The 288,358-nt window shown below is 37.9% G+C and overlaps 14 protein-coding genes and 2 long non-coding RNA genes across 22 annotated transcripts in view; 10 read left to right on the top strand and 6 right to left on the bottom strand.

The window, feature by feature from the left end:
- LOC309511229 overlaps nt 1–635 on the top strand; it is a 990-nt gene extending 355 nt beyond the window's left edge. The window contains exons 1-2 of the long non-coding RNA XR_014210538.1: nt 1–228; nt 278–635. The exon at nt 1–228 is cut by the window's left edge and continues 355 nt beyond it. This is a non-coding gene — a long non-coding RNA (uncharacterized lncRNA). The remainder of the gene's footprint in view (nt 229–277) is intronic.
- LOC309511159 (casein kinase II subunit alpha) overlaps nt 1–13,821 on the bottom strand; it is a 14,868-nt gene extending 1,047 nt beyond the window's left edge. Inside the window, exons 1-14 of one of the 2 annotated variants that reach the window (XM_082186263.1) lie at nt 13,713–13,821; nt 12,077–12,147; nt 10,031–10,110; nt 9,284–9,414; nt 7,982–8,093; nt 6,362–6,463; nt 6,202–6,252; nt 6,039–6,098; nt 4,885–4,968; nt 4,443–4,553; nt 4,214–4,315; nt 1,265–1,365; nt 1,019–1,167; nt 546–635 (exon numbers count right to left, since the gene is read on the bottom strand). In XM_082186263.1, the coding sequence (XP_082042389.1) occupies nt 546–635; nt 1,019–1,167; nt 1,265–1,365; nt 4,214–4,315; nt 4,443–4,553; nt 4,885–4,968; nt 6,039–6,098; nt 6,202–6,252; nt 6,362–6,463; nt 7,982–8,093; nt 9,284–9,384 (1,063 nt within the window). In that variant the 5' untranslated portion in view covers nt 9,385–9,414; nt 10,031–10,110; nt 12,077–12,147; nt 13,713–13,821. The remainder of the gene's footprint in view (nt 1–545; nt 636–1,018; nt 1,168–1,264; nt 1,366–4,213; nt 4,316–4,442; nt 4,554–4,884; nt 4,969–6,038; nt 6,099–6,201; nt 6,253–6,361; nt 6,464–7,981; nt 8,094–9,283; nt 9,415–10,030; nt 10,111–12,076; nt 12,148–13,712) is intronic. The other variant, XM_082186262.1, reaches the window with a different exon arrangement.
- Nucleotides 13,822–19,462: 5,641 nt separating this feature from the next.
- LOC309511664 (uncharacterized protein) lies at nt 19,463–24,957 on the top strand. 3 transcript variants are annotated; one of them, XR_014210748.1, is made up of 11 exons: nt 19,463–20,139; nt 21,062–21,120; nt 21,405–21,437; nt 21,539–21,571; nt 21,664–21,699; nt 22,671–22,703; nt 22,788–22,823; nt 22,928–22,957; nt 23,704–23,736; nt 24,106–24,492; nt 24,544–24,957. XR_014210748.1 is itself a non-coding variant. In XM_082186890.1 (10 exons), exons 1-10 carry the CDS (start codon nt 20,129–20,131, stop codon nt 24,267–24,269), a joined length of 468 nt encoding a protein of 155 aa, XP_082043016.1. In that variant the 5' UTR covers nt 19,463–20,128; the 3' UTR covers nt 24,270–24,957. The 3 variants fall into 3 exon arrangements, 2 of the variants coding, with proteins under 2 accessions (XP_082043016.1, XP_082043017.1); XM_082186890.1 differs by having other exon boundaries at nt 24,106–24,957; XM_082186891.1 differs by lacking the exon at nt 22,671–22,703 and having other exon boundaries at nt 24,106–24,957.
- Nucleotides 24,958–42,238: 17,281 nt separating this feature from the next.
- On the top strand, nt 42,239–56,522 carry stm (starmaker). 3 transcript variants are annotated; one of them, XM_082185806.1, is made up of 24 exons: nt 42,239–42,391; nt 43,027–43,088; nt 43,372–43,389; nt 43,766–43,798; nt 43,895–43,945; nt 44,981–45,019; nt 45,097–45,132; nt 45,749–45,784; nt 47,464–47,523; nt 47,765–47,851; nt 47,938–47,976; nt 48,061–48,105; nt 48,721–48,759; nt 49,018–49,077; nt 49,531–49,593; nt 50,442–51,218; nt 51,301–51,336; nt 52,828–52,878; nt 53,286–53,329; nt 53,424–53,472; nt 53,698–53,751; nt 53,961–54,014; nt 54,094–54,165; nt 55,716–56,522. In XM_082185806.1, exons 1-23 carry the CDS (start codon nt 42,381–42,383, stop codon nt 54,132–54,134), a joined length of 1,785 nt encoding a protein of 594 aa, XP_082041932.1. In that variant the 5' UTR covers nt 42,239–42,380; the 3' UTR covers nt 54,135–54,165; nt 55,716–56,522. The 3 variants fall into 3 exon arrangements, with proteins under 3 accessions (XP_082041932.1, XP_082041933.1, XP_082041934.1); XM_082185807.1 differs by having other exon boundaries at nt 53,286–53,321; nt 53,422–53,472; XM_082185808.1 differs by having other exon boundaries at nt 47,479–47,523.
- An 8,341-nt stretch (nt 56,523–64,863) lies between these two features.
- LOC309511648 (uncharacterized protein) lies at nt 64,864–84,159 on the top strand. Its single transcript, XM_082186873.1, has 41 exons — nt 64,864–64,935; nt 65,651–65,718; nt 65,813–65,881; nt 66,293–66,325; nt 67,503–67,544; nt 67,854–67,895; nt 68,083–68,121; nt 68,653–68,691; nt 68,838–68,888; nt 68,975–69,025; nt 69,717–69,770; nt 69,865–69,903; nt 70,371–70,517; nt 71,143–71,175; nt 71,282–71,320; nt 71,428–71,451; nt 71,547–71,594; nt 71,686–71,730; nt 71,853–71,897; nt 72,030–72,074; nt 72,161–72,208; nt 72,284–72,319; nt 72,673–72,732; nt 73,689–73,736; nt 74,259–74,306; nt 74,649–74,708; nt 75,074–75,118; nt 75,277–75,318; nt 75,398–75,427; nt 75,525–75,608; nt 76,811–76,903; nt 76,986–77,039; nt 77,782–77,826; nt 77,928–77,978; nt 78,050–78,094; nt 78,180–78,212; nt 78,933–78,977; nt 79,274–79,327; nt 80,280–80,315; nt 80,527–80,571; nt 83,663–84,159. Exons 1-41 carry the CDS (start codon nt 64,925–64,927, stop codon nt 83,695–83,697), a joined length of 2,001 nt encoding a protein of 666 aa, XP_082042999.1. The 5' UTR covers nt 64,864–64,924; the 3' UTR covers nt 83,698–84,159.
- Nucleotides 84,160–84,463: 304 nt separating this feature from the next.
- Nucleotides 84,464–111,337, bottom strand: hsf1 (heat shock transcription factor 1). 2 transcript variants are annotated; one of them, XM_082186230.1, is made up of 14 exons: nt 110,898–111,337; nt 107,205–107,313; nt 104,529–104,665; nt 102,796–102,920; nt 96,162–96,237; nt 93,722–93,783; nt 91,590–91,677; nt 91,363–91,496; nt 90,694–90,927; nt 89,026–89,103; nt 88,298–88,403; nt 88,088–88,144; nt 87,642–87,708; nt 84,464–86,540 (listed from the first exon to the last, which is right to left on the bottom strand). In XM_082186230.1, exons 1-14 carry the CDS (start codon nt 111,021–111,023, stop codon nt 86,344–86,346), a joined length of 1,596 nt encoding a protein of 531 aa, XP_082042356.1. In that variant the 5' UTR covers nt 111,024–111,337; the 3' UTR covers nt 84,464–86,343. The 2 variants fall into 2 exon arrangements, with proteins under 2 accessions (XP_082042356.1, XP_082042357.1); XM_082186231.1 differs by lacking the exon at nt 89,026–89,103.
- A 342-nt stretch (nt 111,338–111,679) lies between these two features.
- On the top strand, nt 111,680–191,280 carry bop1 (BOP1 ribosomal biogenesis factor). The gene is made up of 16 exons (XM_082186948.1): nt 111,680–111,780; nt 112,285–112,536; nt 125,344–125,496; nt 168,107–168,261; nt 168,342–168,459; nt 171,387–171,488; nt 171,949–172,161; nt 173,507–173,668; nt 174,745–174,825; nt 175,271–175,340; nt 183,125–183,257; nt 183,868–184,048; nt 184,536–184,827; nt 186,729–186,813; nt 186,983–187,090; nt 190,491–191,280. Exons 1-16 carry the CDS (start codon nt 111,703–111,705, stop codon nt 190,642–190,644), a joined length of 2,337 nt encoding a protein of 778 aa, XP_082043074.1. The 5' UTR covers nt 111,680–111,702; the 3' UTR covers nt 190,645–191,280.
- On the bottom strand, nt 145,686–152,128 carry scxa (scleraxis bHLH transcription factor a). The gene is made up of 2 exons (XM_082185236.1): nt 150,695–152,128; nt 145,686–146,305 (listed from the first exon to the last, which is right to left on the bottom strand). Exons 1-2 carry the CDS (start codon nt 151,262–151,264, stop codon nt 146,267–146,269), a joined length of 609 nt encoding a protein of 202 aa, XP_082041362.1. The 5' UTR covers nt 151,265–152,128; the 3' UTR covers nt 145,686–146,266.
- A 31,651-nt stretch (nt 191,281–222,931) lies between the features above and the next one.
- On the bottom strand, nt 222,932–233,194 carry hgh1 (HGH1 homolog). The gene is made up of 7 exons (XM_082186976.1): nt 233,091–233,194; nt 231,845–232,444; nt 230,717–230,817; nt 230,512–230,610; nt 229,857–229,948; nt 229,108–229,230; nt 222,932–224,926 (listed from the first exon to the last, which is right to left on the bottom strand). The coding sequence occupies exons 2-7, from the start codon at nt 232,384–232,386 to the stop codon at nt 224,750–224,752; spliced, it is 1,134 nt and encodes a 377-aa protein (XP_082043102.1). The 5' UTR covers nt 232,387–232,444; nt 233,091–233,194; the 3' UTR covers nt 222,932–224,749.
- A 39-nt stretch (nt 233,195–233,233) lies between these two features.
- exosc7 (exosome component 7) lies at nt 233,234–238,197 on the top strand. The gene is made up of 8 exons (XM_082186980.1): nt 233,234–233,358; nt 233,870–233,971; nt 234,068–234,162; nt 235,306–235,471; nt 235,540–235,610; nt 236,635–236,758; nt 236,837–236,992; nt 238,044–238,197. The coding sequence occupies exons 1-8, from the start codon at nt 233,302–233,304 to the stop codon at nt 238,146–238,148; spliced, it is 876 nt and encodes a 291-aa protein (XP_082043106.1). The 5' UTR covers nt 233,234–233,301; the 3' UTR covers nt 238,149–238,197.
- Nucleotides 238,198–239,994: 1,797 nt separating this feature from the next.
- clec3bb (C-type lectin domain family 3, member Bb) lies at nt 239,995–242,487 on the top strand. Its single transcript, XM_082186988.1, has 3 exons — nt 239,995–240,214; nt 240,833–240,937; nt 241,666–242,487. The coding sequence occupies exons 1-3, from the start codon at nt 240,124–240,126 to the stop codon at nt 242,046–242,048; spliced, it is 579 nt and encodes a 192-aa protein (XP_082043114.1). The 5' UTR covers nt 239,995–240,123; the 3' UTR covers nt 242,049–242,487.
- A 3,735-nt stretch (nt 242,488–246,222) lies between these two features.
- LOC309511299 (putative inhibitor of apoptosis) lies at nt 246,223–248,307 on the bottom strand. Its single transcript, XM_082186393.1, has one exon. It carries the CDS (start codon nt 248,301–248,303, stop codon nt 246,738–246,740), a length of 1,566 nt encoding a protein of 521 aa, XP_082042519.1. The 5' UTR covers nt 248,304–248,307; the 3' UTR covers nt 246,223–246,737.
- Nucleotides 248,308–252,772: 4,465 nt separating this feature from the next.
- Nucleotides 252,773–255,959, top strand: LOC309511298 (putative inhibitor of apoptosis; the record flags this gene model as incomplete). Its single annotated transcript, XM_082186392.1, has 2 exons — nt 252,773–254,842; nt 254,924–255,959. One exon carries the CDS (start codon nt 252,773–252,775, stop codon nt 254,336–254,338), a length of 1,566 nt encoding a protein of 521 aa, XP_082042518.1. The 3' UTR covers nt 254,339–254,842; nt 254,924–255,959.
- A 2,688-nt stretch (nt 255,960–258,647) lies between these two features.
- Nucleotides 258,648–269,211, bottom strand: cdcp1b (CUB domain containing protein 1b). Its single transcript, XM_082185134.1, has 9 exons — nt 268,715–269,211; nt 263,862–264,077; nt 263,416–263,772; nt 262,974–263,324; nt 262,646–262,843; nt 261,836–262,207; nt 261,333–261,689; nt 259,726–259,813; nt 258,648–259,641 (listed from the first exon to the last, which is right to left on the bottom strand). The coding sequence occupies exons 1-9, from the start codon at nt 268,779–268,781 to the stop codon at nt 259,086–259,088; spliced, it is 2,562 nt and encodes an 853-aa protein (XP_082041260.1). The 5' UTR covers nt 268,782–269,211; the 3' UTR covers nt 258,648–259,085.
- A 14,493-nt stretch (nt 269,212–283,704) lies between these two features.
- Nucleotides 283,705–284,680, top strand: LOC309511721. Its single transcript, XR_014210755.1, has 4 exons — nt 283,705–283,914; nt 284,017–284,180; nt 284,413–284,464; nt 284,605–284,680. It is a non-coding gene; the product is annotated as an uncharacterized lncRNA (long non-coding RNA).
- Nucleotides 284,681–285,069: 389 nt separating this feature from the next.
- Nucleotides 285,070–288,358, top strand: part of recql4 (RecQ helicase-like 4) — a 17,610-nt gene continuing 14,321 nt past the window's right edge. The window contains exons 1-5 of the mRNA XM_082186946.1: nt 285,070–285,379; nt 285,593–285,626; nt 285,731–285,831; nt 285,943–286,089; nt 287,427–288,358. The exon at nt 287,427–288,358 is cut by the window's right edge and continues 108 nt beyond it. Of these exons, the coding sequence (XP_082043072.1) occupies nt 285,296–285,379; nt 285,593–285,626; nt 285,731–285,831; nt 285,943–286,089; nt 287,427–288,358 (1,298 nt within the window). The 5' untranslated portion in view covers nt 285,070–285,295. The remainder of the gene's footprint in view (nt 285,380–285,592; nt 285,627–285,730; nt 285,832–285,942; nt 286,090–287,426) is intronic.

Genomic DNA, 288,358 nt, shown 5'->3' on the forward strand with positions numbered 1-288,358 from the left:
AGACGTTGAACGCACGGCTTTGATGGGTGCGCAGGAGGACACAAATGGGCGGCGACCGCTTCTTCCAGTGGCGGGAGCTTTTTCCTCAGCGCCGTCAACAGATAGAGCGTTAACTGTACGTACACACCGCCGCCGACTTGAGCTGCAAAGAAGCTCTGGCCGTCCTGTCAAGGACGCTTGTCAAAAAGTACGGGGAAGCTTGACGCTTGGCCGCTCTGAATAGTGTGTGTGCGCGCGGCCGGGGCTCTCTCTCTCTGCTCGTTCTTAGAGGCAGAAGAGAGCGTGCGCGCTTAAAATTTCATATTTTGGTATGAACATTCACCCACCAGTGTGGCGGATAGCCTTTTGAGATTTACTCGCCAAACAGAAAATCTACCCGCATTTGGCGCTTGGCGGGTGTTAATTTCGGACCCTGCCTGCAGATCAATGCCTTTTAGTAACGTCGTGTTTCTCATAAACACAGACAAATACTTTTGTATTCTTAATTATAGTTTGTGATTCTCAATTCAATAAGCATGATCCCCGGAGGGAGTCACATGACTGACCTGTGATCATACTGGACGTGCTGACAGGAGTGGATCCAGCGGACAGTCCTGAAGTGGAGCCCATCCTCGCCTGGTCCTTCACAATGGGATCTGACACAAGACATAATAATAATTTGTTACATTTATATAGCGCTTATCTGGGTACTCAAAGCGCTTCACATATGGGCACAGTGATGAAACACATGATGCCATCAATAGAGTACATAAGCCTTTTATTTTTAGCCTTTTATGAGCGAGCAAATCCTATGTCCACATTACAACCGCTTTAGTTCCTACAGAGACATTGTTCACACTTCTCAATCATTTCATCACATAACTGACGTAAATGTCAACTTTGCAATCAAGGTGTTTTTGAATCAGATTGGGATATTGGTTCAGCTTCCGTGGCTATTTATAGGTTTAAGAGATCCTAGACTCTGGCATGAGGAGCACAGCAGTTGATCTTCATAGTGTCTGTAGATGAAGACACTCACAGAAATAAGGGTGCTCCATGGCCTCACGGGCGGTGAGGCGAGCTTGGTGGTCGTAGCGCAACAGTTTGTCCAGGAAGTCCAACGCTTCGGTACTGACCAGGTGCTGGTTCTCACTGTGGACAAACCGTTCCCACCTTTTCCGGGAATGTCTGGAGAGAGAGAGAGAGGATTACCAATGAAAGAGAGATAGTAAAACCCTTAAAGTGAGGTCAAAGAATGGATAAACAATTACACATCTCAACGTACCTTCCCAAAATGTCGTTGAACCGTGGGTCGAGCTCAATGTTGTATTTGTCGATGTAGTCGTAGAGGTCCTCTGTGCCCAGGACTTTGGCAATCCGTACAAGCTGGACAAAGACACAGTACTGGTTAAAGACAGCAGAGGGCAGCAGACACACATCCAACAGATCAAACCAGCTGACAACTGAGCATTACACTGGTTCCCTCCACACAATAAACTTTTCCATTGGCTGTTGGATTATTGCAGAAAATAAGTTCTGTAACCACCAAAAGTTTATTATTCTTGCCTGTTTTATTCATCATGACAACCTTCACAAATTGAGATAACTTTTGTAAATTTTGAAGCATAAATTCAGAATAGTTTGCAAGTATGTGATTGTGAACATAAAGCTGTGAAAGCAGACTTTTCCAATTTAGCCAGTTGTTGATTTTTTTAAACACAAGGGGGAATTAGTGATGTATTTTATGTTATAAAATAAAATGTGAAAATATCTTGAGCTTGTGTTCACCAGAAACCTTATTTTAAGCGTTTAACCACAAATCCATTCAAAAGCCCAATTGACTTCAGAACGTAGACCGGAAGTGCTGAAATGCACTCGCTTTCAGGGTTTGGCCTACAAAGAAAATTATATACTTATAATATAATCAATATAATTATAATTTTATATATAGTTATATAATTTCTATATAATAGTGTATTTTAGGGCTGCAACTAATGATTATTTTGATAATCGATTAATCTGTCGATTATACAGACTCTACTAATCAAATTCATTGTCCATTAATTACATTATTGATAATGGCCGATTTGATCAATTAGTTGTTGCAGCCCTACCAAAATTCAAATACTTATGAGTATGCAAAGTATGTACTGCACTTTAATTTATAGACAGATAGTAGGACACTGGGAGAAACTATAACATCATCTTGATAACATCGGAAAGCGGTCACAAATCTTTCTATTTGCGAACACAAGGGATTGTGGGAAATATTAGAGCACAAAATACTCAAATGTACATATTTCAAAAACATTCCACCATCCAAGCACATCGTCTTCCATGCTATGATCTGAGGTCAGTGTTGGGTTAAGTTTCACTAAAAAAGTCATTAATTACTAGATACTAATTACATCTTCAACAGTGTAATTAAATTACTATACCAATTACTCTCTCTGAAAAGAATTGGATTACTAATTACTTTCTAAATCCCATATCAACCTCGACCAGATGAACAATACAAGGACAGACAATAATCTGCTCTTTTAATTCTTTCAAATAAACAATATACAATTGCATAAATTAATCTTGAACTGACCAACGTGTGTAAAGGATGAAATTTACATTAAAAACGCATTTAACATTAAATTTTGATGTTAAATCCACTATTGTTTTATATAGAATTGTTCTAGTCTATACAGTATATAATGCAATTACATCAGAAGTAACTAATTAAACTACAGAATTAAGAGTAATCCCTTACTTTACTTTTTCAAGGGAAAGTAATTGGACCACTTGGTAATTAATTACACCCAACAATGTTTGAGGCAAATTAATTCTAATAATATTTTGTGATTACGCCACCAGGGTTCATACACATTTTAACCAATACTTTTCGGCACATTTCCATGACTTTGTATTCCTGAAAATGTCAGTCGGCATTAGAGCTGACACAGAAGCGGCATCAAAACTGGCATTAGCCTACTATATTTACACTTCATTTACAATTGCATAAATAAAGCTATTCAATAGGCTATTTAAATGAAATGATTTATAATTTTAACGTTTTAATTAAAAGATACTTTAAATATGAAACTAAACCCACCAGTAGGTGGCGGCAAGTCACTTAAGTCTTAATAAGAGAGTTGTTGGAGTCATTTATTCAACCGATTCGTTCAAACGGCTGATTCATTCAGAAAAACAAGTGATTGTTCATTGAATCGTTAAAATGATTCGTTCAAAACACGGATTTCATTAAATAAATGTAAAAAAATCATCGATGTCTGTTGGACTACGGCTTCATTATAAAATTCTCGTCGGCGATATAAAGTGAAAATTGACATTGTGTCCAAAAAGTAACTCACAATGTTAACTTTATTGTTAATTTAACTGTTCTATAACATTAAGCACATTTGAAATTGTGCACAGGAAAACGGCACTCTTGCTCATGTGATATTCTAATATGACAACATAATATGATACAAATATAAGACAAAAACTCATTTGGGGACATCTATAACTGCACTGATAGATCACGCAGTGAAAGCAAGCATGAGAGACAAACGCGATGTCAGCTCGCACTCGCAGTGCCTCGTACATAGTTAAAACAATGATTACAATATCATCATAGTTCATAGACAATATCGCACACTCCTAAGCACATAAAGAATGAACTTACAATTGAACTGACATTTACTCGTTTTCTTCTGTCCTCTCGCGTGCAGGAGACATACGTAGGCTATTCTATGTATCTTTTCACATGCGGCCAGAGCTGCAATCCTCTTTCCGCTACATTCTCGACCCACCGGTGCTTGCAAAACCTTAGCATGCTCGTGCCACTTTCCTGGCATTTCAATTAAGTTTCTGTAAGCACCGACTTCGCCTCAGGTGGGGTTAACATCGCAACAAGTGAGTGAATCGGAAGTGAACTGAACGTTATGCCGCCCGAATAAGGACGTTAAGACAACGCGAAATAGGCCAATTTTTTTTATTAAACAGTTTTTGTATTAATCACATATTATGCTGTGTCAAAAAAATTAAATTCCATGACTTTTCCAAAACTTTCTGGGTCTTTTTATTTTTTCAAAACCTTTCCAGGCCTGGAATTTGCATTTTTCAAATTCCATAACTTTTCCAGGTTTTTTCAAAACGTACGAACCCTGCGCCACAAACATCAGTCACTATAAAGTGCCAAGACAACAATGAATATTTGAAAAGGCCTAGAAGCAGGAGGTCTCACCTGATCATAGTTGTCGTGTCCGTGGAAAAAAGGCTCTTTCCGGAAGATCATACTCGCCAACATGCAGCCTAAGCTCCACATGTCTAAACTGTAGTCGTACATCTGAGGGACGAAACCAACATGAGCGTCAAAAAGCAGCAAAACAAAACAGACGACTTCATGTTACACTGTTTCTGTATGTGCGTGTTTATTCAACAGATGCTTTTGTCTTGTTTGCATCTGGTCTCACCTGATAGTCCACCAGCAGTTCAGGTCCTTTGAAATATCGAGACGCCACCCTGACGTTGTACTCCTGACTGGGGTGATAAAACTCCGCTAAACCCCAGTCTATCAGACGCAGCTAAACAAGAAAACACACCATCAGACAAGAGTCAGATGTGAACTCAGTCAACAGGGGAATAATTAATGATTCAAATCACAATTAGTGATTCACTCAGCATCTCATAGGAGTGTCCCTGATGATGCAGGAAACTTGCAAAATTGTAGACCTTTTAAATTTGATCTAGCTTAAAGTAATGTGCTTGATGTCACAGCAACAAACAAAGCTTCTCTTTTACTACAGCAATCTCTGGTGTGTGATTGGTGCACGCAAGCGAGCTCGTCGTCATTCAGCCAATCAGACGTGTGGAGTGAGATGGCGTAACACCAAGGCTGACGCGAGCGGGAAGTACCTTTCTGTGTTCATGGTCGATCATTACGTTGTGTGGCTTCACATCTCTGTGCATGATTCCCATACTGTGGCAGTAGTCCAACGCCTGAGAGAGAGACAGGGAGAGAGAACCACACTTAAACTCAAGGCTTCTCACGCCTTTTCACTAATAAATCATTATTTAATCGTTTGTGATTAATGGATTACTTATTTTTTTAACTAAAAAAAAACATGATAGCTGATTAAATATATGTATATTCAAAATATTGTATTATTTTATTTAATATATTTTTTAAATAAAATTCATCTACAATAAAATGTATCTCAATTTAAATTTACATAAGCAAAATTTAAGATTATTTTAAAAGATTGAATATTAAAACATTAGAGAACATTCAAATTTTATCTTGTAAAATCACCCAAAGAAAAGCTGTATATTATATATTAATCACAATGCAATGTCTTCTATGCGTTTAAAAATCCCCATATATAATATTTAATTTGGCAAGGACGAGGTAAATTAATCAAAATTGACAAGATTTCTATTTCAAATAAATGCTGTTCTTTTAAACTTTTTGTTCATCAAAGAATCCTTTTGGCAGCAGCACAACTGTTTTCAACACTGATAATAATCATTTATGTTTCTTGAGCCACAAATCATCATATTAGAATGATTTCTGAAGGATCATGTGACACTGAAGACTGGAGTAATGATGCTGAAAATTCAGCTTTGATCACAGGATTAAAGTACATAGAAAATGTCACCATATTATAACAAACAGGAAATTGTTGATCCTAATACAAAAAGGGTCTGGGAATCAAAGACAGCGAGAAACAGAGGGAGGGAAATGCAGCCCGAGTGGTGAAGGTACAGAGGTTAAGCCAGTGGACAGATGCTCTTTCTGCTGCAGTGACGCAGTTTTACCTGATCCAGATTAACACACCTGAACCCATGAACTCCAGGATTCCCACACAACTGACTAACAGCACATCTATATGAACAACATACTAAAACTGCAGCAATAAGATCTGGGGAGAGTTTGAAACCGATTGGGAAAATACAGGTACAGTAAAAATGGTATAAACAAAACTAATAATTAGGTACAAGTGGCCACAGACTTGAGATAATCTGGAGTTTCTGTGAAGAGCTTTAAGATGATATCTGAAGGAACTCACCTTTAGGATCTCGTACATGTAGAACCGAATGTCGTAGTCTGATAGCGTTTGATACAATTGCTGCACGACAGAACAAGCGGATGGTTGAGTTTAATCGAACTGATTTTTTTGTCTCACATTTTTGGTGCTAGAATTGATTTAGCAGGAAGTAGAACTGATTTACCTTGAAGTCTGTGTTGTTCACATGTTCAAATACCAGTGCTGGGGTTCGAGACTTGAGGGAGAAACACAAGAGACTTCAGTCAAAGACGCATTTGAAACGTCACTCTCAACAATACAGAACATTTTCATATCAAACATCATCTTCAAGAAATCCAACTGACCACTGGATCCTTGACAATGTCTAGAAGTGTGATGATGTTGGGGCCGCCTCTCAAATTCTCCAAAATTTTGATTTCCCGCTTGATTTTCTTCTTCTTTACTGGCTGCATAATGACAAAACATGCGACAAAATCATTAAAGACCAGATAACACTGCATTTGCAATACATTTAACTTCCATAATGTGTTAAACAGAATATCCAGTGGGAAATAACATAAGGCAGGATTTGATTATATCCATCTGTGTTTGTTTGACTGCACTGACACTATCGGATGAGAACTGAAATGAGCTCAATGATGAACTTTACACAGTTATTGAGCAGAACTGAATCAACACTGAACCAGATTTGAGCTGAATAAATTACACAACTTTTTTAGAGCTACTTTACAGCAGAACTTAAATTTGTATCATATTTGAAAAAAAAAATTGCATCATTGATTCTGTTATTTACCTGTTTATTACTGTGAAGCTTATGACTGGGTTAAAAATATTGATTTCCCGATTTTTTCAAAAATGAAATGGAGAATTTTGAAAAAATGATATGCGCTATATTAAATATTCATTATATTTTTACTTAACCTGTTCCTCAATTTCATATATGTTTGAATAAATCTGTCATTTAAAACAAGTTATGACAGCAAACATTTTAACGAATTGGAGAAGAAACATAATTGTGTCATTAAAAAGTTGTTATTATTATAAAGACTGCCTTATGTGCAATTCAAATCAGTTATTAATTTTAACAGATTTTTTTCCTTTAGAATAATTGACAGTGTACCTGATATATATCCAAATGAATCAATATCGAATCAAATTGAATCGAATCGCAAGCTTGTGAATCGAAATTGAATCAAATTGTGAAATGTGTGTCAATGCCCAGCTCTAGTGAAGCTGCTTTAAAACAATCTATCGTATAAAACCCTAAATAAATAAAGCTGATTTGACTTGATTGGATCATGAAAAGTGGAGAGATTATTGGTAAAAAAAAAAAAATTTCACAACAAACATGTAATTGATTACATCAGAAAAAAAAAGAGCTAATTTTATTGAGAGTAAGAGAAGGTTATTTCACTTTGATAATGGGTTTGAGAAGGGAAGGAACAAGCTGGACTAAGGAAGTAAATAAGCCCAATTTCAATTTCATCTTGTGTTGAAGTACAGATGAGTTTGACGCAAAGACATCTGATATAACCGCGTCTAGACTCAATCTGTGCGGCTTCATCCTCCGTGTCTCCAGGTAGGGGAAGTTCATTATACACGACTGGCTACATTACGGGACAACGGCGCTAATCTTCAAAACTATTTATCACTTAGCTTGAAAAGAAGCTCTCAGCTCGTCGGGTGTTATCGCTAGAATCTAGAGCTTTCTCTGGTTTAGAGGAGGAGGAGGAGGAGGAGGAGGGGGCGAGGAAGGAATTCGACAGGCGCCCGTTCATCTGAACGCCGGCCAGCAGCTTCTGGTTTCGATACCGTCCACTGCCTTCCATAACGTAAACAAGCTTATCTCAGCATACGTTCTTGTCAACGACTCGGAAAATGAAGTCTAAGGGTCTTCCCAACCTGAACCCAACCCGACTTCACCGAACGCCTTTAAAGCTGTCTGGAACAACAACGCTCTTCACCTTGAGTATTTTGACGACTACTTTCTCGTTGTTTGTGATGTTGATGGCTTCAAACACTTCGCTGTACTTTCCTCGGCCGAGTTTCCGCACCAGCTGGTAGTCATCTTGATTCCTGTTGACAAGACCGACAGCTGTTATTACAAGCGCAAATGAAATGCCGATCCAGACAAACAAAAGACATCAGCACTGTATCCCTACAGAGAAATACTTCACACAACCTTCTGCAAACTCTGACCACTGAATGAAAACTAATAAGATACTTAATATTTGATCATTAGCCATGTAAAGTGTTCAACCAAACACCATTAGCTTGCAATTACCACAGTGTTTATGAACAATAAAGTCCTCAAGACCCCTGTGTTCTGTTCAATTCAACTGCATTTAATTGAGATTAAATCTGCCCTAAACACGCAATCGAGAATCAGCGTCACTGCGAGAGAAAGAGCAGATCTTGTGATATATCTCAACACATTACTGCGCTGGCACAATCCTACCGCTTTCAGATTTAGCGAGAGCAATCTGTGAACCTGTTACACTGACTTGTTAAAAAAAAAGCCAACTCAAAAGAACGATTCACTAACAAATCAAACAATCACTATGGATTGTGAGCAAGTTTTACCTTTTTTATTGTCTCTTCTGCTCACCAAGGCTGCATTTATTTGATCAAAAATACAGTAAAAACAGCAAAATTGTGAAATATTATTACAATTTTAAATAACTCTTGTATTGTAATAGATTTTAAAATGTAACTTATTCCTGTGATCAAAGCTGAATTTTCAGCATCATTACTCCAGTCTTCAGTGTCACATGATCCTTCAGAAATCATTCTAATATGCTGATTTGATGCTCAAGAAATATTTTGTATCATTAACAATGTTGAAAACAGCTGTGCCGCTTCATAGTTTTGTGAAAATAATAAAATAATCAGGATTCTTTGATTAATAGAAAGTTCAAAAGAACAGCATTTATTCCAAATAGAAATGTTTTGTAACATAAATGTCTTCACTGTCACTTTTAATGAATTGAATGCACGCTTGCTGAGTAAAAGTATACAAATATATATGTATATATTGCCTCCAAACTTCAGAATGGTACTGTATATTCATTATAGAAATTTCCAGGCTTGGAAAACATTATTAAAACAATCCAATCTTTTCCATGACTGATAACAACCCTGTAATTTACTTCATTTTTGTGATCTTCGACATTCCAGAAGTCTAATATCAGCCCACAATCATTCTCACATCAATATCAGGCATTGCCATCACACACTAAAAAAAATTAATCTGTCTCGGCACTCACCCCCACTCTACGACGTGAGATTCATAGTCCCAGTATTCCCGCGGTCTCTGTGTGTTGACGTCTGGATAAACGCGGGATCGACTCGTGACAGGGCCGGACATGATCTGTGTGTGTGGCTGCGCCTGTCAGGGCTGAACACACATACATACAAACACACACACACACACACACAAATAACCAATCAATACAAGGACAGAACTATCAGGCCAACGCACATCGATAACATTGACTGCAAAGCAATGCTTGGGGCCTGAAATATGTGGCCCCATTTGAACGTGGACAAACAAAAGGATAAAAAAAAATCTACAACTGGGATGTTCGGCTTTACAGGCCCCCGCCCACGACACGGACCCCTGACTGTCTTGATAAATTGGATTAAGGTTCTGAAACTCTGCCCAGATGGAGGAAAGTTTTAATCTAGATGCAAGCAGACCGAGGAAGACTCGACCAGCGCAGTCCAAAAGGTGTCAGCACATTCTTTCAGGGTTGAAAACACACACACATAAAAAATAAAAATAAACACAAGTTGGCTCCATTTTCTTTTTGGCTTTCTATTCATTTTAAGTAACTAGAGCTGTAGTACACAACTTTTTTTTTGTTCAAAATTAACAATTTTAAATAATGATTCAATACATCATCGATCCTTCAAAAACGTGTTTTTCTTACCCTCGTTCCCCACGGTGAGCCTATTATGAGTGTTTACATTTTAGACATTTAGAATTTTTTTGTGAGAAATTGCATACATACATCTATTAAAGGTAGGGTAGGCAATTTTCGGAGAGATAAGATCCCACCCTCCCTTCAGAGCGTCTCCAAAGCCACGCCTCCTTCAAAACATATGAACACGTACAGCAGGGAGCAAACAAAAGCGTCACGAGAGACGCTGCGTTAAACTACCTCATGTCTCAAAGCACATAACATTACAATAATAATGAACAAACAACTTAAAAGCTCTGACCTGTAGGCTACCACTTCATTTCGGCGTTGATATTGTTGCCATTGAAACACTGACATCAATCTCTCAAGATTTTTTCCTCTTTTTGCGCAGAAATTATATTTGTTGTAGCTCCCGTTCACCACTATAGAAGTTTACCCAACTATGAAGACTTCCACTTTTGAAAACCCCATTATCAAAATGTGAAAAAGATCAAAAGTAACGCTTATGCTTCAGAAAACACCATTCAAGGCAATACGGGTCGGTTAATGTTTAAAAATGTAAAAATAAATTAATAACTACAATAAAAAGATGTCTGCCGTGCTATATTAACTTATCTGTAGGCTCCTTACAGTTAAAAAAGCAGCTTTGCCACATTAAAATAGAAATAAATTTTACAAGAGCTGTGAATGTCACATCACATTTTAAACCAGGAACCTCCTGTTTAATAAACCATTTTGATACAGTACTGGAATCAGTGCTGATGAAAACTGGCCTGTAGGACATAGTGTGATTAGATTTCACTCGTGTCTGTACTACTGTAATATCATTTAACTAGCTGAAAGGGAAACCATATGGCCTGCTCATATCATCATTAAAAGGACAACTTTGCTAGTTTTCAACCAGCTTTGCATTGTTAGTTACAATGTCAGAAGTATATGTAAATGAACAATGTGTAGTCTTTCTCTATGTTAACCCGATGTCCTCATTTACAGTGTTGGGGAAAGTTACTTTTTAAAAAAGTAACGTGCTACAATATTGCATTTCTAAAAGTAACTAACTTCTTTACTTTGTTACTTTTTATGGAATGTAATGCGTCACATTACGTTACTTTCTCTCACCTGGGCTGAGCTGGCTTGTTTGTTTTTTTAATAACAAACAAAAGCTGTGTTAAATCAGGCTGAAGGAAATGCAAATTCACATCTCTGTACAGTAGAGCGCGCAACACAAACAAACCTTTTAGCTCTGCTTCCATTCTGTACTGTAGAAGAATAGGATGCAGGAAAAGAAAATCCAACACTCTTATTTCAGTAATTAAAAAAAATATTTCATTAAAGTCATTTTTGCTTATGGTTAAATTGGATTATCAAGGTCAGCAGCAAAGACTAAATTTGCGTACAAAGACGCAAAAACGCTAACAAATCTATCTTACAGACATTGTTAGAATATGAAAAGTTGATTGAAAATCAGTGAAGTTGCTCTTTAAATGTTAGGGACACAAGATATAAGACATGCAACATGCCAAAATATCTGTATCTGCATCTCTAGCATTGACGAACATCTCTAGCATTGCATCACGTCTCATGCTGTTTTTTTAAAGGTAGTATTGTGTTTTTAAGACGGCATTTAATATGAAAAATATCCACACTTTTTTACAAAATGTTACACTTGAGCATATCTTATGTAAACGCTGCTGAAGAAATGCATCGGTGTCGGGGTCAAGTAAACCTAAAACCTGCCTAGTTATAAGACCAATTCATCGACTAGTCATTTAGACAACTCGCCAACTAGTAAGTTTAAAAGTATGTTGTTTGGCACGGCCCCATTTATTAATGCTTCAGAAGTCAAACAGGAATGCTGGAACACAAACACAATGACGCTAAATGACATTCATGGGAGTGTACCATCAGCAACAATGGATAATTTTGTTTTGCCAGATGGCATTTGGGTTTGATCACCAAAGATTCCTGCCGCCTCAGAAGAGCGCTGAACCTGATATCACATGATTCACAAAGCCTGTATTCACCAGCAGTCATTACAGTATCTCAGAGCAAAAATGACATGATCTAATCTACAGAACAAATTTGACATTTTCGCCAGTGTGTCGAATGAGGTTTGGACATTTAACTCACACTCACCTTCAACTGTACTTGCGGGCAGCCTTGGGGAATCTTGTGCTGAATTTACAAGAGGACGACAGTCCAAACGCCTGTGAGGCAATGCAAAAACAAACAACATTAAGAATCGCCGATGATGGCAGTATCTGATTTGCACAGATGTGTGTGTGTGTTTGTTTGTTTGTTTGTATGTAAACCTGTCGTGTGCAGCCAAACCAGGACACTGGCACAAACCCTCTCAAAGCAACATTTGTGTTGAACACCAAGTGATGATTCAGTGAAAAACAATCATAAACTTTCATTAGGGAACATTCTCCATCTGTCCGTCAGAACTGTGTCGATCTCAGTCACTAAGTGCACAGAGATTGATCAACCGACCTCACCAGGATGAAACACCAGGGTATTTGCAGAGCTTTTAAAATCTAATTTAGGACTTTTTAAATCATACTAAAATTAATAACAAGTCCACACTTTGACCAATGAATAGGATTTTTATTGTTATTTTATGCAGCTTGCATTTACAAAGACCAGTTTATAGCATTTGAAATATTTCAGAGCATAATTAGATGCTCTAATTTTATATTTTGAAAATAATTAGAAAAATACATATTCAATATTGAAGCGGCTTCTTGAAGAAGAAAAAAATTTAGGGCGGGACTTGATTGGATGGTTGTGGTTTGCTATTGGTCGATCTCATGTGAGTGACAGGTTGTCCCACCAATTTTGATATTTAAAGTATTCCATCACTGTTGCGACACTTATTGGCCAGGGAAAAGTGTCCCATTGCCCATAATCTGTATTTTTGGGCATCAAAGACATGTTTTAAATGTGTCTATGATACCTAAAAATGCTACCTGGTTAGTTATCTCACTAGGTTTAATAATTATGCTTTGGGATGAAAGGAGTGTTTCCCTGGATTAAACCATCAAACCAGTTCACCACCTTCCAGAATGATAGTGGATACTGATAAATGAAATTAAAAACATTTTAAACTTTTTTTTTTTTTTTTATCAATAAACCTCTAACCACATAAGCAAACAAATGCACCTTTAAAATGTGTTTAAAATAACGCGTTCAACCCTTTAAATATTGACTTTCTTAATGAAATATCCACCAGTGAGCCTAAAACACAATCTTAAAGCCTCTCCATGGAGGATCCAAATACAGGGTGTTCAATATTTGAAGTCTTTGTGAAGCTTTTTACAGATTTAAAATGCAATAAGAGGTTAAATAAGAGAATAAGGAGGACCAAAATCAGACATGGAGCTCAAACACTCATTCAGATCAGGATGTAGAGCATCAGTTAGGAGCTAAACTAACAGCCTGTCCTTATTTCACACATTCGCAATCACTCAGTTACTTCATTTTCAAATACATCTACACGTAAACACATTTACGACATCATTTAAATGTTAAACAATTTAAAAGGCATAAAATCATCGAGTTAATCGTATATATCATTAGCATACCATCACGTTAGCCACAGCCATGCTAACGTTCAATCATCTACACATTACACATTTCTAAAGACACAAGAGAGCATAATACACAATACAAAACCCCCTCGTCGTCCCTGAAATGATTTAATGGTCATATATATATTCAAAGTATGTATAGATTTACACGAAGTATTGAAATAAAGGGCGGTTTGTATTACCTCTCAGCTCTGTGTTAATATGGCGGCGGCAAAGGCAGTTAGCGCGAGGAGACGCGACGCTCCTCCAGTCCTGCAGGGGGCGCGAGGCAGCGGCGCGAGGCACTGAGACTAGCTTCCGCTCGAACTAACGCTCGAGCGATTTCTATCCTGCTGTTGAGCACAGGCTTTTGATCGATTAACTTATATTTTTTTTACCGAATTTCACATCCATAAAAGCAAGTTTAGTAATAAAACCCCAAATTTATGGTTTTGTTGACTGAAGTAAGGATATACACAGACAGTTTAGAGACTCTTTGCATAAGTTTGTGTGCTCTACTACAATTACAAAGTATATATATTCTGCTTTCTATATTATTAGGTTACTCCTCTCTGGAACTTTTTATATATATTTACTTTTTTAATTGTAGTTTTATTGTATGCACAATTGTAGAATGTGGGGGGGGGGGGGGGGGGGGAATGTAATACTTTTTTTTCTTCTTTTTTTTTTCTTTTTGCATAATTACACTGCGCAATATTTGAAAACAAAATTCTTTCTGTTATTAAGAATGAACATAAATGCATACATGTTAGGCTTTTTCGTGATCCAGATGTGATGAATGGATTTTCATCATTTTTTTTTCTAAATATATCTGTCCAATGGTTTTGTTATATTTGGTATTATTCGATGTTGCTGTTTGATAATTGTATTTTGATGTTATTGTTTTATGCCACCAATTCAATTCAACTTTGTATTTTATGACCCCCCTTTGGACAAGAAAAAAAATTCTGTTGAGAAAGAAAATGTTTGTATAGGCTATATATTATGCTAATTAATATTTTGTATAGATTATATAGATAGATTGATAGATAGATAGCTTACAGTAGCCTAATATGATGCAATCAAAATGGCATTGCTTCAGCCAATCATAAGTTCCTTTGAGCACCATGTGACTTTAGAATGTGTGGGATTCCAAGATGATCTTTTCTCTCTTGAAACTTTCTCTCTTTTTGCTGGCATCATCCTCTCCAGCATTAATTAAGATGACAGAATTACAGCCCAGAAGTGGGACACACTAGAGTACTGGGAATATTAGCAGGCTATGAATGCCTGTCTGACAAGTTAATGGATAACTGTCAAGAGGACTGGTGTTATAGGCTAATTTACCTGATGACAGCTAACTCATCTGTACATATTTAACTATTCATAATCCACGGTAATGGGCACAGGCAAGTGATGGAATAATCTTAATTGATTCTGAAATAGAGTTTGACTTCATCTGGATGAAAAAGCACTGGCTCCCTTATACATAGAGACATAGATTTAGTTATATTCAGTGTGCTTAAAATGACATTGAGTGCATCATCACACACTGTAACACTTGTTTAGTCCGTTATAACCCTTTTGCTCAATCTATTGATGCTCTTAATCACACCATTATGTGATTTAATTTAGGAAATTGCTGAAATATTCATTAGGATAGCTTTGTAGTTGAATACCTGAGAAGTAAACCTTCCATCAAACTACTTGCTAAAATGCTGAGTAATTGTCCACAGATTATTCTTCCTATCAGACAGGTCTCATGTGATACTCTGTCTATATTAAAAAGCTATTCAATCCCATCAGCCTCTGAATAAATCCTGTCTGGTATGTGTGCTGGCCAAAGAGTGCAATTTTTCATGATGATGGAAGGCAATGGAAACTGCCTCGAAATTATGACAGTTCATTTACCAAGTTGGCAGAGAGTAAAAGCAGGAGAGATCAACACTGGTTACCCACCAAACACACAGATTAACATTCATGTTGGTGATGAGGGATGTCAAACATGATTCTAGCAAGGTCACAATTTGAATTAATGTTTATGATGCCATTTGTTCAAGGGTTGTGAACAGTAAATAGCAACTGTTTTGACGTATTTCCTTTTAAAAGAGGAAGCAGGGACGGACCATATCAAAGTTAAAAAAAAAAAATTATAGCCAATAAGATTTAGTTCATGCCAGAATTATGAACAATGATTTGCTACTTAATAATACTAATGCTAATCAGTGCTAGTAGAAATTGTGTCCATTCCATTATAGGACAACAAATTCCATACACCTGTGAGTGCAAGATGAGTTATTCATATTTTGGTCAGTTTTACCAGAATATAGCAAGATTAACAGATATAGGCCTATAGGCCTAATAAATATTGTCATAATTTCTTCACCATCATGTCATTTCAAACCTGTATGACTTTCTTTCTTCTGCTGAACACAATAGAAGATATTTAGAAGAATGTTGGTAATCAAACCATTTCGGTTCCCATTGACTTTCATTGAATTTTTGTTCATAATGGAAGTAAATGGGAACCAAAGCTGTTTGGTTAACAACATATCTTCTAAGTTCAGCAGAGGAAAGTTAGTTATACAGGTTTGAAATGACATGATGGTGAAAGAATGATGACAGAATACACATTTTTGGGTGGATGATATTTTGAGAATTCCTGTTTTTATGGAATATTGCAGCATTTATTATAGATGATTTATCCGTGCACATCATTATTTTTTAATGCGTGTCCTCATAACCTTTAATCAGAATAACTTCTCCATCTTGCAGTGACTTCTTCTCTTCTCTGATGACGAGGGCGGGGCAACCTGTCACTCATATGAGATCCACCAATAGCAAACCACAACCATCCAATCAATTCCCAATGGACGAAATCAAGCCCCGCCCACATTTGTTCTTGTTCCAGAAGCCGTTTTTAAATTGAAAATTAGAAACTTTTTCTTGAATACAAACATTTAGTTTGTTAATTACTTTTCTCTCTAAATCGTGACCCAAACCACATCAAACAGAGGTTTCTAAGTTCAAACTGGTCCTGATGGTCCTGTAACCCGAGCGAGCTCGTACTCCCTAATGTAAAGTGCCGCGGAGCGTTTCCTTTTTTCCGTCAAGCATGAGAGTACGTTCTGTACCTCATGGTTCCGGCAATTTCCTTTCAGCCTCCATGTTTAAAAGGAAAATCCCGAGGTCCCGTGTGCCCTTGGGCCTTTTTCACATACACATGTAAATCTGACCTTACCAGCTTTCAAAGACTTCCCTCAACAGTGTGTTTCTTGAAAAGACAGCTAACCGGCCATAATGTGGCCTAGTGAGGGATCCTCAACGGTTAATTATCCATTTACGCTTTTAAAGAGAAAAATCCTTTTAGCGCGCACACAGAGGACTTCTTTGATAGTAGGCAAGGCCCTCCTAAATACCAGAGTGGAGGACATGTCAAATGTAACTCTATTACACAGGACCACTCTCTCCCATTATCAAAACTCTAACCCCTGTTCTGCTCCACAGCGGCCTGCTCCACTTTACCACAGGCGCCCATAGAAATACAGGAAAGGTAAAACCCAGATGGGTAGACTTCCTGTCTTGTCTAGCGACGGCCCATTCATTTCCATTGGCAGTAGTTCCGTCTGATAAAAGGGAAAAATGGCCAACAGATCGAATGTCCACGGACGGATGAGACTCTGCTTGGGACGTGCAAGGGATTATTTAGTCTTAGTTTGTGAAATCGGTCACTTGTGGAATTTCCGACTTCCCCGAATTTAAAGGGATAGTTCACCCGAAAATGAAAATTCTGTCATCATTTTCTCACCCTCAAGTTGTTCCAAACATGTATTAAGTTTTTTGTTCTGCAGAACTCAAATGAAGATATTTTGAAGAATATGGAAACCAAACAGTTGATGAGCCTCATTGACTTCCAGAGTATATCTTTTTTTCTCCATACTATGGAAGTCAATGGGGTCCATCAACTATCTGGTTACCCACATTCTTAAAAATATCTTGAATAATACTCACTTGAGGCAAATGATGACCGAATTTTCATTTTTGGGTGAACTATCCCTTTGAGGCTGGAATACACTACATGACTTTTGCACAGATTTTTGCCCCGTTTTGCCGTCTGTACGAGACAACACAGATGTTTTTTTTAAAGCTTCAGACTATGATTCCATCAGTCAGAGATCAAACATGTTTGATATTTTGAGCCGAATCTTGTTTTCATTTGTCACACGTCTCCTAGCAACAAGGCACAAGTTTCTGCGCAAGTTTGTTGCTTTTGAAACAACTTGAAAAGTCATGGCGGTAGTGTGTGAATGATGCTCTGTCGTTTAGTGAATGATGCCCAGTTTTTCTCAGTAACAACTTACCATGTCAGCAAGTGTACTATAGTGGTTAACAATACATGTTCCCAAGTTGTTAAGTATAGCCAACTCCAGCCTTAAGGTGCGGCTACTGTGGCGAAATCCAGTCAGTCCAAAAGGAATCTGCATGACTGTGAGTTTGCGTGAGGGCGAACATTTCGATTTTGCTCATATCCAAGTTGGCCATGCAAAGTTGTCGTGTTGACCATCAAAAAGCTGCTTGGTTTGAAAGTGACTGCTGTGTGTGAGCAGTGCTTCATATATCACTAACACTACTGACAACAATGAACAAACATTGCCCGGCCCCCAAAATAAATTGGATGATTATTGCTGTGATAATTATGTTTCTAGCATGTTATATGTTTGGCAACAGTTCTTCTAACCCTAACTGATGGAGTGTGTAACTTTTAATTTCTTAAACAACCATGTCTTGACCAAACATTGATGCATCTCTTGATGGAAATCACATCACAACATTTACTTCCATCAAGAAGAGGTGCATCAATGTTTGGTCAAGATCTTGTATTGACAATGCAAGAGCCCAGCTCTCTGTAAAGTCTCCTCCAGCACATCCCAAAGACTTTCAATGAATTTAAGATCTGGAAATGATTCTTCAAGCTCCTCACAATCATTCTTTCACAATCTGAGCCTGATGAATCTTGACATTGTCCTGCAATATGGTCATGATGTGTCTTTCTACATGGTTGTTTGAGAAATGAAAAGCTACACACTTCATCAATTAGGGTTAGAAGAACTGTTCCCAAACATATAACAAGCTAGAAACATAATAATCACTGCAATAATCATACAATCAAGGATTTGCCTATTTAAATCCGAACCACGATTGTTTTGTCCGGGGAGTGTATATTGCATGCAAAGTTCCACTAATGTGACCAAACCTTCCCCAGCTAACAGGGAACGATCTTAGAACTTTAGCTAACGTTCTGGCAAGGTTCTCTTGAACAAACATTCTTCCAGTAACGTTAACATAACGTTTGTTCAAAGTTATCTGGTATTAAATATTGTTCTCAAAACATTACCACAAAAACACTATCATGGAAAGCTTTTTTCTGAAACGTTTTAGTTGGATGTTTGTCTAACGTTTTTAAAATGTTACTACTTGTTACATATTCAGAGAACATTCAACATGATAAAAAAAAAGAAGAACCTTGACTTTTTCTGAACGCTAAGAGAATATTATAACAAAACCATTTTCATAACTTAATGGACATGTTTTTACTTTTGTTCTTGTGTTTATTAACTTTTTTTGGTACGTGCTTTATTCTGATCGTTGACATTTAGAATAGTTTCGGAAACGTATCTCGAAGTCATCACGGAGTCCCTTTGTTACATCATACGGCTCGAATCCCAACTCTTTCCGAGTCTAAACCTGACCTTGGGGTAGATTTCCAACCTTTGTGGGTAAATTCCCGACCTTTTGGTAACATTTCTGGAACTCACTGTACCTAAAAAACCGACAGGTCATGTGTTTGGCCCAGGATGTTACCCGACACTGTCTTTCTCTCAAAATTAATCTCAAGGAAAGCTAGGGGGGGAAAAGTGGAATTTCCTGAACACAGATCCCAGAGTCTCTCCCGCAGCACTGAGCACTAATACCTCCATCAGTAGCAACCTTATCGCTGGCATCTGGACAACAAGAGGCCAAAAAAACAAGCGCCATTTCCCCAACACCAACCTTTTAAAGAGGAAAAATTCTATTTATGCCCTGCCAGCTCGCTATTGCTTTACAGAGCAATTAGGTTTGCATTTCTCCCCAAATACTGGCCTCAGTGACCCAGGGAATCCCCAGCATTGAGCGCATGTCAACACGGCGCGATCGCCAGGTCACGGGCGGGCAACTATCATGACCTTGGCATTGGTATGGCGCTTCACCTGAACCTTCCACTTGCAGGACTTCTTTTTTTGTTTTGGCGGGAGAGAAACATTTCAACATAACAAAAGGTTCACTGTGAGGTAAAGATTTTCCCTTTTAACGGAGGCGAGAGAGAATCCTTCAGTGGGAATGTACATGGGAAGGAGACATATCAATCCTTACATTAAGCCATGCAATTAATGTAATCCAAGATGAAGCGTTTTTTTTCCACGTCTTCTCTTTCACAATAAGAGACCCTCCCCTCCCACATTCTCAATGGCCTTTGAGGAGGTATAAAAGCCTTGACGGCTGCTGTCGCAACAGGACCAGTTCATGTGCAATACTACACTGTGTACTGTACACCACCGGACCCAGTCTCTCACCTCCAGCCATGCTGACCAGGTAACTCTACATCTCTCACAACGCAAACACATCCGATTTATTATCACTATCACACATTCAGAACATTGAGGGTCTAAATTGTTTATGTACTGTATGCCATTGTGTAAAGGCATAAAGCTTGAATTCACTAAAATGGTTCCACCAAATTAATTTACAGAGTAATTATTATACATTATAGATGATATTATGTTTTAATATTTAAACACGTTTCGGAACATGCACTTTAATATAGGATACTGTGTGCTTTCTAAATATAAAAACACATTTTGGAGCTGACAATCAAATATAGAGAGTTAAAAAAAGAAGAAGAAATGAAACAATCATAAATCCAGATGCTGTCATCTGTGAATATTGCATGCCTTGACTTCAACTGCATGAATACATTACACATTATTAAACACTTTCACTACATATAGAATAGATGCAAAATAATAAAAATATGTTCTATGAACGTTTCGCTAATGTTCTCATTAAGTTATGAAACCGTTATTTCTGAATGTTCACTGACCGTTCAAAACCGTTTTATTTTTCTTGGTTATCTAAACATTACGGGAACATTCAATGTTATCATTCTGCGAACGTTACAGTAATGTTGCTTTTGAATGTTCTCTGAACGTTCTGAAACAAGTAGTAACATAAAAAAAAAAAACTACAAAAAACTGAACATCCAACTAAAGCATCTCAGAAAAAAAATTAATGTTTTTGTGCTAACATTTTAAGAACAATATTAAATACCTGATAACTTGGAACAAACATTCTATTAATGTTACTGGAATAATGTTTGTTCATAATGTTGAGAGAACCTTGCCAGAGCATTAGCTAAAGATGCGAGAACGCTCACTGTCAGCTTGGTCCTTACCTGCTTATTTATAAGACAGATTTATTGTCTCATGAAATGATTTATTTGTGTCTTTTGTCACAGGAACATTCTCATCCTCTGCTCATTGGTGCTGGTACTGGTTGAAGCGGACCTTGAAGCAGGTGAAAGAGAAAATAGTTTTATATAAGACAGTTAATAAAAAGAAGCCACAAATATATAGAACATCATATCAGTGAATAATTATTTAAATTCAGAGTTTAGAATTTCTTTAAACACTCAAGAATTGCATGGTTAATAATTTAGTATAGTATAAACATATATTTTGTTAAAAGAAGTTTTACAATTTAATATGATGAATCTGTTTAAATCTCTGTAAATACGAAAGTGACTAAGATACTATTGATTGTTTAAAAACGACCATTTCCTATCTGTTTTTCTTTTGTAGCTGAAGGGGGGTCCCAAGCCATGTTTGCCACAGGTAATCATAAATCATAAAACCAGTAACATTAAAACATGTTGCATGCAAATCTATGAAATAAAATAAAACTAAGAACTAAGAATCCCTCTATTAACCCACAGATCATGATTCAACCTCAGATGAAGCTCCAACTGGTGAGTTTCTCTCTCTCTCTCTCTCTCTCTCTCTGTTTTGGAGTCAGTCTGTATTCTGTCTTCACTGCAGTGTCTTGTGTTTTCATTCACAGAAAGCATGAACCTGGTCTCACCCGACCTGCCCAACGGTGAGTGATCACTCCTTCACAGGGTAGGACAGAAGCAGATGAGAGAGGGTTAGCTCTGAATGTTGTGCATGGAAGGATTAGACCGTACCCTTGATTTGTGAACCAGACTGGTTGATGATCCTGATAAATGAGAGAGAATGATTGTTAGTTAAACAAAGTGTTTGACAAGTGTTTGCTCTTAGGGATAAACTGAAGGGTTTAACCCAGGCCTTCTGCCTGTTAGAGCGTTTGAACTCTTGAACACAAGAGAAGATTTTTACTATTCATTTTCACAAAGAACTTTTTATCCTCTAGTTCTTTAGGAAAGCAGGTTCTGGCACGTTAAAGAACATAATGAAACACCAATGTTGCATCCCAGTTTGCCTGCTTAAACTATGCCCTAAAAGCATGCACTATTTTTGTGAAGAAAAACTACATACTTTTGAGTATGTAAGCTAAATTGGGACATACTACTTCGTCATACTTGCGTAAAGAAATGTAGTAGCATGTTGCTCTGCCAGTCGTGTGTTTTTCCTGTGGAGACTCTCCTCTTGTGTTTGCATTATGATGCATTTAAGAGTTAATGACCACATGGATCTTTATAAAAGTTTACAATGCTGTTGCAGATTAAATATAATGTGGATAACATTGGATAAACATATTTTCGTCAGGTTAGAGACTGATTATTAACATTCAAACCCCTTTATCTAAACCGCTCTGCTTAACCGTCGGACTTGCACATCCGCCATGTTTGTAGTTTTTCAACAGTTTTTATTCGCGTTTGTAGTTTTAATCAATTTGAATAAACTTTACAAGTCTGCCATCTAGTGGTGACTAAACAAACTTTTATTTTCTCTATTCTGATCTACCCAGAGGAAATTTTGTTGCTCAGAGTTAAATTTGCTCTTCATTTAATCTCAGAGCAGTCTATGATAATCCACTGAGATATTAAGGAGATCTCATTTTGTGATTTCTCTTTCTTATGGCTTCAGATGAGCTTCTGTATTACAACGGAGCAGCCGCAGGTAGCCTAAAGAAAGAACCATGGCAATTGTTCAGAAATAAAAAGTATTAGACAATTAAAAATAAATGTGTTTTGTGTCATTTAGATGCCAGCAGCACCAGTGCTGAGGCGGGGAACAGCGGTGAGTGTCAGAAGGGTGAACCATAAGAACATATAGTTACAACTAATGAACTGAAAGCGAATATGGTCCAAAAACTGACACGAGTCTCTCTTTTTTTTTTTTAGCACCTCAAGTAAACGACGTGCCCAAAGCTGGTGAGTCCGTTTTTATTATGTGTGATATGTTATATTTAGTCCAGTTTTTACTGTAGCCAGTGCAGGAACATCCAGAATGTCCAGGTCACATTTCACCCTAAAAATAAGAGGAAAAAAAAATTTTTTTTTTTTGCATACAAATATAGACTTGAGACTGAGATTTTTGCATGACATTATTGGCATGACATTTAAGCACATTTTCCACCAAAATTCTCAATATTGTAATACAAAAACAAATATTCTCAATCTCATTGCTGTTATGATTTATTTAAATAGTAAAGTATTCATACACCATGGTAGTGTTAAATTTAATTCATGCCAATAAAAAAAAAAAAAGGTTGTATTACATGTATTTATTTATTTGTATTGTTAATTTTATTTATTTAATTTTCTAAAAGATATGATCCTAAGATCCATTTTATATGCCAAACATAATTTATTATTATTATTTTTAAATTTCATTTCAGGCTGAAATATGACCAGATATTTCACTCCTGAAATCCCAATGCATAAATAAAAAATAATCATGTTGTAATAATTAAAATAGCATGAAAAAATAAATGAATAAAATAATAAATATGGATAAAACTAATGTATAAATTGTATTTGTATTGTAAATTGTATTATTTCATTTTATTTATTTATGTCACTTTCACAATTTGACAAGGGTGAATTATGACCGGGCAATTTTGCTCCTAAAGTCCCATGTGTCTCATGCATTTTTCTTTTTTTTTTTTTATCTTTAGATGCAGCCAAATCCAGTATGGAAGAAAATGATGGTAAATATCACATCATAAACACACACATGCAATCAGTGAATCTTAATAACTGAATGAGATGTAAAGCATCCGTCTCACCTCTCTCTCTCTCTCTCTCACCTCTCTCTCTCTCTCTCTCTCTCTCTCTCTCTCTCTCTCTCTCTCTCTCTCACACTCTCTCTCTCTCTCTCTCTCTCTCTCTCTCTCTCACTCTCTCTCTCTCTCTCTCTCTCACTCTCTCTCTCTCTCTCTCTCTCTCTCTCACTCTCTCTCTCTCTCTCTCTCTCTCTCTCTCTCTCCCTCTCTCTCACACATACACTCCCTCTCTCTCTCTCTCTCTCTCTCTCTCTCTCTCTCTCTCTCTCTCTCTCTCTCTCTCTCTCTGTACAGAAGAGGAAGCTCCAGACTCAGATGAGGCAGCGGTGGCGGCTGTCAAACCCGCTCCAGTCCCAGTCCAGCAGCGCGCCACCAAATCCCATAATGCATCAGCAGCACGCAAGCGGAGCAAGCCCGTGTCCGCCTCAAAGAAGAGATCAAGAAACCTCCGTCCCTGAGGCGTGAACTGTGGAGAGAAACAGGGCAGAGCTGCAATGACGTGGCAGTGACAGAAGAAGCAGAAAAATAACTATACGGTTTATGTTTTCAGTGGCATTTTTTGTTTTGAGAATCTTGAATTAGACTTTATCCTCTGTGATGTCCTGATCCGTGTGTGTGTGTGTGTGTGTGTGTGTGTGTGTGTGTGTGTGTGTGTGTGTGTGTGTGTGTGTGTGTGTGTGTGTGTGTGTGCGTGTGTGTGTGTGTGTGAATGGTTCTGCGGCCTCATGGGAGTTTTCTGTGAGGTCTCTGTTAATGTGAGCTACAGTTGCGCTTGCCAAATACTCTTCAGACTTTACCCAGAGGCAAGGCTGACCTGGACACTTTATAGGATTGATTTCGTTTTAGATCAGACTATGATATTGTTACACTATGAAAATTTATAGATGGCTCTTTTTTTTGCTTGATTAATTCTAGGATAGATCTGAATCTAAACATCTCAGAGTTGATGAGAAACTGGTGCTGGCATCCTCAGATGTGCCATGATCCTAGCCTTCGCTCTCCTCACAATGACAGTGTTTCAATCAAAAGTGTTTCTCTCTTTGTTTTCAGTTACTTTTTTTTATACGCAAAGTATTTAACATTGTTGAATTTACAAATATTACAATCAATAACATGTGATTCTGAAACATTTCTTTCTTTTTATTGTACCCCTAAATAAAAAGCAATGAATATGCTAAATAGAAATACAGTGTGTCTTCATTATGCTTTGGTCTTTGGTTAACACGGAATATGAAATATTATTTTGCATAATAATGATATACTATATTTTACTTTAGTAAATACAACAAAATGTGTAACTTGAAATAAAATAATATTCAAGTACAAAAATGCTCATAAACATACTATATAAGTATGTGAAATTAACAAAGAATAAATGAATTAAAAAATAAAATAATAAAGTAAACAACATTGCATATAGAAAATAATAATTATAATCATAAAAATAAGATTAAAAATTAAAAATAGCATGAGAACAAATAAGAATAAATAACATTGTAAATATGAAAAAATAATGCATAAGTTCAAACAATAAAAAAAAAAATATATATATATATACACACTACCGTTCAAAAGTTTGGGGTCAGTAAGATTTTTTATGTTTTTAAAAGAAGTCTCTTCTGCTCACCAAGGCTGCATTTATTTGATTAAAAATACAAACAAAAACAGTAATATTGTGAAATATTATGACAATTTAAAACAGCTGTTTTCTATGTGAATATTCAGTAAAGTGTAATTTATTCCTGTGATCAAAGCTGAATTTTCAGCATCATTACTCCAGTCTTCAGTGTCACATGATCCTTCAGAAATCACTCTAATATGATGATTTGATGCTCAAGAAACATTCATTATTATCATAAATGTTGAAAACAGTTGTGTACAATTTTTGTTCAAAATTCTTTGATGAATAGAAAGTTCAAAAGAACAGCATTTATCTGAAATCTAAAGCTTCTGTAACATTAAACGCTACCCTTCAAAAGTTTGGGGTCAGTAAGAATTTGAAATTTATTTTGGGGGAAAGAAATACAAATAAATCAATACTTTTATTCATCAAGGATGAGTTAAACTGATCAAAAGTTACAGTAAAGACATTTATAATGTTAGAAAATATTCTATTTTAAATAAATGCTGTTCTTTTGAACTTTCTATTCATCAAAGAATTTTGAAAAAAAATTTGTACACAACAGTTTTCAACATTGATAATAATAATGAATGTTTCTTGAGCATCAAATCAGCATATTAGAATGATTTCTGAAGGATCATGTGACACTGAAGACTGGAGTAATGATGCTGAAAATTCAGCTTTGATCACAGGAATAAATTACACTTTAAAATATATTAAAATAGAAAACAGTCATTTTAAATTGTCATAATATTTCACAATATTACTGTTTTTTTTTTTTTATTGTTTTTTATCAAATAAATGCAGCCTTGATGAGCAGAAGATACTTTTTTTTAAAACATTGAAAATCTTACTGACCCCAAACTTTTGAACGGTAGTGTATATATATATATCACAATTATGCATCTGTGCTTTTTAACTAAATTAAGCACAGATGCAGATATAGTAATAATGTTTAATAGATGAAAAATGATTTGCCCCTTGGTAAATATGATCAAAGATGGTTGTAAAAAAATACATCTGCATTGTATAAACAATTTTTGATATATAAACCTTTTGATATATATATATATTATTTTTATTTTTATGCAAAAATCTAACCTTTGAAGTAAAATAATTGAAAGTGGGGGGAAAATCACATTATGAAATAAATGTTTTTCTCCAAAAACCATTGGGAACAATTTGTTTGGGAACAAACAAAAAATAGCTTTTTTGGCAGCAAACACTTAATATGGGTTTGGTTTATACAGGGATAAAACAGTACCCATGTGTAAAATGAAATACTCTGCTGTAACTTTAATACTGTGGGTCTCATTTTCTGCTGGAGGTCCTTGACATCTTGTTCAGATACACATGGTATTATGGATTTGATCAAATACCAACAGATAAAAATCAAAACCGGACAGCCTCTGCTAGACATCTTATAACGGGCCATGTTCAGATCCTCCAACAGGACAGTGATCCAAAAACAAACATCACAATCAACACAAAAATGTGTCACTGAGCACAAAACGTCTCAGGTTACGTATGTAACCCTGGTTCCCTGAGAGGGAACGAGACGCTGCGTCGAGACGCGGTGGGAACGCTCTGCGTGATTGCGTCGTGAAGCACGTGTATAATCAGTCCAATGGAAAGACGAGACGTCATAGGCGGGTGACGTCATCGACCAGGAAGCTATAAAGCACCCCTGCGACAGACCGTGGCAGCTTCTGTAAGCCGAAGCAAGTCGATCACAGGCATGCAGGGAGTATGGCAAGGCGACGCAGCGTCTCGTTCCCTCTCAGGGAACCAGGGTTACATACGTAACCTGAGACGTTCCCTTTCAAGGGAACTTCGAGCTGCGTCGAGACGCGGTGGGAACCCTATACCCACGATGCCATATGACAAATGCCTGTTCTGTATGAAGACCATGCGCATACTAGGAAACAAGCACCCTAGACCCTGGAGTGGAGCCTAGGTCCAAGTCATAAAATCTAACAAATGTATGCGGTGAGGACCTGCCTGCCGCATTACAGATGTCAGAGTGAAACTCCTGATAATAAAGCCTTAGAGGCAGCCATACTCCTGGTAGAATGGGCCGGGACAGCCAAAGGTGAAGGCTGTCCGGCCGCTTCATAAGCAAGTGAGATAGCCTCAACTACTCACTTGCTCATTATCTGTTTAGATGCAGGGCAACCTATCTTAGGTAACCTGAAGCAGACAAATAACTGCTCTTATATATATGCCACAGGTTGCAGCTCTGTGGACATAAGCATCCAAGAGCCCGGACAGGGCAAAACAGATTAAGTTCTTCCTGATCTGGCTTGTATTAAGGTGGAGGACAGAAGGCCTGCAGCACAAATGACCCACAAATTTAGTAGGAATACAACCCGGCAAGGGGTGAGGAAGACTATCACCATACCAGGTGCAAATCCAAGTACGTGCAGGCCCCAGCCTCAAGTACCACGGAGAAGATGAAATAAGGATCTCTCCTCAGAGATAACCCAGCAAAGAAACATTCATTGCAGAAATCAAGTACTGTACCATAGGGCAGATACCAAGATTCAGAAGGCATTCTCCACACCAGGCAGAGAACAGTTTCCATTTCAATGCATATTCAGTCTTCTCGTGGAGGGAGCTCTAGACTGGAGTATGGTCTCCACGACCTCAGTCGAGAGACCTGAATCTATGAGCTGGGCCCCCTCAGAGGCCGAGCCCATAGTATCCATAACTCCGGAAGAGAGTAACTCCCAGGAGCAAAGATATCAGGAAATGCGTACAGGTGTAGCCTCAACCACACCTAATACGTTGCATCCAGTTCAAGCAGAGCTGGATGCATCAGGGAGAACCAAATGGGCAATGCGTTGTATAAACGATGCGAAAGGTAGACTTGAGTTTCGACCGAAGTTCTCCTAAAGGAGCTCCACCACCTTGGGGTGAAGTCCCCATTCCCCGGGCCTCAGCCCCTGCCTCAACAGGATATCTGCTCTGATATACGAGACCATCAGTGTGTTGTCCGGAAGGACAAGCACATGGTGACCTCTCAGGTCTGGCAGGAAGTATTTGAGAGCTCGAAATACCGCCATCATTTCTAGCCGATTTATGTGGCAAGAACGTTGATGGTCCTGCAAAGACCTTTCGCTGAGCGGCCACTCATGACCGCCCCCCATCCCGTGAGGGAAGCATCCGTCGAAAGCGTTACGCGTCGACAAGAAGCCCCCAGCACTGGGCCCTGGGCGAGGAACCAAGGTTTCTTCCACATGACCAAGGCACGAAGGCATCGCCGCGTGACCTTGATCGTGCGAAATGGATTTCCCCTCGGAGAAAACCCCTTGATCCTGAGCCACTGCAAAAGTCTCATGTACAAAAGGCCAAAAGTGATTACGTTGGACGCAGCTGCCATGAGCCCCAACAGTCTCTGAAACTGTTTCACAGTGAGTGACTGGCCTAGTTTTATCCCCTTTACGGCTGTGAGAATCGCAGAAATACGTGCAGGAGACAGACGTGCTTGCATTATTGTCGAATCCCATAAAACACCCAGAAAAGTGGTCCTCTGAGCTGGGAGGAGCACACTCTTCTTGGCGTTGAGCCACAACCCCAACCTCTTTATGTGAGACAGAACGACATCTCGATGCCGAACCGCCAACTGCTCGGACTGAGCTAAAATCAACCAATCGTAGATAAAGTATAATACGCGAATGCCCTGGAGTCTCAAAGGAGCCAGAGTTGCATCCACGCATTTTGTAAAGATGCGGGGTGATAAACCTAGGCCGAAGGGAAGAACCCAATACTGGTATGCTTCGCCCCCGAAAGCAAACCTCAGGAACCTCCTGTGATATGAGGATGGATAGATAAGTAAGCGTCCTTCAAGTCTATTGTGACAAACCAGTCCTCGGACTGAATCTGTGACAATCATTTTAGCGTATAGCATACTTTGAACTTGAGATTCTGAAACCTGCTGTTTAATTGACGCAGGTCTAGAATAGGACGCAACCCCTCATCCTCTTTCGGAACAATGAAGTAACGGCTGTAAAACCCTGACTGTCTGCTGGGAGGAGAAACCCCTTCTATAGCTCCTTTTGCAGAAGTGTCAGTACTTCCTGCTCCATAACCAGAGCCTGCTCGGGGTCCACCCCTGTGGGGAGGACCTCTAGAAATCTGTGCGGACGAGAACCGAACTGAATTCTGAAACCCTTTTCTAAAGTGTGCAGGACCCACTGAGAAATATATGGCAGTAGTTTCCACGCTGCCAGAAATTCTACTAGGAGAACCAGTCTCTCGAGACTGGCCTCTGGATTTGGTTGAACAGTCACTTTGGTGCCCTGAAGCGGCGAACCGGCAGGGAACAACCAAACTGACCGTTCTACGCCCCTCCTCGGAGGATCGTATGGGGACGCTGACACCTCGGTGCCCTGAACGGAGAACCGGCAGGGAACAACCGAACTGGCAGCGCTGCGACCCTCCTCAGAGAGTCGCACCCCAGAGGGTGCCGAGGAGAAACGATTTCTCAAAACCGTCCCTGCCCCGGGGAAACCTTCAGAAGCCTGATAGCCTCAGCGTCAGGACTTCTTGTCTAAGTTTTAATAGAGATAACGACAGTCCTCAGATCTTGCCTACCTCTAACTAGCTTTGTTCCGACGACCCTCCTCGGAGGATCGCTGGAAAAAAGCAGGCACCTCGGCGCCCTGAAACGGCGAACCGGCAGGGAAACCGAAATGACTGCTCTACGACCCTCCTCGGAGGATCGTTTGGGGACGCTGACACCTCGGTGTCCTGAAACGGCGAACCGGCAGAAAAACCGAACAGCCAGCGTTGCGACCCTCCTCAGAGAGTCGCACCCCAGAGGGCGCCGAGGAGAAACGATTTCTCAAAACCGTCCCTACCCCGGAGGGGACCACCCTCAGAAGCCTGCAGCCTCGGCGTCAGGGCTTCTTCCATTTTTAGCTATTTTAGAGATAAAACAGTCCTCAGATCTTGCATATCTCTAACTGGCTAGACTGTGACCGCCACCCAGGTCCCCATCGATTGTGGATGAGCCCGAATGGCGAATCTTTGTTTTACCGCACTCTATGCTGCGAGGAGCTTAAGTATGCTGAGACTGCTCCCGCCCAGCAGTCTCAGGAACGTTAGATCGGTGAGGAAGAAACCTTTGGAACGCCACTGAAGAGTTTATTTCTTCGTCTTCGAGCGTCCAGAAGAAAAGACATATTTTATCTTAATTTTTCTTTACATCAGAAAAACTATATATATATATATATATATAAATATAACACTCCGTGGCCACCAGCAGGAAACAACCGAACTGGCAGCGCTGCGACCCTCCTCAGAGAGTCGCCCAAGAGGACGCCGAGGAGAAACGATTTCTCGAAACTGTCCCTCCCCGGTATAGTTTATCTGTTGCGCGACGCAATTCTCAAATAGCGTCAGTGCTGTTACATCCTCACATTAATCCATGCTTATACATTTTACCTACCAGTGCTGCCTAATAATATTTATCTATTATTTATGGTGGCTGGTGGGTAACGTCGGGGTTATTATGACACCAACACGGGAGAGAGATAGCTCGCAAGCGTCTCTTTAACCCGAGGCACTGTCATACCATAATACTTAATACCCATAACATTACTATAGTAGAAGTTTAGGGATAAAATACATAAACAGAAACCGGTTTATTCCACGATCTCGACACCTCAGAGTGTGGAGATAGGGAAAAAACGGCACTCCCCGACGAGGAGGCTGAGATATAGAGTTTTCCTTATACTTTCACTCTCATATATGTTCGGCTGGCCAGTAATATTTAACTTAGCAACAGCATTATATAAAACCTCCTTTTATAAGCTCCTCTTTATTCAACAGAGTTATGAGCTGACTTGTTTATTTATTTATTGAAAACTCATAAACATCTGCCTTATTTTCTTTTATTTATTTATTTATTTTTAAACAAAAACACTAACGATACCAATTCCTCGGAACTGGAAATCGCAGCATGAGTGCCTCATCCCGGGGAGGAGAAACCGCAGAGCGTGCTTCTCCCCGAGATAAGGCACGTGGATCGAACAGGTGTTTGTTAGAACCATTTGCGATCCCCAAGATGCGCGTCGACGCCGTGCCTCGGCAGCAGCGGGACCCGCGCCTCGGGGCGCGCGCACCGAACCGTCCTCCTCGAAGAACGGCCGACGGGAGCGGAGCGTCCTCACGGACAGCTTCTCGCAATGCTCACAGTCAGCCCCCTCGAGAACTGACTGTTGGCATGCTCCACTCCCAAACAAGCAACACAAAGCTGAAGTGTGTGTCCCCACCCGTGATATAACGTGGGGAGGGAACAACACAACACTTGCTTGCTCTCTTTTGCCATAATAAATATATATATTGCAACTTGACAGACAACAATAAATATGACAAGGACAGAATACACAGATCGCTTGCTGAAGGCACAGAAAGCTGCCACGGTCTGTCGCAGGGGTGCTTTATAGCTTCCTGGTCGATGACGTCACCCGCCTATGACGTCTCGTCTTTCCATTGGACTGATTATACACGTGCTTCACGACGCAATCACGCAGAGCGTTCCCACCGCGTCTCGACGCAGCTCGAAGTTCCCTTGAAAGGGAACCAAGCATCAGCAATGGCCATCCCAGTCCCTGACCTGAACCCAAGAGGAGTGGGCTGAACTGAAGAGGAGAAGCACCAACACTGATCTGGGAATCTGCAGGATCTGGAGAGATTCTGTATAGAGGAATGGTCTCTGATCTCTTGTCCGGTGTTCTCCAAACTCATCCGGCATTATAGGAGAAGACTCAGAGCTGTTCTCTTGGAAAAAGGAGGTTGAAAAAAGTATTTAATAAAAGAGGGCAAATAATTGTTCCCAACGTGTTTTAGAGAAAAACATTTATTTCATAATGTGATTTCCCCCCCACTTTCAATTATTTTACTTCAATGAAAGGTTCGATTTTTGCTATTTTTTTTAATGAAAGATCGTAAGGATAAAAAATTTAAATGTTTTTTTTACAGCCATCTTTGATCATATTTACCAGGGGTGCCATTAATTCTGACCACAACTCTCTCTCTCTCTCTCTCTCTCTCTCTCTCTATATATATATATATATATATATATATATAGCCTACATACACACAAATAACATTTATGCATCTGTACTTTATAACAAAATTAAAAAGCACAGATACATAGATATAATAATTATTATTATATCTATGTATCTGTGCTTTTTAATTTTGTTTTAATGTTTATAAAAAAGTAAATTACACAATAAATATGAAAAAAAATTATGTTTTAAAAATGTAATATACTGTATGTATGTTTATATATATATATATATATATATATATATATATATATATATGTGTGTGTGTGTGTGTGTGTGTAGATTACATTTATGTTATCTTAATTACAATATAACTTAACCTAAGAATAAAAAAGTAAAAACATCCATAAAACTATTATCTTTATTAAGATATTAACTATTTTTTTAGCAATTAAAACGAATGATTTCAAAGGTAAAGTAGAGGAAAAATCCCTTCATAATGATTTCCAATTGCTCCAAACGAAGATCTGCATGTATAAGGTGTTCAGTGTGTGTGTTCTCTGCATGTATAAGGTGTTCAGTGTGTGTGTGTTGGCCTGGACTCAACTGTAGGCTGTAACTGTAGGCGTCTATAGGCTCTCTCTCCGCAGAACCCTATACCTCTGCTGTACGTGTCCGGGACGCTCTGAGCCGAAAGGTCGGCCCGTTCTCTCACGCTAAAGCTGATACCCGTCTGGGCTTCTGGGCTTCTCCTGTGACGTCCACGGCCACACACAACCTTTCGCCTGTTAAAGGTCACAAGGTCAGATTGAGAGCTTTTCTGTAATCTCTCACACACAGCGACGGGATTTACCTTCTAGAATATCAAGACAAACACTCACATTCACAGCGCAAGTCGTGGATCGAGAGCCAGAGATCAGGGACAAGAAGTCAACAATGAAAATCACACAGATTCGGAATGACAGATGAGTAAATTATGACAGAATTTTCATTTTCAGGAAAACCATCCCTTTAAATCTGAGACTTTTACTGCATAATATACAGGCAATTTCTGATGATGAGGATTTTATAATGTGATTATTTTAAAATAATTTAAACAAAGAATAAAAATATAACTTCAAATCCACAGATATAAATAATAACAAATGTTTAATAAATTAAATAACTTAAAAAAACATTTAAATTAAATGAATGACAACAATGCACAAATAAATAATCATAATCATACAAATAACTTTCTAACTAATAAAAATAGCACGAAAGAATAAAAGAAAATAACACAATAAAATGCATAAATAAAACCAATAATCTGTAATTAATAACTATTGGTTATTTATTATTAATATAAATAATAATTTTTAAATAATTTAAATGAACACAAAAATAAACAATTAATAAAATAACATTTTAAATACAAATTTAATTAATTAAAATTAGTGGTAATTTATTATTATTATTAATTATTTAAAAATAATTAATTAACAAAGAATAAAAAATACCAAAATATAACAAAAATACATAGATATAAATAATAACAATGTCAAACAAATTAAATAACTTAAATAACATTATTCATTTAAAAGTAAAAATAACAATTTACAAAGGAAAAGTAATCATAATCATACAAATAATAATTTTCTAATTATTAAAAATAGCTTGAATAAATATATAAAATAACACTATAAAATAAATAAATAAAACCAATAATGTTTAATTAATAAATACAATTAGTGGTTATTTAAGTGGAAATTAAGAAACAATCATCCTTTAAATTTCCATTTACGGGACAGTAAATTAATTCATCCAGTGCAAAACTTCTAAGCAATAAGACCAACACCAGTGTTATTTCAGTATCACTGATAAACTGCTTTTGTTAATACTTAAGATATAGTTTTCACTTTCAAATAAAATCAAAAGTGTAAATGAACCACTTTCAAAAGCTTGTTTGAAGTGCAGCTATTAGTTCCCATCACAAAAACATCACTTGAACTCAATGAACATGAAAAACAAGCTGTTAAGTGTTTTGGAGGGGACATTATCTCAGACGTGCAGGAGTTTCATTAACAAAGGCCTTCTGTTCCACAGCGCCGTGAATCCAGGTCTCCTCTCGTATCAGCTTCTGGGCTTTACTGGAACCACAGCCCGACTGGTACGAGCTATGGAAATACCTCAGCCTCTCTATAGATGACTGGCTTGAAATTGTGAGGAACGTGTCACACTTGTTAAGCGTGGAAAGCATGTTTAGCACACACTGCATTAGTGCAGAATTTCTGTCAGGTCAGGGAAAGCTCCTTTCTCAAATGAAATGGGAAGAAACTGACCACCGCCTCCTCATGGTCATGTGAGGTATTACAGCAACAACAAAAAAAAGGCTACTGGAAATAAAACCTTTAAAAAAAAAAAATAATGTATAAAAAAATGCAATGTTAATCACTCAATGAGGTGTTCTGATAAACTATGACTATTATTTAAAACTCCGAAATACTACAGGGATGTACAGAATTTATACTGGAATCCTATAATGGGACAAAATAGGAATCCTAATAAGGTCCTACTAAATAAACTGAGAATTTTTTTTTTTTTTATCACTTGATTCTTAAAGTCCTGTCATATTGATATAATACTGATATTGTGTAAACATCATCATAATTCTAATTAATTTAAAACAAAGTCTTGCTACTTGAATGTAAATCACATGCTGAAAGAGTTTTAAAATCCTGAAGATTTCCTAAAAAAAGTCTTATTTTTTTTATTCAATTTTAAAATGTACACATCAATTTTATTTTTAATAAGCAAAATACATGCATATTTAGGCATATAATACACAAAAACAAATGGCTAAAGAACAAAAAAATAATTAATTAATTAATTTGAGTAATCACAAAAGTGTGCTGTAAATTCTTTTTGACGTCCTATTGGGAATCATAACAGTTCTTTGGTCAGTTAATATGTTCTAATTGTTTATTTTGTAATATGTGAGAATTCCCATGATTTGAAACGATGGTAATAATAACTCCACTGAGGATTCCTGTAGGGTTTCTGAGTCGGGCGGACTGCTATAAACATGGGTCATTTTACAGAAGCGTGTTGGATAACGTCCCCATCATGGGACGGAGACTGTGCTGTCGGCTCAATGGACGTCACGGAGAGATGGATTTGTCGAAGGGCTCGAGCACAAACAGCCTTTTTACTGAGAGACATTCTTACATTTCAGATGCTGTTACCATTGACTCCCTCTCAAACCGGGTCGAGAAGACCTGAAAATCTGACACTGTACACATCCAAACATAACAGAAACCCTAAATCACATTAATGAACTGAAACTTGTGTGGAGATATCAGACACCGTTTTCACCAGCTAGACAATAAAACCCCAGATGCAATCTGAAGGAAAGTGGAGTCATATATAGAGACATGAATATCACTTTTATCACCTAAGAAGGAAACAAAAACGCCTCGAAACCATACAAAAGACCTTAGAAACACCCCAGAATACAACAGAATCTGATGAAGCTATGAGACGAGAACGGGCAAAATATACAATATTTTTAATACATAACATGAGCTGTGATGTCCAAGCATGATTATATGATATTCCACTTATTTCAAAGCAACAGACTAATATATATGCAATAAATGTTTTGGAAATCAATAAACAAAATCAATAAAAATGAAGATCATATCTTTGTCAATTGTACATAGTTTGTGTTGTTGTTTTGAACTATATGCATAATTGTGCACTGTGCATTTTAAAGGCTGATCACAGAAAAAGGAAATCTTTCAAGATTTCTAAACTCCTTCAGCATATGATTTACCTTTAAGTTAATAAACTAAGCAATAAGCATCAACTTTAGTTGTCTTCGCCTTTGTTTTCTGAGTAAAAACAGCAGTATTTAAAAGCTAGTGGTTGGATTTTAGGTGACTAACACAGAATTTCAATGATCGCCAGTCGTTGCCCAACAGAAATGTCAAGTAAATTTAGAGCTCACACAATGCCACGGGACTTTACAGAGCCCTGCATCTTCAACGGACCTTCTGTGATGTGTGTTTTCAAGGAAAACTGTATCTAAGTGGAAGGTTCTGGAAAAGTGTTGTAACAACTGAAACTGCTGTCTCACCAAAACGCCCTCGTGAAGCAATAAAGTCTTTCTTTCAGACTGTTTTCTGTGGTTGATCAAGAAGCACCAAACTAAAGACATTTCCTCATCCCTCTGCTTTAAATGGGAAAGCAATGTGATTTATGTAGATTTAGAGCAATGGCAAAAGTCAGAGATGGTCACAGTGAGCTGAGTCTTACAGGACCCTGTGAGAGTGTTTAACAGGTCAGCGGGTCATTCGCTTAGACGTGCTGATCTCACATTCGTCCTGGATCACAGGTCACGAGATCTGAACGAGATGGAGAGAGAGAGAACAGATGGAGACGAGGACAAGAAAATCATGTTTTAAAAAATGTAAATGTAAAATTTAGTTAAAACTAAATTGACAGGGAAAATCCTCTTGAAGCAACCCGAGTTAAAGTGCTCTGATCAAGGGGACAGTGGTTCAGAACAACTTACTGGCCCAGATCTAGAGACTATAGAGCACACGCTTCTCTGATACAGCAACAGAACCACTGTACATGGAGGAACCACAGGAATATGGCAGGATGGGGAGGAAAGAAGAGAGGGAGGATGGGAGGATGAAGGAAGGATAGAAGGATTAAATAAAGGAAGGGAAGAAAGAAGGAAGGAAGGAACAGCTTAATTGGTGAAGGAAAATGGAAGAAAAAAGAAAGGAGAAAGGGACAGAAAGAAAAAGAGAAAAGGAAAAAGAATCAAGAAAAGAAAACAGAAGGGAAAAATGAAGAAAGGAAGGAAAACGGAAGGAAGAAAAGATTAAGGAAGGGGAAAATAATGAAGGGAGGGAAGGAAATGGTAGAAAAAAAGAAGAAAGGAAAGAAGGAAGATTAAATAAATGAAGCAAAACAAGCAGAAAAAAGTGACAGCAGGAAGGAAGGAAGGAAAATTTAAAAATGAAAGAAGGAGGGTAGGAAGGAATGAAGGAAAATGGTAAAAAAGAAGAAAGGAAAGAAAGGAAGGAAGGTAAAAATCGATGAATGAAGCAAAACAGAAGCAGAAAAGATGAAGAAAAAAGAGAAAGAGAAGTAAGGAAGGAAGACAAATGAAAAAAATAAGAAGGAAGGAAGGAATGAGGAAGTGGTAGAAAAAAAGAAGAAATAAAAAAAGGAAGGAAGGTAAAATGAATGAAGCAAAACAGAAGCAGGAAAAATTAAGGAAGGAAGTAAGGAAAGAGAGAAAGAAATAAAAAAATGAAAGAAGGAAGGTAGGAAGGAATGAAGGAAGAAAGAAAGGAAAATGGTAGAAGAAAATAAGAAAGGAAAGAAGGAAGGAAGGTAAAATGAATAAAGCAAAACAATGAAAAATGAAAGAAGGAGGGAAGGGAGGAAATTGTAGAAAAAAGAAGAGAGGAAAGTAAAACGAATGAAGGAATCGCTGCAGGATTGAAGAAATTGAAATTGAAGAAAAGATTAATAAAGTAAAGTAGAAAGGAAATAAATAAATGTGAAGTAGGAAAAACTAAGGAAAACAGAAGGAAGAAAAATAAAGAAAAGGAAGTCGGTCTTGAAGGCTATAAAGAATGATTGGTCCTCATGACTCAGAAGTTCAGCACTGACACACAATATTATAACTCAACAGAAGAAGTCCAGGAGTGTCCTGATTCCCTCAAACACTGGGAGAATGTCCCTCGAGATCTGCTGGATTCTCATGTTACTCCACGGCTTTAGGTGGATTCCAGGAGAAAGTTTGTTTCAAAAAGACAAGTTTCCCAATTTAGCCAGTATAATGTCAGAACAGAAGTACATCATCATAAGGAACGGAACAGGAGCAGAGGAACGGCCGTGACTCTCCCACCATCCTTTAGAAAGGCCACAGGAATCACCTCATTTCCTCAACAAAACCTCATTTACATCCTAAAACTGCTCTATTTTCCCTTCGTTTGCATATTTAATCACACTAAAGCTGCTTTGATGCATCAATGGCTTGTTGAATATGAATGGATGTGCAAGAGAAAAAAGCTAATGATTAACCTGTAACGGGAATATGTGCTTTATTTCTCAACAAGGAAGTTTTTTAAGCTCAATCAATTTCTCAACGGAGAAACAAAGAAGCTTTGTGTGAGGAGCAACTGGACAAACGGAAGCTTTTCCCGGCCAAACGGAGAGACACAGGTTTACTGCATGTGGACTCGCTCTTTAAACCACATTAGGAACATTCATTTACATGTGATCCAAGACTACTCCACTCTATCTATTGGAAAAATAAATAAATGGAAAAATAAAAGTATAAACAAACAGACAAATCGATGGTAAATCAATACAAATATAAAATGCCACAATAATAAAACTAAGCAAGCAAGCAAATAAACAAATAATAGTAAATTGCTATAATAATAAAATTAAAATTAATGTTAATTAAGATTACCTTACAGGCTATGCAAACAAGCTAATAAATAAATAAATAGCTTAATAAATACATTCAAAATAAACTAGTTAAAATAAAATTATTTATATAAATGTTATTTAAATTATTTAATTTAAATTAAGACGACTGACATTACAGACTATTTCAAATAGATACATAAATAGCTTAACAAATAAATACAAATAATTCATCAAATTAAGATGTCATTTTATTTCAATTAACCAAGCTTAAAAATAATAAAAATACTCAAAAATAATTTGCTAAATTAAATTGTTTTATTTTTAATTTAAATTAAGATTACTAATATTGCAAAATATTAAAGCAAATAAAAAAATAATGCAAAAAATATTGGGGGAAAAAACAATGCAATGACATTGCAATGAAAAACACAAGTAAGATGGCTATGATTATGTACAGAGCCCCTAAAGGGACATGGTGAAGATGAACACTATGATATGATAGGAGGAAAAATAATAAGTCAATGCTTTTGTGTTCTTTCCAAGAAACTTTGCGTTTCCTCGAAAGCGAATGCAAAGTTTCTCATGGGAATGCAAACATTCTGAGAGAGAACACAAAAGCATTGACTCCCAAGTAGAAACCAAAGGTATAACCAACCTAGATCAGGGATGGGGACCTTCAGTAACATCAACCCTGATAAAACTGATCCTGAAGACATTGATTAGCTTGCTCGGGTGTATTAGAGCTAAAATATGCAGGACTGTGGCTCTCTAGGACCGAAGTTGCCCATTCCTGACCCAGACAGACGCTATAAACCCCACAACACCTTAGGGGTGTTAAACTGAGTTCCTGGAGCGCCACAGTCCAGCTGAGTTTAGCTTTAAACCCTTATTAAACTCACCTGATCCAGCTAATCACGTTATAATCAAGCTAATCAGCCTTATAGGAGCAGGGTTGGAACCAAACTGAGGGGCCGTTTACACGACACCGTTTTCAACTAAAAGCAGAAAACATTATATGCATTCTGGCGGTTCATTTACACAACAACAGAGTTTTGGGGGCCTGAAAACACAAACTTGTGAAAACGGGTTTCAAAGTGTAAGCTAACCTGAATTTGTGAAAACGGTGACGTCATGCGCATGCGTATTACATGTTCAGTCTATAAGCACGTAGCATTTCTTTACAAAGTGACATCGCCATCTACTGGCCTGGCAGCAGAACACAGTGTTTTTAATCGTTTTCGCGGATCCGTGTGAACAGGGATCATTTTGACAACACTGTCGCCTGTACGCGATAAACTTTATCCATGTTTAGTACATTGTTGTCCCCGATATACTTCAAGCGAAATCGAAGAACGAATTGATGTGACGTCATTTCGAACAAATTTGAGTTTGTTGAGTTCGTTTTGGGAGAAAGCAAACCTTCCGGAAAAGTTCGCTCCGGCTGATAAACATCTTTGTTCTACCATTGGTCCGGGACGATTATGTAATACGTAGGTGTGCGCGGAGGCTCCGCCTTCTTTCACGCTGAAATCTTTTTCCGGTTCATTTCTTCTGTTGAGTTCGTCGAGGTCAGACGTCTGTGAAGAAAAACATAAACACACTGGAGGAGCTGCTTTATAGTAGAAAATGAAGTTGTACTTCTGATGAAATATGATACTGACACTGTTGTACATGTTAAATGTGATAAAGCTGCTTAATTTGAAGCAATCTATTGTATAAAGTGCTGCATAAATAAATGTGATGTACTGGAGTGCTGAATTGCCAGCCTTATCTCATGACAATTCGTACGAATTAGCCACCTCATAGAATTCGTACGAACAACAGCTATATCTCAACGCTATCTCACGACCAATTCGTACGAATTCATACAACCTCACTCGTATGAATTTTTGCTAAATCGTACATATTTTACAAATTGCCCAATTCGTATGAATTCATACGAATGACCTACCCCTGACCCCGCCCCTAAACCTAACCATAACGTGGGTTTAGACCATAGACTGTAAAAAAAGATGGACGACGCCCCTTCGCTCTCTTCCATTGATGAGAACTGAAGCCGCCAGAGTCCCGATATGGCGCTGACATATTGGAACTTGAGTCTGCGCAGTAGCGATTTCGGGACCAGGCCTGCGCAGTAGTGAGCAGGAAGTAAAGCCGCGAAATCATCGCTCCGCCCTCACTCTCGCAGAATGCACTCAGGTCTTTGCTCAGGGAGAGTGGATTCTGCACACTTTTTTAAAAATTTATTGCAGTACGACAAGAGGCTTGTTAAAATAAAGTAAACACAATCTCCTCAGTCCTCTGAAGATCCCGAAAAAATGTCCGTTGGTGCTTCAGTGACTACTTCGCTCAGAGAACCTGTCAATCACAGCTGTCAATCATGACGTTACACCACCGCATCACGTAACTAACTAAAAACCAACTTATTTTTGAAACAGACACTTGAACTTACATCAGCATGATAAAAACGACAGCAAATGAAAGAAACCACCTTTGGAAAAAAGATATATGAAGTGTAATTTAATTGTTTAGTTGGTCTCACGTCCCGTTGAATAACACGGGGAGGCGGGGCTTATGACCTATACTAGGACCAGTCACCGGGGGGCGATCGAGACGTTTTGGCTTCACTTTTCAGGGCTTGTGCGGCACGCTTGGTTTAGACAAATCGTACAAATTCGTACGAGTGAGGTCGTGAGATAGCGTTGGAATTGCAGAGCTTGTGCAAACACATCCACATCACTATGATCAGATGCTTTTCTTATGTTTTATTAAAATGTTTGCTGCTTTCTCAATTTTATTGTGTTTATTTTTTTTATTGAGCGTGCAGCACTTATTTACATATCTAAACATATCTATCTATGTCTCTATTCACACATCTATCAAATCTAAACGCCACTCTCAGCAGTGTGGGTGGTGTCAATTGTTCGCTAACAGTATTTTGCTGGTCACGTATTTCGAACTTCATTTTACGGAAGAACGAAAAAGAACTTTGCCGTGAGAATATCGGGGGAGTTTAATGTGAAACTGGTCTGATGTGAAAATCAGCAATTGTTGTTTAAATGCAAAAAAGTGTATTAAAAACACTGCAGAACAGATCATTCTGTGCCATTCAGAAGAAACAAAGTTCTGACGCAAACACCATCCGCATGTCCTGCCCAGCTCCTCTTTGTTTCGTTCCTGAGAAGAACTCCTCAAATCGACTAAATCAAATGACTGGAGCGAATCACAAAGGAGCGGCGAGACCCGTCGAGACAGAGACACCAGGACTGGGACACAGAAGCTACACTATTTACAAAGGCTGTTTGAAAACACAAACAATAGCAGGACGGCCTGCCTTCATAACCCTGCTCTAATGAGAGGCTCTCGAGTAACGCCTCAGGCTTTAGCTCAACCCCCTCAGAGAGTATAAAAGATCTGAGAGCTGCTCCATTCAGGCTTTAGACCTGATCACCTGCGTCAATCTCACACTGCACTCCTGTCCTATTGCAATGCTGTCCCGGTGAGTACAAGCTTCTCCTTTGCTCTCAGCAACCTTGGCTAGGTATCCCAAAAGCATCGTAAGCCTGAGTAGATCGAGAGATGATTTACTTCGCTCACAGTGTTTTTTGAGAAACGCAGCCCTGGCCTGGCTTAATGTTTTTGTTCAGAGTATTTCAGAGTATTTACAAAGATGCAAAAGTCCGCAAAAACAATGGGAATAATTGATATTGATGAAGATTAACTGGTGAACTCAGCAGTGATTTCTAACTAGTCTAATGTCTGTATCTGCATGGATCTTTACTAACTCACAGGTTATAAACCAAAGAGATCACGCCAAACATTTAGACCAATTATTATCAACAGTTTATCAGCGCAGAATCTGTCTTTCTATGATTTTAAATGTACATGTTTTACTGAGATGTTCAATTGTGTGATAAAAATGATGTGCATCAAAGATGGTCCTCGATTTTAATCAGTATTGTGTTTTTGTTTCCAAAAAAGATGTATTAACTTTGTTTATTAATTAGTTTTTTGAAACTGTTAATGATTGTAATACACACATATACATATATATTCTAGATTATTTATTCATTTTAGATTAGGTGTTTTTGTGAACACTTGCATGATGTAGTTTTTTCTCCTCTTGTTATAAAGGACGCTGGTTGTCCCGTTGATCTTTGCATTAGTGGGTGTCTCTATTTCTGCACCAATAAACGGTAAGGAATCTGACATCGTTACATCTGTCACATATCTACCGCACCAGATAACCCAGGATCCCTAAATTATTATTAGTGACGTGTATCAGCTCTTCTTTCTAAGTAACATGAAGCATTTTCTGCCTCCCTATAATGAGAGTGTAATCAGAGCCCTTCACAGGACACAAAAGAGTTTTGTTCACCTGTCCCGGTACATTTAGCCTGGGCCTCTATAGGACAGGCAGTCTTATAGCTCAATGCACTCACACCACTAACTAACTGTTTGTCTTCTGCTTTGATACAGATGGAACCGATACTGACGGTAAGAGTATTTCTCGGATGCTCATCGCCCTTCATAATTATGATTTCACATTTTAAGTTACGTATTGCCCCTGAATGCATGAGCTGTGTAAGAACAATGAACTGCATTGTACCACTACAATTGTTCAAGAAAGACGTTACAAATGGAAAACTCAAAGTAACATCAGTTGTTACTCCAAGATAGAAATGGGATGAAATCACAATCCCCAGGAATCTCACATCATGTGTCTCCTTTAGAGTTTCAGAAGAGATTTCAGCAATGCTTGCAATTAAAAGTCAGTTTAAAAGTTATCAAGGGGACAAGAAGTATCTGGTTCTGAACGAATACCATCTGGTTTATGTCACTGATTGTGTGTTTTATTCTGTTACAATCTCAGAGGTGGCTGTGGGCCTGTCAGACATCTTCATTGGTAGGTCGCAATGAATTTGATCTATAAATCATAAATCAATAGACCGCAGAAGGTTTTCCAGATCATCTGAAAAACATGTTTTTCCTCTCTTTTCAGGTCAGTTTACTGAAGCTCTTCCAACTCCAGTCCCTGTAAATGGAGACTCAGGTTGGTCTGGCTATAAGTCTTGCTATAAATATTTTATATAAACTGCAGAAAAGTCCACTTACATGAACATCGATATTTAGACGGATGGTAGTGTTGTTACGGTTTAAGTCCCCCAGTAGTCAATAATGTTATCCCTTACAACTCCAAACACCAAAGTTACATATTTAAACAGGTTTTCCTTGAAAAAATGTTTTATTCATGCCTTAAAATAGCTTGAATGTAACTCGACACCATTGCCTCATTTAGTATACGTGGTTCTATTAATATGCAAATTAGCCCCGCCTCCACTCACTCACTCGCATCAGCTCAGAGATCGTTGCCGATCACACGTTGATCTGATTGGTTACAAGGTAGTTTGTGACATCAGAAACACCAGCTATTTCAAACCGTGTTTTAGAGACTGTCTTTGTTTCACTGCAGTTTTAAGGAGAAAATACTCAGAAATGCTGTCGACTTATGAATTTACACATGGTTTGTCTTAAAGCATATTAAAAACATCACATAGAGCTTGATTTTCACCACAGGGGGACTTTTAACTAAAACTCTTAAAATATGATTAAAACATATTAATAAAAAAATGTTAACAACATTTTCGTTAATTAAAATAAAACCTGATATAAAATATGAATATTAGATGAAAAACGTTATAAATGTAAACAAAAATTTGAAATGTTGCACTGCTAACTAACTGAACTAAAATAAGTTGAAGTATATTACTAAAAAAATTTAATAAATCTAAATAGAAATATGAGAAAACTAATAAAAGTGACAAACACACACAAAATTACCAAAACTTAATATCTTAAAAAAACGTTAAATGAATATTAGAAATGTTGCTTTAGCAACAAACTGAAATAAGTCAGTTTTAGTTGATGTACTTAAACTGAGTAAAAATATATTGAAGCTATAAAGAAATATTAAAATGATATATAAAAGCAAAGTCATCTTTAACTAGACAGATGCTCAAATGTAACTTTTGGAAAAATGTAAGTTTAAGTTTTGAAAATGTAAGTTTTGGAAAACTTTCTTTTGCAGGAACTACAGATGGGACAGATTCATCAGAGAAACACGGAGGTAAGAAACTCTTTCCAAACAGGAAACAAACATGACACCAAACTTCAAAATGACACCAAAACGTCTGTGTGTTTCAGATCCCAGCGACTCGTCTGACACCACTGGAAAACTAGGTTGGTTTCTGGTATCGAGCGTCTAGACATAAAGCACATAAAAGAGAGAATGACCTGAGCACTGAAGCACACAGCTTTCACAAGTGCCAACAGAAAGCATTGATATCAAGATAACACATGAATGAGTGTGATAACACAATACACACGGATTAATGTTTAACCGCAGTGTGTTCAACATCAGTGAACTAGAAGAATCGGTATTAGTTGGAAAAGCAGGACAAAGTCAGTCAACGGGAAAAGATTAAATGAATTAAAACAATCATTTATGTTTGCTGTCCAAAAGTGTCACACTCAATCTTTCCTGAATAATGCCATGGCAACAGGACAGAAAACACAACAGAAGTGTTTAGTTCTGACTCACATTATCACTTAATGAAATCAATGATTAATGGAAAGGATGGAGATGTGTAATCTCTGAACCAGGATACAATCTTTTAACTGATTAAATTCTTGTTTTGAGTCATTGTGATGTTGAATTATACAGAAAACAAGGCCTATACTTGTATGTTAAGACATTAGCAATCATTTTAAGGAATGAAAAGCACTTTTAATGACACTAGGAACAACATGAATAAAAGAACTACTAATTTTCTACTAATTTTCTCTCTTTATAAAGAGGCCGATGGAGCTCCTGACACACCAGACACGAACAGTAAGACTTCACTTCTCACATCTTTGGTTATACTTTATTTTGATGATCCACTTTAGAAATTCTGCTAAATACTATAGAAGTAACTTTGCAACTACCAGTGATGGGAAGATTACTTACAAATTGTAGTCAGTTACTGACTCCAAATTACACAACACAGGTGGTAGTTAGAAACGTAATCCACTGCATTACACGTTTAAGGTAATAGAATCGGACTACTTTTAGTTTACTTTTGACTAGTGCTGTCAAATCAATTAATCGTGATTAATCACATCTAACATAAAAGCTTTTTTTTTTATATAATACACTGTAAAAAAAAAATTGCTGCGATTATTTATCACAACTTAAAATCCAACATTGTTTCAACTTTAAAAAGTATGTGTTCATGCTTGACTTAAAATATTAAGTTTAGTTAACTTTAGTTAAGTTGGATATTTAAGTTATCTCAACAAATTTTAAGTTGTTATAACTAATCGCAGCCACACTGTTTTACAGTGTATGTATGTATATATATATATATATATATATATATATATATATACATAAAGACACACACACACATATAAATACACATAAACAGGTATATTATATAAACAAAACTTTTATGTTAGATGCGATTAATTGTGATTAATCGATTTGACAGCACTACTTTTGATCTAACTCGTTTATCACATGAACTTGAACACAATCTTGTAAAATATATTCTATTATTTGTTATCAACGACATGAAGTGCATTAAATATTACATTACATCATGGTTTCTGGAGTTTAATGAAAAGCTATTAATTAAATCACACACAAACAAATAAAATTTATATAAATCATTTTTAATTAAAAACAGTCACAATAAAACTTACTAAAAAGATGAAATATTTTATTTGTTTGCCTTCATGTCATGTGACCATTAACCAACATCAAAGAACAGTGAACTTAATTGAATTATATTATTATTATTATTATTGACTTAATTTTTTATTGACCTAACTTGTTAACTTAAAATCTCAGGAGTTTCTTTGAGTAAATATATTAAGTCAAAGAGGTTCAGCTTAAAAAAAAGATGAAATATGAAATATTTTAATGTGTCTTAATAAAGTCAAAAGCCTTCCAAAGACATTAATACATGAGTGAGATGACTCTGAGTGATTCAAATAATAATTAATGTGTGTGTCAGGAGTGGATGCGATATGCAGTGTTGCAATGTTGAGTAAAGAGTTGTTAAAAGTGAAATGATTTCAATAAATCCAGTGATCAAATGCTGTTTTTTTCAGTGATAGTCACATGACCATAGTGGCTGGTCTGTGTGTGCGATTCCACAAACCTGGAAGAGCTTCTGAACATATATAAGCATAGACTTTTATAGAAAGGAAAGTTTAAAAGATAAAAAAGTAGTAGTAGGGAGAATCAATGAATTATGAATAATTGACTGCCATTGTGAGAATAACATGTAGACATATAATAAATAAAGTATCTGTAGTCTGATTACGAGTATTCATGTTTGTAATCTGATTATATAATCCAGATAACATGTAATCAACTACATGTCAACTAACTCTCATTATAGTATTAGTAGACTGTAAGGTTAGGGTTAGGTGTTAGTACAATAAGTGTTAGCAAGTAAAGTGTTAGCAAATCCTTTACTCTGTTTGAATTGCACTTGAGTGAAGCATTGCTCAAACTAACAGCTCGACTGATTCCAGCTGACACAAGCCTGGATGAAGCCACCAGCGGCCCAGACTCAATAGGTACAACTTTCCTGAACACACAACATTAATGCAAAGTGTTGTTTAGGTCAAATATCAAAATGCATCCTTCACTTCCTTAGAAAAACACAACATTGTATTATTTCCCTTAAAAAAGGAACAAGATATTACCATAAGGATACGCAATTAAAACACATAGACATTCCATTCATATATATATTCATAACAATAGCAAAAACAAATATTTGTTGTGCAGTTATTTATTTCTAAATGTCTTTATCAGACACAACAGATACTGATGTGGACAAAGACACAGATACAGAAACTACTACAGAAACCGACGCATCACAGCAGAAGACAGGCGATTCAGGTCGGTGAAACACAAGTCAGTCTTTCATATTATACAGAATCTACATGTGTGCAAAATACTTTCCTTTATTATTATTATTGCTGCAGATGAGACCAGTGAGAAAGCATCAGCCGAGGACAGCACAGGTAAGAGAGATCGTGTGAAATGAGACAGACTATATTGTATTACATGGTGTTAAGTCAATCTAAATGTGTCGTATAATATTTCAGATGCAGATCATGTTGATACAGATTCAAAGGAAAAGGAATCAGCAGGTAAACGAACAGAGACAGAGTTACCCGTCTGTACAACTCAATGCTAACATGTGATTATGAAACGGTACATTAACCCATAATTGACGGAAAAATTTTTTTGTCATTATTTTTTTTAAACTAAAACTAAATAAAAAAAAAGTGGTATTGAAATAAAGTTATTGAAATAAATCTGAATACTGAAAATAAAATGTAAATATTAGATGAAAACTTCAAAAACACTATTATTTATTCACCTGTTATTTCTTTCATGGAACACAAAAGAATAATTTTTAAAAACACTTTAATTGATCAATTTCTGTTCCATTGAAAAATAATATCATAGTTTTGGAATGATAAAAAAAAAAAAAAAAAAAACAGTGTGTGCGTGCATGCGTGTGTGCATGCGTGTGTGTGTGTGTGTGTGTGTGTGTGTGTGTGTGTGTGTGTGTGTGTGTGTGTGTGTGCGTGTGTGTGTGTGTGTGTGTGTGTGTGTGTGTGTGTGTGTGTGTGTGTGTGTGTGTGTGTGTGTGTGTGTGTGTGTGTGTGCGTGTGTGTGTGTGTGTGTGTGTGTGTGTGTGTGTGTGTGTGTGTGTGTGTGTATTGAAAATACTGATTTCCTGTCTCACTATTAAACAGACTCAGATGAGAAGGCGGACCCTGGTTCAGTCGACACAGGTATAGAGTTTCCTCATGCAGAACATGTTCCTCTAGTTGATTCTTGAACAACATTCTTCTCAAGCCGTCGTTCCCTCTGGCGGTAGTTAATGGTTATACAGTGAGGAGGAGGAGGACTATGTTTTGTTGCCATGAACATTGTTCAAGCACCAACTAAAGATGTTCCAGGAACACGTCCTACTTGGCACAGTCACTCTTTTCTCACAGCGAAATGAAATATTGTTACTGAAACAATCTTGGCATGCTCTGTGCTTTCAGACGCGGATTCTGCTAGTGTGGAGAAGAACGAGTCTGATGAAGCAGACAAAACCTCTACAGGTGCAGAAATCACCATTTTAATTCCAACAGTGTCAAATCAGTTTATAAATATAACATTATAGTATTCATTCATATTTTTAATTAGTTTTTACTTTTCAGTTTTTATTTAAATTTTTGTTTAAATTTGAGTAATTTTGTTATGTGCTTTTGTTTAATATATATATATATATATATGTATACACACACATACTGTATATATACACATATATATGTATATATGCATATACATATATCATTTAAATATTTCTATTTAGCTTTAATTAATTTTTATTTCAGTATAAGTTTTAGTTTAGTTTTTTCATCTAATATTTTTATTTTATTTCAGCTTTGTTTCAGTTACCAATTTTGTTTAAAAACATGTTTCACAATAGTTTCGATTTACTGAAGTGAAGGAATGAAAGTGTGATTCAGCCTGAAGTTAGAGATGTTTATATAGTATTTGCTCTGATGCAGAAGGTACCGATGCTTCATCTGAGAAAGACTCTTCAGACACAGATGAGCAGCAGGACTCTGATGGTGAGATTAAAATACACAAAAGAACATCTGTGTCTCATTTCTATACTTCATAACCAAACAAAAGAAGATGATTATTGCTCTTAAAAAGTCCTTAAAAGAATAACATTAACAAGGTCCAATGCAACAAGTTTCCAGTGTCAAGTACTCAAAACCAGTCAGAACCAGTAGTATCATTGAAGTACTATTATAGTTTTTATTAATATTTTGTAGTTTTATATATATATGCCAATTTAACTACACTATAACTACACTATAACTAATATAACTATAACTACAATTTGAATAACTAAAACCATAACGTTTATTTTAGTTTTAGTTAAATACAGTATAATAAATATAATAACCCTGGTCAGAACACTTTTGATATTTATTTGTGATTAAATAAGTGAGGGCGAGGCTATCCAGCATGACGTGACAAAATATTTATTGCTTCAAAACTGGTTATGGAAAATCTTTAAATATTATAAACTTATTAACATGGAAGTGATATGATTTCACTTTTTTTTTTAATGATGCCTATTATAGTAAATAAAGTACCTGTTAATGATTTTTTTTTTACCTGGTACCATGGTAAATCCATGTATTTTTTCATGTGTACCATGGTAATACCATGTTTTTTGACATTCAATATGTGCCTTGGATTGTTATAGTGCATGAATAGTACGTTGGTGTATTTATCAATTTATAATGGTATTACCACGGTATTCTTGATCTGATACAATCAACGAACCATGGTACTTTTTTGTAAGTTTAGGCTTCACTGGTTCATGAAGTTATTTGTCTGTAATTATAATAATTCATGTCAGTTAGATGATCTATATTAATAAAAATGAACTTTCTACACCCAGATTCTGACAAAGACAAAACAGACGGAGACACAGATGAAAAGAGCGACGAGAAAGACGAGAAAGACTCCAGCAAAGAGTCCAGCAAAGAGTCCAGCAAAGAGTCCAGCAAAGAGTCCAGCAAAGAGTCCAGCAAAGAGTCCAGCAAAGACTCAGAAGACGAGGGTCGAGAAACCTCTGAGACGCCAGAGAAAGGCGACACAGACAGCGACTCGGATGAGGTGAAAGATTCAGACGACTCCAAAGACCAGGATCCAGATCTGACAGACACAGACAGCACAGAGAAGAAGGAGAAAGACCCGGACTCTGACAGCGACACTCAGGACCAGGACACGTCAGATTCCCCTGATAAAGACAGCGCTGAGGACAAAGACAAGGACACCAGCGACCCCAAAGACACACAAGATGATGGAGACAGCGAGAAGGACGCCCAAGAAAAGCAGGAGGCCGATGACAAGGACAGCGACGAGGGAAAAGATAAAGAAGATGAATCCAAACCAGACGAACAGGACAAGGAGGACGCCGGCTCGAAAGAAGACGCCACAGCCAGTCAGTCTGACGAGAGTGAGCGGGAAGAAAAGACAGAAGACAAGCAGGAAGACAAACCAGATTCTGACAACTCCAGCCTGGACTCAGACTCAGACTCAGACTCGGACTCAGACTCGGACAGCAAAGATAAAGACCAGGACAAAGACAAGAGCAGCACAGAGTCCACAGACACAGAAAGCTCTGACAGTGACAGCAAGAGCGACACGGACAGCTCAGAAACCGGAGGGGAAGGTGAACATTACATCCTTTCTGTTTTACAGTCATCAAACCACTATATCTATCCATTGACTGATTGATGTGTTTATGCCCACAGACACCGATGAAGACAGTGTGGAAAAAGAGAAGCAAGGTATTAACTGATATATATCAGGCCCATTTCCACCTCACAGTGAAAAATATATCAGATAATTCTGAGATAAAGTTTAACATAAGAAATAAAGTCACATTGTGCGGTATGAAGACACAACTGAGAAATTTAAAGTTATGATATAAAACCATAATTGCATGGTATACAATCATTATGTGTGATATAAAGTCATGATTTTAAAGTCACATAGTGAGATACAAAGACAATTGCGAGATATAAAGTCATAATTGCAAGATATAAAGTCATAATTGTGAGATATAAAGTCATAATTATGAGATATAATGTCATAATTGAAGATATAAAGTCATAATTGAAAAATAGTCATAATTGAAAATAGTCATATTGTGGGATATAAAGTCATAATTGTGAAATATAGTCATAATTTAACATATAAAGTGATCATTTTAAGATTGAGGGCCCTATTTTAACGATCTGAAACGCAAGTGTCAAGCGCAAAGCGCAAGTAACTTTGTGGGCGGGTCTCAGCGCTGTTGCTATTTTCCCGGCGGGATAAATGCCTCTTGCGCCCGACGCAAATCTAAAATGGGTTGGTCTGAAGTAGCTTCATTATTCATAGGTGTGGTTTGGGCGTAACGTGAAATAAACCAATCAGAGCGACATCTCACATTCCCTTTAAGAGCAGGCGCGCTTGTTCTAAAGCGGATTCCTATTATAACGGCGGATTTGCCAGGCGCGCGCCAGGAGCGGTTCACAGCCGAGGAGACCGACGTTCTCGTCAGTGGCGCAATTGTTTTCTAAACCTGCAAAATAGCATGAAGGAACGTTTGCGCCGGAACACGCCTCCTCTTTGCGCTGAACCGCCCCCGGGAGCGCAAGTGTATTTCCTAACTTACCGACGTGCTTCTGTGGAGGGAAAAGTCCGCTTTGCACGGGTGCAAAATAGGAATGATACATGCGTCGGTGTTCAAAGTCAATTGTGCTGGGTGCAAGATAGGGCCCATAGTCATAATTGTGAAATAGTCATAATTTAACAGTCATAATTGTGAGATATAAAGTCATAATGGAAGATTTAAAGTCATTTTGTGAGAGATAGTCATATTGTGAGATATAAAGTCATAATCTAGCATATAAAGTCATAATTGTAAAATATAAAGTCATAATTGAAGATATAAAGTCATATTGTGAAATCTAAAAGTCATATTGTGATAAATAAAGTCATAATTGAAGATAGTCATATTGTGAGATAGTCATAGTGATTAATTAAGTCATATTGTAAGATAGTTCTAATTGTGAGATATAAAGTCATAATTGAAGATATAAAGTCTTAATTGTGAGATATAAAGTCAATTGAAGATGAAGTCGCAACTGTGACATACCAAGTCATATTGTGAGATATAAAGTCACACTGTGAAATAAAAAGAAATAAAGAAAACAGGCGTCTATAGATTTAAACTTGTCACTGTTACAGAACAAAGTTAGGAAAGTGTAATATATAAATGTGTAAACCTACAGATTCTCCTGATGGTGCATCAATAGAGACACATGATTCGGCTGATTCCCACGGTAAGCCAAACACAGCATTCACTGTTCACATGTTTTGTCAAGAAAATCATATTTCAATGCTAACTGAGAACCAGATGTGATGCACAACACAACAAGTGATAAATCCCGTCCACCCCATGTAAATCTGAGGAGTTTTCTTCTTTTCTTCACGAGTTCACTAGAAAAACAGCTGACAGGGACAAATATAAAGCCTTTAAGAAAGAATCAGGCACTGGTTAAGCAATGTAAAATCATTAAATATATGTGAGTTTTACTGTACGTTGCTAGCCAGAATACACTGCTACTTCTCAATGGAGAACAAAGTTGCATCGCACAGCATTTGTGATTTCAGCACGGACAAATAAATGACTTATCTTTAAAGCCACGTGTGTAAGACATGATGAACCTGAATCTTGTTCTTCTTCTAGATATCAATGACTCAACAGATGCTACGACATCCCACGGTAAATATGTTTATTAACTAAGTATGTAAGAGTCACATGATGCCGTTATCATTTACAAAGTATTAAATGCATGTTTCTTGAATTGTTTTGCCAACTCTAGAGAACCACACTGATGAAATCACTGATCCAGACAGCCATGATGTTTTAGGCGGTACGTCTCATGGGTCTAAAGCACTTCATTGTGGGTTTAGTTATGTCGTTTACTAAGGTTAACATTATTATTATTTCTTTTGAACCCTATATTAAACTTTGGCACGTAACTTCCCCAAATGATGTCAAACATTTTATTAAATGATAAACTGTAAAAGTAGCTGTTACCTGTTAGATGGTCACTACTCTCTGAATGGGAAAAAGCTCAATTCCTTTGCATGTTTAGATGACGATGACACTGATACCCATGATGATCAAGTCGGGGTTGAAGATGCCACGGGTAAGCCAATTTTCTTTTGAGATTTTTTCCTCCCAAAATTCCTTAGGAGACACAAATAAGACAGATGTTGACATACAGTAGGAGTATAGATCTATAAGACTGGCGCTAACAACATAACTAACATGCATGAACTAATACAATACAAGTTACTTTGGATAAAAGTGTCTGCCCAATGTATACATGTAATAATAAACGGATTCTGTTTACAGATGCTGCTTCTAAAACACAAGATGAACCAGATCATCTTGATGACACAACACAAGGTAATGATGCTGTGAAGAAGCGTCTGCTTAAAACACTTACACTTTACACATGCTAATGTCCGCTCCTGCCTTTCCTAAGGATCAGATGATGGCAGCAGAACCCCTCTGCCAAGCTCCTAGCAACCAGGACTCTACAAAGACATTGTAACAGGTATCATGTGATCACGTATTAAAAGCTCTGTTCAAACCTATGTAGTGTTTACATAGGCCTTACTTCATATACTTCTCTTAAAAGTCATGAAACCTCACAAGTGACTGATGAAAGAAGATAAAAAGGCACACTGTGAGATATAAAGCCTTAATGGCGGGATATGCAGTCAATTTGTGCAACATAAAAAGCAAATATTTTGAAATTTAAAGTCACAATTGTGAGATATAAAGTCATAATTGAGAGATATAGTCATTAGTCACATTGTGAGATAAAGTAGCAACTGAAAATATAGTCACATTTTGATATATACAGTCACAATATATGAGATATAAAATATAATATATTAATGTAGTGTAGTGTTTACATAAGCCTTTATAAATGTCTCGTAAAAGTCTAAAAGTGGCTGATTTGAAACGCTCTACATTCAGAAACATTTGTAATAGTCACTCATGAATATTAAACAGCTAACATTTTATTCTAATAGAGTTTGGTATAATACAATCTGACAACATGGTATCATAAATTATTCAAATATGCTAAAATACTGTCCATGCAAATAAGTGAAATGAGTAAATCATCAAGCATTACCTCTTTCAAAAGGTGATTGGCTCTTTTCTACTGAAAGGATGGGCTCTTCATCCGCCGTCTTGAATGATGAATAACTATTTTCAAAAATGTTTTATTGCAATCTGTTGGACAATGAACATACAATTAAAGGCAATTATAACATATTAGTTAGGCCTATATCCAATCAAATATTAAGACAAACAAAAGAAAAATAAAGGGTAAATAGGATCTTGATAAGCAATTTGTGCATTATACATCAATCAATGTTTACAGTAACTTTTTCATTGTTTCTCTTTTCTGTTAATGTATGAAGGTAGAGAGACCTTTCATTTTCAAAAGAGTAAAAGTAGGTGCGTTGCCCATTTACATTTATGGATAAAGAATTTTCCATATATGATGAGTAAACTCACGATATCCCATATTTTAAATCACATCATTATCATTTTTCAATCAAAAAGAGGAATGATATGAAGAGTTCAGATGCAAAAGCCTCTAAATGCCATCTGAAATTTTCTTATAGAATGATCATTTTTTATCAAGCTCGTGTATTTAAGTTCAGTAATTTCACTTAAATGACAATTAATAGGTAATCTTCATTGCCATTTAAGTGAAATTATTGAATTTAAATATACGAGCTTGATAAAAATGATCATTCTATAAGAAAATTTCAGATGGCATTTAGAGGCTTTTGCATCTGAACTCTTCATATCTACCTGAAGTAGGCCTGAAACATATCCAACGCAGATTTGAAGTTACATTATCGCCCCCTGGAGTCTTGGAGTGTTACTGCCAGAAAAACACACGTACAAGAACATTCATGACCTCATTGATTTACTTGCATAAACTATTAAGAATTCGGCCCAAAAATGTATAGTGCACATGATGCCTTAAAATGCTGTCTGTTTGGAACAGATCTATTGTTATAATAAGTTCCTTAAAATATGATATATTCACTATATGATTGCTCTTCTTTCTCATTGCAGATTTTTCCTGGAGAGACGTAAAAAGAATCAACTGAGACAGTCATGATAACCAGAGTTTCACGTCCCATTAAAACACATTGACACGTCCCTCTCGTCCTCTCTCTCTTTCTCTCTCATATGGTGAAGGTTCCTTTCTAAGGGTTCTGGGATGCAGATTAAATTATTCGGCTGTTTGGTGTACATTCCATTATTTTTTTTTTACTTTGTCCTAATTCTAGAACATTTGATATATTCATTTTACCAATGTTAGATGCATGAAATGCATGAAGAACAACGAGGGTCTGGAATTTCGAACCTCATGTGTTTGTCTGTTTGCGTAGAGTCTAAATATATTTCATTTGAAAGTGACGCATTAAACCTAGAGAGTAGAACTAACTGAAGGAATGTTTGAGAAAGCTCCCGAGACCAAACGATTCGGGTCTGGAGAAATGTTGCTCGAACCATCAAACCTGTCCTGGCTCCTTTGGTTTGTCCACATGGTGTCACTGACTGAAAGACTGCAGCTGCTACAACGACAACCTTCTTTTCTTGACTCTCAGATGAACGCCGGCCTGAAATCGCACAGAATGAGATCTTTCCCCCCCAAAAAAACAAACAAATAAACATAAAAAAATGATTTAAGACTGTACAGACAATTTCTGATAGAATCTCTGATGTCTATGTCTCTGTGGAGGAATACTAATAAACTAGCAATGTAAGAGCACAGATTGTTCTGAAAACTGTTAAAAAAATAATTTTGTATAGATTTAAAGTCGTTTTAATATGTACACAGGGAGCAAATCTAATAAAGACTGGGTTGTCAGAAAACCAAGTGACCATGGAGACTTTTGTGTGTGTGTGTGTGTGTGTGCGTGCGTGCGTGCGTGCGTGTGTGCGTGTGTGTGTGTGTGTGTGTGTGTGTGTGTAAACTAAACCACAAGCACATGCATATCTTATCCTGTTTTTTATTTAATTACTCAATTTTCAACAAAATGTAGTCATGAGGACAAAAATAATTGAAAAATATCCAATTAATACTATAGAATAAATGTATAACAATTTTATTTTGTTAGTAAAATGTCAAAATTTTACAGACATACAATGATTTACTAATTCATTCTGATGGACCAAAAACACTTTATTATCAAATAAAGGTGGAGTTTCACCTGATTAACTGGACTTTTTAAACAAAACTAAGGCTTTTTATTTTTTTATTTATTTTTTTAAACACATCAATATTTTGGTTTTAGGTCACTTGTTTTTGTCTTTCAAATTAAACCAAATTGATTATATATTTGCTCTTGTATATAAATATAAAAAAAAAAAATGTGGTAGCACTTTATTTTACAGTCCTGTTCCCCATGTACATACTATGTACTTATTATAGTAATTAAAATAACTGGGTAATAACTAGGCACTAACACTGAACCTATACACCTAAACCTAATCATATAGTTACCTTATATTACCCAGTACTTTCTTAGGTCAGACTCAGTATACTGTAAGTACACATACTGTAAAATAAAATGCAACCAAAAATATTATATAGGCTATATTATACAATTATATTATATATATAAAAAAAATATATATATATATATATTATATTGTCACGTGAGAGGAGGCAATGCCTCCATGCGCTATGATTGGATATGATTGGATATGATTGTTTCACACGATAAATCCCACCTCTCGTTTTCATGAATATGAATGAATAAACAATGGTGTTAATGTAAGACGAATTAAAAAGTAAGTAAACAACTCACCCACGTTGACAGGACACCGTTTTCAACTACAATTAAAGGCAATTATAACGAAACTTATTTTTATAACAAAAACAAAAGCTTTTTATGTGTTTTAGTTATTCGTTTACACGACAATGGCTTTTTGGGAGCCTGAAAATGCACACTTTTGAAAACGGGTTTCAAAATGCACGTTTTTGAAACCGATGCCGTCATCGTCTCCGTGTGGACTGCAAAAACGCCAATTTGTGAACGTCATACGTATGTGTATTATGTGTTAGGTCTATTTAGGTGCGTAATGTTTTTATTTTTACAAAGTGACATCGCCAACTACTGGCCGGTTAGCATAATGCAGCGTTATTAGTCGTTTCCGCAGATCTGTGACAACGTTGTCGTCTGTATGTAAATTACGCAAAGAAATGATATGATATAGTACATCATTGTCATGTAAATGTACTCTTAGATATCACCACTTTATGTCACGTCAAAATCAAACATGAGATGGTTTGAAAACATGATTTGCGGGGGGGGTTTTTTAGTGAGCAATAAGTTTGGTGAAACAGCTGAACATCAGTACACAAATAAATTAAATTTCATAATTAAGAGAGTTTAAATTAGAATGAAAGAGAATTAAATGAAAAAATAATCGGAGAAATTTCTTCGTTGCGTTCTTCAACATCTCAGCAAAGCAAGTAGAGTTTGCACGTGTGAATGGCCAGATCGTGTGAATGGCCCTATGAATGTGTCATATTTCAGCGGTTTTAGTCAAAGAAAGAAAGTCTTATCTAAGCTCTGATGTCTTCATTTTTTTAAGATTTAACCAGCAGGCTAGATTCCTTGACCCCTACACAGAGAAAGAGTTAAGTTTCCACGTGCGTCTCCACAGGCTCTTTGGAGCACGACACAATCTCACATTACATCTCGGTGGTCTAAACCTGGCCCGAGGGTGAACAAACGCGAGGATGAGGAGGAAGAGGAAGGTGTACCCCAGACAAAAGCCACCAAACAGCTCAGGACAAAGCGCTCGCGGGCCGCCTGTCCGAGCGTGACTCACGGGCTCTGTGTGCAAATGTTCCCGTCACCCCTGTACGGGCCTTCTCAAACTTACGGGAGGCCGATGAAACCAAAGGCTGGCTTTCAAAATGGAGACGGCCAGTGAAGCTTGACCCTCGCAGTGCATTAGTTTCCCCCGCGGCCCACTTTCCCGACAGCTTCGAAGGGGGGCGGAAGGACGCGAGAAGCCTTGAGAAATATTAGACTTTAATTTAAGGCGTAAGAGGGTTTAAACATCTACTCTGATCTGGTGGCTTGATATCTGTGAGAAAAGGCCTACCTTTTACTGAAAAAAAGGCCCTGTTGAACAGCGACACACTCAGCTGACGGTTCTTGCATGTAATATAAGAATCAAGCGCATTGCTGTTTGACTAATATCCAAAACTAGCAGCTAGATGAAAACCCTATCAAACTCCAAAAATACATATTCATATACATGAGTGTTCGTTATCTGAACTCATTTATCAGCTTCTGTTGACAATCCATTGAGTGGCAATTCAAGATTTCAACACTGTGTTTGGTTTTCCTGAGGTCAAGACTCATGTGTGATAAGTTCTGTCCACACACTCTCTCATTTTCATGTATTCGATTCATTTCTTTGTTAGTCATTCTTAAAAGAAAAGTTCAGCCACAAATGAACATCCTGTCATTCCGAACGCACACATCCTGCTATTGTCTATGAAACGCAAACATTTTTATGCACTTCTTTTCAATAACACTTTGAAATCACCTTAAGGCAAGACCCAGAGAAAGAAATCCAGGATAAGAATGAAAGGATAAAAAAGAAATCTAAAATCCTCTCAGGAAAAACCTATATAAAAGCAGGTTTCACATCAATGCCATTGAAGAACCATCTTTGGTTCCCCAATAGAACCTTTCAATAAACAGATATTTCTTCTTTTTTTGTGTGTGAAGAACATTTTAACAATCTAAAGAATATTTTTTCACGATAAAGAACCTTTGATGGAATGGAAAGATTCCATGGATGTTAAAGGCTCTTCGTTGATGCCACTACCTAATGTTAAGATTTCTGTTCTGGAATTTTATGCAAATGAAGGCATATTTAATTAGATAATGGTGCATTTGCATATTTAAACATTATTTTTAAAATTATTTAAACACAAAAACTTGTAGGCTATAACAAAACATGTAACATGTTTGTCTATGTAAGAATGTTCATGTATTAATCGCTTTTTATTGCCAAATGTGTGAACAGCTTGTAACAAAGCTTAAAAACGAGACCTTTCCTGACTTCCTAAGTCTATGAAAGCCTGTAGACTGATTTTTAATGTGAAAGACTCGGGACGTTTTTGCCGGGAAAATCAAAAGGATGTGTGAGTGTGACGGTTAAGCGCGCTCCCGAAAGCCTCTCTTCCATTCTTTGACACATGAAACAAATGATAATGTTCAGGATAATGCAGAAAGATACATTCAGTAATGTCAATGTGCCATGCAAAGAAACGAGAATAATTCAAACTATAGTCGCACAGAACTATGCTGTAGTCTCCAATATACTTTATAATAAAAACTATCATAATAGTGTAATTTTAATTAGGCCTACCTCATCTGTCGACACGATGCCGGTGAATTGTAGAGCTGGTGCAAACATCACTATGATCAGATGCTTCCTTAACTGCTGCTTTCTCACCGCTGTCATTTTTATTGTTTTATTTTATTATTTTACTTCTAAGCAAACAACAAAAAATAACTTCATTGAGTATTTCAGGTCTTGAATCACGTTCAGTCTCTTGTGCGTTACATGTGCACGTGTGCGAGTTGCTGCTGCAGTTCACTTAACGGCCACCAGTGTCGCTGAAAACAAGGTTTCTGAATTATTTAGCCCCTTTAATGTACAATGATAAATCAAATGGGGAAGTATTGAAACATAGTATTATTCACTTGTGGTGTCTTGCCTTACAAGTATCAAAGTGCAACTTGTGCAATATATTTTAGGTCATCAATACATTGCATCAGGTTCAGTGTCACTGATGCAACATGATGTGCCAGTTAAAAAATACAGGACGGATAATAAAACAACTTTTTGAAGATCTTCCATGAAGATGTAAATGTGGGTCTGTTTCACACACAAAGCTTTCATATCACTCACCTATGAAATATAGAGCTGGTACAGACAAAAACTGAAACCAACTAGAAAGTAAATAGGCCCAATATAACACTTGGCAATGCAAAAATCATTCTGTAGTTGTTTAATATCGGTTGCAAACATTAATTCGAGAACCAGGGCAGGAAATGAGAACTTGTCTGACCCTCTGATTAAGTTTAACATCCACCTGTCCACACTATTCCTCTGTCCTGCTGTACGACATATTAGATTTGGCCCACGGTGATTAATTACAGAGCGGTTCAGGGACCCAAAACTCCAGTGCCGCAGTCATTTCAGACCGATCGGGTTTCTAAACAGATTGGCTCCTTCAGGACGATCAGAGGTGGCTCGTGACCAGTGAGACAAAAACTCCTAACAGAGCTCTGGATGAAGCTGAAATTGGAGAACAGAACAGGAATCTGTATGAGAAAACAGGTCTGTATGTGTGTGTGTGGTTTAATCTGTGTGATTGTACTGGACCACAGTGGAACTCACCTCTTGCTTCCTACATGCTCTCCTGTGATCTGCTGCGGTCTCTGAGGATCTTTGTGTTGAAGTTAATAAAAAAATTAAATAAAAAAAGGAAATCATTTTTACATTTTATGCACACAAAAAAGAAGATTGTCAATCAGGAAAGTAGGCTATATTTATATTTATGTCACATATATTTTTATATATATATATTTATATAAATATGCATATTTAAAAAAAAATGATATACTCAATCTAGAAATATACTTTTTAATTATATGTTAATATTAAATTTAATTGATATTTAAATATAAAAAATACTGTAAAAAATAAAAAAACATTATATATATTTAATCTATTTACATTTACATAAATGTATACATGTCATGTGTGAAAATATATAATATATATAAACATAGTATTGATCAAAATTGATATAATATATGATATAATTGATGAAAATGTATATAAATATAGAAAATCTATTTATTTGATATATATGTCTGTTACACACACCAATACACTGAAAATAAATAGATTTACTGTATATATATATATATTGCAGATTTTTTCTGAAATATTTTTTCTCTTTTGAAATATTTTTAAATCAAGATTAAAATAAAATGAGTGCTGTTAATCGTGATTAATCGATTCTAAAATAAAAGGTTTTTTTTACATACTTTGGCAAGAAATAAATATATTTTTGCCACATAGGATACAACTGTGGTGGTCCGTCATTTTCCATATGTCTTGAGCCGCTGTACCGTCTGACCCCATCGGTCAAGCTGGACCGATCCAGGACTGCGCTTCTAATCTCGTCACCCAAGGTTGGCTCCGAGAGCGCTACGGTTTCAAGCACCGAACAGAGAGCTTTTGTCTGAGCGCAGGCAGGCCTGCAGGAATGAAGGAAGCCACAGGACACGAAACTGGTGAAGAGAAATCTGCCCACATCTGCCAGCAAGACCAGCAGATGTTAAATAATACTGCTGTCAGTATGTCTTTTCATTCCTTTGACAGATACTGTACCAGCAGGTGGACTTTTTTATCAGCAATTGTTAACATTTACAGTAGTGCTCATTTCATGTGAAGACCCATGTTGAATCGGCTGCCCTGGCCCAACAATATGCAAGTTTAGCACTGAAAAAACACACTCACCGGCCACTTTATTAGGTACACCTTGCTAGTACCAGGTTGGACCCCTTTTGCCTTCAGGACTGCCTTAATTCTTCATGGCAGAGATTCAACAAGGTGCTGTAAACATTCCTCAGAGATTTTGGCCCATCTTGTCATGATATCATGCAGATTTGTCGTCTGCACATCCATGATGTGAATCTCCTGTTCCTCCACATCCCAAAGCTGCTTTACTGGATTGAGATCTGGTGACTGTGGAGGCTGTTTGAGTTCAGTGAACTTATAGTTATGTAGAAACCAGTGTGAGAAGATTTGAGCTTTGTGACATGGTGTGTAATCCTGCTGGAAGAAGGCATCAGAAGATGATACACTGTGGTTATAAAGGTAAGGACATGTTCAGCAACAATACTCGGGCTGAGGCGTTAAAATGATGCTCAATTGGTACTAAGGGGTCCAAAGTATGTCAAGAAAATATCAATCACACCATTACACCACCAGAACCAGCCTGAACCGCTGATACAAGGCAGGATGATCCATGCTTTCATGTTGTTTATGCCAATTTTGCAGCAGAAATCAAGACAAATTTTTCCAATCGTCTATTGTCTGATTTTGGTGAGTCCGTGTGAATATAGCCTCAGTTTGCTGATCTTATCTGACAGGAGTGTTACAGTGTGTCTTCTGCTGGTGTAGTTCATCTGCTTCAAGGCTGAACGTGTTGTGAGATGCTCTTCTGCAGGCCTCAGTTATAATGAGTGGTTATTTGAGTTACTGTTGCCTTACTGTTGTATTATACATTACATGTGTTTACCATACATGATCATTCTGCTGAATAGATAATTGTGTAAATGCATAACCAACAACAGAATTGCATTTATCAGATTAAGAAGTTTACAAGGCTTTTGATGTCAACAAGAAGAATTTGCTGCTTTAAATGTTGAAAAACCTATTTATTTTAACTATATAAGATTAGTTATTAGCTTAGCTGTATCTTATTATTTGCATTTAGCATTATTATCTCGATTATGTGTTTCGCAACCTCTTCGGAAAGCTCATGCAACATTACGTTATGTGGATTCAGGGTCAGAATACACACACATAAGATCACATTTCACAATACAACAAAGAAAGCTTGTTTAGCTCAAGAGCTCATTAGCTTTGCTACGACACACGTCCATTTAGCTCATCAGGCCGAGTTTATCACAGAAATGCATTTCAAGGCCTGCTGGTGTTCGTTACATTGTAAAACGGGCTTGATGTGAACTGGCTCGCTGTACAGGAATGCAATCTTCCCGTGAGCTGCCAGCGATTCAGTTACTGCTATGGGACAGGAGCATTAGCTTATGCAACATATACGGATACCACAGCACTTGAACAGGCCATGCTAATCCATTAACACATCACAAGCCATTCCAGTTTACTAGCGTTCCCATTCTTTTCTTTCCTGAAAGATCTGGCAACCACTGGTCTCAAATTTATAGATACATGCATAAAACCAGCCAAAAGTGATTTACTAGTCATAGCTGGCTATAAAACTGGTCAGTCAGGTTTGAAGGTTTTTTTGAGAGGTTTTGGCCACTTGTCAGCTAGTCGAGCTGGGAGATCAAATAACTGACCAGCTAAACCAGCAAAGCACATTTTCAGCTGGAAAAAGAGACCAAAAGGCTGTGCATCCTTATAAAAAGTACCTTTTTGAGCAGACTGAAACATAGTTTAGAATTCAAGATCAATCATTCTAAAATGTTGATTTGCTGCTCAATTTCTTATTATTATCAATGCTGAAACAATATAAGTATTAATTTCTTGGTATATATGTAAACAATTTCCACAAAATAGAAGCACAACTTTCAACATTGATGATAATCAGAAATATTTCTTGAGCATTAAATCAGCATAATGATTTCTGAAGGATCATGTGACACTGAACACTGGAGTAATGATGCTGAAAAAAATCAGCTTTTCATTACAGGAATAAATTACATTTTAACATATATTCAGATAGAAAGCAGTTATTTTGAATTATAAAAATATTTCACAATATTACTGTAATTTTTTACCGTATTTTTTATTAAATAAATGGAGCCATGGTGAGAATAAGAGACCTTTCAAAAACATTAAAAAATATTCCAAACTTTTGACAGTGCAAACACTTAATCATAAATTGAGTGATTTTTTTTCATATTTGTTTAAAGTGCTAAATCAGAAAGAAGCATCTGGAAACCTCTGATCTTAAACTAGCCAGGTCATCATGCTCAGATGAGAGAAACCCAGTAAGACCCTGTGGTTGCTGTGGTGTTGTGCAGGCTGGCTGTGCCCTCCACTGGCTGATCCGCCTTACTGATCCCACAGCCGGCCCAAGAGGATGATGGGACATGCCATAAATAAAGACCTTTTTCTATCTTAATCTTTGGCATCATTAGTCAACAGCCAATGTACAGTACATATACATCAGCATTTCTGCACTGTAATGCTCGAAGACTGCAGATCTGAACTGAAAATGAATTATGAATTTAAAAACGTCGCAGGACTCACCTGTGGTTTCAGTCTTCAGAGGGAGTAGTTTGAATGGCACGGGTTGGGGTTAGACATCAAGTCCTGCCCCTTAACAAGATGGGGGGCTGGAAGGGTATAAAATGTATTTTGGTGCCCAGTCAAGCATAAGGAAGTCAAAAGCACGTTTGCTGGTTGCTTTATGTCTGCTGCACAGTTTCCCACATAAACCTGTGCTAAAGATGCTGTCACGGTAAGTCAATGGCGTTTGATTTATAAGAACCGGTCTGACTCTTAAATTGACTTCATTGATTATAGTGGAACAACTGATAGCTGATTAATCAATATATAGCAGAGAGGAGCTGTGGATTTTTTTATTAAGGTGCTTGTATGAGGACATTCATGCATTTGGTAGATGCTTTTATCTAAAGTGACTTTACATTCAAGGTATATGGATCAATTATCGCATGACCTTGGTATCAAACCCATGACCTTGGTGTTGCAAGCACCACACAAGCATGTTTTATGTAGGATTTGTATTCAATAATTTTGCATTTCAATGACATTTGCATATGACTTATATCTGGTTATAGTTTAGAGTCTGTGCTATTTTGATGTTGGGAGTCTCATTAAGTGATATACTGTCCAATTACAGCTGTGCTTTCTGAATATTACAATACTGTAGCATAAAAATATGTATCTTGTTGTAAACTCAGTGCTAAGTATTGCTTTTAAGCCGTACTTATTTTTATTTTTTAAAACCAAGCACTGAATTTACTTTCCAAGTTAAAATAATATTAAAATCATACATTTCTCAAGAGAATAGTTGGCCATTTTCAGAGCTGTTATTGAGAATATGCATTGATAAACTGCATGATATATACCCTAAACAGCATCTAACTTAGTTTTGGGGGGTCATTGTGCTTCACGTTTGCTCATTCTGGACTCTTATCGTTTTGCTTTCACAGAAATCTTGTAATTGCTTCAGTGGCTGTTGTGTTTCTGGTGTCCACCATATCAACGGCTCCTGTTGAAGGTACGAGCTCTTCTCCCAGAGGGCTTCATTTAATGACACACTCTTGTGTTTAGCATACAGCGGCCACACGTATTTACACGATCTCTCCGGACAGATAAGGAGCCCGAGGAAAATGACTTTGAGGCTGAAGAGGGCGAAGAAGAACTGTCTGAGGAGGACGATGGTAGGAGATGATGGTCTTTTAGATAGTAAAAGAATTAAAATGTCCCGAGGAGAGCTGATCGAACCACATCAGAAAGCTCATATTGTGGGCAATTTGATACGACATGATCCTGCAAAAGGACAAAATGAAAAGTTAATACTATAACGTTCATGATAAATAGTTTCTTGAATCGTTTTTTAAAAATACGTTAAGCTTCATAAACCCAATTTTTAACACCATTAAAGTGAGTAAAGCAACAGTTTCTAGGAGAAAATAAAACAGCCTTTAACTGACAGTAGATGAATGTGAATCCTAAACTAATATTCTGATAACAGTCAGCAGATCTGTGAGGGATTCAGGACAGAAAGAGGAGAAGGGCAAAACAAAGGAGCGGTTGTTATAAACTGTATCGATTTTCCCTTTTCTTTACAGATGATGATGACTCCAAAGGTCAGCATATGAAGGGTGGGTGACAAGTTCACAACTTACCACCATTGTGCAAAACCTCAGTCATCTTTAATAATCACATAATGAGTCATAATTTGCTTTAAAAGTCAGTCTTTCTTAATGAGGCTGAGCTATATACATTTGGGGTTCTGCCATAATCACATCAAAAATTACACTTACAAAAAAGTACAATGGTATTATTTCTTGTATAATGTGCTAGTTGTCATACCTCGTTTTTTTGGCCTCGATCATTATGATTTTAAAGTACCATGATGTATAAATATGGTAATCATACAGTATCATTAAAGTAGGATGCTGCCATATATATTCTGGACTTGATAGCATGGTACAACCATGTTGTTGTTTTTTGGAAAGTATGCTATTCTTTGAACAACCTTGTGGTTTCATGTTAATACCATAGTACAGTGATGGTAATATTACCAAAATATGTAATATTTACATCGTATTTACAAAGTTTTTCCATTGGATTTCATTGGAATACCATAGTATAACCATCTGATAAGGTACCACAGTACTTTTTGTAAGGTAATTAAGATACACTACCGTTTAAAAGTTTGGGATCTGTAAGATTTTTTCTAAAGAGTCTCTTCTGCTCACCAAGGCTGCATTTATTTGATCAAAAAATACACTAAAAACAGTAATTTTGTGAAATATTATTACATATATTATTGCAAAGCTGAATTTTCAGCATCATTACTCCAGTCTTCAGTGTCACATGATCCTTCAGAAATCATTCTAATATGATGATTTGCCGCTCAAGAAACATTTATGATTATCATCAATGTTGAAAACAGTAGCGAAACGTTTTCTTTGATGAATTCAAAGTTCAAAAGAACAGCATTTTATTTGAAACAGAAATCTTACAGACCCCAAATATTCCATCAGTAAAAATTACAAATGTGAATAAAGACTAAAAACTGACGAAGATTTGGAGGTTTTAGACGCAACAAAAATAACTAAAATCATATCTAAAATGTTCATAAAAGCCTATAAAAGCAACTTAAAATGTATATAACTGGTTTACACGAGATGCAAACCCCCTTAAGCGCATGTAAGAAGAGTGTTTTTGTTCTTCCAGAGGGCCACCTGGCCCAAACTGATTGATTGACCTGTGAGAAATGATCTCTGGGAGTCTTAAGAATATGTTTCTTGTTCCTCTCCCTCTTTCCCAAAGGAGCCGGATCGCAGCAGGCCACTGCAGCACCCAAAGGCTTGGGTAAGGTGAAGCTAATCCTCTTTAAAGCTGGAGGTAGAGAACACTGAACCTCTCAGCACTGGAAAATAGTTCACTGGGTGCACCCTACTCAGAAAGCAAAGCCAATCGGTACTTAATCTGGTTTAGGGATCAGGTATGTGGAGATTTTGCCACAGTGGCTGAACGGCATTGCTCGATTTATTAATAAATGTGGAAAGATGAAACATCATCAGCCGCCTCAGGTGCACGGGCCTAGCGCAGTGAGAGGGCATGTTTGTGGGACTGGTGTTTCGGGGCCTTGTTTAGACTGAAAGGCTGTTTTTCTCCAAGGTATGACTCCTGGCAGCGGCGTCGCGGGCGAATCCCCAAACGGTAAGGAAAGTCTACTCGATAACGCAAAAACAAGTTCTTTAAAACCTGTTCGGAGTGCATTAGCCTCTCATGGCCTCTGGTGAAAGGTGAATTTGTTGGGAGTTAAATGGCCACTTTTCAGGCCTCGCTTTTCTGTTCCTGAAGTCCAATACATCTTTTGACAAAAACCTTTGCTCTTGTTTCCCAGGTCAGAAACTCAATGGTGGCACTCAAACTGGCCAAGTCTGTAAGTGTGAACCTGATCTATCAGGGGCAAAACTTTCACACAAGCCCTACTTTAGAAGAGCAACACAGACTGACCCTGTGTAGAAAACACCTCAGCTTTACAAACACGTTTCGCTCATTACATTATGAAAACGCTATTTCTGAACATTTTCTTGGTTATGTGAACGCACTTTATGGGAACGTTTCAATTTGCAAACATTATGGGAATGTTACTTTTGAATGTTCTCTAAACATTTAAAAATCAGAAGAAAAAAAAAGTTCATTATTAATGTTACTGGAAGAATGTTCGTTTGTAACTTTGAGAGAACCTTGCCTTAACGTTAGCCAAAGTTCTGTATACCTTGTGGTACTATTGAGAGTATTCACTGTCCATATTTACTGTGGCCTTTTAAGTCCTCATGACCTCGTGTTGTTTTCTGAAGAAACTATTTAGTTTTTATCCATTGAATGTGCTAAAAATGACCGTACGGTTGCCTTTGATATCTTCTCTTCCATGTCTAATAAGACAGTAAAAGTGTTTTTGTCATTCCAGCATCAAGCAGCACATCAGCAGCTTCAGATGGAGCAAACGGTAACCAGCATCACTCAGAATAATAATGTTTTGTTCTTCATTTAACTGCTTGACATTGGATTACTGAAGGCCTTTTCAGACGGACGACAGTGTTTTATTACTGTAGAAAGAATGGCCTCTCAGTAATGCGTCTGTGTGGGTTACAGGAAGTAACGGTAGAGACGGTTACTCTCGCCCGCCTGGATCAAGTTCTCATGGTACGGTATTCGCCTGCGGTAAACATGCTTTCCTTTGTTTTTACCCTGACAAGTTTTCCTAATCACCGTATTTATTTCACTTACAGGTGCAAGTTACGATGGACAAGAGGGGTCCAAATCAGAGATAGTTCCTTCAGGTACCCGATCACTGATTTTGACTTGAAAAACTAAAATTACACATTATTGCATAAAAACTAACAATGCTTTAATACTAAATGACATATTATGCACTATATTCAATACAAATATTACATTTTATAATAAAAGTGTATACAATATAATTAAACATTTAATTAATATACACTACTGCTCAAAGGTTTGAGGTCAAGATATTTACGTATTTAAAAGAAAACTTTTATGCTCATCAAGGCTCCATTTATTTGATAAAAAATACAGTAAAATCAGTAATATTGTGAAATATTATTGCAATTTAAAATAATTGTTTTCTATGTGAATATATAGTGAAATGTAATTTATTCCTGTGATCAAAGCTGAATTTTCAGCATCATTACTCCAGTCTTCAGTGTCACATGATCCTTCATAAATCATTCTAATATGATGATTTGATGCTCAAGAAACATTTATGATTATTATCAATGTTGAAAACAGTCGTGCTGCTTCATATTTTTGTGGAAACTAATCAATGAGTAGAAAATTCAAAAGAACACCGTTTATTTGAAATCTTTTGTAACATTATCAATGTCTTTACTGTCACTTTTGTCATCCTTTCAAAATAAAAGGAATAAAAAAATAAAAAAAATCGTACTGACCTCAAGCTTTTGAACTGTAGTGTATAACATGACGAGTAACCAGAGAAACTGTTCTCAGGTGTAGGAGCTGGAGGAACGGGTGCTAATGGAGGTTCAGGATCAAAAGTCCCTGGTAATTACATTCAGAAACCTTTAAATTATTGTTCAAAATAGGATATTTCAAAGAATTTAGAAACTTACAGCCTAATAAATTGAATGCATTTCAGGCACAGACGGGGGAGTCCATTCAGTGTCCATTTCTGTTGGTAAGAGATCGATCTGTTTATATTGGCAATCAGGGTTCATATTATATTTTGTAATTTGTTTATATTATGCACACCAAATCATATTATATCCAAAGGCCTAATAATATTAGAATATTCTCTAAAACTTTACTTGAAGCCTTCATATATAATGCATTATTTAAGTATTTTTAATGCATTAATTATGCCTTGTAATGCACATTATAATGCATTGTGTGATCTCATGAATTGTAACCACAAAGTGAAATTCATTAAAACCCATGAGAATCAACCAATTTCAGATGTAACAAGGAATCTGCAGATATTATAATGCATTTTCACTTTGGCTACATTTATAAAATGCATTATAATGTATTATAAATACCTTTAGAGTCCACAAGAAATGTGTTAATGAATATTCTAGTGATTGAAAAAGTGGGGGTTAATCTTTTTACGCACCACATAATGTGATATCTTTGTCAATCTCACAGTGCCATCAGGTCAAGGGTCATCAGGCCACATAGCAGCAGGTCATGGGTCAACAATGTCATCCAGCCACACGTTTGACCAACCATCAGCAGGGCAGACGTCAGGTGGTGTGGGTGTCGTTTCCTCCGAGGTCCAATCACAGCCTGAAGGTATTTAAATCGAAACGATCAAATGTAAGACTTACATGGTGACCTCCTCATGAAAGAGCACATGTTATGCTTTTTTACATTTTCAACCTTCTTTAGTGTGTAATGTTGCTGTTACAAAGCACAAAGTCCCTCCAGCGGGAGTTATTCTTTATATCAGTGTCACTGTTTCTAAACTCCCTGAAACGCCTCCATTGTAGTCTTGAGTTTTCTTCCGGGAACGAACACATCACAATATTCCTCATTTAAATAATTCCCGCCCATGACATACGCAAAATAAAGGTGCGGGACCTGACTGAGATAGTTAATAGAAGTGTGAAAACTCACAGTTATGGTAAGGGGCGGGGCATTTACCAAACACGCTCAAAGCGTTTGACCAATCACAACACACTGATCCAGCCGACCAATCAGAGCACATTGTGCTTTTCAGAAGGAGGGGCTTCATAGAGACAGGAACTAAACAGAGTGTTACTGACAGACTGGGAAGAGAGGAGCTGCAATAATGTACAATGTATAAAAAATAACATTCAAGCATGAAAACCTATTCTATTTGACCCCAAAAACTTTGTAAAAGGGCATAATATGGAATGATATACAAGCAAAAGTTATAATAATGCTCTGTGTTCAGGGTCAGAGGGATTCTCTCCACAGTATGAAAATGGTATGTGTATAACAGGATCTCTCTACTGTATATCATGGAGGTAATTTCTTACTTCTTAAATGCTGTACACACTTATACGAGAACAGATCTTGTCTTCTTGCATCAGGGGAAACGGCTCATGACGGATCTCAAATCGAGTCTCCAGGTGAAAAACGTCACAGTTTACATACACCGCTTACCTGAGGAAAACAAATGTTTTCTGGTAAATGATAACTGATGTCATACTGTATCCTTTTTGTCTTGTAAATTCAGAAATCCCAGAGACAGAATCTAACGGTGAGTATTATTGTGTGTTATAATAATAAACAATATTGTGCACCATATTAATCAGAATGAGCGATTTAGTCACGTTACTCGGGTTCCTCTCACAGGTAATGGGCACAAACAGCTCCTGAATGGAGGAGACACAGGATTCACAGGTGAGGAAACAATGCTCTTTATGGACTGACATTTCATACAACATGAAACAGATAATAAAAAATAACAATATCTTTGCTGTTTTTGATGCAGGTTTGGATCATTTCATGCCAGGCACAACTCAGATTCAAGGAACAGGTATAAAAAACATGATTTAAAACCTGAACATGGAAGGACCATTAATTCCCAAGATACTTACACTGTTTTCCTTTGAGATTTCAGTTCTCACATGTGCGTCTTTTGTTTTGTGTACATCTCAGGTGGTTTTGATTCATTTGGCACAAGCCCCCATCTGGAAATTACAGGTAAACATCAGTTCAACTCTTCAGGCCTACAAAAACACATTTTATTTTGTCAGTTACCGAGTTGAATCTATCAGTCAGTCAATAATGTGAGCATCAGAACAAACTGAATATAGCAGAAACTTTTCATTTCAGGCATAATAGACCAATCAAGCCATGACTTCCTTGTTGGCTTAATGGGTGAGCATTCCTTCATTCTCATTAGTTAGTGTAGGGAATATTGAATGCTGTTTCTCAGTTTGGACTCTGAATGTCTCCCTCTACAGGTGGAATAGGAGAGAGCTTTGGTCCAGACACCCAAACAGACGGTCTAGGTACGCTTTTAGACCTCTTAGACACTCCTCCAGACGTTCCGCCCACATGCCTAGTAACTGACGCTGTCTCAACAGATCACATGGGACTCGCATTTCAGGTGGATTCGGCAGGTAAGCGTCCACTTCACATTGTCCATTTTTCATAACCAGAGAGGCTTGATGTTTATGGCTTTTGGGCTGCGGACACCAGAATTGCTTTCTGCTGATCTCATTGGCCTTGTAATAAACAGGACGTCCCGCACTAGTTAAATTTACATGATTTACATTTATGCCCATGCTGTGAAACGGCTCACATACGGCGCTGAGAGCCTTCCTCCAATCCGTCCAGCCGTCATGCTGTACTAATTATGGGCTGCACTGACAGAATAAACCAGCCAGTTTCTGTGTTCTACCTAATAATTTACTGAAAGATGACTGGTGTGAATCAAAGCTGTCTTTTCTCTCTCACTCGCTCTCCGTTCCAGCCGCTGGCCTGAGTCCAGGGCACCCGTCCAGTGGCGGCCCGGTTCTAGACGCTCCTCCAGGTAATGGCTGCTGGCTGCCGCTCTGGCCTCCTTTAGGTCCTGTAAATTCAGAGTGCTTTTACCCCAGTAGCCATGGGATTATCCCAGCACACGTCTAATAAACTCTGTCAGACTCACAGTCTTGACACGGGCTCCAAAGGGGGTGTAATGACAACTTTCAGAGACGTTTTTAGTGTCACAGGAGGTCACTGGGGTTTCATGCATCTGTATGGATTACACAGACTGATCACTGAAATCATAACTCAACTTACTGAATGAGTGTAGGAGAGTAGATGATAGACAGATAGATAGATAGATAGATAGATAGATAGATAGATAGATAGATAGATAGATAGATAGATAGATAGAGAGGTATAGATAAATAGATAGAAAGGCAGACAGACAGATGATAGAACAATAGATAGAGAGTTATAGATAGATAGATAGATAGATAGATAGATAGAGAGTTATAGATAGATAGATAGATAGATAGATAGATGATAGATAGATAGATAGATAGATAGATAGATAGATAGATTGAGAGGTATAGATAGATAGATAGATAGATAGATAGATAGATGGATAGATAGAAAGGCAGACAGACAGATGATAGAACAATAGATAGATAGATAGATAGATAGATAGATAGATAGATAGATAGATAGATAGAAAGGCAGACAGACAGACAGACAGATAGATTGAGAGGTATAGATAGATAGATAGATTGAGAGGTATAGATAGATAGAGGTATAGATAGATAGATAGATAGATAGATAGGTAGATAGATAGATGATAGATAGATAGAATGAGAGGTATAGATAGATAGACAGCTGTGTACTCTGACTTTATAGAAAATGCTATAAAATCATTAAACCAAATAGTGTGAATAAAAGAAAAATCATCTTTGAACAGTCACGTCAACATGTCTAGTAAAGCAATAATTTCCCTTGTTAACCGTCTCTTGTTGTGTATATCAGATTATGTCTCTGCTGACAGTGGGAATGGTGATTATACCCACTCAATCAGTAAGTGAAGTATTTGTCTGTTTACTAGCATTAGATTAACAGTGTGTTAACAGACAGGGCCGTATCTGGGGTATCCAGGGTATCCGGGGTATCTGGGGTATCTGGGGTATCCAGGGTATCCGGGGTATCTGGGGTATATCCGGGGTATCTGGGGTATCCGGGGTATCTGGGGTATCCGGGGTATCTGGGGTATATCTGGGGTATATCTGGGGTATCCAGGGTATCTGGGGTATCCGGGGTATCTGGGGTATATCCGGGGTATCTGGGGTATCCAGGGTATCTGGGGTATCCAGGGTATCTGGGGTATCCAGGGTATCTGGGGTATCCAGGGTATCTGGGGTATCCGGGGTATCTGGGGTATCCGGGGTCTCTGGGGTATCCGGGATATCTGGGGTATATCCGGGGTATCTGGGGTATATCCGGGGTATCTGGGGTATATCCGGGGTATATCCGGGGTATCTGGGGTATATCCGGGCCCCAGTGCAGGTCAATATGTGGTTAAATAATCACTTGTGTCTTCAGGCACGTCTGATAATGGATCCCAATCAAAATCACCGGCCGACACAACAGGTAAACTGATGTTGAACAACAATCCTGCATGTTCTGGTGAAGAGCGACTTGAAACACTAAAACAGAAACCCCCGGTTTCACAGACGAGGTTTAAGCCTAGTCCCAGACTTAAATGCATGTTTGAGCTGTTTTAAATGAAAGCAACTTGCACTGATATATCTATATGTCAGTGCTATTGTTTTGTCTCGAGATGCACACCAGTAATGTTTCTTTCTAAGGCACATTTATAAAAGCGACTTAAATCTCCTGATTAAACTCAGGCCTAATCCTGGCTGAATCTAAGCCCTGTCTGTGGAACCAGGTCAAAGTGTGTTGAATCTAAAACCAGACTGATTTTTACAGATTCATCAGTAGTCTTTGACACAATGTCACATCTGGGTCATTCCTTCACAGACTATTCAGGTACGACACCTATTTTGCTAACACTTTACAATAAGGTCTTTATGCATTAACTAACATAACTTAAACAAACTATAATAAGCAATGTATTACAGCATTTATTCATTAGTCAATGTTAGTTAACAAAAATGCAATAGTTCGTAGAGCAAGAACTAATTTTAACAGATACAACTTTGATTTTAAAAATGTATTAGCAAATGTTGAAATGAACTTAAACTATCAATGAAAAATACTTCTAAAGCATTTATTAATCGTATTAATATTAACTAAAGTAGGTAACTAATGTTAATAAAAGGAGCTTTATTGTAAAGTGTATTTTCAATATAGACACGAGACATGATGTTCATCTGTGGTCTTGTTCTCCTCAGAAGGAGGGGCCGATAATAATGGTGCAGATTCACCCGATACGAACGGTAAGCTCGAGTCAACATGTCAACTCACCTTTCCTTTCTGGAAAATGAAAGAAAGGTCCAAGCTGGTCCAAGCTGGTTGACATTGACAACCTGGTTTGTCCAGCAGGGATATGATCATACGACATTATTTTGACACATCGTTTATCTCTGCATTACAGGAAACGGAAACGGTCGGCACAAACCTATAGACATACAGAATGGTACGTTCATATCTCTATAAAAGCATATCAAACATCTAAAAGAGAGAGAACTGCAGTGTGTGTCTGGATTCGTTCACAGGTGACCCTCCAGCCGTTCATCTCGACATCAGTACGTGTCTAGCAATAAAACACACAACTAATCAATCAACACACAATCACAACATCATGTTATTGACAGAGTAATATCCTGGAATGTTTCCCGACAGGCGGAACAGGCCATCATGACGCTGCGACGGAGATGCATCACACAGCTGGTACTATATCAGCCGGCTCCATGACATCACTGAAACTCTATTGATTTGTTAGCCATAATTCAATTTTTATGCGTCTTCTCTTGGCTAGTCGGTCTATAACCAGTGGGGTTGCGTGGGTTTACCAAACGCTTGTGCTCAACACGGAAAATATTTCTCACGGCAGGTTTAAAGCCGCCAGGAAATCCCAATCAAAGATTTGTGGCTTTTGGTGCACGTCTGTAAACCTAACACTAACAACATCTATATGCTAGATAAACATTAAAATTGATGAAATTAGTTAATATACAGATTTAAAATGTAAGAATCATTTGATGTAACTAAAGCATATTATAGCTATTTAAAAAAGGACATGCTTTTTGATATGTTGATTGCAAAACTATGCTACAACACTTTATGGTGTCTTTAATGTAGCCAATATTTAATATAACTAATTTTATAACAAACTATTTCATCCATATGTAACTGTTAATGAACAAATTAAGTCAAGACCCTATACAGGCAAAACCATTGTTTTTTTCATGCACTGGTCAATATTGAGATTTTGCTTATATGACATGCCCTTTTTTTATTATTATTAATATTTTATTCCTAAAATATGGTGATTTTTTTATGGCTGTTGACAATATTTTCTGATTTATGAAGGGATAAAAAGAGAGATTCTCTGTAAAAATCTTTAACTCTGATGTCAACAAAATGAAACAAGAATTTTAAAACTGGCTTTATCCAATGTTCATATTTCTGTTCTAGAAATGGATGGAAATTAGTGTATAGCCTACTTAATTAGATAAAGCCTCATTAATTATTTGTCTTAATTGTCCTGGGAAAGTGAGGTATCAGTTAAAATGTTCTCCCTACTAACCTGTGGCGTCTTCCCTTAAATTAATTGTTCCAAAACCTAGTGAGTTGCTCCAAAAAGTAGGCAGTATTATTTTATGGTTTTACTAAAATTATTATCTAAGGTATTTGTAGAGAAGAGATGAATAAAATCCATCCAAAATGATGAAATTGATATGTTTACCATAAATTATACCATAAATACCATACAAACTTTATTACAATGAATACTGAAAGTTATTTATAAAACAGTTTAATCTAATCAAAACAGACAAATATTTAAGCGTTTTATACTAATTAGGCTTGTGTTATTAGCTTAGCATCATGCTAACACCAAACTCATAACGTGAATTGTGAGTTGAGTATTTATCTAGTCGGCAGCGGTTGATCTAGTCAGTAATGCTGCTCTCTAGGTTTTGAAGCAGAGCTAATAAGTAATAATAACTTACTTGTCTGTACAGGAGACCAGCATGCCGTCAGCTCACATCCAGATGCAGGTCAGTGGCATCACATGAATCACCTCTGTGCAAATATTAGTCTAGTAAGCATCTTTAGAAATGCTATTTTTCTCATTTTCAGTTGGCGCACTTGAACTAGTTGATCACACCCTCAGCCCTTACGCTGACACGACTGGTGAGAAAACATCCTTATTAATATGTTTATAGGTTAAATAATAAACTTGATTTCTTCATTTTAATGCATCTCTCTTTTTACTTCTTTGCTTTTTATTACTTTAAATTTTTAATTGTATTTCTTATGCATTTGTAGAGATTGTTATGGAAGCCCATTTCCGCATCAGAAGAAAAAAATAAAAAGTCAAAATTATGACATAGGCTACAATACATTTATGGGATTAAAAAATTTAATTATGAAATTAAAGTCAAATTGACATAAATAGTAAACATTATGACATAGACCTAAAAAAAAAAATCGAAATTATAGAGTAAAATACTTTTTATGAAAGAAATTATGACAGTTATAATTAGGATATTAAAAAGTCAAAATTATGACAAATCGAAATAATGACATACTAAATCATACTTATGAGATTAAAAATCAAAATTATGACATATTAAATTATAATTTTGACATAGCCTACTAAAACGAAATGATGAAATACTAAATTATGATTATGAGAAAGCCAATAAAATGAGAAAATGTCAAAATTATGAGATAAGTCAAATGTATGACATACTAAGTAAATTATCACATACATACCGACTTTTTAAGTCAGAATTTCAACTTTTTAATAAAAAATTTGGCTTCCACGGATTGTTGTATGATTCTTTTTAAAGTCTTTTTATGTAAAGCACTTTAAATTTTCATTGTGTATGAAATATGCCATATAAATAAACTTTGTTTCGCCCTCTCAAAGGACTTGACGGTGTCACCGGTGGAAGTGCGCAGACAGATATGGCAGGTATTATCTTTGAGATTTTTCCAAACATATTGAATAAATCCACCATGAGTGATTGTGAAAGCAGCATTGGTGTGTAATAACGGAGCTGTCGCTGTGATCAGGTGTGGCGAGTGATCCGGTGACTGAAGGACAGGCTCAAACAGACGTGACAGGTGAGTAAACAACATGCAAATGAGAACTTTAAGTAGTAAATATTTACAACATGCTATTTCCTGTTATTCAGGGCAGGGACACCTAGCTGTGACTGACGGCATGCCGAATTACACAGGTAACCACGTTTCGTCAGTTCATCCAGACACATGTCAGTCTATCAGGGCAGGGTTTCATGTGTAGTGTGTGTTTCTGAAAAGCAGATTCTGTTCATGCAACTGGGACTGGATTCACAGGTGAGTTACCTTTAGTTTAACACACACACACACACACACACACACACCATGATCTGTCTGAATACCGTTTAATGCACAGGTAGTTCCTGTCTGTTTAATCACAGTTCTATATTAATGTGCTGAAGCACACACACACACACACACACACACACACACACACACACACACACACACACACACACACACACACACACACACACACACACACACACACACAACAAGGGGGTAACTTCGCTGTTTTTGAAGTAATTAAACTTTCAGTTTCACTTTAAGTTGAGAGAGACTCTGCACAGATGCAGGTAATTCACACGCACATCTCTCTTTCTCTCTGGATTTTTAATTCAGATAATGCTGATATTCTTTCAAATACATTTAATCTTTCTGCACTAGCTACTTTTATCGATGCGTCTGATTCAAAGCGGGCAGAATGTTACATCTGACGAGCCGTAACTGACTGAATCAATAACAGTTTTAACTTGTCAATGCTGGTAAATGGCCATGGTATAAGCGGGATAATCCACGGCTAACTGTGAATTAAACGATTTGAATGCACTCCGCATCAGGTGTTTCTGTGTCTTCACGTTGTACATTAAAATCGTTTAATGCACTTACATACAGTATATACAAGGGTATGTTAAATAGTGTAAATGTAATAATGAGCTTCATGAACAATCTCTGTATGATTTCTCTGGCATATCAATGTTCTTGTCAAACTTTCAGATGCCTCAGAGACACATAGTAGCATGGTTCAGACAGACTTACCAGGTAAATTACGTTTGAAAACATCTGTCTCATCAGGTGGACTGACTATCCAGGTAAGCTGCCCTTATAAAAAATATACCATGGTAAACATAGTTTCTGCAGAGAATGACAGAAGGACACCGAAGGCCAGTTTGAAGGGAATTCTGTGTGATTTTGCAGTACAATAACAATGGTATTTTGGTGGAAACTATGATTACCATGGTCAGTTTTTTGCAAGGGTTCGCTTACAAAGCAGAAATTGTTTTAAAACATGATTAAAAAATCAAAATGAACCAAACCTTTCTTAAACTCAACTCCAGTCACAGGGGATCCATTCACAGGGGTTTCCTCACAGACAGACACCATGGGCACAGGTGAGTGACACACAACTACAACACAAACTACAAGAAAAAAAAAGAAAAAAATCAGCTGAACCTCATGGGACTCTTGGGAGTCCAAGGAAGTTTATAACATATCTGCAAATTGCATATTATACACATTCATAACATTAATATTTTTAATCAACAAGGGTTGCAATAAAACAGTGCATTAAATTGTATAATGTTACAACGGATTTGTATGTCAAATTAATGCTGTTCTTTTGAACTTTCTATTCATAAAAGAAACCAGAAAAAAAAAAAATTCAAGTCAAGTTCAAGTTTTCAAGAATGATAACAATAAGAACCATTATTAATAATTGAGAACCAATAATAATCAAGCGGCAAGTCATCATATTAGAATGATTTCTGAAGGATCATGTGACACTGAAGACTGGAGTAACGATGCTAAAAATTCTACTTTAACATCACAGGAATAAATTACATTTTGAAATATAGTGAATTATTTATTATTATAGAAAATTATTTTAAAATGTAATATTTCACAAGATTTCTGTTTTTACTGTATTGTTGATATATATATATATATATATATATATATATATATATATATATATATATATGTATATATACTGACTATCCAGGTAAGCTGCCCTTATGAAAATATACCAAAATATACCATGGTAAACAAAGTATATACCATAAACATATTTATACAATAAATTATAAATGATTAAATTATATATATATATATTGTATAAATTACGTTTACTTTAATATTTTTAGTTTGCTTGGATCAATAACTCAACTGCGATAAAATATCTAGCCCCACAAAATAGATTCTTCATGTCAAATGTGTTTTTAAATCACACTACATCTCTAAACCTGCTTTACCTGCTAAACTGCATGTTAACAGGGTGAATTCATCAAATCAGTTGTTTTGATCTGAGCATCTCCAAATGTCACATGGTTTGTTCTCCTCTAACAGGCCAACCTGGTGCTACGGAACAGACACAGCCAGCTGGTAAGCTTCAATGGAGTTCACTTCAGTCACATGAATTATGATTCTGATGATGATCCGTATCTCGCATTCACCTCCACCGCCATGCCAAAACTGTCATGGAAACTTATCATCCATAACCTTGTGAATAAATGCATGTCTGATGGAGATACTGTGATGGTGAACAGATGCTCAACAGCTCTTCTCTTTTCTCTGTTTTGCTTGTTCTGTCCAGTATCAGCAGGTGAACAGTACCACACATCTGGTCAGGGTCCTGAAGGTGGGTCTGAAACTCTCCACGCACACCGTTTCACGCTGAAATATCTATGCACTTCGCATATTCAGCAGAAGCATAATAAAACAAACGGTCCAAATCGTCTCAGAAATATTATGTTTGAACCTTCATCATAAACGATACAGATGTTTGTTAATAAGGAATTATTTTAAGGTACACTACTGTTCAAAAGTTTGGGCTCAGTAAAATGTTTTTATTTAGCAAGGGATGCATATAATTCATCAAAAGTAAGAGTAAATGTATTTTTAAAAGATTTCTAAAAGAAATGCCAGTTTCCACAAAATAGCACATATGCTATTTTTTAATATATAATATACTATTACACACTAATGGGATACAAACCACTCTCTGTGCAATTTCGGTGCATATAATGTACGCAAGTGTAGGTTTACAGAGGACTTGCACCGATATCCGTTGTCCTCGTGTTTCATGAAAGATGCTCAATGAGTTTGGACACCACACCAAAAGCTTAAAGGGATAGTTCACCCAAAAATGAAGATTCTGTCATTAAATACTCATTAAATACATGTCGTTCCAAACCCGTAAGACTTTCATCTTTAAAACACAATTGAATATATTTAAATGAAATCTGAGAGTTTTCTGTCCCTCCATTGACAGCTACGCAAATACCAGTTTTAAAAAGTTACTTCAAAAAGTTCATAAAGAGAACGTAAAACTAATCCATATGAAGTCCAAATTTTCTGAAGAGACACGATCGCTTTATATGATGAACAGAATGATCCAGCGAACATAAACAGAAGCTCAACTGAACCTGCTTGAGAAGTGAGAACAAACCTCATTGGTTCTTGCTGAAGCTCAAACGTGCTGCGTAACACTAGAATGAACCTCATTGGTTCTTGCTAAAGCTCAAACGTGCTGCCTAACACTAGAATGAACCTCATTGGTTCCTGCTGAAGCTCAAACGTGCTGCGTAACACGAGAATGAACCTCATTGGTTCTTGATGAAGCTCAAACGTGCTGCGTAACACGAGAATGAACCTCATTGGTTCTTGCTGAAGCTCAAACGTGCTGTGTAACATGAGAATGAACCTCATTGGTTCCTGCTGAAGCTCAAACGTGCGGCGTAACACGAGAATGAACCTCATTGGTTCTTGCAGAAGCTCAAACGTGCTGTGTAACACTAGAATGAACCTCATTGGTTCTTACAGAAGCTCAAACGTGCTGCGTAACACGAGAATGAACCTCATTGGTTCTTACAGAAGCTCAAACGTGCTGCGTAACACGAGAATGAACCTCAATGGTTCTTACAGAAGCTCAAACGTGCTGCGTAACACGAGAATGAACCTCAATGGTTCTTGCTGAAGCTCAAACGTGCTGCGTAACACGAGAATGAACCTCATTGGTTCTTGCTGAAGCTCAAACGTGCTGTGTAACATGAGAATGAACCTCATTGGTTCCTGCTGAAGCTCAAACGTGCGGCGTAACACGAGAATGAACCTCATTGGTTCTTGCAGAAGCTCAAACGTGCTGTGTAACACTAGAATGAACCTCATTGGTTCTTACAGAAGCTCAAACGTGCTGCGTAACACGAGAATGAACCTCAATGGTTCTTGCTGAAGCTCAAACGTGCTGTGTAACATGAGAATGAACCTCATTGGTTCCTGCTGAAGCTCAAACGTGCGGCGTAACACGAGAATGAACCTCATTGGTTCTTGCAGAAGCTCAAACGTGCTGCGTAACACTAGAATGAACCTCATTGGTTCTTACAGAAGCTCAAACGTGCTGCGTAACACGAGAATGAACCTCATTGGTTCTTGCAGAAGCTCAAACGTGCTGCGTAACACTAGAATGAACCTCATTGGTTCCTGCTGAAGCTCAAACGTGTTGCGTAACACGAGAATGAACCTCATTGGTTCTTGCAGAAGCTCAAACGTGCTGCGTAACACGAGAATGAACCTCATTGGTTCTTGCTGAAGCTCAAACGTGCTGCGTAACACGAGAATGAACCTCATTGGTCCCTGCTGAAGCTCAAACGTGCTGCGTAACACGAGAATGAACCTCATTGGTTCTTGCTGAAGCTCAAACGTGCTGCGTAACACGAGAATGAACCTCATTGGTTCTTGCTGAAGCTCAAACGTGCTGCGTAACACGAGAATGAACCTCATTGGTTCTTGCAGAAGCTCAAACGTGCTGCGTAACACGAGAATGAACCTCATTGGTTCTTGCTGAAGCTCAAACGTGCTGCATAACACTAGAATGAACCTCATTGGTTCTTGCTGAAGCTCAAACGTGATGCGTAACACGAGAATGAACCTCATTGGTTCTTGCAGAAGCTCAAATGTGCTGCGTAACACGAGAATGAACCTCATTGGGTCTTGCTGAAGCTCAAACGTGCTGCCTAACACGAGAATGAACCTCATTGGTCCCTGCTGAAGCTCAAACGTGCTGCGTAACACGAGAATGAACCTCATTGGTTCTTGCTGAAGCTCAAACGTGCTGTGTAACACGAGAATGAACCTCATTGGTCCCTGCTGAAGCTCAAACGTGCTGCGTAACACGAGAATGAACCACATTGGTTCTTGCTGAAGCTCAAACGTGCTGCGTAACACGAGAATGAACCTCATTGGTTCTTGCTGAAGCTCAAACGTGCTGCGTAACACGAGAATGAACCTCATTGGTTCTCACACGTCAAGCGAACATGCTTGAGCTTCTCTTTATCATAACTGATGTGTGAGTTGATGAATGTTTATATGTGAATAAAAGCCTAAATTAAATCTGTTGATCATATAAAGCGATCAAGTCTCTACAGAAAATGTGGACTAAACCGCTCGATTAATATCAGTTTTACAATCTCTTTATGAACTTTTTGAAGCATCAAACTGGTAGTTGCGTAGCTGTCAATGATGACAGAAATCTCTCAGATTTCATCAAAACGATCTTCATTTGTGTTCTGAAGATGAACGAAAGTCTTACGGGTTTGTAACGACATGAGAGTAATTAATTACAGAATTTTTGGATGAACTGTCCCTTTAAATCAAAAGCTGCACAATTTTCAGCTAGTAAATGACTGTCCTGCTAGCTTGACCTCTGACCTGATCTCTGCACTTTCTGAAAGGTGCAGAAAATGTGGAACTGGAAGATACCTGCTGACTTCCACATGAAGCCGCGAGTGAGGTTTCTGCGCTACAGATTTCAGTGTACGGACCAGTACGCCTGGCAGAGGAACCGTGAACCCGCCCGCTAGACCTTAGCTCTCCTTTGTGTGTGTGTCCGTTTGTTTTATTTTTGACTATTTAAACATTCAGAGGATACTGTAACTTAACTTTTTATTGTGCCTGTTTATAAAAGTGCCCTGTAAGTATTTTATTCATCGGTGTGCAGAAACAAAAATCAAACTTTGAACGAGAAGTCACGATTTAAAACGTATTTTCAGATTAAATGCGCAGTGTAAATTTAATGAAAGTTTTCCCCCCATATAATGTCGCTACTGTATTTTCTTGCCTAGATGTTTGAGCACTATTCTTTACAAATGTCACAAATTGTATATTGCTGAATGTATGTCATTTGAAGATAATCTTTACATTAAATTGAACATCTATTTTGAACATCAAATTCAAATATTTGTCATTTTACCTGAGAAACACACAACTTTATGAAGAACTCCATGAACATACCAGTTTGAATGGTGGACCAAGGTGGTCTACCAACCAAACCAATCCAGGTTATCCAAGGTGGTCTACCAACCAAACCAACCAAACCAGGTTATCCAAGGTGGTCTACCAGGTCCAGCAGATGAAAGCCGATCTAGACCAGCTAATGACCATAAACTACCAACTAGAAACCATGAAAAACCAGCTTCAATCAATAGCTGGTTTTAGCAGGATCTAGCAAGGCAAATAAAACCCAAACTTCCAAATACTTTCAAAAACATTTTATTTGAAACATACCAATACACAAAGTGTTGTTCACATGCGTAATAAAATAATTTATGCCTAGTATCAATGTCTCTCTGGCTATGACAGTCATCCAGTGACTAAAATGTGACTGAAAATGATGAGCATCACCAACAACTGACATTCCTCTCCCAGTTCCTCAACAGCGCCGGCCATCCAAAAATAAACAAGTGATGAACGATAGAAGTCTATAGGTCATAGCATGAGTACAAATCACACCAAAAAATACCATTTTAAGTCTGTAGTTTGGTTTCCAATTTACATAAGTGAATCTCACGAAATGGTCTGGGTAACTTTTTAACCAAAATCACAAGAAAAAAATATATTTTATAGTTCAATATATATTTTGCATAAATCAAATGAAGCCTGTTTTTTTTCTTCTTGAGACGATTAACGGTTTAAATGGAAAAGTACACTTAAAAGTGTAATTCATATGCCAGTTTTTGTCATTTTAAACTTCATTTAAAAATATTTGCATGAAATGGAATTGTAAGTGATTTGTTACTGTTTGGAATTAATGAGAAAACGAGCGTGTCATAAAAAAATAACATCAGAATACAAAAACTTTTTCCTATATTATTTTTTTTTAGGTGGAATAAGATCTTCACAAGATGCTCCTATAATATTCTCTACTTCCTTTAGCAAAGCAAACAAAAACAAACAAACAAACAAACAAAAAAAAAGAGATTAAAAGAAAGCAGTGTGTGTTGAAGCTGGTTAAGAGTTGAATTATTGCACAAATTCTTTAAATCAGATCATCAGATACAGACCCAGGTAATATGTATTGTACACTGGGCGCATAGACATGTTATCAATGCAAAAAAATGAACTGTCATTATATAATACACCTATCGTGTAATTCAGACCTGTTGACTGTGTTTGAAATGTGTTTGTTTCGTCATAACAAACACATCAATACAGAATCCAAACTATATATTCAAACGTACGTCCTATAAACAGCATTATTGGCCGTCTAATTAGAACTTTTCAACAGCAAAAGATGATCTCATTAAAATCTCTTCCGACACTAAATATGCACCTTTAACCGGTATCGTCATAATACATACCCATCATCACTAACCAGGATCAGACACTGTATGATGAGTAACAGCTATGGCTTTGAAAGAAGTTGGTGGGATGATGGACAAATTTATGTAACCATTGATGCTTGTTGCATGTTTGTCTGATTAGATCGACCTCATTTTCTGGCTACAGAAGGTGGGTGACGTGTGACATTTCTTAATATTACATTTTTTTTAACCTCAACACCCATGAGATGAAAAACGCAAATAAAATCTGGAAATTTTAAATTTGGCGTACTTAGCGGGATGAGAACCAGACATCGAATACAACAGTCTGGGGTCACTGCAACATAATTAGATCAACTAATGACAAGCGGGAAACTGCATTTACAACAAGTTTTTGGAAGTTTCGCAGTGGTGACGGACTGCAAGAGAGCCGCTTAGTATAGATCTCTGCATATTGTTGCAAATCAAATCCAATCTGGACAAATAGAAGGAGGAAGTGTGTTCAATACATTATATTTAGCACTACACATTTAGTTTGAGGTTCTCTCGCTGCTGGAATAACAAGGAAACTACTGAGCCGACAAATAAAAGCTTATTTAGATATTGACTCCATGACAGAAGGAATACTGAATTTTCTCTATTGCTTTGAGAGACTTTTTTTCCCCAGGCTAAAAGTGAAGGGAAATACCAGAGTAATATTCAGATGGCTAGCCCTGACGTGTTAAATAAAAGACCAAAAAAATAAAATAAAATGTAGAGAATCAAATTTAAAAAACCCACACAGACATAAATCCCTTTTATAAAAGCATCTCTCTCTATGATAGTTTGGGGTCTTCAGGTACGGAGGACTGGAAGTCGAGGAGGGAGATGGTGGGGTCTTCGGATGGTTCGGAGCCGAAATACGAGTCGTCCTCCAGCTCCAGAAGGATGGGCAGGTCGGTGTCGCAGGTCTCAGTCGTGACCGGGTCAGGAAGGATCACGGGCTGAGCTGTGTACTGGACCAGTTGCTTGCCTGAAAGGACATTTATTTTTGCAATTTCAGTTGATCATGCTAGTGGCACCAAAACCCTTCACACCACAACATATCTGTCTTTGTGTTTAAAGGAGTCATGACATGGATTTTTTTTTAGTATTTTAATGTTCCCTGAGTTTCACTTATAATGTCAATAAGATTTTTTTGCACAAAAAATAAACATGCATACATACGTGTGTGTGTGTGTGTGTGTGTGTGTGTGTGTGTAAAAACAATTATTTTCAACCCTCATTCTCTGTCAGCCACTGTAATGATTAGCTAATGCATAGGAAACAGTATCAACGCCCACTCGCTATTACACACGAGTAAGTGTTTTGAAAACATTATCTGTATAAAACTGTCATTTACAGACAAAGCATTATGATAGTTTACTTGTGATTTGTGATGAGGCTGCTGTCAGAACCAATACAGCTTCATCTCGGTCAACAAAAGTTGCTTTGAGAAATCTCCATTACACTGTGTCTCGTTTACAAGACAAATTCACAGTAAAATGCTCCGAACAAACATAACGCTCCGACTCGATACAGGACGCCATTGATCTAAACCACTCCGATGCAGGGATGCTTCTGAAGTCTGTACAGAGACGCAAACGAGCAGTTTCATCTAGACACGTCAACGCAAATGTTCTTTACCTCTTCCATTTGTGCTGTTATTGACAGGCTCCAGTGTGTGATGTCAGAAACTGAACACGCATCTGTGTACTGTATCAGTGTAGACAGCGTCAGTGATTAGAATGGCTTCTTTCTGCTTTTGACGCGATGCTCACATCCAGTGCAGGCAAATGTCAACCGTTCAGCAAATCAACGCCAGTGGGTGGGGCCTATGATGCGATGATGATGACTATTCATCGATGTCTCGCTCTGGAGGCATCAGTCATATGCAAATGTATTTGCCCGTGTGATGTCACGTGTCATCCAATATCAAAACGAGCCATTTTTGGAGCTTGATTAAATAAATTATTTTATTACACTTTACGCTATGATGTTTTAATGGTACAAAGACCTCTTATATGTCAAAAGATCAAGACAAATTTGATATCTCATGTCATGACCCCTTCAAAATTCAATACATCCAGAATACCTGAATTTTCAGAGTCTGCACTAGATTCGGGTTCTTTCACTGGTTCAGGTGACAGAAGATCCTGGATCTGTGAAGAGACCGCAGATACTAGATTAAAAGACTAGCCATTTTTTAGCTTTCTGCAGATTAAATGTTAACCAATGGTCAGCAGGGTTGGTCATTTTAGAGAAGTCTTTCTAGGGACCCGAGATGAACATTTGCATATGCTATATTCTCAATGTGCAATGATGTGTATATATATATTTTCTAAAGTGAAAGTTAACTGCGTGGACAGGCATGAATCTGCAGTTACACATCTGTACTTCTAGCTATCAGATATACATCTGGTGTTTGAAACCACAGCAAATATTTTAAACAGATCAGACGGGTTTGTTCAAAGTCTTTACATTCTGTTCATTCTGTGAGTTCCTTAAAAAAAAAGAAAAAGGAAAAGAAAGCAAACGTACACAAGCCAGGCTGTCCAGATCCACGTCAGCAGAGGATGATGATGATGATGTGAAAATCTGTGAAACACAATAAACTGATAAGAACAACATCAAGAACACAGTGCTGACATACAGTAACATATAACTGATAAAAGGAATTGCTATACACACACAAATCTAACTGACCCCACACTTTTTGATAATTCTTAAAATTATATTCAAAACATTTACGTCAAAGAGAGGCGAGGTGTCGAAGTTGATGGACTGAGCATTGAGGATCTGCTGAAGGTTTTCTAATCCATAGTCAATGGTTTCTAGGTGTTCACTCAGTTCTGTCCTGAAAGAGGAAACAAAGAAAATGTCTCAAATGCGGCACACAAAGCAGACAATTCCACTCGCCAAAGCCCAAACAAATCTCATTTAATGATTACTTTTTAAAAAAGCAGCAGATAAAAATCAGCAATTTCATTTCAGCAATAACAGGAAGCATTTGAACACACTCCAATGAGAACAGGAGACAGGCCGGTCCCCAGAAAGATCAAAACTGTGGTGATGATGATGATGTTGTTGTCATAGAGAGAGGCGGGGCTGCTGACCTCATCACATTAGTTTCCAATCAGAGGTAGAAGGGAACAGGGGTCAAAGGGTGATTGGGTAGTTTCAATGGGAGCACAAAACATGCGTCTTCGCTCAAATGCCATGACACACGTTCATGCCGTTACGCTTCTCAAATTAAGCTCAGGAGACCCAGAACACCCTATTCACGCTCTCTAACACACCTGAGCCCACCAACCGGCCAATCAGCATTCAGCGTTTCTCAGGTATAATGGGGCAGAAATGAGCTAATGTTTATGGCAACCAGAGCTCTGATAGTACAAGCTTAAAGTGCGGTTAGCATCTATCGGATCGAACACAGCGTCAGACGTTCTGGGGACGGCTCGGCCGTCTGTAATGCTGACCCTGGAGGAGGCCTGAGGTGGAGAGCTGAGGTGGAGAAGCTGGAGAAAAGGCGAGAGATCTCAGACATCTGAGGATAACTGAAAAGACAGAAGCACAACATGGTACTGGAGACAGCAAGGGGCGCTACACACATCAACGGGCCTCTGCCACAGTCAAAAACAGGGGCCGCTTTAGCTGGAGCGGGAACTACTGGAGCCAATGCAGGCGGAGATGAATTACACATCTTCTGAATTGGGTTTTTATGAGTCCAGGTGTTTCGAAGCCACCAGACACTGCCGAATGGTTATACAGGTTGGCTGAGGTTGTAAAACTGCATTATTAAAAATATTTCCTCAATGAATGTTCTTGGACAAAGCTCAAACTCTTTTGAAAAAAAAGTATATCTTTTAATAAGCTCTAGTCTTAGATCTTCAAGCCAGTCTGTGTGAAGGTGAACCAATATAGTTGCCAAAACCAGTTAAGCACAGATTAGTCCTAATTTTCAAATAATGACTTAAATTAGACTGATTACATTAGATTTGTACAGCAACTTAGAGCAAATCAAACTCATTTCATGTGGAGCCGTATAGAACTTTTAGGTTTAGTCTTCAAGGGAACCCAATAGCATAATTTTGGCATTTCGTTCATGCTAGATAGTGCTGTCAGGTTATGGGTTTCATTCATCTGCAAAAAAAATCAAAAATCAATAAAGTATACATTAGCCTACACTTTAATTACTTATAAAATAAATGAGGGCCCTCAAATTATGTGTCATAAGATGAATTGTCATTTGGAAATGTGCTGGCTCACATGGATATCTGGAAAAGTATTAGTATTAGTCACTATGCCAGTCTGCCAGACTAAAGCGAGCAGCCAAATGCCACAAATAAGTCCGGCTGAACAGTTAGTTAAGAGCAAACCTTCTGCAGAACTCTTTAAAAATGCAGCCGCTCATTAGTTTAAATTTTCTGATTTTGCCCATTAAAAAAATTAAATAAATTTTTGATGTGGAAAGTGTTTATCTAGAAGTGAAAATCCTGTCATTAAAAACTCACCCATGTCATTAAAAACTGCCTTTTTTTTACGCAAGGCAGAACGCATGGGAAGCTCTCTTCCATACAGTGAAAGTGGATGGTGACCAAAATTTAAGGACAAAAAAAAACCACCATAAAGTGTCAATGTAGGCCATTCAATTAATTCAATATATTTCAAGTCTTTTGGGGAAATACGCTCATTTTGTGTGAGCACATAAAACCTTGCATTCGGTTTCAAATCTCATTTGCGATTAATGATCAAGTTTATGATAAATGTGAGAATTTTTGTTTGCATACAGTCGGAAAAAAAGAAGTCAATGCAGAAGAACAAAGAAAAGAAGAAACTGCCAACAAACTTTTGACTCTCACATGTATTATGAAAGTGCCGTAAAGAGAGGCCACCAGCCACTTTGACATTATTGAAGACAGCAACGTCTTTGTGCTCCACAGAAGCAGCATGAAGGTGAGCGAATGATGACAGAACTTTCACTTTTGAGTGATCAATCCCAGCTGAAGCCATTATAGGATCACACTAAGAAAGCAGGCTAGGGGAATAAACTGGTACTCAGCAAGGGAAGTCTATCAACTCAAACTGAGCAGAGAAGCAGTGGTTTGTCTCTTCTGAGCTGATGTAAACATGTTGATAAAGCTCACTTGTCGAAGCAGGCCACGCTCAAACACTTCTGCTCGTTGGGAGGCGGGGTCGGGGCGCTGATGGGCTCGTTCTCCTGAAGGATGGAATTGATAAAGGTTGTGGGGGAAAGGGGCGTGTCCACAGGTACACCCAATCCCGCCCCCACTTCCACTTCAACAGGACACACCTCCTCCACCTCAGGACTGTGGGCGGGACTAGACGGCTCCTCCTTGATATGGACCAATGGGCTTGTTCTGTGATGAAAAAGAGAGGAGACTTGTTATAATAATAGCAATGAGACTTTCATTAGTGCATTTTCATAAATTCTCTTTCTATTCAATTAATCTATGCAACCATACTCTGATGAGGTTAGGCAATCGTAACAGATAACATACATATTTAAGAGTTCGATATAGAGGCAAAAATGGTCATTTGAAATTGTAGTTTGCATAAAGAAAAGGTGTATTTCAGGACCATAAAGATCTTATGGATTGTGACATTATTTTTGAACAAAATTGAATGACCATAATTTCCATTACTTACAACTGTGATTTGCATTTTTTAGTACTTCTAAAAAATAAAAAAGAGATACAATAGTTTTTGTGAACAAAATAAAATGATTCAAATAAATTTCTTGACCAGTTTTGCGAGATTAACTCATTGCCCCTATGAGAGAATCTCAAACTTGCCTATCTTCAATCCACTCCTCCGTGGCCACAGGGTTGGACTGCGCCAGTTCAGTGATGTCAGAGATGATTGGCCCTGTCTTCACAGGCGATTCTGAGGTGTAAACACCCGTTCCTGTGAAAGCTGTGCTGGAGGGCTGCGGATAAGAAAACACACATCACACTTAACAAATCTGGTCATCATTGGTGAATTCAGCTCCCGGTTTGAGACCGAAGCACGCAGTACTCACAGAGAGGGCAGGAGACGACTCGAGCGAGTACTGCCGAGAGTATTTGGGCATAGAGTGTGTGGAGCTGCCATCGTTCAACATCAGGGGCCTGTGACCAAACAGAACGAAGGAAAGAAAGAGAGAGAAAAATACCTCCCAAAAAATAAAGAGGCAAGAGACAAGGGTGAATATCTTATAAATGAAAAAAATTCACATACTGCAATACTACAGGTAAAGAGGACCTATTATGCCCTTTTTGAAAGTCTTGATTTTGTTTTTGGTCTCTATTAGAATAGGTTTTCATGCTTGAATGTTTAAAAAAAGCATTTTCCCCATATTCTCCATTGTTGCAGCTCCTCTCTTCCCAGTCTGTCAGTAACACTCTGTTTAGTTCCTGTCTCTATGAAGCCCCTCCTTCTGAAAAGCTCAATGTGCTCTGATTGGTCAGCTGGACCAGTGCGTTGTGATTGGTCCACCACTTCGAGCGTACTTTGGAAATGTTACGCCCCTCATCATAACCTTAAGTTTCAAGTTACTAATGCTGGGTACACACCAAAAGATAATCGGGCTGATTTTGGGCCGATTTCTCCCCTTCCGACAATCCTAGCTATGTCCCGATTATCTTGATGGTTTAACAGATTATTTTATCAGATTTTCCCTTGGTGTGAGGTGTGTTAAGAGTGTCCGAACCTGCTCGGAAGAACGTCGGAGCCGCTCCGATCGCGAATCGTAAATATTAAACATGTTTAATATTTACGATCAGAAATCCTGATGTGTGGGGGGAACTCCGAGGACAAACACGCGCACGCTCTGGAGATTATCACGTGAAACGAAACAATATCCAATCAGAAAGCGAGATGATGGAAGACACGGTCATTCTCACACACACACACACACACACACACACACACACACACACACACACACACACACACACACACACACACACACACACACACACACACACACACACACACACACACACACACACACACACACACACACACACACACACACACACACACACACACACACACACACACACACACACACACACACACACACACTTGCAGGAAGCTTAATGTTAAGATTTAGTATTCATAAGTGTAAATTTCGAGGAAACAAGCCTTTGTTTTTCATTTTAAGAGCAGAAATTTTACAATTTTACAATAAACAAATACAATGTTTACAATCTGTAAACATTTTCAAATTTTTGTTTAACTTTTAAGTTTGTCACTGTTTATGTATATGTATTTTTATGTTTGTTTATCGGCTTTACTCTTTGTACCCCCCTGACTGTAATTGTATAATTCTTAAAATAAAAAATAAAAAAATTAAAAAAATAAAAAAGAAGCTGAGTGTTAAGGGTTCAGTGAGGTTCTATAGACTAGAGGGATTAAATAACTTTTTCTAAAGAGACAATAAATCCAATAAAGAATAAATAAAGACAATAAAGAATGAATATATTTCCGTATAAAAGGTTATATATAATGGTAGGTACAATGGTTTTTTCACGTGAATTTTCTGTGAAAATCATTCCAAACACTATCGCAATTTCTTCCTGCATATCGTCCGTCATGCTTATTCTGAAGTCTCACGATATTTTGCGAGATTTCCTGTGTTCATAGTCGAGACTCTGGTTGAAAATCTGTTTGTGTGTGGTGTGCTGTCTTTGTCACATCATGGCAGACCACACACTATAGGAGCAAAACGCTTAAATCTAGTATTTTTTGTCCTCATGTTTGTGGTCCGTCACATTTTGAAAATCTTATAAGATGTAAAAAATCTTTTGGTGTGTACCCAGCATAACTAACTCAACCAGGCCTCGTCCACTTTACAGCACATGCCTTAGATGGGAATTATTTAAACGAGGAATTGTGTGACGTGTTCGTTCCCAGAAGTAAACTCAAGACTTCAACGGAGGCGTTTCAGGGAGTTCAGAAACAGTGTCACACTGATATACATAATAATTACCTTTGAAGTGACTTTTTGCTTTGGAACATTGCAGACCTTTTTCAAGCTCAAACTGCAACATTACACACTAAAAGAGGTTGAAAATGTAAAAAAAGCATAATAGGTCCTCTTTAAATAGGAAGACAGTGACAGATATAAATGTGGATCAGTCTGAGTGTTTTAATGTGAGGTGGACTTGCATCTTTCGTTTCACTCCCAGGACTCTGTTCGACCGCGCAAGTGTGATCAGGAACTGAATGAGCTGTAGAAACAAAGAAAGAAATACAGCTTGACATGTATTTAACTGACATTAAAGCGTAACTCTCGCCAAAATGCAACCTAGGGTCTTTTTGTTAATCTACCCGAGGCAAACTTTCGTTTAAAAGCATAATTAGAATGGAAACGCCACTTTTAAGTTTGATCATATTTTAGTTTTAGGTAAAATGCCTTGTGAATGGGAGTGTTTGGGGCACGACTATGATAGCATCAAAAAATCACTATTTTTAAAACACTAAGAAGGCTCGACACAACATGAAGCTTTGCTGGAAGTATCACCAGGGGCTCTACACATGAACTCCAGCATTGAGAACATTGTTTGTGTACACAGTTTACTAAAAAGAAAGGTTTTGATCAACTCACTGTAGCTGTGTCCGTCCGCCGGCATTTTGACAGTCAAAAATAGTCGATCTCCGAATGCGAATGAACGGACTCTGAATTTTAGTATTGCTTCTTATATGAGGATCCTTTTTCAAATACAAGGTCAATATTGATTTTCACTAACGAGAAAACAACAAATTATCCGTGAATTTATATCGAACTAAGCTTTAGGAGCTTTCCATCTTTACTCTCCTCCCTGTTACGGAGATCGACTATTTTTGACTGACAAAATGCCGGCAGACGGAAACACAGTGAGTTGTTCAAAATCTTTCTTTTTAGTAAACTCTGTGTACACAAACACTGTTCTCAATGCTGGAGTTCATGTGTAGAGCCCCTGGTGATACTTCCAGCAAAGTTTCATGTTGTGTCGAGCCTTCTTAGTGTTTTAAAAATAGCGATTTTTGATGCCTTGTGAATGGGAGTGAATGGGGCACTTTTATTATAGCATTTAAAGGGACACTTCACCCATTTGCATTAAGCTTTGTATTGTTAGAAACCCAGTCATATATTATAATAAACGTGGATTTTTCATTAATTTTTCCCTGAGATGGGAGAAATAAGGATTTAAGTGTTTTACTTCCTGCTTATTATGACGTAAAAATCATCATTTTGCGTCATAATAAGCAGGAAGTCACATTTCATTGAAAAGTGTAGAGACTACAAACACTAGCTCCTCATTATTCCAGGGGGCGGGACCCGCTCACGCTACAGGCCTATTACAGATCAGTGGGTGGGACTTCACTTTCTGAAACTAAAAGCAATATCCTCCATCTTGTTTGGAAGCTAAGCTAACAGGCACTGTGGAGCAAGCTGTGAAGATATGACAATAGCGGAGGGTAACGTTACTCAATATGATGTAGAAGAAGAGGATTTCGGAAGTCTGATGCTCGAATCAGGTGTTTGTGGCTACCTTTACAAGCCGCATAGCGAAGAGCAGCCGAGGCAGAAGACCTGCCTGTCGCGGACGAGAAGCCCAGACTGGCTCGAGCTGGGGGCGGACTGGTGGCGCCGGTGATCTCACTATGCAACTACGAACCGCTACGAACACAGAGATAGAGTCCGTCTGCTGCAAAGCATTTAAACGATGCCAATTTCTCCTGGACGAAATCTCTGAATCACACGAGGACACGGACGTTTGTGTTGTGAACCATCCTAGTTTCGCACCGCATCTGACTGAACATCCCGGTAACGTAACCATGCAATAATTCACCACTTCGAAAGAAATACAAATGAGGAGTAATTCATTAATGAGTTCGCCAACTAACTAACGTTAGACATTTTGTGTGAAATGAATTTCAAGCTCCGGTGGTAGCTAGCCTTATGGACGGATGAGTGATTCATATGCGTCAGAGTCTCACTAGTAGCCTTGTTGTTTTCAACTGCGCTCTCTAACTGGTAGGCGCGGCTTGGGAGTGGCCTCCTAGGGCAGCGAAGCAAGTGCATTCTGGGAGTTGTTGTCTTTCATCCACATAAGCCAAAAATACATTTTCTGGCTTTTCTCAGTCTAGAAAGCTCCAAATTCAAAAATAATTTCACATTTCTTCTACATAAATGACCTATTTTAAATACACATTCATCTTTCCAGAGGTGAAGTATCCCTTTAACCTAAAACTAAAATACGGTCAAACTTAAAAGTGGCGTTTCCCTCCTAATTATGCTTTTAAACGAAAGTTTGCCTCGGGTAGATTAACAAAAACACCCTAGGTTGCATTTTGGCGAGAGTTACCCTTTAAATATTTCCATATTGTAAATAATAGACTATAAGACACAAATAGACAATTTTAAAAGTGTTTGTAAAATGACCATTTCACATCTAACTTTGTCATAATATGGAGGTAAAATGGGATGCTTATGTCATTTCATGTTTAATTTCTAAGGGTTGCCTGTGAGGCTGGAATGAACTGCAAAAGCAGAAGGTTCAAATACTTTGAGGAACAAAGGAATGCGTCACTCTGAAAGCAGGGAAAGTTCATCTGAGTTTACCTTATTGACGACTTTCTGCTGTTGAGAGTGTTTCTGTCTCAGAGTGGCAACTTCCCTCCAGAGCGCCTCATTCTCACTGCGGGACACAGACAGACCAGATTTAATCACGTTTTACAGTTAAAATGTGAAATTTTTCATTCATGTTCTGATGTTTCATTCACGACGAACGAGAGCTCTAATCTTTGTAAATGTCACTGACTGGTGTTTTTTTTAGGGTGATTGAGTAAGGCCTGCTTCTCTTAAACTCAGCTCCCCGGACACTGATAAAATGCCATTTTAAGTGCGCTCACGAGCCCAATATGGCCACAGACACACGGCCTGAACACAGACCAGCAGAGGAACAAACGCACAGGATAATACTGTACATCACACTGGTGTAAATGGAAAAATAACACAACAAAGCCAGATAACTCCTATGAATAAAGGGGACATTTGAAATCATGAACAAACTTTTTTTTTTAAAGACACAAAAAACCTATGGTCTATGTACGGGCCTTCCATCAGCACAGCTGCGTTCATCTGCTTAGGAAGTGCAAAATATGTGACCCCGGATCACAAAACCAGTCATAAGTAGCACGGGTATATTTATGGCAATAGCCAACAATACATTGTATGGGTCAAAATTATCCATTTTTCTTTTATGCCAAAAATCATTAGGATATTAAGTAAAAATCATGTTCCATGAAGATATTTAGTAAATTTCCTAGCGTAAATGTATAAAGCATTTATTTTTGTGAGTGAATGCTGCACAATCGCCAACATAAATGAACAACTTTAAAGGAGATTTTCTCAATGTTTCGATTTTTTTGCACCCTCAGATTCCAGATTTTCAAATGGTTGTATCTTGGCCAAAATATTGTCCTATCCTAACAAACCACACGTCAATGGAACGCTTATTTATTTAGCTTTCAGATGATGTATAAATCTCAATTTAAAAAAATGGACCTATGTGACCCAGGGTCACATATAGGACAATTTACCCATATATATGTTTGTTTGATGGTTTATAATTTATCATAATACCAGATAACACAGCTATAATCATGGCAAAAAATAAATAAATAAACATATACATATGTATACAAATACACAATTATTAGTCTTAGAGTCCTAAAACTTCAAATCACTACTATCAAATCAAAATATATCCTAATATATTTATATTATAAATAAATATATATAAATAAGTTATTGTACAAATTATAAATGACAAATTATAAATAGTGCAAATAGAAATATAAACATGATAAAAGCTAAATATAAATATTTATACATATGATTTTACATCTCATGATATAATAAATCTATAAAATGCATTATAAACTAATTGAACAATGCTTAGATTTCACTACGTAAACTATCCATTTAATAAATATAAAAAGTAGATATATTATGTAAATGGTACAAACAGTGTTTGAGTGCAAGTTGTAAATAAAATGTTTTATAAGAAAATACTATTTCAGTCTTTCTACTTCAAAATTTCACATTTAATGCAATGTGTTGCTTTCAGTTTTTCAAAATTATTTGTCAAAGTATTTGGGAGCAATTTCTGAGTGAAAATGGTTTCAAAGTAAATCCAATTTTTTCAGTGTAAAATATCAGGAAAATGAGGCACAGATGATGTGACTCATCTCTCGGACATCAGAGGGCCGTGGACTCCCTGCGGACGGGTCTCTTATATGGAGATTACGAGAGGACTCAGCTGCGTCTGTAAAACAGCTCTTTAAGAGTCCCTCCTCCGATCATGTGTCCTGCCCCCCCGCTCACCCCTCAGCAGATGGGACGGGGGTTTACAGGGGCAGGTGTGGATTCCTGTAAGCAGGAGGATATACTCCCATTTACTCAGAAAGACACAAACTGGAGGCAATTTCTTTCAAAACATCCTGTACGCCAAAACAGACTTTCAGAAAAAGAAAAAGAAATTATATATGATTTTTTTTAAGTTAAACGCGAGTAATTGTACATTTTAAAATTCTGAAATAATTGAATTTAGCAATAAACGCATTATGAACGGTATATTTCATTGTTTGATGATATTTCACACTGAACTTCAATAATAACTTGATTTATGAATAGAGCTGCACGATTAATCACTAAAAGATCGCAATCTTGATTCAAACATCCACGTGATCTAATTCCTAAATGACAGTGTCTATTAAAACACTGACAAAAATCACACCAGAACATTATCATATATATATAGATATGAAACAGCTTCACAAACCATAAACCATAAGCTTCAGAAACTCATTATTTCTGTTTGGGGCAATTCCACGCAAAACTGTCACATCCATAACGCCAACTAAATACCATGGCATTGTGTTGGCGTTATGGATGTGACAGTTTTGCGTGGAATTGCCCTTTGACAAATATTCAGATTGTCACATAAGTACTGTGATAAAAGTTTAGTTTGGATATAAACACTGATGTCTATGGTAACGATCAAAATAGAGTAAAACACCTTTTGAAAGTAACTTGACGCTTCAAATCAAGATTGTATCAGTTACATCATTACACCAGTAGGTGGCAACAAGTCACTGAATCATTTGTTCAACTTATTCGTTTAAAAATGCTGATTCATCAAGTAATGAAACAAGTGAAGTCTTTATAAGAGAGTCATTGAATCACTCAATCAATTTCTTTTAAAAAAGTAATTCCTTCAAATTGATTAAATATTTTAAAATAGACTGCACCAATTAACATTTTTTTCCAGAACCTCTAATAAATGTCATGTTATTTTGTGTATTCAGAATCGTGATCTCTCTTTTAAGCAAAAAAATATTATTTTAAATAAATATAATAAATAATAAATTCATTTAAATATTTTTAACATTAAATTCCTTTAATTTGACATGTTAACACATCTTCAGCAGCCGTACAATCAATTTTTTTTTTTTAAACCTACTCAATAAGGTCCTGGAACATGACATAGACTGACGTTATAAAATTTTAGATTGATGTTTATTAAAAAAAATTACGATGATTTGTCGGATTTCAGATATTTGTAACCAATTCAGAGGACTCATTATTGCAGGGGTGATGCTTTCATGCTGACATCATCAGTAATATTTAGCCTGCATGTACCAGCTGACCGCACAAACACGTGACCGAAACCCTAGAGACCCGTCCAGCTGTGAGAGTGAAAGGGACAAAATGCCTTTGGAAAAGCTGAGAGCAGCTGCCGAGCCACGTCACACTGGCGTGAGGACGCCTGGCCGTTTTCAGGCCATGACTAACAGGGTTGAAAAAGGTGAAGCATTAATGAGTGGCCACAAACCCGGCAGAGATTAACCCTCATTCACGTCCTAAGCGTTACACTTTGAACAGCTATTGATGTCAACCAAGTGTAACACTGGATGAGCACTAACCGCTTGGCTGACAACTAGCCAACTGCTACATCAGTCAAACACGAACCTCATTAAAGGGATAGTTCACCCAAAAAAATGGAAATTCTGTCATCATTTACTCACCCTCAAGTTGTTCCAAACCTGTATGAGTTTCTTTCTTCTGCTGAACACAAAAGATGATATTTTGAAGACTATGGGTAAACAGGGTTTATACAGAGATTCTTAAATTGAATTTACTACCTTTTTACCACCTATTTTACTACCATCACAATATTTTTACTACCAACACGGCTTCAAACTTCAACTGTAGCAGTGTTAAGTGTTAAGTAAAGTGACAAGTAAAGACATGAAATATCTTTCCAAAATGAATTAATAACATATTTAATCACAATTTAATGAGGCAATTATAACTTAATTTCAACACTGGGAGGGAGAGATAGGGAACCAGAGAGACTTAAACCTCTGTCTTTGGGTCCGACTCAAAATAAAAATAAATTCATGGAAGTTTAGTAAGGAAATAGGCTTGCACACGTAAGTTACCCTAATTGAAAACCATATAGACCAGGGGTGTCCAAACTTTTTTTAGTGAGGGCCAAATACAGAAAAATAAACAAAGGGCCGGGCCACACACTAGAGGTGACATATTGACACAATACTGTATTTTTACAACCTGGCTATAAAACGCTATAAATCCATCCATATTTTTTTCCAAAACGCTATAAATCCATCCATATTTTTTTCCAAAACGCTATAAATCCATCCAGATTTTTTCCAAAACGCTATTAATCCATCCAGATTTTTTTTTTTAAAAACGCTATAAATCCATCCATATGTTTTTCCAAAACGCTATTAATCCATCCAGATTTTTTTCAAAAGCTATAAATCCATATTTTTTCCCCAAAAATTGTCTTTTTAAAAAGTATTTTGTCTTTTATTTCGTGTTTCCATTTGAGGAAAAAAACATGTTATGTAGCCTAACCGTTCGTTCTCCATTAAGGATGCTTTTAAAACTTTCACAGAGACATCAAACAGAAAACACAAAGCCTCTCTTTGAAACGAATTTCGTTTTGTATTAATTTTATCTTAATTTTAATCCATGTTTCATTATTTTGTATAATCACAACACGTTCAGACATGAACCGAAACTCAGCGTATAGGTAGCCTAGGCTACTCGCCTCACAGACCTAAACAAATTAGAAATATCCTATATCTATTATCTACAGAAAGCTTGAAATTTCTACTTTTAAACAGAACCATTCAAAACTAAATAAAAGTAGGCTATAGGCTAATCCGTAAGAAATGCATTTTTCTCCGGCGCGTTCACTACTGCGAAGATCGCGAGTCAGTGTCAACTTCATCTTTGCAGCTGACACAGAAACACTTGTTTATTAATAAACAATTAAAATGTCATAATATTTTTTTTTTACAGCGTTTAGGTGCCGTTTATATGAACGCGTCACCACTGCATGAGAGAGAGAGAGACACACACACGCAAGGTCTCTCCCTCTCTGCCGTGCGCTCGCTACACGGTTTGCATGCGCGCTTTTGCTCGCTCGCTCGCTCTAGATTCGCAGGAGATTTTAACTAATTTCCAGGCATCATAACATTACAAAAGGCAATTGTATTATTTTTTTATTACTATTTTGGTATGATGAACATTCACCCGCCAGTGTGGCGGATAGCCTTTTGAGATTTACTCGCCAAACGGAAAATCTAACCGCACTTGGCAGGTGTTAATTTCGGACCCTGGCTGCGGGCCAATAAAAACTGGACCGCGGGCCGAAGTTTGGACACCCATGATATAGACCCAGTTAGATGGGGCTTCGAAAATGTACTACCTCGTCAGATGACGTTTACTACTTTTTACTGGCCTTAATTTGGCATAATTTAATTTACTACCTTTTACTACCTTTTACAACCCCGCGGAAACCCTGGTAAAGCAAACAGTTGATGGACCCCATTGACTTCCATAGTATGAAAAAAAAAAAATACTGTGGAAGTCAATGGTTACTATCAACTGTCTGGTTTAAGACATTTCTGACATCATCTTTTGTGTTCAGCAGAAGAAAAAATATGATAATTTTCATTTTTGGGTGAATTATCCCTTTGAAGTCAGTTTAGATACTAAACTAAACCAGAAGAGAAAGAGGAAGTGGAAATCATGGTTTGCCAAACCTACTCTACCTGTCAAAAGTTTGGAATAATTTGGATAAAAAATAAAATAAAAAATAAAGTCTCTTTGGCTCAACAAGGCTTCATTTATTTGATGAAAAATACAATAAAAACAGGAATATTGTTTTCTATTTGAATATTGTTAACTAATGTATTACTGTGATCATCATTACTCCAGTGTTCAGTGTCACATGATCCTTCAGAAATAATTCTAATATGCTGATTCAAGAATTAATTTTTTCAGGATTCATTGATGAGTAGAAAGTTAAAAAGAACAGCATTTATTTGTAATAGAATATTTTGTAACATTATAAATGTCTTTACTGTCACTTTTGATCAATTAAATGTGTCCTTGCTGAATATATTACCACAATTTTTTTAAATGCATGGTATAAAGCCCTTTCACAAGATGTAAAATAAGTCTCTGATGTCCCCAGAGTGTGTATGTGAAGTTTTAGCTCAAAATACACCGTTTTTGTGTGTGTCCCTTTAAATGCAAATGAGCCGCTGCTCCCGGCACAGGGGGCGGAGCTACTACAGCTTGTGTCCTTTTACCTCACACAGACATGCACTGAAAATTTCAAAACTTTTAGCCTTTTATGTTCAAACCGGAGTCAGACAAAGATGGAGAGACTCAAGAAGAAGTGACAACATGTAGAAGCAACAGGACATCTCTGAATGGTTGGTTGATGAATTTATGTAGCTTATGTGTAGATATTTTCTAGTCATTGATTAGCATATTCTGTCCTGATAATCTATAAAACGTGTTCAGGGCGGGGTTTATGTAAATTTTAGGGAGGAATTTTTGTTGTAGTCCTTAAAAAGCTATTTCTTTAAAAGAAAATATCTCCCTTTGCTTTGAACGTTGTTACTCTGCAGATGTTGTTTATGCTCAAACTGCAATATTACACACTACTTAAAGTTAAACAATTGAAATCATATTCAACCACCCCTTTAATAAATTGTAATAATATTTGACAAAATTACTGTTTTACAGTATTTTTGATCAAATAAATGCAGTCTTGGCGAGCAGAATAGACTCTTTCAAAAACATTTTAAAAACGTATTTATTCCAAACGTTTGACCGGTGTAGCGTTACGTGCTACGTGACTTACTGTTTGAGGGTGCTGATTTTGGAGTCCATCGACTCCTGCTTGCCCTTCATGAGCTGGACATCTGTGATCATTTTAGACACGTCGTCAGAGTTGTACTTGATGTCCTCGTGTTTAATATTCGACACCTGCAGATGGACACAATGAAAACGTCAAAGATGGAGATATGCACTGCATGTGATTGGAGGGGTGAGAGGAGTCTGTCATGACCCGTTTCTGAACCCTCACGTAGTGGAAAGCATGTGCTAACGGTTTGATTTCCGCCCTGAGCTGGACATTTGGACAGAGCGGGAGAGGAAAGACTATAAATCGGGAGGGCTGGAAAGTGGCTGCGATCGAGCATCAGAGTGACGCCAGATTAAGTGCCCCAGAACCTCAGGCCTCTAATCCACACGTCTCCAGCTGGCTTCCTCTCAGACCTGCTGATTATCACAATCTGTCACCGAGCCAACGGGAAACCGGGACACCGAGGAAACCCGGAGCACATGGAAACCATCGCGAGCAAAAACACTTTCGCTTAATTTGGTTACCCATCACTCGGCAGATCGAGAACTGGAAAAACCCAAACCGCAGATTTCCAGACAGAATTGAAGTGTTTTTTTTTTAAATGGTTTGGTAATTCGTGCTTTCCATTTTCTCAAAAATTTGCACAAAAAAATATCTGATTTCATTAAAGAAAATTTCATTTAACACATCTAAACTTGATGTAATTACTTATTCTATATACATTCATTCAGTAATGGTATATACACATTATCTACAGTAAATAGGACGTATAGTTAGTACAGGCTAAACAGTGCCTATTTAAACTATAGCTTATAATTTACATATTTTTCACTATTTTAAATGGCAAGGATCCGGGAAAAAACAATGAGAGTGCAAAGGCAGCTACATAGTTTAAGACACGATGTCATGATACAAAGTTATGATGTTATATTATGGGATATTATACAGCCAACTATGCGTTTTATTTCTGACTGTTACAAACTAGGGTTTTCAACGAATACAATGAACTGATTTATGATTAATCCAATTCTGGATTAATCAAATTCGATTAATTTCTGACCAGTGTTTATAAATAATAATAAGAAGAATAGGATCAAATTTAGTTCATATGAAAAACTCCATAACATATGTTTAAAGATAACGTCAAATTTGACGTGTAAAAAAACATTTTAAATATTTTGAAAATAATTCTGGACCCTAGTCTGAAAAACCTTTATTAAAAACCAGAAAATGGCAAAAATATCAGTAAAATCAATCAAGTGTACATGACAGAAAAAAATAGAGAAAGCCTTCTCTGCCAGCATCACATCTACATTACAAACCACACGTGATGTTGGAAAAGCCTCTGCTCAGTAAGAAAAGTTCATATGTAATCCAACTTTATTAAGGTTTTCCCTGTGGGAGAATATAATTCTAGTAAATATTCATTTATAAGTGAAACATGAGCAGCAGGGAATCCCCCAAGAACCCAGACCAATTAATACCGCATTACTGGTCTGACATCAGAACTGTGTCCTAAATGAACTTCAGTCTGAGTGTAAGCTGCTTTGGATTAAAAAAAAAAAAACTCAGAAATAAAAACTAATTATAAAAACCTGGAGCATTCGAAACTCAAGGTCACTGAGACCATATCTCACAAACATGCTGCTCAAATATTCTCATATCGAAGAGGTTCAGATGTTTCAGCAAGAGCAGATTTCCCCAAATAAATAAGAGAAGTTTCTACTTACCGTTGTTACCTTCCTCTTGATATTCTCCAGCAGATTCTCCTGTCCGCGGATGAAATAGGGATGCTGGAATTCAGTGTCGTCTTTCTCTGGTTTTACCAGCCCTCCCTGTTCGATGTGGACAACTTTCCGAAAACCATCTACAAGGAAGACATGAACGTGTGTTATAAGCACAAATTCTGTCTTGTTGAAAGGGACCTATCAGGCAAAATGCACTTTTATATTGTTTTTGAACATGTGTGTGTGTGTCTGCAGTGTGTGTACACAACCACTCATTGTGGTAAAAATCCATCCACATGTTATTAAAGTGTCTCAAAATGAGCCGTTCAGAAATATGCTCCAATGTGACACATAACATACGCTTAGGCCCCGCCCACAGAATCTGCCCTATTAGCTTAGCTCCTCCCCTCAGTGAGCTGTGCACAGTCCGCCATGTTTATCTCCTCGCCAGAGCATTTAACAGCAGCATTCAAGTAAGAAATGTATTCTTATTAAAGCTACTAAAGTTATTCAATCAAGAGAAGTGAGTGATTCTCAGTTTTTTTATCGTTTGGTTCATATTAACAGCATATACAGCGGTATTACGCTCCTGTCACTTTAACACACAGATCTAATATACACACACAAACTTGTGTGTATTTGACAGTTTAAGTGCAATAAGACTTAAGGAGAACTTAGTTTAATACTCACGCAACACGCTGTCTGACAGGCAGCTTTCTGTGCGTGCGCTTCAGATGTGTGCGCTCAGAAAACCATTTATCAGAAGTTTAAACTGATATGGCTTTAAAATGCAAATAATAAACTTTCATGATGACAAAGAACTGCAATGTCACACGACTGAGATGATAACCAATGTTTTGTTAGTTTTTGGCAGAGTATCCGGACAGAGGCACGAGTTGTACAGGCTCCGCCCTTTTCTGGAAAGTGGGGAGGGGAGAAGCAGCTCATTTGCATTTAAAGCTACATGCATGAAAACAGTATGTTTTCACTTCAATAAAAAAAATGGGGACTTACAACATTTTATAATGATCTGTGGGTTATTCTGAGCTGGAACTTCGCAGACACATTCTGGGGACACCTGAGACTTATATTACGTAGGGCCGGGTATCGAGTTCGATACTTTTTAGGTACCGACCGAATGGCCTCGATACTATCAAGTATCGAAAAATTACTTGTTGTTCGGTACCAGATTTCGATACCCAAGTGGTTAACTCGTCAACGTCAGTGAGCCAATAAGCACTAAAAACAATAGTTTACGCGGTTACGCCCAGAGATGTGGCTCATGTGAAGTGTGTAAGCGTCCCAACCCCCATAGATGCACATGAAGTGTGTAAGCGTCCCAACCCCCATAGATGCACATGAAGTGTGTAAGCGTCCCAACCCCCTAAAGATGTGGAAAAGTCGATCAAAAGTGTGGCTACATTTCCCCAGGCTCGATGTCAACAGCGTGCGATGCAGTATCTGTGGTAAAATAATTGCTGCAAAGACTGGTAACGTTACCACGACAAATATGATGAAGCACTTGACAGTGCACGGAGTAAACATAAGGGCAGAAAGTTGCTCCGTCTTCGACTGGTAAATGAAGAGATACCTTGTTGATCACTCTGACAGTGTTTATATTGCAATAATGACCTACTGAATGGACACTGCCGTTCAAAAAATTGTTGGTTAGTCAGAATAATTTTTCAGTAAGGATGCATTAAAGTGATCAAAAGTGACCTTAAAACATGTGTAATGTTACAAAAGATTTCGGTTTCAAATAAATGCTGTTCTTTTGAAATTTTTATTCATCAAAGAATCATGAAAAAAATTATCATAGTTTCCAAAATATTAAGCAGCAAACTTTTTTCATATTTCTGAAGGATCATGTGACACTGAAGTAATGATTTAAAAAAAAATCAGCTTTGACATCACAGGAATAAATTACATTTTGAAATTTATTCAAATAAAATAACAGATTTTAAATTGTAATACTATTTCACAATATTACAAGTTTTACTGTATTTTTGATCAAACAAATTCAGCTTTGGTGAACATGAGCTCTTTATTAAAAAAATTTGTTCATTTGTGCACTGGCTAAGGAGCATGAGTCAAACTGAAAAAAAACCCCAAGTTTTTCTTGTTGATCTTGTTCAAATGGATATCATAAAATTAGTATCGAAAAAAGTATCGTTCAGGAACCGGTATCAAAATCAAGGTATCGGATATTTTTGAACGACACCCAGCCCTAATATTATGTCTTGTAAAAAGGGGCATAATAGGTCCTATTTAAATGTTTTCTGCTTACAAATTAATGAGACATTTAGAAAACATAAAACAGTTAAAATGTGAAAAGTGCTCTATGAATAAAATGTATTATTATTACCAATAATACAATGATTCTAGACAGCTGAAAATGACTATACAAATAAATTGACTTGACAGAATATTGACTTTGAACATATAACAAATCAAAACCTTTCATGTTGACTGCACGCAAAAGTTTTTATATCAACCTATACATTTATTCTAAACATTCAGGATGTAAATCTAATTATTATGTATGAAACATCATACATATTGTCTAAGGTGCAGAGCATAATGACATCATCTGGGTGGGTCGATTAGGTCTATTATGTAGTCAATATGTACAAAGGATTAAACAGACTGATTCTGTTGTCGGGCTGCTCGTATACTTACACATATTGAGCTGGCGAACAAAACTGGCCATGTTGTTGTGCTTAAAGTATTTCGGCAAAACCTCTTTGGAAAACCTTCCTTGGTCGAACACATGAAAGCTGGTGCCATTCTGAAAACACATCAGAAATGATTAAAACAGTGGCTCCCGGTTTCACAGACAAGGTTTAAAGAGATAGTTCGCTCAAGAATGAAAATTCTGCCATTAATTACTCATCCTCATGTTGTTCCAAACCCGTAAGACTTTTGTTCATCTTCGGAACACAAATGAAGATCGTTTTGATGAAATCAGAGATTTCTGTCCCTCCATTGACAGCTACGCAACTACCATTTTGATGCTTCAAAAAGTTCATAAAGAGATCATGAAACTAATCCATATGAATTGAGCGGTTTAGTCAGAAATTTCTGTAGAGACTTCATTGTTTTATATGATCAACAGACTGAATTTAGGCTTCTATTAAGGCTCAGTGACTTTCATCAACTCACACATCAGTTATGGTAAAAGGAAGCTCAAACATGTTTACTTGACATGGGAGAACCAATGAGGTTCATTCTCATGTTACGCAGCACGTTTGAGCTTCTGCAAGAACCAATGAGGTTCATTCTCATGTTACGCAGCACGTTTGAGCTTCAGCAAGAACCAATGAGGTTCATTCTCGTGTTACGCAGCACGTTTGAGCTTCAGCGAGAACCAATGAGGTTCATTCTCATGTTACGCAGCACGTTTGAGCTTCAGCAAGAACCAATGAGGTTCATTCTCGTGTTACGCAGCACGTTTGAGCTTCAGCAAGAACCAATGAGGTTCATCCTCGTGTTACGCAGCACGTTTGAGCTTCAGCGAGAACCAATGAGGTTCATTCTCGTGTTACGCAGCACGTTTGAGCTTCTGCAAGAACCAATGAGGTTCATTCTCATGTTACGCAGCACGTTTGAGCTTCTGCAAGAACCAATGAGGTTCATTCTCGTGTTACGCAGCACGTTTGAGCTTCTGCAAGAACCAATGAGGTTCATTCTCGTGTTACGCAGCACGTTTGAGCTTCAGCAAGAACCAATGAGGTTCATTCTCATGTTACGCAGCACGTTTGAGCTTCTGCAAGAACCAATGAGGTTCATTCTCGTGTTACGCAGCACGTTTGAGCTTCAGCAAGAACCAATGAGGTTCATTCTCGTGTTACGCAGCACGTTTGAGCTTCTGCAAGAACCAATGAGGTTCATTCTCATGTTACGCAGCACGTTTGAGCTTCAGCAAGAACCAATGAGGTTTATTCTAGTGTTACGCAGCACGTTTGAGCTTCTGCAAGAACCAATGAGGTTCATTCTCATGTTCCACAGCACGTTTGAGCTTCAGCAAGAACCAATGAGGTTCATTCTCATGTTACGCAGCAGTTTGAGTTTCAGCAAGAACCAATGAGGTTCATTCTCGTGTTACGCAGCACGTTTGAGCTTCAGCAAGAACCAATGAGGTTCATTCTCATGTTCCGCAGCACGTTTGAGCTTCAGCAAGAACCAATGAGGTTCATTCTCGTGTTACGCAGCAGTTTGAGTTTCAGCAAGAACCAATGAGGTTAATTCTCGTGTTACGCAGCACGTTTGAGCTTCAGCAAGAACCAATGAGGTTCATTCTCATGATACGCAGCACGTTTGAGCTTCAGCAAGAACCAATGAGGTTCATTCTCATGTTACGCAGCACGTTTAAGCTTCAGCAAGAACCAATGAGGTTCATTCTCATGTTACGCAGCACGTTTGAGCTTCTGCAAGAACCAATGAGGTTCATTCTCATGTTCCGCAGCACGTTTGAGCTTCAGCAAGAACCAATGAGGTTCATTCTCATGTTCCGCAGCACGTTTGAGCTTCAGCAAGAACCAATGAGGTTCATTCTCGTGTTACGCAGCAGTTTGAGTTTCAGCAAGAACCAATGAGGTTAATTCTCGTGTTACGCAGCACGTTTGAGCTTCAGCAAGAACCAATGAGGTTCATTCTCATGATACGCAGCACGTTTGAGCTTCAGCAAGAACCAATGAGGTTCATTCTCATGTTACGCAGCACGTTTAAGCTTCAGCAAGAACCAATGAGGTTCATTCTCATGTTACGCAGCACGTTTGAGCTTCTGCAAGAACCAATGAGGTTCATTCTCATGTTACGCAGCACGTTTGAGCTTCTGCAAGAACCAATGAGGTTCATTCTCGTGTTACGCAGCACGTTTGAGCTTCTGCAAGAACCAATGAGGTTCATTCTCATGTTACGCAGCATGTTTGAGCTTCTGCAAGAACCAATGAGGTTCATTCTCGTGTTACGCAGCACGTTTGAGCTTCTGCAAGAACCAATGAGGTTCATTCTCATGTTACGCAGCATGTTTGAGCTTCTGCAAGAACCAATGAGGTTCATTCTCGTGTTACGCAGCACGTTTGAGCTTCTGCAAGAACCAATGAGGTTCATTCTCATGTTACGCAGCACGTTTAAGCTTCTGCAAGAACCAATGAGGTTCATTCTCATGTTACGCAGCACGTTTAAGCTTCAGCAAGAACCAATGAGGTTCATTGATTCTCATGTTACGCAGCACGTTTGAGCTTCAGCAAGAACCAATGAGGTTCATTCTCATGTTACGCAGCACGTTTGAGCTTCAGCAAGAACCAATGAGGTTCATTCTCATGTTAAGCAGCACGTTTAAGCTTCTGCAAGAACCAATGAGGTTCATTCTCATGTTACGCAGCACGTTTGAGCTTCTGCAAGAACCAATGAGGTTTATTCTTTTGTTATGCAGCACGTTTGAGCTTCTGCAAGAACCAAGAAAATTTGGACTAAACCGCTCAAATCATATGGAATAGTTTTAAGATCCCTTTATGAACTTTTTGAAACGTCAAAGTGGTAGTTGCGTGGCTGTCAATGGAGGAATAGAAATCACTCAGATTTCATCAAAAAGATATTCATTTGTGTTCCGAAGATAAACAAAAGTCTTATGGGTTAAGAATGATATGAGGGTGAGTAATTAATGGCAGAATTTTCATTTTTGGGTTAACTATCCCTTTAAGCCTACTCCCAGACTACAACGCATGTTTGAACTGTTTTAACTGAAAAGCAACTTGCACTGACATCTCTTTAAAATATGTCAGTGCCGTTGTTTTGTCTCAAGATGCACACCAGTAATATTATTTACGTTTATAAAAGCTACTTCTAAACAAATTAAGGCCTAATCATGGCTTACTCTAAGCCATGTCTGTGAAACCGGGCCTAAGAGTTTAGTAAACAAACAAGTCAATGACAGAGCAACAAAATGTCAAAAGATTCTGAGATTAAAACGGTGACCTAAAGATCTGTAGTCTGTCCTGACAGTCAGCCTAAAAAAAACAAAAGCACCAGGCAAATCCACTTATAATACTCCAGATTTAGACAGGATACAAATACAATTAAATCAATGCTTTATATCTTTTAAGAGTCTAAACTGGCTCATGACAATTGAATCTAAACTAAAAGACGGATCTGTAAACTGGCTCAAGCCCCTTTAGCCCAAGTATCATCAGGGCCACTTATAAATAGAAGGCAAAACAACAGTATATTCAGGATCCAGAGCCTCCATATCAGAGGTTATTTTAAGACGTACTGGTTTAGGCCTAAATTTGCTCATTTCAAAAGAATCTAACTATAATCCAGAGCTGTAAACCTTCCCCAAACCACCTAAAACCCAAAACCAGAACTCACAGGACTCCAGCAGATTAACGGGTCTGTGTCCGGATCCTCCACCAGCGTCCAGAGTTTGGTCAGAAACGCAGGTACGTTGTTACCCGAGACTATCACCCCTCCAGGGCCCACACTGTGATACTCCATCAGAGACAGTTTAGTGATGATTTCTGACGACGATTAAATCCCTATACTGAGTCACTGATGAAGAAGAGCAGAGTTACAAACTAAAAGTGTTACTGAACGAACACAGACTGCGCTCTTTAAACACACGAATTTGATTAGGTTTCCCCCTCAGAGTGTCCGGATCCCGTTTAAAGAGCGATATTTAACATAATTTCATCTGAATAGGTGTTTATGATGGTTCAGAAGGAGTGGAAATTTCCATTAAATACACATCGCGACGAAACTGCGTAGAAAACAAGGGGCGCTGATAAGCGTCGCGCTATAATGACGCAATTGCGACGCCTGTTTAAAATATCACACTAATTTAGAAAATAAATAAATACTGAACGCATAAAGAAAAACAAATATACTTCTCTTTCTATTTGTTTTAATGCGCTAAGAATAATTAATTTGACAAATTAAAGGTTTTAAATGTGCACGTGTTCAATGGTGAACTTTAACCTTTTACCTCAGACATGGTTTTAATTAAACGCAATCAAATCAAAAGCATTCTATTTTTAAAAAACGATCAGTTGGAAGAAAATACAAAACCAATGATATTTTAAAACGTTTTATATAAAACGAGTGAGAAATAAAACAAACGCGTCATGGTTTGACCTTTGACGTCACTGATTCAAACCCACATGGTCGCAGTTTCAGCATGCGTCCAACTCACAGCGGCACCATGACTAAATTAAAGAATAAAAAAAGAAATATAGAGGAGAATGAAGACGACCAGGTATGATTTGATGTTATATTGATATAGTGTTGTTTTAAAGCAGTCAGACAGTAGTTATATATAACGCGTTATATGATAACACGCGTGTTTATGTAGCGCGAGGTTAAACTGCAGCGTTGTGACTGAATGAGATGGAGAATAATTATATAAATGACAATAATAATACATTTAATAATGACTACATATAAACACTTAACGGAGTACATTTAACGCTTTCTCTTGTAGTTTGTCTACCCTGTTTATTTGTCTACTCTGTTTACTGCTTATACTTTCTACCCACGGTGTAATATTTTATGTTATATGATATAACAATAGTATATTATTAAAGTTTGGAAGCACATGACTGAATATATATTTCTCATGTCATTGAAAACCTTTTGATCCATGTATGGTTTTCATTACAAAAGTAAAATTAGGTTAATGTGAATATGGTTATGCAGTAATGAGTCTGCATTTGTGATGCTTTCATACTTACACTGAAACTTTTATATGTTTTTTTCTCAGCTGCCCATTTTTGATAAGGATGGTGGGAAAGATGGTCATCTAGATGATGGTGATGATGATCAGGCTGATCTGTCAGACAGTGAAGAGAGCGTCTTCTCCGGGCTTGAAGAATCAGGCAGTGACAGTGATGATGAAGATGATGAGGAAGAGGAGGACGGTGATGAAGAAAAGAGCTCTGATGTCGGGGAAGATAAAGCCGCCAGCGGTGATGGAGACGATCGGCTGTCTGCCAAAGATGTGACCAAACCTCAGGTAATATGAACCAGCATGTTGACATGGAAAATGTGTTTTTTCTGGTGCCCTGCAATTTAAAGTTGCATCTCTGTTGCCTTTTAAGAGCTGAAATCCACCCTAAACTCAAAAAAAATTAAAATATCGTTAATGATAGTGTACAGAACTTTGATGTGCTCTGTGTGATGGTATAAAAGCGTGTTTTGAATCAAGGGTTAATTGAAAGACTCCTTACTGGTCCATAAAAATCACAATGCTTGTTTTGTGGTTCATTTTTAGGCTTGTGCATATAATCACACACAATATCAGACTTGTATGTAGACCATAAACTTGTTGCTTATAATTATTCTTTAGCCCATATCTGCACGCTGATGCCATCAGGAGAGTTATACACAACGTTTTAGGTGCATAAAAGCAAGATATTATGCGTTTTCCTTTTTAAAGTCTATAATCGTCTTCATGCGCAATATTGTGCCGATAGACAATAATATCGTGGATTGACAACAGTCAAGAGATATCAAGAGATATCAAGACAATATTTGTCTCGTTTTCCCATAATTGATTAAATTATTGTTATTATTATCAAATTTCCCACCCAAGTTTCACGTTAACATCACATCATATATTCGGCACATCGCCAACACGCTTATAAAATAAGGATTAGGCTACTCCTCATTGTAAACGTTTTAAAAACAGACTACAAAACTACAGCCCACATCAACATTGAATTGCAATGTGATAAACCTATATTCACAAAAGAGCATCATTCATGTCTTGAACAGTTGTTTGAGCACGCTGAAAACAGCATCGTAGTTCTTCCACATTTCATTTTCTTTGCATATTACATTAACATACAATATTGATGATAGGCCTAGTAATATGTACGACAACACAATAACATTGTTATTATTCTGGTTATTTTATAATAAATATATATAGCTAATAGCAGCCTATAATAGGTCCGCACAATCAGACAACAATGATAAACAAAGCAGCTTAATTTCAAACACCAGCATAACATTTAACACTAAATATTGCACATAAACTACGCCGTTCAGATTACATGTTAAAGTGCGATGAATAAATACTTAATGCCAGCAGACAATGTCCGTAAAGATTTGTGTTTTGAGACTCAGGCCCTGTTTACACCTGGAATTAAGATGCGCTGTGGATCACAAGTAGAAGAGGGAAACACTTTCCCGTTTACTCCTGGTGTTTAATCCGTCTCTTTTGTCCACTTTCAACCACTTCTGCCCTGATTTCTTTGAGGGGAGGGTCTATAGGCATGTAAATATATGGGTTTCTTCAGATCTTTCAATCCAATGGACTAGTGTTGTCAAAAGACCCGGTACTTCGGTACCAAGTCGGTACTAATTTTTTTTAAACGTCACGGTACCAGGTTTTCTCAAACCCGGTACTTGATGCGCGTGCATGCCCGAAGCGCGTGCAGTTGCGTCCTCTTCATAAAAGCGCTGATGGCGATCGGCGGTGCTGCTGCTGATGTGGTGCTGATGTTTTTGCGCGTGCAGATACGTTATTTCAAATGGCGCGCGGCAAGCGCGCTCGCTTTTCCATGTGCGTTCACGGATGTATAGCAACGACAGACGCCACGGGACTGACGGGAGTACAAACGCTTGTGCGAACTGCGCTCTCTATGACGACGAGGAAGTGTGACATAGGCCTATTAATTGATTTCTAGCCCTTGCATTAGCTTTACTACTAGATATATTTATGGAGATGTGAAATAAAAAGCCGTCATTAATATCAGTCCGTCAGAAAAGCAGTTATAGTCTTATTCTTGGCTGGATAACTCTTAGCAGGTTTAAAAAGCCCTTTTAAAGTTAAATATGAATACAGTTTTGGATTAAATAAAAGTATAGTCAAGTCAAATAAAACATATTTTATCTCCTGTATAGTTTGGTGATGCTACAATAAGATACCATTCATTAACATCACTTAATGCGTTATCTAACATAACACATTGAGTGAACAATATATTTTTACAACATTAATTAATGTTTGTGAATTTTATTTAATACAAAACACTTGATTGGTCATGTTTGTTCACTTCATTCATTGTGCATTAAATAATGTTAACAGAAATAATGTTAACTTTTGATTTTAAAAATGTATTTTTAAATTAACCCCTAAAGGAGAATAATTGCGACAGTATATAACTATTGTTTTTTTTTTCTTAGGTTATTTTATCTAATGTTATCTAACAAATGGAATCTTATGTAAAGTGTTTTTAATACTACAGTTTCCATCTTTGTGATATAGCCTACACTTTAATATAATTATGTAAATTTAATCTAAATTAAGCTTTGGTACCGAAATTGGTACCGAGAACCGTGGATTTTCACTGGTATCGGTACCGAATACTGAAATTTTGGTACCGTGACAACACTACAATGGACAAAATAAACGCGCAATTTACATATGAGCGTGACCGGAGATGGGGGAAAAACATACGGAGAGCATCAGCTTTAGTTTCTGCCCTGACAGACGCAAGACCAGCCGAACGCTGTGAGTGTGTGTTAGAAATCAGGAATGATGAGAGAACATTGTGCTTGGTACGTTTTTCATCTTCAAACCAAACTTAGGTCTCGCCGACAAAGTTTAAATCCCGTCTGGCTTGAGCTCTTCCCAAAATGTGTACACATTAGAGAACTCATTCGACGACCTCTGGAAGTGTTCGAAACTGGACAAGCTCAAAGCGTTTTAGACCCTGTTTACACCTGTATTTAGTGTCTTTCCACTAGTGATCCGATCGACCAAAACACACCTTAATACGAGGTGTGAACGGGTCCTCACTCACCGCCACCATCACCTTCTTGTGCAGTTTGCAGATTGCCTGTGTGATATCCTCGGGCTCGTTTGTGTCTGTTTTCACTGTTTTAAAATATTCTAACAGCTCTCAGCTGAAGTTTTTCAGTGCGACAGTTATGTTACAACACATCACATTATTATTTCCATGCCGTCAAACTTGTCACGAGACGTGTTGTCCTAAGAGCGATGTATGACTGATGTAGGCCTTTGGTTTTATTTGATTTCGGTCCATATATATATGTACTATATACTTACATATACTTGTTACCTATTGTTACCTGTTTTAAAGGAATAGTTCCCCCAAAAATGAAAATGATTGGCTGCACTTTATTTTACAGTACTTGCACTTGTGTACTTGCAGTTTACTTACATAAGAAAGTACTGGGTAATATAAAGTAACTACATAGGTTTAGGTGTAAGTTCAGGTTAGTACCCAGATATTACCCAGTTATTGTAATAACTATAAAGTATGTACTAAAATGTACATGGGGAACATGACTAAAATAAAGTGCTACCAGATAATTTTCATTTTTGGGTGAACTATTGCTTTAAATACTTTTATATTTATCATGTTAGTTTATCAGTAAGTTATGGACTTCTAGAAACGCAGTCAGGGATCCAGAGTCTGTCAGATGTACATGTGGATCCCAAAAACGTTCAAGAGTTCAGTGCAGAAAACAGACTGAGAGGGAATATTATGGTGGCTGTAGGCGTTAGTTGCATGATCTGTTTTGATCAGACATGGTGTGGCATGAAAGTCTAAGAACCTCTAGTTTTCTGTGCTTTACTGTGTTTGCAGCTCTTATACAGATGGGATTTCCATTAGTACTGTATTTGTTATTGCCAAATGTATTGCATTCAGCGGACTTTCTGTCATATGGAGTGTCACATTTCCAGACAGTGTTTTGGAATATAGTGCAAAGAATATTTGGACACTTCAGTCAGACAAATGTCTGCATGTCATTGCATTGTGTAACGCGATATCAAAGCAGCTTGCTTAAAAACACACTAATATTTGCATTTATTCATTTAGCAGATGCTTTTATCTAAATATTTTAAAAGCAATTAATTATAAGGAGGCAAGAATATGAGAAGTGCTAAAAATACAACTTTTCAAACATCGTCTAGAACTTTGGTTCTCAATTGTTTTGACGTCGAGTCCTTCTTTGTCCATGACAATATTCTAAGCCCTCAATGTAAACCAAGATATTTCTAGCTGTTATTTTTTGCTTCTGAAAAGCAGCTGTTATTACAGCAAAGTAATTATGACTGATTTAAATTAAAATAGGTATTGAATGTGTTTTAGGGTTCACACTTTTAATGACCAATCAATTTACATATCATTTCCAGTTTTCTGTGATTTAAAGAATACTTTTTTTATGCACAAATAGCTATTACTGTCTTATAAAATATTTTAAAAATATCATATCCATTATGACATTTTCCAAGACTTTTCCAGGTCATGATATCACCTTTAAAATTAATTCATACACTTCAAATCCACTATCCTGGTTTTCCAAGACTGGGGGAACAAATTAAAATACAAAATTATTATTATTTTTAGCTATTTTGGGTTATTTAAAAAATTGTTTTGTCCATTTACTGGACTAAAGGCTAGACAATGAGGGATAATAAAATTATTCAAACATTTTTTTTTTTTAAATAGTTCAAGCAGAGAGTGATTAATTTATTTAATTATTTTATTTATCTATTTTCATTTAAAGCATTAACATCAACAGGATTCAGTCAAGTGCTCACAGAAGGCATTTCTAAAAATGTAATTTATTTTATAAAAATAACTTTTTGGGGATTTGATAAAACATATAGTGTTGTGAAAATTAAGAAAAATGTATTGTGTAGATGTCGGACCTGAGATAAAGAAAAGCGAAGTCAGCTTTGAGGAAAGATCTTGCTGTTTTGAGCTCAGATACTGACACTTGATTTGATGCTTAATTATCTAATGCAATGACATTGAAACATTTTTAATAGTCCAAATATTTTTGGGCTGCTGTATATCTTTCAGTTCCACCTCTGATCCTCACTCTCTAGCGCCCCCTAATGCTGCATCACTGATAGTGTGACTGCCAGCTCTTCTGCATCAGTGGACGTCTGAGAGAAGGAAGTAGATTGTCAAACTGTCATTCTGTGTGCATTGATCTGGAGTCATGGACAGAGAATCATGTGATCTTGGCAGGTGTCTGGCACAGAAGAAAGTCAATATTTATCTATAGCAATGAAAATGCTGCCTCAGTCCGCTGGTGAACTCCGAACTCAACAGCTGTCAATCACGATGACATCACTCCCCTAGAGAACACGAGTTTCATGTTATGCTTTATAAATAACACGTTTTGTGAAATCTGCGTCTCAAAACATTGCTTGTGTGCATCGTCAGTTAAAGGACATGTGTTCTAGATCATGTTTTGTTACGGTTGCGAAGCTCAGAATCTACCAGGAACCTTGTCGACAGTATATTCTGTCTTACATTTAGTTTGGGAGATTGATTACAGCAGTCAGAAGAGAGAGCGTTTTACATTTGCCTTCACTCCCTCAGCCGTTGTATTAGAAGAACACAATGAGTTTTGGTTACACTTTATTTTAAGGTGTCATTGTTACAGTGTAATTATACATTTAAGTACTGAGTCATAATAATTAACTACATGTACTTACTATAGGATTAGAGTTTGGTTGAGGGTTAGTTGCATGTAATTATGCATAATTTACTGTTATTACTATGGTAAGTACATGTAACAAGGACACTGTAAAATAAAGTGCTACCTTAGTTTTTTATGAATAGGTTATTTTGAGTAAATGTTAAAGGTATAGCGGAGGATGTTTTACTTCCTGGTGGGTAGTCTAAACTATTGGTCCTCCTAATTGTCAATCATTCTGGTGAATCAATCAAACTTTTCAAAAAGTGGAGAGGGCGGGTCTTATCTCAAATTTGGAAAGATCCTCCGCTATACCTTTAAGTGGTACTCGTTGTTGTTAGTGTGTTACTGTTGTTGTTTTAAATTCAGTGTTTTTTTTTTTTTTTTTCAGTATCTCGTTTACCATAGTATATGTGTGTCCGCAATTTATCAGCCATCGGCCCTGCCATATCACATACTGACCAATGCAAAACTTGTATCAGATATCAATATCAGTGTTTTTACACAATATATGAATATTATAAACTACTGGTCAAAAGTTTGGAAACATTAATGTTTTTGAAAGTAGTCTCTCAATCTCACCAAGGCTGCTTTTATTTGATCAAAATTACAGTAAAAACAGTAATACTGTGAAATATTATTACAGTTTAAATTAACTGGTTTCTGTTGTAATATATTTTAAAATAGAATTTATTCCTGTGATGCAAAGCTGAATTTTTCGCATCATTACTTCAGTCTTCAGTGTCACATGATTTCTTATCATCAATGTTGAAAACAGTTTTAGCTGCTCTTTCATGATCATGATACACTGCCATTAAAAAGTTTGGGGTACGTAAGATTTCAAAAACACATTAAATTGATAAAGACAGTAAAGACATTTTTGAAATTAATAAATATTTTCAAAAAAAGTTCTATTTATAATAAATTCAGTTCTTTTGACTTTCTATTAATCAAAGAATCCTGGAAAAAAAACACTTTCCTCAAAAGTATTAAGCATCACAACTGTGCTTACCTTAACATTAATAATAAAATAAATGTTACTTGAGCACCAAATCAGCATATTAGAACATATGTATATATGTGTGTATATCAAGTATGTGTAAAATTTTATTTGTTATTTATTTATTGGGCTTTTCCCCTTTATTTTTTATAGAATAATCAATATTTTTATAGAGCAATCAATGTTGATGGGAAAGTGAGAGCCGAACCTAAGCCCACGCGAGCCAACAGCTCTTATACGTCTTGTGCCAAAACTAACTTTCTAAAATGATTTACAAACATTATTCATTGTCGATTGACAAGACTGTTAGTGCAGACCCAGAAAGAGCTAATGCATCTGTAAAGGTGGCCAAGTGTTCATGCTTAGCCATTGCTGGTGATGATGCTGGTCTTATGGTCCATCACTGGTGTATATTAGGCCTCTTCACATGTGAGCAGCATTTCTTTCTGCTCTCATTCGTCAGGATCAGCAGTGTGAGCTTCAGGGCCAAAGCGGATGTGTCTGACATTACCGCGGGACACGATCAAATTCGCAGCTTTGAAATCTCTGTCTGGCGTTGCAGCGGAGGCCGTGGGACGTATTGTTCCTGTCTCAACTTTTTAATCCGCTCCCCCGGCTTGTGTTTTTTTTCCCTGCGCTCTTTTGTTGAGCGTCTTCTGAGAGATGGATCAAGACTCTGACTGATGCACACCAGGCTGAAGTTAACGCGGCTGCCGGAGACGTTATGATTCCTGCGAGATTTCCTGCAGCCGTGTGTCTGATTCACGCTCGCATCGGGACGGGGGAGGGGAAGACCAGAGGGGCTCATCTTACCATCAAACTCGCTCTCTCTCTAACACACGCCCACACACAGCACGCGTTGCAGACACGGCTGGTCCGCTTCCATCGCCGACACACGTGACGGGCCAGACGGGACACTTTAATTGAGTAGCCACGGTCTTAATTAAGTATCAGCGTGAATGTTGATGAGTGGCGTCGGATTGTTCCATCCGTAACTCACTCACTCTATAACTCAACCACAGTTCAGAGGAAGCAAACGCAATAATGAGCGACTCGAGGCCTTCGGAGCGGAACCCGGGACAGTCCGCCAACACACATTAAAAACACGTTATTGTGCAAACGTTGGTGTGCAGCGTTACACACACTGAATGTGTGTGTGCAGGTTCGAAACGGATGCGAGATGCGGTCCAAAAGCCTGTCAGTGTGTTCGTTTCTTTTGTCTGATTCATGCATTCATTGGAATAATATTACTATACATTGCTTAAGCAATATATTTAAATAATTGTAATAATGCACAAATATTGTAGAATCCAGTAAGATATAAATATATGTAGGTTAATATATTGCCGTTGTAAACTATTATATATGTAGCCTATATATATTATAATATGACTTTATTTTTTTATCAAAAATACAGTAAACCAGAAATATTGTGACATATTACAATTTTAAATAATGGTTTTCTATCTGAATATATATTAAAATGTAATTTATTCCTGTGATCAAAGCTGAATTTTCAGCATCATTACTCCAGTCTTCAGTGTCACATGATCCTTCAGAAATCATTGTAATATGATGATTTGAGAAATATTTATGATTCTCAATGTTGACAATGTACAGTTCATATTTTTTGTTGAAACCCTGATACTTTTTCCCCCCAGGATTTTTTATATAGAAATCCTTTGTAACATTATAAACAATTTACTGTCTTTTTTGATCAATTGAATGTGTCCTTCCTAGCTGAATTAAAGCAACTAAAAGTGTATATATAAGATGAAACAAAAGTATTAATTTCTTTTAATATATAATGTAATTTAGTTTGTGTGTGTGTGAGAGTGCGTTCGGTTCTTTGTAACTTTGGAGTCTCGAGCGCTCGTCGTCATGCTTTTGGTCTGCAACATCTTCAGCCCACATGGGTTTTGTGGTTGTTCTGGCGTTTGGCCACGGGCCGCCAGACGTCCTGAAGAGCTTGTTTTTAATCTGAATCCACACCGTGAGCTTTACTCGAACATCATCTGGTCAAATCATCTGTCAAAAGCTGATTTCTCTGCCCCCACATCCTTCTTTTATTACCGGACTCTTGCAGTAAGAAACTAGTGTGTTCATTTCACGTGTGAAGTATCCCTGTGCATGTTTGGCAAGATGTGCCTGGGTGATGTATAGCTAAATAATGTTATATTTTTGATCATATTCAGCTTTATCTCTTCCGGTGATTGTTACGAAAGGGCCTGAAAAGTAGACTCTTTTTAATTGTATGTTTTACTTTCTTTCTTTTTTTTTTACTTATTTCAACTATTGCTAATTAGATTCAGAATTCAGAATCTTGTTAAAGCATATTTTCCAAATAATTTACTAAATGAATAACTAAATGTGCACATGCAAGACTATTTGATAGTTTAATTTATATGCACAAATGTTATATTACCCAGTAAAAAATATATATATGGAAATAAACACTAACGTTGTAAGAGTGTAATGTTTTTGAAAGAAGTCTCTTCTCCAAGGCTACATTTATTTGATCAAAAATACAGTAAAAACAGTAAAATTGTGAAATTGTATTACAATTTAAAAAAACTGTTTTCTATGTAAATATATTGTAAAATGTCGTTTGATTCCTGTGATGAAAAGCTGTATTTTCAGCATCATTACTCCAGTCTTCAGTGTCACATGATCCTTCAGAAATCATTCTAATATGATGATTTGATGCTCAAGAAACATTTATTTTTATTAATTAATGATGAAAACAGTTTTGCTGCTTCATATTTTTGTGGAAACCGTGATACATTTTTATTCAGGATTCTTTGATGAATAGAAAGTTCAAAAGAACAACATTTATTTGAAATGGAAATCATTATATATGTCTTTACTGTAAAATTTCATCAATTTAATGTAGGGATGCATGAGATATATCGGCCACCATATCGGCATTTTGAATTTGCTTGAAATATGATTGGAATCACTTAAAAAAGGAAAATACAGTTAAGTGCAAAATCTGTAGGCTACATAAAACTATAATGAGAACATTATAATGACTAGACTTTTGTTTTTGTTATCAGGCTCTCAAAAATTATAAACGGTTGGATTTAGATTTATCTGAATGTGTGTGTGCAGGTTCGAAACGGATGAGAGATGCGGTCCAAAAGCCTGTCAGTGTGTTCGTTTCTTTTGTCTGATTCATGCATTCATTGGAATAATATTACTATACATTGCTTAAGCAATATATTTTAATAATTGTAATAATGTAAAAAATATTGTAGTATTATCCAGTAAAATGTATATATATTTATGTAGGTTAATATATTGCTTTAACACAGCCGTTGTAAACTAATATATATATATAGAGCCTATATATTATAATATGACTTTATTTTTTTATCAAAAATACAGTAAACCAGAAATATTGTGACATATTACAATTTTATTTAATGGTTTTCTATCTGAATATATATTAAACTGTAATTTATTCCTGTGATCAAAGCTGAATTGTCAGCATCATTACTCCAGTCTTCAGTGTCACATGATCCCTCAGAAATCATTCTAATATGATGATTTGAGAAACATTTATGATTCTCAATGTTGAGAACAGTTCATATTTTTTGAAAAATCAAAAATTATAAACAGTTGGATTTAGATTTATCAGCCAAATGGCCAATATATCGGTTATGGGCTTTCAAATACAAAGAATTATTGGTTATCAGTATTGGACAATTATATATCGGTGCATCCCTAATTTAATGCATCTTTGCTAAAGAAATGTCCTTTTTATATATATATATTTATATACTTTTGAATTGTATATGAAAAAAGAATACATAAACTTTTGAGTGCATGTTTTGAGGGTGTTTTTCGTTACGTGAAGTTACAGGGAAGAATAAGATTGAATCATTTTCATTTATATACATCAATATAACAAATCATAGTCATAAACAGCTCATTTTTACCTGCATATACAGTATTCTTACTAAAACACTGAAATATATTGCAAAATTACTTCCATGATCACTTTCAGGGGGTGCGAGCGAATCGATGAATTGGTTCATGGTTTGAATTGATTCATGAACAAACTTCAGTGGTGTTTGTTAAAATCAGAGAAAACATCTGTTTTAATGCTTTTATACTCAATGCAAGGAAGAATCGACTGGCACAATGAAACTGAAGTCCTCAATGATATTCACAATTTTGAATTGGCAGCAAATTCACTGTGAATTTTCGATATGGCTGCTTATCCTAACAGGTCACGTCCTGATTTGGCCTGTGGTTTAATGACTCAGAACAACCGGTGTCATTCCCCCAACTCTTCCTTTTCCTAAACTCTGTTTCAGCTTGTTTTTAGATCTTCAGGGCTAGCGGAAAAATGGGCCGTCCCCCGGGCTGCACGAGGCATTCAGGAACGCAGGGCTCGAGCGTCTTGATGTGGATTTAACTGGGCTTCAGGGAGGAAGTGTTTCACTTAGCTCTGCAGTCCAAGAGATAGCGGGACGTTAAGGAGCCGTAAATCAGCACAGGTTGCTCACCTGCCCCATCTCGGGCTCGAGGGAGACGCGGCGGCTCAAAGCTGCTCTTCCTCTCGACCCTGTTAGGAGATGTTCAGTCCGTTTGGCCTTCTCGTGACTGATGGGCTGTGGTAAATAACATGCGGCACTGGGAGCTTTCATCCCGATGTCCCGGCGTCTCGGCCAGGATGTGAGGTTCTGGTGACTGCTTTTCAACGGCACACGTGTAAATCACCCACAGGAAGTTTGTGCGCGAACTGGAATAAACTGCATATCTGAAGCATGTAGACTGTCATGCTGCCGTAAAAAACAGGGTCTTTGGGAAATGCTGTACTGAAGTGTGTTTTTCTACAACAGCATGAAAAGTGTTTTAAAAACGTTTTTGCACAATTTTTGCATTTGTTTTTAATTATTAAGCATAATGCGCTGCACATACTAGTTGCATACCATTGCTTTGCCAATAACTAGTGCTTGTTACAGTATGTTACATTAGTTAGTTACATGAGTACTGTATTTTTGGTAACACTTTATTTTACAGTGTCCTTGTTACATGTTCTTACCATAGTAATAACAGTAAATTATGCATAATTACATGCAATTAACCCTCAACCAAACCCTAATCCTTCCATAACCCTATAGTAAGTAATGTAGTTAATTAATATTACTCGGTACTTTAAACATATAAGTACACTGTAACAATGACACCTTATAATTTAAGGTGCCCTTGTTACAGCGTAATTATGCACATAATAAAAACTTGTACTTACTATATAATTTAGGTTAGGGTTTGGTCTGAGTAATGTAGGTTAGGGTTTGGGGTAACACTTTATTTTAAGGTGTCAGTATTACAGTGTATGTATACATTTAAGTTCTGAGTAATAATAATTAACAACATGTACTTACTATAGGGTTAGGATTAGGATGCGGGTTTGGTTGAGGGTTAATTGCATGTAATTATGCATAATTTATAGTTATTACTACAGTAATTACATGCAGCATATGTAACAATGACACTGTCAAATAAAGTGTTACCGGGTTTGGTTTAGGGTTAGTTGCGTGTAATTGTGCATTACTGTTATTACTAGCTTTACTAGCTTAATAGCTTTCCTGTAGCTCCAACAGTAGAGTGACCCAAAAGGTCATGGTTTCGATTCCCAGGGAAAGCAAGAACTGATAACAATGTAAATGTGTACCTTGCAATGTACTAAGTCGCTTTGGATAAAAGCATCTGCCAAATGCAGAAATGTTAATGTAAATTACCATAGTGAATACATGTAAGATGTGTTATAGGGACACTATAAAATAGTGTTACTTTGCAGACCTAGTACTTTTTTTCTTCTTTTTTTTTATAATTACATTTTTGCTTGTTTTTAATGCAAATTTTTCTTGATTCTTGATCAGTAATTTTTAAATGTAAATTAGTGTAATAACATTTTTTTTAATTAAAAAAATCTGACTAAAGTAAAGAGTACAACAAATACTACCATTTAGTGTATACATATATTAATAACAGTAAGATCCAGTTAACAGTTATTGATTAAAGTAATGATTTTGATCTTGATTATTAGATTTTGTCAGATTAAAATTGTCAATAAAATAGTTTTCACATTTTTCACATTACAAATGTGAATTTAGTTAGTATGGGGAAGAAAAAAAAACGTGATTTGGGTGGACAAAATATGGGATTCTCACAAAATCTTCTTTTATATACCGGTACTTTGTTTTTATAGTCAATTTTATAGAAAACATTTATAAATTAAGTATTTTATTTATAGTCCTGTTTATAGAAAACAGTTCGTATTTGAGTGCATAAGCTAAGGTTTCGGTAACAACTAACGTGGTTTAATTTTTTCTACAGAGTTCTGGCCAAAATTCAAAGGAAAAGAAGAGGAAGAAGAAGAAAGCCGCTGGGAAGGAGGGTGGAGAAGAGCGTGTTGTGTCCGATAGAGACAGCGGCCTCAAGGTTTCCTCACAGGTGGACGAGTACGAGCACGACACGTCTGATGAGGAGGTAAGAATCTGTCCGTCATCTGCAGCCCAGGACAAGAATAATCATCAATCATCTGATTTGGTTTGAATGCGATTTTTCCATAGCTTTCTGTGGCCTGCAGACATCTAAAAAAAAAAACACTGCACTGTATTTTATACTAAAAAAACAAAGTTAAAACTTTGGTACTGTGATATTGGCCATTACAGCCATTTAAATTTAAAATGAAACCAATATCCTGAATGTTTTTTTACACTGTTTGCAAGAGATCTTGTATCCATTTTTATGGATGTACATTAGTAATAATATAATTTTTGTGGGAACTATGGTTACCATGGAAACACTTTTTTTATATTGAAATTGTGAATTTAAACTTTTTTTGTAATTCTTGGCATGGAAATAAACAAAGTTTTCGATTTTTAAATATTTAAATATATTGTAAAGTAGGGATGCACAATATATCGGCCACCATATCGGTATCGGCCGATATATGTTCATTTTGAATGTTTTCGTTATCGGCATGATAAGAAAATTTGGCCGATATATTAAAGCCGATAAGGTATTATGTCCTTCAGCCGAGACGCTTCAGATGCGCACTGTTCGCCATGATGTTTTTGAATTGCTTGAAATATGATTGGAATCACTTTAAAAAGGAAAATACATTTAAAGCAACACTATGTAAAAAAAATGTACCTTAAAATAATGTTTCCAAAATCGTTTCAGTGGTTTATCAAGTCATAACAGGGTGAAAGGCACTTCTGCCTCCGCTTTGCGGTCCTTTATCTGCTATAACCACACTATGTAAGATTGCCAGATCGGGTCGCGTTTATGTAGTTCTAATGATGCATAAGAAAACTACAAATTTGACTTGCTTTACGGCAAGCGTTACAATAGTCATTATTTTGTTTTTCTTCGTTTCTGATGTCGCAATACATCATACTTTCATAAAATCATGCATCATACTCTACCTTGTCTGTGGACATCGTTCATTCTAAAGCCGGAGCTGGATAAACAGTGAGTGTGCGTGCGACAGTAGGCTGCGGTGGGCTAAATGATTTACGTCAGCGGTAATGGACAATTCCGCTTCCAACCTGTAGGGGGACCGCAGAGGAAAACTTCCATAGTGTTGCTTTAAAGGCAACATGTGCAGCACAAGGCCGTCATATAGACTACATAATATTATAATGAGAACGAACGTCATTATAATTGAGTGTTTGGGACATGGCTTTGAGACTTTTGTTTTTGGAATCAGGTTCTTAAATTATATACAAATTTGGATTTAGATTTATCGGCCAATATATCGGTTATCGGCTTTTCATAAAGAATTATCGGTATCGGGCAACATTTTCAAAACTGTGCATTCATATTTTTAAAGGTGAAATATTTAAGATTCTGCACCATTGAAGCACGAGATGCTCTTTGGATCCTCTCACATCGTACTGAAGAACATGATCATCGGGTTTTTAGATGTTTCAATGCAACTTTTCACTCAAATTGTTATGCAACTTATTACATCAACAAAGATGTTGTATTCAAATAGAAAAGAATGCAAAACTGATGCATTTTCACTAGTGGTCTCAGACTGTTGGACTCCGATCCCCTCTCAGGTGACGGAAAATCCATGGAAGAGTGTTTGCGCTCAACTCTTATTTCCATTAATAAATTGCATTTTCCAGTTCAGCGAGTCTGGATATCACCAGTGTGTCCAGGTGTTGTTGGTGCACCTGCATCTGTTGCGATGTGTCCTTTGCATGCTGTCCTCCTATCATTTGTTTCCAGATGGCCATTTGACTTTCAACTCTTTTGACTTTTATTTGGATGCATAACAAATGTATAATTTGACTACTTAAGGGGATTTTTGAGTCTTTGTGAGCACACTGTGTGAAATACCATCATCTTTACAGAAACCGAATGGCGGGAAAATGTCCAGTTTTGCCTTTCTTGTGTCATCACATTAGATTTAGTTTTATTCAGATATTATAGTCTAGCAAATGACAGCTGATGGCAAAGTTATAGTGTAAACTTTAGTCTAAAGTTGAAGCAGCAATAATGGAAATCTATTGCTTGATGATGATACTGAATGACAAGTAGGATAAAGATGATTTCAGGAAGAAAAATCTCATTCTCAATTTAAACATAGCGGCGGCTCTTTGTGCAACGTTTGCACAGGCATGATTACTTCATTGTTCCGTGGAGGGGAATATGGTTAGTTGTGTAATATTTCATGTAAAGGAAAAAGATTTTTGTCCTGTTCCTTGGGCTGGAAGTGTCTGAACCGCAGTATTTGATACGTTCCCTTACGCCTGTAAGACGTTACCGCATTTCTGTAATGTCTCTGTTGGCTTTTTCTAAGGGAGACCGTGAAGCATCTCTGCAGTAAGGAGCTCTGTAACGTCTCATATTTACATCTAGGACCATTAAAGAATTCCTTTTCAGCTCTTTAATTTACATGCATCATTGAAAACCGTTGAACCTTGGCACGATGCGGTCTGGATAATTTGCCAGGCTGTACAACCTAAACACAGCAGCCATCCAAAACTGTTCTTGGCAATCTGCTTCCGACCAGGAATGTTTTGCAGAAGTGTTATTGTTCTTGGGTAGATACCCGATTTGACTTTTTAATGCCCCCCTTCGTAGTCGTTCAGAACGCATCAGAAACGATGAGTGCTGTCATTATCTAGTTTGTAAAAGTACTTAAATGTTTTACATTTCCGCTGTCTGTGGAGGCTTCCTCTAGTTCTTTTAGTTTAATGACAACATTAAATCAAAGTTGAGCTTATTTACTTTCTTCGTACATGTCTTTTTGCGTTATAGTGGAGCATTTATCAGTTATTGTAAAGAACTAGAAAGTTTTATGCTTTCATGTTTTCACATTTTGACAAAAGCGTCTTTTGAATGAAGTCAGTATTTTGTCATGCATTTATTTTTGTCCATTTTTACCCTTTAGCTGTTTTATAGTTTTATTCAACAAAAAGGACTTTTATTTTGCAATAATCTGCAATCTTTACAAAAGTGGTCAAACCCCTAACATACCAAATTATTACCAAATAATTAAAAGTTCTTAAAATTCAAAAGCATTAGTAAATATAAAATTCTCATAATTTCTTCAACAGTATGTTTTTTTTTTTTTTTTTTTGCATGTTCAGCAAACATTTTCATCAGTAAATTTATCACCAGCTATGTTTCCACATTTAATTTTGGGATATCAAAAAAAGAAAGAAAAAAAGGTGGATAGAAATGCCAAGATGCACTTAAAAAAACGTTGTTTGCTCAATTGAGGCAAAAAAAAAAAAAAAACTGATACCGACATAAGCCTATGTGCGTATACCTTGATGGAAGCACATTTACCGCATAAATTGCATTCTCAAACATCAGGATGTGGGGAAAAAAAGAGCCACAGTGGCTCGTCTATTTGCACCAAACTTGATATTTTGCACCTGTTTCACAGGAAATTACGATTTTGTTCTCTTGAGCACTTGGGATGGAAACTGTGCTTTATTTGAAAATGTTTTACGCGATTTTCCAATTTTCTGCTTAAGTTAAATTCACAAATTTGTATGGAAGCATAAGCTACTGTTGTGCTGAATGTCATCTTAAAGCTGCTTTGAAATTATAATCATTGTGAAAATTGCTATACAAAAAAACTTGCCGCATCATGATGTGTCAATCATTTTTAATTTTGATGCGTCGTACCTGATGCCATTGGACTATTAGCACACTAAAACACAACACGCTGTCCGTATGGTGAAATCCTCTCTGTAAAGTTGACTTTTAAATGTAGTTCTAGAACTTCATCCTCTTTAAGTCACTGCAGCCAAAAACATCAAAGCTAAATCGAGATGAACATACTAGTCAACATCCATGATCAATACAAATAGTCACTAGTTTCTAGTTAGAAACTAGTTTCTAGTGATCCTGAAGACATTGATTAGCTTGCTCAGGTGTGTTTGATCAGGGTTGGAGCTAAACTGTGCAGGACAGTGGCCCTCCAGGACTGAGTTTGAGAAACCCTGCACTAGATAAAGTAGACATGATTTCCCACTGCACTGCTCTGCATCAGATATTAATGCATTGCTAGCACAGTTTCTTGTTATCTTAAACACGGTGGCTTCTCTATCCTACTCATTTTCTCATTTTGTGCTCAGTTCGGTAGACTCACATGGAGATGAGAAGGTGTGAATCTCATTAGCTTGTCAGTCTTGTCTTTTACCCCTCAGGCATCCCTCTTTGAAGGAGTTTGTGGGCCTGATCTCAGCGGTGTTGTCATGCATCTCTGCGTGCGCCTCACATATCGGCGGTGGTCCCGCGGCCATTTGGCGTACGCTAAATTAGCCCCCCCCTTGTCTGGGGACGGCAGATTGGGTTGCCTCTCCGTCCCTTCGCTGCTCTCAACACAAGTTGTCTACAAATAAAACTCCAGACTTCTAAATCCCCTGTTTTTCATCCTCATGTCCCCCCTTTGTAATAAAGGGCTATTTCCTGTTAGCCGAGTGGAGAGGGAATACGCGAGAGTGCAGCGTCTGTCCGAGACCGAGCCGGCAGGAAGGGGCTTTTCCCCCGCAATGGCTTTTCCATGTGCTCTTTGAGATGAATGAAGACACATTGTGGAATTAAGGGGAAAAGGGGCTCTGGCTCCCGGCCGCAGCTTCAGCTTCCTGCCGGCCAACAGCTACCGCTCTCAAAGACTGAGACCTGCACAGTAGCCTAGAAAGATGTGTGTGTGTGTTTTAAGTTTGCAACTGGCAGTAAAGTGAGTAATTTGATGGGAGATTTGTGATTTAAATCCAGATTGACCTGTATAGTGACGTCATTCAACCTGATGTTCTTTTCATTTTTCTGATCATGGATGAACCGGATTGGTTCGTTAGTTTGGTTATCGACACATGGCTGTTTTGGGTTCAGCATTAGGTTTTAAACTTTAAATTGAACACTCAAACAGTTTAATTAAATCTGTTTTAATTTGTTGAGTCTGACTAATAGGTTGACTAATGTGTTTATCTAGATGTTGGTCTAGCTTTACTATTTTAGCAGGAGTGATTTGAAAGAGATGAACTACTTGAACTACATCTAAAAGTGGTGAACAACAGTGGGTGTCTGTATTGATACAAATCCCACATGAAGTTGAGTTTTAAATATCTATCCATCCATGTCTGTGATATAAACTACAATTTATGCAGTGACTCATCCATCCATCTCCATACAAAATGACATCCATCTATATGTCTGTCTGTCAAAAGAATATTTGTGAATATCTGTTTGTGAAAAGAATTTTAATTGTACGTTACATTCAAATTGAAAATGCAATTCTGCATCCACTTTGTAATAAAAAAAAAAATTAAATGTAAAAGTCATTCTCAAGTCAACTGAATGTGGTACAACCCTGCTTTTAATATTAGCATATTAATTAAATATTTGTAATAATCATAGTGCTAAATTTGCCTTTTCAGAAAGTCAGTTTGCACCGTGCGCACACGTCCCATAGAGGGCGCTGTTTCCGCTGTCTGCCCGGGCAGGCACACGGCTGAAATCTTATTTCCAGTGTGCGGTAAGCCATGGATGAGTGATTCTCTTTTGAGGTTTTTCAGAATGGCCCTCTCTCCGGGCTCTAACGTAAAGCTCTAGTGACAGGTAGCGGATCGAGGTCACGTCTGCTAATCACATCGACTGACTGATTCCAGATTCCGGTCCAGTGACCCACTGAGGAGCTGTCATGAGCGCAGGAAACTTTACATCCTTTGCAACTATGTAGAATCAGGCACGTCTAAAAACTTTTTCTGACCTCAGTGGTTGCGTGGCAACTGTTCTGTTTTAATTGGGAGGTTTTATTTAGGGCCGGATATATTTGCATATGTGGTTGGATTTATAATGCGAGACTCTTGCTGTAGCTGAAGGACATGGGTGAGCATTTGATGGATCTAGTTAGCGATTTCCTCCAGTCCCAAATGATGTCAGAGTAATTACATGTTCAGGAGGTTTTGCGGTGTAGAGAGTTTCTTCAGGTGGTCGAATCTCACTCAGGAAGGTAAGGACTGGCTTTGTCATTTCCACCCGGAGATTTGAGAGAGTTTTCGGCCCACGCTGTCTGAAGAAAAGAGCCCTGTTTGCTTTCCCGTACAAAGTAAAACAAACACAACCTGTAATGCCGAGTGGTCAGGTGTCCAGATTGCTCGAGAGTTAAGAGGGAACCCAGCCTCCCCCTCCGGGGATCTGTGCCACCCACTCCTCGGAAAACCGAGACACGGAGCACATATCTCGAGGTGAATTTTATTTGCTTTGCTCTCTAAATTTTGGTAATCCCAAAGTTTAATTTCATGATTGGGCCCATTTCCAAACGCTTGCCTGATGAGTTCCAGATGGGATCTCAAATGATTGCGGTCAATCTGATGGCAGGGAAAAAAAGCTTGAATTTTAGCAGTTCTGGGCTCTTAGAGGGTAATTTAGGGAAGAAACCCCATTTCCCAACCCCATCCTTACTAGGATTGACAGCCTTTCCATGTATCGCTGGATCTATAAGTTGCAGCACAGCATGATTACGACCCAATGCTGCTCAGCTGGGGGGGAAACGGTTTACCTTTCCCGATGTTACTTTCGTTCCCTTTTCTCTTTCCATTGGAGGTTCCCACTTTGATGGGTTTAAGTTCTCTTTTATATTATTTTAGAAATTTAAACTTTTGAAGAAATTAACCCTGAATCTATTTTATAGCATCCAAAGAAAACTTCAAAAACCATATGTAGTTGCTCTTTTAAAGTATTTCAACTGGCCATGATGGAAATAGCCAAGGAAGCTGGCGTGGCGTTAAAATGCCAATTAACCAACCAATCCCAATTTGATGGACACTGAAATGTTTCAAGACACTCGGTGGAGGAAGAGATTTTCATCTGAGGCCATCATTACCGCTTTCCCCTCGTCGCTGAATACTGTATCCTCAGCTTGAATGTACATTTGGAGATTGGCGCTGTCCACAGGTTGCTGTCCTGGATGCCTAAAAGTAATCAAAGCCGTCAACGCGCTTCTCTTGTACGATGTTTCTTTCACAAAGTTCGCCATTCCAAGCGGACGTGAAGGGGAGGGGGTTCCTGGCTCTCCGTTCCAGCAGCAAATTCACATCAATTTATGAAACAGGAACCGGGGTTTGTATCCATTCATCCTTGGCAGACCAACACCATTTGAAGCCTGAACTCACCACAACCTTTGACCCTCAGCATTCTGCAAAGCATTCGGCATCTCTTACTGCTTCTATGTCTTGGTCTGCTTGCCATACGCCAAGTGAAATGAGAACCCTGCTTGGTTCACTTTCCCATCATTCACTTTCCTTGCTTGCTTTCTACCATAACAGCTTTCAAAATGAACCCACAAAGCAAAAAGGTTACTTAAAACGATTTCCGAGACTTACACGACAAGTAGTATTTCCAGTAGGGCTGCACGATTAACCAAAATAAAACTGATCGCGATATTGCTTAGTGTCATCGAATCGTAAAGTCTTCAATTTAATTAAATGAATGTATGCGCTGTGTGTTTCAGGGTAAAGTGTGGCATTGCGTTTCGCTGGTGTTTGCAGCATCTCAGAGCGGCTCGTTTCCACATCATGTGCCAGGCGTCTTCCTATACTTGTAATGAGAAGCGCTTATCAATAAAAGAAAACCTTTAAGGGCTACCAAATAAAAATAAAAATCTGATGGTTAGGGTTAGGTTACCTTTAGAAAATTAAGATACAAGAGAATATTACTATATTATAATTTACAGTTGTAATGTAAAATAAAAATATATTTTTTCTAAAATACTCTTTTACAGTGAAATATTCCAATAGTAATTCATTATTTTGCCTGGATTTATACATTTTTATATAATAGTAAGTATCTTTTATTTTTATTTTTTATTATTATTATTAAATAGAAATTGATATCCATTATTATTATTGCAATAATTATTATTATTTTATTGCCATATTGATATATGATTGTGCAGACCTACAAATAAGCACAGCAAACCTGGAATCTTTTTTAATAATATTTTCCATCACAGTCACAATTTTTGTCAGAAAAATCACAATTTCATTAATTTGCATTTTGTGCATTCCTAATTTCTTGGCACCAAAACTTCCTTAATGGAAGCCAACATCTAAAGTGTTGGAAGTACAGTGCGTTGGCTCGTCCCATAGACCTTTGAACTTTTCCAGTGTCCGTGCCTTGTTGGCCCGAGGTGTTGTCTTGCACCCTGCTCCTATTCTGCTCTCAAATCTCGTTAAAAGCACCGCCGGCGTCTGTTGTTCATGTAGTTTCTATGCTTCTCTTTGTCTTTCCCCCCAGCACGCCATTGGGTTCAGCGTTTCAGGGAAGAGAATGATTAATATGTTTTGTGCTTCAGCAGACACGGGCATGGATTTTTACAAAAACGTCTGCACTATTAAAATACAAAGAGCGGTTTTGTTCTCCCGGATCCATTGGATCGAGCCGCTCTTTAGATTTATCAAATTAGACTCGAGTGAATGTGGGTGGTGTTCTGTTGCACATGCAATACAGCAAGGTAAAGGGGGGATTTAAGGGCTGTATCCCACCGGGAGCCATTGGTCCCCACACAGTCCTCACACCCACGCCGTACCTTCCAGATCAGAGTCGGGCCAATAATTCCTCCCTCTGGCAGGAGTCAAGCAAACGTGTAAGCTATTTGGAGCCGTAAACTGAACGAATGTATTCCTGTGTGTGTTTGAGAGGGGAGAAGCGGCTCAAAGCCACTACCTAGAGCAGAGGATTGCGCAATATCTTGGGTTTTATCATATTTCTCCGTTTTATTATTGATTAATTCATATTTGTACACATTTATTAATTATTTTGGGGCTTTTTGTCACTATGTACAGTAGAAATAGGACTGGAATTGATTGGGAAAAGATGATGCGAGTCTAGTAGGAGATTAAAGTGAGTTTGCATGAAAAATTAGTGAAGTGTTATCAAAATATTTTAGAATAAGGTTAGAATTATTGCACTCCAATTCGAATCCGCTCCGACTATATGAGGTGCACGTGTTCGCTGAACTCGGAGAAGTTAAAAGTAGACTCGCTTGCTGTTAGGATAATCCTTTATGAGAAATGGAAATACTTGCGTGAATTTGTAACATGCGTCTCAAACGCATTAAGTTACGCACGCCTCTGACAGTAGGGCAAGGTTTGTGATTTAATTTGAAGCGCTGAATGTAAGGCACGTCTAATGTTTAAGACGACTTGGATCGTGCACTTACTCTCTGTGCTTCGTTATTTCCCAGATGTGTTCGCAACACCAAAGTATATCGATATAAAGGATATTTTGCTATCCTTGGGTGGAAACTCAGAGTTTAAAATTACGTTCCGCACTTGTAGTGGTTAAAACGACACTGTATTCGTATGGTACACATGCGTGCCATACCAACATTTTCGGTATGAATACGTGTACCGTTACACCCCTATGTGTGAAGAGTTTTAAGTACATGCACAGTCTTGAACTTTGTCTTTTTGCTTTGTTTTTCAATACTTCAATACTTTTTTGCTTATAACTTTTGGAAAGTTTGTAATGTTGTGATTGACCTCGTAGTTGGTTGGTTTGATCAGCGCTTGTAGCTCTTAAAGCAACACTAAAGAACTTTTTTTTTTTTTTTACCTTAAAATAATGTTTCAAAAATCATATCAGTGGTTCATCAGGGTGAAAGGCACTTCTGGATTCGCTTTGCGACCCTATATCTGCTATAACCGCCCTATGCAAGTTTGCCAGACCGGGTCGCGTTTCTGTAGTTCGAATGAGACATAAGAAACTACAAATTTGACTTGCTTTACGACAAGCGTTACAATAGTCATTATTTTGATTTTCTTCGTTTCTGATGTCGCAATACATCATACCGTATTTTCCGCACTATAAGGCGCACCGGATTATAAGGCGCACCTTCAATTAATGGCCTATTTTACAACTGTTTTCATATATAGGGCGCACCGGATTATAAGGCGCATAGAATAGAAGATACTGCAGTCAAACGTTTGACTGGGTTTGCGTTATGCAGTGGTCACCAACCTTTTCAAGCCTAAGATCACATCCAAAGTCCAAATGTAAACCAATATCTACCACTTGCAAAAAAATATGAAAAAACAAGTGGCTGAGCTGTAAAACCTTGTTTATACTCGACGCGTCCGCATGAGCGCGAAGGTAATAAAAAACTAATATCCGTCTGCTCGGGCAGATTCGGCTCAAAGTCGTGCATCTTCGGATGCGGAGGCGCGCGCGCGGCAAAATGACGTCATTGTGACAGCGCGCGCGCCTCCGCATCCGAAGATGCACGACTTTGAGCCGAATCTGCCCGAGCAGACGGATATTAGTACATCTCATCATCACACCGGCACCCAGTTTGCGCGTCTAAATCAGTTGTATGGTCTGGTGTTCAGTCTAAAACAAAACAGTTGCGTCAAGTATAAATGCCTCGTCTGTTTGGGGAGGTGCGCGCGCAGTCAGCGGAGGCTCGCGCTCCGGTGCCAGGCGAAAGTATAAACAAGGTTTAAGTCAGCGGTTGTTTTACAGACATTAATATAAGGCGCCAGATCCATATATAAGGCGCTCCGGATTATAAGGCGCACTGTCGTTTTTTGAAAAAATTAAAGGCTTTTAAGTGCGCCTTATAGTGCGGAAAATACGGTACTTTCATAAAATCATGCAACATACTCTACCTTGTGTGTGGACAAAGCCGGTGCTGGATAAACAGCGAATGTGCGTGCGACGGTAGGCGAAATTATTTACGACAGCGGTAATGGACAATTCCGCTTGCAACCTGTAGGGGGACCGAAGAGGAAAAGTTCTTTAGTGTTGCTTTAACACAATACCTTTTTTTTTTAAATCCCATTGGGGAAAAAATGAATGTGTAAAATACTCCTGGACTGAAAGAAAAAGTGGGCTGGCACTGTTCTCAATTGAGCTTAATTTGCACTGAACCCATAATATTGTTTTAATGTTAGTAACTAGCTACCTGAAGGTAACCATCGCCCTCTTTAGTACTGAAATTGTTGCTGCCACAGTGATATGAGAATGCCAGGTCTTTATTTTTTATTTTATTCTTTTTAAATGCACCATTAGTGTAGAGTATGTTTCTGGCCATAGTGTTGTAAGTTGTCAGAGAATAGATGAAAATGATATCGATCAGCAAACGCGCAGCTCTCCTCCGGGCTGCTGTCCAAAAACTCTGGGATGGATTGAAACGTCTCGGTTGTCTTCTGAGGATGAAGTGATTTCCAAAGTGTTCTTGTCCAAGGACTCAAAGGTCTTCTTTCAGCCCAGCGCGCTCCGCTGAAATCAATAGGCTGATAAAATTGACAGATCGCCGGTAAATTATGTGGAATCTTGGCCTGACACGCCGCTGTCAGCAGGAAATTTCTTTTTAATAGTCTATTTAAGGAGAAGCGGGGATGTGTTTTTCTTAGTCAGAGGGGAATGTTGATCCAGAGGGCCGGGGGTGGAGGGTCAGACGGGGAGGAGGCGCTCGGATAAATCGCGTGCCGGTCAGACGGAGCAAACGGGACCCCAGGCTGCGGTCTCTTGCAGGTGTGTGGAGGTGGGGGGTAGGCGTTGGAAAGCTGGCCTTTTTTTTTTTTCCCTTCTTCTTCTTCGAGAGCAGCCAAAGTAGCCACCTGTCGTTCCACAGTTTTTAGGACTTCCTTTTCATCCGGTCTTCAGCACAACTCCCAGTTGGCCCAGCATGCATCCTGCCAGAAGACCTGATTGAAACCAACTGCCAGCGGGGGCTGCCTCGGCCTCTGTGAGGACGTGAATGGAGATATGGAGAACGCATGCACTTGAATGTTTACCTCAGATACAGGAAGGAGATGAGCTAGACTTCATTTGAAAATCCCACGACTACAACTGTTCAAAACCTAGTTTGGCTGCCCACATTGTACTGACAGCATCCTAAACAAAACATCACAAGAGATTGATTTGGATCGCTCTACGTAGGCAGTAACCTTGTGATTCACAACAAAAAGAAAAAAAAAACATATGGTCCAGTACACTAATCACTCTTAAAAAGAAAAAAGAAAATATTGGCATGTATGGCAGGGTTATTACCGTTTGTAATAAAGAATTTGAATTTTTTAAAATAAAATATCAAAAGAACAAGGCAAGTTTCAAGGCAACATTTCTCATTTTCTTTTTGATGTATTTCTTTGATTCTCTCATCATTTACTCACACATTACTTTTTCGGGGGGTTTCTGTCAAAATAAAAGCTTGATGGTTGAGAATGAAGAAATTAAGAATCCTTAAATATTCATTATGTAATAATTTTATAGTTGTACTATAAAATAAGTTGATGATGATGATGATAATATTATAAAATGCTTTTGTCTATTTTAATATTTTATGTAGTAGTAGTAATAATAATCATTATTTTTAACAATAATTATAATTTTATTATTTTATAGTCATATTGATATATCACTATTTTTTAATTCAACATGTTAAATCATTGTGTGTGTTACGCAGAAGAAGAAAAAAGTCCTACATGTTGGAAATGACATTAGGGTGAGTGATTAGGGCTGGGTATCATTCAAAAAATTTCGATACCAATACCGATACCGATACCTTGATTTCGATACCGGTTCCTGAACGATACTTTTTTCGATACCAATTTTATGAAATCCATTTTAACAAGATTACATAACACATTACCTCAGAAAAACTTTGGTTTTATTTTTTCAGTTTGACTCATGCTCCTTAGTCAGTGCACAAAGGAACAAAAAAAAAAAGCACAAAGGAACAAAATATTTTTTTTATAAAGAGCTCATGCTCACCAAACCTGAATTTGTTTGATCAAAAATACAGTAAAACTTGTAATATTGTGGAATAGTATTACAATTTAAAATAGTATTTGAATATATTCCAAAATGTAATTTATTCCTGTGTTGTCAAAGCTGAATTTTCAAAATCATTACTTCAGTGTCACATGATCTTTCAGAAATATGAAAACAGTTTTTGGAAACATAAATTTTTTCATGATTCTTTGATTAATAAAAAATTCAAAAGAACAGCATTTATTTGAAACAGAAATCTTTTGTAACATTGCACATGTTTTAAGGTCATTTTTGATCACTTTAATGCATCCTTACTGAAAAAAAAAAATTCTGACCAACACATTTTTGAACGGCTGTGTACATTCAGTAGGTCATTATTGCTATATAAACACTGTCAGCGTGATCAACAAGGTATCTCTTCATTTACCAGTCGAAGACGGAGCAACTTTCTGCTCTTATGTTTACTCCGTGCACTGTCAAGGGCTTCATCATATCTGTCGCGGTACCGTCTTTGCAGCAATTATTTTACCGCAAATACTGCATCGCACGCTTGGCATCGAGCCTGGAGAAATGTATCCACACTTTTGATCGGCTTTTCCACATCTTTAAGGTATTATGAGTGTGTGTGCTCGCGTCTCATTGAGTATGTACGCGAGTTTGTGTGTGTGCACGTCTCATATGAGTATGTGCGCGGAGAGTTCCGCGCGTCTCGTGTGTGTAGAGTTTGCGTTTATGTGCGTGAGCGACTTTAGGCGTGTCGTTGTATTTGTTTGAGCACTGACGTTGACGAGTTAACCCCTTAGGTATCGAAATCTGGTACCGAAAAACAAGTCATTTTTCGATACTCGATAGTATCGAGGCAATTCGGTCGGTACCTAAAAAGTATCGAACTCGATACCCAGCCCTATGAGTGACTGATGACTGGATGTTTATATTTGTGTGAACGATTCCTTTACAGTAAATGATGCCTTAACATGCTCCCTATATGTGACCCTGGATCACAAAACCAGTCTTATGTCGCACGGGTATATTTGTGGCAATAGCCAACAAAACATTGTATGGGTCAAAATTATAGATTTTTTTTATGCCAAAAATCATTAGGATATTAAGTAAAGATCATGTTCCATGAAGATATTTTGTAAATTTCCCACCTTAAATATATAAAACATTTATTTTTGTGAATGGATGCAGCACTATCGCCAATAGAAATGGACAACTTTAAAGGCTATTTTCTCAATATTTAGATTTTTCTATACCCTTAAATTCCAGATTTTCAAATAGTTGTATCTCGGCCAAATATTGTCCTATACTAACAAACCATACATCAATGAAAAGATTATGTATTCAGCTTTCAGATGATGTATACATTTCAATAAAAAAAAAAATTACCCATAAGACTGGTTTTGTGGTCCAGGGTCACATATAGGCAACACACTAGGTTTTGGAACAGAGCTTGTATCTCTTATTTTACAGAGGCGTTTTTTCCACGTTGTGATAAAGGTATTTGATGCATGTTTTTGTACAACGAAGGTGGAAAAATAACTAAAGGAAAGAGATATGGCCCGTTACCACCTCTGCGTTCAGCGTCTCTCCTCTGTTTCTGACGTAGATGTCTTCAGTCAGACTTTCTCCAGGCTTGTCCTCAAAATATGCTTTTGCAGCCATAACTGCTCATCATAACTTGTAGGACAGTGGAAGGAAAAAACACTCAGTGGGATGTTTCGGTTAATGATATAAAGGAAAAGTCAAGCGCTTCGCTCTTGTGGCTTTGATTCGATGGCTTTCTCTTCTGTTATACGACCAGAGTCGTCGTGCAGGAAAAGCTTCAGGGCCTCATTAGATATTTAATTTTCAATAAATAATGACTTTCTGAATGATGTACCGGATGCTCCAGGTGGGAAACCCATTTGAAACCTACGTTGCCAGAACGCAAACTTTCCACATGCGTCCTCCAAGGTTAAAGCCCCGTGTGCGAAGATCTGCAGATTATTTATTTATCGGGGCGGTGTGGTGCAGGATGTTTTTTCTTTTTTTTTTTTTTTTTTTGCCGTAAGTAATGAGCGCTTGACCTTTTGACGACCTCCTTTGCGGTTTTGCCATTTTAGAAATAATGACGGGATTTATTTTTATGGCCTTTGGTGCTGTATTAGGAGTTGGGATATTAAAAGTGTGCTCTGCAGAACTGTCAGGTGAAGGGGATCCGTTCTTCCGGCCGACAGCATGGCACCGTCCTCGCCGGGTGAAGCGCTCTGATGCTGAACAGACGAGAACCGTGCAGCTGTCATCTGTTAGCCATCCTCCAGACGGTCTCGCGGGACCCGGGGGAGGCTGGATTATTACCCCCACGTCCAGCCTTTCATGGAAAGAACTGCGTCTGCTCTGGTCATCGGCCTGCTCTGTTTTTAAACTGTTTAGGACGGTAATGAGGGGGACAATGTGTTTTCAGGTTTCATTTGCTGTTGCTTCCAATTTGTGCCTTGACATTAGTGAAACACTATCTTTTTTTTTCTGTTTTGTAAGTCGCTTTGGATAAACGTATCTGCTAAATGCATAGATTAATAGTGTAGAGTTTAAATATGCTCATATCAAGTTAAGTCACATTTATTCATGTAGTGCTTTTTTATATAGTACAGATTGTTTCAAAGCAACTCTACAGTAATAAACAGAAAAATTACACTGTTAATGTTGCAAAATTCATCATTTATGAAACACAGTTTCGGCTATAAAGCAGTTCTACAGAAGACAATAGTGTATTATTCAGCTCAATTTAGGGTACGTTTAAACAGAAAAGTTTTTCCTTTGTGCTTTTGAAAAGTTCTGCACAGACGACGGATCTCACGGATCTGCGGAAACGATTAAACGCTGTATTCTGCTGCCAGGCCAGTAGATGGCGATGTCACTTTGTAAAGAAACTACTACATGTCTATAGACTGAATGTGTAATACTCATGTGCATGACGTCACTGTTTCCTCTAATTCAGGTCTTTGTAGTTTACATGGAGATGATTAATGGTATCGTTTTCAGGCCCTCAAAACAGCACTTTCGTGTAAATGAACGGCCAAAACGCATAACGTTTTTTGTTGAGAATGGTGTCGTGTAAACGCTCCCTTAGTTCAGTGTTGGGTTAGGAAGCGTTAACGTCGACAATTATTAAACAAATTAAATTCTATAAAACTGTAAAGCAGCTCTTCAGAAGACAATAGTGTCATTATTCAGCTACATTTTGTTCGGTGTTGATTCAATTCGGTTAAGTTCAGTGTCAATGTTGCAAAGTTCATCAGTTATGAAACAAAATCGATTCTGCTATAAAGCAGCTCTGCTGAAAACAATCCAGCTCAAGTTTTGTTCTCATTCAATAGTGTCAGTGCAGTCAAATTGATATTAATGAATACTAGGGTGTGTTTGTACACTTTGCAGGTTTGGTTTGACTAAAACTCTGGTGCGATTGCTCTGTTAGTGTGTCTCATTTGAACAATTGTGAACGCTGCCATCCGAACCCTGATGTGCACCAAAAAAGTGGACCGAGACCCATCTTTTCAGCGCATCAGGGTTCGGATGGCAACGTTCACACAGCGACACACTAACAGAGCGACTTCCAAACGATCTCTGGTGCGGTTCAAATGAAATATGAATGCAACATGGACCAAAGACATCTAAACAAACCAAAAACAGGATGTGATGTCACAAAATGCGACCTAATGCTCAAGCACACCTGGTTCTTCTCATCATGAGAGCTACATTACCATTACAGTTTGGTACAGGCTCCTTACAGCAGATCTTCTTACGTGAGGAATTCCTGCTGCCGTTTTGATTCCTTGACACATTTTATAAGCTCTTCACTAGTTCTCAACTGGTCAAAATACCACCATACGTAGGCTAAGCACATTAACGAGTACATTTAGTCGGTAAGTTCCATCGCAAATTATACCGATAACCAATAATTCTTTATGTCTGAAAGCTGATAACCGATATATTGGCCGGTAAATCTAAATCCGATTTTTTTTTAATATAATTTATGGGGGAAAAATGGCTTTTTTCTTCTTCTTTTTTTCTTCTCTTTAGATTCGGTGTTAAAAATGACAGTGTCGATGCTAAGTGAACCAGGACTAAATGTTTTTTTTTTGTTTTGTTTTTGACCAAGATAACCAAACTACAAGTGTGAACACACCCTAAGTAAACCCAACTAAGCAACCCAACTATAAAAAACTTCAAGGCCGAGCAGAAGTTCAACATATATTATACTTGCTTTACAAAAGTGGTCCATTTCATGGTATTAAACTTGCAATAGCTAAATATCGGCATGATTGAATGATAAAAATGATGTAAAGAAAATGTGCAAAATGATGCTTTCATTGTTTGGTTTTAGTAAACATCCCTTCAGGCAATGTTTTTGGATACTGGCTGTGCAACAACAAAATTCAGACACTTCTAAGCAGTGACTGATGAGTAAAGCAGAGTAATCGGCCGATAACTGATCATTTTATGATTATTTGTACTGGTGTATAATGCTGTCCGTTGGAGAACACGGTTCATAGTTCCCACTGTGTCCGTTCCAAAATATACAGACAGTCTCGCCAATGAATAAACAGTTTTGGTTTTCATCTTTTTTCTGTGAATTGAGTAAATGATGTAAAATAAGCATTTATTTCTTGTTCACGGATCTATGTAATTCACATTTGCTGCCATTATATATTTTTTATTTTTATATATATATCAAATTATGTATATTAAATATAAAATATATTTATTTTGGGATATACATTTAATGATATGATATGATTTGGTATAATATGAGTCAAAATATGCTAAGGGCTAATGGAAGGGCTTTAAAAAGTGATTTTCACTATTATTTACAACAGGATCTGCATTTTCATGGGATTAAATAAAAGATTTATGTATTATATGATATTATTTAATGTGTATCAGTATTGGGCATGTCGGTTGACCACTGCGACTAGAAATATTTTTTTTACACATTTCAAGGTTACTCATTTTAGTGTTGAAGTTTAATATCTTGATTCTTTTCCATATAGAAATATATTGATGCATAGTTTGTTTTATTCTTTAGTCGGTCCTCTGTTTGTAGTCTGTGACATTTTGAGCTCTACTGCAATTTAATTTCCATGAGCGACTAGAACGGTTTTTCATTTTTAGAATCAGACAAGTGTATTTGAATGCGTTGTCGATGTCTGAATACTTCCTTTGTCGTCGTCGTTCTTCTTCTGTCTGAGTGCTGATGTCTGTAGTAGCTGGATGCGAGGCCTGCGTCAGACACACAGGTAACCGGGTTCATGTGTGTGGATATGGAGCTGTTCTGTGTGCTCTGGCTGGTGAGATATGAGGGGATGACAGAATGACAGACCGGGGTGAACAGAGGGGTAAGACTCAGCGGGATGCCGCCCAATGCTTTTCTTTTCGTCTTGCGTACCTCCACAGCCTCATCAGAAAAGATCACATTCCGCTTCATTGACAACAAACTAGTTTGATTTACTTTTAAACTGAAAACAATTGATAATGTAGTTGGAAAAACAATCTCCTCTCAGCTCTTCAATAAATGACACTCCAGAGCTCGTGCGTCTCATCGCAAAGTTTTGCGGTTCTTGCGCCAATCGTGGAGAAACTTCTTAACGGCAGATTTATTTATAAATGAAATCCAGATGGGGCGTTTAACAAAAGTTAAATAATTAGCTGTTTTTGCAATGGTCGAATTGAAATATCATTGAAGCTCAGTATGAAATATCACCCATGAGCTGCTCTTTTGTGTATTAACATATATTTTTTTTCCCCCTTAAGAAGAAGCTGAATGTTTTAGGCATTAACTACAAAAACAATCACAGGAATGCAATTATTATTATATTAACGCAATGTCAAAAGATTAAAATAGAGCTTTTTTTTTTGATTAGTTTAACAAAGCAGAGAGTCGTTTTGGTTACCCGAGATGAGAGATGATATGATTTTAGTTTGCCGAGCAGGTTTTGGAAGGTGTAGTAGAAGGTGATATGCGAGTCAAAACTCTCAAGACCAAGACAAAATTTGTCCGAACTTCCTCTCACCCTTTTTTTGGCGCTGTCAGGGGTGGACGCTGCCAGGACCGCTGCCAAAAGCTTTACCTGCGAATCCCATCTGCGCCACCACACGCAACAGCTGTCCGTCTGACAGGCCTCGCTTTCTGTGCCGTCCACCTCGGTCGTCTGTTTCACCTCAAACCTCCTTCTGTCCTCTGACACACAAGATCCAACCAACACCACTAGGAACAGCGGCGTAGCGACCGTTATAATGACTTGGCATTTTTTAGAAGGTATTGATTTAGAATTTTGTTTGGTTTTGGCATCATTATTTGGCTGCAATCCAAATAAATAAGTTATCCAGGTAAAACGCCTACTTTAGGACCATGCAGAGAAATAAACGAACACAGATCCTACTTGGTCTAAGTCCTATTTACCAACTTCTGCCTTTGAGCAAATCAGCATTATGGACTGTGATAAATATATTCATGATCCTGTAAGGTTTATATTGTGCTGCTTCTTAGTTTGTTAAAGACCAACATTGACTATAGACTAGGAGTTCTCAACTAATTAAATGTTGATTGTTAAATATATATACAGATATGCATATGCATGTACATGTGTATGTATGCATGTATGTATAAGGATTGGGAGAACAAGCATTTAAAATAGGCCAAAACCACACAAAAAATCAAGATATGTCATTTGAAAGTGTGATTTCAAGACATGGAAAAGTCATGTAAATTCTTCTTAAGAATTAAGAACTGATAATAATAATAATAATAATATAATGTATTTAGCGCTTTTCTAGTTCTAGATAGAAATTGAGTAGAAAATATTTGTACAAATATTTATTCCTAAATCATGAAAACCTGGAAATATCACAGGGCCTTTGATTATTGTTGTGGACAATAGAGAGTCCTGGAGTCAAAAAGGTTGAGAACCACTGCTATAGATCATAAACAACTGTTCTTGCCAGTCATAGTTGCTAATACCATAAAAATCTGAAGTATCGTGTCTTTGAGTTTGTGAAATATAAGACAATATGAGTGACTATATGTGTTTGTATTTCTCAACCTTAGGAAGAATAAACTACGTTCAGATTAAAACCAGAAAGAGAATGTGAAATTAAATATTTAGGCTTCGAGGACGCGTGATGAGAGATGATCTACAGAGATGATAAAATGAAAGTGTTGATCTTTATCTGGAGGGACTCTGTTTTTATAGCTGCATTGAGGTGTTGGTCTTAATTAATTACAGAACTGCATGATGGCAAAGATATTCAAACATCTTCGTGACATGTTGAATCGTGCTAGAAAGAAATGCAGGTGGTTTTCACTCCGTTTGTTCATTCAGAAATTTTTAATTTAAACAATGAAGAATATATGTAATTTCCCATATTAGACATACAGTATATACTGCATTTATTGACTTTATTGTGTTTTCATAGCCAGGCTAAGTGTCTTTTTGTGTTTTTGTCAGAAATATGGTGTCACATATCAGTTTGCATCCATTCATGCCCTCGATATGAGCACAATCCGAGAATCCTTTAATATAGCAGGGTTGTTCTGTCATTGTTTTGCTTTGCAAAGTGGGGCTCCGTACGCTGTGTCTTCTCTGTGATCGTTTGCAACCTTGTGAATGCCGTCCTCTTCTTTGGATAGTCTTTGGTGAATAGCTTTACCTCAACTCCCTGTGGTCAAAGATAAACATTTGGTGTAGCTTGGTGTGTAAAAGCATGGAAAAGGTGGAAGTGGATGAAGTCTGTAGCGGGATGTTCAGCTCTTGCGTAATCAAGTTGCTGCAGTCTGGTCTTTTTCCAGTTGTTTTTTTTTTTTTTTTTGCCAATAAAAATGCTCCAGTCCAAAGGCGATTTACAAATAATTAAATATGAATTGATATTTGCATATATACACACCATAACAACAGTCAACATTTTCAGTCAACAGTTTATGTACACTGGTGATGCTAATGTTTTGTAAATCCATTCACGTCGTGGCTTAACTCCTCAGGGCTGATTTCCTCTCTCTGTCTTTGCTCTGCAATGAAAGAAAACAATCCATTAGTTACGAAATGTCAGGTGCAACTACTTTTTTGTTGTTATTTGTTAATTTCAATTAGGTCAATCATTTATCTAAAAATGTGCAAATACTTAATTTTTATTTTCATTTTTTCAGAGTTGTTGACTCTTGAGGGTTCATGTCATCGTTCTCCCTGCAGGCCGTTGGTTTGGCATTAATGCGCCTGCTGTTTTTCTCCTATCACCTTTCCGTTTGCGGTAGCACGCGCACACACACCTGGCTCACATTTCCCAGTTTGCTTTGCTTAGAACAGGAGCAGATGGAATGCCATCGTTCCTGCGGCCCCCATCTGATGTAGGCGGAGTTTCTAGTCAAAACACTCAACCTTAACTGATGAAGTCAGACAGAATCCTATTTGAAAATAACCCTGACCCTCAACGTTTTCCTTTCTTTCTTTCTTTCTTTCTTTCTTTCTTTCTTTTTTTCTCACTCCCATTTTTTTTCCCCATCCCCTCCTTTAAGTTCAGTGCCACTTTAAAGTCACCAGCGTTCTGACTCCAGGGATCACTTACGGCCAAACTAATAGGATTTTGCCTACATTTGCTTTTCATATCCTGTCTAACACGCCGTAAAGAAATTATTATTGCTGGAGCTTACGTCCAAATGCCCAGATTGATCGCTCGCTCCCCTTGGTCTGAAGTCCTTTATAAACACATTATTTCCAAGTACTTTGAGGCAGGAAACAAATCACGGCAAATTCTCAAATATCTTTATATCAATAAATTGGTGTTCACCTCTTTTTTTTCCCCACTTCAAGCATCTACGGGGCTCTTAACACAAATATTTGGCTTCACCTTAGGTTGACGGGTAACGTTGACAGCTTGCTAAAGATCACAATGAGACGGTGTGTGTGCATGCATGTGTTTAGTCGTGTAACTCTAGACTCTCGGTGGTGACAGGACCTGGTAGATTATTAAAACCAGTCTTCTGTTTGAGTTAATCCCAATATATGAGTTTTACACCCTTTGAATGCGCCATTTACACGCTTTTGATTGTTTTTATAGTGTTCCGGAGTATTTGCACAGACCTTTTTGCTGCTGCCCACAAACGAAAACACTAGTTTCCCTTCGTTTATGGTTATGAAGCGTACCGCCCCACCTGTGGTAAAGGATGACCCAATTCCAGCCCAACTTTAATTCATGTGGCTTCACTTTCCAGAAGGTATTGAAGTATTCACATTTGGCGGTTTTATAAGATCCCGCTTTTGGCCAAATCGTTCAGGATTCATTCGAATAAAATGGCATTTTACGGAGGAAAAAATGTTGGCTCTTTAGTGTGTGCTGCTAATACTTCTAATAATTTCATATTGTGTCAAATGTTCGGGCTCCCGTTAGAGACTCTAAACTCTTCCATATGCTGGCAATGAGAGAAGTCTTGATAATTATCCAGAAAAAATTACCCATGTTACTTCTTATTTCGTTACCATCTCAGCAGACGCCATGATTGTGAGGAAGACGTCCCATCTGCCCCAATTTTCTGAGTAATAGTACAGTCTTCTTATGCAATCACACTAGTGTGGATTAGCCTAATCGGCTAGATGTCGTCAAAACAATACAAAAATGGTAAATTTCTCACTCTGTCATATTTGTGGTAAAGCCCTGTGCATGTAGAGATGTAGAAAATGCTAGTTAGTGCGTGAGGCAGTGTGCATGTGCAAATATTGAGATGTAGTCCAAAATGAAAATAAATGCAGATAAAAATGCCAGATGAATCAAAATCTGGAAAATGTTTAGGGTAAAATCTATCATTTTTATATAGACACAAATCTGTTTGAGTCTTGAGCGTCTTAGCAGACAAAAGTAGCAGTTTTCTGCCGCGCGACTGTCTGTGTTTGATTTAAAAGTCTGTTTCGCCCGTTTCGCTGGAGAATCTCGACGCAGCTGTCTGTTCTGTGTCAGCTTACAGACGCTTAACTTTGGCGAAAACCCGAACATTTGAATTCAGTTATACCTTTACGTCTTTCCCCTGGTGTGTGTGTGTTCTTTATTTCGTCTTTCTCTTTCTTTAGAAACAATAAAGCTGTGCGTTTTGGCTGAGTTATACTTTCACGGCGTAATGAGCACTAAGTAGGGGTAAAAGAGACGAGTGTGGTTTTGGAGCACACAGACCCACTTCTGAAAGTGCACTACAAAGGCAAGGCCCGGTCTGTTTCAAATATCTGCCTGCCACTGGAATCCCGAAGACATGGGCGTACTTCTCGGTTGGACTTATAAAGATCTATCATTTCGTTTTGTACGGATTAAGGTTACTGCCTGAAATGGGAGTGTTGGCCTTTGGCCTGTTGTTGTTCATAACCGTGTGGTTTCTATATGATTTTCAACAACAGTTTAACCATAAACAGTTTAGCAAGTAAAAGGAACGCCTATGTTGTGTGCATCTCTTTATATACGGTGTGGTTTGTACAATATCAAACATTTTAAGGGTTAAATTTGGATACTTGATGCTCAATGAGTTGCTAATTTTGTGGTTAACTGTTTTCTAGAGAGCAACAGTGGCCGAGGTCCAATATATAGCCAATATTTAGCCACTGACTACATGAATTGGACACGCAAGCTTGTTTGAGTTGATACTTTAGTGCAACTGAGATATTTTGTTGCAGAAAATGATTAAATAGCAGCCAATTAAATCAATTCTGGCGAATATAAATTGGTCTATCAGAACTGCTAATCAGTTTTTAGGGATTCACAGGCACTTTCTTCTTCACTTTCTTGTACTTAGTGGTTTTCTTGTCACAAGATAAATCCATCTAAATCTTCACATTTTAATGACCGTAAGCTCAAATTGATGTTGCATTTCAGAAATTGGATTTGGCTCTCTCAACTGCAGGCCAATGTGCAAAGACCACTGTGTTAAATCTGTGATAATCCTTCTCCGAAAGATTTACGATGTTGAAAGCAAGGTTGCGTATCGTGCTTGACAGAGATATTAATTGGGCAACAAGGAAGAGACTAAGAACAACACAGGATGTTTGAGTGAAACTCTGAGGTTGGTGCACGGCTACTTGGGGGAAAATACCCTGCTGCAGATGTTCCCTAGATTCTCATGGCTTGATATATAGATCACGCACCATTTGCATTTGCATATTTATGCCTCCCATTTGCTCATTTGTCATGAATGGCCCAAACTAGGTTCGTTGTAATTCACCCGTGCGGTGCCGAGTATTCACTGCGGAATAGATTCCTGCTATTGTTGCTATTCTTTTATTGTTTATTTCCTTCGCTACAGACTTTACTTTTAAAAGATCCAGAAAAAGAAAATTTAACTCAATGGCTTCTGGAAGCACTTCAGGTTTTTGAGGATTAAACACACGTTGCGGTGGTGAGATACCCTGACCAAAAATGCTCTTGTGTCATGGCGGAGTGTAATTGTCTTGAGCGTGTGTTATATTTCAACCTCTGACAGTTCTTCGCCATGCAAGTTTAAATTACAGTTTTCCCCCTGTTTTTGGTTTGGTGTCATTGTATTCCTCACAGCCAGAGTGTGATTTACAGTTTTATTTTTAATGTGCTGCGGTGTTGGCTCAACGGGCCAAGGTCAGTGCAGTCACGCTCGCCGCGGGAAGAGATGGATGATGTGTTTGTATATTACCTGACAGTCTCTTTGTTGATTGGATATTTTCCATTGGGGTACATTTAATCCGATCTTTCACTGCATCTGTCTATGAGGTCATGGTAGCAGCGCACTCTGTAACAGAGATATCGCTCTTGATGGAAAAGGACATGTGGATGAAGTCATAACTCAGCTTCAGAGTGCTGAGGATGGTTTTCAGTGTCAAACGTTATCTTGGGGAGGCTGGAATTACGACGCAGATTCGCTAAAAGGGGTAGTTGGCTGTTGTAGGAACATTCATAACAGACTGTTTAAAACCACTAGTTGCTCATGCTTCGGAAAACATGTACCAAATTATACCTTATCAGCTTTCTGTAGTCTTATAAGTTTTTGCAGTGCCAGTTTTAGAAGTAAGGAGTATGGTTTACGTGTGTTTTAACTGCTTTGTTTTGGTTAGCTAGATTTACAGAAATACTTTGCAGAAAAGAAACAAACCCTTATAACAAATTTACTTTCACTCTTGTTAGTTAAACAGCCTTTATTCTCTAACATTGGACATTAAGGATTTATTTTGATAGTCTTTACTGTATCTCAACTGTATCCTGACTAACCTTGCCTCAAGACATTGCCCTCAGTGACCTTACTAGCAAAGAATAAATCAGACCCGTTCTTGTCTCTCCCTGAGGTTCAGCTGTATTTCACACCTCTGTCAGTATTTCTTCAGCTTGTTTGTGGACTTGAACATGTCCAGATCATTGCACAACCTTAACGGAGAACACCTGCATGCGTCTTACTCACCATTTTCCTCTGGTTGCTGAGGCAAAACGTGCAGATCTGTTTGGGCTGGGAGTTCTCCGAGTCCCGGCTGGGTGAGCCGTGGTGGTGGTAGTAGTTTGAGGTCGAGGGCCCTCCGCTGTGGCACGGCTGGCCGTCTCCGCATGCTTCACCCACCAGGAGAACGTTTCCCAGGTGAGATATGTAACTGGATGCCAACCGTAAGGTCTCGATCTTTGACAGCTTCCGGTCGGCGGGCTCTGTGGGGATGAGAGTCCTCAATGCGGTGAAGGCCGTATTGACGCTATTGGTGCGGTCCCGCTCCCGTGCGTTGGCTGCGTTGCGTTGACGGCCCTCGGGCAACGGACCTATAAAGCTGGCAGAAATGGCTGGTGGCCCAATCATCCGTCCGCCTCCACTTACTCCAGGTTTTCTCTTTCTTCCAACTTTAACGTCGTACCCCGAGGCGTCCAAGCGAAACGAGCGGTCGTCTGAGCCTGAGCTCTCGCTTCCGTTTTCATCGTCCTCCGACATCATTGAGATCTCCGAGTACAGGTATCGGCTGGGAGCCTGTCGCACCATCGTGAAAGACATTGTCAGCAGGTGCTGAAATTTCCAAACCTCTCCACACTAATCTCGACTGTTTCTTGTAAGACTCTAGAGTTCGTAATGCATGGGGTTTTTAGCTTCGGAACCAATCCTGCACTTGTTTGCTCTCCGGATAGTCCTCTGGCACAGTTGCGCTCTGGTATTACATTGCTCTGCCACTACAGACCCTTTGAATTTAGTTTTTCTTAACAGTCAGACTTTGAGAATTGATCCTGAAGGGTTGAACTTGTTGTTTGTACTCACTCACATCCCATAAGCGCTTCTCTACTTGAGCTGAAATCACCGTTTTGCTTCCTCAAACACACATGCTCACTCCTTCTCCGGCTGTCTGTCCCTGTGCAGCGCTGGCTCTCCCCCCTGAACAGAGACCCACGTGTGGTTTCACTGAGTGTTTCAGTATGGTTGTGCTTTATAGGTTGTGGGAGTGTCTGGTATGATTCCTCCCTCACACACTCTCTCTCTCTCCCTCCCTCACTCACTCTGTCCATCCTTCTCTTTTACTGCTTATGCAAATATCCCAGCTGGCGGCTCAGGCAGGGAGCAAAGTGGTTCTATACAGCTATCAACATCAGTTTTTTTTTAACTCCCAGTTAATAATAGCCTTTCTTTTTTTCTAGCCTGCTTTAGTGGTTTGAAATCGTTCTTCCTTGCTTTCATTCTCGTTAGCTTACTTCCTATGTAACTTTTTGTCTTTTATTTTTCTTCTGCTTGCTTACTTGATTGAAGATTGCTCGTTTGCTTGATTTCTTTCTTTTTCTTTCTTTCTCTTTCTTTAATCAATCCTACTTGCTTGCTTATTCCTTCCTTCCTTAATTGATTTTTTTAGTCATTCTTGCTTTCGTTCCATTCGTTTCCTTTTCTTGCTTCCTTGCTTCTTTCTGTGAGATCCAGTTTAATTTTTCTTTTCCATCCTTTGTTTTTATGTTTCCTTTACTGATTTTAAATATTTCCTACTTGATTTCTTACTTTATTATCTTTTTCTTTTCTTCCTTCATTCCTTTTTTCTTTCTTGCCTTCTTATTTGCTTGCTAGCTTTCCCTTTCTTCCTTCATTCCTTTTTTTTCTTTCTTGCCTTTTTATTTGCTTGCTAGCTTTCCTTTGACACCTTCTATCTTTATTTTTCCCTCACTGCTTTCTTCCACTTCATTTACAGTTATACTGCGTCCTAGAGGGACTCTAACACTCCAGGGCTTTCCGCTTGAGATCTATAAAGTGTGGGTTATTCTTCCACCCTTTCTGCCTCCTCCCCTTGAACTCTCTAGCCATCAACTTATATCAGTGGTTGGTTTTCAGGGACCAATGTGTCGGAGTAGGACCTTCTCAGGGCCGGTCCTTTGCAGTGAGTGTGCACTCCCATGGTTTTTTCATCCGCTCTGAGTCAGTGACTCCAGTAGCTTGATGGACCCTGTTGTCCATGAAGATGAGTTGGTCGTCTCATACTTAAGCACATTGCGGTTTTGTCTGGCTGGACTTGTTTAGTCACGGGAGGGAAATAGCAACATAACATCATCCAGCGGGGCTATTACTCAGATTGTAGCACCTGTTCCTCTCTCAGTCCTTACCAGCAATCAGTTTATGATGAAATGAAGATAAGCCCTCTGAGAAACGGATTTTAGTCATGTTGTTTTTTGAGGGAAGGATATACTGGATCTTTTTGAGGATAATGTTGAGGAAATTTATATGACCTTGCATGGTTTTACTACGGAAGCTTGGAAAAGTTGTCTGAACCTGTTATAAGTTCTGTCACGGTTTTGTTACTTTATAGCTGGTAGTCATTAAAAATATTGTTCCCAAAACATTGTTTAAATGTTCAAATATTGACTTTACTATCCTTATAGGTTTCATTGAAGGACAATCACAAAGGAACACCGTGCTCGTTCTCCCAGAACAGAAAATAAAGCACATGGGTTAGACAAGTTCACAGGTCTTTTCTCATCCTAATGTTTTCTTTTTGTTGTAAAGGTGAATAGAGGCACAAGGTAAAAAAACAAAAACAAAAAACTAAATGCATGTCTGTACAACGCAACCATTTTATGGATTTTAAGGGCACTCCTTGATGTCATTATAATTTCAACTCCTATTTACCCTCTGGAAAATATTAAGATATGAATGGTGGCTTGTCATTTCCCCTCCCCTTCATTTTCTCTAGATTTCATATTTTTGACATTAGCTCAAGACTAGTCTGGCGGCGTAATGATGTGGCTTTCGTACCATTTCTCTGCAAATGATGGCTTGTGATGGAGATGATGAAAAAGACGTTTTGAGGACGTGGTAAATCCATATTAATGCCGTCTCGTGTTTAGTCTCTTTGAACCGCAGCCTCATTAATAAGCGATGCGAGTTAAAGGCCAGACAGGATATCTGATTTCCGGCGTTTGCTCGTGGTCAAACCCGCAAGAGAGGCGGATCCTCTCAAACCTTTGTTTCTATACTTTTAGGTCTCATTTTTGGGACATTTTAATCTGTTATTTATTATTAATAGCGTTGATACCTACATTTCAAGCTAGACTATACACTCTTTTCCTTTTTAAGGAGAATTTATTCATTCATTTATTCCACGAAACAGCCATTTGAAACCCATCGTCATGAAGAACAGGAACGTAACACTTAACACCTGAAACTTGCTTTCTCTTTAAATTTAAGATGGAAAACGTTCCCAGTCTGTAGGGGCATGGAGCCTTTGTGTTTCATGTTTTCATTAATGAAAACGGTTTTGTTAATGGCTGCTGTGAGTGAAGAGATTTATATTCCTTTGAGTGGGAGAGCACTCTTTAATTTTATTCTTGTAAAAGGGAATTTTGACCTGGTTTAACTAGCAGCAGTAAATCACTAGTTTAGTTTTTAACACAATTGTATTGAAATAATGTTTTCCGCATGTCGAAACATGTACGATTATCCTGTTCCGAATAGACTTTTCCTCTTCTTTTTTTCAGGGTAATTAGAATAAAACCTTAAAGATGTTTTTTTCCCTCCTTGAAACCAATTTTGAAGTAGAATGGCTTTACCAGTCACTAGTCAGACGTATTCTCTCCCCAGACTGAAAAGTATCAGTTGCACGTCTGCAAAGATTGTGTCTTCGTTAAGAGGCGAGCAAGCCCTTTACTATGAAAGTCTCCATTTTGAAGTCTGCAATATTGTGCATGTGCTTGAACTAATGCGAACTAATCATTTTGTTCAAACCCATTTGCATGGCATTTATAGATTGCTTCTAAGAAATTTGTTTAGGAGTCAAAATGTGAAGTGAGTGACGTATTAGAAATATAACGTGATACAGCAATATGAAAATGAAGTGATATAGTACATGGAGGCTTTCGTGAACGTTTATGAATCGTGAGTTGACTCTATAAATTGTTTTATCATTGAAATCAACCATCTAAATGATTAGCTGTAGTCTTCAAGTGCTTGCATTGCTTAAAGTGGTGCCAATATAACCATATTGCGATCCTGCCAATCTTTTGTTTGACATGTTTTTGCTCTGCACCTGATGCAAAGGTTTTTAAGCCTATATTTAGCAGGAAAAAAGTGCATTTATCGTTGTACGCAATAGAGAAAGATGCTCATTGCATGAAATATTAATATCTTTTAGTGTCACAGTCACGACCGCAATGACACGGCGATATTTCTTTCCAGACTCCAGCTGCGACCTTTCAGTCATTAAAAGAAAACCTCACCGCGGCAGTCCGTATATCCCGGGACGAGTCATTACAGGAACCGGGTCATAACGTGACGACTTTCATTAGGGTCGAGCGAGACCACAGAAGAGATGGAATGTCTCGCTACCTCATAAAGATCGACCTCTGGGGTAACGAATGACAACGCTCGTTATCTCGCCGTCACGCGGGGCCCGGCCTGGCCTGCTTTAAGACGAGGAACGGCATCCCATCTGACTGCCATTAGCTCCCACTGACCTCCTCTGGTGCTCTGCGACATCTAATCCAGCCCCCCCGTCTGGAGAAAAACGCTTTCTGGGCTCTGCTCCTCTCAGGCCGCAGAGTTTTTGGTGTTTGGTTAAACACCCAAGGTGCACCAAACTGCGATGGGCTGCTCGGATCCGTAAGCTTGTGTGTGGATTTGTCTGGACGGGTTCACGTCCTGGAAAAGAGCCGGTGTATCGCTTTCAGACCAGCACACACACCGCTTAATCTAAGCCAGACGTGATCTGGCTCACGAAACTGCTGAGGTCACCGCGGTGAGGACTTCAGTTAATTTATTCAAAAGAGAAGGCGGGGTTATATGAAGGGAAAAAAATAAAAGCAATTAGACCAGCCGAGGCCTTTGTACTAATGTCGAAATTGCTCTTATTGTGACTTTTCCGTTGTTAAAGCGCCTGTTCTTTTTTTATGACGTGTTTTCTCTCGGGTACATTTACTGTGCGTAAAGCTTATAAACAGGCCGAAACTACAGAGACTCTTGAGTTTGTTTCTTCCATTGTAATATGAAGGCCGGAAGATCTAATTGAGAGCAGTCCGTACACGTGCATTTTATACACGTCCGCCGACACGTTTCTGGACTGAGCTATGTTTGTCAACACCTGCTGTTCTTTTGCTTTTGACCAGATTTGTTGTTCAGTTCTGTTTTGTGCTCTTATTAGATGCATTTCTGAATCAAGTCTAGTGTCAAGAGTAAAATCAATGTGAATTGGCTACGTAGCCCATCTTAATTCTGTGTTTTGACCCATTTCTGAGTGACAAAGGAGCTGATTGAATGGTTGAAAGTGGCGTTGTGTAGCAGAATACAGTCCAAAAGGAGCCCCAAAATCTTACTCGGTTCAGTGCACTAATGAATCTTTAAATGTTTGTATGAGTGTTTGTACTTCATCAGTAGTTCCACATCTTTTTCTGTTTTTATTTTCGAGGGTGCTTGCTTTTATTGACGATTTAATATGCTTTTTTTACAACTCAAAATGAAGTGAGCAGCAAATGTGAAAAGTGCTGTGTTTTGGAGAGCTCTTTTGGGCCTCGCTCACTTTCTCATATTCCCTTACGCAGGATGCTTGGGTTTGGGTATTATTCCATGATCATTTTCCAATTTTGATTTTTCCAGCGAGCTGTTAGCGGTGGATGTTAGCGGCATCCTAATGGCCTGCGCGCAGCTGCCACTCACCCACATTCGCGTGCACAGGGATGCGGTGCGCTAACACGTCTGCACGCATTCCTGCTGCAGACGCATGGCCCTGTTTGGATGGACCTCATGGAAAGTGTGGAGGTGGCAGCGTTCCACTGCGGAGTTTGAGTTTACTGGGATTATAAATGATCCCATTAGAGGGAAATGCAAACCTGCATTTGTGGGGAGGAGACGCAGGCTGCTCCGTCTGCAAATGGCTTGTCGCTCAGTGGCCCGTGCCGAGCGGGTAAGCCGTGGAACCGCTTCCATAAATCCCGGTCTTAAGCAGTTCTCCTTCCTGATGTCGTGCCTGCCCATCGAGAGTGAGCGTCACCCGGCGTTTAACGCCCTCCATCAAATCAACGCTGCTACTGGAAAATATTCAGTGCCAGCATGAATTCATAAATCAAGTTACTTAATGCACCTAAACGCATCATTGAATCTGAAATGGCCACTTTTTCAATTTCAAGCTAGATTTTCTAAAAGCTCCCTGGAGAATTCTTACAGATTGATCGATGTTATAAATGCACCAGTTTTTAGAGGCGAGAGCAAAGCAAACAGCAGAGATTTACAGGTGTTTCACCACAGAGGCCCTGCTGATTTGCAAAGGAGAGTCAAATCTGTGCATAGAAGAAGTAAAATGCTCTTTTTTTTACAGTGTTTCTGTTTGTTGGATTCCCCTGAGCTGAATAGTGTTTGGCCACGATTCAAATCTGAGTCTCCCTCATGCTCACCAAACCCTTTACATCTTTATATCTCTAAGTGTGTTGCAATTATGTGAAGGAAATCAAATAAAAGTCCAAGTACCAACCAATTTTGATTATGGACCAATCACAGTTTCGGTTAAAGGCACAATATGTATTTTTTTTATTTAAAAATATAAAAAATCACTATATCTATGTTATATATTTTTTAAAGTTGTGTATTTACATTATCCCGACAGTTCCAATTAACTTCTAAATCCAGAGAAATTAATATTTTAATTCGAAGACACGGACCGTGTCTTTATTTCCGTTTTGTCGCCGTCAATGCCGTCATATCCGTGTTGTCTCTGGTTTCCGCTCGTGCTGCCATGGCAACCAGAGCTATGAACCAGAGCCCTCTGATAGTAACCAAACTGACGCGGACAACTGTGTAGTTCGCAATGTCTATTTGCACGCTGTTGTTGTTTCGTTCAAACATTATGGACCATGGCAAGCAGACTTTGGATAAAAAAGGAGAACTAAACCGAGAATCAATATCAGCGCGGTGTTTTCGAGATGTCGAGAGCTCCCATGGACACTATATAAACGAGAGCTCCACGTCCGAGACTTCGACAACTCCTACATGTACTTTATTAAACAGGTGAGCACATTTACATAAAACTAATCAAGGTTATATAGTTCAACAATGATAAAATGTTAGAATATGATCTGTATGTTATTCTAATGTTGATCTAGCTTACTGCTAGTCTCATACAGGCAAACTAACGTTAACACATACATTTCAACACATTCAAATGCAGTTTAGAGTGATAGTGTAATGTTAGACCAAGTGAAACAGCGCTGCGTTACCTCTCAAGTTTAATTTGTCTAATAAACTGACCTGTGAGTAGTAATTCTGCGTGTAGTTCGGTAGAATGAAATGTCCATATTCCTTTTATATCCGCGGGACTCGCATCGCGTTTGGAGCTGATAGCTGTCTCTTAGCAATCCCGAACTGCTTCATATCACAGTCATGATAAAAGCATCGATGTATTCAGTAATCCATATACATTATTAGATCGGTCGGCTTGACGTTGACGACAAAATCCATAATTCATAGCAAATGTTGCGTCATCAATCTGCGCCTTTGTTATTGTAAATAGGTTAGCGACCCCTAGTGGAGAAAAAATCCCATATTGTGCCTTTAAGTATGCATTTACATTTAAATGTATTCGTTTGGCAGATGTTTGATCCAAAGCGACTTACATTGCATTCAAGCTATGCTTTTTTTTTTTTTCTTGCTTTTTTTTAAATCATGCATTTCCTTGGGAATCAAACCAATGACCATTGTAATGCTCTACTGTTTGAGCTACAGGAAGGCTTTGCATTAAAGGTATTGCATCCTGTTAATGCTGCTATCTGTCATTGTTGCATGACTTTGGAACAGGATTACTTGTTTTTTGTCTCCCAATAGCAGAAAATGGTTTAAAACACTCATTATTGTTGCAGTTTGGTACCACTATAATGGTGCAGAAATTACAAAGTTCATCCGTTGTCATCAGCATTGATCATGCAATGTTTTTGTGCCACGTTAAAATAAAAACAAATCTGCGATTTCTGCTTTCAGGAATGAAATCGTAACGTTTGAGAATAATCTCATAGAAAGCCATGCTTTTTCTTATGAGTTTTTTCCGAATCTTCTTGTTTTTCAAGATTGTGTCTGTCAGTGTTGGTGGTCAGTCAGTCTCTGAGATAAAACAAGGGTCTCGTCGTCCCTCTGGACTTTCACTGCCATCCATCTGACAAACGTGGTTTTGGTGGGAGACGTACAGGTGCTGTATCACCCAAGATCGGCCTGGTCAACCAGACACATCCATAAACGTCTGAAGTATCAAACACACTTTCCTAATAGACCCTCTCTGCTTGTACAGGGACCAGGGACTCCGACCGCAAACCCTGCAGTCAATACGCCACATCCGTAAGCCTCCTTCAGCTGTTTAAGGCATTATCAGAGTCTGGATCTAATATATAGATGTTTTTAATAACCGTCCCTTTTTAACGTGTTGATTCACTCTGGATGATTGCTTTCACTAGCCGTCATGGGAAAACCTGGCTGCCACCGTATCAGTCACTTCAGAGTCTTCGCTGCGCTGTTTGTTTGGCATCCGTCGACAGGAACATCTTTGGATGTCGACGTGACGTTTTGACTCTCCGTAGATGAGATCCATGAAAGCGAAGAAGTGTTTTGAGAAATAAAGCAGATGTGCTCGTCTCGATCTGTCTGTGCTGCTACAGACGATCATCCAGCGGAGTCTGACCGCAGCGTATCCGTTATTACAAAACCTGCTGTGGAGGACACTTGTGTGCGCAGAGTGAAATCTGCTTGCTCATTTATTGACTAAGTAGTTTACTCTTATCTCTATTGAGGTTTTTATTATATTTATTATTAATGTATTACATTTTTTAATTATTTATTTTATTTATTATTTTTCCATGTGTACTACTTTTTTTATATTTTCATTTACTTTATTCTCTTGTCCATTTATATATTTATTTTATTGTTGTTTTATTCAGTCATTTAATTATTCATTCATTCATTCATTATTTCTTAACACATTATTTATCATTATCAATATTTATTGTTTTATTCATTCATTTACTTTTCATTTATCTGTTGATTTATTTTTTATTTACCTATTCTTTTGTTTTACTTATTTTTCAATCATTCATTAACTTTATGCTTTTATTGAAGTTGGATTAATTTACAATTTTTTTTAATTCATTCAATTATGTATTTTGTCAAAAGAAATCTGCTTATTTTTTAAATCATTCATTTACTTTTATTTTCTCCTATTTATTATTTTTAATAAATAGTTAATGTATTATTTTCTATGTATTTATGTTCTTATTTTATTTATTCAATTATTTAATATAACCTGGTACTAAAACATGGGCGATAACTCGTGATTTTCTGCCAGCCAGACTGGCCCCAAACAGTTGCGTAAACGATGAGCTGCAGATGTTTTTGGGCACATAGTGTGACATAGTATTGCAAATGAAAGCAGACTCCTTCTTTTTTTTTTTTTTTTTACTCTTTTCGAGAATACGTATATATATTTTCCCTCGCACTTCCAGGATTCGGTCAGGCAGCCGAGCGGGAATGCTTCACTTCCAGGCATGCGGTTCCCGCTCCAAAAACAACTTCCATTCAGTGCTCCCAAATGACAGCACGCTGGTGGGATGGTTTGCGCTCTGGCTTTGAGCGAAGGAGAAATGCGGAAAGAAGAGTAGAGCTGAAGAAAAATGAATGAGTTGCTGTAGCTGCGATTCTGCACCTTCATCAAGCAGCTCGGTCTTCTGCCACGATGGATTACGGCTCATCCTGACTCACACACGCAAGCCTGACCTGAATCACTCTTACTGACACTGGGAGGATGCAACTTTGTCCCATGAGCCCATTCAGTCCGACTTCAAACACCAATCCGAGCGTAGGCCTGACTCACTTTGGCAGCGCGGCGAACGGTGACGTAGCATTCTCAGCAAGCGTATAATTTCCATTCTGCGGAAAGACGCCGTGTCCCGTGTCATTATTCCAGTGTGTTTTGCTCCTGTTAGAGATCTTTTCTGTTTTGTGTCAGGAGGCAATTCTCTGCGGCTTGGAGCCGTCTGCTGGAAATGGGCATTGAACACTTTGATGCATTTGGTAGCATTGAGCCGTCTGCTCTTTCCTTCTGTCTAGACGGCTTCAGGTCGAGAAAAGTGACTATGAGTCATCTTCCTTTTTTGTTTTTTTCATTCGAGCTGAAGAAGCGGTGGGTTCCCTCATGACGTAATGACCTGTCAGACAAACCAAACCTCTCGGGAAGCCTGTTTTTCAGATGTTTTTGGCCAATATGTTATGGCTGGTTGATTTTGAAAGTATTTTAGTTAATCTCATCTCTAACCATAACACCCTAGCGTCACCCTAGTGTTTGGAGGACTTCAGTCCTGATAACCCTGTATTGATTCAGATTATTTCATTCTCAGTGGAGCCTTGGACTAGCTGTGTTGTCTCTTTGTGCCACTTCCCGATCTCCTTCCCTTCTTTTCCCCATCATGTCCTGTCTTTTTTCAATTCCTATCAACAAAAGTATCAGGAACTCTTCAGCCTCAGCCTCATTTCCATTCATTCCACTGCACATTTATGCACCATCACACCTCCTAGACCACAAGGATCTGTTTTGTAAGTCTTGGAAAATACAACATCACTTTTCATTAGGTTATAACAGCGTATCTGTTCTGGTTTACCTCTGCATGAGGTAAACTACACACTAGTTAAAATACACACTCTCCTTTATTCAAACAAACCGTTCTTGCGGAATTTATTTTGAATACTGTTTGTTTTGCCATATTATTGCGATCTCTTGATTTGACCTCATTACGAAAGATGAAGTCACAACTTTCGCAAATTCCATGCTGCATTTCCAAGGATGTTCCCGCAGCCAAGGAATTCCGCCACCGTGAGGCAAAGGTCAACTGTGTCGAGGAGCGGAAAATGTGAGCGATACTCCTGAAAGACAGACCTGCGGATTTTCCTTCAGCTCCTCTGAGAGCACCACCAACTTTATTTTTACCCACAGCTCTGGCCGAGCGGATTATGGATATCACGGAGAGAACGGCCTCTTTTACCCTGTTATTATTGGGGTATTTGAGGACTCCTGACCTGTTTTGATGGATTAACCTGTCATGCAACTGCCACCACGCGTCTTGACGGGCCGATGCCTCTTTGGCCTGTGAACCCGAGGAACCCCACAGAGAGCCGCGTCCTTTCCAAAAGCAGGCCACCTGCTTGAGTCGTCCGTTTAATGATCAGACGCGTTCAATCATTCACCGCTGGAGCTCTCGGCAACCTGCGTCTGCACGCTGACTGACACCAAACTCACTGTTGCTGAGCTGCCTTAAAGGAAATGTTCATGGAAATGAATGTGCTGCTGCTTCAAAGAGAACAAGAAAAGCACCATAAACGTAGTACAAATTACTCTTCTGCAAAGTCTTCCTCAGGGATATTATCGCTAACTGAAATTAAATCTGTAATATTTCTTGATGTACCAGTACTTAAATAACTAAAACTGAAATAAAAATTTATAAAAACTTAGACATTTTGTATACAACAATGACAAATGCAACGAAATTACTAAATCATTAAAGTTAAAAACCAAAATACTAAAATCTAAAAACTAAAATCAAATTTTTTTTTACAGCATTTATTAACCTGTTAATGGTGGTTATTAGTAATAAAAATGTTAATGTTTATAGTGCATTAACTAATGTTAACACATACAACTTTTGATTTTAATAATGTATTAGTACATGCTGAGATTTACACTGATTAATAAATGCCATAGAAGTATTGTTCATTGTTAGTTCATGTTAATTAATGTTAATGACACCTTATTGCAAAGTGTTACCAAAAAACTATCTTATACTAACATAACACTGGTCTTCTGAAGTCATACGATTATATATATGAAGAGTTCAGATGCAAAAGCCTCTAAATGCCATCTGAAATTTTCTTATAGAATGATCATTTTTATCAAGCTTGTATATTTAAGTTCAGTAATTTCACTTAAATGACAATTAGTAGGTAATCTTCATGGCCATTTAAGTGAAATTATTGAATTTAAATATACAAGCTTGATAAAAATGATCATTCTATAAGAAAATTTCAGATGGCATTTAGAGGCTTTTGCATCTGAACTCTTCATATATAGTCTGATCTTATCAATCCAAAGCTCTGAAGTCTCATCTGTTTTAAATGTTTGTATTAATAATTGTGTTAGTGTGTCTTTGAGAAGGAAAAGAACACGTTAAACCAATGTTTTGCCTCTTTTAGTTGGTAATTTATACATTAGTATAATAGAGAAAAATGTAAAATAAGTTTTAATCACCTAAAGTACATTTCTTGGGAATCAAACCCATGATCTGTTGCCAGAAGTAATGCTTTAGTAGCAGAGCAGTTTTATTCAATCTAACTACACAACACACAGCATTCAGGTTTGCATCAGCGCTACACAACACACTGGTGCATTTCCCTCATTGCAGGCGGTTTAGTGAGCTCTGCTACTCAGTGAGGTTTGTGGCTCTCAGTGTGGCCTAATTCTCCGGCTCTCCAGGGTCTCTCAGGCCCCTTTACGAGTGTCCCTCGTGAAAATCTGGGGGGTCATGTTCACTCTGTGGCCTGTGAAACGTGTGAAATCAAGGGGCACCTCTGTGAGAGGCGGACCTGCTCTGTTTGATGTCGTCCTGTAAAGAATCCGTTTCATGGGTGAGGCATCCTAGCAGAGACATCGTAAAGAAGAAAACATTACCTCATCACAATCTGCACTTCCCTTTTTTTTTTCTTTTTTTTTTTTTTTTTTTTTTTTTTTAAACTTGAAGGTGCTCTAAGCGATGTCATGCATTTTTTTTAGGCTGAAACATTTTTTGTCACATACAGCAACCATCTCCTCACTATCCGCTAGCTGCCTGTCCCCTGAACACACTGTAAAAAAAACGCGTTGGCACAAACGGCAACAAAAACAAACTGGCCCAGCCTGGACCACGAAACATAACAAACAGTGTTCCAGCCAATAACCTATGGGATGAGGAGGAGGGAGGGTCGAGCTAGCCTTTAAGGCCGTGTGTCCACCAAAGCGTTTTTAGCCAGCTGAAAACGCTAGGCGCTCTGCTGAAAACACCTAGCTATGGGCGCTTGAGAGCGTTTTGGCAGCATTGCGTTTTTTTCAGTTGAGACACTTTGCTTGTTATGATACGGAAAATCCGCGAAAGTGTTACTAGTATCTCATTTCACACATATTTTGTTTCTGTGTTGATTCTATATTAAAATGTCGATACAATGCAATGTATTTTCTCTTGTTTTAAATGATTTTTTTCCCGTTATTATGCTTGTTGTTGTTGTCGTCTGTTGACATTGTACAAGCAGAATGTGGCAGTTGGTTGGTGTGGTATTAGTCCCGCCCCTCCTCCACTGTGATTGGACGGTTGGGTGACCGTGATGAGCGTTGCATTTTACCCAAAGTTAAACATTCTTCAACTCTCGGCGACCTGTAAGAAACGCCGAACGCTCAGCGTCTTGTTACGCTCATGGCTTAAAAACGCGGCGCTCCCATTAAAAACAATTGAAAAGATACGCCAGCCGCGTGAAAAAAAACGCTTTGGTGGACACTCGGCCTAAGGCTCTCCTTTTTGTTGGCCTGCTTTTATGTATATTGATAGTATTTTATATGGGATATATATAGGGTGTGCTGGAGGAGACTTTGCAGAGTGCTGGACTCTTGCATTGTTAATACAAGATCTTGACCAAAAACTTTTGCACCTCTTGATGGAAATAAATGTTGTGATGTTACTTCCATCAAGAAGAGGGTCATCAATGTTTGGTCAAGATCTTGTATTGTCTATGCAAGAGTCCAGCTCTCTGTAAAGTCTCCTCCAGCACATCCCAAAGACTTTCAATGAGTTTAAGATCTGGAAATTATTCTTCAAGCTCCTCACAACCATTCTTTCACAATCTGAGCCTGATGAATCTTGACATTGTTATCCTGAATATGGCCATGATGTCTCTTCCTTTCCTACATGGTTGTTTAAGAAATGAAAAGCTACACACTCCATCAATTAGGGTTAGAAGAACTGTTGCCAAACATATAACATCCTATAAATATAATAATCACTGCAATAATGATCCAATCATTGAGCAGTGTATAGCCTATTATTTCTCACAACCACTTCACTACATAAGAGGTACAGTAAAATGCTCCTGAAGTGTATGAACCTTAAAAGCAGAGTATTAGAGTTTGAGGTAATGAAATAAGTCAGATGCTAATGATTAGATGGTAACACTGCATGCAGAAGCACATAGTTATGAATATGGAGTTGATGGAATAAAGACACAATTTTATGATGTTGAATTAAATCCCAGTACTGCCCTTCTGTTGCACAGCATACTCTAAAGTATGTACTTCCCATCAGCAGTGAAGTATGTACTTTCAGTGCGTAGGTGAAGTATGTGAATTGAGATTCAGCCAGTGACTTTTTTTCAACGCTGATAAATGTCACGAAGACTGTCCTCTAAAGCTCTGCGCATATATTTCAGGATTGACAGTCTGATTTCTCAGGTGGTTTACGAAGAGGGAATTTTTTCCACTTGTCTCTGGGAGTTTAATGATGTGGTGTGGAAATATCAGGCGTAGAGGTGCAGGCTGCCAGCAGTGAGTTTTCTGACCGTCTTCCCTCGAAGCACACACACACACACACACACACACACACACACACAATCAGCAGTCGATCTCCCCTCGCCGTCCCCACCGCAGTCTGAACAGGAAGTTGATAAGAGCGTGTGGTAAAAGGGGCAGATTTTCAGGCTGTGGACTGACTGACACGTAATAAAGGCAGCGTTCAGTCGCTCAATTGAAAGCAGGTGAGCTGTGCATCTGATGTTTCTCGTGTCCAGTTCTCTTGGACCGTCCCACTTAGAGAGCCCAGATTGACCTCGTTGACCTTTTTATAAATCTAATGCAATCTGTAGCCTAGTCATGAAATCCCAAATGAATTTTATTGAGCTTATTATGCCCGAGTTATGTTCATAACTCAACCCACCATTTTGCTGCAAATAAAATGCGATTTCCGACATTGTGAGCGACAACGACTGTTGGAAATCCTGATCACATCACTGCTCATTTGCATAAAGCCGAGCTCTTGAGAAGTTCAATGCAAATGAGCAGTGATGTTATCCGGGAACAGGTGTCCATGTGAATGAGGTTTAAATAAACTGCTTTTCATATATATTTTTTTTTCTGCTGACATAATTAAGGCAATCTATGTCTCGAATATAAATATAACTACTAATAATTATATTCAGGTCTAATTTGTTGCAATCAAAATGCAGTTAATACATTCAGGATCAACCCTACATTATTCACTGCTGGATTTTTTTTCTGTTATATTAAATACAGTAGTGGCCAAAAGTGATGATCTTCACCCTTTTTTAAATATTATTTCAAATGTTAAAGATTGTGTAATCATATTACGTAGTTGTACTATGTTGTTCTCAGATATTTTTTGCCCACTTTTATTGTGCTGACAAGCTTGTTTAAGCTTGCACTTAAAGGGATGGTTCGGAGTAAAATCCACCTAGGGTCCTTTGCACCATGACCTCGAGCCAAACCCCCCCCCCCAGAAGCTTATTTTCCCTTGGTTGAACATTATTAAAGTTAGATCTTATTTAGAGAAATCAGCCGGATGGCTTATGACTTTTACGTGCTTTTCTCAAATCACTGAAGTGACGTCGACGTCCGGGTTAGCGGTAGCATTAGCCATCAGGCAAGTGTTATTTAAATAAACTCCTGATGTACTTACAAACTTTCCAATACCTCGTTTTATGAGTACAGAACCTATTTGTACTACTGTATAAGTTTGGTACCATTCTGGGCATTATTAGTGGAGTAATTTACGAGATACAACCTTGGATCCATTAGCGCCTGCACTAAGACATCCGGCTGATATCTCTAAATAAGCTCTAACTTTAATAATGTTCGACCAAAGGGAAGCTTAGTTTGGCTCGAGGTCATGGTGCAAAGGACCCTAGGCTGATTTTTCTCTGAACCATCCCTTTAACTTACAACATTTGGGTACAAATTGTCAAGATGGGAAGCTCAAACAAATGTGAAGCAATGCTTTGAAAGTTGGCTGGTTTTAGTTGATTTTACTCTGTTTAAATGACCAAATTGTTAGTCTCAGTGCTAGAAGCACTTTAAGGGTCCCTCATTTTTTCATCTTTGAAACTGTGTGAAGATCCAGTGACGATCTGTAACGCCTCCGCAGAGGAAGTATCAGATTAGCAAGTCTTTGCTTCTGTCGTTCTTTTTTTTCCCCGTCTTGGCACTGATTCCTTCAAACTGGCAAGGATGCCAATCGTGTCAGGCAACACAAGCACTTCACCCGGCCAGACACTGAGATTACAGTGAATGTGTCTCGTAGACATTTAGATTAAATTACGATCAGAATGTCAGCCAATCAGACGCGAGCCTTTGAAGATGAGTGGGCGTGGCCTGCGCAGCTGCTGTCGGCTGTGTGTGTGAAAGCGTGACAGTTCTGCCCACTCGGACCTAATTGGATATGGTAGGGGTGTTTTTATTGAAATCACTCACAGGTGTAGGCCTCGCTTTAAAGTGGCGCTCGCAACCTCTGAGAACTTTCAGCTGTCTGCCGTTACCAGTGTGTGTTTGTGTGTGCGTCCTTCCCAGACAAAGAGATCTCTATTTTCAGACCAAAGCTCGGTTTGGTTTATTAGCTAGCAGTCCTAGTTGTGTAACGTTCTTGTGGCGTACTGTAAAGTGGGGTGGGTTAGTGAGCTTGAGTACAGAGAGAGTTGAAATGTTCTGCACCTGCAGGACTGAGGCTTGGTTTAACCCTGTGACTGCGAGTAAAGCTGGTAGAGACAATAGCAGAACTGGTTAGTGTGAGACGAGACTAGCAAAACAAGTCTACTAGGGGTGGGAAGCAACTGATGGTACAATGTTATATTGATATCTGGATCCCAATATATTAATATTGCAGTTCTTTATTGTAAAGTTATTAAAAACTCTACTTTTACCCGCTTGTTTTTTATTAATCTGCATTAGACTTCACTGCTTTTCTCAATTATATTATGAGTTCGTTCTGAGTTTGGATTTTGGTTGTATCAACTTTTACATTTTGTTGTATTATATTTGCTATTGTATTTTAATTATAAAATGTTATTTTATATTTGATTTATTTTGCTATAATTTCTGTTTTCAGTTTTTTCCCATTTTTCTTTAATATTATTAATACAATCATAATATTTAAGATGGATTGATGAATGGATAGATAGAAAGAAAGAATGAATACAATTCTATATTGTATTATGTTTAATATCATTTTTATATATTGTCTTTTATTATATTTACTTGCTTGTGTGTGTAATATTATATAGTATTTAAAATGAGTTTCCCTATTGATTTTTACCATTTTCTCTGTCTATTCACAGGACATCCGTAACACAGTCGGCAACATCCCTATGGAGTGGTACAAGGACTATCCCCACATCGGATATGACCTGGACGGCAAGAAGATCTTTAAGCCAATCAGGAACAAAGATGAACTGGATGAGTTTCTCGACAAGATGGACAATCCCGATTACTGGTGAGGAGCGTCTGGAACATTCATTTCAAGTCATTCAACCTCTATAATTGGTTATTCACTCATTCTCCTGTCATTACTAGGCGTACCGTCCAAGACAAGATGACCGGCGCTGATATCCGTCTGTCGGATGAGCAGGTGGACCTCGTGCACCGTCTGCAGGAGGGCAAGTTCGGTGACGTCAACTTCAACGAATACGAGGTATTTCGGTCTGGTTTTCCGCTCTGTTGGTGTTGAATTCAACGCAGATCCGACAGTAACAGAATTTGTCACCTTAACATCTGCAGTCTGGTCTGTGTAAACCTCTTTAAACGGCTTCTAGATAATAACCCCAGCGCACGATGAGGAAAAAATGAACCTCGTCGAATTACTCATTTATGAAGCCACAGTCTGCGCTCACCACCGACAAATGAAGTAGCGAAACATAAACACAAGCACAATTAGCCGTGATAAGAAAAACAGCGCAGGAGGGAATGAGTCTGGATGGTGTCAAGGCCGTCGTTTAGCGGCTTCACTTTACAAGCATCAGTGCTAACTGTGCATCGCCGTCTCTTCTGGCACAAACAGGAAGTGAGTCACTCCAGATTTGGGTCTGTCTGTGATCAGTTAGTCGACCTCAGACAGGCTTTAAAGACTGTGAGCGTGAAAAAGCCACCTGTCATCTGACTGGGACTTGTTGTGTCTGGTTGATAGGCCAGATGTTCTCAGTTTCACATTGCCAAATTAAACAGAATACAAATTATTTGGTTGTGTTCGGGGTGTGTGTGTATATATACACTATACGTGTATGTATGCGTGAATGTACATTACAACTATTTATTTATTTATTTGTTTTAGGGGTGCTCACGAGACATGAGATTAGGTTCACGAGAACTAGATGAGACAAGATTTTTGCACCGATTTTTTTAAGAAATCCTCAATGTTGGGGATTGTCCCACTAAATGCCGGTTCTTTAATGGTCTTAACCACTTCATTACTCTGATCAGGGAGTAGGAATCATCATATCTCTTGCACCTTGTTATGTGCAGGGTTTCACCATATGAACACAAAATTATGCATTGGAGGTAGTTTCTGCAATAATCAAACAAACAGAAATAAATAAATAACTAAATGTTAAACATACATGCCCACATACTGTTGTGATAAACAGTACATAACCAATTTCAACAGCTCTCTCAAAGTGTGTTTAGCAGAATAGGAAACAAGTAAACAGAATATAAAAGAGCATATAAACAACTTACGGTACATTATACAGCGTCCTCATTATGGTATTAAAGTATAATAAATACAGAATATCTTATACAGATGCATAAGCATAATTAAATGAGGTATGGCCAATATTAGCAAGATAAGCCACGATGCTAACGGCACTTTCACGTGCGTTTCACATGACAAACTAATATACATAAAGATTGCGAAACAGCCACGACTTACAGGCTTAATGTTAGAGATAATCTCATCAGGATAAACATCCAGTATTACAAATATAAAGTCAGGAAATAAACTCACTTCGTCAATAACTTTTGTCTCAGGAAAAAATACGTCATATTCTGACAGCTCTGTATGCGTAACGGAGAACTTACGTATGCGTCACTTATGCCAAAACCGCATCCAATAAAATCACGTACTACATACTTTCCATATGTATTAAGTATTCTACATAATACACCCTTAAAAGATATAGAATACAGCAGTAGATATTACTTAAAGACATACAATGTAAAGAATTCACAACACTCAATGACAAAATTCATGACTGAAAATATAGTCTGCAGGTGCATTTTGAAATGTTTTAACTAATTTTATAATGAATGTCATTTCAGTTCTAGTTTCTGAGTGTGAATTATCATATACATTGAAAGACGGCAATATACAAGCACTGTACAATGTTCGAAAATTGCACAATCGATCGGACCAACCAACGCAAGTTTCGAAAATCGATTTTATCGGTCTCGTAGCGCGTCCAGCTCGTCACGATACGCCCGCAGCGAACACGCATCACACAGCGACTGCAGGCTCTGACACACACACATAACAGCAAATTATACTTCTGCATAATGTCTCTTTTTACAACAAAACTGAGAATTCTGCCGGTATTCAGACAGTCTCATGCATACAGATACAGGTTCGTTTATGCAGATACATTTATGATATGGCAGTCCACTCTGCTTATTGTTTTTCGAGGATGTTGCACACCTGTTTGTCATTGTGCACAAAACTTCACGCCAATAAATCATCAGGAATATTTGCTGACTTGTGCGCGTCTCAAGCCTCTTTACGTTCGTCCTAATGCCTGTTAGTTGTCCGTGGATTTGCCCATATTTGGTGTTTAAAATGGAAACGTCTTTAGACATGGAAAATCGATTTTACAATCGATTCAATGAACACTTATGTCTCTCAAAAATCAAACAAAAGTGCCAGCCCTAAAACAAACTGGCTTCTCTCCTGTATGATTTCACACGAGTCTCTTCAGACCTTTCTGTACATGAGTTATGAGTTTCCAGAACTTCTGATTGAGATTGTGTCTGACCTCCTAATTGAACTTGTTTCCACAAATTGAACATAGAAATAAAAAGTATAAATAAGTTTTTTCTTAGTCTTAAGTGCAAACAATAAGTGCAATCATAATCAAAGTACTCTCAAATATTCAGTGTGTCTCAGAGACCAGAGATAAGAGGTGGTTACACTACACGGCCCAGCCTAAGATAGGTTTGATATCGGGAGACAGGCTATTGAATGTAGCCTAATTTGCATGCATCAGGGAGCTCGCGTTTTAATTTCACTTTCGAGTTTGTGATCGTTGTTCTCCGTATTAATATAAATGTCAAAAAATCGAAAAGACCAAAGAAAATTCAAGTTCTCTTGGGGTCTTTTAAAACTGAGGGGGTTTTAGCATGCTGTGCTTTACTGTGTTAAGATGCCGTTTACACAGGACGGGTTCTTGTTCTCCATCTGAGCTTTTATTTAAAAAAAATGTATGACTTTTAATTTCCTTTTTTTAAGTGTAAAACATTGGTTACCGCACCTTTAAACACCCTTGGGATAATATTGATGGTTTTTTTTTTCACTTTGCCATTACTTTGAGTTCTCCTCTTTCTGATTTCTTAATGTTTTGTTTGTTTTTCTAGCCTGCGGTCGACTTCTTCTCCAACGAAGTGATGATTCACCCCGTCACCAACAGGCCTCAGGACAAACGAAGCTTTATTCCATCGCTTATCGAGAAAGAGAAGGTAAAGATTGGCTGTCCCTGTCACACCTTACGTTTTATGTTTATGGTGAAAGCGTATATTTACTGTGAAAAGGAAACGGCATGAGAATAGTCATGTTTCGTCTGCTAACTGCTCCCAGCTGTGCTGCGTTACCAATAATGATTCCCACATAGTTTTTAAAGTGGAAAGAGGTCTGAAACGCCGGCATAATGGGGATCTGAAATTGGAAATCAAACCTGCAAACGTTTCGGTAAAAATAAGATTCCCTCTTTAGATATTCCGGCTGATTCCGGTCACTATATGTAATGCGTTTCCTGCAGCAAACCAGTTAAAACTGGCGACGTGTGCAGCGAGTGTTTTGAGTAATGATCGTACACATGTGCTCTCAATCACGACAATGATGTGTTACTGTGCGTGTGTTTTTCTCTCTACTGTACCGTCACTGCATCCATCTCGTTCTCTCTCTCTCTCGCTCTATTAGGTCAGTAAGTTGGTCCATGCCATAAAGATGGGTTGGATCAAGCCACGCAGACCCAAGGAAACCACCCCGCAGTACTACGACCTGTGGGCCAAGGAGGACCCCAACAGCATCCTGGGACGCCACAAAATGCACGTCCCAGCGCCCAAGATGAAACTTCCTGGGCACGAGGAGTCATACAATCCTCCTCCAGAATACCTTATGTCGGAGGAAGAGGTGCGCTCACCTAAATATGGCACATCTGTTGTTCATGGTGCTTTTTCAGACAGCAACTACTTAAAAAAACGGACCATAAAAGTCATCCGATGACATCAGACTGGTGCAACATTTTCAGATAAAAATCTATTATTTTTCAATTGCATTAATAATATAATATTTTATATCCCTTTCTTAGTCATGTTATAGTATATATAATATTATTTTACTTGCATTAGATGTAGGATTTCATTTAAATATGGTCAATTTAGAACCAAAATTTACCGTACAATAATATTTAATTAAAATATATTTATAGATGATTTTTTTTTTTTACAAAATAAATACAAATACATTTATGAATATTTAAATTGTATAAATTAATATTTATATTTTCCAATTAAAATATTTTTTAAATTAAAATATGTATTAATCTATTAAAATATTATTAAATTTATTCTTCCTTTCTGTTTTTTCTCATCTGTTTAATGCTCAGTTTTAAGTCTGATTAATACATTTAACACTTAAGAAAAAAATATTTAATTAAAATATATTATTGATTAAAATTTATAATTTTATAATTACAATTAATATTAAAATGTATTACATTATTATTACCTATTAATATTATTACATTTATGCAGCCTTGCCTTTCTAATTTAATTCCCAAGAAAAAATATTTAAATATAAAACTACATAAAATGTATATGTATAATTTTATAATTATCATTAATATGAATTAATTAATTAAAATATTACATTTACAGTGTCTTTCACTCTTGCACTCCATCTGTTTTATGTGCATAAACTCGAGTCAAAATGGAAATACGTTCATTAATAATGCATATAAAAATATAAATGTAAATGATGCACTAGGAGAAAAACGTCTCTTATTAAACACATAAAAGAAGATAATCAGTGAATAACGCAAACATATCATATGACTTCAGGAGATTTGGAATAAGTCATATGCACTAGTTTAATGTTGAGCTTTGGTCACTATGAGCTGGAGCAGAGCAGCAGGATCAGTCTTTAGGCACAACAGGAGTGTGAGTAAACAGACCGATTGATCTCTTCCTTTAAAATGTCTCTGGCTAAATGCCAAGATCATTTCACACCTGTGGCTCCAACTCCATCTCCATTAGGCCTGTACAATTTGCCTATAAGTCATTTGCGTCTGTTTTACATGCTATATTTAACTCCAGGGAACACGTGCATCCCCTCTGCTAGTTAATCTTTATATACAACCAAATTTTGACCCCAATTTTGACTGCACCTGTTCTTTAGTCCGGCTTTTGTCAGAGTTGCCCTAACGTTTGTTCTGTGTTGTGTGTGTGTGTGTGTGTGTTGTGTGTGTGTTGTTCAGAGACTGGCATGGGAGCAGCAGGACCCCGAGGACAGGAAGTTGAGTTTCCTGCCACAGAAGTTCGCCTGCTTGCGGGCCGTTCCCGCGTACTCACGCTTCATCCACGAGCGCTTCGAGCGCTGCCTCGACCTGTACCTGTGTCCCCGTCAGCGTAAGATGAGGGTGAGACGCCTCTACACCCTGTCCCGTACAAATACACTCTACAGTCCAGATTTAAAAATCAACTGTGCCGTTTCTGTACCATTGATGTCACCAAACGGAGTTATGAATGATGAAATCGCCAACAACAACAAAAATGATTGTCATAATTCGTCTTAGATTAATTTTGTTCCTCAGTGATTGACATGTCTGAATTGAGTTGTTGATGTGGAAAAAAATGCAAGAAAAATTTTGCATTTTTTTATAAATAAAAATAGATATTAATTACATGCTCTCCTGTTAAAAAGTTTGGTATCAGTATTTATTTTTATTTTTTTTAAAGAAATTTTTACTTTTATTCAGCTTGCCATCACAGGAATAAATTACATTTATATTCACATAGAAAAGTTAATTTAAATGGTAATGATATCTCACAATATTACAGTTTTTACTGTGTTTTCAATCAAATAAATGCACTTTCAAAAACAAAAGTATCTTATGGACCTTGGATATATATATATAGTTATCTATAACTATATACAATAATTTTTATATTTTTTATAAATAACAAAGTTTTATGGCATGATCAATATTAATTTTTATATATATATATATATATATATATATATATATATATATATATATATATATATATATATATATATATATAATTTTTTTTTTTTTTTTTTTTTTTAATTATAAGGAATATTTCATTTTTAAATTTGTCCAATTTCATAATTTGTTCCAAAGTTTGTTTGTTTTTTGTGATCAGAAATGCACTTCTTTGCACATTATCGTCTACTAAATGCATACATGTAAATTAATTACACTTTAAAGTTTACTTTTTCATAACTTTTCATCAAAAAGCAATACATTTCTTCCTTTCCAAAATTAGTTGTTTTTTTTTGCATGAAGAAGTTTTAAAAATATTGACCTATAATATAAGAGCTTAACATTTCACAATCTAATTACATTGACGTGATAAAACTGAGCTCTTCCCTTCATTATTTCTTGAATTTCAAGCGTTACATTTATTGTTTTTTGTGCTTGTCTTCCAATCTGACGACAATATTGACCAGTTTTTTGTTTTCTTTGTCCAGGTGAATGTGAACCCAGAAGACCTGATTCCCAAACTTCCCAAACCCAAAGACCTGCAGCCCTTCCCAACCACACAGTCTCTGGTACGTCAGTGTTGAGCTGGCCTGGGATCAGTTTGTACAGCCTGATTGTGATGATGACAGCCCGAGGAACAGCTTGTAGATCAGAAACTTGTGATATTTCTGGACTAGACTTTATAATGGCAGGACAGTGAGCTTTGATTTTATTTAAACAGGAAACCGTATTACTTACTGGACCGCGTGGGTGAAAAAGATCAGAAGACGAATATTTTTGTTGTTGAAACCTTAGCGTTTTCAGACAGCCGTGGCTGTAAAACTGCAGACATGAAACAGGGTTTGTCATTCTTTTGGACTGGATTAGAGAAGAACAAAAAAAAGGTCATAAATCACCCAAATATGTTTGCTGGTAATGGGGCTAATGTGAAATAATAGAGTCCTGAACGTGTCCTGGAATGATCTTGCTCTGTCTGCTTTTCTTCTCTGACGTGTGTGTGTGTGTGTCTGACAGGTGTACCGCGGACACACTAGTCTGGTCCGAAGCATCAGCGTTTCTCCCAGCGGACAGTGGCTTGTATCCGGTGAGTCTCGTCTCTTCCTGTTGTTATGCAGATATTGCAGCTGAAACTGTGATTATTGAAAGACGTTGTTGCAGCCGTGGCTCAGTGGTTTCTGCATGTACTCTTGACACATTGCACCATGGTGCGTGAATGGTCTATGCAGGTTTCAGTCTCATATCCATCTCTTCTCCCATCGATCTTCCTGTCATATATATATGACACACACACACACACACACACACACAGACAGATGTATTTAATACAGACTTTTTCTATGAATATTTTAAATGAAACTTATATATAATTCTATTCTATAATTACAATTTAGTATGAATTATATATATTATAATTATATGACTATATATGTATGTGTTTATCGTAAATATAAAAAAATATATATATTTTGATTTATGTATTTATTTTTTATATTATAAATTTATTTTTATCATATATATATATATATATATATCATGTTTTTATTACATAGTTTTAGATAAGTTTCTATAAAAAAAATTATATTATGTTTTTAAGCAATATGGCACTCAAGGGCAGGCTAGATTGTGAATATAAGTATGTTTTCGTGTGTGTGTGTGTGTGTGATTGTAAAATCATTTATGATTGAAGCAGGATAGATTCAGGAATATGTTTGTCATGTTAAATGCGTCCCCTGCTCTGTATCTGAGGTGTGATTGGACCATTTGAGGTGAAGTCTGTCTGAGCGCTCTTACCTCAGCGGTAGCTAACAAGCTGTTGAAACCATTCCTCACTCACCCGCCATGATGTCAGAGCTCTGGCGCAGGGAGGCGAGCGACCCGTTCAGAGATGAGAGAGACTCGGACGGGCCTGCGGTTCCGGGCAGAGCCAGGATGAGCACAGACGCGCCTCAAATGTCCACATTCACTGGCGCTCCGCTCCGCGGATAAATCAATCACGATCCACGCGTGACGGCTCTCTTTTTCCCCCCTCTAGATGGATTTCAGTTGTGCTTTTATGGCTTTTGGCAGCCCTGCTTTATTGTTAGCTGCTTCATGATTTGTTGTCGTGTCCGTTTTGAGTTATTTGTCATTTTGAATGCTGGACAAACACTTTCTAAATCTCGATTTTCCCCCCAGTATAAGGAGAAAATGCGAATGTGATTCCAGTTCTGTGAGAATAATTTGTGTCGTTATAAAAATATTTCATTCATAATGGAGGAAAGGCCTCTCTCTCGAGTGCAGTCTGTTGATCATTATCCGTATTTTAGGTTTGAGGTCCTTTAGATACATAAATGCACGCTATAATCCCGAGTATTCCCTCAGTAGGGACGCCATCTGACTGCTATTAACTCGAGGGGGATATAAATTACTCGAACGAAGCGAGCAGAAAGCATCATTTTAATAACACAAGCAGTCAATTTCACTCAGGGTGACCAATGGCAGCGGTGTGGCCAAATCCACAGAAACCAAATGATATTCGTACAGTATGAAAATGTGGTTGAATTTGCCCATCTGATTTGAATGAGGTGATCCAGGTAACAATACCGGCCTTTCAGATGCGGAATGGCAATGGGTTCCCAGAATGCATTGCAGCTGGTGTTCAAATAAGGCAGATAAGCAGGGGAAAGAGTGTAGATGGGGGCTGGTTGCAGTTTTAGTGGCAATATCTGCTCAGCCGTCCATAACAAAGAACTTCATAAAGCGCATATGCAAAACCACTACAGTGAGGGGTTGCTCTTTTGTCTAGCTATAAAATATATTAAAGCAGTAATAAAATGCCCTTTCCCACAGTAAAAAATGGCAGTTGACAACCTCCCAAGCATCGCAACCCTTCTCGCCCTGGGCCGGCCCAACTTTCCTTTGGTTTGTTTGGTGTGTGTGTGTGTGTGTGTGTGTGTGTGTGTGTTTAATAGAGATAATTTCTTCCATATCAATGGGTTGGGCGCTGATGACAAAGCACTAGTGAGTCTTTTGTCCCAGGTCTTTGTTCGCTCTCTGCATACTGGGTTTTCCAATTTTGCATTTGCTGATTTGGGTTTTGCAAGTCGGAAAGTCTTATTGTGAAAAGATTGTACAGCCAGTGGTTGTAAAAACAGGACTAATTTGTTGCAAATGCCAGCAAATTTCAGGAAACGCCAGCAATTTTCTCTACAGATTTGTTTTTGTTCTTGTCAGTGGTGTTTACTAGGTCAAGCATCAGTTGGTTCTTTAGGGTTAGTGATTTGATCAAATGTATTACCATACACTAACGTTCAGTTTCTGCTCACCAAAGCTGCATTTATTTGATCGAAAATACAATAAAAATAGCAATATTGTGACTCATTACAATTTAAAAAAACTCTTTTCTATGCTGAATTGTGATCAAGGCTGAATTTATCATCATTACTCCAGTCTTCAGTGTCACATGATCCTTCAGAAATCATTCTAATATGATGATTTGATGCTCAAGAAATATTTCTGATTATCAATGTTGAAAACAGTCGTGCTTTTTGTTTTTTTTTGTTTTTTAATTCTTTGAATAGAAAGTTCAAAAGAACAGCATTTATTTGAAATATAATTAATTTGTAACAAAATAAAAGTCTTAAATTTAATATTTCCTTGTGGAATAAAAGTATCTTACTGACCTCAAACTTTTGCATGGAAATCGAAGTATTAAACTTGCTTATAACTTTGGCATGTAACTCGTACTGTACTTTACTAAGTGCTCAGACGTACAATTTTCAGCCGAACGACGATATAAGTGGAAATTCCCACATTGAAGAGACCAAATTTAGAAGATGTGAAGATTTCTGTCATTTTTTTCTAAAGACTTCAGAAATGGATCAATGATGAGAATCTTACAAGAATTTTGTTTACAGTCTTGCAAAACGAAAACGCTGCAATTACAGCACGTGAAACCTACAGTTACAGTTTTTGCGCTGTAGTCAGACTGCAGTGTACGGCATGAGAGAATGCGGTGAGGACGGCCTGAGGTTACACGACTGTGTGCATATTTACGTTTACAGAGCTCAGATCATGGCCCGAGAGAGCCTCAAACGGGCATTCCTCACTAATGATGTGGCAAAACCAAGACGAGCGGTGACATTATAAACTGAAGCTTGACTGTCACTCAGGACACCATGAACTCGCTGTGATCCGCATGTTCTGCTTTAAGCAATGCGGACCTCCTTTTCTGGAAACTCATTTATTTGTGATATGAGTGTTTTGAACTGATTGATTTTATTAATGAAGCAAGAAAAACACTAGAGGTCATCAGAGGTCATACACGGCAGTGATTTTACCATGTTTAAGGGGTCTCAAATATGTGAGTGTGAGAGTGTGTGCTTAATGAATACACTAAATTAATTAATTTTTATTTAAAACCATTGTAAAATCAAAACTACTTGTGGCTAGATGCTATATATTATATACTGTTGAAAAATTTGGGGGGAAAAGTCTCTAATGCTCACCATTTTATGAGATATAATTCCTATTTAAATATAATTTCAAATCTAACTTATTCATGTGATCAAACCTGAATGTTCAGCATCATTACTCCAGTCTTCAGTGTCACATGATCCTTCAGAAATCATTCTAATATGATGATTTGCTGCTCAAGAAATATTTGGTATTACTATCAATAGCTATGTTTTATCAGTTTATTTAATTCTATAGCTATTTTTAGCCATTATGGAAATGCCATGATGCACATAAATTCTATACCCCTATAAAACGTATTCACTCAATTGAACTGAATACATTTTTGTATCAGATAAAAAGACTGAACTACAATGAAAACACATTTACAGAATAAAGCCCTCAATGTGCAACGAAAAAACTAGAGGTCGACCGATAGTGGATTTTACCGATAACGATAGTTAGGTTGGGCCATACTTGCCGATAACCGATTAATCAACCGATAGTTTTTAAAATTGATACTGGATAAAAACAAACATAACACTCCAAGTAAAACAGTGCTGAACTTTATTATAAAAATAATAAAACTGTATTGAACCATGAAAACATGCTAAATGAAATAAATATATAATATGAATAAATATTGAAGTCAATAAAAGACATTCATTCAAACTGAAACAAAAAGTAATACTCTAAATAACAAATAAAACCAGTTACATTCAAAATGTAACTATTAAACTGTTATTTTTCAAGCCAACTTAATGAATAAAAAAGTAACAAAATTTGATCGGTATAATATTTGAGCAATACAATTGCACCTTGATCATTCATGTTAGTTTGATAGTGCATTAACTATGGTTAACAAATAAAAACCTTAATTTAAAAATGTATTAGTAGCCTACATGTTAATTAACAAATAATGAACAATCCTTATACAGAAGTTATTAACCTTAGTTAATGTCACATATGGAATTTTATTGTAAGTGTTATCATGTCATATAAATCCAAACAGTCATGCTTAAATATCTACAATGCCAGAGCATTGAAATGACATAAATATTAAATGTATAGTCTCACACTTTTGCTTCTATTTTATAAACACTTGATGATTATCTAATCAAAATAACAAAACATGTATTAAAGTGATGATGAAAAAATAACCGAAATCGAATGCTTTTCTGATTTGTTATTATGTTTCTGTCGGCTGTATGAACATCAGTTTGCTATCTTACGTCTCTAGCTTTAAATATGCAACTTCTCTGCATATTAAATGCATAAAAGTGACCAGCTCGATATAAACTAATGCAAATAGAGGTAACAATTGTGACATTAAACATTCGGGTCGGACTTACGTTTATTTTTGTCAGTGTTTTAACCGCTTGAGGTAGCCTACTAATGTTAGCGTCCTCTCAGCCTCGAAGGCAAACAAACATACTGTTGTGCTGTTCTTTCTCTACTAATGCAGCATTTAGTCAACAAATTAATCGCTTTATAATGATATGACTAAATGTACTGTATACATAGAGGCTACCTTTTAGCTGTCGGTGCTTTAAACACGCATCTGATGTCAGCGCTCTCCACGCAGCGTGTGCTCTCAGTGCAGCACGCAGAATCACGTGTCGAAATAAACAACACGAGGCATCAGCGATAGTTTTTATTACACCTCTAGAGGCCGCTCTTGTACTGCATGATGCCAGCAGACCCTTCTCAGCTCTCTCTTACTGTGTAATGAATGACAGCGCGCGCTTCTCAGCTGCTCCAGCAACGGACGCAACCAGGAAAAACTATCGGTATGTATTTTGCCGATAACGATAGTTCCACCAATCAACTATCGGTGCCGATTAATCGGCAAAACCGATGAATCGGTCGACCTCTAGAAAAAACTCATGTACTCAAAGTAGATGTGACTGGATAACTGGACTAACCAGCGGACCAATCGCATCGCACAGCATCTCAAATGTTGGTTTGATGATTCTGAAATGCCTGAGCCAAAGTCTGTCATCAGAATGATTTTGTGTAATGACCTCCCAGAAGCGTCTCACGTGATTGTTCGCGAACGCAACAGAATATGACAGCGTTCATTGCGTGTCGCCTGCATGCTCTGAGACACAAGTCATTTATGATTGAGGGAAAAAGAGCCACTGTTTCTTCCCCGATCGCAGCAATTTCCATTTTTATTACAGATATTTTGCGCCCATTTCCCAGAAAGTTACAATTTTGTTCTCTTGAACACATGGGATGGAAACGCTGCTTTATTCGCCAATTATAAATGTCTTTAATGTCACTTTTGAATGTCACCTTGCTGAATATAAGTTAAAAAAATTAAGAAAACAAATCTTACACCTCTATAGTGAACACCCAGCTCTAGGTGAGATATAACTGTGAGAAAAAACACAGACTGATGAAGAAATGTGGCGATTGAATGTCAGCATGAACATTGGGTGCATTTCATAAAGCTGGAGTTTAAAATAAAAATGAATCTCTTGGGCTCTGTCCAGAAACACAACTACAAATTAACGGAGCGGCTAAAAGAGATCGGAGTGGTTGGCGCGGGAGCCTTTGCTCAGCCACAGGAACATCCATACGCTCCCAAAAACACGCTACACAACACACACGACGCTGTGTGAGAAACTCTAGTCATACCGGGGTGTTTCCGGATACAAACTATGGGAAGTGGATTCTTTTAAAGATCAAAGATTGTAGTTTTTCAGCCATTTATAGACACAAAATAGCCGTACAATGAAATCAAAATTGTGCTGGTTTGCCTAAATCTGTGTTCTTGTTCTTTTACGATTTTAATCAGTTGTGAACATTTTTGGCATGCTTTCATTCAGGTCGGGCTCCATTCCCACTTTTGATGAGCAAATACCGATAAATTCAAGCCCTGTCCTATAATAGACTTATTTTTTTCCTTCTTGAATATTCTGTTACAATCCGAAATGACACGTTAATGAAGTAAAATGGGTTGCAAATGCTGTTTCTTGTTGACTTTAACGTCTCATTTCTGTCATCCTTTGGGACACATTACAGTCTCAAAGTGCCATTACTGTCCTATAAAATGGACTTTTAACATTCATGCTGCTTTTCCCCTCCATAAAGGCAAATATTACCCTCATTTCCATCTTATTTATGGTCAGAGTCCATACTTGAGCGTCTACAGGAAAGTCTCGGTGTCCCCTGCATCACACACACACACATCGGCGTGTGTGTGCTCCAGACAGGCCTCTCTGACCGCCAGCGGGTGTCCGCCACAGAGCCCGTCCCTCCTGCTATATCTGTCGCCATACAGCTCAATACTTAAAAAGTGATTATGGCTTTTGGAGTTATTACACTCCACCCTCCGGGCCTGGCCCGTTTCCCCCGTGTTGTTTTCCCTGCGTTTATGAAGCATGCAGGTATAAAAGTTAAAATGAGATTTTACGGCAGATTTCGATGTGTGGCTGATACGAGGATGGGGAAAATGAAACCGAGCCTTTTGCCGTTAGATAAGATGATTTTTAAGTGAATTTAAAGATAAATAATGCGTCAAGTGTTAATAATTTGCATTATGCCATCCATAAAATAAATATATTGTATTTAGTGTTATAATTGTATGCCTTCATTACTTTAAGGATGGTAACGTTTTACAGTTTATAAAACGACATGATGCTTCTTGGGAAAGCAATTTAACATTGATTAGATTCAATTAAATCGAACTTTTCAATTACAAGTTGTTTACTTGCTGGATTTTTTTTAATTTGTTTTGAAAAAGGGGGTAGTGCTTTATTTTACAGCCCTGTTCCCCATGTACATACTTTATACTTACTATTGTAATTACAAAAACTGGGTAATAACTAGGCACTACCCCTAAACCTAACCTTAACCCTTGTAGTTACCTTTACCAGTAATATCTTGGTAAGCACACTGTTAGTACATGCAAGTGCAATTGCATGTACTGTAAAATAAAGTGCAACCGGAAAGGGCATGTTAAAACATACAATCAGCTATTCATTATTAGTCATTTGACTCGCACTTTATGTATACAATGGACATAAATGGCTTTTTGTTTTTATAATGACCGTCTTAACAGCAGTAGCACACATATATTTAAAAAACCCGACTTCTCTGTCTCTGTCACCTACAGTAATCTTGTATTATTACTCTTCACTCATGCCAAAGCACTGCTGTATGTGTTATAGTGGTTGCGTTAGAGCGAGGATGAGTTATCCTCCATGTGTGCCGATGAGAGCAAAGTGCCATCGAGCTGACAGAGCGCTTTTGTTGTTCTTGAGACCACTGGGTCTTAGAGCTGTCAGCATCCCGAACGTCTGTGTCCACACATTTACACTTAAGGCATTTCACTCCGAAACATTATAGAATGCTGAGTAGATCCTAGATTGTAAACAAATTTGAGTATGTATGAATCAGCGTGTTTGTTTGCCCCCTTGACCTCAGGCTCTGATGACTGTACGGTGCGTTTCTGGGAGGTCAGTACGGCGCGCTGCCTGAAGACACTGGATGTGGGCGGAGCCGTGAAGGGCGTGTCCTGGAATCCCAATCCCGCCGTCTGTCTGGTCGCTGTCAGCTAGTAAGACACGCCTCCTCCTCTTTCTCTGCATCTGAAGGTTTATTTGATGTTCATCTGTATTTGTAACCTTCATTATGTGCTGTTTATTATTTTACAGCAGAAGTTGTGCAGCATTAGTTTGGATGGGTTTAGAGCTGCAGTTAATTTGGTCAGGCCAATTATGAGAAGTGTTCATTTCAGAATTTGAGTTACACATTTACAAGAACTGAATGTTCCTAGGGAGGAACATTATTAGTATTAGTATATAAATTAGTATTTGTAATTATTTAGCCAGCGATTCATATTAATCATCCGTGGGTTGGTTGGTTGGTTAATAGGAAGGCAAGTTAGATAAATGGTGTTAGATGCAATGCATAGATAAACATTATTATTTTGGTTGGTTGGTTGATTAGTTAGTTTAATGGATGTTAGATAAATAGCTAGGTAGGTTATGATAGATAGATAGATAGATAGATAGATAGATAGATAGATAGATAGATAGATAGATAGATAGATAGATAGATAGATAGATAGATAGATAGGTCATTAGTTAGGTAGTGAGGTTAGTTAGATACATGGACATAAGGATAGATGAGAGACGGATCAGATTTAACTTGATGTTTGTGTGCAGTGATGACACGATCCTCCTCCTGAACCCTGGCCTGGGCGACCGGCTGCTGTGCACCGCCACGGATCAGCTGATCTCTTCCTATGAGGAGCCAGAGGAAGCCAAGGACCAGCCTGTGCAGTGGGCCGTCTCAGAGGGCGAAGGTCACGAGCAGGGTCACCGCCTCGTCCTCAAACACCCCAAGGTAATCAAAACGTACACCGAGAGACCTTATGGTAAAGCGTTACCATTCATTCTTATATTCATAGGAATGACATCATCACGATAACCATTAGCCAGGCAAATTTCTCCTCTGTTTAGTTCAGTATTTTCCAGTTAACAATAGAAATGAGAATGTCTTTCTTTCGTGTATCCCCTGTGAGAGCGTCCGTCCGTCCCTCACGTGAGCGGCAGCCAGAGGCTTTTAACTATTGGCAGAAGCCACAAGCCTGTGGTCGTCTTTTTCCTGAAATGGAAAGAAATTTAAGACGCCTCTAGTGTCCAATTAAAACTACTGGAAAAAGCAAAGCAGCGACACGCGTTGGCAGACTGGCAGAGGCCGAGCCGGTGTTAATAACGGCAGTAAATTTAGTCCTAGCGTGTCTTTGAGGTTATAATTGGATTAATCGTCTGCGGATTTACCACAGAATGACTTTGACCTCTGCCGTTCTCTCTCTCGTCTCTCTGTGAAGGCCGTGAGGCAGGTGACGTGGCACGGGAAAGGCGACTACCTGGCGTGCGTCATGCCCGACAACAGCAGCAACCTGCAGGTGGTCATCCACCAGGTGAGCAAACGGCGGACGCAGAACCCCTTCCGCAAGAGCAAGGGTCTGGTGCAGTGCGTGTCCTTCCACCCCGTCAGGCCCTACTTCTTCGTGGCCACGCAGCGATACGTGCGAGTCTACAACCTCATCAAGCAGGAGCTCACCAAGAAGCTGATGGCCAACTGCAAATGGATCTCAAGCATGTCCGTCCACCCGGCAGGTGCGTAACTAGACGTTTCTGAGAGGGTTAATTCACATTCACCCTCATTTACTCGCCCTCGTTTCATTCATTAACTGTATGATTTTCTTTCTTCTGTAAAACATAATAGTAGTTTTGGATGATCTCAGAGCTTCTGTTTTCTATGCGATTAAAGACAACAGGGGCTTTCAAATGAAAAGAGCAAGGTATAGGTGTGGTTATATTTATCATGGCTTGGCAAAATTTTGTGAGTAAAATCCAGTCGTTTTAATGGGAGTCAGCGCAATGAAGAATTTGATGCACTTCCTGTTGCAAAGAGATTTACCTATGCACATTCTTACATTTTATATTAAAGATTAAATCTTCGATATTATAAAATGATCCATTTGATAGAGGCTGTTTGGAAAGCAGTTATTTAGGGTTGGTTTGTGTATATGGTTGAGCTGTCAAAACGCGTCAATGCATGCAGTTATTTTTTCAGTTTAACGTTTTTTTTGTGTCATCCTTTGGCTGCGCTACAGTATATGATAACGCTATCATTCATTCAAGTGCTATTAAACTATTCAAGCCATTCAATCACGATAAGATGCAAAAAAAGAACTTGAATCTGTGCTGTCAGTGAATCTCCTGAACACACAAAACTGTCAAAATGCCAGCTTTGTCGATCATCGTAAACTCTGTCTTAAATTAGTTAAATAAAATCTTAAATAACCATAAGCGTCAGATCTTAAGGTGATAGCATCCTAATAAAGCTGCTGCTGTGATGTCTGTCATTTAATATAAATCAAAGAACTAAAGACAGAGCAAAATCACTCGCTGCTCTTGACTGAATAACATTTGTAGCTTTAATAAGGATTAATCTATATCAAATGTATAATTCATACAGTGAAAACTGTGAAGTGTTTGATAACTTTATTCAGTTTCTGTATAGTTCCTACCTGTTAGATCAGATATTGCATTTTGTGCATTTTATTTGCATCTTGCTGCTTCCATCCAGCATTTTTAGATGAAAAATTTGCATGAAAACGTGTCAAGGAAACCTAATATCAAATGCACAAAATGCAAGCTTGAGGTAAGCAGACATGTGAATAAACTAAGATGGTAGCACATTTACGTATGCTTTGATGCACATCAGAAAAGTCATGTTACATGTTACAGATAGAAACAATCAGCTACTAATCGCTTGCAAACATGAGGTTCGTCAAGATCAGGATCTTCCAATTAATAAGAGCCACATTGACTTCTCCAGAAACTACCACTTGTATTTCCTTTTCTGTTTTTTTTGTTTGTTTTGTTTTTTCACCAATAAGGGTTGTTAACTAAAACTAAAGCCACAAGTTAATTAAAATAAAGTGGAAATAAAATAAAAATAAAATTAGAAATTTTGCCTTGGCAACTAACTGAAATAAAAGAATGTAATGCATAAAGATTTGAGAGCCACAGCAGAGGAAAAGATTTTGAGTGAATGCTGATGTAAATGTCACTCTGTTCCTGAAGACTTCAGATGACTCCGGTCATATGGTCAGTGGCGCTCTTTTGTCTATTTGGGAGCTTTAGAGATCCAGCATAGGCTTTGAATGAATGCAAAATAGCAGCTTGGAGATTTTTAAAAATACTTTGTGTGAAGAAAGTAAGATATATGGGTCTGGAATGAGATGTCTGTGAATAAACGAGAAGAAATTCATTTCTGGGTGAACGATTATGAACGTTAACGTTTTACGGTAACCTTTCAGAAATGAAAACTGGCACATTCCTCAGCCAGTTAAGAGTATATTATATAAAAGTGAGTGTTTGAAGTTGACCAGAGGAAAGTTGTTCTGGCTTAATCTGAATCTAAATGTCCCCAAAGTGATGTGACATCAGTGACCACTTTCTGCAAGTCAGATGTGATTGGTTTCTCCTCTCTCACCCATTTTCCACAGGTGACAACGTGATCTGCGGTAGCTACGACTGTCGTCTGGCCTGGTTCGATCTGGACTTGTCCACGAAACCATACAAAGTTCTCCGGTGAGTCAGCACGAGCAGGTTTTTATAATTTGGGCTGTCTGGGTCAGACTCGAGGGAAATTGTTGCTAATGCTGGCGCTGTCAGATGAATGAATGTCTCCTGGGTTCTGTGTAACGTCCCTCCGCTGTCGGGACGCTGACGGGTCTGTCTTGTGTCTCTGTCCGCACAGGCATCACAAGAAGGCTCTGAGGAGCGTGGCCTACCACAACCACTACCCACTGTTCGCGTCGGGCGCTGATGACGGCAGCGTGATCGTCTGTCACGGGATGGTCTACAAGTGAGTCTGATCCTCTTGCTCTCCGGCTTTTGTTTGACTTTTCTTTTTTAATATTCTAATCTCTGTTCTTTCTATGGCTGTGTTTAAATAATACTACCAAACTATTCATACTGTTGCTGCATCATATAGAATATATACTGGACAATTTTCTTTGTGCATCTTATACTTGAATATGTGCAGTATTCAAAAGAGTGCATTTCCAGGAATGCTGTATCCCACAATGCAATGCACTCGAGTTTCCATTTATCAGTGTGACAAATGAACTGAAATTAAGATCAGATGTGATTTTGTGGCTAATTGTTTTAGTGGACTGCCAAAACTTTGAAATTAGGTCATGTGACAATGAAGCATAATATTGTTTGAAAAGTTCATCGTGTAATAATGCATATTGTTTCAATTAATTTTTTTTTTTTAAATCATAGGCTAATAAGCCAGTATTCTGTTCTGAACATAACATAAGCTGTATGTGTAGTGCATACTGTGTATTATGTGTACTGCTAACTACTCGAAATACATAAATATTAATAATTAAATTACAATTGTATGCGGTATGCAGTGATAAATACTAAAAACGTAATGTTTGTGTACTGCTGACCCTTTGAAATATATAAATATTAATAATTACATATACATTATAATTTGATGCAGTATTCAGTGATACATTTTAATGTAATAATGTTAGTTAAAAATATTAATATTAATAAATATAATATAAATGTATTTAAATTGTGTAGTATGTAATTATAAATATTAAAAAACGATATCTCATGCTTAATTCAGTGAGTGGCGTCTAGTCATGATCTATATATTAAGTTCATATTTATTCATATTTAAATTGTGTGTGAAACCTCTTAACATCTGAACAGAATCATTATAGTCATGTTTAATTTACAGTGTTATGCAGATGAAATTACATTAATAAATTATTTGACTTTTTATCTAATTTTATGTATAAAATGTTTTATCTTTACACAGTCCAATCAAATAATGAGAAAAGAAAATTGTAAAATTCTTCACACTGGAATTGGAAAGGGCATTGCATTGTGGGAAACTGTATTCTGAGCTCTGTTTCTATACTGCACCTTTAGGGCGCTTTCAGACCTGTAGATCATTTCGTTAAAATGTTGCATTTTCTTCATGGTTCGATATCACAAGGCAACATTTCAAAGCGTACCAGAATGTGTTTATGCAGGTCACATGTGAGTAAAACTGTCCTCTTATTGGTCAGAGTTTCCTCTGCGTCATCCATCAAGATGACACACACACAACATCCATCAAGATGACACACACACAACTGATCAATTATATATTTATTTATAATACTGCTGCTTTTTACATGACACATTTCCCATTATGAATTATGTTCGTTGCTTTCTGTTCGGAGTTCGAGTTCATTTTCAGTCGGGCCGAGACCACTTCGTTCGGGCGATCTCGGATTGTTTAGGTGTGGAATCCGAGCGCGATTATAGTTATATATGCCTAAATGAACCGAACTAAGCTATAAAACACACCAGCTTCCGAAACAAATGCTCTGAACAAGCCAGGTGTCTCCCAGCTATTACATGCATAGAGAGATGTAGTATACAGCACATACTGCATAAACGGTGTGATTAGTGTGGTGATCTCTCTTAACTCTGTGTAGTTCTCTCTTGTTTCTGTTCTTCTCTGTCTCTCTGTCTGTCTGTCTGTCTGTCTGTCTGTCTGTCTGTCTGTCTATCGGGCTTGTGTCCAGTGTCTCTGCTGGGCTAGACTATCATTCCCGAAGTACGGTCAGGAACGCTCTTTGAGAGGAACTAATGATCCGTGTACGGTGGAGGGCAAGCCAGATCCGCATGAAAACCCTTCATCAGCTGGCCTTAATAGATCTCTTTAAACTCAAACACAGGATGTCATGTTATTTTTCCACTTCTTACTTTCCCCAGTCAAACTGTTGATGCATATACAGCAAACCATATTTCCAGAATTCACTGTTTTATGGCCTTTATGGCCCTCAGACCGGCCAACCGTTCTCACCACATTTTGGTAGAGGGGGGAAAAAAACTATTTCTGTTGGGATGGGACAGGATGGTTGACGAGTCTAAAAATAGACTTTTTTTACTAAGGTAGTTGACTAGTCTAAAAAAAGACTAGTTTACTAAGGTAGATCATATTCTATTCTACTTTTTATTTTAGCTTTAATATTTAAGAGTTAAAGGGTTAGTTCACCCAAAAATGAAAATTCTGTCAGTAATTATTCTCCCTCATGTTGTTCCAACCCCGTAAGACCTTCATTCATCTTCGGGAACACAAATGAAGATATTTCTGATGAAATCTGAGAGCTGTCTCACTCCTCTATAGGCTGCTAGGTAATTGAAACTTGCCGGCCCAGAAAAGTTAGTAAAGACAATGTTTAAATGCCTTAAGATTATAAAGTGCCGAAAATACTTTTTGTGCGCAAAGAAAACAAAAATAACGACTTCATTCAACTATTGATTTTCTTCTGTGTGTGCCTCTGAGTGAGTTCATGTAGTGTAACAGCGCAGCGCTTCTGGGTTGTGCGTCAGAACGTAGGCTCACTATTGGCCAGCATCAAACACATGACCAGCGTCGGCCAATAGTGAGCCTACGTTCTGACCTCAGATTTCATCAAAAATATCTTAATTTGTGTTCCGAAGATGAACGAAAGTCTTACGGGTTTGGAACAACATGAGGGAGAATAATTACTGACAGAATTTTCATTTTTGGGTGAACTAACCCTTTAAGTGTGTGTGTTAAAATTAAATGGCTTGATGAGTTCTGTTTTATTAATTTCCTTTTTAAATATGTCTCTGAGAAACAAGCATAAGGGCTAAAATTACTGAATTGTGTTCTAATAGTCAAATGTGTGAAGCAAATGATGAATGGTTGGAAATAAATTTATATAAACCTTCTTGATAAATAATTTAAATAAAGAGAGTGAAGAGTGAAAAACAAATCCTTTCAATATCAGTTTAAAATGTAGGGATTAATTTAATAAATGTAATTTAATTGTTGTATATAAAATCTGTAGACAAGACATTTCATTATTAGACATTTTAGTAATCCCCAAATAAAAACAATAAAATCTGTACATGGGACATTTAAAAAGTTGTAATATTATAATTGAATTAATTTTTAAAAATCTGTACATAAGACACTTAAAAAGTGGCTAAAATAAATGTTTCAAATATAAAATAGAATGTTTCAAAGATGGTTTTAATATGACCTTCATATAATACAAATCTGTTAGCTTTAATAAAAATCAACCACTGGTTAATAAACGTTCTCATAGTTGAAGAAATGTCCATTGGCAGAAAAGAAATTCAAGAACCGTTATTGGAGCCAAACATCATGAAAATGATTATTCGAACCTTTCTAATGTGTGTGTGTGTTTATCCTACAGTGACTTGCTGCAGAATCCTCTGATTGTTCCAGTGAAGGTTCTGAAGGGTCACACCATCACTCATGACCTCGGGGTCCTCGATGTGACCTTCCACCCGACCCAACCCTGGGTGTTTTCCTCGGGGGCCGACGGAACGGTCCGTCTCTTCACCTAGAGAACGAGACAAAAACAGCCACAACCTCCAGTTTTCAAAACCCAGAAATTACACAGCAGTTCCAACTCTCTGAGGACGCCGACATGTTGCTGGCAGGAATCATGTGCCTGATCTGATATTGAACATGTCATTATAATATGTGTTTGAGCTATGTTTTGCCTTTTTTATGTTAGAAGAAAATACATCCAGCCGCTCGCAGATTCCCACCGGACTCGAGTTCAGAGTAACTGACGCTGTAAAGAGAGAGACAGGTTTGGTTTCAGACCCAAAACCGTGATCGCTCGGAAAGGCCCGTTTCCGCATCGGCCCGTCTGTGCCCCACAGCAAATCAAGCCCGACCGCTAATCCTTGGACAAGGAAGCTGAATTTGAAATGAAACAAATGTCCGACGTTAGGCCGTGCCAAAGGAAACAAGACATGAAACGAAGCTGCAGACGTCTGTCCTTCACTTACACCTCCTGATGTTTTTTTTAAACCCCTTTACGAAGCGTTTCATCCAGAGTTTTTGCTGCCGTCGCCACCCACCGCTGTTAACGTCTTGATTATTTTTTTACCTTAACCTGTTGACTTTTGAAACCTTTACCAGTTGTATTTCAGAGACCAGTTACCTTTTAATTAAACATGGTGTTTCTTGAAGAGTGTTTGGAGTTTGTTTTCTCTTCTTCTCCTCTGGTTTTTCGCCACAGGTCAGCGAGGGTGATTTTCAGGACTCCTGAATTATATGCAGCGAGACTCTGGGAATAGGTTTCGTTTCCTCCGCCGAGAGACCCAGACGCTGCTGATCAGACGCCAGTGTGTGTTATAGATCATATTTCGTGGAGGCCGTCCACCTGCGGGTCCTTCTCGTCAGTCTCAAGGCTGCGAGTCTCTCCGTGTGGAGGTCGCAGTCCTTTGTTAATTTGCCAGGATCTCCTGGGAATGACGTGTTTGTAGACTTTCCAGTGTAGATTAGATAATGTGATCTCAGACTACAACACAAAATTGCTCAGCAAGCATGAATACTTCATTTAATTTTTTATGTAGTATTTATGTTGGCATGGCTCCATTATTCTCATGTAATAATAAATCTTATACTACGGGGCTGTTGAATGCTTGAATCTGATTTGTTGACACGTTCTAAGGTGTGCAATTATTTTCAGGGAAACGCACAGCTAAAGTAGTAAAGTAAGAGAGATCTTGACCGCATTACAGCTCTATATCACTTCACCAAATCATTTCAGACTACAACAGCAGAAGAACCAAAACCCACAACGACACTGACCAAGCAAATAAATATAGTAAACATTGGATAAAAACATCTTATTATTTACATGTTTTTTGCCACAAAGTTACATTTTAATATGTATGGACACTTTCAAATGCACACACACACTACCGGTAAGTGTGTTGAAAGGTGTTGTCAGCGCTGCTCTGACGATTCTATCAGTAAAATACTTTCACAACTTAAAAGCTACATGAATTTCTCACTAGTGAGGTAATATCCAGATCCAAAATCCTTTCTTTTTCAGAATAAAAGACAGGAAAAAATGATTATAAAATGAATTTTTATGACTCAAAATACTTGTTGCAAAATAGTTGAATTACTATGAACACACACTGGCTGACTTTTATATTAATGCGACCGTGTTTCATCTATGCTAATAATAGCCAGTCTGATACACTACATCTACCACAGTGTCGGATTGCTTTACCACATCTCTCGTTTGATCTCTTTCAGCAAAATGAACAAATCTTTAGTTTAAAATTGTATATTTTAATATAGTCGCTGTACACGTTCACATAGACTATCTTTGATCATATTCCAAATTAGGATCCCAGCTAACAAAATATGTTCTGAGAACGTTTTACTGGACATTTTCTGAATATTCACTGATCATTCGAAACGTTCAGTTTTTTAAATGTTTCTTGATTATATGAACTTTAAAGCTGCATTCCGTAACTTTTTTTGGGGTTACAAATTATCCAAAATAAATTTGAGCGAGTACATAACCATCCAGTGTTCAAAACTCTATGCTTGCCGTAGCTCGATTCAAAACCGTAAGCTTGTAATAATGTCTTTAACTCCAGTGGTACTGGTGGATTTCCACGGGAAACTCGAGCATGTCTTTGCGTCATTACGTCACATCTGTACACATAAAGAAGAGTCTCGGCTAGTAGGCTATGAGTGTGAGGATGTTGGAGGTTGAGATTTATAGCCTTTTCGCATAGCACTTGATATAATTAAACTTATCAATTTGATGGCGGATCCAGAAAGGTTCAAACGACAATCACCAGTGACAACTAGAGATTCAACCGTTGTAAAATGCAAAAGACTTCGGACTTCGGAGTGTCTACAGAAAAAAAGAGACTGCAACCGGGCCGTGCGAAAACAAGGATAATATCGGAAGGGCATTAAATGTAGTCACGCAATGCTGATGTTGTTAACATTAACAATTTGAGAACAAAGTATAATTTACACGGTTTGATGTGATAAGCGATCGTTAGATTTAATCAGCGCGATTTACTGCACTTTTTTTTTTTTTTTTTTTTTTTTTTTTGATCAGAACAAAAGTGGATGTTTAGCCTGGGAAAAACCCAGACAAACTTCCGGCAAATTTAGATTTGCTCTGCAAGTAATCTGGCAAAGAGCCCATTCAAGCCCATTTCTAATCCGTCCAAATTGAGGCACCAATCAGAAACGTTGGGGCGGGCTTTACACGATGACGATCGCTCTGATTGGTTTTAGGTCTATCCAATTGCGCCCAGAGGCATTTGAGCGACGTCCGTTGGTGAAGCGCACCAACTTTTAAATGCATTATTATATTCAAATTGCAAACACATGAGGACAGTCTCCATGAAAGACCCACTGGCAGATGAACGTGCTACTACATTTCTCTCTGAAACGGTAGGAAATTAAATTAGATTTAATAGAGGAATTGAACTGTGACAAGATGATTGACAGGGCAGGAAGAATCGCTCTGATTGGTTTTAGGTCTATCCAATTGCGCCCAGAGGCATTTGAGCGACGTCCGTTGGTGACGCCCCTTTGGAAATGAGTTATTAATGAAGCCTTGCCAGACCATAACTCAGTTACTACTGAGAATGGTCTGGTTTTAACCAGGCTAGTGGATGTTACTTGTTCAGATGACATTTTCCGGTGAAAATTCTTATGTCGGTCATACTTCCAAAAAGTAGAATCTGTGATTGCGAATGCCAGTATCCACACCGGCGGCGACTGACAGCTGCACATTCTCCTCAAAACATCAGATTAATCCGCGCTGTGCCGTGCCGAGGCACAACCCACGTAAAGTTGATAATTCCGCGAATAACTGCAATTGCAGATTTTGAACAGAGAGGGCGACAAAGAGGAAAAACTACAGACTGCAGCTTTAAGGAAACTTTACATTTTATAATTTTTCAAACATTTTACATTTACATTTAGTCATTTAGCAGACGCTTTTATCCAAAGCGACTTACAGATTAGGACTAAATTAAGCGAGTCGTCATGAAGAGGCAAAAACAACGCAAGTAGTGCTCAAAAAACAAAGTTCAGGCATTATTCAGAGTAGCATAAACCCGACAAGTGAGGTTTTAAAGGGAAGGGGAAGGAATTTTTTATTTTTTTATTTTTTATTTTTTTTTATAAGGTTAAGTGCTCACGGAAGAGATGGGTTTTCAGCTGTCTTTTGAATTTTGTCAGGGATTCTGCATTCCGGATGAGGGTGGGGAGATTATTCCACCAGCATGGAACTGTGAATGAGAATGTTCTGGAAAGTGATTTTGTGGCTTTCTGTGATGGAACCACGAGACGTCGCTCGTTGACCGATCGTAGGTGTCTGGTAGGGATGTAGACTCGTAGGAGTGAGTGAAAGTAGGAGGGAGCTGAGCCTGTGACAGATCTGTAAGCAAGCGTCAATGCCTTGAACTTGATGCGAGCAGCGAGAGGTAGCCAGTGTAGAGAGATGAACAGAGGAGTGACGTGGGCCCTCTTGGGCTCGTTGAAGACAAGACGAGCTGCAGCATTCTGAATCATTTGTAGAGGTTTGGTTGCACATGATGGAAGTCCGGCCAGAAGAGCATTGCAGTAGTCAAGCCTAGAGATGACCAGGGCCTGGACGAGAAGTTGTGTTGCATGCTCAGTTAGGAAAGGCCGGATCTTCCTGATGTTGTGCAGTGCAAACCTGCATGATCGAGCTGTCTTTGAAATGTGATCTGTGAAGGTCAGCTGGTCATCAAACGTTACTCCAAGATTTCTGACCGACCTTGATGGGGTGATTGATGATGATTCTAGCTGGATTCTAGCTCAAACTTTATGGGAATGGCACTTTTGAATGTTCTCTGAACATTCGGAAACAAGTAGTAACATTTATAAAATGTCCAATTAAAACATTTCAGAAAAAAGCATTCCATGTACTATGTATAAATAATGTTTTTGTGCTTATGTTTTGAGAACGTCATTAAAGACCAGATAACACTGAACGAATGTTCTGTTGACGTTACTGAAAGAACATTTGTTCTTCCTGTAAACTGGGAAATCATAATGCAACCATAGATGGTATGAATGATTATCTTACTTCCCGAGTCTTTCATTCTTCATGCAATGACCGAATCGTTCATGAACCACCGCGGTATTTTGTCATACCACACATAGCTATTCAGAAAAGCGCTTGTTCTTTTCTTCTGCGCTGCTTCAGCATTAGTTTGGCGGTGAATGACAGATTGCCAACCGGATGACCAGTCAGTGCTGAGTTTATCCGTGAATCAGTTCAACCAGAGTTGACGTTTTCACCATGTCAGTCCAGTGGGGGCAGCGTGTGCGTTTGCCTGGAAAGTTTTATATTATTTATGTGATTAGCATCCACTACGCCAGGCACATTCTGTTTTGGGAAGTCAGATATCTAAAAATAACTGTAGAAATAGTCATTGTCAGCGCTCCAGTGGTTTTCCCTCAACTCTAGAAAAACATGAATGCGGTAGCAGTAATTCAGCGGAGCATGACTCTTGTGCTCATGGAAAGAGACTGAAGCCTGATACACGAAAAATATGCCTATCTTGGCAATATATATATATTTTAATGTTGCTAAACAGGAAGCATGGATGAGTTTTTGTAAAGCAACTGTGGAAAACTGGCTGATAGTTTTGGAAGCGAGGATGTCTTTCGTAAGAATACATAGATACTTCATGACCAGCAGTGGAGAAAGATGCTCTTTGCCCTCAGATCTACCAGAAGGGGTTAACTGAGCGCTAACCAGCCGGTCATTGACCCCTAATGTGGCACCAATCTGTGGATCAAGATAACATGCACTTTAAAAGTTAGTCACTATCAAATCAAAATGGACAATTCTTGTTTTTAATGGAATATTGTGATATTTATAAATGATTTATCCGTGCACATCTTTTTTTATTTTATGTACCCTCATAATCTTTAATTAAAAGATTACTGGCATGAGGGCGGGGCAACCTGTCACTCACATGAGATCCACCAATAGCAAACCACATCCATCCAATCAATTACAGAGACAAAATCAAGCCCCACCCTACATTTGTTCTTGTTCCAGACGCCGCTTCACTCAGATTCGTCACAATGTGGAAGAAAAGATTATTGCAACTTCCGTTTCATGCCGACTTTAAGTTGGACATAAATGCGGCATGCACTTAAAAGTAGGAAGGTAAAATTAAAAAAACGCTCTGAAAATAATTCCAACAATATTGTTCCTCATTATTTTTGGGGTGTGATATTGCAGCTAGCTAGAATGATTTATGGTTATAGTTATTGTTCTTGGTGTGAACAGGCCTTCAGTCTGACTTGAATTTGACCAGATTTGTGTGGACTTACAGAGAGATTTTAGCTTTGTTCAGCATGTTAATACACTTGTTACTCCAAAGAGGCGCAACATAATCCTTCAAATATTCACTTACACGTCACTTCATGTATATTTGGACAGACAAATGATAACTGCAGATTTCCTACACAAAAAGAAACTGCCGAAAATCAATCATATGTCTCTGACTAAAATGTTAAAGGTTAGTTCACCAAAAAAATTCTCTTTGTTCATAAAATGAAAGTAAATGTGTTGTTTTGGACCCCACTGACATTCATTGTAGGGGTAAAAACAGTTGTAACATTCTTTAAAATATCTTCTTTTGCATTCCACAGAAGTCATACAGGTTTGGGACAACATGAGGGTTAGTGAATGATGACAGAATTTCCATATTTTGGGTCAAATGTCCGTTTAATAAGGTGGAAGCCGTTTGATGAGGCGGCGGTGGGGACGCCAGGGCTCATAAAACACACTTCTCCATTATATGTTTCCACTGCTGAAATGTTCTCTGTCGACCAAACCACATTTATCAATTAAAACCGTCAGTAGTCGTGGAAACTGCGCAATTGATCGCAGCAGTCAATCCCCGTGCTCTTTTTCCTCTGGGTCTTTTATAACGTTATGCGCGAGGAGGAAACATAAAATTACTTTTAATCAATGCAAAGGGATTTACTCCAAATTCGCAGTGCAAGTAGCCTACAGCCAGCGAGGCCATAAGGCGTCTGATTGACAGACCTGCATGAGGCAAGAGAATTCGGAGGTGTAAAGAAACGTGACGTGACAGACGCGCGACACTCGTTCCAAACCCCAAAATGGCACGAGACGCATTCCAGGGAAAAACCTCCAGTCTGTGAGATGACATCATAAGTGCTCAGGAGGACCGGGGGTGACCTCATAATGACTTCCTCCGGTCGGGACCTCTTAGTGGACTTGTCAGACACTCAACATTGACGAGACATCAGAGAGCGTCTGTCCCACAGTGAGAAAAAACCCTGATCTTTTACAAGCTCTGCTAGACAGTGGACAGTGAATGGGGTTTTGTTAAATTCAGGTTATGCACAGAGAGGTTTCATGAAGTGTTCCGTATATTTTGCATCCCGGCGCTCCATAATTGGAGTATGACTTCAGACGGTGGCATTGAAACTGTCTGGTAAAAAAAAAAAAAAAAGCCTTCGGAGGCTCTGGATGTCTATCATGGTGCGTCTCGCCCACAAGCTTGTGCGTGTGTGTGTGTGTGTACCTGTGGTTTTCCTGTCGGTGAAACCCAATAACAGTCCCATTGCATCATTTTGAATAGTTTCAGGAGAAAATGGATGCAGTCTTGGCAGTCGGTGAGTGTTTCCATTGCTTTTCCCTAAACCGTTTTCCTCCTCTGCTCACCCTCCCCACAGGGAAAACAGTCAAAACAAACAGCAAATAGTTGGTGTTGAGAGACTTGGGCACTTGGAAGGCCACATTCCAGCATAAGTGGAAAAAATTAGAGTCCCTGCCGGAGTCCTGCAGCTCCCGCAGGCTTTGATTCACTAAGTTAATTTGGGATAGCCGCTGAGAGCCGTAGGATTTGGAGCTGGCGAGGAACGATGTTGTCAGCGGATTTTTCTCCGGAATGCCCCACGTCAAGAGCGTTCTGACCCGAATACACATCAGCCCACCTGAACAGCAGCTGTGCCAGTTTTCCAGATATACCGATGGGTTTTAACTCGAAGAACCCACAACAACCCCTGCCTGAAGATTTTCACTTAATGTAATAACGCTAACTTAAATTGTACTCCTGAGATTACTTCCGTCAGATGATTAATAGAAAAAAATGCATATATATTATGGTGTTTTTCCCATTCACATTCCCTATGAACAGCTGGAACTCTCTGCTAAACATTTCTTTTTGTGTTACACAGAAGAAAGGAACGAACAACATGAGTGTGAATAGATTATGAATTTTAATTTTAACATCAACTATACATTTATATTTGGCAGAGCTGCTTCCTGGCAAGGCCAACAGACGACCTTAGCAAACTGGCAGCTCTAGTAGGAAGATGAAAAGATGTAGAACTCTGTCATGGATAAACCTTAATTAAACAATTTAATAATCAATTAAAAAGGAATTTATACCTGTACGATATTACGCTGTAGCCACATTGGACCAGCGATTTGGAAAATGGATGGATGGATGATTCAGCTGCGAGCGCCATCTTCTGGTGAGACGCGGAAATTCATTCAGCGCTCGACTCTCGCAGTGCATTATGGGCATTCTCTAGCCGTTGAGCATAGATCTGTTGGACACTCATTATTGCGGTGCATTGTGGGATTGAAGGAGTGCACTTGAAAACGTCCATTACGGTTTCGAACATCACTACAAATGTCTGTCCCTTTAAATAGTGCCCTGTTTAAGGGTATAGGGGGCAATTTCAGACACAGCCAGTGCCTCATTCACTCATTCATTGCTTACATTAGTGCCCACTACTAACAGAACCCTTGTAATGGAACGGCCTAAGCTCTTGATCACTTGAAATCTGCTATGGTGCTGTTGTGACGTCACAGTTGTGTTGCATTGTGGTCTATGGATCTGCCTGAAGTGTACATGTTGAGAAGACTCGCTCCCTCTGTTAAAATCGAGGGGTTGAGGGTCTGTCCAAATTAAACCTCCCTCGTCCACTTGAAGTTGAACGCACTTCAAAATGACTTGGGGAAGTTTGCGAGTGTGTCTAAAAGTGTAGTTAAACACAGCCCATGTTTCAGCCATATCGAAACTGATGTTGAAGATTATTAATTCAATTCATGTTTATTTGTCACGTACACATCATTTCATAGCAGCTTTACTGTAAATGCATGTTTCAAATCTTACAATCAAGTATTGGGCCAAAAAATTATTACTAATAGGTTAGGAGGATGTTTACCAAATCTAACTTAATTAGATATTTAAATGAATCAGGTGTATTTACTCTTACTTTTCACAGAAATGGTGCTGGTTCTCATTACACGTCCTGCATTTCCACTGATTTCAGAGCCAAATGATGACATACCCTGTGCTCATATAATCATGCACCTCACATCACCGTCTTTGTTTATGAGTTTTGAGGACATTTTAACATCCAAAGTAGTTTGATTCACGAGCCTCTTTTGATGCAACGGTCAAGTTATTCAAATATATGATGAATAAAGAATTCACCGCAATCAATTTGCACATGATATTTGTAAACAAAATAATTTTTCATCGGATGGACAGTGAAAAAGTCAAATGCATGGGAACAGGATGTCCATCAACTAAACATGTTGCATTACGGCACGGCGTGTTTCCATTGTAGACGGTTTCATTGATTGTAATGCAAACAATGTAATTTTGTTTAGTCTTGGAAGAGGAGGTGTTGCTGAAAACTTTACTTGGCTACCAGAAAACATTTTCTGGTTTATGACCAGATTGAGTAGCAGAACCAATACCATGTCTGAGGAAAAGAGGTTATTGCGGGGTCCTGTTCCTATATATATTAAAACACCCCTAAACAGAGTGTTTAAATGCTCATAAATCATTTCATATTGAGTAGCTGATTCATTTAGAAGATTCTGGTTTTGATTGGGCTGGAAAATAAGAGTACAAGTTGAAGTTTCGGCTTGAATATTGGAGGCTCAATCGCTCAAGAGAAGTTTTGAGAAAGGTCTAATTTCTGTGGGTTGCTGATGATACTCCAAAAGAACAACACAACATGTATTTGGACACATTCTAACAGCGAATTTTGTCAGCTGGGAATGCAGTGATATCGAACCTAAAGAATAACCTACTCCAATTATACGAGAAGGGAATATCTCCCAGAGCGAGTGAGGTTTGTTACATGGAGTTGTAGCCTGGACGGAGACGGATACTAGAAGGATTGAGTGTACCAGCAGACTAGTCTGTCAGTTTTATTAAACTGGCTGAACATTGTGACTCATGTCAAACATCTGATCCTCTGGCTTCGTAACCTAATTATTCACATTCAATGTTAGTGAAGTTCTGCATGTAAATGATACCAATGCTGGATCCCAAAGCCTTTAAGTCAACATGAAATCAAAATTGAACACTCATTGCGAACGATTCATCAGTGAATGTTACTCCAAAAGTGTGTTAAATTGCCCCTATTATGCTATTAATAAAGGTTACTAATTTTGTTTTGGAGTCTCCAATAGTTTTACAAGTTTAATTTTCTCATAATATAGATTGCACATCACCTCTTTTCTCGAAGAGTCTGAAAACGGTTTGTTCGAACATTCGGTCACTCTAAACCCCTCCCTTCTGCGAGCTACTCTGCTCTGATTGGTCAGACGGCCCAGTCTGTTGTGATGGGTCTGCTCTGCTCTGATTGGTTAGATGGCCCAGTCTGTTATGATTGGTCTGCTCTGCTCTGATTGGTTAGATGGCCCAGTCTGTTGTGATGGGTCAACCATAAACAAAACACACATTACCATATCTGAATCTCAGCTCCGGATCTTCCTCAGCACTTGATACACAGTGATGCGAACAGTAACGATGGTGTTGGTTTTTCCGTATCATTTCCAGCACGAGTCTCATTCTTTTGAAGTGCAGAGAGTGGATTCACAGCACAGAAAACAGCGTCTTCTCAACATGTGGACAACATGAACCAAACTCTTCCAGTCTCAGCTACAACTACAGTGTTTGAGGGTCAAAGTAGACGTTGATCGCCGTCAGCCAATGACGATCATAGACTGGCATTATGCAAATGTGTGACAGTGTTACGCATGTAACAGGAAGTGAGACTGGAATTACTGACGACTCGTTTCAGCAGTTCAGAATCGATTCTTTCTTTAGGAGACAATAAGTCCATTTATCTGCACTTTAATCTTTAAAACTTTGCAGATATTTTACATTCACAAACTGTATTAATGACTTTACATTTCAGCTAACATCATCGATTCCTCTTATTTTTCAACTTTCTGCCACTTTTCACCATGCAATGAAATCCTGATGGATGAAATCAAGTCCCATCTAATATCCTGTTACACCCAGAAATGCAGCGCATTATGAAGTAAAATGGGTTTTAAAAGCAGTCTCTAGTTTCTGCTCTTGAAGGTAATACTGATCTGCAAACTGCGCCGCAGCACACCAGCAGTTGAAAAATATCATTTCTTCTGGCTTTTATTGTCAGTAACAGTGATAAAATGCTTTACCAGGTGAGCTTCAGTCGTGTCTGGGTCAAACTCTTACCCACGCGAGTGCATTTGGCCCGTCAGTAAGGCTTCGCTCGTGAATATGACAGGCTATTTTGTTGCAGGAGTTTCGGGAGGAGAGATGAAGCTTTTACGTGACCGACTGAGAAATCCGAGCCTGAACATTCAGCATGCAAAGCCAAAGATGGATGGACGGTTCTTTTTGCATCTCAGTCGTTGAGTCATTCCGAACGGTAGCAGCCAAACACATTATTGACACAGTGAGGGCACATTAATATTTTCCTAGCATCTCATTTGAGAGACTTTGTCATTCTTTTTTTGGAGTTCCTCTGCCTCATCATGACCACAGTGAGGAGATGAAGCCTGCGACTCCAAGCCAAGTGGTTTTCCGAGGGGTCTGGTCCTGACGCAGAAATACAACCTGGTTTATCCGAGAAATCAACGCAGTCAAAGCTCGGTGTTAATGTATAAATAAACCAGTGTAAATCTCTTCCTAACCGCACGCCAGCACTCAGACTGAATTCTTTATGTTGTCGGCCTTTCACAGATGCTTCTTTCCATATATGGCTCGATTTACGCTGGAAATAGACTAAACGCTTCTTTAATCCAAGACCCTTAAAAGTTCAAATGCTTTTAACAACCCAAATAGATACTTCTGTAATGTGACCTTTCTGATTGAAACCGGACTTTTTTGAAAGTTATATTAAACTCTGAAAACAAAACAGGGTTCACAAACTGTCTAAATATCTTCACTTTGGTCCATTTATGTACATCATTAAGAGTATAAACTTTTTTTATGTTTTTTTACATGTGTATCATTAGACATTTGAGCAAGTTGAAACCCAAAATATTTCAAAGTGTAATTCTCAAAAAAAAAAAAAAAAAAAAAAAATTGCATTTGTCTCCGGTACACAATAAATCTTTGGATTGGCTACACTGTGAAGGATCCACTCGTTCGATGGCCCAAGAAACATTCGTAGGCTGCGTTCGAATGAGCCTTCAAGTTGGGCCAGCGTTCGCCGTGCCGCTGTGATGCATGTGTCCTTGGATTGAGCCCGTGGAAGGATGCAGCCATTGATTGCTCTTCAGTGTGTCGTCTTTAGGAAGGAGGAGGGGATTCTGGGATGCTCCGAGCTCATTTACAGCACAGTAACTCCAGATCCCATCCAGGGCCAGACCGTTGTCTCGCAGATCTTCAGTCTGTCCATGCTGACAATGAAGCCCTTCTTCAGCTTTGAAGACTTTGGCAGATGCTGCAAAAAAAGGAAACACATTCCTGTTCTTTTTTTATTTTTTTATTTTTTTACCCCAACCAAAAGGAAGTGTCCACATTCTGTTAAGAGACTATTTGCAACTTTTATTTTTCCTCCTGGGACTCAAAAAATAAAAGGATGCAAAAATCTGGCTTATTTTCTTTAAAACTTTCTTCGGAAACATGCCATTTGTAATGATGCAAACATGTTTTTAAAAGACATTTAGACAGTTTTAGACTTTTCTATGCACTCTAAGTGTCTGAATAATTGCCTGTATTTATTAGACAAAATGAGTTTTCAGGACTTATTTTGGCAGAGAAAGCCGCTAAGCACTTGAATAGCATCAATTTTATGATCAATGAATAAATATGTTTACATCCTGATACAATACATAATTTGTATAAAAAAAATTTTTTTTTTAAATTATATAAATGTCTTTGGTGCAACATGTAATAGAGAATATTGTAATAATAAAATTAACTTGTCAATTTCAAAGTCAAATGAATATAAAAAAAAATATTATATTTTATGGATGGATGGATGGATTAGATAAATGGAGAGATGGATGGATGGATGGACAGGTGGATAGACAGGTTGATAGAACTGATTAATTTGAGTCAAAACTTTAAAAACAAGGTAGTGATGGTCAAACCTCCAAAAACTGGGAGAGCACAGGAAATGATGGGAGAAAGAGATCCGGAATTATCTCTAGACGGACTTTCCCAAATAAGCACCCAGGCCCAATGAGCACTAACCGCCGGGCCACGTCTCTGACGTTAAAGACCTCTAAAGAGTACCAAGAGGGCAGCCAGATCTGATCCTCCTTGACCCCAATTTGCCGCACCTGCGGAAAGCCGAACGCTGGGAGTTTACGGGCGTTTAATTGGAGGGAAAACAGCCCTGTGAACTGCTGGCAGCCGCCTTCATTCAGATCTGTTACAAATTACTGCTAAATAGAGGAACCTTTTTCATTTTCCCCACACATGTGCTTACAACCCCGCGATGACATCATGGCACTCGAGCCGTGCAGACAGTGGTGGAAGAGAAACCGCACCGAAATTGAGTTGCCTGAGCTAATTTAGAGAAAAGTAAAAGGCTGCTCTCTGGTTACTTTAAGCAGCACATTTGATATGGAAGGGGAAGCTTTGAAAAGAGAGGCCCGTCGGCGGCAGTCTCTTATTATCTGGACACGCACGGACCCGTAAGTGTGTGTGCGTGTTTGAATAGAAGTGCCTTGAGACTTTCTCACCTACTCTGGCACGAGTCCGTTTGTTTTTCTGTGATTCTGAAGGGACCTTGCTGATGTTTTTCAGTTGATTGTTCAGTTTTGGGCTTTTCAGAGCCTTTTCTAACCAAATAATCACTGTAAAATGACTTTCCCTTTCTAAACAAATGTTAGTGGTTTTAAAACCTGTGACATTTACTGACCAACTTTGTTCTAATACTAAGTATGGTCTTAAAGTGACAGTTCACCCAAAAATCCTTTACTCATCCTCCTCATGTTGTTCCAAACCATGACTTTATTTCTTCCACAGAAAGTAAACGTTTCGTAAAAATATGATCCTCCCAGAAGTCGATAACAGAGAATAGTGACTCACTTTCAAGCTCAAAAAGGATGCAATAAGTATAAAAAGTAGTCCATCCATACAACAACTCTTCTGAAGGTGTTATTTGTTGTGGGGTGAAAAAATCGATGTATCTGTCAAGATCTCCTTTGCGCTTAAGAGAGGCTTCGTGTCAAGGAAATAATGTAGTACAAGCACTGAACTTCCAGTTAAAGAAAAAACAATGGAAGTTTCCCTATTCCTGCTTAAATTTCAGTTTGTCTCTCACCATACCTTTTGTATGATTTTGGAAGCTTGAAAGTGAGTCACTATCCACTGTTACTGTATCGGAAAAAGTCACAAGCTAGTTTTACAAGCAACCAAATAATTTGTTAGCAATCAGATTGATGGCTCTTCATAGATCCGATCAGATTGAAAGGGTTGGTGTAGACCTGCAATAATCTGATCAATAGGAAAAAACAAAGCATGTAAACGCTTGAATCTGACTTCTTCTCAATCAGATTCAAAAATAATTTGCCAACATGAGCAATATGCATATTTACATACATTTTAAGTCTTCTTAGTATGTTGATAACATTTTTTTTTTTTTTTATGTTTATGACTTTGGAATACATTTAATGCACGTGTAAAAGAATATGTGAATCGGAATACAAAGTTTTGTAATATAACCAAAACTTTCAGAATCTGAAATTGGATTGGATTCATTCGGATTGACGAAAATGTGTGCATGTAAACACATATGTACATATATGACATTCATAAACATTTTTCCTTTTGTGTGGCACATTTGGCACTTGGTGTTTCAAGCCCCCAACGGCGCCTTCCAGGCAGCGAGGGGATGGGTAGGTTTAAGGTTGAGGGTAGGGTTAGCTGCCTCTAAGGAGCCATTGGGGGCCTAAAACACCATCGAGCGGCACATTTGAGCTCCAAAACAGCATTGCCTTTCATTGAATAACTAATAAACATCCTAGTTTGTGTTCCACAAAAGAAAGGTTTGGAACGACATAAGTAAATGATGGCCGAATTTTCATTTTTGGGTGAACAGTCCCTTTATGCGAGTACAATATTATGTGGTGTCTGTTGTTTTTATAACCTGTAGTGTTTGAGTGCACTTGGGTAATTTTCCTTGTAATTTGAGGTTTGTGAAATTCTCCGCACAGATTATGATGGAGAGGCCATCCACGGTAATTGAACATCATTAGCGTTTAGTCACATTCGGCCCCGTGGGTTTGTGTGCTGTTTTAAATACAGTCATACAGTAGTTTAACACAATTTACAATAGCGTTTGTGGCTCTGGCTGAGATTACACGTATCCCATGATTCCCTGGCACAGAGTTCTCTCTCAAACAGCACTCCTGGGAGTTTTCATGTGGAGGTTTAAGGATGTTGTACAGATTAATAACTCTTTTTTTTTTTTGATCGTACCTTAAACACTCTTCTGTGTGGGTTTGTCAGGGGATATGTTGAAGTATAAGCCAGTGGGCGATAAAAATGCCTCAGTGCCCACGTCCTGGCTCGCGCGGCCTGTTTCGGCACCAATTCTTCTGTAAATTGACATAGGCATCTCTCTGAAAACAGGATGTGGGGAGCGAGTTAAGCAGCAGACGGATGACCAGCGCTGGCCCGGCTCCTGTTACCCTGTTTTCTACTCCGTCAGTCAGCCTGCTGCTTCACTTATGACGGCCCGCCCGCCTGCAGGGACTCTTATGAAATCGAGCGTGTCTGTCTGTCACAGGCTCTGTGTGTGTGTGTGTGTGTGTGTGTGTGTGTGTGTGTGTGTGTGTGTGTGTGTGTCTGTCTGTCTGTCACAGGCTCTGTGTGTGTGTGTGTGTGTGTGTGTGTCTGTGTCTGTGTCTGTGTCTGTGTCTTGGTCTGTAAGCCTTAGCTCTAGACTAAGCTCAACTGTATAAAGAGAGTGATTGATACCTTAGACAACCAACTAATGTTAGACAATAATCAAATGGAATCTTTACCAATATGTTGTGAAATATTTGCTATAAATCTTCAAAGGCTTAGTTCACTCAAAAAATGAAAATTCTGTCATCATTTACTCACTCTCAAGTTGTTCCAAACCTGATATTTAAATGAAATCTGAGAGCTTTCTATCCCTCTATTGACAGTATGGTCCCTTTATATGCAACTACTACTTTGATATTTCAAAAAGTTCAGCACGTTTGAGCTTCAGCAAGAACCAATGAGGTTCATTCTCGTGTTACGCAGCACGTTTGAGTTTCAGCAAGAACCAATGAGGTTCATTCTCGTGTTACGCAGCACGTTTGAGCTTCAGCAAGAACCAATGAGGTTCATTCTCGTGTTACGCAGCACGTTTGAGCTTCAGCAAGAACCAATGAGGTTCATTCTCGTGTTACGCAGCACGTTTGAGCTTCAGCAAGAACCAATGAGGTTCATTCTCGTGTTACGCAGCACGTTTGAGCTTCTGCAAGAACCAATGAGGTTCATTCTCGTGTTACGCAGCACGTTTGAGCTTCAGCAAGAACCAATGAGGTTCATTCTCGTGTTACGCAGCACGTTTGAGCTTCTGCAAGAACCAAGGAGGTTCATTCTCGTGTTACGCAGCACGTTTGAGCTTCTGCAAGAACCAATGAGGTTCATTCTCGTGTTACGCAGCACGTTTGAGCTTCAGCAAGAACCAATGAGGTTCATTCTCGTGTTACGCAGCACGTTTGAGCTTCAGCAAGAACCAATGAGGTTCATTCTCATGTTACGCAGCACGTTTGAGCTTCAGCAAGAACCAATGAGGTTCATTCTTGTGTTACGCAGCACGTTTGAGCTTCTGCAAGAACCAATGAGGTTCATTCTCGTGTTACGCAGCACGTTTGAGCTTCAGCAAGAACCAAGGAGGTTCATTCTCGTGTTACGCAGCACGTTTGAGCTTCTGCAAGAACCAATGAGGTTCATTCTCGTGTTACGCAGCACGTTTGAGCTTCAGCAAGAACCAATGAGGTTCATTCTCGTGTTACGCAGCACGTTTGAGCTTCTGCAAGAACCAAGGAGGTTCATTCTCGTGTTACGCAGCACGTTTGAGCTTCTGCAAGAACCAATGAGGTTCATTCTCGTGTTACGCAGCACGTTTGAGCTTCAGCAAGAACCAATGAGGTTCATTCTCGTGTTACGCAGCACGTTTGAGCTTCAGCAAGAACCAGTGAGGTTCATTCTCGTGTTATGCAGCACGTTTGAGCTTCTGCAAGAACCAGTGAGGTTCATTCTCGTGTTATGCAGCACGTTTGAGCTTCAGCAAGAACCAATGAGGTTCATTCTCGTGTTATGCAGCACGTTTGAGCTTCTGCAAGAACCAATGAGGTTCATTCTCGTGTTATGCAGCACGTTTGAGCTTCAGCAAGAACCAATGAGGTTCATTCTCGTGTTACGCAGCACGTTTGAGCTTCTGCAAGAACCAATGAGGTTCATTCTCGTGTTACACAGCACGTTTGAGCTTCAGCAAGAACCAATGAGGTTCATTCTCGTGTTACGCAGCACGTTTGAGCTTCAGCAAGAACCAATGAGGTTCATTATCGTGTTACGCAGCACGTTTGAGCTTCAGCAAGAACCAATGAGGTTCATTCTCGTGTTACGCAGCACGTTTGAGCTTCAGCAAGAACCAATGAGGTTCATTCTCGTGTTACGCAGCACGTTTGAGCTTCAGCAAGAACCAATGAGGTTCATTCTTGTGTTACGCAGGTTCAGTTGAGCTTCTGTTTATGTTCGCTGATCAATGTTTATTTGTGAATAAAAGCCTAAATTAAATCTGTTCACGATAAAACGATAGTCTCTCATCAGAAAATGTTGACTAAACTCCTCAATTAAACCATTCAAGTCTTAGCACATCTTAGTCTTATGCACATTTTTTAAATGTATGCACATCTTGGCATTTTGGTTTTTTTATGCAATAATATCCCGAATATAACGAATATCACAAATTTTCTTCATCAAATGTTTATTTTATTTTATACCACAATTTAAAAAGATCATTCAAACTAAAAGCTAATGAAAATTTTACTGGTTCCTTCCTCACTTGTTCTTCTCTCCATGATTATCATCTTTCTCCCATCCCTCCGTTCTTCTCCAATATTCTTCTTCAGCTGATCCAAGACCCCCTGATTTATTCCCCAAAAAACCTTCCTGCTCCGGCCCGGGGCTAATCCCCACCCCAGCTGTGGGGTCCCGTCTGGGTCATAAATCTGAGCCCCTAAATCCTTACCTGGACAGTGTTCAGAAAGTGCATTCCCTGCAGGAAGCTGGGGGTGTTTGTTGCCGAGACGAGGGGGACAGAGCAACGTGATCCTTAAGCTAGCCTAAGTGGTTTGCTCCAGCGCAAATCCATGCATTTCTCCGTTGCACAGTACATCACTCACATTCAGATGGGAAGCATTAGGAAAGTGTTAGCTTTTTCTTTTCCGGGCTTGTTGATCAAGATGATGAAGCAAGGTATTTTTATATAACAATGCATTGTGGGTAACTGGCCTCTTCCCACAGGGTTAAGTGGAAATCCCTTGTCCTGCAAGGTTGTGATTCTTAATGTACCATGTGAAGGGGTTCGGAAGCATTTTTATAGCATCCCTGCTCTATTTGTTTGTTTCCCTGCTGCACTCAACCGATGGATTGCAGCCTAAAATTGAGTCACGAACAGCAGGAAAACGGTGCTAAATTAAAATAATAAAATACTAATAACCTAGTAATTGTGTAGAGTTACGTGAGAGGAACTCGTAATATGAAAATGTATGTTAAACAAGTTTTTAAGGAAGAAGAAAACACTTCTCATATCTTGTTGACATCCTGGGTTATTCCTCCAACTCTCTTGTATCTTTGTGCAAGCAATGCCAGAGTTAACAATTGAATCCCATTGATTTCGGATAAATGTCTGACAAATGCATAAATGTAATCTCAGGAACCATGGATAAAACTACACAAATTTTGTGAAAATATGACCCAGAATACATTAAGCGCAGCAATGAGAGGAGAGTTGAAATGGTTTGCATCGACCACGTTGTGTTTTGTTTAGATAATTATTGGCTGCTGAAAGCATGAAACTATTGAAATTCAAGAACACTTCAAAATTTATAAACCAAACTGGTCCAATGGCCTCTTCAGTCCAGGTCATGTTGATAATTTTGCATATTATAGCACTTATACTAATAGTAGTCCATGCCAGTATTTGATTTGAAGGATATTTTTGTTCACCTTGTGATGTCCAGCTGAAGCAAAGCCAGTTGAGAAGCGCCTGTCTGTCTTCCAGGCCGAGGGACGGCTGTGTCAATCACAGATTACAGTCTGCGGGGCCTGAGGCGGACCGTTGAAAATGAACCGTGGTGTTTGTTGGACCGCGGCTCTCTGGCCGGTAAGAAAATAAGTTAATGGGTGCTTTGAGCTTCTAAGCAGGGGACGGTCAGACCCCCTGAGAGCCGCAGAGCTAGTCTGAGGAGAGGACGGTTGGCAGGACTGGCTGTCTGCTGTACATTAGCCGGATTTCTTTTCAGATGGCCTGTAATTACAGGGCTGACGGGGAAAAAAGGGTCCGTTTATGATAAAAGTGAGTAAAGGGGTGGGGCTTGATGATGTCATAATGGCCATGTGCACACCGCACGGTTTTGGCGAGAACTCTCGCTTCGTGTATCCATCACTTTCTCTATACGTGAATGACTGTACTGCTAAAGGTGTCAGTAAAATTTTCCTTGACTTTATATGGAAAAACAGGTCTCATAAACTTAAAGTGGAGATTTCCAATTGTAGAAGTGATGGGGGACTAGACGTGCTCAATTTTCACAACGTTATTAATGTGTTTAAAATCATTTGGATGTCTATAATGAATTCAAATTCTGTATGGTTTTTCATTCCTAATTACGTCTTTAATAAATTTGGAGGCCTCCCTTTTATCTTAAAATGTAATTATATGTATAATAAACTCCCGGTTAAACTGTCTAATTTTCATCAGCAGGCTCTTCTTGCATGGAAATTGTGTTACATCCACAATTTCTCACCACATAAAACTCTTTTGTGGAATAATACGAATATAACTGTTAGAAACAAATCTCTCTTTTATCCCAATTTGTTTAATAGATATGCTTTCTTTATTTGACAATTCTGGTAACATCTTGTCTTATGAACGCTTCATGACTATCCATGACTTCCCTATTCATTTTAAAGAATATAATACTGTGCTTAAGGCTATTCCTGCAGGTCTAGTGCAACTGGTTAAGAGCCATATATTATACAACCAAAAAGATACGAAGGAATCGGCTTTGTTATTGGATGGCATCAGCATTTATGATAAGAAATGTTATAATAAACATATCCGCCATGTTTTTCAAAAAAGAGACCTAATTTGCCCTAGAGGCAGATCCCATTGGGATGGAGAAGAGCGTGGTTGTTACCCCATAAATATTTTATTCCCAACAAGACCAAAGAAGTCCACTTTAAAAACCTACATAATATATATTGATATATTAAGATATATGTACACTTCTAAAGAATATATTTGTAACTTTTTTATTTTGTTTGGCAAATATTGAATTCATAAACAGAAATGTATGGGCTCACTTCTTACTCTCTCACATTTTTTGGTTGAAGTAGACTTAGACTCACTGCTTAAATCTTATAGTTTAACTAGCAATAACAAATGTGATAGATTCCTGAAACTATATGAACGATTCTTTTGTAATGGCTCTGATGTTCATGTTTAACCAGCTTTCTGTCATATATTATTTAATTTTTTTCCCTGATAATCTATCTCTTGTTAGTATTGTTTCCCTATGAAAATGTAGGGTACTTAATCTTTTATTTTTCTCCATATCCTTTGTCTTTTGTTTTACCTGTTTAATGTTCTCCTGAATGCGTTTGTATATTTACATCTTAAAAAAAACATTAAAAAGTTTTGGCGAGAAATCAATCACCTAAATTCCGAGTAAAGAATACAAATGTTGTGGTAAACAATCAAATTTGTCTTGCATTAAATGGTGACACTTTACAATAAGTTAACATTAGTTATTTCATTAACTAACAATGAGCAATACATTTGTTCCATAGGCCATTTATTCATCTTTTAATAAAAACATGTCCATGGAAAACAAAAAAGTATTAACGGATGCAACTTTTGATTTTATGAATGTGTTCATAATACAGAGTCCTGCACATGACGTGAACAAAAATATATATATCGTGGCCGCGTTTTACTCGTATCCTTATTTTATGTAAATCACATGCGCAAAATAATAATTAATTCCATCGTTTTTGTAATGTAGTCCACTGAGGCGAGCCTAGCGAACCCAAATGCAGTTTTATTAATGTGATACAAAATAGTATAACATAAGCATGAGCACATGAATGCGAAAACTAAAAACATAACTTGACACAAAACTCACCAAACAGCGGAACAGGGAACAACTCTAGACAGGAGAGAATGGAAACATATACAATAAGGGATATATACAAATACACAAGGACTAATCACTAAACAAGGAACACCTGTGAACAATCAAACAATGAACCAATGAGAACACAGGACACATGAAACAAAGAGGCACATGACAGGATCACATGAGGGCAAGGGAATCACATGACAAACCAGAAAACTAAATTTCAAAATAAAAGACCTGAAAACAAAACATTTACAAAACCCCAAACCAACCATGACAGTTTTACTAAAGGCCCGGTCACACCAAGAACGATAACTATAAAGATAATTAACGATAGCTGTATTAACATCCACACCAGTGAACGATATAATTCTGTTTATTTTAAGCATTTGCGGCAGTTTTGTCGTCTGCTGCTTTAAATGTTCCAGCTCTTAAAAGCAGGATGGATTCTGATTGGCTGTAAATGTTTTTATTGTTCATCAGCTGAAAAAAAAAAAATAGTTTTTAAAGTGATTCCATCTATGGTTCGTTATAGTTGTGGTGTGGGACTCTGCTCTTCTTTTACAATTACAATATACCTTTATCATTTTCATTATAGTTATCATCCTTGGTGTGAGCGATTTAGATCATGTGCACGATATAATAATTTGTTACCTTGTTTCGATTTAATCCATTAAATGTTTAATCTATTTGGTGTTAGTTTTTTTTTTTAGTTTTTTTTACTATTTTTACTGAAGTTAATTGTAAATAACCAAACTCGGTGTGTGCAGGTTGTGATCAAGTACACTGCCAATGTGTGTGTTCTAATGCCATCATCCAACTTCCTATTGGACAATGAGGAAATAATGACCCAATTAGATCATGACTTAGAGTTTCTTTGGTGGATTGAACATCTGTGAAGTCCTTCTGTGACCTCACAGGATCTTCAGATTAGGGTTTATCCCTTCAGATGAGTGTATGTAACTGCATAATGACAGGCCGCCCTCACTGCGGATGAGCCAATTTCCCCAAAACTCACTCAAAATTAGTCCCAACTCCACCATCTCAAGAATTCATCTGCAGGCTTCTCCATTCCTTCAGTTTATCCCATCATTAGGTCATCATCCAGCGTATGTTTTCCGACCGCAAAGGTGATTCCAGAATTCCAGCCTCCATTTCTCATAAAACAAACAAAATACATGCGCTCTTCATTACAGTGGCACTGGTGAAAAGTTCACTCATAATAATGTTTAGAATAATGTCCGTATGAAACAACAAATTTAAAAAAGGGTTAGTGCACTTGCAATGGAAATCTAAGGCCTGAAACATATTAAACAACTAAAAACAAATTGGGAAATGAGTTTCAAAGTGGACGTCTTTTAAAACGATACCCTGTAAACTACAAAAATGGAAATATGTGAAACCGGTGACGTCATGCACATGCGTATTACACGTTCAGCCATAGACATGTAAAGTTTCTTTTTAAAAGTGACATCGCCAACTACTGGCCTGGCATGAATAATACAGCATTTTCAGTCATTTTAGCGGATCATTTTTACAACATTGTCGTCGGTACGCGGAACTTTTCAAAAACGTAAAAAAGGAAAAACCTTTCCGTTTTTAGTACATTGCTGTCGTGCAAACTTAAAGTAAGTTGACATGTTTAAAGTCCATCCATCCATCCAAAATTGACAATTTATTTATGGAATTTTGCAATATTTATTATAAATCATTTATCTGCAATGTTTTTTTTTATTATTATTCATGTGCCACGTAATCTTTAATCAAAATAACTGATGATGTGTTTACTGGAGTGTGGGCGGGGCAACCTGTCACTCACATGAGATCCACCAATAGCAAACCACAACCATCCAATCAATTCCACATGGACAAAACATAGGCTGCAGGATCCAGCAGGAACGTCGGCTGCTACAAGGAGCTTCCAATGGCAAGTGACGAGTCCTACACAGTAAGTTTTTTTTCGGACTTTGTCACGACGTATTTCGGATTCATAACGAGGTCTTTTAGGTTTCGTAACGTTAGACATTTTTTATCCGACACGTTTGTAGCTGCAGCTGTGGTAACTAGAGCAGAGCTGGCAACCCGGATGCCGAAACACTACTGACTTCGTGATTGGTAGATATAGGTGGAGGGTGGAGCTTCAGGCCAAAACACAACATGACAACATCAGTTGAGGGCTGCAACTTCACTTTTTAAATGACAATATCCCGGCCGGACTACTGTTGTCAGTGATATAAGTATTTGAAATGAACATGATTTCCTAATGTCTAGTGACATATCAGGGCCATTTTATGATTAATTGAAATACATTTCTTACATACGGTTCCTTTAATATTATAGCCTACTTGATAACACTTCACAAGAAGGTTTGATATGTGAACTTTAGTTATTAGTCATTTATGCTATAGGCATTAGTTGCATTAGGAATGCATGGATTAACCAAGATGCTTTAAAAAATGTTCATTGTTAATATTCATTTAAATATTCTATTGTTCATCGTTAGTTCATGTAACCAGCATATACCTTATAATGTTAAAAGAAAATTATTAGTACACATTAACCAAGATCAATAAATGATGTAAAACTATTGATTATTGTTAGTTCATGTTAGCTACTGAGTTACCAAATGTTAACACATACAACCTTATTGTAAAGTGTTGCTGATTAATTCAGGAAAGTTATTTAACAAGCTTCACATTTGGGTTTTTAAACCTTAAACACTGAAAAAGATTGCTGTAAGATTTGCTTATGAATTTCACAAATAATTACAAAGATGCATTGAATTAAACATGACATTTTAAAGTAGAAAGACTGAGCATTTCTTGTAAAACGCACCATATGCACAAAAACCATTTCTGCCTCATAGACTTTCATTGTAATAGCATTTCTGCAGATTCAGTTTCCTGAGGAATGATTCAAAACTATTTTCTGTGGTAATCAACAGCATTGCTCACATGTTGTATTTAACCTTTAAAGAAACAAAAAAGACATTTAGCCTAATTTACAATACACAATAAATAAAGCAAGTCACAATTAATAGTGTGTTTCTCGTCTTCTAGTCCAAAGTACATCCAGCTGAAGGAACAGCCAAACCTCACTCTCTCACACTCCGGCTCCCACAGCTCAAAAGCTGAAAACAATCAATTTCACACACACACACACAAAAAATGAGCAAGCAAAATCTTAACAATTATATCAATTTACTGCGGTCGTAAACCTTTGTGGAAATGTAAAACCTGATGTATGTCTGAACCAAATACAATTCATATTGAATGCAATCAATCTGGCCACCTTAAGAGAGCCATGAGGCTTTGCTGAAACGAGTCGAGGCCTCCGGAGAGCTCTTAAAATCCAGTATCACACTTAAGGTGGTCCGGTTCAAGGCAGCGTGCTAAATGGGAGGCAGATGCTTGTGCGTGAGCTCCGGATCGTTCCCTTTGAGTGCTTTTGGATACAAATGTGAATCTAAATCTGTCAGTGTACATCAGCTCACGCTCAAGCAGAAGATGTTCACAGATTCGCTCCCGTTTTGAAGCATCTTAAAATCTGTGTCAGCATCACAGAGTCAATGTGCAAGGGGATGAGATTCAAACTCAGGCACAGGAAAAAACAGTGAATGTCACAAAAACAATTCACCAGGTCATATGTCACCCAAAATAAAGAAAGAAAATTAAGCATATTTTGCATTGTGACATTATTTATATGTTTCTCATTACTGGTGTTTTCTAATGCAACTTTTTTTTCTTTTTTAAGTTAATATATAAAAATGTAATTTAAGTGAACCAAAAAAGCTTTTAAAAGTTTAGGATAGGCTCAGATATTTAGGCTATATTTGGTTAAACTTTATTTTAAGTTGACGTAGTTACATACTTAGCCTACTCAAATAAGTAGCCTACTGAGTAATATTAATTAACTACATGTACTTACTATAGAGTTACGGTTATGGTTTGGTTTAGGGTTAGTTGTAATTATGCATAATTTACTGTTATTGCAATAGTAATTAGGCCAACATGAAGGCCTAGTCACATGTATGTCACCTTAAAATAAAGTGTTATATATTTAAATATGTTTTTCACTTGGTTTTTTGTCAATATCATTGATTCTTTCATATTAAAGTGCAGTAGGCTACCTTAAATGTAGGCCTACTCTGTGCAAAAAACGTTGAAAGTTGGCCGAGGTCAGACGCAATGTGACCGGCTTTAGTTTCTGCTTCTCAGACACAGGCTCAGACGACCTTGGCCGGTCCCGGTTTTGACTGACTGCATTAGCCTGTGTTTTGTTCCGAGACTGAAAGGGATCCGGGATCCGGGATCCCGCGGAAGGATCAGGTTCCGTTTAACAGCGGAAGCGCGAGAGCGTGTCACGTGTCACGGGCGGAAACAGCACCACTGGGCTCAATCATTTGAATATCTGTCGTGTTTGCCCCCATGCTGACACTCCCAGCGCTGTTGACGCCCCTCCATCAGTCTTCATCGGCCGGTGGAGCTCCGTGACCCCCGGATCGGGCGGCCCAGTCCAGGTAGCGCAACATCACAGGTCTTTAAAAGGCAGTTCGTGGGAAAAATGGGCAGAAACGCTCAGTTGACAGAGCGCTAAACTGTGACACGCACTAATGCACATGTGCTTCTGATTCCTTCTCCCACGTTAATGGCAAATGTCAACCTGAAGTAATAACTTTAGTCTTTGTGACAGAATGAAAACGGTCAAATTTATGGCGTTTGTTGGTGAACAATAAAATGCAATTATTTTACATATATTTATAGTCAAATATTTTTTGGGAATTATTATCACAATATAGGCTAATGTATCTCTAATTATGACGTAATAATAGCTTATTATTAAATAAAATATATAGGCCTGTATATATATATATACAGTAGGCCTATGTATGTGCGTGTGTGTTTTATTATTATTATTTTGTATATTATATATATTGTCCTATTGTTATATATGCACAATATATAATATATTTTATATTATATTTATATATTATATATTGTGAAAATTGTATAATAATAATAATAATAATAATAAGACAATAATAATAGCCTTTATAAATAATAATTATAAAACATATGTCTATAATTATTAGCTTATTATTATTATTAAATATTCACAAGCATTCAAGTTTGGAGTCAATAAGACTTTTTAAAATGTTTTTGTAACAAGTCCTTTATCTTCCATAAGGCTGCACTTATATTTGATAAAAAATACAGTTACATTTTAATTACTTATTAAAATAAGCCTAACTGTTTTATATTTAAATATATAATATAATTTATTCTTGTGATCAAAGCTGAATTTTCAGCATCATTACTCCAGTCTTCAGTGTCACATGATCCTTCAGAAATCATTCTAATATGATGATTTGCTGCTCAAGAAACATTTCTGATTATTGTCAGTGTTGAAAACAGTTGATTCTTTTATGAATAGAAAATTCAAAAGAACAGCATTATAGAAATCTTTTGTAATGTGTAATCAAATTAATGCATGCTTGCTGAATAAAAGTATACATTTTTCATTTATTTTTTAAATCTAACTGAATACTAAAGCCAAAATTTTGAATAGTGTATGTAGAGATCAACATTATGCCACAACCCGACACTGAATGATGAACCCGACATCTTCCTTTAACAGGCAAGCACAGGACATTTTGCACTTTTAACTGCGTATTCAAGGTTGCAATGGAAATATTATTGTTCGGTCATTGACAGAAATATGCAGGCCAAACAAAAGGAGAACTTGACCGTTCAGGAAAGAGTGCGGTTTGTACCACTGCACTAAACATTTCACGATCAAATTTGGTGATTTACAAACTGGCTCGTTTTGATGAGATGATCGGGGACGGAGTACACCCCTTATTTCCCTGAAAGTGTTCACTGCGCTCCTGAGATGCTCGATTGTGGTTTACAGCTGTTTAAACACAAAGATATTCTCACTGTGGTCAGTATAAGGAACCCAATTAGGCAGTAAAGCTGAACTGTGGAGGGGAATAAACGCGAGAGGAGGATCGAGTCGGTGAACCGGTGCAGTTGCCAGAGGTCGCCGTGAAGTGGAGCCATTTGGCATCGGCCTTTATTCTGCTGGGATACAGGAGCTTTATTTCCCCCTCCAAAAACACTGGTGTTACCCTGATTTATAGACAACGGGGTTTATGATATGAAACGTGTCAGTTTTAGGTTAAAACTCATGAGAAGGCGAGAGAGAATTCGCAAATATATCACCCGTCACCACGTATGGAAGACGCGGCGAATTTGGAAATCCTTTTTTTTTCCCGATAACAAAGTTTGCTTCTCAGGTGAACCGGCTTCACGCAGCTGTAGGCCTACTGAAAGACCAGGGGATATTGTTTCCAGTGACTATATATTAGCAAAGACTGGTTTCAAAATTACTGTAAGCTATAGTCATGTAAGTCTGTAAATGACGTGATTATAACACGATAAATCAATGTTTTTTAAATAAAAGAGTAGCCTATGTATAGCATTGGAAAGTCCAATTAATTTTAACCCCCATGTTGTGTTTGCGTCTTTTTTCTCCCACACCCAAAAATGCTAGTTAATGTTATTGTATTGGACTAAAATTTACTGACTTTACTCATCCAGAGTTAGACTGGATGCCAGCCAAATTTAGCCCCGCCCACAACATTTTTAGGTCAGGAAGTTCGACTAGAATCTGACTAGAATCGACTATTATTCTGACTAGAATCTGAGTATGACGACGTCAGGCTAATCCAGAGTCTTATGGCAAGCCGTTTTAGCTTAAATTGTACCCAGCGCTACTCGTCGTAATTGCATTTTTACTAGTAAGAATTCAATAGAGACAGAGCGTATTTAGGCCACGCCCACACCCAGGGGGAAAACAAACCAACCGTCCCCATTGACTTTGCATTGCGAGAGGCTGCCTCCTTGTCATTCCTTGCTTCTAACAAAAGACAGAAAAATGCCTAAAAGCTGCTGTGTGACAAGGTGTACAGCAAAGAATCTAAAAAACCCAGAAATAAGTTTTTATTAGCTCTCGACCCCAAAAAACGAGTGTTTTAGGACATAAAAGTGGATACAGGCAGTTGAGACAGAGCGTCACGTGTCTCATTACTCTGAGAACTAACGTACGCCCGCTGGAGGAGACCGTAATCGGCAACACAGGATAGTTTATCTTACAGAAATATAATATATAAAACTGACATTTGGATATTTGGCTCACCAGTGACCAAATGTTTAACTTACTGCACACGTAGTGTATTTTTAGTGCATACTGAGTGTCAGGATCCCACAATTTACCCATTCGTTCCAGCCTGTATCCACTTTTATGTCCTCAAACGCTCGTTTTTTGGGGTCGACAGCTTATGAAAACTTATTTCTGGGTTTCTTAGCTTGTTTGCTGTACACCTTGTCACATAGCAGCTTTTAGGCATTATTCTGTCTTTTCTTAGAAGAAAGAAATGACAAGGAGGCAGCCTCTCGCAATGCAAAGTCAATGGAGACAGTTGCTTTGTTTTCCCCCTTGGTGGGCGTGGTCTTCAGATTATGACGCGTTGCGCTCTGTCTCTATTAGAGAGCTCTACAATTCAATTCTTACTAGTAACAATTACAATTAGAGAGATATACAAATTAATTTTGACTAGTCATATGTCTCCATTGACTTCCATTGTTACTAGTAACAACTGAATTAGAGAGCAGAACTCAAAAAAATGTAAGGCAATCGATTGAAGTAAGCAGAACTGGCAGATTTTAAGTTTGTACTTAAACATTTCAAGTTAAGAACAATTAAAATCAGAGTACACTATTTCATACATTTAAATTAAAACCTTCATGTAATCTCAATGTGAACACTTTCATTAGTATTAACTTTCAACAAGCTAGTTTGCTAACATACTATTATGTTATCATGCTAACAATAGTATGTTATACAGCACTTGCTGTATGAGTGCAACAATATAAAGATTTAATTTGCTCTCAAATCAAGCCGCATGCACCACTTGTCACCATGATGGTAACTATCCTAAAACCAACATTAACAGAAATTATTCTAAATTAGCATAACAAAACATTAATCAATACTCAATCTCCCACTTAACATTAATCTTGCACAAAAAACACACATTATATTACACTTAATTTTAGCATTTACTCTCCCATTCAAGTGCCATCGGCAAAGCATGCTGGGAAATAGACATCCCAGTCGTTTCAGTTAAACTTAAGTTTGTTTAAATTAAAATAAATCATTTTATAAAACTCAAAACAATGAAACAGTTCAGTTTACTTAAAGTATATCAGTTCTGTGAACTTGAAAGAAAAAGAAAGTGCTAAGTACTCATAAAAGTTAATTTGACTGAACTAATTAGTTTAATTTAAGTTTGTCCTACTCAAACCAATTAATTATTTTGAGCATTAGGGTTTATATTGTAGAGCTCTCTAATTGAATTCTTACTAGTAAAAATGCAATTACGACGAGTAACGCTGGGTACAATTTAAGCTAAAACGGCTTGCCATAGGATCAGGAGAGTAAAGGTTGGAATTAAGTGTAAATTAGTATATTTTATGTGTTTTTGAGTGAAGGGAAAGACCTGTTAATGTTTAATGAGTTTCAGTTATGTTGAAGTTTTTATGGCTACCATTGTGCTGAAGAGTAGAGCTTATGGTTAAGTTGTGGATAACTGCATGTAAAGATGCTCCATCGAATGAGATAAAGCGTTGCCAATGTCAGTGCAGTAACAAGTGTCTTTCTGCTTGTGCTGTGCTAGTTGCAGACAGTCTTATAAGTGTACAACATAACTGAATGTAAACAGGTCTTTCCCATTTACTCAAAATCACAGACTTATGAATCTACTCAATGTATTTGAACTGAAATAACTAAAAAACATTGATTAAGTGCAACTAAAATATATATGTTTTGAATGAAGATACATTAATTTAGTAAACATTGAGTAAAAAACATTGAGTAAAATCAAAAAAGCCATTTTTTTTTTCAGTGTAACAATGCTTGTAGTCTCAGAACAGAAAACGTAACACCATTCCAGAACAATTCAAATGCACAAACATTCAGGAAAGAGACTAAAGAGTATAAAATGTTGAAAAATAATCCTTTAAGCTGCACTTACCAAAGCTTAGTGACCTGTTTTAAAAGTAATAGTTTATTGTAGGCTAATGCATGTCATCGTCTCCTTTTTACACCATTCATGGACCATGATAACAACCTCAAGGCTTTTAGTTGGTTTAGTCTAGTCTTAAACCTGGTTAGACTTTGTCTTTCATATTTCTGTGTTTTGAAGATACCAAATTTGACCTCTTCTGTGAAGGATGGAAAGAGACACCTCAAAATGTGGATGATAACCCCAGTGGACATTAATTTAAGCACTAGTGATATTTTGTCTGATTTGGAGTAATGTGTTATTCTTCCTGGTTTGCGCTGGCCTGCTGTAGAATCGCAGGAGACTGTTTTCAGTGGCGTACATCCATCTGGTTTCTCTGGGCTTCCTGGTTAATTCTCTTACCACCTGTTCAACATCTCGCCTCAATACCACCAACCTGCTCAGCAGAGGGCCTCATCAAACCTGAATCTCCACTTTAAAACTCACCAGGCTGTCAGAAGGATTAATATTGCCTCGGGCACCTGTGGGTTTACAGATAAATGACTTTCAATAACATGCCATCAATGATGTAGACTCCTTTCAGTCATATTCTTAATCTATTTATCTTTATAATTAAATTCAAATAATGGTGGTTGTTGTTTTTTTCAGCTAAAATGGATTTTCATTTAAACATTTAATTACAAATTATATTTAGTTAAGCAAATGCACTTATTGACCATTTCCACATTTCTGCGGTTCTCAGAAGTCATCATGAGAACATCTATTAGTAGCCTACCTTTTTTTAACAAAAGCAAAGTATACGCCTGTTTATCGGTCCAATGGCGGTTTTCCAATAATACGGGTGAAGGTCTTTGCGCTTTACTGTCTTTCCTTTTACGCAACACAACAAGATTAAACGAAATACATTTTCTCATATGTATTACCTCGTTATTTCATCTGACTCCATGAATCAAAAAAGGTTTTAATGATATCTGAGCATCATTAAAAGTGAGCGAATGTTTGATTATTCTTTTTAACTCTTTTAAAGCAACACTACACATTTTTTACCTTAAAATAATGTTTCCAAAATAGTTTCAGTGATTCATCAAGTCGTAACAGGGTGAAAGGCACTTATGCCTCCGCTTTGCGGTCCTTTATCTGCTATAACCACAGATTAAGTAAGTAAGTAACCACAGTAAGATTGCCAGATCGGGTCGCGTTTCTGTAGTTCTAATGAGACATAAGAAAACTACAAATTTGACTTGCTTTACGTCAAGCGTTACAATAGTCATTATTTAGTTTTTCTTCGTTTCTGATGTCGCAATACATCATACTTCCATGAAATCATGCAACATACTCTACCTTGTCTGTGGACATCGTTCATTCTAAAGCCGGTGCTGGATAAACAGCGATCGAGCGTGCGACAGTAGGCTGCGGGCGGAGAAATTATTTATGACAGCGGTAATCGACAATTCCGCTTCCAACCTGTAGGGCGACCGAAGAGGAAAAGTTCCTTAGTATTGCTTTAAGTATATTTACCCCATTCAGATTAGGAAACTGTCGCTCAGAGGTCCTCATGTCTTGTGTTTTTAACGCAGGTCTCACGATCACTAGCTCATCAGTTTTGGTCACCGAACAGAGGTAATTGCTATATACCTGAGATCGGTTGTATTCATGCTTACACAATCAAAGATACTTTGGTATAGCCCCCATGGAATTGCATACACTTGAATTTAATTTAAACGTTTACTTCAGTAGAGGTATGGCCACTACTACAGATATAAGTTGACCAACATTACTTCTCTCATAATAGCTTTGGATTGGCCATGCCGTGGTTTCCCACATTCACTTATCTAAAGTAACATTAAATTAAAACAGAGGTAAGACACACCCAAATTTAGATTGGTCAAGCAGCATTTTGCTGTTCTAAATGGAAATTCACTTCTTGTCTTTGCAAAACAGATACACTTGAATTGATGCCAAATATTAGTCATCACTAATCTGACGCAAAACTTGCGGGAACATACAAATCCGCTTAATCTACTTGGGAAAACAATTGCAGAGTCAGTCCGAATAAAATCAAATGTAACAATTTATTATGTCAGGTAAATGTATCATGCCAATTTCATAATCAGTTCAAAGATAATAAATACAAAACATCAAATGCTCTGGAATAAAGAGAAAAGATGCAAACCTGACATCAGAAAGTACATGATGCTGAGAGTCTCGGCCGCTCTCAGCATCACAGGCTAATCTGAGTTACAGAATCACCCCGAGCCTCTTCAGCATCTCCCTAAACACTCAGACCAAGGCAGAAACTTCTTTTCAAATATAAACATGAGTTAACAGTGGGACTTTGCATTGATCACCGTCCCAGACTTACTGGGGACAGAGGTTGATTTACATGGAAACATTTGCTAACAATGGGAATTTGCATTGAGTTTACACCTTTGGGAGCAGGAGACCATTTGCCTGAAGACACACCCTCCTCTGTGTGCGAGTTATCTCTAAACTCTTAAAAACCTTATTACCTTTTGGTTTACTTATTTGGGAATGAGACCTTTGTACCAGTCGCACTGAGACATTTCAAATGATACCAAACATGTATAAAACTGTATGATAATAATTCACATTTAAATCATATAGATTTTTTGGTGAATTTCAGGTTATCTCAGCATGAGAGAGAGGGAGTGGGAGAAGAGGGGAAGAGATTTATTCTGAGGTGAGACTTGCATCTCGAATGGTGATGCTAACTTCACAGGAGAGAGTTCAAATGTTAATTTCCAGAAAGGTCCTTTGTCTTCTCGGGGAGTGGTCGTTCCTCAACCAGACTGCCCGGCATTTTATAATTTCTCAAGTCTTACAAAAGCAATCGCCATTTTTTTGTAGCGTTGTACCGCATTTTAGCACGGCTGTAACGCTTTACTGACGCACCAGAATATTCACTAGTTTTACCATGTTGTAATATTGGTCACTTTTCTTCTAGCCAAGTCTATTGTATTTGTATAAAACATAACATCTCGTTTCAAAGCAGTTCAACAGAATTGATGCCGCCAGTGAGCAAGAAAAAACTGACACTGGGATAATTTCACGTACGACAAATTTCCTCAATTTAAAAGAAGATTTCAAGTTTTTTTTAAACTGTATGTGTATATCCACACGGAAGCAGCAAACTACAATTTGCTGTCATCATAGTCATGTCTAAACGGCTCCAGATCTCAGTCTTTTACATGGACGTGTGCAGATGACAGATTGCCAGCTTCAAAATACTGTACTAGTTTAACTCCACAAACTATTGAAGTTATAGTCAATGTAAGTTTTTAGGTCTATATATGTTTTAATTTGAATATAGTTTTATCATATAAATCACCCTACAGCAATTTCAAAAATGTCTAAAAATGTGGAAAAATTTTCAAGTCAGAACACCTGACTGCGATGAGTCTTTTTTTATTATCACCAAGATCCAGCTGATACACATTCAATGTCTTTAAAGCTGCTGGAAAATCTAGCTAAAACCGGATTGGGATCAGTTGGGATCTGTGTTTTGGAACGTAGTGGCTGCATGTTTTCTAGCTGGTGGTTGAACATCCAGAACTAGACCTTTAGGATGGTATGACCTGGTCATTCCACCTGGTACCTTCACCACCAGCTAGGCAACTAAATAAACCAGCTTAGAACAGATAGAAACCAACAATGTTATCCCAAAACCAGGTTTGTGCATTTATAATCAAACCAAAGACATTACAACATGTTCTGTCCATCATGATCCTCAGGTGTTCAGTGTTATACAGAGCCTTTTATTCATTGATGTTAAACATTCAACTTGATAGAGTCCATTTCAAGAAGTAAACATTTGTTTGATGTCCATTTATCCCTCCAGGCCTTCTGGAGATTATTTTAGGTTTTTCTCGGATTCCTGTTTGTCCTTTTCCATTTGTTCCTGCTCGTCCTTTTCCATTTGTGCCTGCTCTTTGGCGTCCATTTCTATCAGTTTTTCCTCCACGTCTTTGGGAATCTCCACCTCCATCAGATTCTCCATTCCCTCCTCCGGCTCGTCTCCAATCAAAACCTTAATCAAAGACGCACAAAAATTGCACATGAAACCCTAATGGACCCGAATACGTTCCGTCAGAGTGGCATATCAAGAGGAAAGTGGTAACGACGCAGGACAAGAGCTAATGAGATGCCAGACAGCACTTGAGTTTTACTGTCATTCCCAAGCACCAATTTCGGGAACCCGACAACATGGAAAAACTTCAGTAACATGATAGCTGTTAAAGTCGTGTTAGTTAGAAACTGCTGCATTATGAAAAAGCACCCATTAATCCTGGATAAATATTAGCCTCGTTCTGTGCTTGGCATATTAGCTGTTTTATTGACGCTAATTAAAATGGTTGGGTTGAGGCAAATGGCCGAACCACTGCTTCTGGCCCGGAGTTCAAAAGGGATCTCCCAGACGTTATGGAGAATATCATGCTTTAATAGGAGACCCTGTGACATCTTTTCCATGGGGCCGTACCCAAATATAAGCCTGCCACGGTGCAAGGAACAGGCTTTTTCCACCAAATTAGTGTCTCCTGCTTTTTTCGACCAAACTCATAAATCCTGGTTTTGGAGGACTGGAATTGATCTGCATACTGTCTGGGGTCTTCCAAAGCACAACAATCCACATTTACAGAAAATTTTGCATGCAACGACCTTGCAAAAGTGATGCAATAGAGATGCAACAGCAGGGGGGCGTGAGGAGGCGTCACCCCCTAACCCGGACTATCCTGCCCCCGCAGTCACCGTGTGAAGAATGTAAACATTTATTTTAAAGGCCCATTTTTAAATTTTGGATGGATTTTAAAGGCCTTGAAACATGCAGCATTATTCAATGTGTTCACTTAATTCCCACTGAAACAGGAAGACAGGGCGGGGCATATCGAACAGCTCCTCCCCTTTTATAAAATAGCCAATAGCGTTTCGTTTCTATCACAGCTCGGCTAGAGCCGTTGAGTTCAGTAAAGCCGCAGTTTCGTCCTGATCTCTATCTGTTTCTCCTTCTAATCTCCTCCATACAGGGTGTCTACAGATATAAATAAGTTTAATTTAAGACTTTTTAGACCTTTTTAATGCCACTTTAAATTAAATTTAAGACCAAACCTGTGATGGAAATACACATTATATTACATGCGTATATGTAATATTTAACCTAAGTAATTGAAATAATTTAATATTCACTCAGGGCCTGAATTTCATTTTGGAAAATGGGGGGGGGATCCCCCCTTAGGTGATTCTTATGGGGGGGGATTTTTAATTTGAGGGGGGAGTTTAGACTCTTTTTTTTTTATTACATGTATCTCGCCTAATGTATGCTCACTCATCGCATTTTTACAATGGGGTAATTTTGGTCTTAAGAATTTACACAACACAAGGAAGCTTGATTTCAATCTTTGAATTAAATTGAAAAAAGTAGCACAAATAAATACAATAGAATAAAGATGCCAATAAATAGAAATAAAGAGAAAAGTTTTTGCTTAGGTCTAACACTAGTATTCAGAAATACTACAGAGACTGAATAAAGTAATCAAATGTAAAATAACACTGGGTAGTATTTTAGTCCTGACTAAATTAAATACATAGGCTATTAATCCTGATTCCTTAAAATGAAAGCTATGGTTTGTTGTTTTGACAACCAAATGAATGACAGACACATATGGCTGCTGTCCCTTTAAGAGCTAGTGCACAGATCCTGTGTTCATTATACGGTCACGTGCGATTTATGCTTAAGACATAACCGACTGTGTTTAGAGGATACTCACCAAGACCGAAATTAACATAATTTTCGCATGTTTTTGACTGTTAAAGCGATCAAATCCACGAAAAATAACTTTTGTTACCCGCGAGCTGTTTGTGAGGCGGCTTTACTCTTATGTATGTGTGAAAAAAAACATCTCTCAGACACAAGTACTGAATAGTTTCAAATCGCGTGAATGTTTAAACTGGTAAAACTTTAAAAGACGTGCAAATGGTAAACTTTAGTTACTCATGATGCAATGCTGGCCCGATTATGCAAGTGACAATTCCGTCTATCCCGAAACCCGAGAGTGTATTATCGCCGCCTGGAGCTCTTACCGAGCTGATAGAAGACCGAAATTCGAGCCCTGCACTACTTGTTTATTGAACTAAAATCAATGTAACATTTGCAATCGTGAGAATATTCAGCAAAATAGCTCCCGTCATGTTATGTTACTTAACTATATCACATGTTATAAATAAAAAAAACTCAACATTTTGAATTTTTACCTCAGTATGTTTCTTCTGGGAGTTTTTTTTTATGTTTGCCGTTATGCTCATTTGTCATAAAATCTATCAGAGACAAGCAGCGCGAGCCTCAACAGCGTTACCAGAAAAAGCCTACATTATCATTATCAATAGCTGTTTATGTAATCAAATCTGAATCATTCTCGCGATTCGATGCTTCACTGGTTATTTGACGGATATTAGGTCCGTCAGACTGGAGAAATTTTAGCGGTAACGTGACCAGAAATATTTAAGACCTATCGAATCTGAATTTAAGACATTTTAAGACTTTTTAAGGCCTTTTATTAGGAAAACTTTATTTAAGACATTTTAAGACTTTTTAAGGACCCGCGGCCACCCTGTCCATATCACTTTAAAATACAGTATTCTGTGCAGAATTCAAACGGGTCCGATACATTTTCTGGATCTGCGGCGACTCGATCACATGATCTGCTCTGTGATTCGTGTCTCTGGACTGGAGCAGCGGCGGTTCGCGTGACACTAACGTGAAACCAGACTTCATTCACCCCAATGGAAAGATTATTTACACTGTCTGAATCGTTCTCTATCCCCTATATCAGAGCCGATCCTTACCTCCCTGGGGCCCTAAGCAAAATTCTGTTTAGGGGCCCTCATACCTGACCCATGAGCCATGAACCATTTGCCATTGCCACACAGTCACACCTGACACCCCAGTGTTCCCACTACAATCCCTCCTTTAACTAGTTCTAGTGAAAATGTAATTCCTGATATCAGAAGACATTGTTACTAGTAAAAAGTTCATTCTTAATATCAAGAATTCACATTTTAAATAGTACAAATTGAATTATTGATATCAAAAATGCATATCCTGTGAATGAATAAAAGCTAAAATGGCGCCATAGCATGTCACTGTGTTTTAAATGATAAAAGTAATTCTTGATACTTGATGGTTATTATTTACTGAGGGATGTGCATCCATATTGACCATAATCTCCAGCCAATCAACATTTTAAATTCAATGGAGCCTATCAATAGTCAATGTCAATACATGGCTTTCATTATTGCATTAGTGCAGAGTTGTAACTAAACCTTGACTGAGCGACTAGATAATCATCGTCTTGTTTTAAAACTATAATCCCGACAGATGTTTCTGCTGGAAAGTGCACGTTTCATTTCATGCACGCGCATATGAACGCGCGACGCAGTTATCTTTTCCGAGCTGCAGTTTATAAACAAACACCGTTGTCCTTTGTCGTTTATTAAGCATAATAAATCAACTCACATCAACTTAACTTTAGCCTACTGGTCTTTGCTGACATCAAACTTTGAGAGGAGAGAACACAAGTCTACCTGAACTGTTGCCGCAATTAACTCTCATGGTGTTTTTTTCTCTCTTTTCGTGACCAGAAAGATAGTTCCGCTTCATTTTGTCATCGATATTGTAAACATTGATTGACGCGCTTTGACACGAGGGGGAGGCGGGGCCTTGAGTAATTTGCGGGGCCCTACGCACCTTGCGTAGTGTGCGTATAGGGCTGATCGGCTCTGCCCTATATACTGCACTGTGTGCCATTCAGCATGTAGAAAATAGTAAATGTATGAACAAGTGACTGATCTCAGCCACAGCTATTTATAATGTAGGGGGCGGAGCTTCAGATTCTAGAGAGCATTTGATTGGACAGAAAATCTGATGAGGAGCTGAAGTGCAGAGTGACAACCATTGATCCATATTGGTGGAAATGACTAAGTTTGAATGCTTATGTCTTCTAAATGTGACTTTTGTCATTGTTTTGGAGCACACTAGATTATCGACAACTGAAGGCTAACATATTCATACTAAAAGCCAAAAAACATATCAACTTGTGTGCAATCTTGAATGAGTTTTTTTCACTGAGCTGATTGCTTAGTGAAAAAAAGCAATGTTTTTCCATAAAGAATACATGCAATGCTGCCTAAATATCTTCAGAGTAATCTTTACAATACCTGGACGAGTTTCTCACAGGCTGAAATAACTTGCGGATCTTTCTCCCATTTGTCAAACTCCCTCATGATGGGATAAACGTTCTTGTCCTTCATGATCTGTCGGCCCAATCTAGTCGCTGTAAGCTGAACACAAACAGATCATTCAGAAACTGAACTACAGAACAGACTAACCAACATACACTACTGATTATACACTACTGTTTAAAAGATTGTGGTCAGTATGGTTTTTTTAAAAATAAATGTATACTTTAGTTCAGCAATGATGCATTAAATTGATTAAAAGTGGCAGTAATGACTCTTATAATGTTACCATTTTTAAAACAAATTAAAATAAATGCTGTTCTTTTAAACTTTCTATTCATCAAATAATCCTGAATAAAAATGTATCAACTGTTTTCAACATTGATAACAATCATAAAAGTTTCTAGATCATCAAATCATCATATTAGAATGATTTCTGAAGGATCATGTGACACTGAAGACTGGAGTAATGATGCTGAAAATTCAGCTTTGATCACAGAAATAAGTTACATTTGACTATATATTCACATAGAAAACATTTGCTTATATATTAGAGAATATTACTGTGTTTTTGATAAAAAAATGCAGCTTTAGTGAGCAGAAGAGACTTTCAAAAACATTAAGAAATCTTACCGACCTCGAACATTTGAACAGTAGTGTATGTCAATAATTGAAACACAGGCAAGTTATAGATTTGACAGGTGAAAGATATGAGATGTGGTTCATACGAGAATGAGGGTTTCTAAGAGCATTTTGCGGATATCAGGATCCTCTTCTCTCTTTTTATCCTCCGGCAGATACTGCAAGTCCACCGGCAAACCTGTAAACACAGACACTGAGTTATATGAATAGTGTGTGTAATTGTTTTACTGTTAAAATAGTGGCACAAAAATCACACTTCACCTTTAAGACACTGTCTGAAGTTAAAATAGAAAGTATAAGCGATAAGAAAAGTGATGCTTGCCACTCGAACATACTGCAAATTAAATGAGGATTTTGGGCCAATAGTGATACAGACCATGAAAGCACTTCAGAAAGGTCATATAAGGTCACCTATTCCTCTCCTTTTTGGTCAGAAAGCATGGTGCATTAAGAGGAGAATATGGTACATATAAACATTTCAAACAGCTTTTATGAAACCGCAAACTTTGAACTAAGATTCTAACTTAGCAAATTCACAACTTCCTTCTGTAATGGCAGTATTTCCACTCTGTTCATTCCATTTTCCTCACACATGTTGTTGGAAATATAATAAACATCAAAATGAGTAAACAGCGCCATCTACTGGACAAGCGAGAGTGCTGCAACAGCAATCAAAGGAGAGTTTCTACATTACTAACACATTTGATATGAAGCACTTGGATCTGATTTAAAGAGCATCACCTTCATTCTCCTCCTCGGAGAGCTCCTCTGGTCCAGCCAATGGTAATAAAAGATACGGTAGAATATCCACCGCATCACTAAGCAACCACTCATGATGGGCTGTAGGACAAAAATGATTAAATTCACAGATTTTTGCATTGACTTTCAATGATATCAAAGAAACGACATGCTCTCTAGAGTTCGCACAGATGATGGAGCTCTATACCGTGGTCAAAGCAGCAGTTTCGGAGCGTTCCCACCACTCCTCCTCGTCTGGTGCTCGATTCCTCATACTGTGTGTACGGCAGAAGCCTCTGAATCACACACCTGTACAAACACACCACAGACAATATATCACCACTGTCATACTGTCTACTACCACTGTTTTACCATGCTTTTGGAGATATACCATGATAATATCATGTTCTTGTTGCATGTACTATGATAATATCATGATTTCTTTTTTTTACATGAACTATGGTAATATCAGTTTTTCCCCCTGTACCACGATAATAAAAATTTTCGAACATGTACTATGGTAATATCATGTTTTTTTAACCCATTCAATGATAATTCCATGTTATTTCATATATATTTTTTACTAATAATACCATGTTTTTGGATATGTTCCATGGTAATGTTTTTTTTTTTTTCTGTACTATAATAATACCATGTTTTTTACATGAACTATTTGTAATATCATAGTTTTTCCCCAGTACTATGATAATGCAATATTTTTGGGCATGTACTATGATAACATAATGCATTTTTAAGCCATATCAATGATAATACCATGTTTTTTGTACTGTGGTAATATTATGTATTTGTATTACTCCTACCATGGTAAAATCAAGTTTTGGAATGTAAAATGGTAATATCAGTTTTTTACTCCTACCATGTTTTTTAACATGTACTATGGTAATATCATATAGGCTATTGTTTTACACCTACCATGATAATACCATGTTTATGAATGTACAATGGAAAATTGTTACTCCTACTATGGTAATACAATGTTTTTAAACATGTACTATGGTAATATCAAGTATTTTTACTCCTACCATGATAATACTATGTTTCTGAATGTACCATGGTAATATAATATATATTTTTACACCTACCATTATAATAACAAGTTTATTAACATGTACTATCATGGTAATATCATGCATTTTTACTCATACCATGATAACACCATGTTTTTGAACATGTTCCACAGTATTATGGTTTTCTTCTACCTGTACCATGATAACACCATGTTTTTGGACATGTACCATTGTAATATCATGTTTTGTTTGACACATCCTATAATAATACCATGGTTTTGGGAATCTGATATGTAATGATCGTGTACCTGTCCCTGTCCAGAATGAAGAGCCGTGCCTCGGGCAGCTGTGTGAGGTTAGACAGCAGGGGTCCCAGATAGTGGAGCGAAGCTTTCTTATTGAAGCCCTGGTTGCAGAAGACTTCCACCAGTCTGTCCAGTCCGATGTCCTGCTCCTGCAGAGCTCTGAACACGTCTCTGCACGTCCGCTCGTGTCGACTCAGGTTACTGAGGATGGTGCAGATCCGATCCGCAAACACGTACTCCGGGTCCAGTAGTTTCGGCAGCAGTTTGGCCAGTAAGCCCGTCTCTGTGACCAAAGGCTGGTGAAGAGTCTCGTCCGCTGAGAGGTTGATCAGGGCGTGAAAACAGTCCTTGACGATGGCGATGGAGGGGTCGCTGGTTAGAGTCACCAGGGCTTGGAGGCAGTCTGGTTTGGACTGCAGGTACCGGCACCCGTCCCGGTTCCCTGTGAGGCCCAGGACGTATTCCGAGGCCTGACCTTTGACATCAGCTCTGGTCTCCAGAGTGAGAAATGACAGCAGTTCTGTAGCTTCTCCATCACTAAGCATCGTGGCTCTTGGGACAGACTCAAGAGTTTAATCCGGATTTTTTTCCTTTTAGTCAAACCTCAAAAGAAAACACAGACAGTTTAATAATAATAATAATAACATCGGACAGCTAAAATCACAGAATAAAAATAATCAAATCAATAATTTAAAAGATCAAATGTAAAAGTTAAATTTTTCTAAAATTTCACCAAATATTTATTTCACCTTTATTTCGATAAGCAAGAACTATTTTTATTGGTTTCACAGTATTATTCAACAATAATAAGTTTTATTCAACCTGCAAAAGAAAACACTGATAGTTTAAGAACTACCTTAATAATAACAATAATAATAATATCAGACAGCTTAAAAATAAATTAAATAAATAAAAGAATAAAATAAATACAAATTAGATTACAATTGGCATAAAAAGACTGCAAATTCCAGTCTTAGTATATACTTCAAAACGCCATTGCATTGCCATCACTGTACCATGGTACCACAGTACACAGGTTTTATAAGTAGTCAAAGTGTATTATGATTGTGTTGCATCAAAGAAGTGCAAAATAATAATCATAATAAACCGATCGCCATGTTTACAGTAAACTGTACAAGCAAAACCAAAAATCTGACCTATCATACATCTACAACTGTATAGAGCGCAGAAAATATGTGATATACAATTAATCATTTTGTTTAATTTTGTTTAAATATAATATACATACCACATTGGCGAAATACACAAAACATGTGCGTTGAATGGACTGAGTTCCTGCTGAAGGAATTGACATATTCCTGATCCAATCAGATTACACATTACGCAGATTTTTTTCCCCCGAACTGGCATATGATTGGTTGGTTGACGCCAGGCTCCGCCTTCGCTGCCCGCTCCTCGCGCTTTGTGATGACGCACAATATTCTGCGTGTGTTTGAAACATGGCAGCAGTTCAACTAAGCGAAGCGGAGAAGGTTTATCTTATGCATGGAGTTAGAGTAAGTGAAATCTTACGAATGAAAATATAATTTGCATTTATTTAACTTTCAATTAAGAGGACATCTGGAAAAAAAGCGTGTATTCTAATGTGGTCTGTTTTGGGTTTTAACCTCATGCTGTGTTGAGATTGACTAGTTGTAGTCCTAGATATGTCAATAACAGATAAAAACACAACAATAATAGAAACTTTGACTGTAGCCTTTAAGTTTAATTTCTATTTTTCCTTCTTTAAATGTGTCACTGGCCTAAACAACCCCCATTGACAGCTCTTAAATGTAAATGTATATACAGTACATTAAAGCAAATGTGAATAAAGAGCTGACAGGAGTGTACCACTACAACATCTGAAACCCCTAAAGACTTACATTTGTCATGGGAAATGTTTGAAGTACGTTATCCACCTGAAATGAAGTTTATAATCAGTTCTAATGAGATTTGGGAACATCATGAAGCATCAGCCTGATCTTGATTGTTAGAACACGAGGGTTAAACTGTGACTGTTGTTGACAGGATGACCTGAGATTGGACGGCCGGAGATGTGAAGACTACAGACACATGGAGATCGAGACGGATGTGGTGTCAAACACTGATGGTTCTGCTAAAATCAGTCTTGTAAGCTGAATTAAACAGTTTGTTATAATAACATATAGTGCACTACCTGTCACCACCAGTGTTTGTGTGATGTTGTGTGATGTGTGTGTTTGACAGGGTCACACTGATGTTCTCGTAGGAGTAAAGGCAGAGATTGGGAAACCCAAACCCATGGTACCAGATGAAGGTTATCTGGAGTTCTTTGTGGACTGGTGAGTGTTTAAAGATGAACACATCAAGCAAACACTGTAAATCAGTGCCTGCTCCACCAAGACTGTGCAGTGGCTTTTAAAAATCATTACAAATCATTAAGAACAATAGAACATGAAGTACATAATGCATGTGTGTGTGTGTGTAGGTGTACATGAATAGTGGGAGCTTTATTTTTTTATTATTATTTATATGCTATAGATAATTTATATTTATATGCGAGTTATTCATATAAATAATATTTAAAATTATTTAAAAGATAAATAAATTATATTTAAAACTTAATATAAAATATATATTTAGAAATATAAATTTTTCTTGTTTTCATTTTAATTTTAGTTTTACGTTTTAGTAGTTTTGTTTTGTGCTTTTGTCATTTGTTGTATTAGTTTTTGTTTTTTATATTTCTATTTGGGTTTGATTTATTATTTCAGTTTTAGATTTAGTAATTTTAGTACATCGTAAAGTTATGTTATGTAGCCGAAGGCAACATTTAAAAAAAAACTAAAAACTTTTCTTTTTTTTTCATCCAATATTTGGGATTTTATTTTATTTCAGCTTTATTTCAATTAATACTTAAAAAGATTTTTTTTATATATATTTTTTTATTATTAGTCAACAATAACAACACTGGTTCCAGGTCTGGAAAAGCCATGGAAATTTCTATAGTGAATATATATATATATATATTTAGTTCTACTCTACAATATTTAAAAACTAAGTTAGTTCTGTTTAAGCAGTTCTCTATGAAAGCTTTTTTTCTGCCATGGAATAAAACAATTTGAAAGATAATTGCAACTTTTTATCTCGCAGTTCTGAATTTTTTTCACACAATTCTGAGAAGACAAATCGAGAGATACATTTTTTTTTTTTTTTTTTTTTGTGGAAACAAGCTTCCATAGTTCTCCCATGAGATGCAGCACAATTGATAAGACCGTATACTATGCAGTTTATTAGACAGTTTAGTACATACAGTATGTGTAGTGCAGGTGCTTCAGTGTATAAATATGCAAATTAGCAGTGAATGTCCATAGATGATGCGTAATGCGTTTTAAAAGTCCATGATCTGCATGTTAATTAGACACAGTCACAGCAGTTTCCTCTCCATCCTGACGTGTATAAACTGCTGGACGTTTCTTTTGCAGCTCAGCGAACGCCACTCCGGAGTTTGAGGGGCGCGGGGGGGAGGAGCTGGGGGTGGAGCTCAGTAACGTACTCTATAAAGTGTTCAACAACAGGCACAGCGTGGACCTGCGCTCCCTCTGCATCTGCCCGGGAGAGAACTGCTGGGTGCTGTACGTGGACGTGCTGGTGAGTGAACCCGAGAGAGATCATGAGACATCTATATTCTTCATATAAACACATGATTGTCTCGACAGCTGCTGCAATGTGACGGAAACCTTTTCGACGCCATTTCCATCGCAATCAAAGCTGCTCTATTTAACACACGGTGAGTCACTGTGTGTCTGCTCCCATCAGAACTGGTTTCATCAGGAAATGTTACAACTGGCAGTGTGCTAGTTTAGTGTTATTTATATTCTATTAGAATAATTTCTTATTTATTTCTATATTTTCAGTTGTCATTTTAATTTTTTATTTGTTATAGTAATTTTAATACTTCAACTTATTTCAGCTTTGTTTAATTTAACAATTGTTTTAGGTGACAATAGCAAAACTGTTTCCAGGCCTGTAAAGTAATTTTAAAGTCAGATTTTGTTGTTGTTATACTTATTATGATATTTTATTTTAATTTTATTTTGTTTTAATCATTAAAAAAAAAAAGTTTTTTTAATTTTTGTCATTTTTAACATTTCTATTTAGCATAATTATTATTTCAGTTTTAGCAATTTTAGTACTTCAACTTATTTAAGTTGGTTGCCAAATCAAGTTTTTCATCTTTTGTTTACATTTTATTTGATTTTAACTCTTTAATTTAGTTAATTTTAGTTAACAATAACAATAGCAAACCTTTCTTCAGTGAATATGTATATTTTTTATTATATTCTACAATATTTAAGCAGTTTAAGCAGTTCTCCCATAAGCTATATTTCAGGACTTTTTTTTGTTATAAAAATATTTGTACTAAAAAGTTTAACCATTAAATCGTATAAATTCCAAGGATTAATGCATTCAGCTGTAAATCCACTATAAAATTATTGGTAACACTTTATTTTACAGTGTCCTTGTTACAAATATTACATGTACTTACTATAGTAATAACAGTAAATTATGCATAATTACATGCAACTAACCCTCACCCAAACCCTAATCCTACCCTAACCCTATAGTAAGTACATGTAGTTAATTAATATTACTCAGTACTTAAATATATAATTACACTGTAACAATGACACCATAAAATAAAGTGTGACCAAATTATTTTATTAAAAGTTTTTATGCATTAATCATAAACATTCAAAATGGTGATTCAATGAAGTGATGAGAAACATAAGCACATCCCTTTTCCGAAACAGAATTCCCAAAGTGCACATATCTGAGGATGAGGAGGGCGGGAAGGAGATCGAGCTGTCAGACGACCCGTACGATTGCGTGCGGATCAATGTGGAGAATGTGCCGTGTATCGTTTCCCTGTGCAAGGTACAGCATTACCCACAATGCACCACTCTCCTCGTGTCATGTATAACTTTTTAAATCGTATGTGTTTGTGCCCTTCAGATCGGTCACAGACACGTGGTGGACGCCACACTGCAGGAGAAGGCCTGTTCGGTGGCCAGTCTCCTGATCTCAGTCACACACAAAGGAATGGTCACATGCGTCAGGAAGCTGGGAAGAGGAAGTCTGGACCCGGAGAGCATCTTTGAGATGACAGAGGTCAGCTTAGTTTCTTCCCACAGCAGTTTTAAACTGTCTTGATCTTATAATTAGTGGTGTTTGCTTAGGAATCACTTTTACTCCTATTTAGAATGAAGAGTTTGTTCAAAGCCCGAACCCTGCAAAGCCTGACATATGACATAATAGTCAGAAATATGACTTTTTTTTCAATAGAACAGTTTATTGAACCTTTAGACAAAATATACAACAAAGTTTGCATATGTATCATTAAAAGTATCATTGATCAGACTTTTATGGCTCATTTAGTAAGAATATTTAGGGGACAAAAAGTAAAAAAATATGCAATTGCATTTGCTGATGCTTATATGGGCAAAAAGTAAGATTTAATTCTGATGCTTGTAAATTAAATCAATGAGATCTTTATAACAGGGACTGCTATCATAAAATCCAAATAAATATCAGTTGTCCCTTCATAACTTTCAATAATCTGTTGTAGTAAGATGATATTTAAAGGCTTAGTTTATAATCAGAGCTCTGTAGTTTTTATTTTGGGTGGCAACACATAATGCAATTCAATACAATAATAATTGAGAGAGAGATAAATGTTAATCAAAAGCCTGATGGATCATATTGGATATATCCCAAATATTTGTAAATGCCTTTCTGTGAGTGAATGCTGCACAATCGCCAACTTAAATGGACTTTAACGGAGATTTTTCTCAATGTTTAGATTTTTTTTTTTTACCTTCCGATTCCAGATTTCAAAATAGTTGTATCTCGGCCAAATATTGTCCTATCCTAACAAACCATGCATACACCAATGGAAAGCTTATGTATTCAGCTTTTTTTACAATTTAAAAAAAAATGACCAGGGTCATATATGATACAGTAGACTTTATTGGGTTACTTTGGCACCTGTGCACTGGAGTGTGTATATTAGAGAGTTTCCTCCGGCTCGTGTTGTTTACATGTGCGATATCATCAGACGTTCAGTGAACGGACAGTCTGAGCCTGTCTCGAGCTTTTATTTTTGCACACTTTCACATGTCTCTGACTTGCATAAACTCGTCTATTCACTGTTGTGTCGCAGGCCGGGAAGCGAGTGGGAAAGACTCTTCACGCGCCGCTCATGGAACTGCTGCAGAAAGAAGAAAGCCTTGGCAAGAAACGACAGAAAGTGGGATTCCTTGGATAGCTGTTTTTGTTTGTTCGTTTTTCAAATAAATGAGTTAAGTTTCCTATGACGTTTGTTCATGTCTTTCTTAATAACTTCAGCTAACACAGAATCCTCTAATGCAAGGTTATATAACGTTGCTGTTTTTGTTTTTGATTCGTTCATTTTTCCAGCTGGCTGGCTTGAATGGTGCTTTTAACAGATGACTAAATGTTTCTTCGTTTCCCTTATAAATCTGAGTGGTTTGAGTGCAATTGAAGCATTTGAGGCTTTTTAATACCTGAATTTAGTAGATGAGTAGAAAAGAGTCCTTGAAGTTTTTGTGAGTTGGTGATTTTTATGTCCCAGAGCGGAAGGATATTTTTGTTTTAATTGCAGATGTTAGGAAAAAATAATGTGTTTGCATGAAATTTGAACGGAAGTTGAAATAGTCTTTTCTTCCCTATTGTGATGTATGTGATTCTCGAGCAAGAACAAATGTAGGGCGGGGCTTCATTTTGTCCGTAGGGAATTGATTAGATGGTTGTGGTTTGCTATTGGCTGATCTCATGTGAGTGACAGGTTGCCCCGCCCACGTCATCAGAGAAGAGAAGAGATGCGAGAGGGAGGGGAAGTGATTCAAGATCAAGAGGCACATTAATTTAGAAAATAATGATGTGCACTGATAAATCATAGTAAATACTGCAATATTCCATGAAAAATAAGAAGTGTCCATTTTGATTTCATGGTGACTTCACAGACTTGTGTGGAGCTGGAGCTGGTGTCTCTTCTGCCACGTGTCGTCTGAGGAAGATCTGAGCACAGCTGCTGTGAGCCTGGATCTATTCCATCCCATAATCACTTTGCTTCTTCCTCTGGCCTGAATGCAAAACAAACAGCGGGAATCACTGCACAGATAACAACCTCATACACCAGAAGTATGCATGATGGGAAATGTGTCCTGATGAGACCTTGAATGCTCCTGGACTCTGCTCTGAGAACCGGCTCTTCTGTGCAAGTTACAATAGGGATCCAGTTTTATAATCTGCTATATAAATCAGGGGTTTGTAAATGAGAGGAAAACATATTGGGGAGAGGAACCAGTTTCTATTATTTATTATTGTTAATTAATTTAAAATATATATTTAAAACACATATATAAGCACACACCATTATGTCCTCACAAAGATGGCATTACCCGAAATCCTAATTCTTGTGGGGACATTTTTTGGTCCGCATGAGGAAAACAGCTCATAAATCACTAGGTGATGTTTTTTTGAAAGTTTTCTGTGATGGATGTGTTTAGGTGTAGGGAGAGAGAATATACAGTTTTGTAGAGTATAAAAATAATTATGCTGTGAGGTGTGTGTGCAGTGAGGTGGGTGTGTGCTGTGAGGTGTGTGTGCGTGTGTGTGTGTGTGTGTTTGTCAGGAGGTGTGTGTGAGTGTATGTGAATTTATCTGTGTGCTGTGAGGTGAGTGTGTGTGTTTGTGTGTACTTGTACAACTATCTTTGTGAGGACCAGTTTGAGTTTTCGACCATTGGAGTGAGTAAGGACATTTTGGCCGGTCCTCACTTTCTGAGACCCCTTTAAAGGCCTGTTTGAGTTTTTAGGGATAAGGTTATAATGAGGTTAAGGGTCGGTTTAGGCACTTGGTTGTGATGGGTAAGGTTAGGGTAAGCGGCTAGAGATTGCATTGTGTCAATGAATGTCCTCATAAAGATAGATGTACAAGAATGTGTGTGTGTGTGTGTGTGTGTGTGTGTGTGTGTGTGTGTGTGTGTGTGTGTGTGTGTGTGTGTGTGTGTGGTGAGGTGTGTGTGTGTGTGTGTGGTGAGGTGGGTGTGTGTGTGTGTGGTGAGGTGGGTGTGTGTGTGTGTGGTGAGGTGGGTGTGTGAGGACGTCACTCCTCCACTCCTCTCAGGATGAAGAGCGACTGCTGCTTCCATTACAGCAGTTTTCCTGCGTGAGCTGGACTGAGAAGCAGAGATCTGTCCTCGCTCTCCAGACTTCACCATGAGACTTCTTCTGTTCGCAGTCCTGCTGCTCCTCACACACACCTCACAGCAGCAGAACACTCCCAGAAAGAAACCCAGCGCTAAGAAAGGTAAGACACGAGGATTTCTGCTCATTCTTGTCTTCAGTTAGATCATTTATTCTTTGGTTATTCAAGCTGAAAGATCTTGAGAAGGTTCAGAGAGCATCACTTGAAAAGCAAGTTGCTGTATGAAGAAAATAAGCATTGACATGTTTAATACATTTGGATGTTACTGATCTTTAAATTAACTATTTTTCTTATTTGAATTAAGTCGAATACACTTGTAAAGTTTTAAAAATCAGTTACAAACAAACAATAAATTTTATGTTATTAAACGAATGTAATAAAAAAGTATTAAATATATAAAAATATGAATAAATTAAAAATACAATTTTTATTTTTGTAATTCCCATGCATGTGCTCTCTGTAAAATTAATTTATTACATAAAATAAAATATAATAATCAATAAGGATAAACATTGTATTAAGAAAACAAATTAATTGTTGTAATTTATCCATGCATTTTGCTGTTTTTTATTTACATTTCTTAAAAAAATTTGTAATTCCCACTATCCTCAATGATTCTCCTAACTGTAACACTAAACAAGGCTTGATTTTCAATATAACTGAATATCATTTATTATTTCTTTGATGTGATTTTGGGTGGTTGTTGATTGTCTCTGTCAGACTCAGATGCTCGAGCCAGTGTTGCTCTGGAGGACCTTCAGCAGCAGATCAAAGACATCGTGGAGGAACTGAATCTGGTGAAGGAGCAGCAGGCTCTGCAGACGGGTGAGAGCTACACACACCTCGACTCTATCTGCCTTACTGAAGCATCCAGACAGCCTGACTCGTCGGTTTAACTGTACAAAACTAAAAATGAACACATTGTACCAAAGACTGGCATATTGTTTGGATTAGTTTGTCCACTTGCATAAGACACATGGCCTCCAGATCCACATGTGGCTTTTGATGATTCTTACAGCTTGTGCTTTCCATGGAGAACATAAAGACAGATGTAATTCAGTCTTTGATCTACGAGGAAATGTTCAGACAAATATGTCATATTTTATTAGATTATGTGGCTAATAATTTAAAAACAAAAGCCAAAAATCACTCTTATTAGTTGCCATTCCAAGCCAAAGCAACAAGTTTGTTTAAAGCCATATTCGGCACTTTTGTATCATTTTATGTAAATAAAGGTTTCCAGCACCAAAGTCAGTCATAATTTAATCTTTGAGGATCGTTTCCCACTCACCTGAACTTATATGTAAATGACCTCTGTTGTGATTGGCTGACCTGTGCGTGTGGGCGTGTCTCACACATCCGTGTATCAGGAAGGGAGGGGCAAGTTGCAGGTGTTAATATTTAAATATGGCCAGTTATGTATGTAATTAATGAGCTCAAAATGTCCTTGGTTTTAACTTACACTTTTTTATTAAAAAAAGAACAACACACACTTTTTTTTACATTATGAGCCATTTAAAGATTACAAACACTGTTTATTTATTCTCCGCTAGTCTGCCTGAGAGGCATAAAGATCCCCGGCAAGTGTTTTCTGGTAGACACCGTGAAGAAGCGCTACCACACGGCCAACGAAGACTGCATCGCCAAGGGAGGAATCCTCAGCACTCCGCTCTCCTCCGACGAAAACACGCTTCTCCGTGATTATGTGCGCCAGAGCCTCGGACCAGACGCTGAAATCTGGCTGGGCGTAAACGACATGCAAATCGAGGGAGTGTGGATGGACCAGACCGGCTCAAACATCCGCTACCAGAACTGGAAGCTCCCGGAGCCTGACGGCGGCATCGCAGAGAACTGCGCCGTTCTCTCCGGCGAGAAGTGGCTGGACGAGCGGTGTCGTGAGGAGCGGGCCTCCGTCTGCGAGTTCAACATCGTCTGAGATCATCCAGCGTGGCGATCCCCTTGACCTTAGCTGTCCTTCCCATTGCACAATCCTGCTTGCATTGTGTTTGCTCCGTAATTGTATATTTTTTTATCTTGAGGAGACCAAAGATTGTCATTTTAGCTACTCCATAAAAATGTTCAGATGCAAAAGCTGAACTATAATCAAAGATCAAGAACACAACACTGTAATAAAGCACATTTTTGGACAGTCTCCGTTAAGATCCAGCCAAAAACACACACTAACTAAACAAACATTATTGAATCCAAAATCAGATGGTCTTTTAGGAAGAAGTCCAGCCACCCGATAAAATCCAGCAGAACGATGATTATTTCAGATAGCTAGCTTTGTTACTTGTTTATTGTCTAACAAACTAATGTCTAGCCTGATATAACCTGAACATATCCTTGCATCTCAATAAAATGTTTATCCAATATGTGTGTGTATAATATTTCACACATTTGGTGTAAAACAGGCCCATGTAAAGTTCTGCAGAATATGTATGCCCATAATTTATTAAATATTTTGGCTGATTCTTTTATGCATTCACCTACAATTGAGTGTTGAATTGTCAGATCCATGTATCACATTTTACCTTGGGATGCACAATATTGCTTACTGACCGATATTACAGATTTATTTTGTTATCAGTCAATATTAAAAAATGTATTTTGCATGCTCATTTCTGCCAATTTTTTACATTTAGATTGCCTTGCATCATCTAACACTAGTAGTAAGTACCAGACACCTCCTGTCAAAAAATGATTGATTGACAGGTGCCCCGCCCCTTCCGGTGACAGGTCCCGCCCCTTCCGGTGTCCCGCCCCTTCCGGTGACAGGTGCCCCGCCCCTTTTGACTTTTGATTGACAGGTTGACAGCTAGTTTTGACTTTTGATTGACAGGTTGACAGTTAGTATGACTTTTGATCATGTTTTGACAGCTAGTTTTGACTTTTGATTGACAGTTTGACAGCTTTTGATCATGTTTTGACAGCTAGTTTTGACTTTTGATGTCTTTTGAAGTCTTTTGAAGGCTTTTGAAGTCTTTTGATATTGACAGAAAGTGTTATAACAATATGTCATGGTATCTGACAGCTAGTTTGATGCCTTTTGAACATGACAGTTAGTGTTTTTGAAGCCTTTTGATCGTTTGAAGACACTGTGATTAAATAATACGTCATGGCTATATGACAGCTAGTTTTAATTGTTTGAAGCCTATTGAAGCCTTTTGAACATGACAGTTAGTGTCTGTGTGTGTGTGTGTTTTTGAAGTTGGTATCACACACACGATCCTCCCTACATATTCCTGAGCGTATCCGGGCTGTACTGTGAAACTGATAAGGGGAAAACTGGAAGTTTATCTCACACACAAATGTTGAAAAACCATTCAGTTCTTTTAAAAGAATATAAATGAAATGTTTATAAAGATCTTACTAAAATCTCACTCAAAAAGTTTAAATAAAATGGAGTCATAAAAAATTGCAATAAGTCTCTCAAAGCACCGTCTGTGTGGGCCGCGCGCGCGTGTCTCTCTCTCTCTCTCTCTCTCTCTGTCTGTGTGTGTGTGTGTGTGTGTGTGTGTGTGTGTGTCACGGGATTCCCCCTGCCACCCTTTTGAGCTCTGACATCTGAAACGTGCTGTTCAGACACTGTGATTAAACAATGTCGTACAAAAACATTCTATCCTTTAAAATAATGATCTTGCTCATTTAACTAAAGTTGAAAAAAACATACTGTTCTCATGCTAATTCAACTAAGGTTGAAAAACTGTGGAAGTTTATCTCACACAAACGTTGAAAAACCATTCGGTTCTTTTAAAAGAATATAAATGAAATGCTTATAAAATATATCTTACTAAAACCTCACACCAAAAGTTTGAATAAAATGAGAGTCACAAAAATTGCAATCAGTTAAATGTTTATATAGTTAAACAAGTATATGAATGGGTTCAAAATTGTTTTACACAACTTGTTTACTGAATTCATATAGTCATTCCTGAATGACCTCACACTGTCTCAAAACATAGGGAGTCATAGCATGTTTCTCTCTCTCTCTCTCTCTCTCTCTCTCTCTCTGTGTGTGTGTGTGTGTGTGTGTGTGTGTGTGTGTGTGTGTGTGTGTGTGTGTGTGTGTGTGTGTGTGTGTGTGTGTGTGTGTGTCAGAGAGTCACACAAATTCAGTGATCAGGATATCAGGTGCTGAGTTTATTTATAAGAAGTATAATAAAGTTTAAATGATATATTTTAAAAACAAAAGACTGTTTAAATAAAATCTTTAAAGTTTGAATACATACACATCTTCTATTTATCTTTTAGAAGATTACTGTGACCTAAAGTATTATTGTTACTAAACAATGCCTGTTGAAAAACTGTACTTAGTCGTCTTAAATCTCATTTCAATTCAATCATTCAATGAATCATTTCAAGATTCAATCAGCATTTTTTGTCCAAGCGGAGTCTCAATTTTTGTGGCTTTCCACAGCCATAATGATTTTTGTACCTTAACTGCATATTCTATCATCTCTTACACCTAAACACGCTGATCTTTCTGAATTTATTTCAAAGCATAATCGTAAAAGTTTAAATATGATATTTTAAAAATGAAAGATTGTTTTAGTTTGAAGTTTAAAGTTCTTAACTTTCTTGCTTGAAAAAATCTTTAAAGTTTGAATACATTCATATCTTCTATTTATCTTTTAGAAGATTACTGTAATGATTTTGTTTAAATTGAACCTAAGGTATAATTGTTATTAAACAATGTCTGTTCAAAAACTTTAGATGGTTGAAAAACTGTACTTAGTCGTCTTAAATCTCATTTATATGTAAAGATTCAATCATAATTTTTGTCCATGCGGGGTTTCAATTTTAATGGCTTTCCATAGCCATAATGATTTTTGTACCGTAACTGCAAATTCAGCAATCAGGATATCAGGTGCTTAATTTATTTCAAAGTATAATCTTACAAGTTTAAATGATATCTTTTAAAGATTGTTTAAATAAAATCTTTAAAGTTTGAATACATACACATCTTCTATTTATCTTTTAGAAGATTACTGTGAACTAAAGTATTATTGTTATTAATTAAACAATGTCTGTTCAAAAACTTTAGATGGTTGAAAAACTGTACTTAGTCGTCTTAAATCTCATTTATATGAAAAGATTCAATCATAATTTTTGTCCATGCGGGGTTTCAATTTTTATGGCTTTCCATAGCCATTATGATTTTTGTACCGTAACTGCAAATTCAGCAATCAGGATATCAGGTGCTTAATTTATTTCAAAGTATAATCTTACAAGTTTAAAATGATATCTTTTAAAAATGAAAGATTGTTTAAATAAAATCTTTAAAGTTTGAATACATACACATCTTCTATTTATCTTTTAGAAGATTACTGTGACCTAAAGTATTATTGTTATTAATTAAACAATGTCTGTTCAAAAACTTTAGATGGTTGAAAAACTGTACTTAGTCGTCTTAAATCTCATTTCAATTCAATCATTCAATGAATCATTTCAAGATTCAATCAGCATTTTTTGTCCATGCGGAGTTTCAATTTTTGTGGCTTTCCACAGCCATAATTGATTTGTGTACCTTAACTGCATATTCTATCATCTCTTACACCTAAACACGCTGATCTTTCTGAATTTATTTCTAAGCATAATCGTAAAAGTTTAAATATGATCTTTTAAAAATGAAAGATTGTTTTAGTTTGAAGTTTAAATTTCTTAACTTTCTTGCTTGAAAAAATCTTTAAAGTTTGAATACATTCATATCTTCTATTTATATTTTAGAAGATTACTGTAATGATTTTGTTTAAATTGAACCTAAGGTATAATTGTTATTAAACAATGTCTGTTCAAAAACTTTAGATGGTTGAAAAACTGTACTTAGTCGTCTTAAATCTCATTTATATGTAAAGATTCAATCATAATTTTTTGTCCATGCGGGGTTTCAATTTTTATGGCTTTCCATAGCCATAATGATTTTTGTACCGTAACTGCATATTCTATCCCTTACACCTAAACACGACCATCACAGAAAACTACATTTTCAAAAATGTAAAAAAAAGTTTTAGCTAAATAAATATATAAATAAAAACACCTTACATTTCCAGAGAGGTGAAGTAGTTCTTTATGCAACGATAAAAACAATCCAAAAAGCAAATAGTTTAAGTTGTCAAACAAAACACCCCCAGATCCTTCAGAGATAAACTACAGTGTGAACTGAAGCTTCAGGATATAGGGTAACAGACCAGATGAGTCTCGGGGGACAATGTCACAGTAAATCTAGTCCGCGTTCCAGAGTACATCCAGAGTTTTATACTAAATTCATTTAAAAGCATAACCTTAAAAGTTTAAATTAGATATTTATATATGTCAATAAAAGTTTTATTAAAATCATATCTTCTATTTATCTTCTTAGAAGACTTATGTATTATTTTTACTAAACAGCGTCTGTTCAAAAACTTTAGATGGTTGAAAAACTGTACTTAGGCGTCTTAGATCTTATTTATACAAAAATATTTCAAACAGTATTTTGTCCATACAACATGTTGTCAAAGTTTGTCACAATGTTTTGTTGTTGCGTTATTTTTAAGAAATCCGAGGACTCTACGTTGCTCTTATTTAGACTAAGTTGTATCATCAAGTTAAATGTAAATTTGCAAATCCAAATGATAGGAAAACTTTATGATAGGAAAGTACGGACAGCGCCTTTGACCAAGCCTCTACATATGGGGCACTTGCGTAGAGAAGGCGCACATTCTTTGCACACAACTAGGTGACCACAGGGGATGAAGACAATGTTCACTTCCTTATCCATGCAAACTTTGCATGTGCGCTCCTCTTGAAGTCTTCTTAACTGTTCCTCCATAGGCAAGTCTGAAAGATCTTGACTCGGTGATGCAGCTTCATTTGTCTGGGCCATCAGTTCTCTCAGCAGGCAGACATCATTCTTCTTGATCCAGTTGCGGAAGACCTCTGCTGCTGCATTTCCTTTCGACAGGACTAACTCAATGAGCTGCCCTGTCTGCTGCTTGATTGTAGTGTAGTTACGAATAATGTCATACTCTTTCTGTGAGATGACGTTCTCCTCTAGAAGATGGTCCATTAAGCACTGCACACTTTTTAGCCGCTGTGACACGGCAAGATGATGTTTCTTAAGAAAAGTAAGAAACTTACTTTCTCGCTCCTCCTCTCTCTTCTCATCTTCCGCACGTAGTAAATCAGACACCAATTCTTGAACGGTTTTGTAATTTTCTCCACTTGCGAGAATTTTGCTTTGAACGGTTTGCTTCACCACAGGATTGTTCATCATCACTGCATCTTCTCCAGGACCCAGGTGTACAACAGCTGGATCAACAAATTCTCTTGAGTCGCTGTCTCCATTAGTCAATAGCTGTTCAAATAGTCTTGGAAATCTTGCTTGAATCTGATGAACAAACTCTTGGCCCTTTTCTTGCAACAGGTATTCACATCTTGGAAACCACTTAGCATGTTCTCTCCATGGATCATCACCAGACTCCCAACATCTGAGTCCACCATCACAACAAAAGCACTTCACGTCATCATTACGACCAACATAGTAAAAACCAGCCTTAGCCAATTGGTCTGGTCGAACAGTTATTCTTGAGGGCCAGTTGACAAATGTGAGCAACCTTTCTTCACACTGTTGCATTGCCGATCCATTGGAAAGGCCGCCACCAGATAAAGGTACATTATCCGCACGGTCACCTTGAACAAAGCGGCAGTTGGGGTAATGCCTCTGGTGCTCTGATGCTGCCCGATCTCCCGGTTCCCAGTTGCTAAGCTGGCCTCCACAACTGAAGCAAGCCACTCTGTCGCCCTGGCCAACGTAGTAGAAACCACTTTTGGCAAGCTCAGCTGGAGCTAATGTAGCAAGAGTCCAATTCTGAAAGGTGTCAAGGCGTTCCAGTTCCCGACGCATGCCAGGATTGTGACAAGTCGGAGGTCGCTGGTGAGACATATCCTCAACTCCACGGGAGGAAATGGGGCTGGAGAGGGCCAGGTTGCTGAATGCCGTGTTTAAGTAACCCACCTGCTCCTCCATTTGGCTTGAAAAAGATGCCGTGGCGGTTGATGTTACAGCTGTCGCAGGGTTGGAAAGCTGTAAGATGGCTACGTTGCGAAGCGGGGGAAAAGGCAGAGTGAGAGGACGACAGGAGGTTTGCGGTGGCGGGTAAAAATGTGACCACAGGGTGTGTCCACTCAAGCCCTTCTCTCTGCTGGACATCCCATGACTAGTGTCTAGTCGTCCATGACAGAACACATAATCTTATTAAACTTATTAAATACCCTCTATGATGCAGGAACCGATGCTAAAAACAAAATCAAACACCACAATTTCAAAAATTGAAAAATCACCACACAATTTCAGGTATTCACATCTTGGAAATGGTTGCCACCTCGGGAATACAGTCATTTAAATGCAGAAATCAAATATTTAAATATTTAATCTTTTAAATCATGTAGTATTTTTAATTATTCTAAATATTATTATTCTAAATATTATCATGTATACTATTATAATACTATTATTATGAGCTCAGACATTTTTTAACCAGATTTTTTTTTTATTTCAACATTATACTTTCGAGTATACATTGAAGTAGTGAAGAAAATGATAGATCGGCAGTACATAAAGTAAAACGACGTTTACAGATGGTCTAGCCAGAATAGAAAATCTCTGCAGGCTATCATGTTTTGCTCTAGGGTATAGTTGACCAGACTTTCAACTATTTCACCAACGTCAGTTTTTGCATTTTTTGACACCAGTGACATGCAGAGATCTGTTACAAAAGTCCATATAGCGAGTATCTCTGTGATTTCGAATTCGTCACAACATTCACGCAGCACATCCAGAACTTGTTTGAGGATTACGCCGTTCGGCTCTTTGCCGTTAAAAAACATGGGTGTTACATCAGGCCATGGCTTTGTCAAGCCTCTTACGACATCCATTTCATTTTTGAGATGTGTCACACGTTTGGTATCCTGCGCACAATCGTTTTTCATACCACACGCAGCATCGATGATCCTGTGCATCAAGCCAACCATCTGACCTCTAAAATGATCTTTAAACATAGAGTCTAGCGTAGCTCTTAAAGGACACTCTTTGCCCATGGCGCACTCACACGCCGGATGATACTTGTTCTCCATCCGTTTTTGCGTCGCCATTTTTTCAACTTTTCGAATAGTCCACTATTCGATGATGAAAGATGCTTTTCGTTCCTGGAATGTTCCTGGAATCTCCTGAGCGAGTCCTTGCGGCACAGTCGTCCAGGGTTTGTGCGTTAATGCTCGGAAGTTTGTGTTTTGGGGTCAGAAGCGTAGTTTACGTCAGGTTCAGGCAAACAGGACTTTCAACTTTTTCCTTCAACCTTTGATCAATGAGATGATGTAGTAGCACAGCAGTCCGAGGCTAGTAGAGCTAGAAGTAGAGCTAGAGTGTGCAATGTCCTGAAATATTTATCAGGACAACGATTGGGGTCCGCCCCCTCGCCCCACTGGAGGGGTTGAATAGGGTGTCGTCATCAGGAAAGCCATAAATAACTATGTAAATTATAGTCACGATGCAACAGAAGTAGCGTCATGGAGAAGTTATGCATATGCCACCAGAGAGAAGTTTATTATCTTCACTCATTCCAGTTACAAAATCTGATTAAACACTGTATTCAGTTGGCTTTAAGTTAATTTTACAGACTATGAAGATATTAAAGTTCATAGACCTTTAGCGCATTCAAATGTATTGAGTTAAAATCAATATCGCATTAAACACATCATTACTGTGTTTAATAACTTCAATAGTTATCAAGCACCAGCTGATTTAAGTTTTTCTTCAAACAAAAGTAATTTTCTGATAAATCATCGTACACCTACATGTGTGTTTTGTTGTATGCACAGATTTTGAGGGTCGCTTATAGAAAGATGCGTCCTTGTCTTTGTTTCGCGGTATTTTTAAAAACATAGAACCAGAGAACAGAGAACCTTGTGCGGAATTCTATATCCGCATAAAGGGTTAAAATATAAAATATACATTTTAGCGCTATTTAAAAACTAGGACGGTATAATAATAATATAATGTAAATGTCTCACGTGAAGATGATGGTTTAAACCATCATTTTATCAAATCAAGCCAATTCATGTGAATACTGTCGTATATGAACAAAGAGAAGACCTAGAGTTCACTAACACTACAGCTACAGTAACAGTAGGAAACTGCACAGCGCATTATATAAATATAATAATAGTTAGATGATTTATCTAACCATTGAAATTTACGATATATTAAAACATTCGGAATTATGCCGAATAAAAAGAAGATCATAAAAAACAGAACAATTATTAAGACATAAAACACAACGGCTGTTTTCTGGATCGGGCCTAAAAGACAGATGCCTAAAACTCAAAGTATTGGTGGGTACAGAATAAAAAAATGAATCAACCCTCCTTTCACATAAAAATACCATGTATCAACAGTGATTCATTAGCTTAACTGTCGCTAGTTATTATTCTTGGCCTCATCAAAGTTTCACCGGACCATACCGACTCTGAAACAAGACAAAATATTAACGCGTAACATTTATTTGCATTTCTTCTGAAACACCCTGTTTTGAAATTGTTTAACAATTTTTAACATCACTAGCGTAACACTTATCGTATTGCCGGGTGTGATTGTAATGTTTTGTATGGCGTTTTCTTTACACCTTCCCCCGGATATCGGTTTCCTACTGTTACTGTAGCTGTAGTGTTAGTGAACTCTAGGTCTTCTCTTTGTTCATATACGACAGTATTCACATGAATTGGCTTGATTTGATAAAATGATGGTTTAAACCATCATCTTCACGTGAGACATTTACATTATATTATTATTATACCGTCCTAGTTTTTAAATAGCGCTAAAATGTATATTTTATATTTTAACCCTTTATGCGGATATAGAATTCCGCACAAGGTTCTCTGTTCTCTGGTTCTATGTTTTTAAAAATACCGCGAAACAAAGACAAGGACGCATCTTTCTATAAGCGACCCTCAAAATCTGTGCATACAACAAAACACACATGTAGGTGTACGATGATTTATCAGAAAATTACTTTTGTTTGAAGAAAAACTTAAATCAGCTGGTGCTTGATAACTATTGAAGTTATTAAACACAGTAATGATGTGTTTAATGCGATATTGATTTTAACTCAATACATTTGAATGCGCTAAAGGTCTATGAACTTTAATATCTTCATAGTCTGTAAAATTAACTTAAAGCCAACTGAATACAGTGTTTAATCAGATTTTGTAACTGGAATGAGTGAAGATAATAAACTTCTCTCTGGTGGCATATGCATAACTTCTCCATGACGCTACTTCTGTTGCATCGTGACTATAATTTACATAGTTATTTATGGCTTTCCTGATGACGACACCCTATTCAACCCCTCCAGTGGGGCGAGGGGGCGGACCCCAATCGTTGTCCTGATAAATATTTCAGGACATTGCACACTCTAGCTCTACTTCTAGCTCTACTAGCCTCGGACTGCTGTGCTACTACATCATCTCATTGATCAAAGGTTGAAGGAAAAAGTTGAAAGTCCTGTTTGCCTGAACCTGACGTAAACTACGCTTCTGACCCCAAAACACAAACTTCCGAGCATTAACGCACAAACCCTGGACGACTGTGCCGCAAGGACTCGCTCAGGAGATTTCAGGAACATTCCAGGAACGAAAAGCATCTTTCATCATCGAATAGTGGACTATTCGAAAAGTTGAAAAAATGGCGACGCAAAAACGGATGGAGAACAAGTATCATCCGGCGTGTGAGTGCGCCATGGGCAAAGAGTGTCCTTTAAGAGCTACGCTAGACTCTATGTTTAAAGATCATTTTAGAGGTCAGATGGTTGGCTTGATGCACAGGATCATCGATGCTGCGTGTGGTATGAAAAACGATTGTGCGCAGGATACCAAACGTGTGACACATCTCAAAAATGAAATGGATGTCGTAAGAGGCTTGACAAAGCCATGGCCTGATGTAACACCCATGTTTTTTAACGGCAAAGAGCCGAACGGCGTAATCCTCAAACAAGTTCTGGATGTGCTGCGTGAATGTTGTGACGAATTCGAAATCACAGAGATACTCGCTATATGGACTTTTGTAACAGATCTCTGCATGTCACTGGTGTCAAAAAATGCAAAAACTGACGTTGGTGAAATAGTTGAAAGTCTGGTCAACTATACCCTAGAGCAAAACATGATAGCCTGCAGAGATTTTCTATTCTGGCTAGACCATCTGTAAACGTCGTTTTACTTTATGTACTGCCGATCTATCATTTTCTTCACTACTTCAATGTATACTCGAAAGTATAATGTTGAAATAAAAAAAAAATCTGGTTAAAAAATGTCTGAGCTCATAATAATAGTATTATAATAGTATACATGATAATATTTAGAATAATAATATTTAGAATAATTAAAAATACTACATGATTTAAAAGATTAAATATTTAAATATTTGATTTCTGCATTTAAATGACTGTATTCCCGAGGTGGCAACCATTTCCAAGATGTGAATACCTGAAATTGTGTGGTGATTTTTCAATTTTTGAAATTGTGGTGTTTGATTTTGTTTTTAGCATCGGTTCCTGCATCATAGAGGGTATTTAATAAGTTTAATAAGATTATGTGTTCTGTCATGGACGACTAGACACTAGTCATGGGATGTCCAGCAGAGAGAAGGGCTTGAGTGGACACACCCTGTGGTCACATTTTTACCCGCCACCGCAAACCTCCTGTCGTCCTCTCACTCTGCCTTTTCCCCCGCTTCGCAACGTAGCCATCTTACAGCTTTCCAACCCTGCGACAGCCGTAACATCAACCGCCACGGCATCTTTTTCAAGCCAAATGGAGGAGCAGGTGGGTTACTTAAACACGGCATTCAGCAACCTGGCCCTCTCCAGCCCCATTTCCTCCCGTGGAGTTGAGGATATGTCTCACCAGCGACCTCCGACTTGTCACAATCCTGGCATGCGTCGGGAACTGGAACGCCTTGACACCTTTCAGAATTGGACTCTTGCTACATTAGCTCCAGCTGAGCTTGCCAAAAGTGGTTTCTACTACGTTGGCCAGGGCGACAGAGTGGCTTGCTTCAGTTGTGGAGGCCAGCTTAGCAACTGGGAACCGGGAGATCGGGCAGCATCAGAGCACCAGAGGCATTACCCCAACTGCCGCTTTGTTCAAGGTGACCGTGCGGATAATGTACCTTTATCTGGTGGCGGCCTTTCCAATGGATCGGCAATGCAACAGTGTGAAGAAAGGTTGCTCACATTTGTCAACTGGCCCTCAAGAATAACTGTTCGACCAGACCAATTGGCTAAGGCTGGTTTTTACTATGTTGGTCGTAATGATGACGTGAAGTGCTTTTGTTGTGATGGTGGACTCAGATGTTGGGAGTCTGGTGATGATCCATGGAGAGAACATGCTAAGTGGTTTCCAAGATGTGAATACCTGTTGCAAGAAAAGGGCCAAGAGTTTGTTCATCAGATTCAAGCAAGATTTCCAAGACTATTTGAACAGCTATTGACTAATGGAGACAGCGACTCAAGAGAATTTGTTGATCCAGCTGTTGTACACCTGGGTCCTGGAGAAGATGCAGTGATGATGAACAATCCTGTGGTGAAGCAAACCGTTCAAAGCAAAATTCTCGCAAGTGGAGAAAATTACAAAACCGTTCAAGAATTGGTGTCTGATTTACTACGTGCGGAAGATGAGAAGAGAGAGGAGGAGCGAGAAAGTAAGTTTCTTACTTTTCTTAAGAAACATCATCTTGCCGTGTCACAGCGGCTAAAAAGTGTGCAGTGCTTAATGGACCATCTTCTAGAGGAGAACGTCATCTCACAGAAAGAGTATGACATTATTCGTAACTACACTACAATCAAGCAGCAGACAGGGCAGCTCATTGAGTTAGTCCTGTCGAAAGGAAATGCAGCAGCAGAGGTCTTCCGCAACTGGATCAAGAAGAATGATGTCTGCCTGCTGAGAGAACTGATGGCCCAGACAAATGAAGCTGCATCACCGAGTCAAGATCTTTCAGACTTGCCTATGGAGGAACAGTTAAGAAGACTTCAAGAGGAGCGCACATGCAAAGTTTGCATGGATAAGGAAGTGAACATTGTCTTCATCCCCTGTGGTCACCTAGTTGTGTGCAAAGAATGTGCGCCTTCTCTACGCAAGTGCCCCATATGTAGAGGCTTGGTCAAAGGCGCTGTCCGTACTTTCCTATCATAAAGTTTTCCTATCATTTGGATTTGCAAATTTACATTTAACTTGATGATACAACTTAGTCTAAATAAGAGCAACGTAGAGTCCTCGGATTTCTTAAAAATAACGCAACAACAAAACATTGTGACAAACTTTGACAACATGTTGTATGGACAAAATACTGTTTGAAATATTTTTGTATAAATAAGATCTAAGACGCCTAAGTACAGTTTTTCAACCATCTAAAGTTTTTGAACAGACGCTGTTTAGTAAAAATAATACATAAGTCTTCTAAGAAGATAAATAGAAGATATGATTTTAATAAAACTTTTATTGACATATATAAATATCTAATTTAAACTTTTAAGGTTATGCTTTTAAATGAATTTAGTATAAAACTCTGGATGTACTCTGGAACGCGGACTAGATTTACTGTGACATTGTCCCCCGAGACTCATCTGGTCTGTTACCCTATATCCTGAAGCTTCAGTTCACACTGTAGTTTATCTCTGAAGGATCTGGGGGTGTTTTGTTTGACAACTTAAACTATTTGCTTTTTGGATTGTTTTTATCGTTGCATAAAGAACTACTTCACCTCTCTGGAAATGTAAGGTGTTTTTATTTATATATTTATTTAGCTAAAACTTTTTTTTACATTTTTGAAAATGTAGTTTTCTGTGATGGTCGTGTTTAGGTGTAAGGGATAGAATATGCAGTTACGGTACAAAAATCATTATGGCTATGGAAAGCCATAAAAATTGAAACCCCGCATGGACAAAAAATTATGATTGAATCTTTACATATAAATGAGATTTAAGACGACTAAGTACAGTTTTTCAACCATCTAAAGTTTTTGAACAGACATTGTTTAATAACAATTATACCTTAGGTTCAATTTAAACAAAATCATTACAGTAATCTTCTAAAATATAAATAGAAGATATGAATGTATTCAAACTTTAAAGATTTTTTCAAGCAAGAAAGTTAAGAAATTTAAACTTCAAACTAAAACAATCTTTCATTTTTAAAAGATCATATTTAAACTTTTACGATTATGCTTAGAAATAAATTCAGAAAGATCAGCGTGTTTAGGTGTAAGAGATGATAGAATATGCAGTTAAGGTACACAAATCAATTATGGCTGTGGAAAGCCACAAAAATTGAAACTCCGCATGGACAAAAAATGCTGATTGAATCTTGAAATGATTCATTGAATGATTGAATTGAAATGAGATTTAAGACGACTAAGTACAGTTTTTCAACCATCTAAAGTTTTTGAACAGACATTGTTTAATTAATAACAATAATACTTTAGGTCACAGTAATCTTCTAAAAGATAAATAGAAGATGTGTATGTATTCAAACTTTAAAGATTTTATTTAAACAATCTTTCATTTTTAAAAGATATCATTTTAAACTTGTAAGATTATACTTTGAAATAAATTAAGCACCTGATATCCTGATTGCTGAATTTGCAGTTACGGTACAAAAATCATAATGGCTATGGAAAGCCATAAAAATTGAAACCCCGCATGGACAAAAATTATGATTGAATCTTTTCATATAAATGAGATTTAAGACGACTAAGTACAGTTTTTCAACCATCTAAAGTTTTTGAACAGACATTGTTTAATTAATAACAATAATACTTTAGTTCACAGTAATCTTCTAAAAGATAAATAGAAGATGTGTATGTATTCAAACTTTAAAGATTTTATTTAAACAATCTTTAAAAGATATCATTTAAACTTGTAAGATTATACTTTGAAATAAATTAAGCACCTGATATCCTGATTGCTGAATTTGCAGTTACGGTACAAAAATCATTATGGCTATGGAAAGCCATTAAAATTGAAACCCCGCATGGACAAAAATTATGATTGAATCTTTACATATAAATGAGATTTAAGACGACTAAGTACAGTTTTTCAACCATCTAAAGTTTTTGAACAGACATTGTTTAATAACAATTATACCTTAGGTTCAATTTAAACAAAATCATTACAGTAATCTTCTAAAAGATAAATAGAAGATATGAATGTATTCAAACTTTAAAGATTTTTTCAAGCAAGAAAGTTAAGAACTTTAAACTTCAAACTAAAACAATCTTTCATTTTTAAAATATCATATTTAAACTTTTACGATTATGCTTTGAAATAAATTCAGAAAGATCAGCGTGTTTAGGTGTAAGAGATGATAGAATATGCAGTTAAGGTACAAAAATCATTATGGCTGTGGAAAGCCACAAAAATTGAGACTCCGCTTGGACAAAAAATGCTGATTGAATCTTGAAATGATTCATTGAATGATTGAATTGAAATGAGATTTAAGACGACTAAGTACGGTTTTTCAACAGGCATTGTTTAGTAACAATAATACTTTAGGTCACAGTAATCTTCTAAAAGATAAATAGAAGATGTGTATGTATTCAAACTTTAAAGATTTTATTTAAACAGTCTTTTGTTTTTAAAATATATCATTTAAACTTTATTATACTTCTTATAAATAAACTCAGCACCTGATATCCTGATCACTGAATTTGTGTGACTCTCTGACACACACACACACACACACACACACACACACACACACACACACACACACACACACACACACACACACACACACACACACACACAGAGAGAGAGAGAGAGAGAGAGAGAGAGAGAGAGAAACATGCTATGACTCCCTATGTTTTGAGACAGTGTGAGGTCATTCAGGAATGACTATATGAATTCAGTAAACAAGTTGTGTAAAACAATTTTGAACCCATTCATATACTTGTTTAACTATATAAACATTTAACTGATTGCAATTTTTGTGACTCTCATTTTATTCAAACTTTTGGTGTGAGGTTTTAGTAAGATATATTTTATAAGCATTTCATTTATATTCTTTTAAAAGAACCGAATGGTTTTTCAACGTTTGTGTGAGATAAACTTCCACAGTTTTTCAACCTTAGTTGAATTAGCATGAGAACAGTATGTTTTTTTCAACTTTAGTTAAATGAGCAAGATCATTATTTTAAAGGATAGAATGTTTTTGTACGACATTGTTTAATCACAGTGTCTGAACAGCACGTTTCAGATGTCAGAGCTCAAAAGGGTGGCAGGGGGAATCCCGTGACACACACACACACACACACACACACACACACACAGACAGAGAGAGAGAGAGAGAGAGAGAGACACGCGCGCGCGGCCCACACAGACGGTGCTTTGAGAGACTTATTGCAATTTTTTATGACTCCATTTTATTTAAACTTTTTGAGTGAGATTTTAGTAAGATCTTTATAAACATTTCATTTATATTCTTTTAAAAGAACTGAATGGTTTTTCAACATTTGTGTGTGAGATAAACTTCCAGTTTTCCCCTTATCAGTTTCACAGTACAGCCCGGATACGCTCAGGAATATGTAGGGAGGATCGTGTGTGTGATACCAACTTCAAAAACACACACACACACAGACACTAACTGTCATGTTCAAAAGGCTTCAATAGGCTTCAAACAATTAAAACTAGCTGTCATATAGCCATGACGTATTATTTAATCACAGTGTCTTCAAACGATCAAAAGGCTTCAAAAACACTAACTGTCATGTTCAAAAGGCATCAAACTAGCTGTCAGATACCATGACATATTGTTATAACACTTTCTGTCAATATCAAAAGACTTCAAAAGCCTTCAAAAGACTTCAAAAGACATCAAAAGTCAAAACTAGCTGTCAAAACATGATCAAAAGCTGTCAAACTGTCAATCAAAAGTCAAAACTAGCTGTCAAAACATGATCAAAAGTCATACTAACTGTCAACCTGTCAATCAAAAGTCAAAACTAGCTGTCAACCTGTCAATCAAAAGTCAAAAGGGGCGGGGCACCTGTCACCGGAAGGGGCGGGACACCGGAAGGGGCGGGACCTGTCACCGGAAGGGGCGGGGCACCTGTCAATCAATCATTTTTTGACAGGAGGTGTCTGGTACTTACTACTAACACTCACTCAAAGGCATAAACAATGTTAAATGTAAGCTTTAATTAAATTAATATACATTTTTCTAACTGATGCCTACATTTACTTGTATTCTTTTTAATTTATTAAGAAAACAGTATACTTTAATATCAGCCATTTATCAGTTGCCAGGCATGACATGGAAATAATTATTAGTTTATCAATATCAGACAGAATTTTTAAAATGGTGCTTCCATAATTTTACCATGTAAAATGCATAATACCTGATTTTCCCCCAAATCCATTGTGGGAAATATGAAAACTGTCTTAATCTAGTCTGTGTGAGGTTATTTTGATTCTTTATATACATTCTAAACAGGGAAGAACATCTATTAAAATATCTGAGAATTTATTTTAGGAATGCACAACGAAAATACACAGAATTGAAAAACAGAAACGTCTGAAACCTGTAGCCTGGAGACAATCACAGTTAAAACAAAACAATTATCCAATAGAGAAAGTCATGGCACACTTCCATGAAGAGATTCAACTCTCAAACGGCTTAATTCTGTACATTCAGGCTAAAAGGCCATAAAAAAAAAAATCTTTAAAACCAAACTTTTAAACTATACATGCAAAATACACCTGTGGCCACTAGGGTGGCAAAGAGAGCGTAGACTTTTAGCATCAATTTTACACAACAACATTGTCTTTGTGTGCGCATTTTTCTAGGCTTGTAGCTAATAGCTTTTCTGCTCCCCCAATAAAAGAGGTTTATTAAAACCCAAGCAGTCGAATCATATGAATCCACTCTGCATCCGGCTTTATCCTCAAATTGCCTCCTCGTATTCCGGCTCAGCATTGGAATCAGTGTCCGACTCCATTTGTGGTTGTAGTCTGGATTCGTCGGCAGACAGGCGAATGGGATTTATATCCCCGAAACTCTTGAAAGTGTGCAGCTCGTTATCTATCATCCTACGATCTTCGAATCTTAAGCTACCCTGTGATACCAGTGGCGAACGAGGCCTCGGGAGATTAAAGGTGTTGGGTGGGTTTAGGAAAGGCTGATATGCATCTCTATCTCCTCCTCTTCCTTCCATCGAATATTCAGCGGACGAATCCTTAGCCGACGGGATTGAGTCCGAGGGTCCCGTGAACGGACGGTACGCATCCACCGGATGTCCGTTGCTCCAGGCTCCGTTGTCGATCTCTGCTGGTTGGTTCTTGTCCGCAAAATTTCCGTACATTGTTGGGTCATCAATGGAGGCGTAGACGTGGGACTCATTGTCTGCTCTGGATTTTGGGAAGGTGGCGTTACCCGGAAGGAAAGGTTTCCCTCTGGGCAAAAAGATGGAGGACCTATTGGTCTTAGGTTTGTTTTTCCTTCTAAAAGAGAAGAAAATTGTTTGAAAATGTATTTCATTGTATTTTCAAATTCATAAGAGAACACAGAAGAAAATTCAGACTCACTTTCGAATGACGCACACAACTATAAGTGCAATGATTAGCAGCAAAAGCAGAACCCCGACTACAGCCAAGATAATGTTCAGGAAGTTCTCTGTAAGGGGAGGAAAAAAGGAATGATTATCTGATTATCTTCCATTGCAATACTTCTCACAACAACACCAAGTATAGTGTGATCAATGCACAAATTCATTCAAATGAAGACAAAAATGTCCTTGACCAGTCCGAAATTCTCGTCCAAAATTTGTGCACTTTAAAAAATAAATACAACCTCACTTTTCAATCACGTTTACACACTGCCTCTGAAACTTTCGTCCGTCATAAAAAAAAAAATCAAATTGGGTTAGATCTTCTAAGTATTTCGCATCTGTTGAGAGCATTTTGAGAGGTGTTTTGACAATTGACCCTTCACTAAGCCCCGCCCTCCTTAGTTACTGTTGCTACGCCTGACAAGCTTTCGCTCCTGGCACGTCTATTACAGTATGTATGCACCGGTGTCAGACATTCCTAAGGAGATAATTAGTAATTTTTTTGGGCGAACAGGTGAAATATCTGAGAGATCAAGACAAAAGGGACTGCAGTACGCATTCGAGGGATATATCCACGACATAATATGCAACCGATTAGAGAATAGTTTCATCAAAATTGAAGCTAAAGCCTATAGGTCCCAGCGCAAGCAGCAGCCGCCTCATACGCTGACCATTCAAATGGGAAACACACAAATTGAGGAACAGCTATGTGCATGCACAGCAGGGTAAGTGAAATTTGAAAATAATCTAATAATTATAAATCAAACAGCTTATCTATAAATCAAGTGGAATAAACACAAGACATTAGCCTGACCACTTTGCAATGATAACATTCTCCCGCTTATATTTTTAGCGCGCCAGGCTACTGCTTGCACGTTGTGGAGCAAACGTAGGTGTTTTTGTTAATCCTGTCGACTACAGGATGTATGTGTTGTGAATGGGGCGTCCCACACTGCTTGATCCACGCCTGGCATTTTTCCCCTTTGGGTAAAAGTTTTGGGAAGGAAAAAAATTCCACCCCCCGTCCAAACTTTTAGGATACCGGGTATCAGATTTGCACAATCCATACGCACAACGCTTCGGCATGTTTCCCTCGCTCGAAAGGTTGCCAGACCTCCCGCGCCTAGTTACGGTTGCTAAGCCACGATTGGCCTGTGGCGGTTTTCGGGCGTGGCTTAGCGAAGGGTCAATTCAGAGCCATTGAATGACGAATACGAAAAAACGCATGCGAAAATTTCGAGATGGTCCTCACTGCAGAACACGAAATCCAGGGGGAGGAGTTGGATCCAGATCCAACTCCTCCCACCTGACATATACCTAAACCTACCCATCTCCACCCCCTGATCCCTAAACCCACCCCTAAACCTACCCATCTCCACCCCTAAACCTACCCATCTCCACCCCCTGATCCCTAAATCCACCCCTAAACCTACCCATCTCCACCCCTAAACCTACCAATCTCCACCCCTTAGATGTGGATCCAACCCCGCCCCCTGGATCTTGTGGACTGCATTGAGGTTCTACTGAAAATTTCAGACTCAGTGTGCAACGCCCTAAACTCTGAAATGAAAGCGTTTTGCTCACTGGTTTCCTTTTGCAGAGTGACCTTAGAGAGCACAGCGAAGCGTCCACTCTTGGGCTCACAGTTGGACATGTTCAGGTAGAAGCTCTGCTGTTGGATGATGGTGTTGGCGAAACTCTGATCTTCTCTCCAGGACTGCGTTTGGCCTTGTGAGTCCAGCGGTCTGATCGCGATCTCCGTGTGGCCGGAGTCGCATACGGGCTTGCTGACGTTGGTGAACTGCAGCTCGGCCTTGTGCTCTTGAGGAACGCTGATGATCCACGTGACGGATGAGGAAGGATTCATGCCATCGGGCCAGTTGGGTGTCGCAAGGTACATGGGTCCCGAAACCAGTGGAGATACGGTGTAGATTACATTCTCTGTGAAGAAAGCAGGAAGACAATGCTATGAGACTCAACTCTATTACAATAGAAAAACAATATTATAGTTTTACAGTGTTTTTGATCAAATAAATGCAGCATTCTTTGAAAAACATTAAAGGAATTATTCCAAACTTTTTACTTACCAGTGATCTCTGGACTCATGGTGACTCTTAAGAAAGTTCCTTTCTCCTGGCTCAGGTCTTTTATCGTGTTAGGAGTTACGGTAATGGAAACGTTCCCTTTGACTTGGATTTTTTGGATTGTGCCTTCAGCCATAGAGCAGAACTGGCCGATGTTGGAGCCGTCAGTCTCGGAGACCAGCAGAGAGACCCCCTCGTTACACTCCTTGTCTGGGACAGACTGGTGCAGGTTTTTTACCATGAGATCCACGGTGCTTTGATCGAGCACACGGAGCAGCCAGGTGAACTTGTGGAGGGGAACATGCAGACTGGGGTCCAGCGTGGGAATAGAGAGGGACTGGGGTCTGGTGTCAAGAGGAGATGCTCTCGGACAATCTAGAATTGCATGGAGGAAAGAGACAATCAAGATAATGTGGTGAATAAATCTCAAAATTATTCTTTCAAGATTATGATTTCATGACTGTCATCTATCTATCTATCTATCTGTATCTATCTATCCATCTATCTGTATCTATCTATCTATCTATCCATCTATCTGTATCTATCTATCGATCTATCTCTATCTATCTATCTATCTATCTATCTATCTATCTATCTATCTATCTATCTATCTATCTATCTATCTATCTATCTGTATCTATCTGTGTCTATCTGTCTGTATCTATCTATCTGTATCCATCCATCCATCCGTCAATTTGAGACTACACCTGAAGAGTCAAAGCCAGACCAAACAAAGCATTTTTTCCATGTCTAAATTGTGTTCATGTGACAGTCCACTGCGCATGTGTGTAGCATTTATGCGCTCCCAGTTACCGTAGGTTTGGGTGGCCGTCAGCTGCAGGTCCTGCACGGGGCAGTCGAGGAAGGACAGGTCAGCTTTGGTGCCCGCAGGAACCACTATTTTCTCCTGCGCCACAGAGTTCAAGCTCATTTCACAGTACGACTCTGGGTTTTTATTTTCTATTTGCAGGCTCAATCCCTCCTCTTTCCGGAGATCCGCAGTGCAAAGATCTGAACAGAATAGCAAGACAAACAGCGTGCTAATTATCTGCAACTTTAAAGCATGACTTAATCAAGATCAGATACCCTAAATAGCAATATTATTTCAGACACAAAACCAAATCTACATGCTTCTCCTTACATGGTGTCCCACCCCTGAACACGGTCACGTTTATGTTCAAAGAAAGTCCTTTTTTTGGTACACAATTGGTAAGAGTCAGGCTGAAATCTCCCTGTTTATTGAACGGCTGAATGTCCGTTGGTTCCTTTGTGAATGAAGTCTTGTCCGCCAGTGTATAATCAACCAAGACCTTATTATTTGTGCACTCTGGTGGAGTGTAATGTTGAAAGAGAACTGTAAAATTTTGCATTGGCTCAACAGCAAAGTTCCATTTAATTTTTTCTTCACTGTAGTAGCCTGTGTCGTAATTTGGTGTGAAGAATTCAGCAGATGGCAGTCCTCTGGGCAGCTTGACGTCCACGACAACCAATGCTGTAGATGCAAAGAACAAGAAATAAAATCATTTCCAATCAAAAACGAAACACTCAAGAAACAGTTCTTGTTCCACATCACTTCTTCTAACCTTTTGTATCCGGTCCTATGGACACTTTGAAGTCAGATGGGTTCAGGTCTGTACCTTTGGGAACCTCCAGAGACACACGTCCTTTAAACAAGGCCTGGATACGACTAATGGTACCGTTCCGACAAAACGTGCCGATGGAGATCGGACCTAACCGCTGGTATGTAATGATGGTGTAGGTGTGTTTATCTGGACAGGATTCTGAAGGCTTGATCTGTCTCATTCCTGGAGCTGGAAAGTCCAGTTGAAACATCTGGTTTGGTTGAACCTTCAGATCCCAGTTGAAGGTTCTGCTGAACTCCAGGAATCGGGTCGAATCCGGATGAGCTGCAATGATGCTGCAGGCTGTCGGCGAACAATCTGTGATTGGAATAAAAAGTAAAGATTTAGTGTTTTACAAGGTGATTTTTATCAAATGGATAGTTCAGACTCTACATTTTGCTACTCGCCGATTTTTTGGTTGATCTCCACAGTAAAGACGTCGCCCGGCTGAGAGCAGTTGAAAGTCACGATGGCGGGCCGAGCTTCAGTGAGGTCCAGGTTGGAGTTGCAGGTCTGAGACGGACCTTCATCCTTACACACATCACAGTCCAGACCCTGACCTGCCTTCTTAATGAAGTGTACCGTGGTGCCAGAGTCGGGGGTCACCTCAATTTTATGACATTCTGAAAAAATAAAAATAATATAATAATAATATAATATAATATAATATATGAATAAAAGGATAAATAATAATAATAATAACTAATATATTATTACTATATAATATTACTATATGGGGTGTAATTGTTCTCAGTAAAAAAGTTCTCAATAAAAAAATAGAATCGTACTGTTCTCCACCCACGATTCAGCACACACTTGCAATCTGACGATGCATTGGCATCTATAATATGGTTTGTTGAAAATAAATAAAACAGTCAGACAGAGTATGTTTCTGTCGATTGATACGCATTCTAGCTTCCCCCAAAACTTTGTTCAACGTGAGTGCCATATGCATGCTCTAATATTACCAGTCATTTGAGCCGTCATCACCTGGGTATTGATAGCATGAAACCTGAACAGCACACGTTGCTGTCTGTGTTTAAACTAAACTCATTTAAGCCTTGCCAATTTAAACATTCGAGTTCAAGACGCAAAAGAGAACTCGCAGGCGCTGTAAGAAGATTTGTGTGCGCACTCATCCGAAGCACGCACACGGAAAGCCGTGTCTTTAAGCTTTGCACTTGAACGGACAAAAATTATGTCAACATGCCCGTCTTGGAGAGTATCCCTAGTAATAGTCAGTTATGTCTTAAGTGAAGGCAAACAGTTGAGAAAGAACGCATGTGTATTGTGTACAGTATGAGTGAACTGGATCTGTGCATTATGACTTAAAGTGACATCAGCCTAATATTCCTAATATAAGTCTGTGTTTTCAATGTTAATAAAACAACAAAAGACAAGGAGAAAATCACTCACTGCTCTTGACTGAATAACTTTTGTAACTTTAATAATGATTAGGCCTAATTTTTATTCAATTTATACAGTGAAGATTATATGCAATGTTGTTTTACATTTGATTACATTATTCAATTTCTGTACCTGAAAACTACTGTTAGATACCTAAATAACATGTGTGTATATGTATATATATATATATATATACACACACACACTCACCTAAAGGATTATTAGGAACACCATACTAATACTGTGTTTGACCCCCTTTCGCCTTCAGAACTGCCTTAATTCTACGTGGCATTGATTCAACAAGGAGCTGAAAGCATTCTTTGGAAATGTTGGCCCATATTGATAGGATAGATTTGTGGGATGCACATCCAGGGCACGAAGCTCCCGTTCCACCACATCCCAAAGATGCTCTATTGGGTTGAGATCTGGTGACTGTGGGGGCCATTTTACAGTGAACTCATTGTCATGTTCAAGAAACCAATTTGAAATGATTCGAGCTTTGTGACATGGTGCATTATCCTGCTGGAAGTAGCCATCAGAGGATGGGTACATGGTGGTCATAAAGGGATGGACATGGTCAGAAACAATGCTCAGGTAGGCCATGGCATTTAAACGATGCCCAATTGGCACTAAGGGGCCTAAAGTGTGCCAAGAAAACATCCCCCATACCATTACACCACCACCACCAGCCTGGACAGTGGTAACAAGGCATGATGGATCCATGTTCTCATTCTGTTTACGCCAAATTCTGACTCTACCATCTGAATGTCTCAACAGAAATCGAGACTCATCAGACAAGGCAACATTTTTCCAGTCTTCAACTGTCCAATTTTGGTGAGCTCGTTCAAATTGTAGCCTCTTTTTCCTATTTGTAGTGGAGATTAGTGGTACCCGGTGGGGTCTTCTGCTGTTGTAGCCCATCCGCCTCAAGGTTGTGCGTGTTGTGGCTTCACAAATGCTTTGCTGCATACCTCGGTTGTAACGAGTGGTTATTTCAGTCAAAGTTGCTCTTCTATCAGCTTGAATAGGTCTGCCCATTCTCCTCTGACCTCTAGCATCAACAAGGCATTTTCGCCCACAGGACTGCCGCATACTGGATGTTTTTCCCTTTTCACACCATTCTTTGTAAACCCTAGAAATGGTTGTGCGTGAAAATCCCAGTAACTGAGCAGATTGTGAAATACTCAGACCGGCCCGTCTGGCACCAACAACCATGCCATGCTCAACATAGCTTAAATCACCTTTCTTTCCCATTCTGACATTCAGTTTGGAGTTCAGGAGATTGTCTTGACCAGGACCACACCCCTGTGAACACCTGTTCAATTTCTCATTAATGCAATTGTCTAATCAACCAATCACATGGCAGTTGCTTCAAAGCATTTAGGGGTGTGGTCCTGGTCCCAATCATTTCAAATTGGTTTCTTGAACATGACAATGAGTTCACTGTACTAAAATGGCCCCCACAGTCACCAGATCTCAACCCAATAGAGCATCTTTGGGATGTGGTGGAACGGGAGCTTCGTGCCCTGGATGTGCATCCCACAAATCTCCATCAACTGCAAGATACTATCCAATCAATATGGGCCAACATTTCTAAAGAATGCTTTCAGCACCTTGTTGAATCAATGCCACGTAGAATTAAGGCAGTTCTGAAGGCGAAAGGGGGTCAAACACAGTATTATGTTCAGTATGGTGTTCCTAATAATCCTTTAGGTGAGTGTAATATATATATATATATATATATATATATATATATATATATATATGAGACATTGTATGTAAATGTACTGTACTCGTATCACACTGTGAACCCAAAACTGAGGTACGTATCGAACCGTGGCTTCTGTGTACCGTTACACCCCTAATATATATATTAAAAATAAAATATAATAATCAATACTAATTAAAAAAAATAGGGCCCTATTAAGAACCATTCCTTTCTAAACTTTGTCCATTTGCTAGATTCATTGGCAGTTGGTTTAATATTATTTTTGCTTTGTGTGAACAAGTCTATAAGGACTCATCCCATTAGAAAAAATATATTTAAATATATAAATAAATATACATGGAGAATGGATGGATACATTGAGATGATTTTATTTTAATTTAAATGTAATTAAAATACAATTAAATTCAAATATAAAATATATCATAATCATATATTAAACAAAAATAACATCAATTATTTATAAAATGAGGCCTAGTCACATTAAGAAATGTTTTTTTTTTTTCAAAACTGTTTATTTTGCTATTGATTTGAAACGACTTCTGTCTGTGTTTTGTATGCATGACTTTTTATTAACATTTGGTGTCATTTATTATTTTTGCTTTGTGTGAACAGGCCTTTATATGGACTCAATCTATTAGGAAAATTATGCAATACAAATTAAAATCAAAAACTGCTCCTGGGCAGAGAGATACAAAACCCTACAAAAGTCACTAACCCTACAAAACAATCAATATGGAGCCATGAGAAAGAGCAGCTCGGATGAAGCAGAGAGTTGTAACCCACATAAAAGCAAACAGAAACACAAAGGACTGATTCAGGACTTGAACAGGAAGAGGTCATGAGCGAACACAGCCGCACATTACACTACACATGTCAGGCATTCTGGGATCTTCCCTGATTACATCAAGGAAACGAGATCACCTTGCCCATATAATAAAATTCTGACGTTGCAGAAGGTTCGGTGCATGACAGCACATATCCATATGCGTCATAATTAGAAATTAGTCTTAAAAATAAACAGGTTGGTTCTTAAAGTGAAGTCTTTGCATGCATTAATATCTTGTACCACACTTGATAGAAAGACAATCACAAGTTTCGACATGATTGATTGCACACTAACTGACTTTCAACAAGACACAAGCAACTCAAAAGCAGCGTCTCATATTACTCCATAAGAATGACAACCTCTGCAAATATTTACTCATGTTTGTGACAGCAACAGTCAGCGGACACACACTCCTCCAGCCTCTAACCTGAACCAGGTTAACATGTATCAGCAACTAAATCAGGTTGTTTGTTTAGTGGCATAGCTGGTAAAGGTGTGAGGGGAAGATATGCAAAGCAAATCGCAAGTTTGTTTGTACATTTTCTGGTTTAGTCATGCATCTTTGGCATTATAAAACAACTTAATCATGAACTGACACCTACATCTGCACAAGAAAATGTCACAAAAAAATAAATAAATAAAACTTTCGACTCATTTCAATCTTTAAAAATCACAGCTCCAACCATTAATACATCAGCAACACTGAAGGTCATTTTCAACACTGTGAAAATGAAAGTCTACTGTCTCAAAAGCTGAAATGTCAATAGAAAACAACAGTTGACATTTTCAGATATGAATTTCACGCGGAGAAAGCAGTGAAAGCCTTATGTTTTTCCCTCCCTGCCCAAGAGCATGTTACAGCAAACTGCCCTCCATTTGTACAGTAACAGATTGTCGGTCAATAATTAACTAGATATTTTTCACAGCAGCTGTCATAACTCATAATTGCAAATGAGTTCATTTTCATAGGCCATGATTGAGGCCAGATTCAGTCCTACTGTGAAAAACTCTCTCATTTTATATTTCAATAACGATTTTATATAAATAAACACCCAGCATACATTTAATGAAATTAATTGTCTCATGCTAACTATTTTAAACAATACACGCATAATACTGTAGGTTCATTAACTGTCGTATCATGAGGGCTATCTGAAACATATAAGCTCTTTATTTCAAATATTTTTATGAATTTCAATAGATAAAACATTAAAACCTGGAAAAGGATAAATGGCTGAAACATGACAGTGACGAGGATGTTTAAACGTGTTTGGGGTGGTGCTACTCTGAAGACTCACCTGAGATTTTGTGAATCTGCAGTAAAATCAATCCAATGAGCACAGGAACCACACACGAGCCCATCATTCCCCTTCAGAGGTTCCTAAACTTTCCAAAATATGTGCTTGTGTTTGAAAAATCGTTTGATTTAAATCCTTGGATCGTGCATGGTGGATTGAGTTAGTCTGACCGCACCGGCGCTTCCTGATTCTGATACCTGTTGTGCACGCAGAAGAAGGGCGTGTGCGCGCGCAACTTACCTGTCCAAACTTGTGTTCAGGATCATACAACAGCTGGGAAATGCGATTGCATTATTCAAAAAACAGTTCAACTCACAAGAAGCGAAGATTTAAAGTGATAAATCCGAGAGATCTGACTTTAAAGGTACACAAATAAGATTAATCCTTTCACTTTCTTCGGGGACAAAATCCACTCGCTTCAACGTCTGTGATTTTTCAAGTTTATTAGATTACTAACATCATTCTTTGCTTTTCCTCAGTCGAGATTGATTACTCAAGCACTTCAGCTCGATTTTCTGAGGACAATGATTAATATTCATGAGCCACGAGCCAAGTCTTCCTCCATTGGAAGGTTTTCGAAAAAAACGTCATCGCACATAATTAATATTCATGAGCCAGGACTTCACTTTGGTAGGATGCGTATTTTAGCCTAGTCGTTTGATTGTTACTAAAGTCGAAGTTGTTAACTTTGTAAAGTTTCTCTTTTTGAAGTAATACAAAGTAGCCTAACCGTTATTTACGGATAATAGAATTCAGTAATTAAATTATGTTAGGCTATACTATTATTATTATTGTTTATTTTGTGAAATGACTTATACTATGTGGCTAATTATCCTCTTGAAAATGTCTAAAATTAAATCGCCTTTCTATTTATGCAAATTCTTTTCACTACTATTGTGCTTTCGTGTAATGAGCCCTAACCGTCCATACACGCCCGCAGACGACAGCATTCCAGTCGTGTCAATGTAAGCAGCCTGGAGGAGCACAGCACTCTCATTAGGGAAAGAGTCGTAAAAACACGAATAGATAAGAAGATTTCATAACCCATCCAACAGGTATCACAAGAGGCAACACTTTCATCATGTCGTTTGTTTCCCCCTTTCTGATCTCTCCATTCACACATCTCCATTTAGGCCTACATACCATTAAAAACTATGTGAAAGCAGGAAATACATTATTGAAAAATTCATTTTTATGTATGTCATCGCAGATTGCTCATCAAAGCATTCAAATAGAAAATCGACCATTAATGGTCTATTGTCTGATAAATGAACCCTGTGGTTACAGATTTCTAGGCCATAGCCTACAGCAAGGAGCATTTAAATGACAGTTTCTCACACATTAAAATCTATTCAAGCAAAACATCCAGACATGTTTCTGAAAGGCATAAATAATTAATTCACAATCTTTTAAACCTTCTTGCACAATGTCATGTGCTACAGAACAAATAGAATTCAATAACCAGCAGAAACTGGTCTGATTGGGAAATTCATCTCCTATAAATCTGTGTGTTTATGTAAACTAATATATAATAGTATATAATGTAGTAGAGTAATATATAGATAGATAGAATGACAATATATATATATATATATATATATATATATATATATATATATATATATATATATATATATATATATATATACTCGCAATTACTCATATCTGAACTAGACTGATGTCATCAGTTCCATGTAATATCTTAGCAGGTCCATGACTGTGATACACAGCTGTCAGTGATATATATATATCATATGTCCATCAAAGGTCTTCACAGTGTCTCCTCCCTGATACACACACACACACACACATACTATAACACATATAAATACACCCGCACACATTGGAGAATTCACAGTATGTTCTCCGCTTACCGCCGGAGACAGAGTCTGTCTGCAGGAGCAGGACATCAGTGACACTTTCCCTTCCCCGTCTCTGTCTGGCACACACACAGAAAATGGACTCAAACTCTTTATGCTTTGGTAAGGTCCACGTCATGAATCTAATCTGGGGAGTGATTCGAAAATGTTTGCATGGGTGTAAACTGGTGCCTAATCTTTATAGTTCAGTTTATCAAGCTGAAGAATTGTTTGTTTAAGAGATGTTTGAACTTTCAAAATGTGTCATGATTTTTTTCAGAATTTGATGCAGTTTGATTAGTTCGATAGTTTGATTTCAGTTCAGAGATGTGAAACTATAGATAAATTCTATGTTACAATCTTACTCAATTAAAAGTTTAACCAGTGTTTGTTTAGTGAAAGTAAGTGAATACAAATAAATAGGATGAATTCAGGTTGATTGGGACACTTTTCCCCCCCAAGTCATCTCAATGGCAAAAAGTGTCTCAATCACCACTCAATTTAATAAATGAATATCAAGCGACTTTCATTAAAGTATTAAATAAATATTTCTATTTTTCACTTTATTCACTTTGTAATTTTTCACTTACGTCAATTTTTCACGTAAACAGAACGATAATATATATAATCAGAGAATTTCTCATTAAAGTAAATTTGATGCTCAACCTTTTCAATCAGTTTTCTTGTGTACTGTGTGGTATGGTTTGGTACTATGGTACTGAAATTCATGAACCATGAGGTTTTTTTATCATGTAAGGAATTTCCCCTGCTTCAACTATGTTTACATGCAAAACTTTTATTCATCAATTCATCAATTAATCCAAATTTTCGCTGTGTTGTCTGCCGCCTGCAGGTAAGTGTGCAAAGTGCACAGGAGGCATTTATGGTGCTGATCAGGCCTGCCAAGCCATGGGACAAGTGTACCACGACAGCTGCTTCTCCTGCTGTGTCTGCGGTGAGACTCACAGCTCATGTGACAGTTCAGATGCATAGAAATATAGATGACATGAGTATACAGACACAAAAACATATCAATTCAAAGTACTTTTTTAATGTCATATAGTGTACACAGAGCCCCTAAACACTCACTAAAGGGACATGGTAATGATAAATAAAGATAATTGATTAGACAAAATATTTTTAAGTGAAAACGCAAATGTTTCTCATGGGAACACAATACTTTTACGAGAGAGCAAAATATTTATGGGTGAATGCAGTACGAGAGAATGCAAAGTTTCCCTGGGGACAACAAAACTTTACAAGTCAGTTTTGTAAATACTAGAACCTCCTTGTGTAAGAAACAAGGGGGGAACAGAATCCGACGGGAAACAATCCTTCTGTCGGAATCCGTTCCCCCACCCATATGATGAGAGATGTTGATGTAGTCACTGTAAAATATGCTGATTCTATACTGTGTGTGAATGGAGTTTAACCAGCATCAGGTTAAAGATTTATGTTTTTGTCTTTTATCATGATACACTGTAAAAATAAAAGGTGCCTGGAGGAACCTTTTGGGGTTCTTCACTTTGCCACACCGGCGGAACCGTTTGTAGATCCTCTAGGCACCCTTTAAAAAGGGGTGGTTCTCTGAGGAACCACACAGGTTTCCAGAGGAACTCTTATATTAGGCACTGTGTGGAATCACTTTGGGAGCCTCCAGGAACCAAATATCATTTTTTAAAATATTTAATTTCATGTTGTAACTATGGTTACCTTTGACTTCTATTATAATAAACAAATTGAACCAAATACAAAATAAGAATTGTTTATTACATATTTTATATTCATTTTTATACATACACTTCCATACACATGGGAAAAAAAGCTAACTATAGATTAATATCAATGAATACACAAAAAAATTGTATAATACATAAGCAACATGAATAATCAACCAAGTATATGCAATAGGCTATACAAGAAAAGACATTTCAACAAAATGCATGGAAACACATATGTTCCACAAAATAAATCAATGCAATTTATTAATTTTTTTGACTAATTAAAAATGTCCATCTTCACTTAACTTTAAAACATTTGTGTTTCAGTCTGATGGTAAGTCTGACATCACTGTTTTCAAGTCCAAAAGCTCTATCAGATGCCAAAGACAAACAACCAGTGCTAATATACACTCATTGTGCTGTAATATTCCTGAAAATTATGATCCTAACCTTTATATCTATACAGAAATATCTGATGATTAGTTATTCAGCTATTTTGAGCTATTTTGAGTATTCTCATGAAACAAGATAGAGGAAGTAGAGGTAGAGATAGAGAAGTAGAATTTCAGTCATTTCAATAAGAATCCACACGATCAGCAATTTCGTTTGTGGTCTAAAATGTCACTATGGGACCAAGTTGGTCACTGGAATTTGCTAGATTTGACCAACAGAAAGCTGCTTGAAAGTGACTCCTGTGTAAGCTGTGCTTCATACATTACGTCACTACATTGCTGACAATGATCAATGGACTTTTTTGCCCGTGTAATTTCACGAAATTCAAAAATGTGACGCACTTTTACTCACTGCAACATAAAATGCAATCAATAATAAAATCTTCACAAGGGACATGTGAGGTACTTAAATAGTTAGAAAAGTGAAAAGGTGCATCAGCTTCATTTTCCGTTAGTTTTTCCTCTTTTCTGGTGGATGGTCCAGGCACTTCAGTGATTTTCAGGTCTACAGAAGGATTTTTATTCTTGTTCAAACTTGTATTTCAGCTTACCGAGATCCCTGCAAAGTACAACATTTACTGTTAATAAGGTTATTAAAGTGATAGTTGTCAAATTTAAATAATTTCCTCAGCCTTGTGACGTTCCAAACCTGTTTGACTTTCTGTCTGTGGAACCCCAAACCAGATCTCAGGCATAATGCAACCCGTCACCATTCAGTATAACTGCATGAAACACAAGCAGAAAACATTTTTGTAATTCATTCAAACCATTCTTATGTACACTTGTCTAGTTCAATTCAATGCAACAATTTATGTAAAAATGGTTAAGCTCCAAAAATGTCCCAGAAAAGATTCTAAAAATAATCAATGAGTTCACAACTCATGTGTTATGGGATGTGTTGTAAGTCTTCTGAAGACATAATAGCTTTTTCCTCTTTTTTTTGTCGAAAAAGACTAAACTTGAAGTTATAATTCAGAGTTAAAATGTCTTGTATTCAAATGCAAATGATAAAGATATAAGAAAAAATGCATAGCATTATTGGCGCCAAACCTGTGATATTATTTTTCTGAGTGACATGAATGAGATTTGAGAGCATGAGGGAAGATTTTCAGAGAATAACTGATTAAAAAAAAACAAGTACACAGTCAAACAATACAATTTCACACAGAGAAAGTTCATAGTAATAAAGTACCTGCATGTGGTGTATAGGTAACTTACTGTAATTCAATGTTGCCACTGAAATGTTCAGATTATTTTAGAAATGTACTGGTTGTTCTGGGGAAACAAAAGAACAAAGCTGATTATTCACAAATATTTATTGAGCAGTAAATGGCTTTAAAATGGTATTTGAGAGAATGAGGGCACTTGCAGTAAGTAAAGTTATAGCTAAACAAAAACAGACCAAACTATATTAACCTGCTTTTGTTATTCATAACAAACGCCAATGACGACAGCAGGAATCAGCTAAATTAGTCAGGCAGGCTATATCAGCATTTGAAGACACAGTTGTACATGTTGAATTGAATGACTAAATCAATCTAAGACATTAAGTCAATAATTTCCATTTGTTCATTAGATCAACATATCTACAGTAGCATCGCGGCTAAAACCTTCATACCAGATACTGTGCAATAAACGAGTGGTAAACACTGTAAAAACGTAGTATTGTATAATACATTTAGTTTATATATATGTGTGATTGAATATATAGTGAGTAGACTCTGTATTTATATTTATTTGGCGAGTTTACAAACCTTGTAACGGAGAGCCGAACAAACGGCGGAAGCTTTGATGAGAGGAGCCGTTACTTTCAAACCCGATGACGATCAGCTGAGCTTTGTTGCGCGTGAGCATCACTGAAGCGACAGCAGAGGAGAGAGCAGCAGTTTCATGACAGAATAAAACTTTTAACTTAAAACTTTTCTCCTCCTGGTTCTTCTTCTTCATATTATTAATATTATTATTATGGTTTAAATTAATCAATAAAATAGGCCTAGATACTAAATAAATGTAAGCTACCCAGGTGAAAAGACGTAGGCCACTGTTAAATGTATTACAAATGCATTAAAGTATATTTGTATTGTAGGCCTATACTAAAAACACACTCAAGTACATTTTTAATACATTTATAGTAGCCTACATCAAGTAGCCTATAATAATAATAATAATAATAATAATAATAATAGGATATTAATAATCTTATTCTGGCCTCACTGAACCATTGGGTTCCTCCAGATGCTTGCTTTAACATAAGAGATCTTCAGGAACCACTTAAATGTTAAAAGATCTTCCAGTAACCCTTTTATCGCATTCAAGTTCCTCTATTTTCCCCCAAAGAACTTCGAGGTCTCATGGTAATGAAAAGGTGACTCCAGAACCTCTGAACTAAATACAAAGTGCTTAAAGGATCCCATAAGTTCCAGCAAGAACTTCAAAGATTGCCAATGCTCCTCCAGTAACCCTACTATAGGAGAAAGAGCTTTGAGGCACTTAAATTACATTTTGAAGTTCCTTGAGTATCCGACAGGATATTTGAGGCTCCTTTAGTTTTTACAGTGTAGAACAGAACGCAGACTGGAACTGAAGTGGGAGAGAGAAAGATAGATAGAGGGACGGGATCATGAAAAGGCTACGAGCTAGGACTTGAACTCGGGTTTCCCAGAGCGCAATGGCTTCATATGTCAGAGTGCTAAGCAATAGGATATTAGCGCAAGATATCCAGAGTCAGTTTTGTAAATATTAGAACTGTGTTGTGTAAGAAACACGGGGGGAACAGAATCCGACAGCAAACAGTCCTCCTGTCGGATTCCGTTCCCGCACACATGAGTGATGTTGATGTAGTAATTGTAAAAGATGCTGATTCTATACTGTGTGTGAATGGAGCTTAACCAGCATCTGTTTAAAGATTTATGTTTTGGTGTTTTTGCCTTTTATCATGATAGGACAGAACGCAGACTGGAAGCGAAGTGGGAGAGAGAAAACAAGATAGAGGGACAGGATCTGGAAAAGGCCACGAGCCGGACTCTGGTCTCCCAAAGCACAATGTCTTTAAATGTCAGTGTGCTACCCACTAGGCTATTAGCGCCAGCTAGCCTGAGGCAGTTTTGTAAATATTAGAACTAGGGCTTTGAAAAGATTAATCGCGATTAATCGCATCCAAAATAAAAGTTTGTGTTTAAATAATATATGTGTGTGTACTGTGTATAATTAAATTTGTATATATAAATACACACACATGCATGTATATATTTAAGAAAAATTTGTTATTTATATATAATTTTTATTTATTTATATATATAATATAAATTATATATAAATATATACTGTAGCAGCCCTTGGATCCAAAAAGAGAGTCTCGACTGATGCATAAGGTGTTTCTTTATTTAGTTCGCCAAACCAGCATGACGTTCAACTTTCAATCCATCATCACCTTAGCACCGTGAAAACTGTATTAAAAACATACATACAACAAACATTTCACACACTTGTTTTCACGGCTACAAAACGTCATTACATGAACAAACATTCAGTGTGACAAACATTAATTACACAGCAAAATAAACCATACATATGTGCAAACAATTTTCTGAATTATATGAACGAAACATATCGTACCTCGCTGCGCTCACCAAGGAATGCAAAACAATATACGATAGTCCTTTCTTCCGTCATGAAACGGGCGTCGAGTTCGAGTTCAAGTTCATAAATAAACAAAATCTCAGATAAAATCCACATGTATGCTCAAACACAGCTGCGTACCATTCACACCCACCAGCTACCCTTTAAAAGCTCATCTTCTATTGTGCAAACTACGGTGCCACCAAAGGGACAAATTTCACGTCACAGGTGCACAGGATTTCCGGTCAATCACATACAAATAACATTAAAGCGCATACAAAATATAGAATTATTTGAATAAGTTGAATAAAAAATATTTTACCAATAACCCAACCCATATTTCATTTAATCAACAGCATACATTAAAACTCCAAAGTGGTCCTTTACACTCCCACCAATCATGTCATGATAATTGCAACACCAAATAAATCATACATGATTCTTAAGATCTTATAGACCACTTACCATCCCAATATTGGACAATTGTGCAAATAAGCATAGAGTTATGTTAATATGATGGGTTATGCATGTTTGTATGTTTGTCTGTGCATGTATGTATGTGAACGTATACTTTGACTATTCACTTTCAAGAAGCAGCACCAACTTTTGAATGGGCCTCTCTATAACAGAAGGTTTAGATGGAAACTGATGCTTTCCTGATTTCTGTTCTCCAACTCGTATTTTGACTCTTCGCACTAAGCCATCACTATCCATAAAGGTTTCCACTACTCGCCCCAACTGCCTCTGGTTTCTTGGGAGGATATCTTCCTTTACAATGACCACATCATTCACTTTGAAATTGCGCCGGGCCACGTGCCACTTCTGTCATGAGGAAATGTTCTGGAGGTATTCCCTCTTCCATCGACTCCAGAACTGCTCGATCAAATATTGAACTCGGCGCCATCGCTTTGTACAGTATACATCCTCACTCTCAAATTTCCCAGGAGGTGGAAGAGCAATTTTTGACTTCATTAGGATTAGATGATTAGGCGTTAAAGGTTCAAGAGAGTTGGAATCATTTATTCCATCTACGGTCAGTGGGCGGCTATTAACGATGGCCATGGCCTCGTAAAAGAGTGTCCTAAGGGAGGGATCATCAAGCCTACCTAAACTTTGAGCCAAAGTAGCATCCAACACACTTCGAACAGTGCGTATCTGGCGCTCCCAAACTCCACCAGCATGGCTTGCTGACGGGGCATTGAAGACAAACTCACACTGATGCTCAGCCAGAAACATTTCCAAAGCCTGGTTGTCACACTGTTTAAGTGCTTCTTTCAATTCATTCCTAGCTCCTATGAAATTCCTGCCTTGGTCACTGTACAGTTGGCACACTACTCCTCTTAGGCTGATGAGACACCGTAAGGCATTGATAAAGGAGTCAGTGGATAGATCTTCTAACATTTCAATGTGGACAGCTCGGGAATAGAAACAGGTAAATATCAAGCCGTACCTTTTGTACTCCTTCCTATACCTTTTAATGACAAATGGTCCAAAGCAGTCCATTCCACAGTATGTAAATGGGGCAGATGCTTCAACACGCTCTTTAGGAAGCTCAGCCATACACTGCTCTTCTACCGGACGCCTCAGCTTCCTGCACTGAACACACTTGTGTATCAGTTTCGCAACCAACTTGCTGCCACTGATGATCCAGAATCCATTTGCTCGAAGCTCCATTTGAGTTTGACTTCGACCTTGATGGCATACTTGTGAATGATAGTGCGACAATACAAGATATGGCTGTCTTTGGGTAGAATGCGCGGGTGCCTAAATTCTTCACTAAGTGATGAATGTTTCAATCTTCCACCAACACAAAGTATGCCCTCTTTAAGAATGGGATCAAAACTAAAAAGGGGACTAGAACATGGAAGACTTTCCCTTGTTTCAAGTGCCTTTATCTCTTGACTGAATGCTTGCTGTTGGACAAGCTTTATCACTGCTTTGGCAGCACTCTCACGCTCTTTAACAGTCACAACATCACTTTGACACTTTCGTCCAGACACTAGTCTCTTAATTCTTGCCACTACCTTCAGGAGTGTTGTCCAAGAGGATAACCTAGACAGGCGATCAAGCATGTTCGTGCAATCGGTCACTCTTATTGCAAATGCCTGAATGGTTTTAACCTCTGGGTCACCAACCAACAGGTCGAGTGACGAAGTAGGTTCTGGATGGACCTCTTCCTTCCACAAAAATTCAGGACCTGATAGCCAGGTTGTTGATAAAATGTCTGATGCACGGAGCCCCCTAGAGGCGTGATCAGCTGGGTTTTCCTTTGTATCAACATAAAACCACTGGCTCGGAATGGTGTACTCTCGTATAAGCTGAACACGATTCGCCACAAAGATAGGAAATGTCCGTGCCTCGTTGTTGATATATGCTAGAGTGACTTGAGAATCTGTCCAGAAGAATTCTTCATCAATCTTCATATTTAGCTCTGATTTCAGCAAAACGCTCATTCTGGCTGCGACCACAGCAGCTGAAAGTTCCAAACGGGGAATGCTTGTGATCTTGATGGTGCAACCCTAGCCTTTGCCATGACGAAACTGCAGTGAACTTTGTTCCTGACATCCTTACATCGAAGGTAAGAACATGCACCATAGCCTACACTGCTTGCGTCTGCAAAGTGGTGCAATTCTACGCTCACAATCTTGCCAAAGTCTTGTGGGTGATAACATCTTGGGATCCAGACTATTTTAAGGCCTCGAAGACCAGCCTTCCATTCCTCCCACCGTGGGAGCAAGTCCTCAGGAAGCAGATCATCCCATCCAATGCTCCGACGACATAGTTCCTGCAAAATGCACTTTCCACTTAGAACGAATGGAGCCACAAAACCCAGAGGATCATACAAGGAAGCTATGACTGATAGAATGCCACGGCGTGTGTCTGGCCTGTCTTTCAAGTTTATGTTAAAACTGAAACTGTCACTTTCAATTAGCCACTGAATACCCAGTGCATATTCTATTGAGGCTGAATCAGGATTGAGGTCAAGCTGTTTGACCCTTGACACTCTTTCGGATGCCTCAACACAATGAAGAGCCTCACTTTCATTCGAGTTGAATTTGTGGAGTCGTAGGCCTCCTCTTTTACACAACTCTTGTGCTTCAACTATCAGTTCACAAGCCTCCTTATCTGTGGGAACACTCACTAGCCCATCATCAACGTAGAAACTATTTTCAACAAATGCCGCTGCAGAGGGATAATGTGCTTTGTATTGCTGTGCAAGATATTTCAGGCCAAAGTTAGCGCACCCTGGAGAGGAAGCAGCACCGAAGAGATGAACTGCCATCTGGTATTCCTTAGGCTCACGATCAAGGTCTCCATGCTCCCACCATAGAAACCTCAAGTAACTGCGATTGTCAGGTCTAACGAAGAACTGATGGAACATCCTTTCAATATTGCAGATGATGGCCACCTTCTCCTTTCTGAAACGACAGAGAACTCCCACCAAGGAATTAATCATATCGGGGCCTGTCAGCAAAGTATCGTTCAATGAGATGCAACAAAATTTTGCTGAACAATCAAAGACAACTGTCAATTTGCCAGGCTTCTTCGGATGGTACACACCGTGGTGAGGTATGTACCAAACAACATCTCCGACAGATACCTCTGGGGCTGGCTCTGCGTCACCTTTGTTGATCACATCCTCCATGAATGCCTTGTAATGACCATAAAACTGTTGATTGGCTTTGAACTTCCTCTTTAAGTGCTGCAAGCGAATTATTGCCAGCTTCTTATTGTTAGGTAATGATGGGGGATTTTGGCCTTTAAATGGGAGAGGCATCTCCAAATGACCGCCCTCTTTCTGCTGAATGTTTTCACTAAGAATCTGTATGAAGCGCACATCGTCTTGAGAGACACATTTACCCTCAGAATTCCTCTCGTTGAAGTCAGACTCCAGAACCTTCAAGATGTCTGCGGCTGATGGAACTGGCATCTCTCTCACTGCAACCCTATGTACGAATCTTTGACTTCCCTGCCTATCCAAGTGGGGATTAACTGCTCCTATGATACTCCATCCCAGCTCGGTCTTCTGTGCGAATGGTTCATTCTCACCACCAGTGATGACCTCAAGGGGAGCTAAAGCTGAAGGACAATCACAGCCGATCAACAGTCCCACTGCGCAGTCCTGAAGAGATGGCAAGTTATTTACAAGATGTTTGAGATGAGGCCACTGCAATGCTGTGGTTCTGGTTGGTATACAAGACTTATCAACAGGAATAAAGTCACGTGTGTATGCTTGCCGTAACTGTATGTGATTTTCAGAATGAAAGCTTCAAACTAGCAAACCACACACACTTTGACTGGCTATAACTGTGTCTACAGCAGTCATTGTGCTAAGCTTCAACTGTAATGGTTGAGAAACTACATCCAACTCTCTGACAAGGTCTTCCAAGACAAAAGATGAATCACTCTGTGTGTCAAGAAGCGCATAGGTAAGAATTTCCTTCTGGGGTTCTTTCATAGATGACAAGAAAACCGGAACAATACTTGAGGTAGCAGAAGAATTCTGAGTTACTGCATGGGACAAAACTTTGCGGACTTGCTGATTTGCTTGTCCTTCTGTGGAATCAGAAGTGAAACTTCTCTTTATTTCACCGGATCTCTCCTCTCTCTCTTCATTCTGAGTTACTGCATGGGACAAAACTTTGCGGACTTGCTGATTTGCTTGTCCTTCTGTGGAATCAGAAGTGAAACTTCTCTTTATTTCACCGGATCTCTCCTCTCTCTCTTCATGCAGACAGGTTGGATGGCGCCAGCTACACACTCCACAGACATGCCGCGTTTTACAATCTTTAGTTATATGTCCCTTACGCAAACATCCAAAACATAGATAATTTTGATGTATGAACACCCTTTTATCTCCCATAGACTTGGCAGCAAAGACTGGGCACTTGGCTTGAAGGGAGACAAACTTTCTGACTTAAATGCATGATATTTTGTTTGGGCACTTGTACTGAGGGCCTTTGCCCTCTTTGGGAACTTTTCATCTACTGAGCTGGAGCTCAAAAAGGAAGAAGTGATGGGATTACAGGCTATACGGGCTTCCTTCAGCACAAACTTAGTAAAGTGTTCAAAGATTGGATATTCTCCAGATGCATCAAGCTGCTCTACTACGATTCGTGTGTGAATGGAGCTTAACCAGCATCTGTTTAAAGATTTATGTTTTGGTGTTTTTGCCTTTTATCATGATAGGACAGAACGCAGACTGGAAGCGAAGTGGGAGAGAGAAAACAAGATAGAGGGACAGGATCTGGAAAAGGCCACGAGCCGGACTCTGGTCTCCCAAAGCACAATGTCTTTAAATGTCAGTGTGCTACCCACTAGGCTATTAGCGCCAGCTAGCCTGAGGCAGTTTTGTAAATATTAGAACTAGGGCTGTGAAAAGATTAATCGCGATTAATCGCATCCAAAATAAAAGTTTGTGTTTAAATAATATATGTGTGTTTACTGTGTATAATTAAATTTGTATATATAAATACACACACATGCATGTATATATTTAAGAAAAATTTGTTATTTATATATAATTTTTATTTATTTATATATAATATAAATTATATATAAATATATACAGTATATGTATGCAAATATTTCTTAAATATATACATGCATGTGTGTGTATTTATATATACAAAATAATTATACACAGTACACACACATATATTATGTAAACACAAACTTTTATTTTGGATGTGATTAATCGCGATTAATCTTTTCACAGCCCTAATTAGAACCTTTATTAGAAACACAAGTTAAGTCAATTGATCACTTTTTACAGTGTGGGAGAGAAAGAGAGAGAGAGAGAGGTAGAGAGAGGAGGGGGGACGGGATCAGAAAAATGTCAGCGCCAGCTAACCAGAGAGAGCACAACATTACGAGAGAGCGCAAAGTATTTCAGGGAAACACAATACTTTTACGTGAGAATGCAAAGTTTCTCAGGCAAACGCAACTATACTTTTACGAGAGAGCGTAAAGTTTCTCAGGGGAGTGCAATACTTTTATGAGAGAGCGTAAAGTTTCTCAGGGGAGCGTAATACTTTTACAAGAGAGCTTAGTGTTTCTCAGGGTCCTGCAAATAAAACGTAAAATTTCTTGTGAACCGCATTACTTTTATGAGAGAACACACAGTTTCTCGGGCAAACGCAACTATACTTTTACGACAGAGCGTAAAGTTTCTCAGGGAGCGCAATACTTTTTTGAGAGACCGTAAAGTTTCTCAGGGGAGCGTAATACTTTTACGAGGGAGCGTAAAGTTTCTCAGGGGAGCGTAATACTTTTACGAGAGAGCGTAAAGTTTCTCACCGGAGCGTAATACTTTTACGATAGAGCGTAAAGTTTCTCAGGGAGCGCAATACTTTTATGAGAGAGCGTAAAGTTTCGCAGGGGAGCGTAATACTTTTACGAGGGAGCGTAAAGTTCCTCAGGGGAGCGTAATACTTTTACGACAGAGCGTAAAGTTTCTCAGGGAGCGCAATACTTTTATGAGAGACCGTAAAGTTTCTCAGGGGAGTGTAATACTTTTATGAGAGAGCGTAAAGTTTCTCAGGGGAGTGTAATACTTTTACGAGAGAGCGTAAAGTTTCTCAGGGGAGCGTAATACTTTTACGAGAGAGCGTAAAGTTTCTCAGGGGAGCGTAATACTTTTACGAGAGAGCGTAAAGTTTCTCAGGGAGCGCAATACTTTTATGAGAGAGCGTAAAGTTTCTCAGGGGACTGCAATACTTTTATGAGAGAGCGTAAAGTTTCTCAGGGGAACGAAATACTTTTATGAGAGAGCGTAAAGTTTCTCAGGGGAACGAAATACTTTTATGAGAGAGCGTAAAGTTTCTCAGGGGAACTAAATACTTTTATGAGAGAGCGTAAAGTTTCTCAGGGGAACGCAATACTTTTACGAGAGAGCGTAACGTTTCTCAGGGGAACACAATACTTTTACGAGAGAGCGTATAGTTTCTCAGGGGAACGCAATACTTCCCCTTTACGCTCTCAGGGGAGCGTAAAGATACTCGGGGTTAAATTTCTCGTGAACCACATTACTTTTACGAGAGAACACAAAGTTTCTTGGGGGAATGCAATACTTTTTTTACGTGCGAACGAACTTTTTTGCCAGAATATGCAAAGTTTCTCAGGGGACCGCAATACTTTTATGAGAGAACGCAAAGTTCATCATGCAAAGTTTCTCGGGGGAACGCAAAACATTTGCGAGATGACGTAAAAGCATTGACCCATTATCTTTCCTCCCATCTAATTTTTTTTCCCCACCACCATGTGGGCTTTGTGCAATGCTTTTACGAGAGAACGCAATAAACTCAAGATCATGTGTGTTTTCTTTTCTCTAGGCCAGAAACTAAAAGGAAAGCAGTTTTATGACTTTTCAGGACAGGTGTTCTGTGAGGAGGATTATTTGGTCTGTGGTCTGGTCTTGTTTATTAATTATTTCTTGCACTCAATTTAGAGGGCAAGAGTGCTTTTAATGCTTCTTTCTTTTCTAGTATTCCAGTGTCAAGCACTTTGCAGAGGTTTGCACATCCTGTGGATATTTAATCACAGATATGGTCAGTCTGAAAGCCATTTTGAGTGTTTAATGAATCTAATGGATCATGTGGCAGGTGGAAACATTAAATTAAATTAACTAAGATTACCTCTGACCCCTTTAGGTTCTCCAGGCTTTGGGAAAGTCTTTCCATCCCGACTGTTTCCGCTGTGTCATCTGTAACGAGACGCTGGAGGGACAGCCATTCAGTGTCGACACACAAAACAAGATATATTGTGTGAAAGACTACCACAGGTGAAGAACAATGCTGGCATATGGACACTTACAGTACGACACTTCACAGACAATGAATATATAATCTAATGATCAAATAATGAAGGTCTCCAAATCATTATGTCAAAATCAAATTTTGCATATATATTTATTAAATATTTTAGTCATTCATACCAAATGAACCCCAATTATAAGACATGAACATTTCTTCATTGACTCATTCATGCATTATGTAGTAATATTGATTTGTGTGTGTGTGTGTGTGTGTGTGTGTGTACTTGAACAGGTTTCTAGCCCAGACCTGTGCTGCATGTGAACAGTTAATCCTTCCCACTGAGGTATTTTATTATGATTATTATTATTTTGCAAATATCTTTTTATTTTTATGTAGAAGTATTTTTATGGCCATCATATATTTGATCTCATACACCTGTGATCATGATTTGAAATATTGATTTGAGTTTGTTAATGTCCACAGGGTTCAAATGAGATTGTGCGAGTGATGTCCATGGGCAAAAGCTACCATGTGGCCTGTTATGAAGGAAAAAGTGACATTTAATAACTGTATAGCCTATTTAATCCAGACTGAAGAAACTCTGTTCATAATTGTTAATTATTCAATATTCGTTATTTTCAGCTAAAATAGTCTCTTTTTAACATTCTTATATATATATATATATATATATATATATATATATATATATATATATATATATATATATATATATATATATATATATATGTCTTATATATATATATATATATATATATATATTAAGAAAAACTGGACATCTGATTTTGTAATTGTATTTAAATAAAATAAAATTATGTACTGACTATTGTAGTCTATGGTATCACTTTGTTGAGGACTTTTATTATGACATTACCGGAAGAGGCGGAAGTCCTCTATTGTTTTTTTCAACACTGATTTGACATTTGGCGCGTTCAGTGGAAAGTCGCAGTTTAGTGAGTGAGAATGAAGCATAAGCTCTCTTTTATATAATAAGATAAATATTCTCTTTTATATAAGATACATATGTCTCTATAACTGACATTGTCTTTTTATAGCGAGTCTGAAATACATGTTGATGTGTTCTATGAAGGAATTATAAACTCCGGTGTTTGGATGAGTTTGTATTTATATTGGTTTTCACGGATAAAGTGACCAAATGGATCGATACAATGATGTAAAAATCCTCCTGAAGAAATGGGAACAATCTTTCTTCCAAACAAACAGCAGAAAGCCCAATAAGGTATCGGGTATTGTTGTTGTATGTTATGCTATCTGTGGTTTCCTTGTCTTGTGTTTTATTTTCTTGTGCTCAGTATTATGTTTTTTAATGTTATGTTGTTTTATGTTTTATTGTGTTGTTTACTGATATATGTCATAGTTATTGTGGGTATATTCTGTCATTGACTGATATCTTTTTATGTCATAATGTACAAACATATCTTTTCTTTTGAAGGATGACATTGATAAAGCTCCAGAGGAGACGAGACGTAAGATTATTTTGTTGTGTTATCTTTGTTCATGTTGAGCTTTCATACTTTGTTTTTTTGTTTGTTTGTTTTAATTTTTGATTTGTGTGTTCTTGTGTTTGCAGAACTTTATAAAGAATATCGTTCTCTCAAAGAAGCAAAAGAAAGAAAGAGCTCAGAGGTGGAAGATCCATCAAACCCCCCGGAGAGTCACTCATCTACTACTGTGAGAATCTACTTCATTTTAACATTCATTATCAGCCATCTTTATAGTTTCTGAAGATAAGAACCGATCATATGTGTAGATCCAGTAAATGTTTACGTTCACTGTTTTAAGGGATCTGGATGCTGGGGATCTCACCTCAACCGGAAGAATCTGCCGGCTGCTTTGCCGAAACTCTCATCCGATGATAAAGAGACGCTGAAAGCTTCAGCTCAGTACTTTGGCATGAAGTTGAAGAACAATCTTGGAGCTTTAACAAAGGTGAATATGACTTATATGTATGAGCTGTGTAATACTACTTAAAAACTTAAAAACTATATCTTTATTTTTAGTCTTTTGAAAATGTGATGTTTATATATTTTTTCAGTCAGAGTACCAGTATTTGTTCCAAACAGCTGTTGTTATCATGTACTTTCTAAAAATAAAATAAGTAATAAATAGTCAAATAATAAAATTAAAGTCAGTGGAAACAGATCTATTTAATTAAAAAAGATATAATTTAAAATAATATAATTTATTTAATTATGTAATAATTTTTTACTAAATGTTTTTAGATGTTTTCGTAAAAAAAAAAAAAATAGTATATAGTAGTTGTTAATGTTTATTACGGCCTATTATATGGGTAAACATGTCCACTGATTATGACTGATTTTGACAATATTTTATATATTGTGAAATTTTTGTATTTTTTAAAATAATTTAGATTGAAAATGTTAACTTGTGCTGAACAAAATACAGTAAAAATGCCATTACAAATAATCAGTCTTAATAAGTGGAAACCGCTCTATAATTTAATTAAAAAGGGTATAATTTTATAAAAAGCATTTTGTTATATAGTTAAACATATTCAGAAACATTTACTCTGATTAGGATGTTGTAATGGCATCTTTTACTGTATTGTACTTCTTGCATTTCTCAACTTAATGGCGCTTTTCCATTACCAGTACCAGCTCAACTCGACTCGACTCGACTCGACTCGGCTCGGCTCGGCTCGCTTTTCGCTCCGTTTTCCATTGCAGATAGTACCTCCACAATAGTACCTGGTCGTCATAGCGACGCCGCAGGAAACTGCCGTGACTTAATCTTTTACGCGAGACGCGCGAGACACACCCGCTACCCACACACACAGGACAATGGAGGAAATCGAGTGTATGCTGTTTTTGGATGTTTTTGTTTTTGTTTTTGCTGTTTTTTATTCAGGATACTCCGTCTGGCGCGTGCAATGATGACGCAGTGAATAGTGACGATTCTCTCTGACCAATCAGCAGTCTGCTGTGTTTTCACGTCACATTTTAGTATCGCCTCAGCTCGCTCAGAACCGCGCCGGAGGTGGTACGAAAAAAAGTACCTGGAAGCAGGTACAGGTACAACTTTTACACAGTGGAAAACCAAACAGAGCCGAGTCGAGTCGAGCCGAGCCGAGCCGAGCCAAGGCGAGCTGGTACTGTGTAGTGGAAAAGCGCCATATATGACATTAATGGCTGTTTTGAACAAAAATAATGAATCTGACAGAAACAATTCGTAATAAATGTCATTTGGAGAAACAGGCTGCAGAATATCTGTCCTCTTATTTTATTGTCACATATGCTAAATTCTAGGAACGATCATTTTCTCTGAAAAAAGCTACAACCCCTCGCCGAACGCCAACCAAACCACTGCAGAACCCTCCAAACTCCAGCGCAGCACCTACAGATGTAGAGACTCACACACCGAAGTCAGCCAACACACAACCAGACCCCAGCGCTACGCCTGTACAGACGGTCAGCGCTGAGTTTGAGGATGAGCCATCGGATCCCTTCCCCTCCGTGACCCCCTCCAAATCCTGGTCTCCAGCTGTCGGATCCGCACACAAGAGTGTGGAAAGGCTCCAGTTCCTGAGGCAGTCCATGACCAAGAGGATTTCATCTGTGGACAGTGGCTGGCTTGCACGCTGCCAGGTCTTTGATGAGGTGGAGGAACCTCAGAAACCTGTTGCAGGGAATTCAGAGCTGATGAAAAACGATAATAGTTGTTTACCACCTACTGTTAGAAGCGAAACCGTGTCAACTCAGGGTCAAACATCCCCAAAGACTTCATTAGAGAAGAGTAAATCTGCCTTGTTAGAGGACGAAGCACAGAAAGGTCCTGTAGTGTCTTCAGTAAGGGACAATGTGGTGCTGGATGCAGAATTGGGCTCCCCGGGGCATCATGGTGAACGGGTATATCAAAAAGACACTGCAGCTCTCACTGGAGATGGCGAGACGTGTTCAGAGGAGCCCAATTCTCCTGCAAAAACTAAGAAACGCAAACCCAGGGCCAAAAAAGATCAAGACTCTGGGGAAAAACCACAGGCCGAAGGTGGCAAAAAAACAAAAGGTCGAAAAAGACAGAGGGACGATGATGTGGATGAATCTGAGGAGCAGGAAGGCGGAGTGAAAAAGAGAAGGAGAACTAAGAAAGGAGAGGCAGCTGGGGAGGATCAGCCCAAAAAAGGAGGGAAGAGGAAAGGGAAAGTTGATGAGGAGGAGGATGATGCTTCCAGCTCAGAGGA

The sequence above is a fragment of the Leuciscus leuciscus genome, assembly GCF_965113295.1.
Source record: "Leuciscus leuciscus genome assembly, chromosome: 12".
Lineage (NCBI taxonomy): Eukaryota > Metazoa > Chordata > Actinopteri > Cypriniformes > Leuciscidae > Leuciscus > Leuciscus leuciscus.

What these genes read in the sequence shown, in the direction of transcription:
- LOC309511664 (XM_082186890.1), top strand. An exon ending in CTCACCCGACCTGCCCAACG is followed by an intron (nt 21,700 to 22,670) that starts GTGAGTGATCAC and finishes TTATGGCTTCAG; the next exon opens with ATGAGCTTCTGTATTACAAC. An exon ending in TTACAACGGAGCAGCCGCAG is followed by an intron (nt 22,704 to 22,787) that starts GTAGCCTAAAGA and finishes TGTGTCATTTAG; the next exon opens with ATGCCAGCAGCACCAGTGCT.
- stm (XM_082185806.1), top strand. An exon ending in TTCATCAGAGAAACACGGAG is followed by an intron (nt 45,020 to 45,096) that starts GTAAGAAACTCT and finishes TGTGTGTTTCAG; the next exon opens with ATCCCAGCGACTCGTCTGAC. An exon ending in ATCAGCCGAGGACAGCACAG is followed by an intron (nt 47,977 to 48,060) that starts GTAAGAGAGATC and finishes ATAATATTTCAG; the next exon opens with ATGCAGATCATGTTGATACA.
- LOC309511648 (XM_082186873.1), top strand. An exon ending in ATCTCAAATCGAGTCTCCAG is followed by an intron (nt 71,321 to 71,427) that starts GTGAAAAACGTC and finishes TTGTAAATTCAG; the next exon opens with AAATCCCAGAGACAGAATCT. An exon ending in AACTGGGACTGGATTCACAG is followed by an intron (nt 78,213 to 78,932) that starts GTGAGTTACCTT and finishes TCAAACTTTCAG; the next exon opens with ATGCCTCAGAGACACATAGT.
- hsf1 (XM_082186230.1), bottom strand. Translation starts at nt 111,023, where the DNA reads ATGGAGTATCACAGTGTGGGCCCTGGAGGGGTGATAGTCTCGGGTAAC. An exon ending in CACCTCAGGCCTCCTCCAGG is followed by an intron (nt 88,404 to 89,025) that starts GTCAGCATTACA and finishes TTCCTCTTTCAG; the next exon opens with GACAGAACTGAGTGAACACC. An exon ending in ACACCTCGCCTCTCTTTGAC is followed by an intron (nt 88,145 to 88,297) that starts GTAAATGTTTTG and finishes TGTGTTTCACAG; the next exon opens with ATTTTCACATCATCATCATC.
- bop1 (XM_082186948.1), top strand. Translation starts at nt 111,703, where the DNA reads ATGCGTCCAACTCACAGCGGCACCATGACTAAATTAAAGAATAAAAAA. An exon ending in AGGAGAATGAAGACGACCAG is followed by an intron (nt 111,781 to 112,284) that starts GTATGATTTGAT and finishes TTTTTTTCTCAG; the next exon opens with CTGCCCATTTTTGATAAGGA. An exon ending in CGGACAGTGGCTTGTATCCG is followed by an intron (nt 175,341 to 183,124) that starts GTGAGTCTCGTC and finishes CCTTGACCTCAG; the next exon opens with GCTCTGATGACTGTACGGTG.
- scxa (XM_082185236.1), bottom strand. Translation starts at nt 151,264, where the DNA reads ATGTCTTTCACGATGGTGCGACAGGCTCCCAGCCGATACCTGTACTCG. An exon ending in TCAGCAACCAGAGGAAAATG is followed by an intron (nt 146,306 to 150,694) that starts GTGAGTAAGACG and finishes CTTTCATTGCAG; the next exon opens with AGCAAAGACAGAGAGAGGAA.
- hgh1 (XM_082186976.1), bottom strand. Translation starts at nt 232,386, where the DNA reads ATGCTTAGTGATGGAGAAGCTACAGAACTGCTGTCATTTCTCACTCTG. An exon ending in TCTTAGAAACCCTCATTCTC is followed by an intron (nt 229,231 to 229,856) that starts GTATGAACCACA and finishes GTTTGTGTTCAG; the next exon opens with CTTACAGCGACTAGATTGGG. An exon ending in CCTGTGAGAAACTCGTCCAG is followed by an intron (nt 224,927 to 229,107) that starts GTATTGTAAAGA and finishes TCTTTGATTAAG; the next exon opens with GTTTTGATTGGAGACGAGCC.
- exosc7 (XM_082186980.1), top strand. Translation starts at nt 233,302, where the DNA reads ATGGCAGCAGTTCAACTAAGCGAAGCGGAGAAGGTTTATCTTATGCAT. An exon ending in GTTCTGCTAAAATCAGTCTT is followed by an intron (nt 233,972 to 234,067) that starts GTAAGCTGAATT and finishes TGTGTTTGACAG; the next exon opens with GGTCACACTGATGTTCTCGT. An exon ending in TGCTGTACGTGGACGTGCTG is followed by an intron (nt 235,472 to 235,539) that starts GTGAGTGAACCC and finishes TTGTCTCGACAG; the next exon opens with CTGCTGCAATGTGACGGAAA.
- clec3bb (XM_082186988.1), top strand. Translation starts at nt 240,124, where the DNA reads ATGAGACTTCTTCTGTTCGCAGTCCTGCTGCTCCTCACACACACCTCA. An exon ending in GAAACCCAGCGCTAAGAAAG is followed by an intron (nt 240,215 to 240,832) that starts GTAAGACACGAG and finishes TGTCTCTGTCAG; the next exon opens with ACTCAGATGCTCGAGCCAGT. An exon ending in GCAGCAGGCTCTGCAGACGG is followed by an intron (nt 240,938 to 241,665) that starts GTGAGAGCTACA and finishes ATTCTCCGCTAG; the next exon opens with TCTGCCTGAGAGGCATAAAG.
- LOC309511299 (XM_082186393.1), bottom strand. Translation starts at nt 248,303, where the DNA reads ATGTCCAGCAGAGAGAAGGGCTTGAGTGGACACACCCTGTGGTCACAT.
- cdcp1b (XM_082185134.1), bottom strand. Translation starts at nt 268,781, where the DNA reads ATGATGGGCTCGTGTGTGGTTCCTGTGCTCATTGGATTGATTTTACTG. An exon ending in GTTCAGGGGTGGGACACCAT is followed by an intron (nt 262,844 to 262,973) that starts GTAAGGAGAAGC and finishes TATTCTGTTCAG; the next exon opens with ATCTTTGCACTGCGGATCTC. An exon ending in CATGAGTCCAGAGATCACTG is followed by an intron (nt 261,690 to 261,835) that starts GTAAGTAAAAAG and finishes CTTTCTTCACAG; the next exon opens with AGAATGTAATCTACACCGTA.